This window comes from Globicephala melas, chromosome 7 (assembly GCF_963455315.2).
Source record: "Globicephala melas chromosome 7, mGloMel1.2, whole genome shotgun sequence".
Taxonomy (NCBI): domain Eukaryota; kingdom Metazoa; phylum Chordata; class Mammalia; order Artiodactyla; family Delphinidae; genus Globicephala; species Globicephala melas.
The window spans coordinates 62,712,464-62,963,819 of record NC_083320.1 but is presented as its reverse complement, the minus strand read 5'-3'; the positions used below and the strand labels follow the sequence as shown (position 1 = coordinate 62,963,819).

At 40.0% G+C, this 251,356-nt stretch overlaps 5 protein-coding genes across 23 annotated transcripts; 3 read left to right on the top strand and 2 right to left on the bottom strand.

Moving 5' to 3' along the window:
- The first annotated feature begins 6,211 nt into the window (after positions 1 to 6,211).
- Positions 6,212 to 76,727, top strand: NOSTRIN (nitric oxide synthase trafficking). 9 transcript variants are annotated; one of them, XM_060302290.1, is made up of 18 exons: positions 7,182 to 7,233; positions 14,427 to 14,588; positions 16,169 to 16,254; positions 34,106 to 34,189; positions 36,871 to 36,933; positions 37,135 to 37,216; positions 39,423 to 39,485; positions 42,067 to 42,165; positions 48,168 to 48,293; positions 53,030 to 53,128; positions 53,226 to 53,351; positions 60,679 to 60,787; positions 61,876 to 61,964; positions 64,787 to 64,912; positions 65,842 to 65,956; positions 67,063 to 67,152; positions 70,044 to 70,176; positions 76,640 to 76,727. In XM_060302290.1, exons 2-18 carry the CDS (start codon positions 14,475 to 14,477, stop codon positions 76,641 to 76,643), a joined length of 1,608 nt encoding a protein of 535 aa, XP_060158273.1. In that variant the 5' UTR covers positions 7,182 to 7,233; positions 14,427 to 14,474; the 3' UTR covers positions 76,644 to 76,727. The 9 variants fall into 9 exon arrangements, 7 of the variants coding, with proteins under 7 accessions (XP_030708354.2, XP_030708350.2, XP_060158273.1 ...); XM_030852494.2 differs by lacking the exon at positions 14,427 to 14,588 and adding an exon at positions 6,212 to 6,328 and having other exon boundaries at positions 7,037 to 7,233; positions 65,845 to 65,956; positions 70,044 to 76,713; XM_030852490.2 differs by lacking the exon at positions 14,427 to 14,588 and adding an exon at positions 6,212 to 6,328 and having other exon boundaries at positions 7,037 to 7,233; positions 70,044 to 76,713.
- On the bottom strand, positions 74,124 to 102,990 carry SPC25 (SPC25 component of NDC80 kinetochore complex). Of its 8 annotated transcripts, none has more exons than XM_060302294.2 (7): positions 102,310 to 102,990; positions 89,080 to 89,232; positions 88,921 to 88,986; positions 84,275 to 84,421; positions 82,905 to 83,009; positions 79,612 to 79,710; positions 74,124 to 77,848 (listed from the first exon to the last, which is right to left on the bottom strand). In XM_060302294.2, exons 1-7 carry the CDS (start codon positions 102,395 to 102,397, stop codon positions 77,724 to 77,726), a joined length of 783 nt encoding a protein of 260 aa, XP_060158277.1. In that variant the 5' UTR covers positions 102,398 to 102,990; the 3' UTR covers positions 74,124 to 77,723. The 8 variants fall into 8 exon arrangements, with proteins under 8 accessions (XP_060158277.1, XP_060158280.1, XP_030708386.2 ...); XM_060302297.1 differs by lacking the exon at positions 102,310 to 102,990 and adding an exon at positions 90,328 to 90,411; XM_030852526.2 differs by lacking the exon at positions 102,310 to 102,990 and adding an exon at positions 90,279 to 90,402.
- Positions 102,991 to 103,336: 346 nt separating this feature from the next.
- Positions 103,337 to 110,232, top strand: G6PC2 (glucose-6-phosphatase catalytic subunit 2). 2 transcript variants are annotated; one of them, XM_030849746.2, is made up of 5 exons: positions 103,337 to 103,554; positions 104,130 to 104,239; positions 106,656 to 106,767; positions 108,813 to 108,928; positions 109,721 to 110,232. In XM_030849746.2, the coding sequence occupies exons 1-5, from the start codon at positions 103,337 to 103,339 to the stop codon at positions 110,230 to 110,232; spliced, it is 1,068 nt and encodes a 355-aa protein (XP_030705606.1). The 2 variants fall into 2 exon arrangements, with proteins under 2 accessions (XP_030705606.1, XP_030705612.1); XM_030849752.2 differs by lacking the exon at positions 108,813 to 108,928 and having other exon boundaries at positions 109,721 to 109,795.
- Positions 110,233 to 120,925: 10,693 nt separating this feature from the next.
- Positions 120,926 to 204,771, bottom strand: ABCB11 (ATP binding cassette subfamily B member 11). Of its 3 annotated transcripts, none has more exons than XM_030852482.2 (27): positions 204,696 to 204,771; positions 203,187 to 203,208; positions 200,159 to 200,213; positions 199,146 to 199,384; positions 190,966 to 191,053; positions 189,708 to 189,841; positions 180,816 to 180,987; positions 177,842 to 177,966; positions 176,224 to 176,398; positions 170,073 to 170,186; positions 168,006 to 168,116; positions 165,654 to 165,779; positions 163,907 to 164,110; positions 162,153 to 162,323; positions 161,441 to 161,642; positions 160,452 to 160,527; positions 156,265 to 156,367; positions 142,150 to 142,314; positions 136,829 to 136,933; positions 136,580 to 136,741; positions 134,163 to 134,366; positions 132,429 to 132,670; positions 129,553 to 129,709; positions 128,208 to 128,405; positions 123,656 to 123,862; positions 122,193 to 122,339; positions 120,926 to 121,126 (listed from the first exon to the last, which is right to left on the bottom strand). In XM_030852482.2, the coding sequence occupies exons 1-27, from the start codon at positions 204,769 to 204,771 to the stop codon at positions 120,926 to 120,928; spliced, it is 3,981 nt and encodes a 1,326-aa protein (XP_030708342.1). The 3 variants fall into 3 exon arrangements, with proteins under 3 accessions (XP_030708342.1, XP_030708346.1, XP_030708339.1); XM_030852486.2 differs by having other exon boundaries at positions 122,193 to 122,338; positions 123,652 to 123,862; positions 160,452 to 160,521; XM_030852479.2 differs by having other exon boundaries at positions 160,452 to 160,521.
- Positions 204,772 to 235,815: 31,044 nt separating this feature from the next.
- Positions 235,816 to 249,299, top strand: DHRS9 (dehydrogenase/reductase 9). Its single transcript, XM_030852477.2, has 5 exons — positions 235,816 to 235,918; positions 243,555 to 243,924; positions 245,130 to 245,388; positions 245,725 to 245,888; positions 248,952 to 249,299. Exons 2-5 carry the CDS (start codon positions 243,612 to 243,614, stop codon positions 249,182 to 249,184), a joined length of 969 nt encoding a protein of 322 aa, XP_030708337.1. The 5' UTR covers positions 235,816 to 235,918; positions 243,555 to 243,611; the 3' UTR covers positions 249,185 to 249,299.
- Positions 249,300 to 251,356: the final 2,057 nt, after the last annotated feature.

The following is a 251,356-nucleotide window of genomic DNA, read 5'->3' as shown; positions in this document are numbered from 1 at the left end:
TTGCCATTTTTCTCCTGGTTCCTGGCAACAGACTCCCAGTCTTTCTGATCCTTATGTCTTCCTTTTCTAGAGTCTCCATACTGCTGTCAGAGTGACTGGTCTGAAATGCGCATCTGAATATCACAAATATGCTTAAAATCCTACGTGGGAGAAGACCCCTGCGTGGCTCCAATTACCTTTGGGTTAAAGTTAAAACTTGGCACCTAAGGCTTCCCATGTCTCGTGTCTGAGTATCTCTTCAGCCTCAACTGTAATATAAAGTCCCACGCAAACTGTGTACTCAAAGCACTCTTCTGAATACACCAACACACTCTCTTATGCACAGATAATTAGTCTGTGCCCTTGAAGCATCAGCAAGAGTGACCGTCTCTTGCCATCATTTTCTGGCATTCTCCCCTTCCCCAACCAAGCTGAGCAGGGTATGTCTTTAGAGTTCCCATCACATTTCTGTAAAGACCTCTTTCATATAACCTATCACAATGTAATATAACCTTCCTTCATCACACTGAGCTCCTTGAAAGAAGGGATTGGAGTTTATTTGTCTTTGTGTCCCTCAGAGTGCCTGGATCAAAGAGGGGGCTACATCAGACCTCACTGAATGACTGAAAGAACGAATAGGCATCAATGAATTATCGATCGTACAAGATGCTTCCGAGAGGCAAAAATGAAAGAAGCAGTGATTTTCAGGAGAACCATTTCAGAAGCATTGTGGGAGAAGCTGAATAAGGGGTTAAATAATTTGAGTAAGAGGACAACGGGAAGATTTTAAACAAGCACACAGAGGGCTGGTTGACTGAACCTAAGTTCTGAGTAAACCTGTTTATATACTGCGTGCCCTCAGTCTCAGGGATGAGCAACGGCTTTAAATAATTAGTTTATACTTCTGACTAGGTAATGCAAGCACATCATATAAAACTCTAAATGTGAAAAGGGAAATAGTAAAGCTCTTCCTCCTCTCCACACCCATCCCCCAGCTCCTAAGTTCCAGTTGCAGAAGGAATCAAGGTAAATAACCCTGTGGAGTGCTTTTGTTTTCTAAGATTCTATCTCCATAACCTGGCAATGATTTATAGCAAATGACTATAAATCGATGATTTATAACGTAGAAGTATAACCATGCTGAAAAAGGCAAATAAATCCTGGGTGGCACTTTATTTACATAAGCAAAAATGCCAAACTCATACTGTGCCCTGGAGACAAGCAACCCTCTGCTTGACATTCCAGAGTGCATTTTAATTGGAATCTGTAAGTTTGGTCCTAGATGAGCTTAGGAAAATGTAAGTAATAGCACATGAATATTAACATAGGTGATCCAATGAAGATATAATGTAATTCAGACTAATCTGCATTTGTAAAATATTTTTCTTAGGCTTTTTGGGGGGGAAGTCAAGCCATAGATCATGGCTGTAGGATGACTTGATAATTAAGTTTTCATTTCCTAGGGCTTATTGGGGAAGAGTAAATTTACACTAATTTGTTTTATGCAAATTCATCTATTTGATTTCTCCTTTATTCTCCATTAGCACCTGGAGATTTTAAATTAATGTATATGAAACTTGGACACGCACAACAATGAAAATTCAGCCCTAGCACGCTGAATACAGGTTTGTATTTATAAAGTAAGTTAATTGTGACCATTTGGACTTTAATTTAAAAATTAGGTAATTTTTATGAAGTAGAAAGTGGTAAAAAAAAAAAACCTATTCTGTGCAATTTTAAAAACCACAAGACAATTAGTACAAACTGAGCGTAAACAGTTACTTCAGATGCTACAAATTAGGCTGGCTATTAACAATAACGATATCCGGGTGCCCGCCTCCCTACCCTTCCTCCACTCCTGCTATAGTTTAAAACACTCATTAGTGCTTCTAAATTAGACAGATTTTTTTTTTTTTTCTCATCCTCAGGCTTTGGGCATAGGTACGTTTTTTTTTTTTTAATGTATGCATTAAGGCAAGGCTTTAGAAATGTTTCTTCCAGGTTTGGAGAGATATGGAAATTAAGGAAACTAATCACTGCAGCAACCAGAGACTAAAAATAAAACGTTGTTTAGTCAGAATGAGATTGCTTCTATAGTTCCCTCTGAGGGTGATTGGTGGAAGTGATGTCATGTCTTGTAAACACTGTCCGTGGCTCTCACGTGCTTAGAATGGCTGCAGAGATGGTACTGGTCCTCTGTCAGCTCAAACAGTCCAGGGAGCGGGGGCTTCGTCCAGGATTCAGGAAGCAGGATGCGTGAAGGCACAGTGAGGATGTGGCACGCTGGTGGCCAGCCTCTCTGCCTGACCCTCTAACCCCTGGAGCCCAGCAACCTGACCAAGCACTCCTGCTTACTCTTTCATCAGAAACAGAGGCCAGCAGCCCCAAGCCCAGATGCTGTCCCTTTATATTCTTCTTGCTGTAGATATGGTAAAAATTATCTCAGATGTTCTTGGCACACTTTGCAGAACTTGGCTTATTTTAGACTCCAGCTTTCTTAAATTTATTCTTAGCATTAGGCCACCCTTTGATTTTATCCTTGGTCCCAAGACTTTTCTTATCTCCTATGTATATATTTTTAACCAACTATTCTCCAAGAAAGTTCTCTAAGTGGCCCCTTGGGATTCTTCTGATTCCTTCTCAGTTTCCTGCTTGTCAAGGCCATTTTTAATCAGAGCAGTGGAGTCTCCCAAGGGCATTGGGCCCATTTCCCATTTTAGAGTTCCTGCTCGGTCATACTTATCTTTGCTCTCAGTGTTTTGAACTCTGCTTCCCAAGAGCTGAGGATATAGGCCTACCCATAAGCAACATTCTCCATCTTGTGGATGGAGAGGAACTAGCTACCGGGGCCACTTTCTCAGAGTTGAATTCAATTAAGTGAAAACAATTATTTATTGGACATTTACTTTGCTCCACATACTTTATATAAAGAGTTCACTGAGTAGAGTGGGAGGCAGACTATGAAAAGAATAATCGCGACACAATGGAGTAAATGAATCAAAAGAAGGGCAAGCCATGGATAACAATAGTACAAAGGCAAGAGTGTACTGTGTCTGGGGAAAATGACACAAGCTGGACTTTGGAGATAAACGAAAGCCCACGAAGGCCACGTAAAGGTAGAAGGAATTCTAGGTAGAAGGAACCAGCATTACGCAAAGTCCTGAAGATATGAACTAACAAGGCCTGCTGTCACCATTTCACTTATTAGTTCTAACTTTTTAAAAGATTAAAGTTAGCATAATTGTCATCCTTTTAAAAAAGCGTTATTTGTCTTGTTTGTTTTCTAAAGCAATACATGTTTGTTTCAAACGTTAAAATTATATAGAAATGTATGACCTAGAAAGGAGGAGTCCTCCACAGTCCCATCCTTCAGAGATATAGTATTGTCTGCCTGGTGTATATCTGCCTGGATATTTTTTCTTATGTAGGTACCAAACTACACTCATACTCATTCTTTTGCAGCCTGTTTCTAAGTATATACAACTAAATATTTTATATTCTATCCTCATTGTTTGGATCTGTTTTTTCCCAACATCCAGGTTGAGTGGCAGTGCAGCATAGTTATGAAACACGGAAGCACTGGAATTAGATGAATCCCAGTTCTCTCACTCCTAACTATGTGACCTTAGGTAAGTCACTTAACCATCTTGTGCCTCAGTTTTCCTATGTGTATTATAAGGATCTATACGGATCTATCTCAAATGATTGCTATGATGATTTTAAAAGTTAATATTTGCAAAGCACTTAGAATATCTTTACAAATATTACATATTGGCACATGGTAAGTCCTCTAAACTTGAGCCCATATTACCATAAGTTATTTAAGCAGGTCCCTACTGATGGATGTTTGCGCCATTTCCAATTCTTTGCATGCTTTGGCTACTAAAGAAACTTCAAGGCAAGTTTTGAACTGCCCTTAACCTCTGTTACATTTGGGGTCCTTCTTACTAACTTACTGGCGCCAACATCCGCTTACAGACACTCAGCAGATGTGTCCTCTTTGGCGGAACGTCCTCTTTGGCGGAAGCACACGAAGGGGTGGGTGCAGCAGATGTGTCCTCTTTGGCGGAACGTCCTCTTTGGCGGAAGCACACGAAGGGGTGGGTGAGTGGGATGCCGGAGAGTGTGTTGCAGATCAGTCCGCTGCAGGTTTTCTTTCTGCAGAGAGGCCATGCCAGCAGGCAAATGCTGAGCACACACAGGGAAAGAAAGCAGGAAGACGAGGATCCGAATGATCGGACGGTAGGTCAAGCTGGAGGCCTGGACTGGAAAGAAGCCAGAGAATGAGTGCAAGCCGGGAACATATGGCCAGAGACAAACCTGAAGTGAGAGAACTCAAAAGGATGCCTTGGGCACCAGCCTTTTGAAAGAAGTATAGTATACGTTCTTAGAGATGCTTCACTATATATAGTTCTCATCAACCTGTAGATACAAACGAGGTGATGTTAATATCAATTCCAGAACTATAAGCTCTATCCCCTTTTGCGCACACAGGAACTCACTTTCCTCCTCCCAGTCTCCCTGGGCCATTTCTGGGAGTCAGAGATTGGGGATTCTCATATGCTCAAGGACAAACCTCCTTGCCAAGGTGCCTCACCAGCCACAGCCTCAGGTGCTGCAGTCACCTTGGAGAACCTGCTCTGCTACTTCGTCCCCACCCCTACCCTCCACAGCGGGGGAGGTGTGCATGGCAGAGTATGTGTAAGGTGGGATGCGGGGTCAGAGGGGAGAATGACCCTATCTCCAAATCTGTGTCTAGAGTCTGTCGTGAACTTAGCTCCCCTCATTTCTCTCCCTGACCTCAATCTGCTGAAGTTCCAGACAAGTCGCCTGAGGCTGAATTGAAGAAAGGGAAAGGCTGACATACTTCAGCCATCCCCCTCCGGTGTCCTATCTGCTTTATCTCTCGAGTCACTGAAGAACAAATATTAACTGACGACTGCAGTGGGTTGAATGTAAAAGAAATCCCAATTCTCTGCCCCTTTCTGTGTGTGTGCCCTTTGCAATGAGACACTCAGCTCTTCCCGTTAAGGACTGGAATCTCCCACAGCCCCTTGAATTTGGGCTGGCCTGCGACTGGCTTTGGTCAGCTGAATGAGGCCGAGGTGATGGTGTGTCGGTTCCACGCCTGCACCTCGAGAGGCCTGAGCACTTCCATTCACTCTCTTGGTTCCTCAACACGCCCTAGAACAGCCTGGCTTAGATTTCAGGCTGAGGAAGGCTCGCCTCAGCTCGGAGCCAGCCACCCGACCAGCAGACCCCAGAAGAGCTGCCCTGCCAAGATCAAGAGACATTTGTAGATGACCTGCTTTCGCAAGAGTAGGGCCAGGGAGACCCAACGAATCACCCAACTAAACCACACACTTGCGAACTAAATAGAGTCATGTGAAGCCACTGGGTTTTCTGTTTATTACACAGCATTACTGTGACAAGAGGTGACTGATACAGCCCTCTTTCTAACCTCCAAAATCAAGGTTTTGTTGCAGATTCCAACACCCTACTGAGAAGCTCAACAAATAGCCAAACTCTGATTCTCAGTATGAATTCAGCCAGGACACCCTGCTGCCTGTACAACGGTCTGTGGAAGGAATACTGTAGTAAGATGGAGATGCTTTAATTTCTCCAGGAGGACAAAGGGAAAGCTAGTTAGCCTGCTGGGAGAGACACACATGAGGAGTATGGGCGTGAGCATGTCCTACCAACCTCCCAGAGGGCCACAGAGACCACGGTAAGCTTGGTGTCATGGCATTTCTTGTGGGGTTGGCAAGGGAGGCCAGTCTCCCCATTCTGAACTGAGTTGGGCCTGATCTGAGACCAAGCGCAGCAGGAATTGGGGGAAGACACGGAGCTGCCCCAGGCCCTGGATCCAAGGCACCAGCCAAGTCTATCTACCATCTCTGAAGGCAAGGAAGCCCTCCAGTGGGACATATCTGGAGTGACATATTACTAACCTCACTTTACAATCTGTCCATAGCTACGGCTCCACGTGGTAACCTACAGTGATAACGTTCCTTTGCAGAAGCTCAGGGGAGAACCTTGTTAAGTGTGTGAATGGTGATCCCCGACTAAGGACCCCTCCCTCAGATTACAGGGCAAGTCCTCCTCCCTCATTTTCTCTCCCTCTTCCTGTGTTATTTCCAGGGACTGTGAATGGAACCTGCACATCAAGGGCAAATGGGTGGAGTCTGAGTCACCTGGGCAGCTCTGGAGTGTTCCCCTGGGCTGTGTGGATGGAGCTCCTTCTGGGCTGGGGAACTGTCTGCCGGCAGAGCAAAGCTGCCCACAGACCAGCTCTCACAAGGCAACCGGCCATTGGCTGGAAATCTCAGGATTGACCCCTGGGCCACAGGTGCAGAGAAAGCAATAAAAAATAAGTTGCTGATGGCTGATTTCCGGTTCTGTTTATCCTTTTGAGTGATTTTTAAACATGAGGTTGACATAGAAAAATCCTCCTTGACTTGATAGCTTAGCCTCTTGGTCCTCTTGGGACAGGAGTGAGGGTTCTGTTGTGTTAGGCCCCTCGAGGGAGTTAATGTATGCCTGCTCCCTGATAGCCTTTTCTGGACATTTTCCACTATAGTCGTGGTTATATAGGGGTGGTCTTAGTTGTTTGGTACCCTGGCCCTGGGGTGATTTGGGGCAGGGGGACTATTGGCTTGGTGTGTGAGAGGTAGATAAGGGAAGTGATTGGGGGTCTGAGCTCTGGAGGGTTGGATCGCATATCAAAGCCATGCTTATAAGCTAGTTGTCTACTATCTCTAGGAATTAGCTAACCCTGGAAGGAGCAGTCCCTCCTCCCCAACCCAAAAGACCGCACTGTGTCACAACAACTGAAAATACAGAAAATAAAAACAAGATGCATATGGCAAGCTGAGAGAATCCCTCTACTCTCAGCCCTGAGTGACTGAGTTACCAGGAATGCTTTATAACCTCTGGGATTTCTTTCAAGGCCAGGCAGTTCAGGACACAGTATTCTGACCCCCTAAGTATTTACAGGAGTCATTCTCACCATCTCACTCCAGCTCTCTTGACCCGGAGCCATTCTTTGCTTTTTCAGAAAACAAACAGGATTAAAGTCCAGGGCTGGGACTTCCTCCTTGGGGTGTTTGACAAGGACTGACGTACTCTAGGCCCTTTGAATCCCGGAAGCCCAGGACACACCCAACCTTTGGTGCAGCATCCTGTATGCCGGAGCATAGCTAAAAGGACTGAAGCAAACATCTCACCATGAGGGACCCACTGACAGATTGTTCGGTGAGTAGTAGTGGTTTGCCTGTGTGTGAGAGGGCGGCTGAAGAGTAGATTTATGTATTAATGGATTTGAACTTAAGAAATTTGGGACACTCAGAAGCCAAACATGTTTAGATATTGGCACTGGTACAAAAGTCTGTGGTTTTTCTTTGGTTCAATTTAAAACAGAGCTCTTTCTAGCAAATGACAGGGCAGGTAATTGTCATCTTTTATTCTCACATGCTTGAAAAAACTTTGAGTGTATGTAGCATTATATTTGCATGCAGATGGTGGCTGTTTGGGAAACATTCTTCAAATGTATGCCAGTGGTGCCAATATCGTACATACTGTAGACACACAAATGTGCAGAATATCTGCAGCTAGTTTGGGGCTCCGGGAATGAAGTCAGGATGCAAGGGTTTTGCGTATTTTCCCACATCATTTAGAGCCCAGAACTGCAAGGGCCGAGGGAGGAAGTACAGGCTCCGCGCTCTGTCCGCCCTGCGGTGGTCCTCGGACACGTTTACCAGCGTGTTTGTTTCAATCCTGGGAGCGTACCAAAAATAGAAGGGTGGTCAAGTTGTGAGGTCGTTAGCCGCAAGAGCAGAGATGTAATTTAGGAAATGAGGAGCAATTAAAATGGAGGGGGGAGGAAATAAAGTAATCAAAGATTGTCAGTGTGTTATCCCAAGAAATGGTGCCAAAAAACTAAAACTGGTGACATCAGAAGCAAGGGGTTGCATTCATCCTTCAAGTATTTTATTAAAAACAAAAAAAAAACGTGGAGAAGCAGATAAACAGGGGCTGCCATAAACCCATAAAGAAAAAGATCAACAGAGAATTATTGGTTTCGTTTGTGGTTATTCAGTGGATGTGGAAAGCACAGGCTTAGCAAAGATGAAACTGTATCCACCATCCCGCAGAATGAGTTCGGGAATCAGACGAGCTAAATGAGATAAAGTCACGGTGGCTAGTGATATTAATAATGACAGCGTAGTAGCAGCCTCTGCCTACTTTTACTTTTTAAAAACACAGTAGTCTCAGAGGCAAAAAATATACAAATCAATTTTCACTGCAAAGTAAAGGAGCTGTTACAGTGGGGGATTCCTGGACTGAATGTCAATATTATGACATAGTCTGAGTGTGTTTCGTGTTTGGTAATTGCAATCATTGTTGCTTTTGTTGTGGTCATCCACTTACAATGCTTGGTGTCAGTTTATTTATGTCTTGTCTTGTAAAAAAAAAAAAAAAGTCTGCCTGCCGCAACTAAGACCTGGTGCAACCTAAATAAATAAATCTTTTTAAAAATCGTAAAAAAAAAAAAACACACACACTAGTCACATGTGTCTAAGGTAAAAAGAAATTCCAACAATATGGTTGTAGACAGATTTTAAGGGCGAAACCTCCTCCATTTGATTTCCTCCACCCCAATCTTATCTCTATTGGTAAGCTAACAGATAACTTTTCAAAAAGTCTTTTCTCATTTATGTATTTGTTTATTTTTCACTCCTTGCATTTGCTCCCTTACCAAAATGTTGACTCCTCTCCTTTCTCCTGATAGGTTAGCGGTAATGTTTTTGTATAGGGTGGGTGAGTGGGACGGGGATGGGATAAGTGGAAGCAAAACCTTGGCACCAACGGTCACCAAAGAAGAAATCAAGACCAAGGGAAGAGTGAGATAGTGGAGAGGAAAACTGAAGCCAGGATAAGTTAAAACAAAAACAGAAACTAAAAACCAAAAGCTTAATATCCCTTTCTAAGGCTGACTTCAGACATGGACCTAGGAGAAATACTTCCTTTGAGCAGCTCCCAAGACAACGCATCACCATATCTCTACGTCAGCTTAATGCTCCCTCCCTGACATGTGGAGCCCTTTTTCCTGTGCTTAACTATTGCCCCAAGGACTCCTGTCCTTGTCCCCAAACTTGAAAGTCATCTTTCTGGGCCCACTGCCACCAAACGTAGTCGAGAGCAGGAGGATATTCCTTCAGCCAGGGTTTCTGAATCCTCTGAAGTCACAGAATCTTTATTTATTTGCAATTGTTTCATCTTCAGCAAGTGTTCAAGTTGATTTCCTGGTGCAGTCCTAGTTTGCGCTTGGGCAACAAGGCTGTGTGAAGATGAGGCTGCAATTTGGCAACAGAATAAAACAAGGGAGTGGACTGCAAAAGAATGCTTCATGAAACAGGTAGTTTCATGAAGAAACCAAAAAGAACGCAAAGCTTTAACTTTCTGCAAAATATTCCATTTCATGAGTCCCTAGGGTTACACGGAACACAACTAATTCATCAAGCCTTAGCTTAGCTACAGTTCTTAACTTGGTCTACCCCAGCGGATCCACATATGGAAACAGTGGTTTGTGTGACCTTCGATGGGAAAAGCATGACCTATTTATTTGTGTTAGTTTCTAACTGCAATTTAGAATTTCCTCCAATTTTGGATATAAGCAACAAGCCCTAGTACAACTGCAGCATCTGTGACTTTGTATATTTTTATATAACATTACATTTGTTTACAGATATCTAGAAATACTATTTACTCACACTCAGTGTGACTTAGAAATTTGGGTAAATCTTAAGACTCATTATTTAGTATGTTAATTAAAAAGCATATAAAATATGATTTAAAATTATATTTTATAAAACACATATCAATGTAATTAGTTTCCTTTATAATCCTGTTATTTTGTTTTATGCATTTGAAAATATTTTTCTGAGTAAAATACGTCTCACCAGACTCCAGAAAAAATTTAAAAACCTCTTCTTTTATGTCATGCTCCAATGAGTAAGATAAGCTGATAGCTGGGCCATTCTACCTCAAAGAACTGGGTTAGTGTCTATGCACAAATTATCAGTCACCAGGGTAGCACACAAGATTGCTTGAATGCTGTGTAGGACTTTTAACTAATCTCGAGAAAGTCAGAACTTATTTGAAGGAGATTTTTTAAAGTTCTCTTTTTGAAAAAGACAAGAATTGGCTCTGGGCCCTGATGCCTTAATGCCTGTGAGCTTAGCTTCTAATCCTCAAAATATGCCAAAGGAAATCATTTACAAATCCATGTGCAAGGAAACAGGATCAGATCATCTCCAAATGAAATAATCTAATCATTAAAAAAAAAAAAATAGCACCTTCCTAAGAAACAACGCCATAGAAATCAAGGGCAAATAATTAACTATAAGCAAGGTTTTCCTTTTACTCACTCCTTCAGTATCCAGGTAGGGAGCTGTCAAAGCAGGCTTCCCTGGGTCCACATAGTCAGCCTCTTCTCTTAACTTCATCAGCTGTCGAAACAGTACTGTGGGGCTGCTCCTTCAGCCTGGTTCAGACGCCAACCCGAGCATCCCATTTCAGTGGCTCAGCCTGGGTCTGAAGATATTAACTGGCACTAATATAAAAGATGCTGGGGCACTGGTCCATGGCTCCTGAGGGGTTCTGGGACACTGCAGAGATAAGGAAGCAGCTTGGGTCTGGCTTGGATGCCGGCCCACAGCATCCCCAGTGTGCATCTGTGAGATGTGTGATGTACCATTTCACATTTTGTGGGCCTCTGTTTCCTCATCTGTAAAGTAAGAGGGGGAGAGGATGAAGTAGACTATGTTCTTTAATGTATCTCACAATCTATGACAGCCTGCCATGGAGATTCTAAATATTACCTAGGTGCCTAATAAATACAATTTCTTAGTTTACAAAAGCAGTACTTAGAAATAGTACACCACATGAAATCAGTAGCACAGGGCCTGGCATGTGAAAGGCATCCAACAAAAGCTTATTTGATTAACATTAAGTAGAATATCATGGTTTGTTTAACACTATGAGGGTCATCATTACTCCCTGCCCACCAAAAAAAAAAAAAGCAAACTTTTCATACTTGCACCTAGAATGAAAATGGATTTTTCTAGAGTAATTGAATTTAACCTTCTTAATCATTCAGATCATGGAAAGTCAGAAAGAGCAGCTAGGCCAAGGTTGATAAAGTGAATTTTTTGTTGTTCACAAGACCTCTGTCTAATCATTTCATGTGCCAATTGCCTAGGTTACTAAGTTTTTTCGTAACGATAATATTTATCTGACAGAATTTGCTTATAAGTGCTGGGCAGAAGCATTTTCTTAATGGCAGAATGGGACATCTCTGTGTACATTAGTTATCTACCTGAAGGGATTTTTAGATTCTCAGAAAGATCCCACATATTTCTCCACCAGCCTGCAATCCCTTTATCAGGGAACAAAAAAACATGTCGTTTTTTCCTAGTACTTAATGACGTTATGGAAAAGCAGCATGTCAGTATAAATTCAAATGGAGATGTAAGATCAACAGTAGGTTCTTTCCTGGAATGAATATTTGTTAGGGGGTGGGGTATTCAAAAGCTCAATAAGTGGGAAAAAAACCAGGAAAAATTCATCTTCCACGACTCTGAGTAGAGCAAAGCCTTCTGTGCTGGTTGATGACATTGGCGAGCGATCTGCCCTGCTCATAATACTGAAAGGTAATACCACTCTGAGTACACTTAGTGTGATTATACTGATTAGCTATTTATAAATATATTTATTTCTAATAGATTCTCTAGTTGATTTGCTCACTTAACATTTCTAATCACAGTTCTGTCTCTAACTAATGAGGTTATCTTTTGCTGTTACGGCCTTAACTATAAAATAAGAGGATTGGACTTTAGTGGTTTCCAAACTGTGCTGCATGGAATCCCTTCAGAGCCCCTGTGCTGGGTGAGAGTGGGGTGGGGAAGAAAGATGGGAGAGGAGAAGGAGAGCCAAAGCCAAGGTCAAGAGACTTCATCCCCTCAAAGCAGATAAGTTCTAAGATTTTCTGATTACACACACACACACACACACACACACACACACACACACACTGGATGAGATGGTCTCTGGGGTCTGCTTTGATGTTTATGCAAGTCTGCTTTTGCAAGACAGCTTTTGTCTTCAAGTCTGAGTAGATGGCACAAGATGAAAGGTACAGAATCATTGCATCAAAAAAGGGGTTATGCTGAAATAATGGAACCATTCTTAGTCACTCTTTTATTTATTGATATCACCTTTACCTCAGTCTGGATCAGGGTTTGTCATGGAGTGTCCAGTACATTATATGTAGAGTCAACGATAAAGATTCTCCCCATTGCTGTAATAAGCAGAACGTCCCACTCTTATCTGATCATTGAGTTAACAACAACATAATGTATCGAAGAACTTCCTGACTTGTGTGTACCTGGGCACAGGCCCAGGGGTCTGGGGGATGAGTTACAGGGGGGGTGTAGCTGGGGGGCTGAGCTCATGGGCCAGTTGCCTCTACCTTGAACAAATTTGTCCATTTACCACATTGTTTCAGTACAAATATCATTTTCCATGTATATCATGATGTGAAAAAATTAGGAAGTTAGAAAGTACTAGCCTATTAAATGACAGGAAAATCCTTCCAAAATCCAAAACTGGGAGCCCCAGGGGCAACTGATGCCATAAGATGTGCTTCTTGCTTAAAAAAGATTCTTGCTTAAAAAAGTTGAATCTGAATACCTTAGGGAAAGACAGGTGGTCTCCATACTGCCACAGCTCACCCACTCTCCTCTAAAAGCAACCGAGTTTTGAATCATTGGTTTATAAACTTTCCAGGCTTTCTGGCTTCCTAGAACTAGTCCTGTGGAGATAGTATTTTAAGAATGTGTCTTGGAGAGTTTTGATGGCTTGATAAGTTCGGGAAATGCAGTAGCCCCTGCAGCCCCAGGACAGGGAAAAATTCTCAACTAGTTCTGCTCATTTCCACTTTGTTTAGGAGCAAGTTTTCCCCTACCTTCCTCATCCTCATACATGGTATCTGAGGCACCCTATTCTTTCCCCAGGACTATTGGATGCAAATCGCCTCTTCTGGTGATGGTGGGCTGATGGGGGTCCGCGTCCTAAGACAGCTCATCTCAGAGTCCCTTCCCTCCCCTCCTAGTTTTCCTGATGGGAGTTTCTTCTCTCTGCTGCTCGGAAGGCATCCTTCCATCCAACTCTCTGCTTTATCTTCTCCCAGCCCCAGCCTTAAGTGTTTGAGAACAGAAAAATTCACTTTGCAAGCATGTATCCAAATCTTTCTCTCCTGCACGTGGCCCCCTGATGTTTTTGTTTGGTCTTTGTTTCTGTTTTGGTGTAAGCTGGAGAGAGAAACAGGTAAGACACTATTTTAAAAGATAGCTTAATAGTGTGTAATACTGTGAGATATTTCTAAGTAAATAAGAATGCTACAGGACCTATAAAGAAAACCATAAAATTTTATTGAACATGAAATAAGATTTGAACAAATGAAAAGACTTACTATGCCCGTGAGTGGGAAGTCTAAATACCATAAAAAAGTTAATTTCCTCAAATTGAGATATATAGATGTAATGCGATTCCACTTAGGATCTCAACAGGGATTTTTTAAATTGTAATTAGATAAATGTTGATACAGAAGAACAAATGTGCAAAAATAGTCAAAGAAATTATTAAAAGGAAAAATTGTATTTAAAAAGAGCAGAAGCAAAGTGTCAATATCTCTGTAACTTTGGTAGTGAGAATATAATGTGTATCATAATTATTGTTTGTATCATTCTTATTTATAAAACATAAAAATGTTTCATAATTTAAAATAAAAAGTTAAAAGACTGTGTATGAGTTAGAACTATGTTTACCTGCATATTTAGAAAACCCAAAATAAAAGTGGCTTTTAAAAAAGCCTACTGTTATATTTCTCTCATACATAAACTAAGTCCAAAAGTAGAGAGTTGGGGGCTTCTGTGGTGGCCCCCAGGGCATCAGGGACCCAGGCTCCTTCTCGCTTTCTGATCTAAGATCTTAGCATGTGGCATCCATCCTCAAGATCACCTTACGGCATCAGCTGTCATTTTAAGTCCAGGTTTCAGGAGAAAGGAGGAAGGAATTTTCACTAAAACCCAACACAAAACTTTCACCCATACCTCTTTGGGAAGCATTTAGTCACATGGCTACTACAGCTACGGGTGAGAGGGGCTGAGAAATGACTTTATTCCAAGGGCATGTGCCTGCCCAACATGTCTGTATTTTCTTCTCTTGATACCTACGTGTGTTTTATTGGATGTTATTTGGTGTTATGGGAAGAAAATGAAAGCCTTAAGGGACAATTTAGTGAAAGTGTTTAGGTAACAAAGGAATAAACAAAAAAACTAAACAATTTAAAAATGCTTACCAAACTCTTCCATTGTACTTGTAAGGGGAGGAAGGAGGCCTGAAAGTATCACATCATTCATAGATGACAACTTATGTTTGTGGAAATAAAAATGAGAAAGCTTGGTTGCCCAATAGTGATTTTACTCTCATGGCTTAGAGGAGAATCATTTCTTCATGACGGAGGCTGCACTTGGATTGCACTACAGGTATGTTTTGCTTGCTTGGCAAAGAGTTGAAAATTTTGTGAATTGTTTGCTGCAAAATTTTAAAAGTTATGTTTCAGATACCAATCCTCATTTCAGCTTTTTTGCACAAAAAAACCTGGTCCATGATCCAGAGTTGTTGTGGCAGCTGTCTCTCCAGTTCACTGTCCCCGCCCTGCGCCTCCCTCATCCAGGTGCCTATAGGCACCGAATTTTTGCAAACCTTGCTTTAGGAGTTAACAATGTCCTTCTAAAGAGCTTTGCCCTCTCACAGTTGTTTTTGTGTCCCAGCCAGTTTCAGTGAAGCTGTTTGCTCCTATTGTGTGTCTACCAAATCCTGTCATGGCTTTCTGTGTTAAATTCAGGGGAAAGTTAAACTACTGCATAAAGAGGAAAAGATTTGGTATCTATAGGATTATGCTTCTACGTCCTAGGTATTGGTTGGTTCCACCCCTGAAGGTAGGGACCTGGCTTAGGTCATTTCTTTAGGTCTTTCTACCTCTGTGCCCTATGTCCTCTTTGCTACTCTGCTAGCTGCTTACTCCAGGTGCTATAGCTGAAAGGTTGCCTCAGCTCTGAGGATTCATATAATGGGAACATGCCTGCCCTATAGTAGGTGCTCAGGAAGTGTGAGTTTCCCTCCCTTTCCCCTTCTCAACAAGTGACCAGCACCATGCCCGAGACATTGGAGGGCTGGAAGAGGCTGGCTCATTGTATGAACAAAGAGCCACCACACGGCACTCAGTCTACGCAGAAGTTGCGTCCTCTTGTGTACAATCTTATTTTGAAAAATGTGATGGGATATCGCATCTCCCAGATGGAGACGTTGAGACAGTGTGTTTGAGACTTGATCACCTCACTCATCCACTCTGTGTCAGGGGAGCAGCAGAATCAATTTTCACTTGCCCTCTCCACCTGGGCACTTAAAATCTATTGTCATCAATGTCTAGCCTTACCAATACAATTTTCGGAATAACATTGTGGAGTTCGAAGTCACATGACAAAATCTTTTGACTGATTTTTGTGTCTACAGGCTAAATTCATATATAGATACATTTATAAGGTTTGGTTCAACCAAAATGTTCAACTCATTATTATAACATTCTTATTACTAGAGTTAAATGAGACATAGAGGGTCCTTGGAGAAATTTTATTACCAAATTATTCACTTACATTTTCTATCTCAGCCAAGAAGTATTCACTTTAATGGTTCAGGGTTTGTCATGAGGTCCAGGGATAGTATTTTGGAATTTGTGGGGAATATGCAGTGTATTTCAGAATGTACTTTTAGCCTTCCTGGGAATAATAGGGGTGACAGGAATCCAAATGCACCCCACTGTTGAACTGTTTGCATTTGGCCTAGGAAGAGACAGGTAGACCAGCTTTATTTTTAAAAAGTTCTCCAGGATCTTTCACATCCACGCAGAAGAGACTTCATCTTTATTTTAAGAACTCACCCAAAAGGTGTGCATTCTGTAACTGCGTGATCATTTACAATGACAGTCATCATTACAGCACTGTTCTGAATTTATAGGAGTTCCGTCTTTGGAAGTGCTCATAAACCTTCTGTGCATCTTTTTCAGTATAATAAAGTATACAAGAACCTAAAGGAGTTTTCTCAAAATGGAGAAGATTTCTGCAAGCAGATCACATCCATTCTTCAGCAAAGGTACAAAATGCATGTTTGCACGAAGCAGTTCTTCCTCTTTAGTTGCAGCAAGCGATATAAGTGGAGGAGTGATTACAGCTGTCCTACTTTCCAGAACACAGCGTTATATTTTGGTACTTGAGAAATTGCTTTGAAGAGTGATTCTCTGTTATTGCACATTTATCATTGGGGCACCATAAGAATCAGGAAACAGGGCTTCCCTGGTGGTGCAGTGGTTGGGAGTCCGCCTGCCGATGCAGGGGACACGGGTTCGTGCCCCGGTCCGGGAAGATCCCACATGCCGCGGAGCGGCTGGGCCCGTGAGCCATGGCGTCCAGAGCCTGTGCTCCGCAACGGGAGAGGCCACAAGTGTGAGAGGCCCGCGTACCGCAAAAAAAAAGAAAAAAGAAAAAAAAAGAATCAGGAAACAACAGGACGTAATTCTGCTTGGGAAGGCTCAGCCAGGTCCCTTCTGATCACTGCCCTCTCCTGGGGCCCACCATTGTACCGATGTGTACTCTACCATTAGTGCGCTCCTCACACAGATGGCAATTATTCGTTTACATTTCTGTCTCCCTAGCGAGGGTAGTGGCTGTGTCTTACTCATCTTTGTACACTGAGCTCTTAGAGTCTGGCCTTTTGACTTCTTCAGTGTCTGTTGAATGAATGCATGGATGAATGAAAAGTCACCTTTTCCAGTATCATCTTCTCTCTCTTTTTTTGTTATTTGCTTTTTCTTTAACATCATTATTGGAGTATAATTGCTTTACAATGGTGTGTTAGTTTCTGCCTTATAACAAAGCGAATCAGCTATAGATATACATATATCCCCAACACTATCATCTTCTCCTAATACTAGATACGATCACGTGTAAAGCTGTTCACTGTGGTGAAATGAACACACTGAACTCAGTTAAGAAAGTTACAAAAACTCCTGCTTAAAATTAGAGTCCACGAGGACTGAATGGGGCCATCAAGGGTGCTTAGGCCATTTCCCTATGTCCAGACAGCTCTGTAATAAACAACTCCAAAGAGACCTGCAAAAAAAGATTGTTTATTCTTTCAAGGGAACCCATTTCAAATTTAAAATATTGCATGTGTACCATAAGGACAAAGATGCCTGAGTTGATTGCATCCTGTATCAGTAGGTCAAGAGCAAGGGAGAACATTAGCTTTATCAGGACTGATGAATGAGGCCAAGGAAAGATACAGGAGAGTTCAAATGTGCTTTTTTTAAAAAAAAATTATATTTATTTAACGAATGCTTGTAAAGAATTTGGATTACCTTTTGTTTTAATATTTATTTATTTATTTATCTGCGCTGGGGCTTAGTTTCAGGCATGCAGGATCTTCATTGCCCGGTGTGGGATCTTCGTTGCGTTGTGCAGGATCTTTAGTTGTGGCATGTGAGATCTAGTTCCCTGACCAGGGATCGAACCCAGGCCCCCTGCATTGGGAGCGTGGAGTCTTAACTGCTAGACCACCAGGGAAGTCCCCAAATGTGCTTTTTTATTCGCGGTACACGGGCCTTCCACTGCTGTGGCCAATTGTGGCCCGCGTACCGGAAAAAAAAAAAATGCATTCAGTAAATCCTTGTAGATTGAATGAATAAATAAATGAAAGATAGTTAAGGGTTTATTTTCTTATTATTACATCTACATTATTAGAACAGGGTCTTTACTATTGTTGTATATTAACAATTCCAGACACCTTGCTTAAGAATCCATTGGAATGTGGTTCTTCTAACACTTCTGTATTAGCTTGTGGCTACAAGGGACTGCATCCCAATTAAGCTTCGAGACCAGATAATGGTTTATTTCCAATCTCAGCTGCCTTCTTGCATTTGTTCTAATTGGTGGTGATAGAAAAGTGTTGGTATTGAAACACCATTTTGCCTGGAAATTCTGCAATTCATGGTATTGCTTAGCTTCTTTTATCCAATTAGTTTCTCCAGTTTCTTTTTTTATAGTAGTAACTCAGATTTAGCCAGAAACACACAGCAGCTCCTAAGATGCCTAATGTCAAAGTCATCAGGTTCATTTCAACACAATCACAGATCAGATTCAAAAAGACAAAGGCACATTTCCAGAAACGATTTAAGTGTTTGGTTCCCTGCACCCTCACAGCTAAGGTTTAAACAGACTTTGATGGGGAAAGTCAATTTTTTCTCTCTAAGGAAACTTAAGGTCAGGTTTTCAAATGGCAAGTACCACAACTCTGGACATAAATTTTTTTTTTAATTAAAAAATAGAAGAAAAGAAAAGAAAAAAACAAAGAAGGAAATTTAGTTGGTCATTATTCCATCTACAATTCATTGCAGATGCTGTCAATGAAAGATAAATGATTAAAATGAAATCTTTGTTAAATTCTTACCTTTTCTAGTCTACCCATAGCCTGAGTGATCTTAATTCCCATAACTTAAGCTCTTTTTTTTGCATATTGATGACTCCCATATATACATTACTAGGCAGTATGTCTTATCTATACTTCAAACCATATATCCAACAGTCTATTGGACACTTCCAGCTGGACGTTCCATGAAACCACAAAGGCAGCCTATCCAAAACAGAGTTGATCGGCTTTTCCCAAAAGCTGGTACTCCTTCTGGATTTTTAACCATGATTACTGGTACCTCTGCCCACCCAATCAAGCCCAGTACCTCAGAGCCACCCATGACCCCTTCTGTCTCAACTCATGACCAAGTCTGTATATTTCTCTCTTCCAAACACCTCTTATTCCTATAGCTTTCTTTTCATTTCATGGCCTCTGCCATTGTTCTGACAGAACTCTTAACCCGTCCTCCTGCCTGGGGTACTACCTTGCAGCTGTGCAGTTTGTACACTGCACAAAATCACCTGGCTGATGGGCAGAGTGAAGGCAGACATCTAATCCACTCTCAACCCTCGAGTCTGGTACATGGGCTCAGAGCTCTGTCCCTTCAGAGGATCTCCTTTTTCTAGTCCAAGCAAGTTGCCTCAACTAGGGAGCATCTAATACATCTTCTACTCTGTGGCCAGGACCCTGTTTAAGACCCTTCAAAGACTCCAATGACCTTTAGTATAAAATTCAGCCTTTGTAGTATTTCATAAAAGGAACTTTGAGATCTGGGCCCTGCCTTCCTATCCAGCTTGTCTCTCTCCATCTCTGCATGACCCCACATCTCTCCATCTTACCTACAGTCACTGCTTACAGAACCACTTGCAATCACCCCCCATGGCTCCCTGCCATCCCTCCCACCCGCCTCCATGGGTCCCTGCGTTTGTACCTGCTGTATCCACTGCCCGGTAGACACTTCTTCACCTTCATTGCCAGCCTCCACTCAATGCATTCTTCAAGATTCAGTCATCCCACCCTGGTGGGCCTTCAAGTCAAGATTCCAGTCCCCAGTGTCAAAAGAGTGCTCCTCAGAGATGTACAGAACCAGTGCTTACCTCTGCTATCACTCTACTGCCTACACTGTTACTTTCTGTTGACTTGTCTGTCTCCTCCACTCCTTGAGGGTCTTTGTATCCCACGTGACTAGCACAGAGCAGGCATTCAATAGATGTTCACTGAGGGAATGAATGCATTCGTGTATGAGCGACTCTGTGCCTCAGGCACTCATAACTTTTAAGAAGTTTAAGTTAGGCTCTTTACAAGGAGCAATAAATGAGTGTGTCAAAGAAATTTACTTACATCGTGTATAGAATGTTATTTTGAACAAAAGCTAGAAAAGAATAATAAAATCACAGAAGAGACCATTTATCCAGCACCATCTAGAGATCAAGCACTGCGTTAGATGTGTCGATCCTTGGTCTCTTTTACTTAAATTCTCAGAACCCAATGCAGTGTGCGAATACTCTCATCCACCCCTGATTTACAGATAGGGGTATGGAGAAGGTGATACATTTTGACTTCTACCCAGCTCTACCCAGGCTTGTTGTAAGGGCATCTTCCGAGTGGGCAGGCACTTTGGGGCACTGCTGTGGGAGTCCCAGCACACTCAGGGTCCTGGCCCATCTCCCTTCACAGAGGGTTTTCTATGGGAAGGGATACCAGCGGTCATCAAGCTCAGTGGCTTTCAAACCTGGTAACACAGGGGTCTGTGGGGAGCTCTCAAGGGCCACTTCAGGGGGTAGGATGAAATTAAATGGGCAGGGCTCAGAGCCCTTGTCCCACTTATTCAGAACATAATATCTATATGATATGGTGGGATGCTGTATAAAATTTTGTTTTCCAGCTAAAAAGTTTAAAAACCCGCTCTTCTTGTCCATTTTACCTGACTTCCCCCATGACAACACTCCTTCCCACCCCACATAAACTCACTCAGTTCAGGAATTAACAGACACAGAGGATCTGAAATGCTACACCTACCTTAGCTGTGCCTTCCCTGGGCCGGAAGTGAGCAGTGACTCAGTGGAACTCCCAGACTGGCCCAAGACAGGGCGACCTCCAGGTCTCATCCTCCCATTTCTCCTTTTTTATACTGCCGTCAGGAGCCAGAATTAAGGCAATGAGTAATGACGAAGTGGGCGTTGTGGGCTAGCCAGAGAACCTAACCACTCAAGAAACAGAGCTGCTGTGTAAAAATGTCTTTCAGATTGTTAATAACTAACTTTTAAACACAAGCCTATTTGTATGAGCTTGTGACTCTTTCAAAAGGCAAACTGATAAAGCTTGGGTGGAAAATGTCAGCATACCAGGCCCCAAGAAGCTGTTGCTGATAGAAAGTAGAAGGGCAGAGACGGGGGTGTGAAACTGCAAAGATTTTCAGATTACTAAAATTTCTTCTTAATTCGTAGTAAAGGGAGGGCTCAGTCACCTGCTGTTTTCAAGCTTAAGAGAGCCTTAGTTCAATTTTAATTAATTCCTCATAGACACAGGGCCCAGCTACAGTGTTCGTTTTCTATCACTTTTTATCTTTTTAATTTTCTTAGAGCACGGTACTCTAAAATTTATTACCTGGTCACTTATAGTCTTACAGTTTAATTTGTGGTCTGTCTAAAATATTGAATCTGATATTTTCTATCTCTCCTTTCTTTCAAAAATATAAATATAATTTATTTTCAAATCTAAGACAAATGTTAGTCTTTGACTTATTGGTCGGTCTTCATTATTACTAATGAAAATTTATTGACCTGCCTCCACATGCTGGGAGGAAATTAGAATATAAATGGATTAAAAGTCAGTGCATGCCATTTCCCTGGTTAGGGATCTTTAAGACTCACCGGAATATTCTGAGATTGAGTTACCCATCCAAAGAAATATATATCATCAATTTCACATGTGCCAAGACAATTGCTTGGAGAATCTCAACTCCTATTAGATGTAGTAGCTGTAGGGCTAGAACATTAAGCTCAATGTTCTTATAAACTCTTTTCTGATTATTTTAATGAGGGGAAAAATTTCCATGTCTCAGTTTGAGATTAGCTCTGCCTTTCTTCACTTCTTTTGCATGTGGTGCTTTTTAGGCCAGAAACCATGATAAAACAGCTCCCTTAGAAGAAACCAGGGTGCTTGGAGGTACAAATTGCCACCTCTGCCTTGGGAAAAGGTGTCCCTTTTGAACTCTGTCCTTTCACTTCTGTTTAGCAGGAGTTCTGAAAGGCTATCTATTCTGCTTCATTAGACCCTAAGCACGGATAAGCCACATGGCAGTGTTTGTTCCAACTTACAAAAGTGACAGCTTTCTCCACGCTTGCCAGTTGGAACGTGGCTTCTTAGAGCGATTTCCTCTGGGGAGGAATTTACCCATTAACCTGTGCTAAGATAAAGGCCATTCAGGGTCAGAGGCCAGAGAGTTTTTCAGTTGTAGGCAAACTCACCAGAAAAGAAGCCGAGTGACGGGTTCCACTCCTCACGTATCCAAACTCATCCTCCCGACTTTATCATTTCATTTCTTTCTGATGTGTGGGGTAATCTGCTGAGGATTCTGAAATGGTTATTAGGGTTGAAAATGCAAGAGAAAATGATTGCAGCCTGTTTTGCTTGGTTGATTCTAAAGCTGGTTTTAAATATGAAATATATAATATTTGTATATTAGGGTCACTGATATAGTTTTGAAGGCGGAGTTGAAGGGTACAATCATGCTGCTCAGAGAGGCCGTGTCTGGTCTCAGAGGGCTACCTTGGTGACGTTTGATATCAGAGCCCCCTCTTCCCCACTTTTCTAGACCCTCAACACGTCCAGGAACTGCAAAGATGCTCTTGGAAGAGGCCCCGGGAAGCTCGTTCTGTCTACACAGAGGCTGCTGTGGATCCCGTTTCTAGCTGCTAAGCCGTCAGAGTTGTGGTGATTCAGAACACCGCAATTAAAGGCAAAGGGAGAGGCGGTGTCAATTTTAAAAAGCACTTGCCTTTGATTCCCCCGCAATTCTCCTTCTCCAGCTGCTTCCCCACAGTTTCAGAGGCAGGAGAGTGGAGTGCTGGGCAGGCAGGTTCTTGAGCCAGACAAGGGTTTGAATCCCAGAGGTCACTTCTCCATGAATGACCTCGGAAAAGTTGCTGACTAAACTCCGTGCCTTGGTGTTCCCCTCCATGAAATGGGTAGAGTAAGTGTGCCTTCCTGTTAGGAGGTATTGCAGGTTAAATGACGAAATGTACTTAAAACATTCAGAATGGTGCCTGGCACATTGTCTACAATAAATGTTGGATGTCACTAGTTTGTGTGTAGACAGAACACACAAGGTCAAGCATCAGCAACATGTCACAAAGGTGATGGGAGCACATTTGTTGGGAGAGAGAGCACAGTTTGGACACGAACTTCATGGGCAGGACTACAAGAATTTTTAAGCTGTATACCAACCTGTAAAACTACACATGCTCTTACTGCTCTGAAGCAAGAAATGCTCTGTGGTAATTGCCTCTCTCTTTTTTTTTCTTTTTTCTTCTTTTTTTACATCTTTATTGGAGTATAATTGCTTTACAATAGTGTGTTAGTTTCTGCTTTATAACAAAGTGAATCAGTTATACATATGTTCCCATATCTCTTCCCTCTTGCGTCTCCCTCCCTCCCACCCTCCCTATCCCACCCATCCAGACGGTCACAAAGCACCTAGCTGATCTCCCTGTGCTATGCGGCTGCTTCCCAATAGCTATCTACCTTACGTTTGGTAGTGTATATATGTCGATGCCTCTCTCTCGCTTTGTCACAGCTCACCCTTCCCCCTCCCCATATCCTCAAGTCCGTTCTCTAGTAGGTCTGTGTCTTTATTCCTGTCTTACCCCTAGGTTCTTCATGACATTTTTTTTTCTTAAATTCCATATATATGTGTTAGCATACGGTATTTGTCTTTCTCTTTCTGACTTACTTCACTCTGTATGACAGACTCTAGGTCTATCCACCTCATTACAAATAGCTCAATTTCGTTTCGTTTTATGGCTGAGTATTCCATTGTGGAATGGAATGTACAATGGAATACAATATTCCATTGTATATATGTGCCACATCTTCTTTATCCATTCATCCGATGATGGGCACTTAGGTTGTTTCCATCTCCGGGCTATTGTAAATAGAGCTGCAATGAATATTTTGGTACATGACTCTTTTTGAATTATGGTTTTCTCAGGGTATATGCCCAGTAGTGGGATTGCTGGGTCATATGGTAGTTCTATTTGTAGTTTTTTAAGGAACATCCATACTGTTCTCCATAGTGGCTGTACCAATTCACATTCCCACCAGCAGTGCAAGAGTGTTCCCTTTTCTCCACACCCTCTCCAGCATTTATTGTTACTAGATTTTTTGATGATGGCCATTCTGACTGGTGTGAGATGATATCTCATTGTAGTTTTGATTTGCATTTCTCTAATGATTAATGATGTTGAGCATTCTTTCATGTGTTTGTTGGCAGTCTGTATATCTTCTTTGGAGAAATGTCTATTTAGGTCTTCTGACCATTTTTGGATTGGGTTTTTGTTTTTTTGATATTGAGCTGCATGAGCTGCTTATAAATTTTGGAGATTAATCCTTTGTCAGTTGCTTCATTTGCAAATATTTTCTGCCATTCTGAGGGTTGTCTTTTGGTCTTGTTTATGGTTTCCTTTGCTGTGCAAAAGCTTTGAAGTTTCATTAGGTCCCATTTGTTTATTTTTGTTTTTATTTCCATTTCTCTAGGAGGTGGGTCAAAAAGGATCTTGCTGTGATTTATGTCATAGAGTGTCCTGCCTATGTTTTCCTCTAAGAGTTTGGTAGTTTCTGGCCTTACATTTAGGTCTTTAATCTATTTTGAGCTTATTTTTGTGTATGGTGTTAGGGAGTGATCTAATCTCATACTTTTACATGTACCTGTCCAGTTTTCCCAGCACCACTTATTGAAGAGGTTGTCCTTTCTCCACTGTACATTTTTGCCTCCTTTATCAAAGATAAGGTGACCATATGTGTGTGGGTTTATCTCTGGGCTTTCTATCCTGTTCCATTGATCTCTTTCTGTTTTTGTGCCAGTATCATACTGTCTTGATTACTGTAGCTTTGCAGTATAGTCTGAAGTCAGGGAGCCTGATTCCTCCAGCTCTGTTTTTCTTTCTCAAGATTGCTTTGGCTATTCGGGGTCTTTTGTGTTTCCATACAAATTGTGAAATTTTTTGTTCTAGTTCTGTGAAAAATGCCAGTGGTAGTTTGATAGGGATTGCATTGAATCTGTAGATTGCTTTGGGTAGTAGAGTCATTTTCACAATGTTGATTCTTCCAATTCAAGAGCATGGTATACCTTTCCATGCATTTGTATCATCTTTAATTTCTTTCATCAGTGTCTTATAATTTTCTGCATACATGTCTTTTTTCTCCTTAGGTAGGTTTATTCCTAGATATTTTATTTTTTGTGTTGCAATGGTAAATGGAAGTGTTTTCTTGAGTTCACTTTCAGATTTTTCATCATTGGTGTATAGGAATGCCAGAGATTTCTGTGCATTAATTTTGAATCCTGCTACTTTACCAAATTCATTGATTAGCTCTAGTAGTTTTCTGGTAGCATCTTTAGGATTCTCTATGTATAGTATCATGTCATCTGCAAACAGTGACAGTTTTACTTCTTTTCTGATTTGGATTCCTTTTATTTCCTTTTCTTCTCTGATTGCTGTGGCTAAAACTTCCAAAACTATGTTGAATAAGAGTGGTGAGAGTGGGCAACCTTGTCTTGTTCCTGATCTTAGTGGAAATGCTTTCAGTTTTTCACCATTGAGGACGATGTTGGCTGTGGGTTTGTCATATATGGCCTTTATTATGTTGAGGAAAGTTCCCTCTATGCCTACTTTCTGCAGGGTTTTTATCATAAATGGCTGTTGAATTTTGTTGAAAGCTTTCTCTGCATCTATTGAGATGATCATATGGTTTTTCTCCTTCAATTTGTTAATATGGCGTATCACGTTGATTGATTTGCGTATATTGAAGAATCCTTGCATTCCTGGAATAAACCCCACTTGATCATGGTGTATGATGTTTTTAATGTGCTGTTGGATTCTGCTTGCTAGTATTTTGTTGAGGATTTTTGCATCTATGTTCATCAGTGATATTGGCCTGTAGTTTTCTTTCTTTGTGACATCCTTGCCTGGTTTTGGTATCAGGGTGATGGTGGCCTCATAGGATGAGTTTGGGAGTGTTCCTCCCTCTGCTATATTTTGGAAGAGTTTGAGAAGGATAGGTGTTAGCTCTTCTCTAAATGTTTGATAGAATTCGCCTGTGAAGCCATGTGGTCCTGGGCTTTTGTTTGTTGGAAGATTTTTTTTTTTTTTTTTTGCGGTACGCGGGCCTCTCCCTGTTGTGGCCGCTCCCATTGCGGAGCAACAGGCTCCAGACGGGCAGGCTCAGTGGCCATGGCTCACGGGCCCAGCTGCTCCGTGGCATGTGGGATCCTCCCGGACCGGGGCACGAACCTGCGTCCCCTACATCCGCAGGCGGACTCTTAACCACTGCGCCACGGGGGAAGCCCTGTTGGAAGATCTTTAATCACAGTTTCAATTTCAGTGCTTGTGATTGGTCTGTTCATATTTTCTATTTCTTCCTGATTCAGTCTTGGCAGGTTGTGCATTTCTAAGAATTTGTCCATTTCTTCCAGGTTGTCCATTTTATTGGCATAGAGTTGCTTGTAGTAATCTCTCATGATCTTTTGTATTTCTTCAGTGTCAGTTGTTACTTCTCCTTTTTCATTTCTAATTCTATTGATTTGAGTCTTCTCCCTTTCTTTCTTGATGAGTCTGGCTAATGGTTTATCAATTTTGTTTATCTTCTCAAAGAACCCGCTTTTACTTTTATTGATCTTTGCTATCGTTTCCTTCATTTCTTTTTCATTTACTTCTGATCTGATTTTTATGATTTCTTTCCTTCTGCTAACTTTGGGGTTTTTTTGTTCTTCTTTCTCTAATTGCTTTAGGTGCAAGATTAGGTTGTTTATTCGAGATGTTTCCTGTTTCTTAAGGTAGGATTGTATTGCTATAAACTTCCCTCTTAGAACTGCTTTTGCTGAATCCCATAGGTTTTGGGTCGCCGTGTCTCCATTGTCATTTGTTTCTAGGTATTTTTTAATTTCCTCTTTGATTTCTTCAGTGATCACTTCGTTATTAAGTAGTGTATTGTTTAGCCTCCATGTGTTTGTATTTTTTACAGATCTTTTCCTGTAATTGATATCTAGTCTCATAGCATTGTGGTCGGAAAAGATACTTGATACAATTTCAATTTTCTTAAATTTACCAAGGCTTGATTTGTGACCCAAGATATGATCTATCCTGGAGAATGTTCCATGAGCACTTGAGAGAAATGTGTATTCTGTTGTTTTTGGATGGAATGTCCTATAAATATCAATTAAGTCCATCTTGTTTAATGTATCATTTAAAGCTTGTGTTTCCTTATTTATTTTCATTTTGGATGATCTGTCCATTAGTGAAAGTGGGGTGTTAAAGTCCCCTACTATGAATGTGTTACTGTCGATTTCCCCTTTTATGGCTGTTAGTATTTGCCTTATGTATTGAGGTGCTCCTATGTTGGGTGCATAAATATTTACAATTGTTATATCTTCTTCTTGGCTCGATCCCTTGATCATTATGTAGTGTCCTTCTTTGTCTCTTGTAATAGTCTTTATTTTAAAGTCTATTTTGTCTGATATGAGAATTGCTACTCCAGCTTTCTTTTTGTTTCCATTTGCATGGAATATCTTTTTCCATCCCCTTACTTTCAGTCTGTATGTGTCTCTAGGTCTGAAGTGGGTCTCTTGTAGACAGCATATATATGGGTCTTGTTTTTGTACCCATTCAGCCAATCTGTGTCTTTTGGTGGGAGCATTTAGTCCATTTACATGTAAGGTAATTATCGATATGTATGTTCCTATTCCCATTTTCTTAATTGTTTTGGGTTCGTTATTTTAGGTCTTTTCCTTCTGTTGTGTTTCTTGCCTAGAGAAGTTCCTTTAGCATTTGTTGTAAAGCTGGTTTGGTGGTGCTGAACTCTTTCAGCTTTTGCTTGTCTGTAAAGGTTTTAATTTCTCCATCAAATCTGAATGAGATCCTTGCTGGGTAGAGTAATCTTGGTGGCAGGTTTTTCTCCTTCATCACTTTAAATATGTCCTGCCAGTCCCTTCTGGCTTGCAGAGTTTCTGCTGAAAGATCAGCTGTTCACCTTATGGGGATTCCCTTGTGTGTTATTTGTTGTTTTTCCCTTGCTGCTTTTAATATTTTTTCTTTGTATTTAATTTTTGACAGTTTGATTAATATGTGTCTTGGCGTATTTCTCCTTGGATTTATCCTGTATGAGACTCTCTGTTCTTCCTGAACTTGATTAACTATTTCCTGTCCCATATTAGGGAAGTTTTCAACTCTAATCTCTTCAAATATTTTCTCAGTCCCTTTCTTTTTCTCTTCTTCTTCTGGAACCCCTATAATTTGAATGTTGGTGCATTTATTGTTGTCCCAGAGGTCTCTGAGACTGTCCTCAGTTCTTTTCATTCTTTTTTCTTTATTCTGCTCTGCAGTAGTTATTTCCACTATTTTATATTCCAGGTCACTTATCCGTTCTTCTGCCTCAGTTATGTTGCTATTGATCCCATCTAGAGTATTTTTAATTTCATTTATTGTGTTGTTCATTGTTGTTTGTTTCATCTTTAGTTCTTCTAGGTCCTTGTTAAATGTTTCTTGCATTTTGTCTATTCTATTTCCAAGATTTTAGATCATCTTTACTATCATTATTCTGAATTCTTTTTCAGGTAGACTAACTATTTCCTCTTCATTTCTTAGGTCTAGTGGGTTTTTATCTTGATCCTTCATCTGCTGTGTGTTTTTCTGTCTTCTCATTTTGCTTGTCTTACTGTGTTTGGCGTCTCCTTTTTGCAGGCTGCAGGTTTGTAGTTCCCGTTGTTTTTGGTGTCTGTCCCCAGTGGCTAAGGTTGGTTCAGTGGGTTGTGTAGGCTTCCTGGTGGAGGGGACTAGTGCCTGTGTTCTGGTGGATCAGGCTTGATCTTGTCTTTCTGGTGGGCAGGTTCACGTCTGGTGTTGTATTTTGGGGTGTCTGTGGACTTATTATGATTTTAGGCAGCCTCTCTGCTAATGGGTGGGGTTGTGTTCCTGTCTTGCTAGTTGTTTGGCATAGAGTGTCCAGCACTGTAGCTTGCTGGTCGTTGAGTGAAGCTGGGTGCTGGTGTTGAGATGGAGATCTCTGGGAGATTTTCTCCATTTGATATTATGTGGAGCTGGGAGGTCTTTGTGGACCAGTGTCCTGAAGTTGGCTTTCCCACCTCAGAGGCACAGCACTGACTCCTGGCTGTAGCACCAAGAGCCTGTCATCCACACGGCTCAGAATAAAAGGGAGAAAAAGTAGAAAGAAAGAATTAGTAGAAGTAGGAAGAAAGAAAGAAAGAAAGAAAGAAAGAAAGAAAGAAAGAAAGAAAGAAAGGAAGGAAGGAAGAAAGAAAGGAGGGAGGGAGGGAGTAAAGAAGGAAAAAAGAAAGAAAGAAAGAAGATAAAGTAAAATAAAATAAAGTAAGATAAAATATAATAAAGTTATTAAAATAATTATTAAGAAAAAAAAGAAAAAACAAAAACAAAAAAAGGACGAATAGAACCCTAGGAGAAATGGTGGAAGGAAAGCTATACAGACAAAATCTCACACAGAAGCATACACATACACTCTCTCAAAAAGAGGAAGAGGGGAAAAAATCATAAATCTTGCTTTCAAAGTCCACCTCCTCAATTTGGGATGATTCATTGTCCAAAGGAGGGAAGGAAGGAAAGAAAGAAAGAAAGAAGATAAAGTAAAATAAAATAAAGTTATTGAAATAAAAAATAATTATTAAGAAAAAAAATTTAAAAAAAGAAAAAAAACGGACGCATAGAACCCTAGGACAAATGGTGGAAGCAAAGCTATACAGACAAAATCTCACACAGAAGCATACACATACACACTCTCAAAAAGAGGAAAAGGGGAAAAAATCATAAATCTTGCTTTCAAAGTCCACCTCCTCAATTTGGGATGATTCGTTGTCTAAAGGAGGGAAGGAAGGAAAGAAAGAAAGAAAGAAAGAAGATAAAGTAAAATAAATTATTGACATAAAAAATAATTATTAAGAAAAAAAATTTTTTTAAAAAGAAAAAAAAACGGACGTATAGAACCCTAGGACAAATGGTGGAAGCAAAGCTATACAGACAAAATCTCACACAGAAGCATACACATACACACTCTCAAAAAGAGGAAAAGGGGAAAAAATCATAAATCTTGCTCTTAAAGTCCACCTCCTCAATTTGGGAATGATTCCTTGTCGATTCAGGTATTCCACAGGTGCAGGGTACATCAAGTTGATTGTGGAGCTTTAATCCGCTGTTTCTGAGGCTGCTGGGAGAGATTTCCCTTTCTCTTCTTTGTTCTCACAGCTCACAGGGGCTCAGCTTTGGATTTGGCCCCACCTCTGTGTGTAGGTCGTTGGAGGGCGTCTGTTCTTCGCTCAGACAGGACGGGGTTAAAGGAGCCGCTGATTCGCGGGCTCTGGCTCACTCAGGCCGGGGGGGAGGGAGGGGCACGGAGTGCGGGGCGGGCCTGCGGCGGCAGAGGCCGGCAGGATGTCGCGCCGGCGTGACGTCGCGCCGGCGTGACGTTGCACCAGCCTGAGGCGCACCGTGCGTTTTCCCGGGGAAGTTGTACTTGGATCCCGGGACCCTGGCAGTGGCGGGCTGCACTGGCTCCCCGGAAGGGGAGGTGTGGATAGTGGCCTGTGCTCGCACACAGGCTTCTTGGTGGCGGCAGCAGCAGCTTTAGCGTCTCACGCCCGTCTCTGGGGTCCGCGCTGTTAGCCGCGGCTCGCGCCCGTCTCTGGAGCTCCTTTAAGCAGCACTCTTAATCCCCTCTCCTCGCGCACCTGGAAGCAAAGAGGGAAGAAAAAGTCTCTTGCCTCTTCGGCAGATCCAGACTTTTCCCGGACTCCCTCCCGGCTAGCCGTGGCGCACCTGCAGGCTGTGTTCACGCTGCCAACCCCAGTCCTCTCCCTGCAATCCGACCTCTGAAGCCCGAGCCTCAGCTCCCAGCCCCACCCGCCCCGGCAGGTGAGCAGACAAGCCTCTCGGGCTGGTGAGTGCCCGTCGGCGCCGATCCTCTGTGCGGGAATCTCTCCGCTTTTCCCTCCGCCCCCCTGTTGCTGTGCTCTCCTCCGCGGCTCCGAAGCTTCCCCCCTCCGCCACCCGCAGTCTCCACCTGCGAAGGGGCTTCTAGTGTGTGGAAACTTTTCCTCCTTCACAGCTCCCTCCCACTGGTGCAGTACCCATCCCTATCCTTTTGTCTCTGTTTATTCTTTTTTCTTTTGCCCTACCCAGGTACGTGGGGAGTTTCTTGCCTTTTGGGAGGTCTGAGGTCTGCCAGCGTTCAGTAGGTGTTCTGTAGGAGTTGTTCCACGTGTAGATGTATTTCTGGTGTATCTGTGGGGAGGAAGGTGATCTCCAAGTCTTACTCTTTCACCATCTCCCCCTCCTCTCGTAATTGCCTCTCTTTAGGCTGGTTTTCAACTGTACTTAAGAGAAAGCCAGCAGAAATACAGGGGTTCAAGAATAAAGCCAGGTTCAAAACAAGAGCCCATCAATTCAAAGAGAGCAGGACCCTCTCCCTTTCTTGACACCAAAGCCCAACTTTTTTCTAGAATCAGATTAAGTTAACGATGTAAGGGAATGCCACACTTCTCTCTCATCATTGTCCTTTTTATTTCTGCTTAGCCTCTGAGCCATTTTGTAGGACCTGCAAGAACAGGGTAAAAGTGAAACTGAATTCTGAGGAAGAGGCTGTCCCTGACAGCATTCCCTTTCCTGTGGGAAGCCATTCAGGATTGTTTTAGAGCTGATGGATGAGAAAAATGTGCATTCTTTCCCCCACTTCTCCCCATCTCTGTGTATTTCTGAATGTTTAGAGATCCTTTTGGATACATACTCATAATAACATTAGAAAAATTAATATTTATTAAGAAATTTTTGGTGCCCAGCACAAGCTGAGCACGACAAATGCATCATCATATTTAATGTTCTATGTGCTGCTTCCAAGCAAGAATGGAATGCTGGAAAGGAAAGTCCTAAGGAACCCTCTGGTTAAAGACGGGTTAGGAGAGGGTTTAATGAGTCTAGCTATTGCAAGTGCTAGAAAGCCACGTACGCTGACATCAGAGCTGAGCACACCTCAAACCTGTGGGACTGAATTTAAATACTTCAGCAGTTTAAAGTTTTCAAAAGTGGTGAAATGAGAACAGACTTGTAGTGGAGACTGGTTAAAAATTCTAACCAAGACCTGATGGGAAGTCCATTCATTCATTCATTCATTCAAGAAATACATGCTGAGCACCAATAACATGGCAGGCACTGTTCTAGGCCTCGGGATATAGCAATGAGCAACACAAAATCATTTGGCCACTAAGCAAGAGTACCATGAACAAGGGGATGACTAGTAGGAGGGGAAATCAGAGAGGGAGCCAGGGCTCGGGTTGTGCAGATCAATAAAAATCATTTCAGTCTTTGAACCTCTGTTGGGTTTGGGTGATTACCACATTTTTAAAATTAATTTTAATTTTTTAAAATTAAAAAAATTTAATTTTAAAAAATTAAATTTAATTATTAATTTAATTAAAATTTTTAATTTTTAAAAATTAATTACAATTTTTTTAGTTTAATTTTTAATTATCATAAACCCCCTTGAGGTAAGTCTGATTAATTCATTTTAATGTTGCCCAAAGCCACCCTACTGAGCCGTAGCGTTCTCTTGGGATTCTAGAGCATCCAAGTTCATTGAGGGTGGCAGTCTCTCCCAGCTTGCTGCTGACCAGGACTTTCTCTCTCCATCAATCACCACATATTCCTAGAGCAGAAAAATCTTTTTTAAAACACTATGAGATATTTCTTTACCATCTTCATTATTTAAAAATATTTGCCCTAACCTTTTCTTATATTTGGCCAAGGCCTAATGCTAAATGGGTATTTTCTGCACCTAGGCCTTAACATGCATCCTACAATGGTTTTCTTTCTTTTAAAAGGTGCTAAAAATAACTTGGAGCACAGCTGTACTAAAGAGGAAAAATGAAGAGAATCTTAGCGATAGGTCCATAGCCCATGATCTCTGGGTTCCATTCATAAAAGAGGTCTTTCCTTTTTTGGTCTATAACACTGAGCCTAATCTGTGTAAAAACATCCAAGGATTAAGTTAATTACTGGAGAGTCCTGGGATTGTTCCCCAAATGAAATGGAGTCACAAATAATTCTAATGATGTTTTATAATAAAAGTAGAATTAAAAGACTGAAAAATATGCAACAAAGACTCTCTGGTCCATATAAAGATGAAAAAAGTAGTGTAAATTGAACTTAATATCCTACATTTTTATTATTTTCATTGAAAAGTGAAATGAATAAAAATGTGTCTTCATTTTAGCTATAGATGGGCTTAAATCAGGACATGGAAAAATCAGCTTAAGCTAAGAGTGACTCAATCCATCCAAAGAACCAAGTTTTCTTTGGGAGGATATGCCCAGATTCCTTACTGAGTCTTGTCCTGCATGGAAGGTAATGGGAATTCATTTTCTAAATCTCGTGCTGGCCCATTAGAAAGTTACTGTTTGGTTAATTCCATCATAATGTATTATTGTTTTGCCAGCTATTATAATCTAGAGCTAGTCTGATGGTGCTTGTGTCTCAGGATAAGTAGGAAAGTAGCTGGATTAGTTTGCTAGGACTGCCATAACAAGGTACTACAGACTGGGTTACTTAACTTACACAGTCTCTTACTGTAGCTTAAACTACAAAAACATATTTTCTCACATTCCTGGAGGCTGGAAGTCTGAGATCAATGTGTTTGGTCAGGTTGGTTCCTTCCGAGAGCTGTGAGGGAGAATCTATTCCGTGTCTCTCTCCTAGTTTCTGGTGGTCTGCTGACGATTACCTTCGGCATCCCTTAACTTATAATACATTATCCCAATCTCTGCCCCTTCATCTTCACACAGCATTCTCCGTGTGTGTGTGTGTGTGTGTGTGTGTGTGTGTGACTGTGCCCAAATTTCTCCCTTTCATAAGGACACATCCATACTGAGTTCTAGCCAATCCTAGTGACTGCATCTGAACTTGATTATTTGCAAAGACCCTATTTCCAAATAAGGCCCCATTCACAGACAGCAGGGTTAGGACTTAAGCACCTTTGTGGGGGAATATAGTTCAACCCATAACACTAGTGTACAAGAAGGTTAAATAAAAACTTCTCTCCTTTTGTAGGATTCTCTTGGATATCCTTAAAGATTACACCGAGGACAGGAGAATCCTTATAGTAGACAAATCATCTCTTTATTCATTGCATTATCAGCCTGAGTCCTCCTTCATATATTTGTGTGTCTCTCTGGGTGTGTGTGTGTGTGGTTTTGCTTGATTTCCAGCCGTTGTATGCTATCTAACAACTATCCCTTTGCTAACAGGGCAAATTTGGAGATCAGTTATGCCAAAGGACTTCAGAAACTGGCAACCAAACTCAGCAAAACATTACAGAGCACAAAGAAAAAGTAAGTATATGGAAGAGATAAGGCAAAATCACTCCTAAAAGTAATAAAAAGCGACATATGTTCAATTCCAGCTTCCTCATATAAATGTGGTAAGTCCAGAGAGTCAAGCATGGCTTCCAGTTCTTGGGCTCTTACTGTGTGCCAGACACTGTGTTAAATGCTTTCATAGATACTCTACATTTAATCCTCACAACAATCTCTGAGAAGTCTTTTTATGATCCCTATTTACAAACAAGGACTTGAGGCTTGGAGAGTTTAAGAACCTTGCCTGGTCACACAGATAATGAATTTCAGAGCTGGGTTCATCCTGTGTCTTTGTGACTCCTAAGCTCATATTCATAAAAGGCCTTGGTGAGGATATTAACTTGGGAAGCGGTGTGGTTAAGTCGGAAGCTCTTGAAATCAGGAAGCGTGAATCCTGCTTTATCTCAAATTTATGACCTTCAGCAAGCAACCTGGCCTCCCTTGATTTCCTCCTCTGTTATGTGGAGTAACAAGATGTGCTCCATTGTGTGTGTGTGTGTGTGTGTGTATCGGGGGGTGCATATTAAACAAGGTAATATATGTAAAAATATTGGCACATCAGATGCTGAAAAAATGTTGGTTCATATTTTTTTCAATTCAGTTGAGAATGAAGTCAATTACTTCTCTTCAGGGAGAGAAAAAAGGTATTAGTATTCTAAAAATGGTCCATTAGTGATAATTCCTTACAAAGATTTTTGACTAATGCTTGCAGATGCCACCCAATGGCCGTGCCATTGCAAAGACCCCTTCTGATGGTAAAAGAAAGAGGGAAAGAAAAAAGGAAGGCTTCTGAAGCCCACATTCCTACTCCCTAGGCATTATCCATAACAGCAAATAATGGCTTTGAAATTGCTCTGACTTTAAGCTTGATTTTTAGGATGGTATTTTAGAAGCCTGCAAAGGAGCCAGTAGAGCACAGTGGTTGAGTATAAATAGACTTTATTTAGACTACCCATGTTTAAATTCTGGCTCTACCTCTTAGCAAGTAGGTAAATTAGGACAATTTATTTTACCTCTCATTGTGTATTTAAAATGGAAATAAAACACATCTCATATAACTCCTGTGAGTAGTAAATGAAATAACACAAGAAATGTGTTTAACACCTGGCTGGAGCCAAAGCTCCCTAAGTGTTCATTATGATTTTAGTTTTGATTACCTTCTAAAGGATGAGAGGTGTAGGTGTAGGGGTGTGTGTCTTATTGTGTGGCAACCCTAGAATCCAGCATGGTGCTCCCAAGGAGTTGGCATGAACAGAATGCTTGGTTAACCAGGGTTAGTGCAACAATATTTAATAATAAGCATTAACTGAACTTTTGTCTATACCAAAATCTGTTAGGTACTTGTATAATAACTCAAATTGTTTCTCTTCTAAAAGACCAGTTAAGTGAGGATCAGTGAAATCAAGTGATTCTTCCAAGGTCATGCAGGAAACAAAGGGGAGCTTGTGGATTCAGACACAGAACCTCTGAGGCCAACGCCTTCTCCTTCCTGCTCTGCTGCCCAGCTCCTCCCAGGGGCAAATGTCAGATTCTCTTCCCGAAAGTGTGCTTGGGCTTCTTTTTTTAAAAAAAAAAACAACTCTATTGAGATTTAGTTTACATGCAATAAGACGCACCTGTTTTGAATATATGGTTTGATTGATTTTAACATATGTATACACCATATATCCACCACCAAAATCAAAATATACGTATTTTCATCACCAAAAGACTCCTCATACCTGTCTACAATCCTTCCCCCAACACAGTCCCAAGGAAACACTGATCTGCTTTTTTTCAATCTAGATTGTTTTGTCTTTTCTGGACTTTCCTATAATTGGAAGCATACAGTGTGTACTCTCTTGTACCTGATTTTGTGCCGGACTTTGGATACACAGAAAATCTGACATCCTTTGATGTAGTTCTCCCATTCTCTGGCTGCCAGGTGCAGCCTAAGTCATATGGAGGCAAACCTCTGCACCGTCTTGCTCTCAGTATGGGCACCGATCTGTCCCTTCCCTTCCATCAAAGTCTACACTGGCTCTGTCCCTGAGGTTTATTGATACAATGGGCTTCCTGTTTGAAGGCCAGCTATATGTAGGAGGAAAATAGCGTCATATTTCCTAATTCTCCTTTTGTGCTGCTAGGGTCAGGACAGAGTTACCCTTTTGTTAAACTGAGATATACTCACAAGACAGTAGAACATCTGAGTGTTTGTCCTAAAGGCCAGCAGGGAACAGGACCTAGACCCCAACCCCAAGAGCAGCACGCAGGACATGACCAGGGCTCTGGAGTCTCCATAACTTAACTTTTCTGAGCCTCCGTTTATTCATCTGTGAAATGAAGAGCCTGAAAAGATTGTCTTTAAGGGTAGCATGCTCTCTCCTGCCTGTTCTAAGTGGCTTCTCACCCTTGGCTACTTTATTTCCCTGATTTTCTACAGACATGAAATGAAAAGTGGAAATCAGGATGAAAAATGATTGGGAAAAAAACACAGTTTATGTAATGACAATAGTGCAAATAAATGTGTTGGCAGAATTTAATCCCATGGAGAAATTGAAATAGGATTAGGGATATGAGTGCAGTTGCCGAATGCAGTGGCTCAGACATGATGCTTTATTTCTCAGACTCCTGGGAAAATGACACCCACACTTGTGCTCCCTTGTTTTTGCCTCCAGCTGTGTTGTCAGTGCCTGGGCCTGGGTCTCGGAGGGCATGAAGTCGGCAGCGGACCTGCATCAGTGAGTACCCACATGCTGGCCTTGCTCCAGCCCTAAAGGGAGTCATAAATATTTAAAGTGGATATGCTACAAATACTCCACTGCAAACTTGCACTGAGTAGATAATGCCTAACACACCATTTTATTTCCCCAGAAAATAATTCGGAAAGTAGATATAAATCCTAATACTAGGCTTGTGTGTCTTTCATGTTATATTTCCAGAAAACTTGGCAAAGCAATTGAGTTGGAAGCAGTAAAACCAACTCATCAAGTCCTGAGTGCACATGAAAAGAAGAGAAAATCAGTGAGTCAAAATCTTTCTTTTCTCCCTGTTAAAGCAAGATTTCTGTCTTTGGCTCAAGAAATAAAAGGTGATCTAAAGGTGCTCCTACGTTTCAGGAATTTATCATAAAAATAAACACAAACCCAAAGATTTATGTATGAGGATGTTTGTTAAAGCATTGTTTATAGTAGTGAATAAATGGAAACTTCTTCATCATCCAAAAATAAATTACAATGAATTCAAGCAACGGAATACTATGCAACCATTAAAAATCTTATTGCAGCAGAATTTAATGACATGGGGATGTAGTGCTAAATTAAAAAACAAGCTGAGAAAATCTAACAATATAACTGCAGTTTTGTAAAATAAATGTGTGAATATATGCATAGAAAAAAACCTGGAAGCACCTCCCCAGAATGTTGATAAGAATTATCTCTAGATAGTGGAATTAGAGGTTATTTTTATTTCATTTGTTTGTACTTTTTTGTATTTACATTGTTACACCGTTTGTAAATAGAATTATAAACGCAATTTTTAAAAGGAAATGCTTCTCTATACTTATAACCTTGGAATTAGGTAAAAGAAATACTAGGTATAATCATCAAATAGCCTTAAAATTGAAGAAAAATAACTAAACAATTCTTTCAGGGCACCTGGTCCTCTTGTATGGCGTATTCTCTGGTCTGTCTGTGTACTTTTCCTTCCAGAACAATTTCATTTGTGTTCCGTTTTCTTTTTATTTGCGTGTAATACAGTCAGTAAGCACTTTAAAATATATTTTCAGGCAACATGAAGAGGTATTTAATAAACACTGCTTAGCTCTGATAGGGATGGGGTCATGGTCATTATCTGTGTCAATGACAGGTACAGGTGAGAAGTTCAGAGCAGTAATAGGAGGTATTTGAGAAGGGCAGGGGCAGTGGCTAAGGGGAGTTTCAAGTGATCACAGCCAGATAAAGCAGGTCTTAAGGGTGGTAAGTCCATAGGATGAGGGGATTTGTGAAAGCCCTGATGGAAGAGAAATGATACCAAAAAAAATTTATTCAAACGTATGAAACTGAGTCAGGAAATGGAATAGATGTTTAGTGGGCATCCATGTATTTTTACCAGAATGGATGTTCTCCTTAGGGCTAGGGTGATGGGGGAAGTTTACAGGAATTACTAGAAAGTAATATAATCTTCTGCCTTTGCAAACCAACTTAATAAAAGCCAAACACTAGTCTATACTTCATTAATAACAAAATATTTTCATACCACATAATAATATGATAATCACTAGAATTTCCTTAGTACCTACTAAATTAGGCACAGTGCTATGATCACAGTGCTTTAGATAATTAATGTCATGGTCGCCTCAGAATGCTGGTCCAGCTTATAATCTTCTTTTTAGCATCTGCCCCTCTCTGTTGCACCCCTATCACCCTGCCACATTTTCTCACAAAAAAGTCGAATTTTTTAAAGTGAACTTGTTCCATATTTCGGCAACATAGAGTCAAAAGTGACATAGTGCATAAAATTATTTTAATTGTATTTGTTGTGCTAAACCACATATTCCAAATTTAATGAACTGAAAAAGAAAAAAGTACAGTGTTGCTAGATCTCAGAGTGGTTGAGTAATGGCTGATCTGTGGGTTTTGAAGAAAGGTCTATGGTTCAGGAGAAAAGGTTCTGCGCTAACTGAAGTCTGATCTCCTCAGGAGGTTGCCTAGTTCCATTTTCATCATTTACTGCCCCATTGGCTATTTTAAAGTAGGAGAAAAAGTTAATTATGATTAATAATTCAATCTTTTTGAAATTAAAGCAATATTCACTTTAGAGGCAATAAGACAGTTAGTAAAATAAGCACTGCTAGGACTTTTACTGAATCTCATGGTATTAAAATTTGGGCCACATGGAATAATGCTGAAGAGGAAGTAATGGGACTGGAAGTGATACCAAACTATGCAAGATACTCCTCCACACAGATTGTACCCATTTATATTGTTTCTACAGAGTTATATATTAAAAATAATTATCTTACTAAATACATTCAGGGTAAATCTTGTGAAGAGATTCTTGACCTGAGGAAAAGAGACTTGACCACTTTTCTCAGGAAATATGTCCTCTATAGGATTTTAAAATTCCACTTAATTGTGCTACTAATTGTACCAGAATTAATAAGCCAGCACTGTGACTCAACAAGAAGACAGCAAAAAAAAATTTTTTTTTCTTTTTTTCCCTTTGATAGCTTGATAATGAAGTTGAAAAGACAGCAAATCTTGTCATTAGCAACTGGAATCATCAAATTAAGGCAAGTATACACAAATGTCATTTGTGTAAACCCAATTTTCAGGATTGAAGCTTTTGGCTTTTGTACAAATGTGATCGTGTGTTTTAGTGTCAGTATTTCTAAGTGCTAACTGAAAAGCAAAATGTTTTCTCGTCTGAGTTATTATATAGATATATCTTTCAACTAAATCAATAGAGGAGCAGAACTCTAAATATGACTTTTATTTATAGCTAATATGTGGTGTTTATTGTATGTCAAGTGCTATATATTTATGTGTTGAATCATCACAAAAACCAACCAATGTGGTATATGACCTTGTGTTGTCCCATTTTATAGATGAGTGGGGAAGCAGAGACACAGAGGTTAATAATTGCTTAATGTTACAAAGCTGGTTAATGGTTGAACCAAGAATTATTCCAAGTCACTGGGTTCCAAGGTCACTGCCCTTAAGCATTACCTACACTGACTGCCTCTCTGTATAATTTGAAACTTAGGGCAAGATATGAATACTGAGTTTTGGTTTTATCTTTTATAAGGGCATTTGTGATCTCTGTCTCACCAGTGAGAGGAGCACAGTGACGGGTGGGTAAAGATGTGTAAAGGGGGATTCCTGTATTGGTTTCACAAGTATGTACGGCCCACTCCTTGTGCACCACACTGTACTAAGACATGGTTCTTGTTTCCATGTAATTTAAAATTTAGTTGGCTAGATAACATGTGTGCAGGAAAGAGTGAATGACTTCTAAGGAGAGGAATTATGATCTGGTGTGAAAATTTAGAGCATATCATTACAGGGTCTTAAGCAGAGATAATCACAGGTGGTGCCTCTCTCTCTCTCTATATATATATATGATTATTCTAGAACAATCCAGTTTAGGAGGAATTCATTTCGAGTAGGAAGGACTAGAAGCCAGTGGAGAGGGAATCTGCTCGGAAAACCCAATGATTCCCTTTGAGGGGACTTGTGCTACCAAAGTTGAAATTCTCTCTTTCATCTCCAAAGGGTTGGTGCCCAAAGAGAACTTTCTTTCCCAAGTAGATGGCCATGAGTGCAAAAAAAGCGGAGACACCCTCAGAAACAGGCGGCCACATCTCAGCCCTCAGTGTTGCCTCTGAAACTCCTGCTGGAACCAAGGACCCCATAAGACAAGGACATTAATCAGAAATGTTTGAGATAAATGAATTTCTATGCCCACAATAACAGTCCTGGTAAAGGGATGCTCACAAGAATCACTTTTATAGTGAATATTTAAAGGTCCCATAAACAAGGGTCCAGTCATTTGTTTTCAGTTTTGCTCTTGATTTTATGAGGTTTCTTAAACAGAATTTGTTTTTAAAAATACATTCTGTAAATATTCAGCTTTCACAGGAAATGCAGTACAATGGACCAAAAGAGAAACTGCTCAGTAACTGCTGCTGCTTTCAGGAACAAAAAAAAATCTTTTTTTATTTCCCAGTTTCCATCAAGTAATTTTTCTAAATAGAACGATTTTATTTTTTATGAAGATTGACAGAGAAATTAGAGAACATAAAATGCTTGCACTATAATAGCTTTCTCTCCAGTTACAATTCAAGGGATTCAGCATGTCAGTAATGCGGTGTAGTCTGTTTTGGAGACTCGAATGAAGAGCCTTAAAGAACCAAATGCTCCTGGCTCCTACTCTCATTTATCAGCAGGCATGTGACTGACAGAAGGTGGAGGGGAGGGTCTCTGAGCTTCTTGTTCCTTGAAATCCATTTTGTAGAGGTTTCATATGTTTAGAGACCTTCAGAAGGCTTTGCCTCTGACTTCCTAGGGAAAGAAAGACCTGGACTTTTCCCTTCATTGTCTGGTTTTACAGTCATTGCAACTTGAGGTGAAAAACCATACCATCTTCCAATCAACCCAGTTCCTGAATAGGCTAAATCCAACTCAGACCAAATGCTGTTGGCTTTATCTCTGGAGCATCCTGTTCTGCCAAGCTGGGACTGTATAGGGAATGACGGATCACCCACATCATAACCCAGGCCAAGGCTGGAGGCATCAGCAGAGTAAGGGACTTTGAATGCTGCTTCCTTCCTGACCCCTCCCTCCGCCTGCCCACCACAAATGCAGGGTAGTTCACGAGATGCCAGGCAGATGCCCAGCTCTCAAGCCCAGGCATCAGGGAGCAAAATTGTTCTTTTGCTCTAAGTTTTAAGAGAGCATCTTAAAATGACCTCAATTGTGGCCAGGCAGATTTAAAAGAATGATGCCAGCAGTCTTCCATGTTTGTTGTGATTTTTTTGGCGGGGGTACGGGGGGTGGTAAAGCCATTGCCTTCCATTATGCTAGCTAGAACAATGTTTTGGAAACTCGCAAGCCTTCGGTGATTTAACAAAATGTATAACCCTCTTGAGTGAACTCAGTGTAATGAAAAAAATACACAGTGGTTCTCAGGGCAAAATGTTAGCCACTGTGATATTTTAGGCAGATTTTGAGGTGAGGGCAGAAATGAAGAACTAAACATACACAATCATTCAAGCTAGCACGTGAACATGACTTGTTCCAGAACAGAAGAGTTTTTCTCTTGATATCAGTTTCTGATCCTTTTTTGCTTTTTTTGTATGTTTTTGACTCTAGGCCAAGAAGAAATTGATGGTTAGTACCAAGAAGCATGAAGCGCTTTTCCATCTTGTAGAAAGCTCCAAGCAAATTACGACCGAGAAGGAGAAGCAGAAGGTAACCTCTCATGGCCGGCTGAGTGCATATGGCTTACAGATGGATGGGCTTCCTGCCCTTAGCTATGAACACAGGAGAAGTGGCTGATTCCCCCTCTGTGCGGGGTCTCTGCAGGGCTGTAGTGTGGCAGAATATGAGAAGGATCCTAAGTTATTCCTGGTCTCCATATATATATATATTTTAAAGATCTTTTCCAAAACAATATTTATTTATTTTGGCTGCTCTGGGTCTTAGTTGTGGCACGCAGGATCTTCCTGGTGGCATGCGGGCTCATAGTTGCGGCATGTGGGCTTCTTAGTTGCAACATGCAGACTCTTAGTTGCGGCATGTGAACTCTTAGTTGCTGCATGCATGCGGGCTCTAGTTCCCTGACCAGGGATCGAACCCGGGCCCGCTGCATTGGGAGCTCAGAGTTTTACCCACTGGACCACCAGGGAAGTCCCAGTCCTCATATATTTTCAAAAGGTATTATTGACAGATGACAAATTAAACCAGTGGTGTCCAATATATATATATTTTTAAATTATCTACTGTGTGCTGGGCACTGTGCTAAGTTCTTTATTTTTTTCTTTTTTATTAATTAATTAATTTATTTTGGGCTGTGTTGGGTCTTCGTTTCTGTGCGAGGGCTTTCTCTAATTGTGGCAAGCGGGGGCCACTCTTCATCGCGATGCGCGGGCCTCGCTATTGCGGCCTCTCTTGTTGCAGAGCACAGGCTCCAGACGCGCAGGCTCAGTAGCTGTGGCTCACAGGCCTAGTTGCTCCGCGGCATGTGGGATCTTCCCAGACCAGGGCGTGAACCCGTGTCCCCTGCATTAGCAGGCAGATTCTCAACCACTGCGCCACCAGGGAAGCCCCTCCAATATTTTTGATAAGGAGCCCGATTAAACACCTCTCAGCTCACACCCCAAATAAGTAAAAAATATATACACATAGCATAATGAATTATATAATGTACTTTACCTATCTTGTATATTATATAGAATACTTTTTATATTAAACTAATGTTATGAACATTATACAACATAAAAAAGTAGAAATATTTGAAGGATGTGGTAAAAATGAAATAATATTTTCAGTGATTAGCTAATCATGATGTCTTCATATAGTGATTAAGGGACATATACAGACAAAATATACATGTGGGGCAAGGCTCACCCTTACCCATAGTAAATATAAATTTGTATTTCTAGTATGTCTTCTTGATAATGTCAGTTTCTTGGTCAACTTCTCATCAGCTCTCACTAGATCATGCCAGTTTTTGCCTTTTCATGTGGGTGATGATGCACCTGTAATCGGGAGTGGGAGAAAGCGTCAGCTCTGGCGTTTTCCTGTGGCTTTCTTGTGCTTGCATTGTTTGTATTAACATCAATCTACAGCTTCGTAGCAGACATCTTTTTAAGGCATGTGTTCATTTTGTGTGTGTTAACCTAATTAAAGTGGATAATAAATCTGTAAATCCGTATGATCCAGACTCCTGCCGATGGGCACATGTCCCAGGATGTTGAGAGTGAAAGCATTTGTGGGACCCACATCAGCTTCTCATGTTATAAAACTCCCATTCTCCCTCCAGAACACTTCAGAATCCTCAACTGTCCACACATGGGCACCAATATCAATTCATATATTGAATAAGAGTAAGCTTGAACACTCTTTTTAGGCAAAAATGAACACAACTAATATTGGAGTATTAGATTATCTTGGACACCCCTTATGGTATGTGCCCCAGATTGGAAACCTTTGAAATAGTCAATATCTTCCCCCAGAGATGGAGTCCCCCTAAGGAAGTGCAGGCAGCACCACTGCAACCCAAAACATTCTTAAAAGAAAAAGAGAATTGTCATTGCCAAGTAACTCTATTATTTCATCTGAGTAAACTATCAGTTGAATAACTTAGATTCATTGTTAGCAAGATATTACAAGGTTCTTGTGTCAATCTTCACAGTTTGAAATGACCATAACAGGTACTGAATAATGAGACAGCTTCCGAAGAGGAGGCAAAACCAAAGTAAGTTAAAAACCTAAGCTCCAGGACCTCGTTGTAGGCATTTGGAGCCCTCATTAGAAGCTATTCTTTATTGATGTCGAGGAATGACAAAGGCAAAAGCGTGGGCAGCTAAGTGGTAAATTTTTGCTTCCTTCCCTCATTAGCAGCCTCCCTGGGAGGCGGAAGTTCATGATCCTCCCCTGCCCTCCTCCACCTGGTCCTGTCAACCGTAGCCCTTGGCTGTCATTACAACACAGACCCCTACCATCGTCATCACTTTATCTGGTAGCTTTCTCTTTTTTAGTCCTAAAGCTCAACGCCTAAGGCGGCATTCATTTTTGCATCTCACACAGACGTGCCCATGATCTCCCACTTGAGCCGGGCTGATTCGGTGCTGCTCAGCAATCCTTCCTGTTTTCCTGCTCAGCAATCCTTGTTCTCACCAGGAGCTTATCTACATCTCCATTCTTCTCGCTCCTCCATCCTCACCACCCACTCTCAGCAGACCATCTTGCCTGCAGCGTCACAGAGTAAATAGAAGTCAGTACAGCCACCTCCCTACTGAAGTCCTATGTGCAATGCGACAGGCCAGTTCTTCATCCTGTGCTCTGATTCCCATCCCAGCCTCCTCTCAGAGGCCCTTCCCTGGATTATTCCCTTCTCTCCTGTATCTCTAAGGGTTGCTTCCCATCAGCCTTTTCAACTTCCCTCTATCTTGGGAGAGTAGGAAGAATCAGGGAGACACCCTTTGTCTCCCTGATATTCCTATTCCTGCTCCTCTCCAGATATCATCATCTCTTTCTTTTTACAATAAGATTTATTGGAAGGGTTATCTGTGCTCTGTCTCCACTTCATCTCCCATTCACTCCTCAAACCACTGACCAAGCTTTCCCCACCAATTCGCTAGAAATGTTCTTACCATTGAATACGTGGTCCTTGTTGCTAAAGCTAATGGGTGCTTTCCAGTTCTGACTTTATTTAATTTCTTAGAAGCATTAAGCATCATTGACTTTCCCCTTCTAGAAACATTCTCTTCTTTTAACTACAACGCCATCTTACTCTTTTGGTTTTCCTTTCTGTCAATTTTTTCTTAAGCTCCTTTATGGACTTCCCTCGTTCTGCCTGAACTTTCTATGTTGTTGTGCCTGATGATTTCTCTCCTGGGCCTCATTCTGTTTTATTCGGCATCATATCTCCAGTGTCCCACACAGTACTCTCAATATCAAGTGTTCAATACATAGCACGTACTCAACAAATATACTCTCAAGGCTTTGGCTACCATGTCTCTGCTGACAATACCCAAACTTATATCTCCAGCCCAAACCAATCTCTGAACTGCTCTCTGGCATCTCAAACTGAATATCCAAAATCAGAACCATCACTTCCCTCTACCAAAAATATTTTTTATTCCTCTGTTTTTTATCTATTTGAATATCACCATCTACCATATCCCCCCAATTCTAAGTCCTAAACCAAATACTTCCTGAATTTATCTACTTATATTTATCCCCACTGCCACTACTCTCTCCCAGGCCACCATCACCACTGCTTGGGTTACTCCAACTGACAAATTGGTGTCTTGGCTTTCAGTGTTTCCTCTCCTTATCCCCCATACACAAGCCAAGCTGACTTTTCTGGAACTCGAATCTGAGCATATTATTCTCCTTTAAAAAGCCTTCAAAGGTTTCCAGGTGACCTCAGGATAAAGCACAAACTCTTTTATGTGGCCCTCAAGACCCTCCCTGACTTGGCCCTTGCTTAACTTTTCAGCATTTTCACTTGCTATTATTTCTCTCAAACTGTGTGCTCCAACCTCACCAAAATATTTTTTGGTATCATGTCATGCTATTTTGCCTCACCAATTCCTACTTTCATTTTAGGTTTATTCACACAGGGATCATTTCTGTGAGCACCCACTCTGTGACACCTGAATACTTCTATCATCTTGGGATCTATCAAACAGGATAACAATGGCCTGTGTGGGTTCTTGACTAGAGAGGGAGCCTATCTAGTTCCTTTATCTATTCCCAGTGTCTAGTACATGACACGGTGTGGCAGTCAAGAAATGTTTGATGAATGAATTAATGAATTGATGTTTGTTCCAAGAGAAAGAAAAGAGGAAAGAAAAAGTATTTATCTTTGACAAATTTTAGGAAATTTTCTGAGAAGTTCCTTAAATAAGAATATAAGAGTCTCCATTCTTCTTCTGTATATGTTTGGGGTTATTTGCTGCAAATTTGCTGAGCAGAAACTTCTAGTCAATAGCTATAGAGTGTAGGCTGATGAACGTGAGTGGTGAGAAGAAGCAAGTACAGATCAGGAACCTCCAACTCAAGACTGTAATCTACCAATGATTTCTGTACTCTTATTCTGTAAATCCTTCAGGCCTTGGCATTTCTCACCAGGACAGGTAGAGATTTGTACAATCAGTCTCCAGATTGACTCTGTTCTCATTGCTGGGCACACTCAGTAAGAATCAAAGAACAATGACTTAGCCAAGTAGAGCCATGGTACACATTCAACCCTTTCTCTGTATCATTATCAGGCTAAAATTCACAAGCTCATATCTCTATAGATAAATGGCTCATTACACTTGATATACAAAACCATCCGTGTCCTGGGTAGGCCATACATCAGAGCTGAGGGACAGTTGAATGGCTAGCATATCAACTGGAATAATAAAGTGAGTGGTGTTAATATTCAGCATTTTGGACGAATGTTCTTCACTACTGAAACTTTAGTCAAAATGTCCTTAAACATAAAGGGGAGCATTCTTAAAAACCTTCATCTCTGTCCTTGAAAATCCTAAACTGCTTAAATCACAGGGCTCCTTGGTACTCCTTGAACTGTGGCTTGAGGACCATTTGCATCAGAATCACCTGAGGAGGCAGTGAAAATTCAGATTTCCTGATCCCACTACCGAGCTACTGAATCAGTATTGCTATTGGTGGAACCCTGAAAATCTGCAATTTTCCAAGAATCTCTGGTCATTCCTAGGCATATTAAAGTCTGAGAATCATTCATGTAAATACAACTTCTTCCTTTCTCAGAGATGTGAAATTATGTGTCTGAGCATTTTGAGAATTCAATTCAAACTACCCTGGTCCAGAGAGTTTTGTATTACTTTGATTTTCACAATCAGGATGGCCAATTTTGGTGACTGGCTAGAAGGGGCTCTTTGTGAAGGAGCGTATCATTGGGGGTCAGGATGACAGGAAAGCATTTGTCAAGCTGTCCATAACTTGCAGTGAACAATGGCATGTATCTCAGGCTCTTTCTTCACTAGTAATAGTAACACTCACTAGTCTTTGAGTGCTACACTAACTGTCAAGCAGTGTGCCCTGTTCCTTACCTGTATCACCTGCTTGATTCCTCAGAGCAACACAGTGAAGTGGGAGCATCGCTGTCCCCATCACAGAGATGAGAAAACTGTGGCTTTTGAAGTTTAAGTAACTCACTTGTAGTCAGAACCAGGACTCTAATCCTGAAGTCTGATTCCAGAGTTATAATGCAGAGTTTAAATAGTGAAAGTGAAGTGAGAGGATGGTCTCCAGGCCTAATGCTAGTTTTATAAATTATCTGACTGTGCAAATCTCTACCTGTCCCGGTAAGAAATGCGGAGGCCTGAAGGATTTACGAAATAAGAGCACGGGAATCATTGGTAGATTACAGTCTTGAGTTGGAGGTTCCTGATCTGTACTTGCTTCTCTGCACCTGTCATTTGACTTCTTCCTTCATCTGATGAAAGTGGGCATATCACATGGTATTTAAGGACCTCCATTTCCTCATGTGAAAAATTGTAGGAATCCTACTGAAAGGCTCTTAGGTTTCCCTTCAGTTCTGACATCCCTGTTTTCTGAGAAAGATCTTTGATTTTGTCATCTCTCGTCACTGTTTATGACTTTAGCTGGGAGATGAGAAACCATCATTGGGATGCATATAATTCTTTCTCCAGAATTACAAAGGGCTTTCATAAATGCGTTCATAAATATGTGACACTGATGTTTTACCTTAGCTCCTCAATAAACTGAAAAAATCAACTGAGAAGTTGTCAAAAGAAGATGAAAATTACTACCAAAAAAACATGGCCAGCTGTTCTACCAGACTGAAATGGGAGAACACACTGGAAAATTGCTTCCAGGTAAGTTATGCATTCAAGTTTTTTTTTTTTCTTTCTTTCTTTCTTTTTCCAGAGAGCTTTGTGTGGGAGAGAAATCACTGCTCGCATTCTATCTTCTAGGCACCCTTCAAGGGCTATGAGAAAAACACTTAACCTAGATGTCTCCATCCGTCTCATTTTTCTACCTATATCACAACAACGGGAGATAATTATGATTCTTACTGGTATGGCTGCCAGGATTCCTGGTGTAGCGGACGTCTAGCTGGCCTTCAAGATGTGTTAGGTATTGCTGTTACTAAGGACCCTTATCAGAGGCTCTTACTAGGTCTCTCCTTCCTTTTTCTCAGTGTCCTTTTCTCCTGTTAGGGTCCTCCTCCACCTTCTCCTTCCACCCCAGCCTGCTTTCAGCAGTCCCAACTTTTATGTTGAAGCTATGGAAATTATCTTCTTTGCTTATAAAGTCTTCGTGATGGTGACAAGATATATATCATTTACCTTTCAAAAGAGCTTCTTTCAACTGAGCTTTAAAAATATTTAAGACTTTAGGTTTTTTAATTAGAATCCAAATCAGGTAGAGAATCTACTACAAGTCAGAATCTCCATAAAAAAAGAAAGGTTCCTTTCATCCTCTTTGTTTCCTGGTTTATTGCTACCACCATGCTGGAGGCCACTGGTATTTCTCCCCCCTCTTCCTTTAAGTTCACACAGTTCCTCTTACTCCCATAAGAGTTCTAAGTTTAAGTTCTAAGCTTATCCTCTTGCTTAGAGCTAGCCTCTGCCCCCTGAGTGCCAAACCAAGCCCTACTAGACCCACTTGAGATACTCCTGTCGAGTCATCCTTGCCTAACTGTAACCAATAAGGATTCCCTTACTTAGTATTTCGTTGGCTTGTACATACTCAGTCTATACCAACAAGTCATTGACTCACATATTACACTATGTATTCCTCATTCTCTGTTGTTTGCAAACAACAGGAGTAAAATGTGATATTCATGAAGACACATAACAAAAGTGGGCTGAACTCAATTAAAATGGAATTTTATTAGAAGTGTGGAAAGCTCAGTGTGGCCAAATAATAATAATGATAATGATAATAATAGCCACTCTATCAAAAGTGACCACAAATCAAATGTTTGGTACTGTTAGTATTTACTAGAGGAATTATTTTAGAAAGCCTTTTGCAATAAATGCAAACAGCCTTAAAAATGTTCACATTATCAACTAGTGTTCCTCATCTGAACCACGGAACACAGAAAATAATGTGAGTGACTGTTCTCTCAGTTCCCCAAGGATGGTAGTGACTAATAGCCTCTAGATGCAGAGAAGAAATGGTAACTCATTGCAGATAACAGATGCCTTAGGACATTAGGGTTTAATTCTCTCCTAGAACCTCGGTTGAAAAACCTAATTTCCTTTCCATAAATCCATCTTGAGGAAGTAGATGAAAAACAAAATACAGATTTCTGTTAAAAATACATTAAAAGTAAAAGGGAAGAAGTAATACAAATGGCCAAAATTAAGGAGATGACTAAATAAATCAATACACTCTACACAAGGCACTATTAATTAAAATGGTGTTTTGGAGACTAGTGGCGTTGGAAACTGCTTATGTATAATGTTAAGTGAGAAAACAGGATACCAATTTGAATAATTTGGTTGATAACTAGGAAGATAAAATCATACATACACATACCTCGACAGACTAAAATACATCAAAATGTTAACAGTGATCATCTCTAGGTGGAAGAATTATAAATGATTTTAAAATTTATTTTCTTGTAGCCCTTTATGGCCCCAAGACAATGTCAAGGGTGCTTGTTAAAATTCAGATTCCTGAGTGCCTTCCTAGACGGGGTAAGTCAGAACTTCTGAATGATTTTAGGAAGGGGTCTAGGTGATCTCTAGACGTACTAAAGTTTGAGAGTTCGTGCTATAGAAAAAACAAGGTACTTCTTTGATCAGTTTTATGAAAACAATTTAGATGAAAATGAAGTCACTCCAATCTCCCCGGGTAGTACAAACCGGAAGGTCAGGACAGCAGGAAGTGAAAAGCATGAATGAAGAGTGTGCATCATCACGAAGCCTGGGCCCCAGACAGCCTCTCCATTTACTCTTCCTTGATAACTCTTTGATCCCACTTTCCTCTCATGTGCTATTATGAAAGCACAGGAGGATAATTTGAGGTCCTCCAGAGTATCTTGCTTCTCTATGACCTATTTTATACAAAAAGAACAAAATAATAGAAAGCAATAATTCATTAAATGAGATATGGATTTCCACTTCCCACAGTGGAATTTGTCTCAGCCTCTCTTCACGAGCAGACATAGATCATCTTAATGATTTCCCTGAAATGAAATTAAAATCTTTTAAATATTGCCATCGCCACCAAGGGACACTGGTTATTCTAGTCTCAGATTGATGCTAGTGGCTCAGCACTTGTCACAGTAAAGAAACAGCTGCCCAGCAGGGATGCAGTGTGTTCCCCAAACCTGGCTTTTGTTTTCTGTCCTGTCCTTTGCTCACGGTACTAAACTAGAACAGCTGCTTTCTAGATCTTTTCCCATAATATAAAGACGCTTTCTTTTTTGATGACTGTCCCACTTGAGGTCTAAGACACTGAGCAGAATTTATTTTACATATTTGTTAGAGGAGGCATATGATTTATGCCCTTTGATGAAGCATTACATTTGCTAGGCTACTCTTCTGTGTCTTTAAACCTGTACCTGGGGGACAGAGGGCACATTTAAATGGCTGGTACTTGAGATTTTGGAGAAAGACTCAGGAGACCAAGAGCAGAAACAAAGGTATTTCATTCCCATTGACTTACAAAAATTATGCAGCTTCTGACTAGACAAAAAAGGTAGCCATGGGGGAACAGAGCTCTAGGCTTCCCGATTCAAATGTCAGGACACTTGGTACAGAATTGAAATCTGCATGTGGTTGACACAGATGTTCACAGTTACTGCCAGCTTCTTACCACTTGCATTTAATAGCAGCATTAAAATGACTATATACTAGTAAACAAACTGTGGTAAGTACAGACAATGGAACATTATTCAGCCTTAAAAAAGAAGGAAATTCTGACACAGGCTACAATGTGCATGAATATTGAAGACTTTATGCTAAGTGAAATAAACCAGACACAAAAAGACAAATATTGTATGATTCCTCTTATAAGAGATACCTAGGGTAGTCAAATTCATGGAAGACAACAAGTAGAATGGTGGCTGCCAGGGGAGATGAGGGGAGAGAGAATGGGGAATTATTGTCAATGGGTACAGAGTTTCAGTTTTGCAAGATGAAAAAAGTTCTGGATATGAGTAGTGGTGATGGTTTCACAACGATGTGAATGGACTTAATGCCACTGAACTGTACACTTAAAAATGGTTAACAGGTAAACTTTATGTAACTATTACACAAATAAATTTCTTGAAAATTTAATGATTATATACCATAGATTAAATAACAGCAGGATGTGAATGCAGTCTACACACAAGGGTATAAAGGAACACCAGGCTGGACAGGCTAGTGGCCCCTGCAGGTGTGCTGAAAGACAGGATGGGAGAAGCCAGTGGCCTTTGTGATGTCTCCCCACCTCCACCCTACAAAAGGCCTTGAGACACAGTCCGCCCTTCTTACTTCCACGATAATGCCACCCACCAATTTGCCCAAGAAGGCTTTCTTCTTCAGGAAAGACTATTGATGAGTACTCTTTACTGTGTGGGAAGAAGCAGGGTGGGATGGCGGGTATGAAAGGAACCAACCTAGCCTCTGGATAAAGGGGGAAAGCCCAGGCCTTGTCCTTACAGAAACGGGATGAGGCATGTTGTCTTGGACTCTTGCCACCTCTGTCGAAGCCCATGGGCTTCTGGGCACATACCCAGCAGCCTCTTATGGCCCTCACAAGGCTTAGGAATGCCCCCTGCATTTCCACTTGACCCAGCCTTCTTGGGCAATGCCTAGTTGCTGAGCGTCCCTGTATTTCCTCAAAACAAACAGTCTGTAGCTCAGCTAGCAGTGAGGGGTGAGAGTCAAATAACTAACTTTTTCTAAAATGTTAATGGCTGACAAGGCAAATGTGACCTCCCTTACTTTATTTACTCTTCCTAGCTAAAAGCCATAAAACTCTAAAAGTGGAATTTTTGTCATCCCGCATAAAACAGGGAGGCTGTGTTGCCACCTTCCAAGAGTGGTCTCTGACCCCCAGGCCTAATTTTAGGTCAGGATGATGAATTGATCAGACTTTAAGCTTCTGCTCTCATCACATAATTTCCTTAAGCAGAGAATTTGCATCTCATCATCGTTGTCCCTGCCGGAACCGGCAGAATGCCTTGTATGTGCTGCAAACAATTCTAGAAATACTTAGTGTCTGACTGCATTTCCAAGATACAGACGTGGGTTTTACTGGGCTTCATTCTTTTTTTGGAACCCACAGATTCTTTTCAAATGATTCCTTTCTCCCCCTTCTTCGTGAACATCAGGTAACCTGTGGCATCCACCTATGTGCTTTTTGGCCCACAAAAGCCTGGAGAAAGTGTGTGAGTTAAATTGATCCTAATGGAGGATAAAATAAGACAGACATCAAATCACATTCCTGTCCTGGGAAACTACCCCCCTCCACAATGTGCATATAATGTAATCAAGAGGCACAGACAGGACGGCTCACTCAGACTTTCTTCGTTGTGTTTGTGCTTAGTGGGTGACTTCAGTTTTGTATAACAGTGGGCTGATCTAATCTCATTTTTCATCCTTCTCAGAGCATCCTGGAGCTGGAGAAGGAAAGAATTCAACTCTTATGCAATAACTTAAACCAGTACTCACAACATATTTCTGTTTTTGGCCAAACCCTGACCACAGTGAGTAGTAAAGAATTCGCCATCTCTGGTATGCATGGTAAGAACTGGCGGGAAACATGTCCTCTGCAACCTTGTTCTGCTTTCCTCGGCATTGCAGTGCCACACGCAGATCCACTGCGCCATCAGCAAGATAGATGTCGAAAATGATATCCAGGCTCTCGTGGAAGAAACCGCAGTTTCATCTACAGAAAATAAATCTGAGTTCCTATTAACTGATTACTTTGTAAGTATGGGATGGAAGGAAGTTTCATTCATGGGAAACCTTAGTCATATACTGAGGGATTCATTTTGAAAAGAATTGAGAGCAATTGTAAAGGAAACAAAAATATTGACTTTTTCACAGTCCGTATAAATTTAAAAACTGTGTGGTTTACAGACTGGGCAATGCAAACCTGTCTTTGGTATTCTCTGCAAGGGAAGAACTCCAAACAGGGTTTTAGCCTGAATCTTTTTTTTTTTTTGAAGGAAATATTTTATTTCATTTACTTTTTTAATTTAAAAAATTTTTTTAATTTTATATTGGAACATAGTTGATTAACAACGTTGTGTTAGTTTCAGGTGTACAGCGAAGTGATTCAGTTATACATATACATGTATCTATTCCTTTATAAATTCTTTTCCCATTTAGGTTATTACAGAGTACTGAGCGGAGTTCCCTGTGCTATACAGTAGGTCCTTGTTGGTTATCTATTTTAAATATAGCAGTGTGTACATGTCAATCCCAAACTCCTGATCTATCCCTCCCCCCAAGACTGAATCTTCACACTCTATAAATACTGTGTATCACATTGGTTTGTCTATTGCTGCATAACAACTTACCCCCAAACTCAACAGCTTGAAGCAAACATTTATTATCTCAGAGTTTCTGTGGGTCAGAAATCCAGGTGTGGGTTAGCTGGGTGCCCGAGTCCCACACAGGGCTGTAATCAAGGTGTCAGCTGGGACTGCAGACATCTCAGTGCTCTACTGGGAGATGATCCGCTTCTAAGCTCACTCACGTGGCTGATGGCAAGCCTCTGGTCCTGGGGAACGGTTTTAGCTGGAGATATCAGTTCCTTGCCGTGTGGGTCTCTCCATCTATGGAGAGCTCACAGCATATCAGCCTGCTTCCCCTGGAACTAGCAATGCAGGAGAGACAGAGCCAGAGTGTCCAAGATGGAAGCATAGTCTTTTATAAGCTAATCTCAGAAGTGACATCTCATCAGATTCTATTTGTTAGAAGCAAGTCAATAAACAGCCCACACTCAAGGGGAAGGGATCACACAGAGGCATGAATCTTAGGAGGTGCAAATTATTTTCTGGTCCTTGCCTTTGAAAAACTTTAACCTAATTAGAGGATTATATCTTTTCTTTTTTCTTCTGGTTTTATTGAGATATAATGAACATACAGCACTGTATGTTTCAGGTGTACAGCATAATGATTTGACTTACATACATCATGAAATGATTACACGAGTTTAGTGAACATCCGTTCTCATATAGATAGAACCTTAAAAAAATAGAAAAAAAACCTTTTTCCTTGTGATGAGAACTCTTAGGGTTTACTATCCTAACAGCTTTCATATATAACACACAGCAGTGTTCATTCTATTATCATGCTGTGCGTTACATGCCCAGTACTTACTTATCTTGTAACTGGAAGTTTGTACCTTTTGACCACCTTCATCCAATTCCTCCTCTCCCCAGCGCCCACCTCGGGTAACCACAAATCTGATCTTTTTCTATGAGCTTGTTTGTTTTTGAAGTATAATTGACCTACAACATGATGTTAGTTCCTGGACCACAATACAGTGATTCGATATTTCTATACATTACAAAATGATCACCATGATAAAGTTAGTTGTTATCTGTAACCCTACAAAGTTATCACATTATTATTGACTAATATTCCCCACAATGTACATTTCATACCTATGATTCATTTATTGTGTAACTGAAAGTTTGTACCTCTTAAATCTCTCTCACCTATTTCTTTCTTCCTCTACCCTCTCCCCGTCAACTACCTGTTTGTTCTCTATACCTATGATTCTGTTTTTGTTTAGTTGTGTTTGTTCCTTTGTTTTTTTAGATTCCACTGTAAGTGAAATCATGCAGTATTTGTTTTTCTCTGTCTGGCTTATTTCATTTAGAATAATACCTTCTAGGTCCATCCATGTTGTCACAAATGGCAAGATTTCATTCTTTTTTGTGGCTGAGTAATATTCCATTATATATATGACAAATCTTCTTTATCCATTCATCTATTGATGGGAACTTAGGTTGCTTCAGTATCTTGGCTATTGTAAGTAATGCTGCAATGAACACTGGGGTGCATATATCTTTTCAAATTAATGTTTTTGCTTTCGTCAGGTATATACCCAGGAGTAGAACTGCTGGATTGTATGGTAGTTTCTACCAACAGTGTACCACAGTTCCCTTTTCCCCATATCCTCACCAACACTTATTTGTTGTCTTTTTAATGATGGCCGTACTGACAGGTGTGAGGTGATAGCTCACTGTGGTTCTGATTTGCATTTCCCTGATGATTAGTAATGTTGAGCATCTTTTCATGTGCCTGTTAGCCATGTGTACGTCTTCTCTGGAAAAATGTCTATTCAGGTCCTCTGCCCAGTTTTTAATTGGGTTGTTTGGTTTTTTTGATGTTGAGTTGTATGAGTTCCTTGTATATTTTGGATATTAACCCCTTGTCAGACAAATCATTTGCAAATTTCTTCTCCCATTCAGTAGGTAGCCTTTTCGTTTTGTTGGAAGTTTCATTTGTGTTTTGTTGACGTTTCTTCCACTGTGCAAAAGTTTTTAGTTTGATGTAGTCTCATTTGTTTATTTTTGCTTTTCTTCCCCTTGCCTGAGACATATTCAAAAAAAAATATTGTTAAGACCAGTGTCAAAGAATGTTCTGCCTGTGTTTTCTTCTAGAAGTTTTATGGTTTCAAGTCTTACATTTTTTAATCCATTTTGAGTTTATTAATTTTTTATTGAAGTATAGTTGATTTATAATGTTGTGTTAATTACTGCTATACAGCAAAGTGATTCAGTTATACATATATATATATTCTTTCTTTATGTTCTTTTCCATTATGGTTTATCATAGGATATTGAATATAGTCCTCTGTGCTATACAGTAGGACCTTGTTGTTTATCTAGTCTATATATAAAAGCTGACATCTGCTAACCCAAACTCCCACTCCATCCCTTCCCCATCCCCCTTCCCCTTGGCAACCACCAGTCAGTTTTCTATGTCCATAATTCTGGTTTTGTGTTGTTGTTGTCAGTGTTTTTATTTTCTTCGTTTTTTCAATATATTTTTTTTTACATCTTTATTGGAGTATAATTGCTTTACAATGGTGTGTTAGTTTCTGCTTTATAACAAAGTGAATCAGTTATACATATACATATGTTCCCATATCTCTTCCCTCTTGCGTCTCCCTCCCTCCCACTCTCCCTATCCTACCCCTCTAGGTGGTCACAAAGCACCGAGCTGATCTCCCTGTGCTATGCGGCTGCTTCCCACTAGCTATCTATTTTACGTTTCTGTTCTGTAGATAGGTTTATTTGTGTCATATTTTAGATTCCACATATAAGTGATATCATATGGTATTTGTCTTTCTCTTTCTGACTTACTACACTTATTATGATAGTCTCTAGTTGCATCCATGTTGCTGCAAATGGCATTTTTCTGTTCTTTTTATGGTGAGTAGTATATACATTGTATATATGTACCACGTATTCTTTATCCATTTGTCTGTCAGTGGACATTTAGGTTGTTTCCATGTCTTGGCTATTGTGAATAGTGCTGCTGTGAACATAGGGGCACATGTATCTTTTTGAATTACAGTTTTGTCTGGATATATGCCCAGGAGTGGGATTGCTGGATTATATGGTAATTCTATTTTTAGTTTTCTGAGGAAACTCTATACTGTTTTCCACAGTGGCTGCACCAACTTACATTCCCACCAACAGTGTATGAGAGTTCCCTTTTCTCCACACCCTCTCCAGCATTTGTTATTTGTAGACTTTTTAATGATGGCCATTCTGACTGGTGTGAGGTGATACCTCATTTTAGTTTTGATTTGTGTTTCTCTGATAATTAGTGATGTTGAACATCCTTTCTTGTGCCTGTTGGCCATCTATATGTCTTCTTTGGAGAAATGTCTCTTTAGGTCTTCTGCCCATTTTTGGATTGGGTTTTTTGTTTTCTTGTTGTTGAGTTGTATGAGCTGCTTGTATATTTTGGAAATTAAGCCCTTGTCGTTCGCATCTTTTGCAAATATTTTCTCCCATTCTGTAGGTTGTTTCTTCGTTTTGTTTATGCTTTCCTTTGCTGTGAAAAAGCTTGTAAGTTTGACTAGTTCTCATTTGTTTATTTTTGGTTTTATTTCTATTGCCTTGGGAGACTGACCTAAGAAAACATTGGTACAATTTATGTCGGAGAATGTTTTGCCTGTGTTCTCTTCTAGGAGTTTTATGGTGTTATGTCTTATGTTTAAGTCTTTAAGCCATTTTGAGTTTATTTTTATATATGGTGAGAGAAAGTAATCCAGTTTGATTCTTTTGCATGTAGGTGTCCAGTTTTCCCAGCACCATTTTTTTTTTTTTTGTGGTACGCGGGCCTGTCCCTGTTGTGGCCTCTCCCGTTGCGGGGCACAGGCTCCAGATGTGCAGGCGCAGCGGCCATGGCTCACGGGCCCAGCCGCTCCGCGGCATGTGGGATCCTCCCGGACCAGGGCACGAACCCGCGTCCCCTGCATCGGCAGGTGGACCCCCAACCACTGTGCCACCAGGGAAGCCCCCAACACCATTTTTTGAAGAGGCTTTTTCTCATTGTATATTCTTCCTCCTTTGTCATAAATTAATTGCCATTCCAGAGGCTTATTTTGAGGACATTTAGGTGATTACTATCACATGACCTTCCTTGCTAAAAACTGATCAGTGTCCCTGGTCAGAGCCCAGACATCTTGCCTGTTTGCTCTCTTGGGCTAAATTCTCTATCTTCTTGGGTCAGGTCATGCCTCAAAGATTTTGTCCTTCACTCCCCTCTTGTTAGTTTTAATTGTAGTGTTCTAGATGCTGATCGTTAATTACCAAAATCTGCAGGAAAAACTCCTGGTTGCTCCTTCCTGGGCCCTCTGCTGTATTTCACTCAACTTCCAAGGTCCAGTCTGGGAGGCTCACCCCTCTCTCTGTGTAAAACTGGACCACTGGTCATGTCCTCCTATAAAAGTATAGCCAAAACCAACATCCCAGTACCCCCACTCAGGGAACAAGAGATGAGGGGAGAGGGGAAGGCAGTTAGATCTGACATAATAATGAATTCTGACCGGCTTTCTCCTTCCCACCATCTAAACAGCAATAAGTGGCTGGCTGTTTCTTTAATTGAATCTTTTTTTCCGACCCTGGCAAAGGCAAAGCAAATTAGCAATAGCAATGTCTGTTAAAGCGGAAACAAAGGTAGAGATGGAAGTGGAAAGGAAGATTTGATTACATGGGGAAAGTACTTTTTTTTTTTCTTCCAAACCGTGTAGGTGATCACTGAGATGGGAAAATGTACAATAAAATATATCTATTACTTTCTTGTAAAAATGCCTCTATCAGCTAACCTGTCAATAAAATAAGGGTCATTCTCCTTGAAAATTTGACTAAGCTCCTATTGAAATGTAAAGAAGTAGCCACAATGGTTTATCTTATTTGATGTGCCCATGGGAATTTTTGGTTTCTATGCCATTTCAGTGCAGCAGAACTAACGACTATGTATCTGTTGTCTAAGAGAATGGACTGTATCTCCAAATGGGTGAATAGAATTGTCCTAATATTCTTAAAGCAAAACACCTCCAAAATCTGACTTTATAGTCATTGGCAATAAGTGTAGACTGGCTTTTACAGAGTGCTATGAAATCTACATGGACGAGGGTAAGACAGGAGAACTATCTGAATGTGAATATTGGAGGGCTGGTGATCAGTGTGAAAAATATTTGTAAGGTTACTGTAAAGGCCATGTTCTAAAGATTGTATCTGCAGTTTAAATGCCTCCTCTGGTTTTGATCTTCTTTCTGACAAATTTTTGAAAGAGAAGGACAAATTTAAGAAAGTTAACGACGGCAGTTTAATCTATCTCAAGTTGATCCAGTAGTGATCTATCCGTGGAAATACATTTGTGAACAATATAGGCATCCCCAAAGAAACCAAATGAAGTCTTGGACTGGCATGAGAGTCAGATTATGAGGTGCGTTCCTCCAGCAAGGAAGGACTGAGGGTTGGACTGAAGCATCCTTGCAGTTCACTCGGAGCTCACCTGCAGAGGTAACGTCAGCTTGGGCCTCAGCCTCAGGCAGACATGTGAAGGAGTGGACTCTGGTGGAGAATTGGGAGTCACAGGAGTTGGGTTTCATCAGTAATTACTTACTAGCTGTTTCGTCTTGGGCCTTCATTTATTTCTGAGTGTCACAGGTAAAATGGGGAAAATAAAACCAATCTCGTCGAGTTGTTATAAGAATCACAAAGAGTCACATGTAATAAAGGATATAGAGAAAATTTTTATAATATATAATACACAGTATGTATATTAAATATTTTAGTCTCTACATTATATTTTTGTAAAGGCTATTATTCTCTTTGCTCTAAATCTTCTCTTCTCTTTCTTCAGGACAGTCTATCTAAAGCTAATCTCTCCACCAATATTCAGGGTCCTCGCTTTTCTCCTTCCTACCAGATAAGTCCTGACTCCTGCGCTTCCATCTTCAGTCATCAGTTTTCCCTTTCTCCAAGGTTTCTGTCCATCTACTGCACTTATGTTCAGCCACCTCCCAACCTGACCCTAACATCCTTTTTCTTTTTTCACATAAAGGTTTTAATCATTTTAAGTTGCATATCACTGTAGGATATTTGCTTTGACTTGTTACTAGGCATTTAAACTGTGTCCTAACATCCTTTTTTTTCTTTCAACTCTGGAAATAACGTATATGAAAGCTCTGCTATTGTTAATGGTTCTCATAACCTACATGATAAAATCCCTACTTCAGCCTGAAAATCTGACCTAAACTACTTAGACAATTTTTTCTTCCACTACATTTGCTCAAGCAACTGGTCTGTTTATTGTTCCCCATACATTTCACACAACTCTCCCTCTGTCCTTTGCTTGTGCCATTTCTCCTGCAAGGAGTACCCTTTGCCCTCCTACCCCTCAACTGAAATGTGCTGGTTAAGTCAGCTAGTCTCCTTGAAGCTTTCATGCCCCTTCCCTTGGTGAGCCACATGCTCCTATGAAATAGCCATAGTAACGTTCACCCTCCAAGAATAATTTTTATCTATTAAAGAAAGTGCTCAGCTATACACTTACAAGTTGTAAACGAGGAGCTGTCTTCTTATTCAGTAGGTCTAGAAAAGGTAGACCAATCTGTAGAAAACCAGAGGTAACCCTGCTTTTATTTTTTTTTCTTTTTTCTTCCATCAAGTTAAAATTGAATACAGTCAGTGAAAGCCTCAGTGCAACTAGGAGTAGCAACTCTTACTTTTTTCCCTTTAAATTGTTAAACTTCCTTTTTTTTTCCCTAAAGGAAGAAGATCCTAAAAATGCAATGAGTAAAGAGCGACAGGCATCTTCAATAAAGTCAAAACTGTTGAGACTGCAAAAAGATATTGAAAAAGCCTCGCGAGACCAGCAAGGTGTGTAATTACCTCTTTGACTGGCCTGGTAAGGGAAAGTATTCTACTCGGAGGTTTCATCCAGAGTTAGGGTGATTCTGCTTTTGCTGACTGGTGCAGAGATCATCTCATTTAAAAGACCAGATATAAAACCTAATTTGTGTGAATAAAGAAAAATGAAAAAGCAAGGGGAGAGCAAAAAAAATTGAAAATGACATTCTGGTCTGTGAGATCTATACAAGTACTATACCACCATTTCCAGAAGTGTATCATTTTACAGTGTTCCTGAAATTGGCTGATATGAGGGACAATTTGTTTGGTTTAAAACACAGTAAACCTCCTGTGTACAAGGCTTTTCATTTTCTTGTATTTCCCCCATATTATTTTATTTTATTCTATTGGGGGGTGCTAATAGGTTGTTTTAAAAATTTTTAAATTTATATAATTTTTTTTAATTGAAGTATAATTGACGTACAACACTACATTCGTTCTAGGTGCACAACATAATGATTCAGTATTTCTATACATTACAGAATGATCACCACTTGTTTGTTTCTTTTTAAACTAACTTCCTGAATGATGTGAAAGTCATTCAAATTAAATCCTATACTTAGACGTTAGGTATGTGAGAACGTGAAGCAGCTCTAAAGTGTTACAGGTAATAAAAACAACTCCACTTTTATGATTCTGATATGTAGAGCTTATTTTATGTGGACCAGAGAACCCTGTTGCAATGTAATACTTGATAGGAAATCCAAGAGAGCAAAATGTTTAGAAATGTAAATATCAGTGGAGGAGAGCTTAACATGGGGGTAAATGTTAGGAATCCACCATGGAATGGGACAACAAGGAGGATGCAAAATCTCATCTTGAAAAATAACAATCAAGACTGCTTAAGCACCAGCATTTCTCAAATCCCATTAAATGAAGGTACAGGTCACCCATTCAGTAAAATTTAGTAACAACTACACACAGAAACAGGCCCAGCCATTTGGGAAATGCTCCCGGCATCACTTCTGGGCTCAGGCTCCCTCCGAGTATAACCACCTGCCAGTTGTGTCCCACTAGGACCAGAGGAACAGAGACTGACAGCCTTATTTCACTTTCAGGCCTGGAACGAATGCTGAAAGCATACTCCAGCCACCCCTGCTTCTCAGACACAGAGAGCCAAAAAAGCACAGCAGCCTTAATGGACGAGGTGAACATTTGCAGAATGCCATTTCCTAGATTTAATGATGAAGGAGCTATTTTGGGAATGCTTGTTTTCTGGACCATTTGACCTCTGTTTGCCTTTCCTTTCTCATGACACAGAACAGTCTAGTCAGAGAGCTTGTACACTCAGCTCCTTGACAAGTGGTTTGAGGAATCTGGAAAAATCCAGCTACTTAGAAATGTTTGATTTAGTGTCCTCCCGGGGGTGGGGGGGGAAGTGCCTAAAATAGAATTCCCCCAAATAGAATCATTCAAGTAAGGTCTGAAGACCGTGTGTACTTTACTCCAGTTAACAGATGTGACCAAAAACACAGCGTCTGCATTCAGAGAGGCCTGCATCTAGCTCTGCCTTTTACAGGGACCTGGGACAAGTTTAGTTTTCTCACCTTTAAAGAGGGATGTTGCTACCTAAGGGGTTTTGTGAGGATGATGCATTATTTAGAAAATGCTAGCACAGGGCACAGAGGAGAATTGAAATCCTGGTAATTATCATTGAGATGCTGTTTTCCATTCATCCTTGAGCTAACATCAGGGTCTTCCGAGTATAACAGGGGAAAGGAGAGATGTGACCGCACAGAAGGAAGATGGCCGACTGGGGTGTGAGGCAAGAGCTTCCAGGGAAACAAGGAAAAAAACTTCAGAGACCAAGGTTGTTTTGAAGGAAGGGGGACATACTGTCAGCGGAGGGCAGGGAGAGGCACCTCCGGGCCTTGTAGCTGAAAGGCTGGACTGCAGCAGCCCCGAGACATTTGTTGGGATTTGTGGGCAATGCAGCCTCTTCAGAAGAACCCACATTATAAGGGCAGTTAGTAAAGGCCCATGAATTTTAAACAGGAATAAAAATGAACAGATACTATGACCTATGTGTACAAGATACAGGGTTTCTGCTGTGATTGGAGAGGAAGTTGACTGCGGTTAATCTGAGAAGAATTCAGGAAGAGATCAAAATTTTATCAATGTTTTGAAGGATCCAGGAAGCTGAACCAGCTTTCCTTACCTTGTACATAGTCTAAACAACTCTCTTGTAAAAGTAGGTACCTAATAATTCTGTCCAAATGAGCAATTTCAATAGTTCTTTGGTAAAAGTAGACAGATGCAGCCAGGTACAGTTTATCTGTTTTTTAGCAGTGGCTTCCTTTAATGGAGGTGGTGTTACAGAAATAAACCTGACACTTTCTGTGAAAAGACAGGCCTGAATTCTGTTCACTTGGGAACAGAGGTCTAATATCCTTGCAGTGACATATGGCTATAATTTTTATAAAATTATAAAACAGGCTGTTAGACATTTTCTGTGACAGCATAAAATGTTTAATTAATTCGATGTAAATGATATTTACCAAAAGAAAGTCATATGGAGCATTTTATGATAGCATTAAGATTTAAGTTTATTTCTTTGGGTTCTTGCATAAAATTTTGTCATTGACATAGAACACGTTATTAGGATCATCTTGGTACACAACTGGCCTGATTCACACAGTGGAGGATGCAAGATGGGAGATGATCTGACCCCTGAGTTTATGGTGTTTATGATCTAGTGATGGAGCAAATAAGAGCCTTCAAATAGTAGGTGCCAAATATCCGTGTAATTCGGTCACGCACGTCTGCCTTTAATGGAAGGAAACTCGTGATAGTGGTAGACTGATTTTGTGTTACGCAGAGAAGGTTTCTTGCAGGGAGAAGCTCTGTTTCACAGAAATTCTTCCTAATTCATTGACTCTTGGTCCTTGAAGTGCTATATTTGAAGCAAGAATGTTGGCAAGCCATATTCTCTGAGAAATTGTGGAAACTGGAGGTATTTAGAGCAGATATTGTCTTTGGATACCGAAAGGAGCACCACAGAGCAGAGAGACTTGATCTGTGATGCTCTCAAGTGCAGACTAGATCTAAGGCTAGAAGCTATGGGGGAGCTTTTGATTTCATCCTAGCTGAGCCTGCCCACTATTCAGTGGATTGTTCCAAGGATTAGAGCCCTTCTCCATCGATTGGAGGTGTTTGCTCCATGGCTGTGACCCCCTGGCCGGGATGTTAGGATTAGGAACCCCCAGGCGGGAGGTGTGGAAAAGGGAGAGACAATGGTGAGGAGAAGATTGGATAAGCAGACCCCTTCCAATATTTAGATTCTATGATTTGATTTACAACTTGACAGAGAAGTCATTATAAAGTTTCTAGCTCAAGGTCAAATCAGAACAGGAGAGACTAGGAGAATAGCTTTAGTTTCAGTCTTTATTTTTATATTCAAATACCCCAGAATATGGTTTCTGGTTTCCAGAAGTGTTACTGCAGACTTTCTGGGTAATATAAGACCTCACCTCTTCAAGAAACAATAACATAAACAACAAAACCCTGACTCACATCATTTTAGTTTGATTCTATTGATAAGAGTTCACTTCTGTTCTTTATGTTAAGTGCCCATGGCACCATTGCCTTTCTTCAAAGCCTTCCGAAAGCCTACCTTCTGCAATCAGCACTTATTATTCTCTACCTCATTCCTCAGCAGAAATTCGAGTAAAGCGATTCATTGCCAAAAAATGCTGAGTAATATACCTATCAAGGTTTCTGGTTTACCTTATTTACAAGGGTCTAGAATACGACACACTCAACAACTAAGGCTTTCCTCTAGACTACTTAAAGTGTCCATTGTTTTTCTCTCTTCAGCATTTTCTGCATATGAGTTGCAAATGAGTTGAATGTGTATTTTTCTGGACCTCTTTGTCATTTTGGAAGTTATCCTGATATCCCTTTACCCACGCAGTTGTGCCTCAAAATTTTCTAGAAGTTTACTCATATGGTCAAATGATGTATCCACAGAATAACTTGAAACTAATGCTTTTGCAAGCAAACGCCTATAAACTGTCATCCATCTTAGCAGAACTTGAGCAAAGACCTCAACCCAGCCATGTCTGTAGTAACTCCATCTTCAAGTGGAAAGAAAAGGTAAGCATTTAAAAGGTTGGCTATAATTTCTGGACTGGGCTTGCTGGGTGGAATGGCTTAAGGCAGCAACAGGCCAAAAAAACTGTTACGAATTATATATGCCATATGCTCAAATCCCCAGTCGCACAATTTTAAGATACATTTATTTATTTTTTGAGCACCGTAACAAGAGCTAAACACAAATGAATACATGCTTTGTATTCATATATAAATTAATGAGTTAAAAACACTTTGGGTTCCTTCTTCCTTCTCATACTTCTCACTTTATCCTTTGAACATGCTGTTATAGTAAAATTTCTATTAAATCAAAATCTTAGTATTCATACAGACCTAAATTGTAAGATTTTGTGATATGCAGTAGTCTCATCCATTTAACATAGTTCCTAATGTAGAGAATGCGTGTGCACAATTTAAAAAATTCACACACATGAATTTTCCCAGTGTTACACTCTAGGAATTGATGAGCGTGTGAATATACACAGGTAGCTGTTTTCCATTTCCTACAAGAAGAGGGAGCTGTAACCACCTTGTGATGAAGGGACAGTTTTCTTTCTAAGAGACTCAAGCTCTAAAAGGGTCTCAGTCATTTACACAGAGTCATGATCATTTCACTTGCTTTAAAACCAAGTTGAATTTGTAGAAGTAATGCTGGAAATGTTACTATTTGGCCTAGGGGTACAGGTCAGAATTGCAAATACAGGCTATAAAATATGGTAATTGTCTAATTCTGAAAATATTAAGGTCTCAGAAACAAGAATGTGCTAGAGTAGGGTTTAGGAATGTATTGAATTTTTTCTTTATACCCTCCTCCCAACAATTGAAAAACAAATTCCTGAGGAAAACAGCTGCAGAATAGTTACTTTTCGCAAATACTTTTGATGACAATGTTGTAAAAAATGACTTTTTTTTTTTTTTAACTATTCAAACAGCAGCAGACACATAGTTCTGTAAAAATATCTCGGCCTTTTCTGACAAAGAGATTAGAGAATGTTGTGAGCAGGTCATCTTCTGGTGGGCAGAGAATTCCAAGTTCTTCATCTACAGGTAATCTCATGCCCAGAATAATGTGGGGCTGGGTCCTATCAGTAAAGCACGTTGCCAAAATTATATTTTATTTTCAGAGCCACATTGACATAAATCGGCTCAAAGAAATTTACGTTTCAATTAGGACTGATTAATTTGTTAAAATGTGTAGCTTTCTGTGCAAATGTCATCCAGAAGGTGGGAAGGACTCAAGAAGATTGGAGGGTTGGGAAAAGAATTCTCTAATATGAGAAGGTACCTCCAGTCACTGGCCTCCATGTTATTCAGACAACCTGCAGTTTGCTGTCCACACACTCAGCCTGGAAACATTGGGAGGACTCTACAGTTTTGTCTCCACAGACTCCTCCAAATTGCCATGCAAATCCCAACCTCTTTTCAGGAAACACGGTGATCCCAAGGCCTACCCGCCCCCAGTGTTCAGCCACCTGACTTTGGTCATTTTCCATCCACACCCCCACTGCCTTTTACCTTTCAACACACACACACACACACACACACACATATACATGCAAGCACCTGTCATCCGTCATTGTTCAACTATAGTAACCATAACATTGACTCTCTAGATTCTTGATTAGAACTTGGCAAAAAAGTTTCAATCAAACCCAGGCCATTGTAGTCCACATGGTATGTTAAAGACTCGTGGTTGCATCATTGAGAAACAGTTCCCTAAGTACCTGGGGATGATGGAGGAAGCACCTGCTCCAAGTGTCTCCTATCTATTCCTGATTGGCAAAACTGGTGCTGGTTTTCCAAAACATGAATACAGTTACCACACAGCTTAGCTAACTGATGTTGATTAAGTTCACGTGGGAAACAGTTTAAAATTGTCATCATTATTAATACTACAGTAACTTTTTGTCCAGACTTTCTATGTTAGAGCTTTTGATTATGTAATATACACAGTTCGTCCACATAGTATGTACATCAGAAATGGTTACTGAATCAGAGAATGAATGTTATATACAATTATAAACTTTCCTTTTGGGAAGATTTCAGTATATTTAAGCTCTGCACTACACGGCTGAAAAACTAGACCACTGCCCACCATGTTCATCTTGCCTACTGACCCAGCATTAGTCATTATAACTTGATCCAACTTTCAGCCTCCGGTGTGACCCAGCTCGGCAATGGGCTTTGCAAGGCCTTATATTCTTTCCAAGCCAGGCAAGATGACGAACTGAATTTGGAAAAAGGTAAGAATCATTCTCAAATAGTTGAATTGCCTTCCCATATTGAAATTTTTAACTTGAAAAAAACTCTTGTCTTAGCCTTAAAAGTTATTACCAGGTCATGCATTCATAGCCTGGCTGTTATCAGACTAAGTTCAAATCTATTATTTGACTGACTACTTATTCTTTGGTTTCTTCTTCCCTCTTAGATGTTTGCTGAAGAACAAAGATAAATAAATAAATAATTGCAGTTTGTCTTAAAAACAAGGATATGTATTACTCTCAACCAAATGAATATCTCTCATATATTAATTTTTTGTCAAAGTATAATTGATTTGCAAGGTTGTGTTATTTTCAGGTGTATGGCATGGTGGTTCAGTTACATATACATGTATATATTTATGTGTGTATACATGTATAGATATATATACACACATATATAAGTATACATCTGTATATATACACACACATACATGTTCTTTTTCAGATTCTTTTCCATTATAGGCTATTACAAGATATTGAATATAATTCCAGGTGCTATACAGTAGGTCCTTGTTGTTTATCTCTTTTATATATAGTAGTGTGTATATGTTAATCCCAAATTCCTAATTTATCCCACCCCCCTTCCCTTTCGGTAACCATAAAATTGTTTTCTATGGAAAAAAAAAAGTTATTACCAGGTCAAAGCAGTTCAGGTTTATAATCACTCTTCTTAGAAGATAAAGCACATCAAAAAGAAAGCTCACATGATAAAAATAGCTAACACATATTTGGTGTTTACTAGGTGCCAGACATTGCTGCAAACACATTGTCCAATTTAATATTCCTAAAAACGTTTGAGGTTGGTATTATTTATGCCCATTTTATGACTGAGGCGACTGAGGCACAGAAGGGTTAAGTACTTTGGCTAAAGTCACCAGCAGTAGTGGCACAGGATTTGGACTCAGAAACTCAGAGTCACGCTCTTAATCACAGTGCTCCACTGGGGTAGAACGTCGGTAATGGCAAGTTATCAGAGAGGCAGCCCCACCTTTTTCCTTTTCAGAAAGTTACTCATACAAGAATGTGAAGTGACTTCCTCTCATGGCTTAGTCTAAGTGCCAGTTCTAAACCCGGTCAAAGGACTCCCAGCTTAGTATTTCTCACACTTCTCTCTCAAAAAAGGGTTTTATGCCCAATTAAAGGAATCAGACCCCCTTCTTTGTGTCACAGATTTTTGTTTAACGTGGAAAGGTTATTATATGATGGATGGTGTAGACCCCAAGATTATTAAACAAGAAAAAGTCACCAGCCTCAACTTTCTCTGTCTGTCCAATTATCAACCACATTTGGATGGTAAGCTAAGGCAGGGATCTGGAAGTGAAATGGTTAGTGAGAAAGAATTGTGTCATAGGAGAAAATTTATAATCCATGACCAGGACATGGTGCCCAGAACCAACAGAAAGTTGAGATGGATTTTGCAGCCAAACAACAGGGATACCATGTATTTGCTATCGGTTCACAGGTGCTTCCTTTTCAGTTTGCCAGTCAGAGTTCTCCAGGCAGTTACTTTTCCTTGTAGCTCAGACATAAGTAAAGACAAGAAAAAAGGAAAGTAGACTCTCTCCTGCATGCATCTTAAATCAATGTTGCCTTTAATTTAAAAGTTTTCAGTGTTATAGAAGTCAGTTCATTACTCATCATGTCATCCTAAGGCTGCCTACACCAGTGAGTAAATGAAATGCAGTAGTCCCACTTTCCATATGAATTAACACACTTCCCAGATGCCACCTAGAACCCAGGGTCCTGAGTCTGAGTTACATAGTTAACACAAATTGATCATCTTGTCTTCAGTTCTGTTGGTTGCAAAGCCTACTTATACATTATATCCTGTGGGTTCTTTAAATGGAACGAGTTCGTTGGAGGCTTAGGGAAGCTGGTGATAAAATTTTAAGTTATTCGTTTGAATTCCGATAGTAGGCTGTGTCAATCTACTGACCTGAGAGAACTCATTAGATGGAGACCTTAGCCTGAGAGTGATCTCCTGCAAGAATAAATAGTGATGTGACTAAGGAGAGATAGAAGGGGGATCAATGGTCTCCTTTGCCTTAGAAAGAAAATTACTGGGGAGAAGAATGAAAGAAAGAAAGACTGAAAATGACCTCATGATGATGCTTAAAGATCAAGTAGCTCTTGGATCCTTAAGGAAGTGGATATTTCCACTTTGATGTACAGGAAGCAGCCAGAGAGAAAGGACTCTCTCTTACAAGACAGGGAATAATGTGTTTTTTTTCTTTTTAATAGAGAATTAGAGAAGAGCCATGGGTTTCCTAGGAATTCTGTTTATTTGAATCATTGCTTTAAAGGAGTATTTTCCTCAAATTGATATTTTATTCAAATTATCTACATTGTTGAATAGGGAGTTATATTGTCATGCAAAGCTGTGAGTTGGAACTTTGGACTCTGAAGCTGGCTCATATAATGGAGAGAAGCTGCCTCGATCTAAAGAAAAGTCTGGAAGCTTGAGACATACTCTTAGTAGTCAACACACCAAACTATTTTGGCCACCAACATGAGGAACCCTTAAAGCACAGACACCAAGAAAGAGTTTGGGGATGACCCATCACCTCTATCCAAAGTGAGCCAGGCAGCACGAGGACATAGGATCCAAAGTGATTTTGTTTTTAATCCAACTATTATTTTATGGCACAACTTGCTGTCCATTACCTTACTCTTTTTAATATTCTCTGCATTCTGCCTGCTTTGTGCAGAGGTGGTCAATAAATTTTGCTTCATCTGAATCACATGCAGAAAAATGATGCTACCAAGTAACTCCTTGAAAGCAGGATCTCCTTAAAAACTGTCTTACTGATCAGACTCGGGCACATGCTTAAGTGCAGAAACCCACTTGTTTATATGTATGTGCATTTTTACAGGTGACATTGTGACTATACACAAGAAGAAAGATGAAGGATGGTGGTTTGGTTCTTTAAAGGGAAAAAAAGGCCATTTTCCTGCTGCTTATGTGGAGGAACTCCCTTCAAATGCCAGGGACACATCTTCACAAGCGTAAGCAAGATTCTGAAGGCATCGCCTTACACTCTGTAAATTATACAATGTGGTGCAAATAAAGACAAATGCTGTGATCTTCTGTCTTTCTAACTGGGTGATGGTGATGTGACCTGCATGTCACAGTGCTTTGCACTTAGTTCTTTGAAACAGAGTCAGAAGATTGAGAGTAAAGGGAGGTGGGAAAGAGGCCTGATGGCTCCTAGAGTTTTCTAATTCTAAGAGACCCTAGAGATAACCTAATACAGCCTCTGCTCACAGAGAGAGAGAAAACTGAGTCCAGGCAGTTCAGCCTGAAGTCAGTCTTCTGGTAGCACAACAGAGATTAGGACACAGATGTCTTTTTTCCTGGGGTCTTGGGTGGAAATAGCCACAGTAGGCCCACCAGAGGTCAAGCAGTGTCAGGGAGATGGGGAAGAACACAGATCAAGTCCAAGAAGAAGAGCTTAGCAGAGACAGGCAGGCAAGGCACCAGTGAGACAGACCCAGGTTAAGGACATTAGAATAAAGGACCAGAAGCCAAGGCAAAGAGGCGGTGTGGTCGGAAGAGAGGGTGGTAGACGAGGACCATGTACCAGGCAGAGGATTTCAGGGTAGAATGGAGTACCATCCTGAGCCAATGACCTTCTGAGGTACCCTCTACCCACAACCAGAACTGCTCTTAGAGTGAGGTCAAGTGTGAGCCAGAGACGGCTGGGGATCAGAGGATAAGAGCAAGGCAGATAGGAAAAGGTTAGGAAGGAGACAGTGCCAGAAATTTCATGCCTCCTTGCCCAGTTGGAAACTTCATACGCCAATTCAGAAACCAGGAATTCTGCACTTCCCTTCCAGGTCACGATGAAAGGAATACCCTAAGCAACTTCCTAGTGAAAGACACTTTAAGTGCTAATGAGTCTCTAGTTTGGATGGAAAGTTCTAGAAACTAGCATTTACTTGTCAAAATGGAAAATTTAGAGAGATTTATGCTGCTTCCTCAAATGCCCTATAACGGGAAAAGGTTGAGAATGAGAAGGTTCCCCTCTTCCCGAGGGGAACATTTTAGAATGAAGAGAACTGGTACAGCAGCATCTTTCAGAAAATGACCTAAGTCAGTCTGGAGACCACACTCTCCATTGAATGGAAGGTCAAGGTACTGATGATAATACATCTGGGCAGATTTACTTTTGTGCCAAATAGACAGTCTGGCATTAAAGGAGTAATTAAAACCCATTCTATTACTCTCCTGCCCTCTACCTCTGTTTATTTTTTTATCCTGTCAAATTTTATATTTTCACAAAGGAAATTTTCAAACCAAGGTACATATATTTTTTTATACTCTGCACTATTACACTCCTATAGCAGGATATAACAACTAACACATAGAGATATTTATAGATACAGATATCAGACCCGAAGGAGCACAAGTAAAATCTGTTATGTGAGACATAACTTACTTACAGCCTAGAACAGATCAGAAGTTTTAACGTCATCCTTAATGGTGTATTAATGAAGACTTTCCACACGTAGAAAGTAGGCTGAATAATAGGCCATTAGACCATGAACTGAGATTTTGAATTTACATTTCCTCTTCATCTGACTTCTTTCCATTAAGCCTTGATGGATAAAAAATTGTATAGCAATTGACTGTAGCCTACACTCGATCATTTGTATAGAGAAAGTGATGATAATGGTGGTTGGGCCCTGAAACTCTTTGGAAGTAATTTTCAAAGAAGGGGGGGGCCTCTCTTTCTTCATAAAGCAGTTTTACTTTGTAAAGACATACATGGTTTTCCTGGTTTAAAATGTTGCTGCAAATCCTTTTTGCATCTGTGATGATATGTAATTTTTAAACTTCAAAGAAATACTATAGTCTTAAACCAAATAAAAATACAAGTATTGTTGGGGATAACAGACTTGGATATCTTTTTAGAAGGGGAAGAACTTTCTGGCAGGACAGGTACGGATGGTACGCCTTAGATTTAGGTAAAAATTAAGTGCATATTGGTAAGAATAATGATGTGCCCAAGTCTTCCACAGAGACTAAAATAATTTTTAATATGAATACTTTTAAACTTTTAATTGGGCTTTCTTAATTATACTCCACTAGGCAGTTTTCATATGTCAGGAAGTTTTTAGCAACATTAACAACCTGAAATATAGGCAGTAGAGGGAGGTCTGAGCCAGATTTTCACTAAAAATATCAAAAGCATTACTGTGTCTTCTTTCAGGTAGAGTAAAAGCTTACTATCCATTATCCTGTCAACCAGAAAGATTAATTTTTTTTGCATTTTCAATTACTCATAATAATATTCACAATGAATATTATGATCCATTTGGATCCATCAAAAAGTAATACAATATTTAGTTTGGGTTAAATTTTATTGTACAGTATCTTTAGGCTTTAACTGATTAGTAATTGGAGCATAATGTAACTTGTTCCAGCTTCCAAGAAAAAGTCTCCCCTCCCCCAAAGTCTTGATGGCCTTGGGGGTAATCAGCCTAATCTGGAGAATCAAAATAACAACACATCCCATTGCCTGTGGCAATGTTAGTAGGAAAAATGTCTAACTCAGGGAAGATGGGCCTGGGGGCAGGGGATCACGAGAAGGTGGGATTTTGAAGGGCGAACAGAAGTTACCATACAGAGTGGCTGGGGCACTATCACTCTGTCACTTCAATACTAAAAAGACAATGAGCCCTTTTCCTCAGAGAGCCCTTAGTCTCTCTTCTGAAAGGGAAACAGACCAGTAAACACAATACACTGTGATAAATGCTATAATAGGAGTATATCAAGAAGGTTATGAGAACATTTAGGAGGAGCATTAATTAGGATCAAGGAAGTCAGGGAAAGTCCAAACTGAGCAGGAGTCAGGCAAGTGGGAAGGGTGAGGTGGATGCTGTGGGCAGATAAGAAAGTACTGCACGTAACCCCTGGAAAATACACACGTAAAAAACTGATTACATATGAGGCCACAAAGTAAGACTCTAGAAACTGTGTGACCACAATGTAAGTTAGAAATCATTAAGAAAAGGTTAAGTGAAAAAACCCTGTGTGTTTGGAGAACACATATGTATATGTCCCTGCACACATACAAATGCACATGTGCACACACTTCTAAATAACACATGGACAAAGAATAAATCTTAATGGAAAATTTTAAATGTTAGAAATAAAAAATAAAGTTACTACGTATTAAAACCTGTAGTTTCAGGAAAGCAGCTTAAAAAAAGTACTATAAGGAAAAGGAGAAAGGCTAAAATTAATGAATTAAGCATCCTAATTATGAATTTATGAAAACATCAGAAACAACCTAAAGCAAATAAAAGAAATGAAAAAGATCAGAAATTAATGAAATATAAAACAAAATAAGGGGTTGAACAAAGCTATCCATTGGCTCTTTGAAAGGATTAATCAACTGAGCAAACCTCTAGCAAAATTAAGAAAGGCATAAATAAATATTACTTCTAAGAAAAAAGTAGACATACTACAGATGCAGTAGATATCAAAAACTAAAATTATATATTATCAACAACTTTATACCAATTAATTTGCAAAGAATGTCAGCAAAAGAAATAAACTTCTCAAAAACGTATGCCTTATCAAAACTCAGGAAGAAATAGAATAACTGAATAATTCAGTAACTATTAAAAAAATTTAACGAGCATTCTAAAAACATCTTCCTACAAAGAAAACACAGGCCCACATAGTTTTATATGTGAGTTCAAAAACAGGAAGTCTTATTCAAACTTTTTGAGGAAACAGAAAAAAAGGAACACATCTCAACTATTTTCAAGGGTCTAGGACCTAGGATAACTGTGACTCCAACATCCCATGAAGTTTATACAAAGGAAAATTAAAAGCCAATCTAATTCATGGCTATAGAGGTAAAAATTTAAAACAAAAGTTTCACAAACTGAATCCAACGTTATTAAAAACAAAACAAAACAAAAAGGATTGCACACCATGACTAAGTTGGATTTATTCTAGGAAAGCAAGTTTAATTCAACTGCTTTTTTAAGCCTATTAATATAAATCTCCTCATTAGCAGATACAAGGTGAAAATCTATAAAGATACAGAAAAACATGATAAAATCCAACAAACATTCATGATAATTACTTTTAGTTAACTGAAAATAGAAGAAAACTTTCTTGGCCTGGTCAACAAAAAAGAAAACAGCAAGTTTGGGAAACTACACATAGTGCAGTCTGGCCTGATAGAAAATTGATGCTCAGAAGATTAAATGACTTGCCTAACATCATGTATCAATTTTAATAGTAGAGCAAAGACTGGACCACATCTTAATCCTCAAATCTTTCTACATTACCAATGTTGGGGCCAGAAAGCAGAATTTTTCACAAAAAAAAGAGTATTCAAGATTTACCATTATACCGATCACATTTATTTGATCTCAAATATTGCCACTTTCTGAATTTCTGTAAAAATCTATCCAACTGAGTAAAATAACTTCATCCCTGAAGTTTTTCCCTTTGTTGGACCTTAGCTTCAGCAGCTACCTCCAGCTTGCTTGGTTGCTAAGGGAAAATGATAACATGTGTCTAAACTCCAAACATTCTTCACATATTTCACCATACATTGTTCACACTTCACACTACAGTATGTTTAACAATACCAAGAAAGGAGCTGATTTAAACAGCTCATATACTCTCCAGTTTACTTACTTAACTGACGGACTCTCTTTCTACTTAGATGAAACCCTTCTTTATTCAGAAAGAGTCTTATTCTCAATTAGCTTTGTCATTTAGTCAAGAATTGCCTGCAGAAATATCTTTACCTTCTAAGAATTTCTAGACATCTCAGCAACATGCCTGTAGGTATTACTGAACAAGTCAGCTCCTTTTCAAAGATGTAATTTTAATTTCCCATTAAATAATCCTATATTGAGTCTAGAAATGTGTTCGACATTAACAAATACTTACTAAGCTTCTACTATGTGTTAGATACTATGCTAGGGTGATACTAGGCACTTCACTGTCATGATACACAAATTAAAATATAACTAATTGTCTCTGTACAAGAATCCTCTGAAGTGGAAGAGAAGCAACACATTCTAATCCTCATTACCTGGGAAATCAAAACTTTAAATCCACTAGCAGATTTTGTGCTGATTCTGTTTTTTTAACTTAATTAGTGATTGAGTTTAATTTTAGAGGGCTTGTTGTTCCATTTTATTACAAAATGTGGAATAGGTTAGTCCACCCGATTTGGATTCCAGTTCAGTTTTACTACTTGTGTGCATTTGTTTCCCATTTAAGAAAATCTCTTACCTATGTATCTTGTGCTTTATTTCCGTACCAGTAAGACTGTAAATGCTTAAAAGTATTATTTCTTATTTACAACACAGCATCCTAAATAAAATGGATAGAGCAAATTTAATGGAATAGCTTGGTTTACCTTTCACATGTATTCAAAGCGCAATTTTCATAATGTATCAAACTTTAAAATTTAAGCTAATATACTAATAATGTTGACTCCAGAATATTCCTAGGTTGGCACAGAGCAAACCTCAAAAATTAGGGCATTTATATTTGATTGAACAGATAAAGACTTACGCATAAGTCAACAGTCCTCCATCCACCATTTCCATAAAGACCTGGGTTGATAAGTGCAGTCTGAATACCTAGAGATGGTTCTCAGTGAGTCACTTGGGTTCTGAAGGCCAGGTACTAAGGATCCAGGCAAAACATATCCCCCTGTTTTTTTTTTTCTTAATCATTATACCTCTATAGAAACAAAAAAGCAAAATTATATTATAAAAATTCAAATTTGTAAAAAAAAACAAAAAAAATTCAAATTTGTATAGAATCTTTGTTAAGAACTCTGTCTTCACATACTTTCTCTGCAATATAGCATAGAAAGGCATAAGGTAGAGTCTAGGTGAAGTTCATGGGTTAGGTGCCAGACTGCCACCTGGGTTTGAATCCCAACTCTAACACTTCCCAGCTATCTGACTTGAAGTTACTTACACTCTCTGTGCCTTGGATTCCTTATCTGTAGAACTAGGTTATGGATAGTACCTACCTCACAGGTTGTTGAGGGAATATAAATGAGGTGACATCTGTAAAGGGCTTAGAACAGTGCTGGGCACATAAGAAGAGTTAAGAAAGTACTATCTATTATTCTAAGGTGGCCAACCCTAACCAATTCCCAATTCCACTTTTAGAATGAATCAACTTTCCAGGTGAGAAAACAAACTGATATAAATTTCTATGGCTTAAGGCCCTTTGTTTGGTATGAGAGTGCACTTTATTCATACGTCTGACCTTGGATCCCAGCTGCAAAGCTGGTTCCTATGCTATCCTTTTGTGACTTTCCTGCTACGTGGTCTCATTCAGATGTCTCGTCCCACCTCCACACCCCAGTTAGAAGAAGTGAAGAATGGTGGTCCTTGAGGAGAAATGGACCTAAGTGCGGAGCTACCCATTTAGTCTCTCATCCCCCGTCTTCATTTCTCTAACTTGCAGGTGAAGAGGATCTTTCAGAATCAATGCCTCGTGCCTTCTCGCTGTATGGTTCAAAACACTGTATCAAGAATTTGTGGTATGAGACGTGGTTTTCCTCTAGTTTCAATGAATAAAAACATTTTCTTAAGTTCTGTTTGTTCCTTGAGAATATATTTCAAGCAGTAAATATGTACTCACTATAGTAGTCATCTGCTATTTTTTTCTGTTAAACATGTAGTGTCTATTTCCATTTAGAGAACTACAACATCCCTACTCTTAGCTCAGTTTTCGAGGTTAATCTACCTCCAGACCTGGGTTTCCTAGGCATGAGAGGCCACTGAGGGAGAGTACTCTGAAACTCCCTCCAACCCTAACTAGACAACTGGTCTAAACATTTCCCCCAGACTGCAAGGAGGAGACAGCAGTAGCTGGAAGCACGAAGGCCACTGCTCCATGGCTTTTAGGTGCGCCCAAGATATCCTGAGAGGTGTAGTATGTGCCTTCCACTAAAGCCAGCAGACCTAAAGACAACCAAATTTATAAAGAAAGAATGGTGACAAAAATGAAATCTTAGAAGAAGTTGATCGAGTTCTAGTTCATATTGAATAGACTCCAAAGATGGCAAATTTGTATCCAGACCACAACTAGCCAGTATAAATATTATAAGATGAAAATTGGTTATAAATTTCCTATATTTGGATTTTCAAAATTAGATTCTTTTCTAAAAGACATTTTAGAATACTGCCAATCTTCTTCTGATGTAAAGATTTGTCCTTTATTTTAACTGTAGATCCCACTTGGTTTAAGATAAAAATATTCTTTCCTTTATGATATTAGGATAATATTTATTTTGTGAAGTACATTTTAAAAATTGCAAACCTTAGGTTGGGCCCACACCCCCTCATTTTTTATTATTACTGGTCCATGACCTCCAAAAGCTTGACTTTATAAATCTTTCCTAAGATTTTAATTTAAATAATTTACAGAAATAGCACACAGAAATGTTACAAAAATACAAACGGATTATAGACAAACAACAAATAATGAGACCTTTTTTAAAAAGAGAAACACAATAGGATAACGGTTTTTATATACTATTTATACATTAATTATAAACAATAGCAGTAAAAGCTTTCCGAACATTGGCAAGAAAAGCCGAGAAATTGTTGGACTTCCTTACATTTTCTTGAAATTCTGCTAGGCCCTCAAGATGAGGAGCACTATCTGACACTAGAAGGGGGAAAAAAAAGGAAATTTGAATGAGTTTTTTAATAGAAGAGAAATATTTCTAACTTAGATGTTCTCATCTGATTCAAGTCATTTCGATTCCATTTTATTGAAATGCTTTCAGCATAGAATGATAGATACACTTACTTGATTTTCGTATCCTGTCTTTTAGACCTTTCCTTTGTTTAATCTCTAAATATTCAAATGTTAAGTACTATAATCTTGCTTTAAATTTAAACAGAAGGTAATCAAGGGATTGAAGAGCTTAGAGAAACAGAACAGCATGCCATTTCCCATACATTTTGTTTTAACTGTTTAAAATATTTTAACAATTTTTTTTTGAACTGTTGTCAGTTTTCTCTGCAAAATTTGGCCTCAATTCTAATTTCTGGTCACTGGATTAAAAAAAGAACAACTTTCAATGGCAACCCTTAATAACTTACAGCTGTGGAAAGAAATATCTGAAGTTTTACAAGTGAAATGGGGGTCATTAGAAAATGTGGTTGCTATTCCCAAAGTGGTATTTACATGGACTAGTAATGAAATGAGACTCAAAAGACAAAGAACAATATGACCCTCGAATGCAGTTGCACCAGCTGGTACACACTGGGAGCAAGTCTCCAGTAAAGGTGGTCAAAGGAAAGGAATGATCCAACTTTCTCTACCGTCAATCTTGTCCTTTGTCCAAGGAGAAGAAATTCAACCATGTCAGATTTCCAGCTCTTTGGTAGAGACTGCTTAGGAAACAATGCCCATGACCAAAGCAGAGAAAGAATAGCAAAGAGTGCTTGGTTCAAAATTGATACTGTAGATTCTATTTTAATACATTATCAAATACTGTGACACTACCTAACAATAGAGGCTATCCAAGTTGGTGAAAACTGAGACGCTAGGTAGGAGGTTTGGGGGTTTGCTTTTTAAAATTTAGCACCCATTATCAGACTAGAAGATATTTACCTATAGAGTAAAAAATCAAACACTTGTACCTGAACTAGATTCCTAAAATATAAATTTCATTAGAATAGGAATTGAGTCACTAGAGCACATCAGGGAGCCAACTCAGCAGTTTACCTGAGCGTCTGTCTGCTATAAACGCTTTAGGATGAGAACATAGGTATAAAGAGCTAAGACCCATTTTTCTGAATTCCAATAAGTTAAGGACTACTTTAAAGGGGGCCTTAGAATAATAAAAAGAGATAAATATATTTCCATTCTCTTCTTGTTCACACTACTGCCAAACATATATATTTCCCATGCATCAAAGCCCTTCTGGCCTGCTGGAGAATCAGTAACTAAGCTAAATTATCAACGTTCAGGATTTTCAGGATAGGATAACTTGGGGGGAGCGGGGGTGTTAAATGATCACATTCTGACTTTACATTCAATTTTAAAACCACCTACTTAGATAACTTACAATATCCACATTTAGGCAGTCATAACCTTTATAGCTTTAGCTTTGTTTTAAATTCTCTAAGAGGATAATTCATACTTGCATATGAAATGCAGTGATCTTTGGTCTTTTAAGTCTTTTAGCCATAGTGGCACTGTGTCATCCTGAAGAAAAGTTACTTATTAAGGCTCCTGGATAATATCTATAAAAAAACTATACTCATTGCCTTTAGAAGACAATATTCCAAGAAGCAAGACTGGAAAAAAAGCAACAGCTTGTGGGAATATTACTTGCCTTCACATTACTTTATATTCTAAGTCAAATAACATTCTGGGATGCCAATCTTAAGTACCAGTTAAGAGACAGGAGTACATACCTTCATAGTCCCTCGCTTCATTTAGGCTCAGGGAAAACATAAAGGGGCTCTCAGGATGCTTAGGGTCAATATTAGTGAATATAAACTGCAACTTATCACCTGAAAAAAGGGATTAAATTATTTAGTATGAGAATTATTTTATTGTGCCAAAGCTCTCAATGGAGATGAGCTTTCTTACCTCCATCTCTGATCAATATCTACATTGCTAAGTACATATATTCACTTAACCAATGTCTCCAAACGTACAAGTTACAAACTAGCTTTGAAATGCACTGTAGTTTCAATATGACCGAAAGCACAAGCAACAACAACAAAAATAGATAAATTGGACTTCATCAAAATTAAAAACTTCGCCCTTAAAAGGACACTATCAAGAGAGTGAAAATACAACCCATGGAATGGGATATCTGCAAATCATAGATCTGATATGGGTTTAACATACAAGATATATGAAAAAAACTCCTACAACTGAACAACAAAAAGAAAAACCCAATTCAAAAATGGACAAAGGGACTTGAATAGGTATTTCTCCATAGAATATATACAAATGGCCAATAAGCACATGAAAAGATACTCCTTACCACTAATCACTGAGAAAACATAAACCAAAACTACAATGAGATACCATTTCACACCTACTAGGATGACTGTAATAAAATAAATAAATAACAATGTGGGCAAAGATGTGGAGAAATTGGAGCCCTTGTACATTGCTGGTGGGAATGTAAAATGGTGCAGGTGCTGTAGAAAATACTTTGGCAGTTCCTCAAAAAATTCAAACAAAGAATTACATGACCCAGCAATTCCATTCTGCGGTATATACTCAAAAGAACTGAAAATAGAGACTCAAACAGATAACTGCATGCAATGTTCACAGCAGCCAAAAGATGAGAGTAATCTGGTGTCCACCAACAGATGAACACATAAGCAAAACATAGCGTATATATACACGATATTATTCACCCATAAAAAGGAATGATGTTTTGATACTTGCTACAACATAGATGAACCTTGAAAACATTATGCTTAGTGAAATAAGCCAGACACAGAAGGACAAATATTATATGATTCCACTTATATGAAATACCTAGAATAGGCAAATTTGTAGAGACAGAAAGTAAATAAGATGTTATTAGGGGCTGAGGGGAGAGAGGATGGGAATTATTTAATGGGTACAGAGTTTCTGTTTGTGATGATGAAAAATTCTGGAAACGGATGGTGGTAATGATTGCACAACACTGTGAATGCAATTAATGCCACTGAATTTTACAATAAAATAGAGTTAAAGTGGCAAATTCTGTTATATTTAACCGCAGTAAGTTTTTATTGTCATTTAATAATTTGACAATAAATTTAACTTGACTTTTTCTACACAGTTATCTGGACTTAAAGCCTAGTTTTCAAAAGACCTCCAAATGCTTACTAAGGAGTAAATACTCAGTAGAAATTCAAAATGGCAGCCACAAAGTAGAAATTCACATGCATTTCAGTTTTACTCTACAGCATAAAAAATGCTTTTAATTATAAAAAGAAATCTTTAGAAACACTGAAAAAAATTTGTCTTGCATTTAAATTCAAAATGAAGTAATTATGTCAGTATACCAGATTTTTTAAACTGTTAACAGTAATGGGAGGTATGCATGCCAAAGAAAAGATTTCATAAGATATTCAGTTAGGCAAAATGAAGAGTTTAATTTGTGTTGTCTCTTCTTTAAAACATTATTTCCTGACCTTGAGGACTATGAGAAACTTCTACTTTAAATATAAAAATAATTTTAAAGCTTTAAAACTGGTTTTGAAACAAAACACAAAAAAACACCTCAGGATAACAGTGAATATAAACTTAGAGACCAATGGATCAAAAGTTCAGAGCTGGACCTTATGTTCTCCTCTAAGCAAAGGTTAATATTTTGTATTAAAAACTCATTCTGACAGATAGGAAGAAAAACAAAAACCAAGGCAAATAGATATATGAATAAAGGGCCCAATCAATCTCAGAAAGAAGTGTAATTAGTAAACAATGGGAAAAAATGGTCACATTTTCGTTAATAATTAAAGAAATGCATTTAAAAAAATAGTTTCTATTATATCTAGTCAACTGCTAAAAAACAAAATAAAACCAAAAAACTTTAAAAAAACTACAGTTCTGGCACAAATACAATGCAATGGGTACTCTTTACATTGTAGACAGATTGCACAGAAAAGTTAACATAGCAGGCCTGAGACTGCTATCCCCAGAAAAGGCCTGCTTGCAAGGCTGGTCCTTGCCTGGTGTGTCAGAGATCCCCAAGGCCACCACAGGTTTGAAAATTCACTAGGAGGACTCAGGACTCATCATATGGTTATACTCAGTGCTATGATTGCAGTGAAACGATACAGCAAAATCAGCAACAGGAAAAGATACCTGGGGTGAAGTCCACGGAAAACCAGGCACAAGCTTCCAGAGTCTCTAATGAGCTTCCCCGGTAGACAACACTTCACACGTACTGTCACAATTCGATGCTGAAGGGATTAAGTACGTCCTGTGTGACTCCACTGGGTTAGGACTCTTAAAAACTTGTGTCTGAAAAGCTCGTTTTCTCTAGATTTTGCCCCATGTGCCTTTTTTCTTTGGGCTGATTTTGTTTTGTATCCTTTCACCGCAAGGAATCTGAGCCCTGCTGAGTCCTGTACACTTTCCAGTGAATCGCCAAAACTGAATGTAATCTTGGGAACTCCCAACACAATAAATATTTCTGTAAATTGGCACATATTTACATAATGGCTACAAAAATATTCATATGCTTTAACTCAGTAATTCATTTCTGGAAATTCCATGGAAATTGTGTCAAAAAAATGGAGAAGTCTACCTATGTTCACTATAGTACTTCTAAAACTGAAAAATGTAAAATCCAAATGTTAACTTAGAGTAATATGGGTTAAACAATAGATATAAGTTTGAATAAGTTATGCTACACTTATGGAATGAATTATTACACCACCATTTTAAAATCACCATTATGAAGGCTATAGCAATTAGAGAAATACTAATCATACAATGCTAGTAAGAACAAGGAACAAAAATTATTTGCATGTTGGCAACCATGCCTAAAATACATTTATTAAAATACTGGATGATAAACAACCAAGGATCAGTAATTACATTAGGGTGATAAAAATTTTGTAATTTTTTCCTACTATCTAAAAAGTTAATAATGTGGCCATTATTTTACTTGAAAATATTTTTTAAATTCTCTTCTACTTAAGACAGACTTTTCTAATATCCTATGTTTTACTTACATTAATATACTTACCATAAATTTTTCGAATTTCTAGTCCAAGTCGATCTGTATACAGGTCTGCAGATTTCTGTAGCCTTTTCAACCTCTCTTCATTAGCTTTGTTAGCAGTGGAAATAACTATGATTAAAAACACAGACACGGAGTATTGAATATTTTAAATAACATTCAATTAATGTTATTTAATTAAAACAAACTTAAAAACAACTATAAAAATGATGCCAGGCAAATGAATCAGCTTATATTTACATTTGTTACAGTTTCTATCTCTACCAATTTGCAAAAAGGGGCTTCTGCTCATTCAAGCTGGAAGGAAAAAATGCATGAGAAAATACATACAGGTAGTATGAGGAATAAGTTTTATTCTATTTTATTATGAAGTAGCATGAATAAATAGGCCAAGGGCTTGCATGACTAGCACAGAAACAGAAAGACTTCTTGTACACTATTTTGCTTTTCCTGGTTAGCCAAAGATATATCAATTGCTTCACTGGAAAAATATTCTATTATTTAAAAATAACTACTTCTCACAAGAAGTCAGCCTTATTTCACGCTAGTTTAGAATTTTTTTTTAAATTTAGTGCAATATTCCCTAAGTAATACTTAGCAGATGAGAAAAATAATGTTGACTGGTACATAAACTCTATAAGGAAAAGCAGTCACAAAACAAACTTTGCTATTTTCAAGAGATTTTAGAATTGATTATTTCATTTGTGGGCAAATAAGGCTCCTATCCAAAAGAAGCACCCTTTTTAAAAAATGTGAACGGGGCTTCCCTGGTGGCGCAGTGGTTGAGAGTCCGCCTGCCGATGCAGGGGACGTGGGTTCGTGCCCCAGTCTGGGCAGATCCCACATGCCGCGGAGCGGCTGGGCCCGTGAGCCATGGCCGCTGAGCCTGCGCGTCCGGAGCCTGTGCTCCGCAACGGGAGAGGCCACAACAGTGAGAGGCCCGCGTACTGCCAAAAAAAAAAAAATGTGAACGTCTTAGACAAAGAGGCTTTGCAGTGTGAAGAGCATGCTTAATAGTTCCTGACAGAGAATGTATGATCAATAAATTTGTTGCATAAATTACACTATGGTTTCTCCCAGGCAAATCTTATTTAGTGAAACTGTCTCCCACTTTGCTTAATTAAACTCCCATATCAATTTCATTATTCTCTGGTTCTATCAGAAATCAAAAGGATCTTTAAGCAAAAGAAGGAAAATGAAACGCACTTAGCAAACTTCACAGACACCTTGCAGAGAGGTGAGTGGCTGGCTGTGACTGTGACGTATGTTAGCCACCTGTGGCGGTGAGCTGGGGAGAAGGCAAGATGTCCACACTGTGAACCATCACCACTTTGAAATTTAGGTTGTTTTAAATACATGTACAACTGGAAACTTACTTTCCCTCTTCCTAGCATATTCTTCCTTAAGATCCTGGATATTTGCGGTCAGTGCGTCCAATTCCTGCTTTTTGTCTTTTACTTCAGCAATCAACTTCAACAAATTCTCTTTCTTTTCTTGAATGAGCTTATTCTGCCTGCAGATCTCTGTAAGAAGCACAAAGTATTAGCTAGAATCTATATGCTTTCCTTGTCAACATGTATCTAAGAGCAAAATACTTTCATAAAATTAATAAAGAATGTTTTAATTGATAAGCATTTCCCGATGATTGTAAAAATTGTAAAGGAACAACAAAAATCCATATCTAGTCTTTCCTGTTTGTCTTTGAAAGCAAAAATGAAGAGACAAAAATGCTTATTAAAATGAGAATACTAAATTAAACCACAAAATACAAAATCAAAAGATCATGACCTTTGCAGCTCTCCCCTCCAAATAAATACATGAATAAAACCTACCACCAAAGGCAACCAAACTCTAGAAGATGGCTTTGCAGATGCTTTGAAGAAATAGCTAATTTTAAGGTCATATAAATAATTCTGGAATATACCACAAAGAAGAAATGAGAGAGGAAGAGAGGGAGGTAGGGAGGAAGAAGAGACCTACAGCTCAGTTAAAACAAAAAAAAAATTCGAAAACAAATGTTGGTATACTTAGCAAATTAATATGATAAATATCGTAAGTCAAGAAGTAGATTGTTCCCCAAACAAATTTATTAAATATTTAAATGTAAAATGAAATCTTATGAAACCTAAAAGGCAGTATCTGTGAATATAAAACTAACTATATGGGGAAAGACTGTTTTACTCAAAGGCAAAAAGAAATCAAAGAGAAAGGCAGGCAAGCAAATAAACTCATATTTGATTCAAATAAGCATAAAAACTCTACTATATGCTAGATACTGTGTTCTTACATTTATATAAATTTACTTAACTTTCACAGTAATACAATTACCATGTACATCTTACTCTTTTTTAAAAGAAAAAAAATACTATATATAAAATAGATAACCAACAAGGACCTACTGTATAGCACAGGGAACTCTACTCAATATTTTGTAATAACCTATGAGGGAAAAGAATCCGAAAAAGAATAGATACATACATATCTATAACTGAATCGCTTTGCTGTACACCCTAAACTAACACATAGTAAACCAACTATAACTTTGATTAAAAAAAAAGAAGGAAAAGACTCAGCAGTTCAATAACTTGCTCACAGCTTTACTTGCTAGAATGCAATCAACAGTAAGACCTGGATTCAAACTCAGGTCTTAACTTCAAAGGTCATGTTTTGTTTTGTTTTGTTTTTTCCGGTATGTGGGCCTCTAACTGTTGCGGCCTCTCCCGTTGCGGAGCACAGGCTCCGGACGCGCAGGCTCAGCGGCCACGGCTCACAGGCCCAGCCGCTCCGCAGCATGTGGGATCCTCCCGGACCAGGGCACGAACCCGTGTCCCCTGCATCGGCAGGCAGACCCCCAACCACTGCGCCACCAGGGAAGCCCAAAGGCCATGCTTTTGACCATTAAACTATCCTCTCCCAACAAAGGTAATTATTCTTAATCTAAAGAAGACACAAATATAAATTCCTAAGAAAAAGACCAGCAAAGGAATGAACAGAGGAAACACAGAATGCAGATGGTTATCAAATACAAAAGATGATTTAACCTCAGTAATCATAGAAACGCAAATAAAGCAATAACACACTAATTTTCACTTATTATAACAATGTTCACAAAAATAATAGCTAGTGTTGAGAAGAATGAAAATACTAGAGTCCACGTGGAAATTTTTTTTTTGGAAAATATTTTTGACATTGCAAAATAAAAGTCTTAAGGATATTCATGTCCTTTGATCCAGTAATTTCATTTTTACAAAGTTCCTCTAAGAAAAGAAGATGTGTGCAAGTATTCATATACAAAAAATTATTTTCAGTGTTATTTATAATGTTGAAAAACTGAAAACATTGTATATGACTAATAAGTAAATTATTAAACACAGTATATCAATAAGGTGTAATATATTTTCAAAGAATTCAGTAATGTGGGAAAATCCTGCCATAGTAGATAAAAGAAAAAAAAATGATACAAAGTTATATAGATACCATGAACACAATTATCTTTTTTTTTTGAACACAATTATCCTAAAAAAAACCTAGATAGCATATGAAAAATAAAAACTACAAAGTCTTCTGTTAAGTGTGGTTCTCAACATTACAGATATTTTTTTATTTTTCTGTATTTTCCAAGAATTTGGACATGATCACATTATATCAGGTATAATTTAAAAATAAACATCTTATCAGAATTACCAGAAAGAAAAATGCTACTTTTTAAGGATAATTAAGTAGAACTGTACTGCAAAAGAGATACAGTTTTAAAGTCAAAAGTTCTCAGTTCCCATCTGGCTTCTCAGTTGTTACCCAAGGACCTTGATCAAATCACAACTTCGGGGCTTCTTTTCCTCATTTGTAAAATGAGAATAATAATGGGTGCCCGTTTACTTTCGCTACAGGGTTAGGGTACCCAATGATAATGTGAAAAGTTTTAAACTATTAAGTGGTACATAAATACCATATATATGAGTGTTTTTATTCTAACATTTGAACAATTGTGTGGATTTGTGCCAATACAAATGTAAGGGCCCTCAGTATTGCATGACTATTATTTTATATGTTTATAGTCAGCTCTTTTATTCGCCAGGGCCAATATTTCAAACTTTCACTACTCACCATGGGAACCCGCCCTTACATTTTCCCTTGTACGTGGAAAGGTGAGATGGTACACTGGAAAGAGCACAGACCTTTCAGCTGCAATCCTAGACCCTCTATCTACAAAATATATGATCTTAGGCAAGTTTCCTAACCTCAGTGAGCTTTTAATTTCTTCATCTGCAAAATAAATCTCCTCTGCCCAACACATAATGTACTTCATCATCTGACCAGCCACTCCCCATTCACACTGTACTCTAGCCATCCCACAACTCAACAAGCTCTCATGTTTCCACCACATTCCATATGCTCTTCCCTCCTCTAGAATAGGGGCACTGACTCTGCTGGACTTCCCCATCCCTCTTCTATGTGACCTTCTCCAGGGCAGTGTGACAGACTGTGCACATTCAAATCATGTTTCTGTTGATTACCAGGTGTCTGACCTTGAGCAACTTACTTAACCTCTCTGTGCCTATTTCCTCATCCATAAGGTAGGATTAAAAACAATAAATATACCTCCGAGGGTTGTTGTGAGGATTCAGTGAATCACTATATGTAAAGAGCTCAGTATAGGGCCTGGCATGTGGTGTATAACGTAAGGGTTAGGTGTTAAATATTTTGTAATCCTCACTGGAAAATTCAAGCTCTCCAGATTCTATGTCACTAAATTCCCATCCCATCATTATAGCAACTATTACAATGTATTTTAATTGTAGTTTTCCTACCTATGTCTTCCACTAAATTGTGAGCAGTGTATAGATTACATCTTACGAACTGTGGCCTCCTTGGTGCTTGGCAAATAGCAGTTAAATGTTCAACGAATTAATCAAACTTATGTAAATTATATTTCTGTTCAAGTATAAACTGATTTTTTTAAAGAAAAATAATTGATAATGCTTTTAGATTTTAAACTATTTAGAACACATCTTCACACTACAGATAATCATTCAGAGCACACTTTGAGATGAATTGTAGTTTTTGAAAATTTATAGTTTCAAACTTAATTTTCTAATCCCTAGGGATTCTACAAACCAAGAGTGTTTAAAGGACCTAAACTCAATATCACTCTTACAAACACACACACACACGGTTTTCCTTCCTGCTACTGGTTACAGAGGGAATGAGAAGCAGTAAAAGGACATGGAAGCTTCAGGGCAGCTTAGAAAATAAACACGGGTAGAAGTCTACCATAACAGCCTACCAGGTTTCCAAGATCAAATGCCTTCAGGGTCCAGATAATGAGTAAACTAAGTGCTCAAAGCAAAGCAGAAGAAACAATCAGGGACTGTGGCATATTAACCACATGTGTCCCACATAAAGGCACTCTGATTTAATAGTGTTCAAAACATGGTGCAGCTAAATTTAGTATCTCCAGTGGATCTCGGACCGTGGCTATATGTCTGTGGTCTGTGTGTGAGAACTCAGTAAAAGCTGCCGATCCACTCTGGACAATCTGCAGAGGCATAGTAAAGAGAAGGCAAGAACAGCAGTAAAAATATGGAAAGAAAAACTGTCAGAGTATTAACCCTACACCCAAAGAGCTGAGGGAACTCCAGATTTTCAAACCCTAGTCTGTGAAACTCATTTTAAAAAAATTCAGGCATTTACACATCAGTATAAATGAATCTCACAAGCATAATGCTGAGTGAACAAAGGGACAGAATACATACAAAATGATGCCATTTATATAACATTCAAAAACTCAATACTAAATTAAAATATTGACAGATTAGTTCTAGAAGGTGAGAGAAGAGGAAGGTATAACATGGGATGTTCCATTTATTAAGCTGCATTATGGGTACACATATGTTCATTATTTTCATATGTGTATACACTGTATATCTATAAATACATTGTTTTACTTGTATGAGGGATTTCATGAAGATGTTTAATTTAGGAAAAAACCCTCTGTGATCCATTTCTACAGATTGTCACTTACGATTTTGATATTCCAGAAACATCTCGATCATTCGTTCTTCTTCCTTTAATTTCACAGACAGCTTTTCTGAAAGAGAAATTGGGAGGTGAAGTTTCAATTCAGCTGAAATTACACTAAAAAACAAACAAAAACAGCATGTTACAAGTTAAACTTATGTACCTGCAAATGCTTTAATGGAATCCTTGTAGGTATCTCTTAGACCCACCATCTGACAGGAGGTGTCACTGACAGTGCTTCTGAATTTATTCCAAAATTCATTTATGCTTTTATCGAATAGTGCCAGTTCGTCCTCTACCATTTTGTAAGACAATGCTAGAAAACAAATAGGACACATTATATTTTTTAAGTTATTGAAACCGTATCAGCTACATATTCCAATCAAGTATATTTTGGCAGTTTGATCTTTGCTAGAAAATGGTTAGCAACTTACTTTTTTTTTTTTCCTATTGAAGTACAGTTGATTTACAGTATTGTATTAGTTTCAGGTATACAGCAAAGAGATTCAGTTATATATATGCATATATCTATATTTTTTCAATTCTATTCCATTATAGTTTATTACAACATATTGAATATAATTCCCTGTGCTATACAGTAAACCTTTGTTGTTTATTTTATATAGGATAATGTGCATCTGTTAATCCCCTACTCTCATAACAACTTACTTTTAACTCTAGATATTCCAGGGCAGATCAAGCTTCCTAGACTTAACTACGGTCAAGGTGCAGCAGGAAATCAGGACACTCTACCTCCCAGGAATTCGTTAGTAGTGTGACCGCACATAACACTTACACACTCTCTGACCTTGGGGAAATGACTCTGCCTCCTTTTTTCACAAGTAAAATTGGTGACTTCTAAGGCCCCTTCCAACTCTGACCTTTCTGATTCCACCCTGGATTGTCAGGTCCCAAATGACAGGGCCCCTATCATAGAATAAGATCCCACACATCTACACTCCCTCTCCCTCCCCCACCCCCAGACCGGGAAAGATACCAGTAAAACGGAGACTGGAGGGGAGTTTAGTGGGCTTAGTCCAGGACTAGTACTTGACCTCGACTCTCTGGGCCTCGGTGTCCTCCTCTGTAAAACGATGTCCTGTAAGACTCCAGGACCCACCAGTTCTCTGTAACGCTAAAACCTTCCCAGTGACGTCAAATCTTTCCAGGAAGGTCACAGACATGTCTTGACGAAACCCCAAACCCCTCTGCCTCGTCGCTGCCCACCCTGCAAGGCCCAGACGCCCAAACAGCAACAAGACGTGCATTTCAGACTCCGCCCCCCGAAAACACGCATTCCGCCTCCAAACCCACTTTCCCCAATCGCGACAGGCGGGTTTCGGAGCCCAGCTCAATTACCACCTTCTCCGGCAGGACTGAGACCGACCACCTGCCCCACAAAGACACGAACCGATACCAGCCAACAGCGGGTCTCCAGAACCGGATCCCGCAGCTGCGCCAACTTTCCTATTTCAAACCTATGGCGCCTTCCGCCTCCCGCCTTTGGGCACCTTTCGCTTTCTGATTGGCTGATAGTATAGGCTCTTCATGAAGGGATTGGTTGAGCTAGCCCTCCGGGATTCTCGCGGGAAAGATGGAGAAAAGGGCATTCTGGGATAGGTAGTTCTTTCTGAGAGCGGCTGGACTCTCCGCTCTCCTTGGGAAAAGTATCAATAGTTCCTGGAGGACTGGCCTGACGGACCATTCATCCATTTCAAATAAAAGTTTATGTAACAAATATAAATATTGGACTTTAATTGTATTCTGTTGCCAAGTATATAGCCTCTTCTTTGATACTACCCGTAGCTTAAATAAAACTAATAAAACTACCATTGCATAATCTGTCTCATGATTTAATAACTCTCCATTGGGAAGTGGCTGAAATATTACTGTTTACTGGCTTCTAATAATAACAAATTCCAAAATTTCTTCATTCTCTGTTTTTGATCCTGTAAATTAAAGCAAAGACATTAAAAGGCAGTACCTAGTACTGGTAGTCCCTAACCCAGTAGAAATTCAATGACACAAAACTTTTAATAGCCAGGAGAGGGGCAAGATAGGGGTGGGGGATTAAGAGGTACACAGTACTATGTATAAAATAAATAAGCAACAAGGATGTGTTGTACAGCACAGGGAATATAGCCAATATTTTATAATACCTTTTTAAAATAAATTTGTTTTATTTATTTATTTTTGGCTGCGTTGGGTGTTCGTTGCTGCACGCGGGCTTTCTCCAGTTGCAGTGAGCGGGGGCTACTCTTCGTTGCGGTGCGCGGGCTTCTCATTGAGGTGGCTTCTCTTGTTGCAGAGCAGGGCTCTAGGCACGTGGGCTTCAGTAGTTGTGGCGCATGGGCTTAGTTGCTCCGCGGCATGTGGGATCTTCCCGGACCAGAGCTAGAACCCGTGTCCCCTGTATTGGCAGGTGGATTCTTAACCACTGAGCCACCAGGGAAGCCCTATAAATACCTTTAAATGGAATATACTCTATAAAAATATTGAATCATTACGTTGTATACCTGAAACTAACATAGTATTGTTCAATACTATAAAAAAATAAATAAAAAATAATAGATTAAAAAAATTTTAATAACTGAGATTCTTGCTACCTGCTGTCTCTGATTGGCTGTATTGTATATAAAAGTGCAAGGAGAGACGTAAGTCAGAGGTAATTTAAGGTTTGATACTGCTGGCAGAATTGAAATTGCCTTCACAGTAGGTTTGGTGTGTTGGGGGAGGGGTGTTGTGGAGAGGCAGAAGCATCATGAGTTATAATTTTAATCTGTTCAGTTTCAGAGGATATTGTTGTACATATTAACCAAGTGCTAATGTCCTGTAGTCAATTTACTTCTTCAATTAATTACACAGTGGGTAACAGCTTCAACTCTCTGGTAAGACTGCCTGGGTTTGACATCCAGCCTCCATCATTTGATAAGTGTGATGGTGGGTAAGTTACTTGGTCTCTTGAACCTCAGTTTCCTTATCTGTAAAGTGAGGGTAATAATAATAATAACAGTAAGAGTAGTATCTTCCTCCTATACCCAATGTGAAGACTAAAAGAGAAAGTAAATGCAAATACCTTGGACTAGGTCCTTATAAGGTAAGTACTCAAAATGCCTTCTTGTTTTTATGATTTATACACTACCTACTTCCTATACAATAGGTTGTCATATTAAAACACATATAAATAAGACTTTAAATAGAACAAAATCTAAGTTAGCAAAGAAATAGAGAAATTGTTGCAATTCATTACTAACTTTAGCTAAGGCGATGCATGTAGCTCCCAAAACAAGACAATCACACTACTTGTACAATTCTTCTTTTAAGGAAACATGCATTCTGCTATGTCTGGATAAATACAGAATGCAACCCTTCCACCCCAATCCAAGTTGAATTAATTAATCAGTTAGGTGTGGTTATTTGGCATTATCCATTTAATAATTTGCCAGTGTCTCACAAATACAATTTTAGTTTCAGCATACTGAATACTAAATTTTTAACAATAATCAAAAAACATTTTCAGCAATTTCTTTAGGCCATTACTAGTTCAAGATAATAAATTATTTCTTCAGATTAGAATAATGCTTGCACCATCTCTCTAATGTATTTTTGATGGAATCTGGACGTGCATGACTGATCCGTGAGCAAAATGGAAAAACTGCTCATTAGCAAGGCTTTGAGATAATCAAGACTGACACAGGCTGCAACTACGTCTCTTAGACTAAGGTGAACATCTTGTACCTGACATTTTTCTGCCCTCTTTAGTGGACTATTTTTGTTAGGTTGACTTCTAGTATGAGTGGGCAGAAACATCCAAAAGATCCTCACAGAAGCAAATTCCTTATTACACATGTATACACATCCTCTTGGTTCTGTTTCTCTGTAGCACCCTGACTAATACATATGCATATACATTTTGTTTCTCCATTCATCCATTGATGGACATTTGGGTTGTTTCCACCTTTTGGTTATTTAGAATAATGCTGCTATGAACATGCGTGTACAAAGAATATTCAGTTTTTATTTCTCGTAATTTAATTTTGGTCTAATTGTTATGGGCAGAATAGTTGATGCCACTAAGCTAAAGTACCTACACGAAGGTGAAGTTTTATACTTTCTACCTCTCTACTAGTCCCTTCTCTGGTTCCTCTTCTCTTCCCTAATCCCTAAATTTAGATGCTTCCCAAAGCCCTTGACCCTCGTTTCCCACCAACTTATTTCCCAGGGCAATCTCATCCCATCTCATATAGTTGTCTCTCAGATTCAGCTTGTTTTGCCCACTTTTCTGCATTCCAGTCACAGATTTCTAGCTATCTTCTGGTCATATCACAAAGATTCCTCACTAGTAACATTTCAAAAACAAACTTTACCATTTTCTTGGTAAATATGCCCTTTTTAAAAATTTTATTTATTTTATCTTTGGCTGCGTTGGTTCTTCGTTGCTGTACGCGGGCTTTCTCTAGTTGCGGCAAGCGGGGGCTACTCTTGGTTGTGGTGCGTGGGCTTCTCATTGCAGTGGCTTCTCTTGTTGCGGAGCACGGGCTCTAGACACTCGGGCTTCAGTAGTTGTGGCTCACGGGCTTAGTTGCTCTGCGGCATGTGGGATCTTCCCGGACCAGGGGTCGAACCCGTGTCCCCTGCATTGGCTGGTGGATTCTTAACCACTGCACCACCAGGGAAGCCCACAATATTCCCTTTCTTTTAATGGCACTGGAGTTCTCCCAGTCCTCCAGTTCAGAATCTTGGTATCTTCCATGACTTCTTCATAGTTAACTGGTTGCCAACACCTACAGATTCACCTATATTCCACCACCCCCACCTTCCCTTTTTTCTATTCTCTAGATCTCTATTCAGGCCCTTACTACCTGGTCCTTACCTTCAGACTCTTGCCCTCCCAATCAGTTTTGCCTACCATTGCCACAATAATATTCTCAAAGTGCACTTTTTTCATATTATTTCCCTGTTCAAAACGCTTTCAGTGTTCCTTCATTATCTTAAAAATATAGTCCATATTCCTTAGCGGCATTCAAGTCAAATCATTGATTGACTTGGTCTCAAGTTACCATTTTACCCTTATTGTTCAATTGTTTACTTTATATTCTGATAGAAATAAACAATGAGCCCTGCACTTCTTTAGGTTAATTTTGCTCATATAGTTTCTGTTTTTGAAAAATTTTATTATGAAGAATTTCTAACATACACAAAAGTGAATAAAATAGTATAATGAATCTCTCATGTACTCGTCACAAGGCCCCAGCTATCATCAACCACTGGCCAACACTGCTCTATCCAGACCCCATCCACTTTCCCAGACAGCACGTCATATCACCCACAAATATCTCAGTATGACTTTCTAAAAGTTAGGGACTCGTTTTGACATAACCACACCACCATTAGAACACTAAAAACATTAACATTAATTGATTAGCATATTGCATTAAAGATCTGTTTTAAAAACACAATTTTGACATTTATGAGACAATTGAAAATTTTAACAATTTCAAATTTTGAATTGTCTCGTAAATATCAAAAAAAGGGGATTTTTTTTTACAGTTTTTAATGCAATATATTTCAAATGGAATGCATTTCTCCATTTCATCCTGCTGTCTTGCATTTCTAAATTCTACCCATCAGTCAAGGCTCAGTCACTTGCCACCTCCTCCACAAAGGCTGCCTTGATCTCATAAGCTGAAAGTTAAATCTGCTTTTCTCTTGTCCACTTACTCTATCTGTTAGCCCCTAAGGACACAGCAGTATGTCATTTACATAAATATCTTCCCTGTGAGACCACAAGCTCCTTGAGGTATGAGTTAGCCCTGTCCTGACCAGTACAGGTAAGAATTATGTCTTGCACCACTAGTGCTGCTCAAAAGTGATGTTCCGCATGCACCCAACAATATCACCCTCATCTAGGAATTTGTTGGAAATGCAACTTCTCAGACTGATCTCCATTCCCACTGAATTGAAAACCCTGGGTGTGGGTCCCAGTAATTAGTGCTTTAGCAAGTCATCCAGGTAATTCTAATGCACACTGAAGTTTGAGAATACACATAGTAGGAATTCTATTTTTTTTTTTTTTTTTTTTGTGGTACGCGGGCCTCTCACCGCTGCAGCCTCTCCCATTGCAGAGCACAGGCTCTGGACGCACAGGCTCAGCGGCCATGGCTCACAGGCCCAGCCGCTCCGCGGCATGTGAGATCTTCCCAGACTGGGGCACGAACCCGTGTCCCCTGCATCGGCAGGCAGACTCTCAACCACTGCACCACCAGGGAAGCCCACAGTAGGAATTCTTTAGACCATCTACAAAATATGAACCCAGCTATAAAGTATCTTAACTCTACTGTTAAGAAAATGAATAGTATTGTCCAAGGGTAACTCCACTGGGTCCTTTGGTGATCCAGGAAAAAGTTTATAAATGTATAGTTCATGATCATTTCTAGGGAAGAATGCATAATGAGACTCATGGAGGGGGTACCTGGAACAGATGTAGCTGGGTCACTTATAATAGTGTCATTATGGAATGCCAGTATTCCTGGGATGCTAGCCAGAGTGGAGGTAATTATTTTCTGAAAGTCACTAGGGTATAAACTCGGTCTGAAATAAATCCATTTTACATTGCAAGGTGACACTGGAGAGATCTTAAATACAATTTATTTTGCAGGAGGCAGATAAGCTTGTGGTAAAAGGATAACGACCATGCACAGAGACATTAAAGGTCAACACCTCCAAAAGAAATTTTTGTTTATTGCCTCTGCTCCAGTGACACAAGCTAAAATCAAATATCTCTGAATGATGTTGAATTGCAGTGAGTGCTATAACTCATAGATGAATGGTTCATGTTATAAGAATATATCTTATGGTTATATAATATTTGGCATGGCAAAGCATATTGAAGAAATTCTAGGCTCTGTCCTACAGGTTGCAATCTAAGTAAAACACGCAAGATTTACTGAAAATCAAAACGTCAGGAAAATCTAAATGAATCAGAATAAGAATGTTCTGGGAAGAACTGGAATCATTCAACTACTGGAATTAACTAAAAATAAGGCAACAAGTACAGGGTTTTGAGACTGGCTATCAGGTTAAAAGATTTTTTTTTAATTGAAATATAGTTAATTTAAAATGTTGTGTTAGTTTCAAGTGTACAGCACAGTGCTATGTTCTTTTTCAGATTCTTTTCCATTATAGGTTATTATAAGCTATTGAGTATAGTTCCCTGTGCTATACAGTAGGTCCTTGTTGTTTACCTATTTTATATATAGTAGTGTGTATATGTTAATCCCAAGATCCTAATTTATCTCTGCCCCCCAAACAAAAGAATTTTTTTAATCTAGTTGTTAAGAGGAAAAAAGGCATTAAGACAAACAAATTGTGCTGAGGAGACTGGAGGGCTGAAGATATTTCTGAAGAGACTGAGGAAATGAGGGGATCCTGGGCATAAGCACCACGGACAGTGAGTGGATGGGATCCCAGTGAACCTTATGTTCTACTTAACTTGTCTGAGTCAGGGATGCCATTGAGAATCTTGTGAAAGCTATGGCCTTCTTCAAAGAAATGTGCACATGCACTAATATTTTGCATATGATTTCAAGAAGTTCAACGACCTCTAAATAAATCAAATTCAGGTAAGGGACTCCTAGCCTACTGACCAGATTTGGCTAATATTAGACCCCAAAGCACACACTCCTAAAGATTTCTTTTGTTCAGACATGCTGTTACTGGCACATGTCAGATGACTAGCAGAGTTCTAGTCATCGTACAAAACATGAATAGAACATGTTAAATGCAGAGTTCTACCACAGCAGGAAGAAAAGGTATTGATCCTAAAGGGGATGGTGGTTGGCTGTACAATTTTCTGAAGCCCCTCATTATGTGGAGCACACCTGGCTTGATTCTGAGATACAACGGTGAACAGTACGGATTTGGGTCTGCTCCCTTCGAGTTGTCTTTGCTCTCAGGCTATAGGAGAAGGTTGACGTTTGTGACCGATTCAAAGAGTGAGCTCAATAAGTATTTAGTGTGAGGGTGGGACAGAGGCAAGGAGAGAGAGAGAGGAAGAAGGAGAGAGAAAAGGGAGAGAGGGAGGAAGAGGCAGAGGTGTCACAGTGCAAAGGAGAAGCAACAGAAGAATTGAGTGGAAGACTGAAATTTTATCACTTTGCCCTACTTCTACTCTACTCTGATCAAGAATCTCACAATTGGAAGTCAACTCCATTTATACACATTATTTGGCAAAATAAGAAAAACTAATGTTAATTATAGGTAAGATTTTTGGGGTGTCTACCATGGGCCTTAGATAAAAAAAGAAAGAAAATGAGATTATCAAAGGATGAATGCCAGAACACACTAAGCCTACATCCACGGGAAAGAGTGGGATAGTATAGGCCCCAAATAAGGTAACAGAGAGAAAATGCCTTAGGGTAGAAGTGAGAAAGTTCTATAAAGAAGGGTAAACTACACACAGGATGCACAGGAAGAGTATGGTGCCTTGTATCAAGGGAGAGGTGAATTAAGATGGAGCTTCTAAAATTTAATGCGCATAAGAACCACATAGGAAGCTTACCAAAATGCACATATCTGGACCATGTTCCCAAAGAGTCTGATTAGCTGATCTGGACTGCGCCTGGTAATCTGCATGCAGGTGGTCCATAGACCACACTTTGAGAAAGACAACCTGAAAAGGAGGAAGAGGAAACTATCCATTTTTGGATCTTGATCTACAGAGCTTAGAAATGGCTTTGCTCCATCACTTGGTGAATCGATCTGGGAGAAACCTTGAACTCTACCAACCTTTACTTCGAAATGACCCAGCTTGTCAGGCAGGCTCTGTTATTGGTGGGAAAAATCCACTCGAAGATTATTAGTACCAAAAAGAACCAACCTCCTGAATCTCCCTCCTGCTGTGACCCACATAGGAAAAGTTCTGGGGAGCATCTCCACCCCAAGCAACGGGTGGCAGATGGCAAACTGAGGAGGACCAAGGAAATGCTTTAAAACAGGGTTCCCACAGGAACAAAATCATAAACACGTATAAGTACTCTAGAGCTGGAAGTGAATAGTTTACAGGTACAATGGGTCAAGTAAGCACTGTTCTCCTTTTCATCATGTGTTCCATTTTAAAATTTTTTAGGAATTGCTTTTAAAATTGAATTTAATTTTATAATTATGTAAACTATTTACATGGCTTCTAATTCAAATCTAAAAAATAAGTGTATTGGAAGAAATTTAGTTTTTCTCATTCCCTATACTCTATTCCCTTCTCTCCTTTATAGATAACCTTAAAACATTTAAAATTGTTTATTCTTCTATTATCTTTAAACATAAGCAGATGCTTACAAATATTACTCTTTTCTTGGATAAACATTTTACATAATTTTCTCTACCTTAAAGGAGCTTTCCTGATCTGGACACCTGATAACATCGTCTCTGTGGAAAAATGCATTCGAGTTTAGATTAACTGCCTCTGTATAAGTTAGCAGTCATATCAAGTTTTGTGACTTAATAAATCCATTCATTCAAGAAACATTTACTAAATAACTATAACAGGCCTAGGGTTAGTTCCAGATCTTGTGGGATCTAAAGCTTCTCTAATATTGGGTCCTCTCTTTAAGAAAAAGACTATAAAATTAGTATTACAACTTGCAGCAGCTCTCAGCAACAACCTGCCCTGCCAGGGGCCCACGCAAGATTCTCCAGCATCATGGGAAATCAGCCCCTGCATGGGCTTGTGCTAGGGACTGTACTGGTGGTTCGTATACACAGCAAACATGATCCCTTATTTTGTGGAGCTTGTACTGTGGTGCAGGAGCGAGAGATTAAACACATAAGCTCAAGACAAATATACAATTACAAATTGTAATTAAATTCCTGTTATGCGCTGAATTGCATCCCCCCAAATTCATATGTCGAAGTCTTAACCCACAGTACTACCGAATGTGACTATTTGGAGTTAGGGTATATAAAGAAGTAATTAAGTTAAAACGAAGTCATTAGGGTGGGCCTTAATGCAGTACGACTGTTGTCCTTATAAAAAGAGATTAGGACACATTTGTACAGAAGGAAGACCGTGTGAGGACACAGGGAGAAGATGCCACCTGCTAGCCAAGGACGGAGGCCTCTGAAGAAATCAACCCTGCCAACACCTTGATCTCAGACTTGTAGGCTCTAATTTCTGTTATCTAAACCACCCAGTCTGGACTTCCCTAGTGGTGCAGTGGTTAAGAATCTGCCTGCCAATACAAGGGACACGGGTTCGACCCCCTGTCCGGGAAGATCCTGCATGCCGCAGAGCAACTAAGCCCACGAGCCACAACTACTGAGCCCGCGTGCCACAACTACTGAAGCCCACGTGCCTAGAGCCTGTGCTCCGCAACAAGAGAAGCCACCGCAATGAGAAGCCTGTGCACCGCAACGAAGAGTAGCCCCCGCTCACCACAACTAGAGAAAACCTGAGTGCAGCAATGAAGACCCAACACAGCCAAAAATAAATTAATTAATTAAAAACGAAAACAAAACACCCAGTCTGGTACTGCATATATTAGCCCTGGAAGACTAATACAATCCCTAAAAGAAAAGAGTGTTGGAGAGAAAGCACTGTTACAGGAATGGTGAGGAAGCTGATCAGAGAAGGCAACTCTGAGAAAGTTCATATAAGCTAAGATGTGAAAAGACGAAAAATGATGAACTATGGGGAAGAAACCGATTTTGCAGATCCTGTTAAAAGGCAAAAGAAATCAAGGTGCTTTGCTTTGGTTAATTATCCCACAGTCTACAGAACCAGATGGTCCCCAGGCGACAGTCTTCTAAAATTATCCACCTAAGATGAAAAGCTAATGTGCAGCCAACTTCCATACAGTCCACAGACTCTGAAGGACTGAATGAGCAGGAAGTTGAATTTTTAATTATAAGACACAATGTATTGATATCATTCACACCTTGATTTAAGGATGTTTCTGAAGAAAATGCATATGATGAAATATGCAGCTCAAACACGTCTTAGAAAAAGAATAAAACAATGTCCTTCCTTATGGTTCATTAAAGAGATTATGGAAATTATAGAACCTGAATATGCAAAAACAAAAAAGCCAGGAGCACAGACTCTGATTAGTCAAGGCTAATGCCTCACAGAGTAGTGATATACTTGAATAAATTGATCTGCCCTTGGCAAGGAAGTGTATGTCTTCATTTTAACTCAATGAATAATAAGAATTACAGAATCACAGGATAGACATGGGAGTCCCTTATTTCTTGGTGGGATGCCACATAAACTACTTCTGACATATGCTTATTCAATTTGTCTTGTGAAAGACTGAATATACAAACGGACAATGGCTGGACCAAATATGACAACAGAACTTTGACCACAGCCTCTGAAGCAAAATGCCAAGAATGGTCAGGACTTGGTCAGTGACTGTTAGCTTCCCTATTTTTTGCCCCTGGCTTCAACTCAGGACCAACGAGAGAAAACAAAATATGTTTCCCAAACCAATCACCTAAGATGCTCTGTTTCTTGTAAACTCCTCTCTAGCTTGCCCATGCCAACAACCTCTTATCAGAACATACCTGAGGCCTTCCTTCTTTTCACTATAAAGTGTTTCCACTCCTCTGCCCATTTTTGAGTTTGTGTCAGATGCATGAGATGGTGGCTGACTCTTGCTATAGTGAGCAGAATAGTAAATAACCTCTGTTTGCTCTCATTTGGGTGGCTTTAATTTATTTCTATACATGACTGTTCCCAGAGAAGAAAATGTGTGCTGGGTCCCAGGGCCATCAGTAGAGGACGGGAATCAGAGCCCCCTTCAAGCCCTGAGGTGCCCACCTTCATGTCGCTTGATATTTCCTTCAGGGAAGATGTCAGTGACTGGGAAGGTAAGAATAGCCACTGAATCCCCACTGTGTCCCTGCTGTCAGATGATGGGATAAGCCAGCCAACAATTCAAAGTGGTGAATGTATCTGTGATGTTCTTAGTGATCAAGCAGCTGGCCAGATGTGCTTCAGTGTCAACCAGTCATGATCCAGGTAAACTGGAGTTCTGGGTGGTTGAAAGCATTTGAAACAAGCTGGTTATAGCATCAGCTTTTATTCATTTTGCAGCTGTTTAAAAATCTCACCAATGTTGGCCTTGAGCAACCCAGCCAAGGCTTAGACTAAGAAGAAACATTGCTCTGGAAACAAAATTTCATCTCCAAACAGGGCTCCTGCACTAAAGAAATGACCTGGGGCAGGTTTCTTGTTCATTTCCTCATCCCCAAAATGAGGATTACTAGACCTCTGTGAAGGTAAAATTGGATAATAAGATGGAGTATTTTTAAAGGTAAATAATTGGCAGAGCATAAACGCAAGACATTCTAAAGCACAAATGAGTTTTCAGCACAATTGATTTTATCCCAGCATTTACATCACTCGGATTCAGATTAGCACACTACTGGCAGAAGGAGGGTGAGTGTAATTCATGGGCTGCCTGAGGGAAGAGCAAAATGTGGGGAGAGCCAGGGCTGGCTGACTACTCCCTGGTTCTCCTCCCACTGCAATAAGAATAATAAAGGAGACTGGTAAGGCTCTCACTGTGGACAGAGATTAATATTCACTTCCTGGAAGCCTTGTAAAGTCACTTTCTGAAAAATGACCTGGTGCCATTTGCCATCCCACTTAGTGACTATCAGACCCGAGTTCTCATCCACAGAAACCAGGCTGTATTTTAAGCTCCTTCCAGGTGAGCAGCCCAGGAAACTCAGTGAGCAAAGTTGCCATCATTACGTCCTGTTTTATGAGGAGTGCATTTCAACTGCCACCATTGCTTCACCTCTTCTGGAAATTAGGGTGGTTTATTCTTTAATTCTAGAGATAGATTCTCTGAAGCCTTGATAACAAGATAAATCACTTAGTGCAAAAATCGAATTTGACAGGAAATCCAGTTACACCCAATAGCTGACATATTAAATGTCACTGAAGTTTCTTTCAGGTTGACTTCTGGCATAGAGAGGGGCTTAAGATCAAAAGGAGAACAGGTTATATATATGAATGCTTTATCCCAGTGATTCTTAACCCTGACTGCACATTGCAATCATTTGGAAAGTATTTTTAAAATGCCAATGCCTAGGTCCCATCACCAGAAATTTAATTTATCTGGGGTAGGACAAAGACGTGAGATGTTTGGAAGCACCCCAAATTGACCCCTTGATTAATGGTCAATCAAGACATTTCCTCTAGGAGAAGCCACAGAGCCTGGGGAGGTACCTGTAGACACTGGATCCCCGTAGCAAGATGCCGTTAAATGATGGTGCAGGGCTCCAAGAGAAGCTCAAAGTGATACTTACAGACTGTGAAGAAGATGCCTAAGTGGCTGGGAGTAGCAAAGGCAACACTATGAATGGTAAAATAAGTCAGGTTACCTACCTCCACCTTCCGCCACCTGGTGGGGCTTGATAGCTTTCACAGGCATCCTCGCAGAGAAAACTTTGCTCTCTGAAATCCAGCATCTCATTTCTGACTTGGATTCATAGTTCCTTTTGAGCTGCCCTTCTGTTTATTCCAAATCTATGCGTTTGTTTTGGTGCTTCCCAGGTACTCGTAATGCACGCTCTGTTTTCAGCAAACCATTTTCCTGATTGGTCAAAAGCCCTTTGAAATCTGTCACGTGAGCAACTCTCCCATGCTCTCAAGTGTATTTTCTAGTCAATAAAAATATGCCTCATTCCTAACGGTTCCACTACCCAGGAGATCTACTACCCAGTGATCTCTAGCTCTGCCTTCTGGCTTCATGGTCAAAAAGCAACACATTTACTTCCAGATTTCATATATTCCATGTATTTCCTTCTCTGTTCCATATCCATCATATTATTCTCTTTGCTAAAGAAATCTCAAAATATTTTTTATTTAAAAGTCTGCAATCAGAAAACAATCTGTCGTATCATATAAATTTTTCATGCCCAGATATTTACTCATCCATTTTCCTGAAAGACCCAATAAAATAGTCAAAGAGCCACAGTCTATTTTAAATTAAAATGCATGGCTTTAAGGGCTATTTGACATGCAGTAATTATTTGCATAGTCTTCTAGCCAAGCATAGAAATTGCTAATGTCTCTGCCCTTGAAGGAAATGAGCTGTGCAAAAAATTTCAAGCAAACATGATCCAACTGTTCACACAAAAGAGAGATTGCATAAGAAATGCATTGTGTCTCTACCCAAATTTCTCCTCTACTTGTCACAGATCAGCATGTACTTCACCTCTTTGGCACCAGTTAAAATCATAAACAGATGAGCTTTTCCGTAGAGGAGGGCAGACATGCCCTCTCCACAGATGGTCAGTATCACATGTTGCAGTAATGGCTGGACACGCCATGAAGGTACCATATAAAAACAGTGGAACTCAGAGAACTTCGGCTCCACTTGCTCTATGTGTAGAATTGCCTCTCTTTCAAGATGGATTTCCTTCATAGGAACGGAGTGCTCATTATTCAGCATTTGCAGAAGGACTACCGAGCTTACTACAGTTTTCTAAATTTTATGTCCAATGTTGGAGATCCCCGGAATATCTTTTCTATTTATTTTCCACTTTGGTTTCAACTTAATCAGGCAGTTGGAACCAAGATGATATGGGTAGCAGTCGTTGGGGATTGGTTCAATCTTATTTTTAAATGGTAAGCCTTCTGTTTTGTTTCATTTTTCCTAAAGCTTATTCTTAAATTTGTAGCTTGGTCTTAATGATCACATTTCAGATGTGTATAGTTTTACTTGGAAAATCTTTCAAACATACCAGTTAACTTGAAACATCTATTCCTAAATAGAACTTACATAAAGGCATAGAAATGTATACTTGATCTGACTTAGAAGAAAATTCCAAAAGCCTGTTACATATATGATGTGATTAACCAAGAAGTGAGTTAAACGAGCAGCATCATAATGAACAGATTGATAATTCCAGGAACCACTCTGATATTTCCAGTCTAAGTATCCTAAGCACCCAAGGACTTCCCCTGCAAGGAAAACTGTCCCTGTTTTTATTGGAACCTAGGCTGCCCAAACTCCAGATGACTGTCATCCTCTGTATTGAGACACAGGCCAGAAAGCAAGTTCTTTCAAAGTCTTTTAATCACGAGTTTTCCCCATCAATGTTCTGCTTGACTCATTTTTATAGGAGAGAATCGTTGGTCTCCAATTAAGTAATAGTTGTATATTTAAATATATATGCATATTTATATTTCTTTAAATACAGGATATTATTTGGTCATCGGCCTTACTGGTGGGTCCAAGAAACTCAGATTTACCCAAATCACTCAAGTCCATGCCTTGAACAGTTCCCCACTACGTGTGAAACAGGTCCAGGTAAGCAATTATAGCAGCTGCAGGTTAATTAAAGATATTCCAATAGAGAGCCATTGTGCATGATGATCAGCTAATAACCGTACGATATCATAAAGCGTACTAAAGAAAATGTCATGCATGAGGATGCTAAAAGTTCATAAACAAAAATTGCTAATGAAAAGGACAAAAGTTTTATGAGTAAGAAAATTTCATTTTTTTTATTTGTAAAAGGGTTAATTAAGAGAATATTCCCCAAATGATTTTTTTTTTTTTTTTTTTTTTTTTTGCTGTACGCGGGCCTTTCACTGCTGTGGCCTCTCCCGTTGTGGAGCACAGGCTCCAGACGCGCAGGCTCAGCGGCCATGGCTCACCGGCCCAGCCACTCCGCGGCATGTGGGATCTTCCCGGACCGGGGCATGAACCCGTGTCCCCTGCATCGGCAGGCGGACTCCCAACCACTGCGCCACGAGGGAAGCCCCAAATGATTTTATAGTTGGTGTTTTTTAGAAAAATGTCATGGTTTGATACTGAAACAAACAAAAAACAATTAGCTAGAACAAATTACCCCAAAACTATATTAAAATTCTAGAAATGTAGCTTTATCTGCTGCTGTGCAATTTTCAAAGTTATTATAGATCTGAGAATCACATGAATGAGGAGACAATAGACACAGCTTCCGTAAGAAAGGTAAGGACTTCCTGGTATTACTATTGCCTATAGAAATTCTCTCTAAGCTTATAATTATTTCTTTTAAATTTCTTTTTTCTCTTGTGTATACAGTATATAAGTAGACTTCTTGATCCATTTTCTTTTTTATTATAAGTAAGATTCTGTATGAGTGTAAAGTCTTTACTATGGGAGTTGAGTTTAAGATTTTTAAAAAGGTTTTTAAATATATATAAAGGTAAACTACACGTTGTTTTAATTTCTAAGACTGTGTTATATTGTACCTCACCACAATTTGTTACATAGACTAAAATTCTTGGCATTTGACATCCTGAGACTAACCCTGAATACAGTCAATGTGTAAGTTCCTAATAAGTTTTCTGAATATCTTTATTTTTTGCTCTCATAAGAGTAGACATCCATCTGTTATAGTACTTATCAAACTATATTATAGTTAATTCTTTAATATCTGGCTCCTCCAATAGACTGTGCATTCCATCATGTCAGGGTGGTGTGTATTTTATCTTTGTGAAAGCAATGTGGGATGGATGGATGAATGGATGGATGGATGGATGGATGGATGGATGGATAGCCTTTCAGACAATTGAAATGGTACTTTGGTTTACCCCAGAACTTCCCAGCATGTGTTCTGTCTTATGAGACATTTTCTGAAAAAAAGAAAAGAAAAGAAAAGAAAAGAAATAATACATTTTACATTCACTCCTTGAAGATTTACAAGTCATGAAGCATATAAAAGGCTCTGAAAATTCCTGTTTAAGAAATAGACTTGAAAGAAACAGATCTATAAGAAATAGATTAGTCTTTATTTAACTTAGTGTTTTTCAAAGAGACTGGTGTTGGGCTTTCCTGGTGGCGCAGTGGTTGAGGGTCCGCCTGCCGATGCAGGGGACGCGGGTTCGTGCCCCGGTCCGGGAGGATCCCATATGCCGCGGAGCAGCTGGGCCCGTGAGCCATGGCCGCTGAGCCTGCGCGTCCGGAGCCTGTGCTCCGCAACGGGAGGGGCCACAGCAGTGAGAGGCCCGCATATCGCGGAAAAAAGAAAAAAAAAGAGAGACTGGTGTTTAACCTGAATGAATCTCCCCTTGGTAAAAACTCAGGGAGGACATCAAAGTAAAGTGATTTTTTAAAAAAGATCAAGCAACATGGGAAAGGCATTCTGGGAATAGAAAGGCTACCTGTCTGCTGATTTCTTCTGCCAGGATTAATACCCCTTTATAGCTTCCCTCATCCTTTTAATGACAAAGACTCCTTCTGCAGCGGCCAGCCAAAAGATAGGCATGGGGGTAGGTGTTGGTACCCAGCAGTCAGTTGGTAAATCAGACATAGCAATGATAGCCTTTAGATGTTTGACTTTTCAACCCAAGGAAAATAAGCTGATTCAAGATCCAATCCAAGTACTTCAGTTTTCTCATCAATTAAAAACAATTAGATATGAAGAATGACTAAGGATGTGGCAGATTTTCTGATGCAACAGCCTGAGTTCTTACTTACCCTTGAACATTTTGATTTCTGGACTTTGATGAACTTGAATAACCTGGGGAAAAATTTTGAAATAGTATTTTGAGGCTCAATTTGACTCAGTTTTCTTTATTTCTACCTATTTCTAAACCTTACATAGAGCCTGTGCCCTGTGGCTTTTTTTTCTGAGTTATTTGTAATTTTCATGGCTAATGTGTTATTCTATTGTCCATTTCTGATAATGATACTCTATTAACCACCTTTCAAATGGATTGCCACTTTCTTGTTGCAGGAAGTCCATCTGGCCATGCAATGGGCTCATCATGTGTCTGGTATGTCATGGTGACAGCTGCCCTGGGCCACACCATCAGTCGGATGGATAAGTCATTCACCACTCTGCACAGGTCAGCTTTGCTCCAGTCTCTGTAGCCCTGGAACATGACAGTTTCAAACACAGAAAGTCTTCTGAAAAATTCAGCTTAGTGTATTTTTAGTTATTGAAATGTGCTTATTCAATTCTATCATATCCAAAATAGCAAAATGAATAGAAAATTAAGATTCTGCTTTAAGATAATACCTTAATTAGTTCACGGCAATTACATTATAGGGTTGGATATGTTTAATTGACTAATGACTTTCTAAATGTGCCTTTGGGTACATTAATACAATAATCCATAATACAATAATACAATGTAATCCATAATACAATAATCACTTTGGTAGCTCACAAATAGATCACCTAAAATTATATAATGATGTATTTTTGCATGCACATTCCCTTGCTTTAAGATTAACTAGACATTTGAGAAGCATCATTCCCCTTGAATGTATCCGTTACTTTCATGTAATTATGCTTTCTTCTTTGAACAGCCAATGATTTTGAAGTCAATAAAATATATTCTAGCTTTAAAGACTATGCAACCTTTTTAATTAAAAACATTCTAGAGACAAACTTAAATTTGAATGTTAGTAGATTTAATGTTAGTAGATTAACATTCCGAAAGGCCTAGACCTGTAAGATTATTCAAAATTTTTGTAGAAATTAGACTTTTTCCTTCTTTTCTTTCCTGATATACTTTATCATTAAAACAATTCTGAGCACCACTTTAATCATAAATTATTAGGCTACCTGAGATAAGATTTGTCAGTTAATTGCATAAAAAATACTGAAACGTACACCATTATATAAGTTATTTATAATAAAAAATTTCCAAGATCCATCTCATATTCTACTTTTTAGAGTAATATTGGGTAATATACAAAACAAGTAACCAAAGGAATTTGGGTATCTTTAAAGTTTATCCTGATGAGACTGTGACCTGTATGCCTTAAGGTATTCATTATCTCAAACAACAACAGTAGAGAGTTGTTGTAATTTAAAGAAATTAGCATTTTCTATCCGTAGACAGTTTTTCAAAGTAGGAATCTAGCTAAGCCTCACCTTTTCTCTGTTAGTTCATTTGCTCCTCCAGTTCCCAAACCTGGAAAATCATTTGTTTCTTCTAAAAAGAAATTCTCTTGACTCCTCTTTGATTCTTATAACTGCAACATCTCCTTCAGCCATCAAAATGTACTGAGTGCCTACAACTTACCTAAACATTACCACACCCTTATTGATTCTTCTTCCATATGGATAACTCCTGCTTACTTTCTCTTTGAAAGTCTTGTTTCTCTCTATTCCATAATTTTTCAGTAATCAAAGTTTGGTCCAATTATCAGGAACAAATCATTCAGAACACTCAAGGATTCCTAGAACTCATTATTGCTAACTCTTTTTTTATTAAAATGATGAGCATTGCTTGGATTTAAATATTTTTATAAGTTTTCTGCACACTGCTGCTTCTAATCCAAGACATATAACCCATCGGTCACTTTTCTGTTCCTTATTTTCTATGTGTCAAGAAACAAGGAGCCAGGACTCTTGAGAGTCTGTGAAATTAAACCCAGTGAAAACTTGCCCTTGATGGAATGCTCATGTGTTTCCATCAGCGTGGCAGCTGCCTCTCCAGTGAGTTTTCTTCAAGCAAAGAGAGGCTGAGAGAGGAAAGAGGAAGCACATATGACAAAGAGCAAAAAATATATATAATTCATTCTTGATCGCTGTGGACATTAATAATTCCCCCAAACTTGAATTTCCCCTACTTCATTAAAATAATTATCAGGATGCCAAGTTGGCTTCCTTTTATAGCATTTATTAAAATCTCAGGATATAGCACTGGTTAAGTTTAATGCATTGATGAATGTAGAAACATCTGTTAAAGCTTTTCAAATCCTATGGAGTACATAGAAAAAATTTTTGGAAGAAAAAACTCTAGAATCATGATATTATATCACAGCTAGAAGATTCCTCTGAGAAAGATCATCTGGTGTCACTTCCCCCGCCCCCCGCATTTTTATGAATGATACAATTTCTTTGCCTTTTATGCTTGTATCTATTCTTCCATCGTAGACTCACCTGGTCATTTCTTTGGAGTCTTTTTTGGTTGATTCAAATCAGTGTCTGCATCTCCAGAGTATTCATAGCAACACATTTTCCTCATCAAGTTATTCTTGGAGTAATTGGTGGTAAATATGATCACTTACCTTTAGTTGTGTCATTGAATGCTTTAGTGTCCTTTGTTTTATGTTGACTCTCTCTGCTAATGTTCCCCAATCTCAGGTAATCCTATCAAGCCACTGATACTTAATGATACCCTGGGAGCTTAAGGGGTTCCACACACCTCTCAAATTCTCCATGGACACAATGGCACATTCTCACTCAGTAGGATAAACCCATTACCTCTTCATGAGATGGGCTTCTCTGAAGTGTGGCTAGAGCTGAGTCCAAGTCTTAAACCACCACTTAGGACGGCGTGCTTGTGTCTCGGTTTGGGGGACTTAATAAGGCCTTCCAACCTGCACACCATGCCGTTCTCTCTGAAACACCTGCAGCGATTATTACCTGACCGTGGACTTCATTCAGCAGCTGCTTTGTATTTCCAAGGCAGCGTTCACCATGACTGAGTTTACACTGTTCAGCCCCATGTACCTTTTGAAGGCTCTCTACGTTAATTGGCTGTGGCAATTGAAACATGAATTGCAAGCACCTAGATCAGTGCTCTGCCTGTGAAGTGGTTGTCACTCAGTGCCCTGGACTCCTGACCCATGCCCCTGCACTAATGTGGATGGTGAAAAGACACGGGGCAAGTGTGGTTTTAGTTACTGCCTTAAAAAAAGGCTTTGGAAATGGATAGAACCTAGGTTTCTGCAGCCCTTTATCATTGAAAACTATGGCTAAATTCTTTAATGCAGAGAGGAATAATTCCTGAGAGGTTCAAAGCCAGACAGTTATCTTCAGTGTCTCTTTCCAATCCCCAGGCATGCTTGTGGCAGAGGCCTTTGAACACACTCCAAGGATCCAAACGGCCAGCCTGAGCACATACTTGAAGACCAACCTCTTCCTCTTCCTGTTTGCACTTGGCTTTTACCTGCTTCTCAGACTGCTTGACATTGACCTGCTGTGGTCTGTGCCCATAGCCAAGAAGTGGTGTGCCAACCCTGACTGGATCCACATTGACACCACGCCTTTTGCTGGACTCGTGAGAAACCTTGGGGTCCTCTTTGGCCTGGGCTTTGCAATCAACTCAGAGATGTTCCTTAGGAGCTGCAGAGGGGAAAACGGCTATAGGCTGAGCTTCCGGCTGCTCTGCACCCTGGCCTCGTTGACCACACTGCAGCTCTACCATTTCGTCAAGATCCCGACTCACACGGAGTATTTATTTTACATGCTGTCTTTCTGTAAAAGTGCGTCCATCCCACTGACTGTGGTTGCCCTGATTCCCTACTGTATTCATATGTTAATGAAACCAAGTGAAAAAAAGATTAATTAGAGTTGTGGGGAGGGTTAGTGCCGTGTGGCCCCAGGGTGACCCTCCTCCTCCATCCTCCAGTGAGACCATAGGGCAGGGAGAGACTGGAAGCTTCCATTCAGAGGTCACAAAATGGTGGCCATAGGACCCAATCCATTCACATGTATGATTAGTTTGGCCTTCGGGGTGGTCTTTTTTTTTTTTTTCCTATTTTAGATTAGTTGCCAACATTTAAAACCAGGATATTTGACACAAAAACCTGAATTTCTGTATTTTCCCAAAAAATCTGACAATATGGTAACACAGGGCCTGCATTCCCACCTGGAGACAATCCGCTGTTGCTGACTGCCCCCAGTAGGAGACGTGCTCTTTGCAGGCTGTCACAGTTTTCAGTACCCTACAGGCCCCCCAGTATATCTTAAAGTCAGGCTGCTTCTGGCTCCTGTGGGCATTTTAACGGCAATCAAGCCTGATCCCCTCAGTGTTCAGATAAGGAAATAGAGGTTTATTCAGGTGAAAGAACTCACCGGTATCACACCACCGTCAGAACAGGAATTAGAACCCAATCTTCTGACATGTATTTCCATGACACCATGTTTTGTTTCTTCAAGAGGTAAAAATCTGTAAGAATGAATGCTTTTACATAGGTTCTATGATGTTTGCCATGTAAATCAGCTATTTTTTCAGAAATGACATTAAAATACCATATGCTGTTTGACTTAGACCATGCAAGCAGGGTCTTGATGGGGCCAGCAGTAGCTCTAGTTATGGTTACATATCCACAGGAAAGGAAACAGGCCGGGTTACTGTCTGGACTTGAATCTCTGCTTAACTCCTGGTCTCTGTTTTATGGTAGTGCTTTCCAATATTTTAATAAATTCTGCTGAAGATGTTCGGCTTAGAACATTATTTACCCCCCAAAGGGTTATCTCTTCACTATGACATCCTTATACTTTATTTTTAGGAGCTAATCTTTCAAAACCAGGGAAATCAAGTGCCTTTCTTAAGGTCATGCTCTAAGCCAGGAAAACTATGAAATGCTTATATCTATTAGCTTGGTTCTGTGTGTACTGAACTGTGATGAAAAGCCACAGCTTTATTTCAGAAAATTATTATTGATGGAATATTAATATACTAAAAATTTTTCAGTAAAGTTTTTTTCCCCTCATTGGACCTAGTAATTCTGGACTTTAAGTTGATAACTAGGGAATTCCCTGGCAGCGCACTGGTTAAGAATCCACCTGCCAATGCAGGGGTCACGGGTTCGACCCCTGGTCCGGGAAGATCCCACGTGCCACAGAGCAACAAAGCCCGTGCGCCACAACTACTGAGCCTGTGCTCTAGAACCCGCGAGCCACAACAACTGAGCCCCTGTGCCACAACTACTGAAGCCCGCGTGCCTAGAGCCCGTGCTGAGCGACAAGAGAAGCCACTGCAACAAGAAGCACGCGCACGGCAATGAAGAGTGGGCCCCGCTCGCCATGACTACAGAAAGTCCACACGCAGCAACGAGGACCCAATGCAGCCAAAAATAAATAAATAAATAAATAATAAAATAAATTTAAAAAAAGAAAGAAAGAAACCTCTTAGGCAGCAAGAAGAAGAGCTTCTCACAGCCTTGGCGAAAATGCCTGCCTTTAATAATGATGGAAAAGACTCTTCTGCTTCCAATCTATTTGCCAAAACTAAGTGGAATTGAGCTTATTTGACTTAACTGTAACTATAACCATATTTTCATAATGTCCACATATCTACATATTCAGAAGAAAAATGTCAATATCATGAGCTTTCAAGATGAGAAAATCTAGACAAGTGACTTGAGAAACATACATTTGAAAAGATATGCAAATTAACAAGAAGAGTGTGGAATCCCTTCCCTTTGACAACATTTTGAATGGGTATCTGCCTTAGCGGGTTAAGTTGATGCCTTCTCTATGCCTATTTCAGTACAACAGAAGGGTGATTTAAAAAATTACTATAAGGTGCCCTTTAAATTCAAAGTTATATCTCTAAATGCTTTATATTTATTCACACCCTGTAAATAAATTCAAGATCAAACTGGTACATATACATACAAAAAAAACTTGGTATAAGAGAAAGTCAAAAGACTTGGTATCTAAAATGTGAGTCATTTCTTAAGGATATGAAGACTGTATATTCCAGCACGTCAATTGAACTTTCTGCAATGATGGAGATGTTCTGTATCTGTATGGTAGCCACAGCTATTAAACTCTTGAAACACAGCTAACACAACTGAGGAATTGCATTTAAAAATTTTATTTACTTTTAATTAATTTAAAGTTAAATAGTCATATGTGTCTGTGGCTACTGAATTGGGTAACACAGATCAAGTCCCAAAGTGCTTTCCCTAAAAAAAAAAATTTTTTTTAGGTTGTCACCTGTACCACATTCCTGTGAGACAGCATGAATCGATGTTAACTGCTTTATTCTATATGGAGAAACTGAGGTGTCAGTGGTTTGTTGGCGGAACATGGACAAGGTATGTTTATTCCAACCAGGAGATCTTTTGATTAGCCCATGGATGTTACTTTCCAGATGAAAAAAATAATAGTTACTGTCAACAGGTTCAAAACATGCATGGTGATAAGTAATTCCCATTGTGATCTTCACACATTTTAAAAGAAATTTTAACATGTGTGGTAACTGACACGAAACATTTCTGGGGCTCGAAGGATTAAAGTGACCATAAAAAGTTAATAGTAAACTCTGCTACATTTTCGAGAGAAATCCTCTGCAGATCTGGGAGTCTCTCTCTGTGCAGCTCTCTTGTCTTACTCTGTCCTGTGAGCTCTAACTGCTTTGGTGTCCCAGGACTCTTAGCTCTGTCACCTCAAATCAGGGAGTCTGAGTTCCCCCTCCCTGCACTGTGCCCCAGAAACCCTTGAAGGGTGACAAAACTGAGTGGAGCTTTATCCAATATTCACATGGCTGGATGACTTTCTGACCAAGTTTTCCCGTTTGTCTGGGTCTCTCATACCCATATGCTGGATATCAGTACTTCTGAAGATATTCAAAATCTATTCAAAAAGGATCGCTGGTATCTAGTTGCACCTGAGGATTTGGCCCTTGTTGACTGATTGTCCTAGCCTCTCTGGAAATTGCAAACAGCTTTCTGGAAGAATGGACCTCAACGCTGCCAAGAAACTAAGGTGGTGTTCCTAATTTTTCCTTCCCCTTACCTTTAAGGCTTTCTGATGGTGATTCCACACTGAAGGTAAAGTAGTGCTACTTGTTTATTTTTTGAAGTCTTCATTTTGTTTTTCTTAAAAAAAAAAAAAAAAAACAGTTAACAACAAGAAAGGTCTGTAAGAAGCAACACTCCAGCAACTTCTGCCAAATGACAGCAACTCATAAGAAAATTCTAAGAATTAGAAACGCTTCCTTTTAGCTCTGCAGAGGACAAATGCAATTTATGTCAAATGTGAGGCTGATTTGGTGTGGAGTACTAATTACTGTCTTTGCTGTTCTTTGATGGAGATCACAGTAATGACTTGGAAGAAATCGCATCTCGTTTCTTTTGGTAGCGCAGACATGATTGCACTCAAGGAGGGAAGAAATTCAAAGGTTGGGGTTATAAAGGTTAACACAAAGCTGACTAATTATTTGGTTTTTAATTTCTTAGAATCTTTTCTTCGAACATTTTGCCAGGTGATTTCTGAATCTATCTTCTGCTCAAAAACTGTGATATTTTCCCCTCAAAACACTATGTCCTGAAGAAGCTGCTGGGACCCAGGGAAGGTAATGAGAAGAGTGGCAGCTGTGGTCCTGCCGAGCGGGATTTGTGGCACAGACCGGGGGCTGCCAACAGGAGCGATCGCTCTCACCCACCTTGGCCCATTTCCAGTGCTGGCCCAAGCGAGAGCAGAAACCACTGCCCTGGGACAATCTGGGCACTCCACAGGAGGTGCAGTCCACATATGTGCCTGGGAAAGTAACCCAGAGCTGATTAAGATGAAGAGCTTCCTTCTCTAGCTCCCCGCTGCCTTCCATATCAGTTGGGCCAATCACGCCCCAACTTCTGTTCAAAGACTTGACTTCTTCTTGAATTCAGTCTTGGGAACAGTACTGGCCAGACTGTCATCCCTGCTCACACGCACTGCCATTAATGGAAGGGGTTTTCTAAAGGTGGGCATTGAGTTCACCCATCACTGCCTTTCTTAGATGCCACCCTTGCCCTCAAACTCAGTAATTCTTCATTGAAAGCATCTGATCCTCGATATCTCTTTTTCTACAGAATCATTCCAAACTCTGCCTTTTTATAATTTTTTTGAGTGAAAGAAATTGTAGAGGCCCTGCTGCCTTTCTATTTGAAGATTGCATTGACTTAACAAGGGGGAAGTCAACGTTCCTGTCTGAGTTTGTGAGATTTTTGTGTAGATCTTATCCTTTTAGCATTGGAGTATCGGTGCCCTGCTCATGCTGGCCAATCAAGAGATGGTACCGCACATCCCTATATGGATCCCAAATTGTGTCAGAACTCAAGGGGGCAGGTGCTAGAGAATTCACAGACAGATAGATGTACAAAAGACTTCTTGGAGTTTGGCAGCAAGCACCCGGGATGGAGTCCTTAGACTGGGTTCTAACCTGTCTCTGCGTCTAACCACTGGGATACTGGGAGTCCATTTAATGTTAGTAGATTCAGTTGACCAGTTTCTAAGATGAGGGGCTTAAAATGGGCTTAGAATGAAAGGTTCCTTCCAGCTCTGACATTCTGCAACTCTGAGGATTTCATTCAATAAAACTGGAAGAAGAGCTAGAGTACATTAAATTTTACTTACATGCAAATGAACAAGGCTGTAAATTCTAAAGTGTACTCCATTTTGTAATTTGCTACTTTAATAAACAATTTTAGATTTATGTAATACATTTAAGTCTTTAAAACACCCTATTCCTATTAGTATCTGAATTGTATCGCTATGAAAGGAGATGCATGGAGACGTGAAATAATGTAACTGATCTTAGAGGGCAAAATTATTCATATGAAAGTATTCACAGACTTCCTGCTCGAATATCTTAACAAAAGAAATCCTGTAACTAAATCACCAGCTCCATTTCCCCTTCCTTAACATCGTAAAGAAGAAATTCTTCTTGCTGGAAGAGATACTAATGGGATATGTACAGTAACAGGCTGAGTGAGAAGGGAAACAAGAAAATTCACTCTGTGGGAGGAAGGGTTTAACCAACTTGCTATGTGAGGAAAGTGCTAGAACTTTGAAATAGCATTTTAGTAAGTTTGTTGTGGACTAATTGTGGATCTCTCAAAGAAATAAAGATAATATTTATTTTTTAATTCTATATGGCTGTTGAAATGTACTTCTTGAATACAACAAAAATTCTAACACCAAATTTTATGATGCCAAGGTTTCTGAGGATGACCGTGCTAAATTAAATTAGAGATTCAGTTCCACGTAGCTTCTAAAATCTTCTCAGACTCAAATAGGGCCCCTTCGGTCTTTGCTCTTTTTTCTCTCTAACCCCCTCTGTCCGCTCACCTGACAAACACTTATTAAATGCCTTTAGGTGCTAGAGAATCAAGGATAAGGTTCAATATAGGCCTTTCCCTGGGGTAGATCTCCACGGGCTCCAGGCTCTGGGTAGACTCCAGGGATATCTCTGGCTTGTGGGCTTGGAAGGTTTTGGATTGACACTGTCTCCAGCTACAAATTAGCTGGTAACATTATTCCCCGTCTCTTCTAAACCCCTGCCTGCCCCCCTTTCAAATTCATCCTCTTCTTGAATCACTTTCTTTTCCACTCTGGCTATATCTTGCCAATGGAATCCAGATCGTTCCCAGTCTGAGACCAATTTTATAATGGGAGAGGATGAGAAAGCATAATCACAAAACACTAAGTTTCTAAGTAAAGGCCTCATTCACTTAAAGTGTAATAAAGCAGGGTATATGGTATGTTCCCGAAAATCCACTAGAATGAGCTGCAAAGGACATCCATCCAGTGACATCTCCTTCTCATAGCAGTGACTTTTGCAAAAAGACTGAGTAATTTCTTCTTTCACTCAATGTTTTTGGAATACTTCTGTATATAAAAGTCATACTTTGAGGTCATTTGTGCACACATCAATACTTCAACATTGCTCTATTGTCTTTATACTTATGTTTCAACGTTTTTTATTAATAAAAATCTAAGTGTATCTACTGAGTGTGTTAATCCATAATCAACAACAAAAACTACAACTATGACAAACTACTTCAGTAGCTTATACAAGTGAGAGGTGTTTTTTTCTTGTGTAACAGGTTGACTGGAGGTGGGCAGTCCAGGCTGCAACAGCTGCCTAAGGATGTCCAGGAGTCAGGCTCTGTCTTTCTTCCTGCTCTGCCATCCATAGTGTGTGGCTTCTATCCAAATGGCCACAGCATGGCTGCCGTGCATCCAGGAAAGAAGAGAGGGGAATGCAAATGGGCTTTCTTAACCCAGGCTTTGTTCCAGAAGGGGAAGCCTCCATAGAGACTTGTGTCTATATTTCATTGACCAGAACAGTCACATGGCTTACCCTAGCTGCAAAGGAGTCTGGGAAGGTAAATATTTTACTTTCCAACCTCTGAGACAGAGGCCCCTCTATCTCAAGGGGTAAGCAAGGGAAGGGGTGTAGGATTGGGTGTCAACCTACAACTTCTTACGTATATAACAATGAATGCAACTTACAGCTGCCTTCCTCCTCTGCAACCTACTAAATGGTTTCACAATAACACACAAAAATTATGAAGGCAAGATGCTTTCTAAATAATGAAATGGTTTGTGAATGTTACTATGGGGTATATTTAAATGATTAATTGAATTTTCAAACTCTAAGGTTTTTTTTTTTTTTTTTTTTTTTTTTTTTTTTTGCGGTACGCGGCCCTCTCACCATTGTGGCCTCTCCCTTTGCGGAGCACAGGCTCCGGACGTGCAGGCTCAGCGGGCATGGCTCACGGGCCCAGCCGCTCCGCGGCATGTGGGATCCTCCTGGACTGGGGCACGAACCCGTGTCCCCTGCATCGGCAGGCGGACTCTCAACCACTGTGCCACCAGGAAAGCACTCTAAGGTATTTTATGAAAACATTGCTCGTCTCTTACTTTGATTCCATACTTGATATACCAGGAATATATACTCTCAACCAGTAAGATAGCACAATTTTCTTTCTTTTCTGTAGTCATTCTTAACTGTAGACACTAGCTCTGGGTCACCTTCAGTGAACAGCTCCCTTTCTATCTCCAGCTATTCTGTTCTTCTCACATCTATCTCTTTGTATCTGAGAGTAGGAGCTGTACCTGAATTACAGGAAGGAAGGAACTGCCAACTCACTGGCTATATATTCTTCCTTTTTCTACTGCACAGTTTGTCTTAGGACTGATTTATTGGGTTGAGTAGTTGCATCCAGACAGCTACATGGCAATCACGCGTACCCTGGTTACTCATTATGAGCCTTAGGATACCATACAACTCACTAATGAGCACATTATAATGTTGGCCAGTGCTAATTAGATGATAATCATGTGCATTGCTTTATTTACAGTCTATCCATTTAAATTAATTTGACATTTAATTGAATACAGTGTGAAAGAAATTGGAATTGTGTTTCAAATTTCGTTTAAGTTAATTTCACCTGACGTCTCTTATAGGCAGGTGAGATTATTCACTTGATCTGGAAATTTTCAGCAAATACAAATGGACATAATGCTTATTTTATAATGGCACACACGCATATGTAAATTTATCTCAAAATGTGTTTGGAAACAGCAACCAAATTTGCAATTTTTTATCTCCACTAATATCCTTATGTGCTCTGACTGCAGAGAGATTCTGCATGCATAAGAGATATTAACAGATCCAACTCTTAGTTGGAAACATGAGGCAGGATCCTAAAACAACCTGAATAGAATATTCTGATATTATCTTAGGATAGGAAACTTACATTTAATTCATGAATAACTATGTGGCAAACTATACCTAATTATGATCCTATGTATTTTCCTCTTTCAGGACATAGCATCAAAAAATTAAAGGATCTACCTTTTTAAGTGAGTGTATGATTGCCAAAAAATTGCATGCATGACTGCACTACTAAATTCAAAGTCTTTTTATTGAAACAATTTCCTAACAGCACATGTAGAATAGACTTAGAGTAACTGTATGAAAAGGTGTTTCTATACAAAAGGATCTGGAGGCCAACTCTTCTATTTTTTTCTCAAATAGTAGCATTTCTGGTTTATGGGTATCTGCTTTCATGCAGTTTTGAGACACTTACATGACAGAATTTCTTTAGGCCTCTCTCATTCTTGAGAATAGTTTGCTAGGTATACAATTCCAGGATGGAGATAATTTTTCCCTCAGAATTCTGAAGGCAAATCTTTATGTCTTCTGACTTTTAGTGTCATTGTCAAGAGATCCTATGTCATTATGTTTCTTTATTATATGTCTCTTAGAAAATTTTAGTATCTTCTCCTTTCCCCCAGTTTTCCAAAATTGCATAATAGTGTGCCCAGGTAGGATCTTTGTTTATTTATTTTATTTGACACTTGGTGAACTCTTTCAAGTTGGAAATTCACATCCTTCAATTATAGGACATATTCTTGGACTATTTAATCATTTTTCCCCTCAGTTTTCTCTACACTGTCTTTCTGGAACTGCTGTTAGCTAATTATTGCATCTCCTGAATTGTTCCTCTAAATTTTATTTTCTAACTCTTCATCTCTTTCTGTCCTACCCTCAGGGAAATTTCCCCAACTTCATCTTCCAATCCTTCTATTTTTTTCTTCTGTAAACTTTTATTAACTGGGGTAACAGGGAGAGTTTGATCACAGCAGAACCCATCCTGAAAGCATTAGAAATTACAGAAAGATGAGATAAGTGTCAGACACAACAGATTAAGCAAGTCCCTCCATCACCTGAGAAACAATAATATAAAACTGTAGAAACCAAATCTTTGTGAGTGATACAGGATACAGAACAAAAATGAAGACATTGGAACTCCTGGTGTTGCAAAATAAACTTGCAACTTCATTTCTATATTTTTGAAGTTGTAATTCAATGTTTTTCCCAAATCATTTCAAGCCGTCTCCAGTCAACATTTTCCCTCTCATCAATAACTTCCAAGGACCTTATTTAAAAAATAACTCTTTCTTTAAAATTTTTATTTATTTAATTTATTTATTTTTGACTGCGTTGGGTCTTCGTTTCCGGCTGTGGGCTTTCTCTAGTTGCAGTGAGCGGGGGCCACTCTTCGTTGCAGTGCACAGGCTTCAGTAGTTGTGGCACATGTAGGCTTCAGTAGTTGTGGCACATGGGCTCAGTAGTTGTGACTCGTGGGCTCTAGAGCACAGGCTGAATAGTTGTGGCTCATGGGCTTAGCTGCTCCGTGGCATGTGGGATCTTCCCGGACCAGGGCTTGAACCCGTGTCCCCTGCATTGGCAGGCAGATTCTTAACCACTGCGCCACCAGGGAAACCCCTAAAAAATAACTCTTAATCATCCATTTTTCTCACCCCACACATTCTATTCCAGGAAACTGGCAGCCTCCCAGCACAGAGCTTATGTTCCTCCTCTTTGAAATGCAAACTTAAACAGATTTTGGTCTTCTTTCTTCAATATTACAAGATGAGCACATGCTTACTGCAAAGCTTAATTCCTTCTCATGGCATTTTTATTCTGCAACTTACTTGTCACTGCCATTTGTCATAACTTAACTAGAATGCTGTCCTCCACCCTTTCCCTCCCTGACTTTGCAACCATCAATGCTCCTGACCTAACTAGTTAACCTGTTAAACCACCTGTGTGGTTATTTACCAGGAAACACTGGACCAGAAACAAATAATATACCTCAATATACAATAGCTCAGGCTTCATTTGTAGGCAGAATTTCATTTGTTGGCCATAGGAAGAAAACACTTATACAAGGTAAAATTCACTATTTTCATTTCACGCTGGGATTTGAAGAAACAAAGGACAGCAACCAATGTGGAGGGGGACAAGGCTTGGGATAGAGCCCCCTGCTCCAGGGACACCGGCAGAATCTAGTCCAGTAAATGGGGACTTCACCACCCACATACTACACCTTGAATCTATAAATCAACATCCCTGACTGGTAAGCTCCTGCTAATACTTGCCTTTTTCTGCCCCTTTCAGCCTGACAGCATCCAGAGTATCAAAGTCCTCCTTTCTCCATCTTCATCCTTAGACATAAATGAATCTGCTTTCACATGCAAGAAAACTTCAGTCAAAAAATACAGTTGGTCTTCAGTCCTTCTGTTCTTCTCCATATGATCTTGGCCCAGCTCAGTAAACATTTGTCGAGCGCCTATTCTCGACCAGGCTTTGTGTACACTAAGGGTTCAAAAATGCAAAGGATGGTTCTCTGTCCCTGAGAAACTCAAAGTCTCATTTCCTCCAAGTCTTGCTAATACCCACGTAGTAACTGGGACTGGCTCCTGCATGGAGAAAGCACTGGGTGATGGCTGAGCAGCTGCTTGACACTGGATTCTCACTGCCACTGACCCTAGTTTCTTTCATTTTCTATATACAGACACTTAAAACTAAATTACTATTGAAAGTCATTAGAAATTAGCTCGGATGCCAATGTATGACCACGTCTGTAAAAGTAAAATATCACTATTTCTGCTTAAAGAAAAACAAACAAAAAAAACCCCCACAGCACTTCTGTAATTGGTGCACCAACTGTGCATGAAGTTCTCAAGTCAGGTCAACTGATGGGGGCTCCTGTGGTGACTAGTTTGTAGTAGGCTCCTTTCTGGGCCATCAGTTCTTCATGGGTCCCCTTTTCAATTACTATCCCCTGTGACATGACAGCAATGATATCCGAGTTCCGGATGGTGGACAAACGATGGGCAATGACAATGCAGGTCCGACCTTCTCTGGCTTTGTCCAAGGCGACCTGCACCGTCTGCAAAGGGAAGATGGAAAGTTGATGCAAAGACGCATGCTTGTTCCCTGGCCCACCATCACGAGAGTTCTGTTTCATACCACCTGATTAACATCTCTATATTCAGGGGTTAAACCCAAAGGCTTGACAGGAGAGAGAGGATTAAATAAATATTTGCTGAATGCAATGCATCAGTGACTTAAATTGCAGTCTACAAGCTGAAAAATTTCAGTGAAGCCAGAATGAACCAAACTACAAGATCACAAAGTAATTTTACAATACTTGAGGGTCTAGTTTGCTAAAATGAAACCAAGGAAACAATGTAAGGTAACAGTTAAATGGTCACTCCTGGGCTTCCCTGGTGGCGCAGTGGTTGAGAGTCCGCCTGCCGATGCAGGGGACACGGGTTCGTGCCCCGGTCCGGGAAGATCCCACATGCCGCGGAGCGGCTAGGCCCGTGAGCCATGGCCGCTGAGCCTGCGCGTCTGGAGCCTGTGCTCCGCAACGGAAGAGGCCACAGCAGTGAGAGGCCCATGTACCGCAGGGAAAAAAAAAAAAGGTCACTCCTGATACTGTTCCTCATTGAGGACATTTTAGCTCTCTCCAAAACAGAATCCTGACTTTTAAGGAGTTAATTCTAAATGGTAAATTTCATAATTGTGTTTCGCCCAATTACATTTCCTTTCATGCAAACTGCACATCCGATACCGCCTCTAACTTTGTGTTGTATGCTTCCCACCTGCTCTGCCATGGAACTTTAGAACTATAAAATATGAAATACCTATCAGATGGCCTGGATTATTTTATTTTATTTAAGAAAGCTCATTATTTACCCATGAAAAAAGTGTCACCTAGCCTAAACAATCTTAAAAACAATTCTTATTTTAAAGTGAAAAAAATTTTTTTATTTGAAGCAATCCTATTTTAAATCACTTTCTCTAGACTATTGTCTTTGGGCGCTACAAAGGAGTGGCAATTTCTACTATTAATGAATCAGAAAATTAACATACTGCCATTTTATAAGGACAAATATTACAGCAAAAAACTCATTTATAATGATCTAAGACTTCAGAAAGTCAGTACCTACCTTTTCACTTTCTGTGTCCAAGGCAGAAGTAGCTTCATCTAGTAGCAAGATTTTAGGATCTCGTATGATGGCCCGAGCAATAGCAATGCGTTGTTTCTCCCCTCGAGAGAGTTGAGACCCCTGGGACCCAACATTAGTTTCATATTTCTGGAAAAAATATGGTAAGTTTGAGAACCAGAAACAGCCATTGTTCCTGTGCTGTAGGGAGCCCACATCAATGACCCCTCTGAGGATTTAAACAATTTGTTTTTTTGAAATTGGGAATAATTTGTATAAAGGATGTCAAATCCATTTAGGCATATTAAAAAAATATGGCGTTTTATGACCTTTCATGTTGGGAAACACGGGGACTTTGTATCCCTTTCTCTGCATTTCTTTTATTTGTATTTTTGATCTCTTTCTCCTTGAGTATGAGATCCTCCCTGATTTAAGATTCCCTGATTTCCCAACTCCTGTCTGGAAGATCTTTCCAAGACAGAATGATCCTAGGCATACAAGGGCCTTCAAGAGATCTCCTGGTCCATTCCCTTGTTGAGGTAGCCTCATTCTGGAACACAAGCCTAACTTTCAATCTTCACTCTTGCTGCATACCAGCTCTGTGATCATGAACAAATTATTTAAATTTCTGTGAGCTTCATAACTAGTTAACATATTTGTTGTTTTAGATGAAATTATGAAGGAAAATCCCTACCTGACGCCTACGTAAAAAACAGTTACATTCACAGAGTATTTACTATGCATCAGGTACTGTACTAACTATTCTAGCCAGCTTATCATTTAATGTTTACAGAAATCATTTTCTCCCGATTACTATTTTTCAGTTTCCATGTCTTAATTTTCTTAGTGATCAACCACCAAGAAAGACCCTTGGTGGATGGAAAAAAGCAGAGTCAATATCACACTACATTCAAACTTGGCTCTGGGAAAGTGAGGAACTCCAAGGCAAATGCAACTTACCCACCACGCACAGGAGTTGCTGCCAAGTAATGACATGATCATGATCATAATAGTAACAGCAGCAGCTTTCTTTCTGAGGCTATTATGTGTGCTCTCTCATTCTGTTATTTTTTGCATTTTGTAGACGACTGAGTCTCAGAAAAGTAATTGTTACAGAAGTAACTTTACACTAGAAAGTGGCCAAGCTTGGATTCAAATCAATGTCTGTTCCAAATCTCAGGACGTTTTTCCGTTATGCTAAGCTGATGCTCAATGTGGTACTGCTTCACTTACAACAAGGAATAGAGCATCCTTTGCGTTGGATAACATACTACTTTCCAAAACTAAAGATTATGTTGATGAAGGACGTTCATTTTGCGTAAAAGACTGAGACGATCTCAGGGCACTGGGAAATAAGTTGTGTTGCCTTTGACCTTCTCCGTGAGCCACAGTCATAATACTTTTTAGTCATTCTACCTCTCTTCCTCCCTGTCTGCCATAGAGAATGACTCTGACTTGGTACCCACCTCTGGAAGGGACATGACAAAGTCATGCAGCTGAGCCTGCTTTGCGGCTTCTATGACTTTTTCTGTGGGGATTTCTTTGGTGTTGTCTCCATACTTGATATTGTCCACTATGCTACAGGCAAACAACACTGGTTCCTGGGAAACGATTCCAATCTTTGAGCGGAGAAACTGGACGTTTACATTTTTGCTGTCATGCCCATCTATCATCTGCCAAACAGAGGTGACAACCAGGGCACTGAGTTGTAGAATTCCAGCAGTGAGGAAAGTTTGTATCCTAGAGTTAGTGTTATGCAAGATATTTGCTTTGCTTAACAGACAACAATCTAAGGATTCTTGGAAATAAATTATGTTGCCTTTGACCTCTGGAGGTGGTGTCTGCCAGAAGTGGTGTCAAAGTTGTGATCAGACATGGTTGTTTGTTTCCCAAATTCTAGTTCTACGGGTAGTATTATACAAACAGGAAAGGCAGTCCAGACAGTATCTAGTTAAAAAAAAAAAAACAACTTCCCCTTATCCTTTGGTGCAGCACATCCTCTCCAAGTACACAGAATTGCTCAATTTTGAGACTCCATGGGTTATGAAATGGGGTTTCCTATGTAAAGCTGTTGGACAATGTAAGAATCAAACCTGTTTCCTTGATTTCACTGATACTAACCTCTGAATAATTGAGACAACAGACCCCAGTAAGAAAGGAGTACATTTATTCACTTAGTCAACCAACAAACATATATTGAATTACCTGCCACAAAGGCACCATGCTAGACAGTCTTTTGTATGCTATATAAAGAAAAAATAATTTGTAGTGAGGTGGATGGACCTAGAGTCTGTCATACAGAGTGAAGTAAGCCAGAAAGAGAAAAACTAATACCGTATGCTAACACATATATATGGAATCTTAAAAAAAAAAAAAAAAAGTGGTTCTGAAGAACCTAGGGGCAGGACAGGAATAAAGACGCAGATGTAGAGAATGGACTTGAGGACACGGGGAGTGGGAAGGGTAAGCTGGGATGAAGTGAGAGAGTGGCATGAACTTATATACACTACGAAATGTGAAATAGATAGCTAGTGGGAAGCAGCCACATAGCACAGGGAGATCAGCTCAGTGCTTTGTGACCACCTAGAGGGGTGGGATAGGGAGGGTGGGAGGGAGATGCAAGAGGGAGGAGATATGGGGATATACATATACATATAGCTGATTCACTTTGTTATGAAGCAGAAACTAACACAACATTGTAAAGCAATTATACTCCAATAAAAATGTTAAAACAATAATAAAGAAAGAAAGAAAAAAATCTCTGTTTTTTAGGAAATCATGATCTATCTAGGCAGTTAATTACAGGAACTCGTATGTCTACCATTTGAGCTCTTTCACTTAAAAGGCTTAGAATAGTAAAGGTACAGTTTGTCTCACATACTGTAATACTGTAAAGTATTTGGCCCCATGATTTCAGAAAAAGATTATATTAAATGGTGTAAATATATGATGCTTTAGATAATTTTTTCACAGTGTAAAAAACAAACACTACTAGAAAAAATATAAGGCATTCTTCAACAATTAGCCCTCGCTCATCTTCCTCTATGCGTTTTCCATAGTACTTATAGACTGCAAAGCACGATTTAACAATTAAATACTGGAGCTGCTTGCTAATTGTTGTCTATATGCTAGCATTGTAAGCTCCTAGAAGACATAAGACATGCTTCATGCTCCTTAGAATTTCTCACAGGGCCTAATGCAGTGCTGGGCACATCACAGGTACCCAATTAAATGTTGAAAACGTTGAATGTTTGCGTTTGTTAGTTTCCTCAAAAGCAAAGAGGATTTTTCAAAATTGCATTAACGGTGGTATTTTTCCTACTGAAAAATGTTTGTAGAAACATTTTACGATGATATAACAAAATATACTGTGTCTATGAAATGCAAGGAATCATACTGATTTCTTCATGGGCATTGCTTTCTACCTGTGACCAGAACATTCACTGAGTACATTCAGAGAAATATACTTAATATACATGTTAATGTTGAAGAAGTCAAACATGAAGGATTCAGGTCCCTGCATGTCATGTAGTTCACAATCTACCTGGGTGATAGATATGAAAGATCTGACATTTGGGGAAACTAGATCCTCTCCTTTGTAGAGATCAGACTCCCAGTGCAACATACTTTCTAGATTCATCAATCACCAAATACTTTCAAACAAATTAAAATCTCTTTACCTAAAATTAATAAAAGTGATTATAAACTACAGATAATCAACTCTTACTCCTTATTTTCATAACTTCCTGGATTTTACCACTATCTGTTTGCTTGCTTTCTTGTTTTGCTTTATGCAAGGGAAACTTTAGTTGCCTCCTTCAAGTTTCTTTCAGCATTTCTCATCATGTTATCTATCCTCATTGCAATGAAGATTATACTATTCAGGGATATCAGAAAGTCCTTTTTCAAAAAAGAAGGATTAAATAATCAATCAGACCCACACCTCTGCATCATTTCTTAGAAAACTACTTGCAGATGCACTCCAACAAAATGAGACAGAAAACCGAAGAAAGAGGAAGATATGGGAACTAGGAAATAATGGATCTAATGCAAAAGATACTGCAGGAAACTCATAGGCTGACAGTTGTTCAGCAGGTGTAGGATGTATTTAGTCCAGGCAGTGGCAGAAATAAGGGAAAGAAGCAGGTTCCTCTGAATAGGTATCAGGAGAGAGACATTGGAAGAAACTAAAGATTTTATAAAGGCAGAGAATGCAAGAAAAAAGAAAGTCTTTCAGAAAAACAATCAAGAAAGAAAAATGTAATGCTAATGTACCTCACTACTTAACTATGAGATGAACAATATTTACTTAGCCATAATAAAACTTGTTAATAGATTTTCAACTTTTAGAATCAACCTAGAGTAAAAGCGTGAAAGATAATAAATGTTATAAACAAAAGGTAAGCATTTTATATATATATTTTAAATGTGGTACATATATACAATGGAATATTACTCAGCCATAAGAAGGAATGAAACTGGGTCATTTGTAGAGATGTGGATGGACCTAGAGTCTGTCATACAGAGTAAAGTAAGGCAGAAAGAGAGAAACAAATATCGTATATCAACGCATATATGTAGAATCTAGAAAAATAGTGAACGTATTTGTAGGGCAGGAATAGAGACATAGATGTAGAGAACAGACACATGTGGACATAGTGGGGGAAGGGGAGGGTGGGACAAATTGGGAGATTAGGTTTGACATAAATACACTACCATGTGTAAAACGGATAGCTAGTGGGAACCTGCAGTATAGCACAGGGAGCCCAGCTTGGTGCTCTGTGACGACCCAGATGGGGGGTTGGGGTGGGGGAGGGGGAGGGAGGGAGGTCCGAGAGGGAGGGGATATATGTATACATACAGCTGATTCACTTCACTGTACAGCAGAAACTAACACAACATTGTAAAGCAATTACACTCCAATTAAAGAAAAAAAAGATAATATAAAAGTATAGTTATTAGGACTTGAGAGGAAAAAAAAGAGGAGGAAGAGGTGAAAATAGAGGTAGAATTGCTAATATTCTCATCTTAGAAAATGAGAATTCAAGAGATGTTATCTATAGGTGATGGAAAAGAAACAGAATTGTATTGATTAAATTTACAAATAAAAGAACTTTTAAAAGTAATGTAACCATATTGGGAGGAGGTAGGTAAAGGGAGGGGGAGAAGTGAGGGTAAGCTAAATTTCCATCTCTTGAGAATAAATCAACAGAGGGTCTAAATTCGTTAAATCGTGAAACAGCAGCATAAGCATATTATTTAGGGACTCTGAGGTAATCATTGGGAGATCTAAAAACATAAAGTGGTTAAAGATAGTTGCCTTTGAGCAGGAAAATGGAGAATGGGGGGTGGAAAAGGTGGAATAAGGGGTTGGTTTTGTTTTGGTTTTTTTAACAAATCTTCCTTATTCTACTTTGTGCTCCTTTGCATGTATTATTTGGAAAAAAATAGAAAGGAAAAAGAAAAGAAGAGAAAAGAGGAAGAAATTCTGTAGAAAATAAGCAACAAAGCAAACCACCAATTTTTCAAACATCCTAACCAAAGATTTATGGCATATGACTACCAATGTGAGGTCCTTATATTATTTAGACTTTAGCTTCTTGAACCAGGATTGTCTCGGATTTTTCATACTAAATTCCCTTTGTTACTCATTTATCATTGTGTTTCTTATCACCCCCACTTTTTCCATTCCCAGTCATTAGTTTCCTGATTAGTCTGCACTTTCTGCCCCATTTACAGGTAAGTGAATGCTTCTGTTAAGTACACTCATCTCCAGCTTTGCAGTTTTCTTTGCCTAACTGGGCAGCAGACCATCTGGAACTGGGAAGACTATAATGTTAGAAATTGTGAGGTAGAATCAGGTCAACCAGCAAATGACTGGAACTGGAAAATACTGTCCAAGGCAAGCGCTTTGGAATGAGTCTGGCAAGACACAACCTTGAAGATGACTTTTAGGGGTTGGAGATACTCTGCAGAAAGCCAAATTCTCAAATGCATTGAGAATTTTGCATTGCTTACCACCTTCCCTTGGTCAGGATCATAGAAACGTTCCAACAGCTGAATACTGGTGCTTTTACCACATCCACTGCTTCCAACAAATGCCAGGGTTTGCCCTGGACCAACAGACACTGAGAGACCATTCAGAACTTGTATATCAGGTCGGGAAGGATATGTAAATTTACAGTCAACAAAGTCAATCTGCCCCTGGAAGTTGTCCTGTGGACGGGAAGATTAGAATTATATATGCTCTACTAGAATCTAGACTATTGAAAATGCACATAAGCCTGAGTTTTAAATCCTTGCTTAAGATACCTTCAACACCAAGCTGCTGAAGTGCAAAGTACAAAGACAGCAACTTAATGAAATGGCATTCTAGTCCCTATTCCAGCAGATGTAGAATAAAAGGAGGCTTGAGCACTGAATTTAAAGATATTTGATCTCTTATTCCCATTCTAACCTAAGGGGATTTCCTTGTCACCCATTCTTTGACATTCTGCATGGAAGAAAATAGAGGATACGATTACATCACAGAAGCCAGTAACTGTGCAAATTCCTACAGCTCTGTTCCCCCAGAGATTTAAAATAATAGCATTACACTTGAAATGACTTACACAGAAAGTTACTTGAGCCCTGAATTGCAAAGGTGAAATACCTTGAGTTGTACTCTCTGACGTGTAAACTCTAGAAATGGATAGACATTTAATAAACCACACAGAGACTTACCTTTTATTGAGCTGAAGGAGAAATAGGGCATTTGACCAATTTTAAAAGATTTCTGAATTTAGTTGACTTTACTGGGGTTTAGGGGTTTTTGGCTCTCTTGCACATACTGGGATATTAAAAATTAGGCAGGGAAGATTGAAAAACACCTGTAGGGACTATCAATTAGAAAAAGTGATATTTCATTGAGATCAAAATAATTTTCTGGGAGTCCACATGAACTCATGTGGAGCACAGATAAACATGAATTAAATCAGTATTATCGGACAGGAGAAACTGGTTTTTCTACATTCCGTACCAGGATATCAGTAGAAATCCTGGTGGTTGGGTAGGTCTCAAAAGACACATAGCTTCATTCATTCTGGAACTGTGTTTTATAGTACCTGTGTACTATAAAACAAGTATTCACTGGATATCATTGCCTTATTCAAGTTCCAGCTTTATGAAGAACTTTTAATGCTAAGGTACTTCATTCCTTTACGTTTGTAAATCTACTGTCTGTCCATTCCGAGGGCATATGAGTTCACCCATACACTGCAGAATTCAGAAGATCAGTGGTCTTGAATAACCAGCCCCAATGGCTGCTCTGCACACACACAGAAGCACAAGCCTCCCCCACTACCCTCTTACCCCCTATACTTACCCATCTTTCACCCGCACTACTATACACCTTGATTGTGGGTTGTCGGTCCAGCAGTTGGAAAAAGCGTGCGGCTGAGATTTTAGCTTTGGCATAACTTGGGGTATAAGAGAAGGCTCTCCCAAGAGCTGTCGCACTCAGTACAACTGAAGAGATCACCCTGTAGTTGGACAGACACCCAGGTAGAAAGGGCGCGGTGTGGTTGGTGTCACGGCCTAAGAGGCAGGAGTTTGGGGGTCTAGCCCTGGAAAGGACCGAGCAGCCTTGAGCAGGTCTCTTTAGACTTGTCTGGGAATGGGAGATTGGAGAGATTAGCCTTTTTCAAATTGTGTTCTAAGAAGAAAGGGTGAGGGGAGGATTGAACAAAGGGGGCTCAGATCTCCAAACCCTGCTTCAACTACAACAGCATTTTTAAAAAAATTTGTTTGAGGAAAAAAGACTTCTTAGAAAAAAAAAAAGAGGGAGGTTGAAAGATCACTGGATTGGGTTGCATTTTTACAATGTTAACATTCTATGAATCTATGATTAATGTGTAAAAGACAATTATTGGCGATATAAGCACCAATTCTGTACCAAGCAAGCATGTAATTCATGCTTCAGACAACATGATGCAATTGCCTGTATCCTTCTACTTGTCCCAGCCTCAATGTGTGCATAATTAACGAGCAAATAAGTGAATAAATAAATGAATGATAAACGTGATAAGAGATAGCCCTTTTGCTCTATAGACCATGCTGCGAGGGGCGCCCCCCGAAGTTGTCCACCTGCACTGCAATGCACCATGGGGCCTGCCTCAGTGTGGGTGGGGTGGTGTGGGGTGTCTCTGTGTGTTTTACTGCTCAGTTCATAAGCAGAAATTGTTTTAGGCCAGACTGGCAAAGCCAGACATCTCTAGGAGCCCAGTCCAAAACTTAAAGCTATGACAAGCACCCGGAATAAAATAGGAAATGATGGAAGGTCATCTTTCATTTTTTAAAGAGAAGCCAGAAATTGGGAGCTTTCTGCAGTGTCCCAATTTTTACACGTTGGCAAATAATTCTTCAAAAGTCTTACATAAACTAAACAAGTCAAGAGTTTGTGATTTCTGATTTGGGGTTAGTAGCTCTACATATGCAAAAATTTAGAAAGGAGACTTTCCTGGTTGAGGTGGGCATAGTGGGGCAGGAGAAAAAAATTTCTTCTATATTTCTAGAAGAAGATAGAGGGCGAGCAGACAGAACTCGTGGCTGGAGAAGAGATTTCTTTTAGGGCTGATTTTCCTAATGCCCTCCAAGGCTTTCTCAGACCGTCTCCCCCGCATTTTTCAAGGTCCCCTGCCCCATCATGCCACACCCATATGCATGTGCACCCAGTCCCTTGGTACCCTGACACACTTAGGTGTCTGGAAATGTGAGAAACTGGACTCAAAGCTAAACTTATTAGAAGAGCAGACTCCAGCTATAAACAAAAGAACAAAATCCCCCTGACTAGTCTTTGCTGTCTCTACCTAGGAAGAGTCAGCTAGACATGTGCCTTCTTTACAAGAAGTAGAGCTCAAATAAGGTAGTTCTAGGAACCATCTTATTCAAGCACTTTAGATTTTCTCAGCATTAACCAGTATGGTAGATTCTGAAAATGCTTAATTTGTCCTATTACTCTGTACACACCCTTTTGCAATATGATTTTTTTATTCCTCTGTGATATTGTGACTTATGATAAGAAAACTATATTGGTCTTTTGTCAGTTCCTGGCACAGACTCCTAAACCCTTGGAATTTCCCAAGTTTTGAGAGGTGTCTTTTGTTAATGAAGTGACTTTGGTAAAAACTCTAGATAACCTAAGGATGGGGCCTGGTTGCCTGGAGAGCCAACCATGCGATTAGAGGGGTGGAACTTCAGTCCCTTCCCCAACCTCAGGGGAGGGGAGAGGCTGGAGATTGAGTTCAATCGACAATGGTCAATGATTTAAGTAGTCAGGTCTACGTGATGGAGTCTCCATAAAAACCCAAAAGACAGGGTGCAAAGAGCTTCTGGGCTGGTGAGCACGTGGAGATTTGAGGAGAGTGGCATTCCTGGGGAGGGTATGAAAACTCCAAGCCCTTCCCACATACCACACTCTATGCATCTCTTCCATCTGGCTGTTCCTGAGTTGTATCCTTTTGTAATAAACTGGTAATCTAGTAAGTACATGTTCCTCTGAGTTCTGTGAGCCGCTCTAGCATATTAATCAAAGCTGAGGATGAGGTCATGGGAACCTTGGGTCTACAGCTTGTTGGTCAGAAGCACAGGTGATGACCTGGACTTGCTTTGGTGTGGAGGGTTGGGGGAGGGGCAGTCTTGTAGGACTGAGCCCTTAACCTGTGGGAGGACCCAACACTATCTCCAGGTAAATAGTGTCAAGATAAACTGAACTGTAGGACAGCCATCAGGTGTCAGTGCCATGTGATAGCCATGTGAGAGAGTAAAGGAGAAACACTTATCGGATCCTCTCATCAAAAGATGGGGTCCGTTCCTCTTTTCTCTGAATCTGGACTTGGTCGTATGACTTTCTTTGGCCAAAGAAGATATCAGAAAAAGTGATGCATGCAGAGTTGGCAAGTGCTTGCATGTTGGGTCTTGCAATCTTCTGCTGCACTTGGAACTCCGAGAGCACAATGTGAAGAAAACAAGCTCAGCTGCTAAGAGGCCATGTGGAGAAAGAAGGGCACTCAGAAGCCTGACTGAGTCAGCCCAGTCCAGAAGAACCACCCTGACAGCACACAGAATCTTTAAGAAATATTAATCTGAGCTGTTTAAGACACCATGTTTGGGATGGTTTAAGCAGCAGAAGCTAATGGATAGAACCAGACCATTCCTCCCTGGAGTGCTGATCTTTTATGACTCTGGCCAGGTAGTCCTCACCTGAACACATAGCTGAAATGGAGCCCCTCATTGGGAATTAAGTAACCTCCATATCTGTAGGAAGCAGAATTAGCAACAAACACAATGCACTGGGAAAAACCAAAGCAGAATCCGTAAACATTTGCTTTTCGGATGGCTGTCTTGTATGGCTTCTCCAGTTCAGTCTCAAACACTTCTATAAACTGCCTCTCCTTTCCAATCCCAGCCACAGTGCGAATATTACTGAGGGCTTCGTTTGTAATCTGAAGAATGAAAAAGAGTTTTAGAAATAAAAGAGCAGAGATAACTGCTTTCATGACATTTTCAACCGTTACATGGATTAGATCTGGTGCAAATGACAGAAGGCAGTATACAGCACAGATGGGGGCATCATCTGGGAACATAGAGAAGTTGCTGGAGATCAATTTGACTGGACCCTGAGACATTCTATCAGTTCAACACAAGTTCTACTTGATCCTAACATGGCTTTGTTGCCTCTACTTGTTGAGGAAGAGAGAAGAGGGGGAAAAACGGCACACAAGGCTATCTTTGTGAATTCATTTGAAATGTTCAAAATGGTATCTTTAAATGTGTCTGAGAGAAAAAGATTGTTTAATAATAGAAACCTAAAATATTAGATTCTATTTCTTAAAAAATTATGACCAAATACTATATAAGATAGATTAAAACTGAGTATGAAGTTTATCTTTTAGTCTATACTACAAATTTGTATTTGTTTCAATCCCTACTCTAAGGTAAATAACCACTGTTTCTGAATTACGGTCCTATCCTAAAAAAGGTACAAAAGTGGGCTACTTCCTATTATCGGCATACGAAATTCTTTTGGCTTCTGCCTACTTGGGTGATGTTCACATTCCCTCTTTAAAGAGAAAAAACCTAGTTTAGAGTAAATTTGTTAAAAGGTGAGGGTGTGTATATGTGTGTGTGCATGATTCTTTATCCCTGATATCTGTCCATGCCACCATATCTTCATTTACCTCTGATAACCAGATTTAATTAGAACATACTATTAAAAGTGCATAGCTGGGCTTCCCTGGCGGCGCAGTGGTTGAGAGTCCCTCTGCCGATGCAGGGGACGCGGGTTCGTGCCCCGGTCCGGGAAGATCCCACATGCTGCGGAGCGGCTGGGCCCGTGAGCCATGGCCGCTGAGCCTGCGTGTCCAGAGCCTGTGCTCCGCAACGGGAGAGGCCACAGCAGTGAGAGGCCCGCGTACCGCAAAAAAAAAAAAAAAAAAAAAGTGCATAGCTAAAGCCTAAGTGTATTCGAGACCTAAACTGTGTATATCTCATGGTTCTCTTTGGGAAAGACATTTGCCACAAGTCAGGCAGACACTGAAGTGTGAAAGTTAAAAGCATGTGCCATTAAAAAGATAGTAACTCCTCTCTGTGTGGTTGGCATGACCTGGAGAAACCATTAAGCTGAAAAGACCAAATAAAGAGGAAAGTGAACTATCCTCCCTTGCAAAGGAGAATACTACACCTAACTGGGACGTATAAAAAATAACTGTTTGACAGGAAACTGAACATGTAACCCTCTGTGTTTTCCCCACTATTTCTCCACACCTGCTCAATCTCATATCATCAGAAGCATATATGAAAAAGGCTAATGGGAAGTTTCTAACCATGAATGTTTGTAGGCTGACAGTTTCCTTAAGTCTGTTTGCACCCCTCATTCTTAGCAGTCTGACAGCCACTCAGCCATAAGCAGTCTGAAAAGTGGGTCTGGGAGATTACCTGTCCTGTGACCTCCAGAGCCTGCTTGTCATGAGTGGCAAATCCCATCAACATTTTGGTCTGTATGGCTCCCGATAAAGCCAGGAAGGGGAAGAAGCACACTATGACCAGGCTTAGCTTCCAGCTAAAGAAGAAGGCGATGATCATGGCCACGGTGATGTTAGTGAAGGAATTGACCATCATCCCAATCTGAGAGCCGGCAGCCTGCAAACCAAACGTGATCAACCAATTTCAGACACACAGTCTCTAACTAAATATCATGAAAAAGCTATTTTGTAGCAAACAGATAGGTTTTAAAAAATTATTTTGATGAAATAGACATAACAATGTTTACCATTTTAGCCATTCCTAAATGTACAAGACAGTGGCATCAAATACCTTCAAAATTGGAACTATCACATTTATTCCCAAAACTTTTTCATCATTCCTAACAAAAACTACACCCATTCAATTTAACATCCCTTCCTCCCTCTCCCCAGCCAGCGCCTGTTAACCTCTATTCTATTTTCTATCTCTACGACTTTGCCGATTCTAGGTACCACATATAAGTGGAATCTTACAATATTTATCCCTCTGTGTCTAGCTTATTTTATCAAGCATAATATTTTCAAGATCCATCCACGTTACCGCAGGTATCAGGATTTCATGTATTTTAAAGCCGAATAACATTCCACTGTGTGTATATACCATATTTTGTTTATCCATTGATCTGTTGATGACAACTTGGGTTGTTTTCACCTTTTGGCCATAATGAATAATGGTGCTATGAATATGGGTATATAAGTATCTGTTTGGTCACTGCTTTCAACTCTTTTGGATATGTACCTAGGAGTGGAATTACTGATCATATGGTAGTTCTATGCTTTAAAAAGGGAGGGTCTTTTAATTAAAGAGCCCCCCCACAATGGACTTGAAGGCTGGATTAATAAAAGTACATCTTATTCACACCTTCTTGGGAGCTCATGTATTGACTAATCTCATTTCATGGGTATCAGAGCTAGACCAGTCAGCGTGAGATTAATTCTAGTGATAATGAATAACCTATAAAAGCTCCTTGCAGATTGAAGATTACAAAAATAGAAGAGATGAGATTATGGCTTATTTATTTAATCTAAGGTCAAGAATAAGGTGAACTAGACATTAGAATACTCAAATGTTGAGAGTAAAATTAGTAAAAACTTTAAGCAGTAAGACAATGTATATTAAAACCTTTCAAAATGATTATACATTTTGATCCAGTGATTATATTTTGAGAACTAAAAATATAATCAAGGGTATGCCACAAGCTTGATGCACAATGATATAAATTGCTTATGTGGGGAGGGAGGACCTAAACGGGGAATTCTTTAAGAAATGATGATATATTAAAATGATGAATTAAGCATTCATTAAAAATTCATTGTAGAAGGATATATAAGGACCAAAATATGCTCACATCACATTGTTTCAGGAGAAAAAAGAAAGATTACAAAATAATATGTACGGTGTGACCCAATGACTGTGGGAAACACATTTTCTATTTATACAATAGAAAAAGCGTAGAATGATCAAAATGAAAAATTTACAGGGATTTTTCCTCTAAAGAGGATTCCACGTTCCTTTGAAATTCTCCATATCATGGTTCATACTGTTGGTTGAACTGGTAGAAGTCGAGATATACAGTACAGCACTACCAATCCAGTGAGTTTTTTCTTCCAAGAGCCTCACAGGCAAACCATGACTTTTCTTTTTCTGATTTTCATGGCAAGTGAGCAGTGGTGTTGAGAGGCAAACTGCACTCTCATCCCTTTAACCCAAATGCCTGGTTTTATGAAGGTGTTGCCTCATCTTGTTCACATGTTTAAATCTCCTGAACAAGGCTACAGGTTCTGGGGTTTAGAAACCACAGCTTAGTCTCCCTGAGTCAGAAAAGACAGCCCTTGGAATGTGTCAGGATTCTAGATAGCAATCATCTCCCGTCTTTGCCTCAGGTTCCCGGCTGGGCTGCTTAGAACAGCTTCTTTTCCTAAGACTAACTTACAAGCCGGGCCCCTGTGGAAGGAGGCTTTTTTCCACACACACACCCTCTGGGGGTGCCATTAAGTCTTGTGGAATCTGAGCCTCTGGGCCTAAAAAAAAAAACCGATCTGAGAAAGGAGGGAAAGTTCTTCTCAATTGCTAGACTCAGGAAATGCAAAACTCTGACAGATTTTGATTCATGCCATAACACTGATTCTGGGCATTACCTAGGAGACAGTATGCTTTAGCTGCTGTTTGTCAACTTTGGAAATGGGCAAAAGTGTAGCTCTGGGGTATCCTCCCTCGAGTTCCTGTTTTATAGGAAATACGTACGTGGTTATTGGAATTACGTGATTATTGGAATAAAGGAAAGAAAGTCTACTCCGGTTACTGCGTGCCTGGTTTCCACCACGGCTTACCCCTTGAACTTGAGAAGCATCTGTAGCAAGCCTTGTTGTCAGTGCTCCAGGGCTATTTCTGAGGTCATCAAACCAGCCAATGTCTTGCCCTAACATTGCTCTGAAACCCAATTTACGTAGCCTTTTTGTGAGGAGTTCCCCGGATTTAGCAAAAGCATATCCCTGAAACATAAAGGAGTCTTTAGTGATATTTTAACAGGAAAAGGGGGAAAATAACTAAATCGCTTACTGAAAAATAAAATTCCTTACCTGCAGAAATTGAGTGCAAAAAGATACACAGCCTATTGCTACAAAAAACAGGCACACACCATGGATCTGTGACCTTTGTTCTTCTTTATCAGGAATTGAAAAAATCTTTGCAAGACAGTAAGCAAGGAAGTAACTTTAGTATTAACAAACAATAGCAAAAGAAATCAATTCAAATATGTTTAAGAGAAATTTCTCTTAGGCTTTGGGTTAAAAACCAGTTCACTTTAAACATACTAGTGTTAAACCAAAGTTAACTATGAACATGTGCACTTAATTCTCTGTGGGGAAGGAAGGCTGGTGAACGAAACCCAGTGGTTATGACTGACAGAATTTTTGTCTCGTTTCTTTGCCTGATGTAGGCAATTTTATTGGCTTTTCTTTGATACAGATGAAAAATATGATGAAATGCCTCAAATTCTTTACATAATAAGGCAAGGAAAAAAGAAAGGAAGGAAGAAAAGAAGAAGGAAAGGAGGAAGGAAAGAAGTGGGGAAGTTACTTGAGAATCTGAGAATATTATTCTGGGACAAAACTCAAAGTAATATGACCTATGTCTTTCCCCAATAATAAAGATGGCTTTCATACTCAGGTACCTCGCCTATTATTAGTTTTATAGATTACTTATATATATATACAAATAATAGCATCATTATAAAAGCAGCTGGCACACACACACAAAAGCAACTAGCTATCAAGGCATTGACTGGAATTGTCTTAGGACAGAAAAGCTTCCATCCATCAGAGGCTGAAATTGTTGCTTCTAAATCACCAGAAGCTGAAAACATTCCCCTCAAAAAACTATGGAAATTATGAGTGGGGTTTTTTTTCAGTCTATAATAAGTGGTAAACTATACTCATAAGTATATTCTGAACTTACAGGCACATGCTCAAGTAACTGACTGGGACCCACGCTGTTGCAATAAGAAAATGGAAAGAATAGCTGCATATTCTAATGACATCGCCCCCTACAGTGAAATAGATTTTAGGTGCATCAAAACCCTCCTAATTCAGACTAAGTGAGGTAACTGTGAGAGTTCAGAAAAGCTATTTATTAGAGAGCTGCACAATAAATCCTTACTTATTGCTCTGCATTAATTTGAGTAACTAGAACAATGCCAGAAAGCAGCTGCTCAAAGGAAACCATTTATTCAACAAATATTTACCGAATGCCTGCTATATGCCAAATAAATCTCCTGCAAACAATGCAAACTACTCCATTAACAAATCCTTTTTTGTAAAGCAGAAGTAACCCGTTGAAATGATCACAAATTCCAAAGTAGGGGTGGGGTTCTAAGTTAATGAGATGTACTCTTTCTAGGACAGAGCTTTTGGGCCCGTTATGGTTCTTAGCAATAAAGAATACATTCATTCTTAATGAATGAAGTGGGTTCAAAAGATGCCACAGTCATTCACCCCACCATGGAATAACTCATGTAAGTTTACTTTACAGTTTACAAACACAAGGACTTAAAGATATATTTCAGTTTGGTTTTAAAAATCACTATACAAATCCCCATAAACCCCACACGGTGATGCCACAATTCTCATTCCTCTCTAAGGTCACCTATTATAATCATGGACTATCGTACTGCATGTTAGCCAGTTTAACTCTTATTTTATAGATGGGAAACTAAAGCCCACAAGACCGAGTCCTTTGTCCAAGTTCATTTAGCTGGTGGTTATTATTAGATAAGGAAATGCCTAGTTTCCAGATTCCAGTGCAGTGGTTTTCTTCTGGGCACGCTCTCTTGGCTCTTGATATTACCCGTCTTCTCAGGGTTAAAAAAGAATGTTTGGCTAATATTAAATTCAAGATTGGGCATCAGCTGTCTGTAACCTCCCCCCCCACCCCCACCCCCACCCCCACTGACAAATTCTACTGCATGAGTTCTTTGTACATTCTTACTGAAATGCAACCCAAAGGGCTGCCCATCCCCCGGTTCTTCTGTTTTTAGACTAGCTGTAGTTCAAGCACACATCTACATCATTTTGTAAAGGTAAGTTTGTTTAAGGAGAAAATGAACATTCTCTAGACTCTTGCTATTTACCAGATGCAAATGTGTTACTTAACCTACTTTAACTTAAATGAGGATTTCCTTAAATTAGGATTCTTAAAACAACCCAGTGAGGTAGATTTTCTCGCCCTATATTATAGATAAGGAAGCTAAGACTCATCAAGGGGAAACCACTTGCCCAGATGCATGCAGACAGCACAGAGCAGAGACCTGCGGCAAGCCCAGGGCTGGCTGACTCCAGCGTTCATGCTTTTCCCCAGCACGCTATGTCCAAACTGCAGTGCTTGGAACACTTGGCACCTTTTCCAAGTCAAATAAACCCAGGGAAAGTGCACCAGAGAAATTATGCTTTACGTGTACATTGAGGCTTCGCTAGATTAGCAACCAGGCCCCTAACGCCCAATCATTTGCTGGGTCCTCGTTCCAAACTGTGGTCTCAGTACCAACTGTGAATATTGTGCCCTTTAGATATGTCAGAATGAAAACAGTGCAATTAAAACCAGACTATTATCTGACTCATGATTATACCCTACGAGATGAAAGAAAGCATCATGAACCCACTGATGAATATGTGATAATTATGCTAAGAGGCACACAAAAACAACCTTCTTTATCAAAGAAGAAAAATAGTAAAGCTTTATCCTCTTAGCAAATATAACCCTGTGAGAGCCTTAACGATGAGCAGATTTTGGATTTCACCAACTAGATCCTGCTACTCTGATCCTTCGGTCCTTAAGTGAAAAGCTGAATTGCTCAGGCTAGGATTTCCTGGTTGTGACCAGAAGAATCACAGAGAATATTCTCACCACCAATAACCAAGGGCAGGGGTTATAACTGGATCATCAAATTTTTTTTGACTTGGCCATTTCATAGACCACTAGAGCTGGAAGTTATCTTACAGATCATCTTTGCCAATCCTTCCTTTTATAGTTAAGGAAACTGAGACCCAGAGAAGTGGCATGATGTGACCCCAGGGCAGAAAAAAAGTCTCCTGGCAGGGAACCCAGGACTCTTCCCAAAGCAGTTCATACACAGGGTTTGGGTGAAGTTGAGTGAATGCATTCCATACTTTGCATTTATAAGAGAGAAAGAGATGATCAGCAAAGAAGTTGGCATCCAGGAATTATTTTAAAAGTGAACATCTAGGGCATAGTCTTGGGTCTTAACAGATTCAGTGCCACCCCCTACACGCTCTACATCTGCATCACTGCTCAGTGGAATGCATTTCCAGAGCCTGTCCCTGGTAGAATGTCAGCTTTATGAGAGCAGGAGGGCTCTGGTTTTCTTGCTCCTCCTAATACCAGCAACAGTGTCTGGAAAACAGTAAGTGATGCGTAAATATTTGATGAATGATGAGTGGATTTTTTTTTTTTTTTTTTTTTTTTTTTGCGGTATGCGGGCCTCTCACTGTTGTGGCCTCGCCCGTTGCAGAGCACAGGCTCCGGACACGCAGGCTCAGCGGCCACGGCTTACGGGCCCAGCCGCTCCGCGACATGTGGGATCTTCTCGGACCGGGGCACGAACCCGTATCCCCGCATTGGCAGGCGGACTCTCAACCACTGCGCCACCAGGGAAGCCCTGATGAGTGGATTTTTTGGTTTAATGTCTGTCTTCCTCATAGACTGGAAACTGCATTAGGGAAGGCACCCTGACTGACACTGTGTTCCCAAGTCCCTAATCTAGGGGAGATAACCAACAAATACCTATTGAGTGAATAAAAGAACATTTCTATTATGTTTAGGGTATGGCATTTACTAGATATTAATGAATATAAATTAATTATTAAAATATTTTCAGCATAACCAGAAATTCAGTTCACCAGAGTTGGCCCCTGTGTTTCCAATTTCCTACCTTTCTGATGATTTCCTCACTTAACACAAGGGGGCAGTGTGAACATTGAAGCGGTGGCTGAGGCTATCCCTATAGGATTGATTTTTTTTTTTTTTGCGGTATGCGGGCCTCTCACTGTTGTGGCCTCTCCCGTTACAGAGCACAGGCTCTGGACACGCAGGCTCAGAGGCCATTGCTCACGGGCCCAGCCACTCCGCGGCATGTGGGATCTTCCCGGACTGGGGCACGAACCCACGTCCCCCGCATCGGCAGGTGGACTCTCAACCACTGTGCCACCAGGGAATCCCTATAGGATTGATTTGATCTTGCTTGTGGACTATACAAGTCTTTCAATACACCTCATGCCTGAGGGGACTTAACTTCTGGTCAGGAACTCTGCCAGAGAGACCGCAAGAGAGAAAGAACAGCAGAGGAGGAAACTAAAACTTAGGACTCTCACAAATCCTTCAAAAAAGCTGGTGCTAGTCCTGGTCCCATCGCCCAATGTGACCCTGTGTCACCTTGAACAAGTTGTTACAGTTGTCTAGATTCTAGGTTTGCCGCCTTGTTGATCTGACAGGATTTGTGTGTGTGTAAATTTCAACTAAGAAGATGTGATAGCATTATTGAGAACTAATTTTGCAATGATAAGGTTTTATTGGAACTTGGCTCTGCAGTCACACTGCCTGGATTTAAATCCCAGATCCACCACTCACTCCCCTAAGTTCTTTACGCCTTGGTTTGCTCCTTTGTCAAATGGGAACAATAAGGATACCTACCACAGGTGGTTATTAGAAAAGTTTAGTGAACTATCGTATACCAAGTTCTTAGATAGCGCCTAATTATTGTTTGTAGTCATTATTATTATTGTATTATAACAATGAAGTCAGATAGAGAATATCAAAACTCCTAGGAGGTGAGAAACTGAAATAAGCTTATCCTTTATCCATGCCTTATTTTACTTCTCTCTTCCTTTTCCTGTTTTCTCCCCACCTCCCCATTTCAATGGTGCAACCAGCGGAAGAGAAGAGCATAATACAACATGCATGAACACCTGCCATTACAAGTCAAACTTTGTACCTCAGCTGTTCAGCAAGATCAAAATGGCCCCCCAATCTTTTTGTATTATTCAACCAACCTGCTTTGCATTCTGATTTGGTTTGCATATAGGTAAACTGCCCTCTTTTGACACTAAATTTGCAGCCATAGTGCTGTTGTTTTTACAGACACGATGCCTGTTGGAGGGTGCTGCCAGCCCAAATGAAATGCCGCTTCACCTTCTTGCCTCCTGTGTGATGGAGACTCGAGACATTTTTAATCCTTTAGAGATGAGAAAAAAGAGCTAAAAAAAAGCTTAAAAATAAAAAAGAGCTAAGTCCATTACAACAAAGAGCCAACCTATCAAAAACGACAATATCCACTGATAGACAAACCAAAGGCAGGAGGAGAATAAAGCTGGTCCAGCTGTTTGCTTACCCCAAGAATCTGGCTGAAGAAGAAGGCATAGAAGGGTGTGACTGTCCCATTGACAGCTGCGCCCACAGCGCCTACCAGCATGTAGGGCCATTCTGGAGCATTAACTTTCAGAATCCTCCTAACTGGGGCAGGTTCAATTTCTTCTTCCACAGGAATGTTCTTGTCCTTGAGGGAAGAGGGAGTTACATTAATCATCTAAATTTCTGCATATCCTCTTTTGTTATACAGCAGACCCTTTGGCATTCACAGATTTGAGTCATGGTTTGATTGGTTATGAGTGGTGTTAAAGATCTATGAGACGAAGTGATTCGTTATTTTGTGAAAAATCTTTCTGAATTGCTTGCCACCATGCTGTGACTTGGATGGGATAGATCTTAGAGTGTCTGCTCATCTGAAGGTGAGCTCATAGTTCTCATTTCACAATTGCATAGGTATTAACTCTTGGGGAGTAATAAATATGTTGGATCTGTAAGAAAAATAACCCCCCAATTTTAAAAAGTTTTTGTGCTATAGTGGTATTTACATATTTGAGGACTTGTGAAATTTTCAAGATATGTCCTTCATAAATGTCAAAGCTCTAAAATCTTGTAACTGGCTAAAGCTCTAAGGCAGGACAGTGTATCTAAACAAGGCAAAATAATTTTTAAAATGTATTAAGTGGTGTCGACGGTTATCAATTGCATGTTTTCTCTAAGGTTTTCCTTAATTAATGCCCAGAAGTAAATGGTAATCAATTTGGATTTCTAAATTCTGTGTTTTCTTCACAAGGAGTAAAAACTATTTCAAAATTTCCCTATTCCAATTTCTTTTTTTTTTTTTTTTCGGTACGCGGGCCTCTCACTGTTGTGGCCTCTCCCGTTGTGGAGCACAGGCTCCGGACGCGCAGGCTCAGCGGCCATGGCTCATGGGCCCAGCCGCTCCGCGGCATGTGGGATCTTCCCGGACCAGGACACGAACCCGTGTCTCCTGCATCGGCAGGCGGACTCTCAACCACTGCACCACCAGGGAAGCCCCTCCAATTTCTTTAGTTGCCATTAAAGTGTCAGAGCTAGCAAATTTTTATCCTCTTAAAGGCAAATATATTCAGAACATCATCGTTTTTACCATCATTTTTCCTTGTTATAGATATTGTTCAGTGCTTGGTCTTTAGGCCCATTATTCAATAATCTGTTAAATTTATTGCCCACTTTGTTTGAGAAAGGCTTTTAGGTGACGTATATAGATCTGTATTGGTTTATTTTTTTACTTTTTCTATTAAAATATACTAAAAATCTCTACAGCAAATTGACTACAAAACTATTAGTGCTCTCTTTCATTAATACGCATTTACCCCTTAGGGAGCTGAATGCCAGGAACAGAAGACAGCAAGGAACTTCAAATACTATCCTTTTGCTTCCAAAGTCAAAGTCTACATTACCAAGTCAATTGAAATAAAAGGCTGGTGTCCCTCTCATTCTAGTTGCAAGCCAAATAGGATGGACGAAGGCAGCTCAGCTGGTGATAGATTTGTCAATGCCTCCGTCTCAAGTTCTCTCTTGGCCTGCCCTCAACAGTTGCACTTGTCATTACTACTCACTCATGCAGCAAATCCTTCAATGATTTCAGCTCTGACGTCTTACTAAACTCTAGGAAATCAATGCAGAGAGGAAGACAGGTGGCTGGGAAAGCATGAGGGAAACAGGTGTAGAAAGAATGGGGTTCTTGGATGAGCCTCATATGGCCACTCATGGAATATATCACTGAGTTCTTTAACTCTCTGAGGCTCAGTTACCTCCTCCTCGAAAGGAAAGTTGCATGGGGAAGACACTTCTCTATGGGTCTCTCATGATTCTGCACATCTTGTGAAAAGAGGCATTGACTTCCTTTGTTCAGGCTATCTCTTCAAGGAAATTTGTACAGCAAATAGCCTTGGAGGACAGAGGTAGTGTCTCCATCCCAAGAAAAGGACAGATGTGCTTATTGCCCATTATAAAAACATCAGGTTCCTCAAGCCCAGGATTCCTCTCCCCGTTCATTTGCTGGTATCATCTGGCTCTCTTTGCATCAACTTAACGGGAAGTGGGGTTGGGCTGGGGAACTAGTGCAAATGCTCTACTCTGGCTCCTGCTTGTGCTCTGAGTAAAAGGTCGTTTGTCTCCGACGCAGAGCTCTTGTGTATTCTGCCAGCATCCATGAAATTGGGTCAGGCTATAGCTTGCAATAGAGCAAAATATCAGACCCTTTACAGTTCTAAACAGTGGTTGGTGTCCAGTTCTGGATGCTTACCAGACTCATGTGGGTCGAAGATTAAAATTACAGACACCTGGGTCCCATCAACAGAAATTCTATTTTAGGAAGCCTAAGTGTGAATTTGTGTTTTAAAAAATACTCCTCAGGTAATTCTGATGACAAAGCCCATTTTTTGAGGTCCTCAGCAGTACACAATCTCCAAAACTCCTTCCAGAACTAAATGTTTGGGGTGCCATGTTTGAACGTTTTGAAAGTGTCAGCTGTGCTATACCATCTAGGGGCATTAAACTCCAATATTTCCTGGAACCACTGTCCCACAGGGTGGTCCACCCACAGTCTGACATGATACAAATCTCCCTGTTCTTCTGATATCTGAAGGTATCCCTAAACCTTAACAACAAAACCAAAGACATCTAAAAGCAGTATGAAGTACCTTTTGTCCAGTAGTTAACATTCCAAGATAGGCTAACAGGAAGCAAAATTTAATTAATTTGAATAATTTTCTTTTTTCCCCTTTCATTAAAAATTTGACTTTAAAGGAAACTATGCCCCAACTCCCAAAAAGATGAGGCTATTAAGACTGAATGATGCAAAAATAGGAAATCTGTCCCTGAGTAATTGACTTTTGATTGACTTTTATTTAATATTGCTAAAAGACAGTAGAAGAATAAAAGAAAATTAAAGTCACTATGTACAGAAGGGTTTTTACCTCTGGGATTTTGCAAAGCTAAAGATGAATTTACTCATCTAAAAAAAGCTAAAAAGCTAAAGATTTTATATATATATATATATATATATATATATATATATATATATATATATGTAGAGCAAACCAGTAACTCACAGAGAGATACAATTATAAAAGTTTATATATGCCTCCTCACTGCAGGGTTCCTGCCTCTATTGTGTCAATGTCAAGTTGCACAGTGCTCATTTATTTATCATATGTCAGGCAGGATCCTGCTAGCAGCTCCAGTGCAGGGAGAAGGACAGTGGCTCTTGTTCATCTTTGCATCCCTAACACAATACCTGGCACGTGATAGGTGTGCAATCAGTGTTTATTGGATGAAAGAATGAATGAAGCTTTTATGCCCGTGGCGCATACATGCAACAAAACATTTATTTAAAAAACACTGATCACTCACTTACAATGTAGATGGTACAATGCTAGACAATGAGCTTTTTCCAGCTTCCTTCCTTCCATCTCCTTGTGTAGGTCAGGTGAAAATATAACTTCCTACTTAAATCTTATGTCCCGATTTCTATACTTTGTTACATTGACTTTGTCATGCCAATCCATAGGGGTCTCCTGCCTCGATAACGACTTTAAGATATGATGATAGGAAATGGTAACTATGACCAAGAAGCAGGGACTCTCCAAATAACCAAAAACTGATAGTCATTTTTATAGATCCTCTGCCCTATCTCTCAACCATTGCCTAAACCCTGTCTCCAAATTAGCTGTGATGAAGCTATGGATTTCTAATATTTGACCTTGACTCAATCTCCTATATATTCTACCTTTTTAGTTTCCCTAAAAGAGATGCCTAGATATCAGAGACTGGAACCTCTAGCCTGCAGGTTTCCCCTAATCCTACTCTTAATGTTGTCAGCATTGTAACTAAGATCTGACTCCATTTATGAGAGCCATGAGTATAGCTTGGAGAGGAAGAGAAAACAGGCTGTAGTCATGGCTCTGTCACCAGCTAACTATGAGATGTTGGGTCAGACACCCCACTCAGAGTTTGGAAGGACAGACTTTTAAAACCATTTCCTGAAGTTTTTGGAGTCAAAACTCTAAGAGACCACAAGGTGGAGATACCTCCTTTATATAAGTAAAACTTTTGCACTGCCACAGAAGGTATAACATCTCCCCATTAACAGAAGGTCAGTTTAGAGCTTCTTCATCAAAATAAGAAAAAAAAAAAAAATTTTGCCAGTGCTTAATCTTACAGAATTTAGTTAACTATTAAAAAACTTTAAAATGTACTTGGATGAGAAAGTCCATACTTTAACCAAACAGGATTAAATTTTATTAACCCTGATTCTGTTGTTTACTTTTAAAAGATACTTAATTTTTAAAACAAAAAGATTCTAATATAATTATCCTACAAATGAGCAGTATTAATATAAGCATAAGACCTTTATTCGCTTCAAGCTTTAGCAAAATCGCATTGGTGTCCCTGTCACTTTCTTCCTTTCTTCCTTTTCCTTCCTTAACTAGAGAGAGAAATCAGAGTGTCAACTTAATAAAATTACACTGGGTTATGGAACATTTTTGTTTCTCTAAAACTAATCTCTATATTTGATTTAGGTTTCCATTTATTTAAATATCTCCCTTCGGAGTTTTCCCTGCCTCATGAGAACTCTGGGAACATGATCTTCAGACCTCCAGGAAATCTGATTGTTCTCTGTAACAATGCTGAGCCATCTACCAGCTTCAACAAAAACAACAAAATTGAATTTTCTTTTCCTTCCTTCCTAACGCTCTTGCTTTTATTGTCGAGTATTTACCCAGAAATAGGGGGAAAAAATTAAAATGCAAAAATTGAATATTATTGGGACTTCCCTGGTGGCACAGTGGTTAAGAATCTGCCTGCTAATGCAGGGGACACGGGTTCGAGTTCTGGTCCAGGAAGATCCCACATGCTGCGGAGCAACTAAGCCTGTGTGCCACAACTAGTGAGCCTGCGCTCTATAGCCCACGTGCCACAACTACTGAGCCCACGTGCCACAACTACTGAAGCCCGCGTGCCTAGAGCCCATGCTCCGCAACAAGAGAAGCCACTGCAATGAGAAGCCCGAGCACCACAACGAAGAGTAGCCCCTGCTTCCTGCAGCTAGAGAAAGCCCGTGCACAGCAACAAAGACCAAATGAAGAAGCTTCAAGATGGCAGAAGAGTAAGATGCAGAAATCACCTTCCTCCCCACAAATACATCAGAAATACATCTACGTGTGGAACAATTCCTACAGAACACCTACTGAACGCTGGTAGAAGACCTCAGATCTACCAAAAGGCAAGAAACTCCCCAGGTACCTGGGTAGGACAAAAGAATAGGGGCGGGATCTGCACCAGTGGGAGGGAGCTGTGAAGGAGGAAAGGTTTCCACACACTAGGAAGCCCCTTCGCGGGCAGAGACTGCGGGTGGCGGAGCGGGGAAGAAGCTTCAGAGCCGCGGAGGAAAGCACAGCAACAGGGGTGTGGAGGGCAAAGCGGTGAGATTCCCGCACAGAGGATCGGTGCCGACTGGCACTCACCAGCCCGAGAGGCTTGTCTGCTCACCCGCCGGGGCAGGCGGGGCTGGGAGCTGAGGCTCGGGCTTCGGTCGCAGCGCCGGGAGAGGACTGGGGTTGGCTGCGTAAACACAGCCTGAAGGGGCTAGTGCGCCACTGCTAGACGGGAGGGAGTCTGGGGAAAAGTCTGGACCTGCCGAAGAGGCAAGAGACTTTTTCTTGCCTCTTTGTTTCCTGGTGCGCAAGGAGAGGGGATTAAGAGTGCTGCTTAAATGAGCTCCAGAGACTGGCGCGAGCCACGGCTATCAGTGTGGACCCCAGAGACGGGCGTGAGACGCTAAAGCTGCTGCTGCTGCCACCAAGAAGCCTGTGTGCGAGCACAGGTCACTCTCCACACCTCCCCTTCCGGGGAGCCTGTGCAGCCCGCCACTGCCAGGGTCCCATGATCCAGGGACAACTTCCCCGGGAGAACGCACAGCGCACCTCAGGCTGGTGCAACGTCATGCCGGCCTCTGCTGCTGCAGGCTCGCTCCGCATCCGTGCCCCTCCCTCCCCCCGGCCTGAGTGACCTAGAGCCCCCAAATCAGCTGCTCCTTTAACCTCGTCCTGTCTGAGCGAAGAACAGACGCCCTCTGGCGACCTACACACAGAGGCGGGGCCAAATCCAAAGCTGAATCCTGGGAGCTGTGCGAACAAAGAAGAGAAAGGGAAATCTCTCCCAGCAGCCTCAGGGGCAGCAGATTAAATCTCCACAATCAACTTGATGTACCCTGCATCTGTAGAATACATGAATAGACAACGAATCATCCCATATTGAGGAGGTGGACTTTGGGAGCAACTATATATATATATATTTTTTACCTTTTTCTCTTTTTGTGAGTGTGTATGTGTATGCTTCTGTGTGTGATTTTGTCTTTATAGCTTTGCTTTTACCATTTGTCCTAGGGTTCTGTCTGTCCGATTTTTTTTTTAATCACTTAAAAATTTTTTTTCTTAATAATTATTTTTTATTTTAATAACTTTATCTTACTTTATTTTATCTTCTTCTTTCTTTCTTTCTTTTTCTTCTCCCTTTATTCTGAGCCATGTGGAGGAAAGGGTCTTGGTGCTCCAGCCAGGCGTCAGGGCTGTGCCTCAGAGGTGGGAGAGCCATGTTCAGGACACTGGTCCACAAGAGACCTCCCAGTTCCATGTAATATCAAATGGCGAAAATCTCCCAGAGATCTCCATCTCAACGCCAAGACCCAGCTCCACTCAATGACCAGCAAGCTACAGTGCTGGACATCCTATGCCAAACAACTAGCAAGACAGGAACACAACCCCACCCATTAGCACAGAGGCTGCCTAAAACCATAATAAGGCTACAGACACCCCAAAACACACCACCAGACGTGGACCTGCCCACCAGAAAGACAAGATCCAGCCTCATCCACCAGAACATAGGCACTAGTCCGCTCCACCAAGAAGTCTACACAACCCACTGAACCAACCTTAGCCACTGGGGGCAGACACCAAAAACAACGGGAACTACAAACATGCAGCCTGCGAAAAGGTGAACCCAAACACAGTAAGTTAAGCAAAATGAGAAGACAGAGAAACACACAGCGGATGAAGGAGCAAGGCAAAATGCCACCAGACCTAAGAAATGAAGAGGAAATAGGCAGTCTACCTGAAAAAGAATTCAGAATAATGATAGTAAAGATGATCTAAAATCTTGGAAATAGAATGGGCAAAATGCAAGAAACATTTAACAAGGACCTAGAAGAACTAAAGATGAAACAAACAACGATGAACAACACAATAAATGAAAGTAAAAATACTCTAGATGGGATCAATAGCAGAATAACTGAGGTAGAAGAATGGATAAGTGACCTGGAAGATAAAATAGCGGAAATAACTACTGCAGAGCAGAATAAAGAGAAAAGAATGAAAAGAACTGAGGACAGTCTCAGAGACCTCTGGGACAACATTTAACGCACCAACATTCGAATTATAGGGGTCCCAGAAGAAGAAGAGAAAAAGAAAGGGGCTGAGAAAATATTTGAAGAGATTAGAGTTGAAAACTTCCCCAATATGGGAAAGGAAATAGTTAATCAAGTCCAGGAAGCACAGAGAGTCCCATACAGGATAAATGCAAGGAGAAACATGCAAAGACATATATTAATCAAACTATCAAAAATTAAAAACGAGTAACAAATATTAAAAGCAACAAGGGAAAAACAACAAATAACACACAAGGGAATCCCCATAAGGTGAACAGCTGATCTTTCAGCAGAAACTCTGCAAGCCAGAAGGGACTGGCAGGACATATTTAAAGTGATGAAGGAGAAAAACCTAAACCAAGATAACTCTACCCAGCAAGGATTTCATTCAGATTCGACGGAGAAATTAAAACCTTTACAGACAAGCAAAAGCTAAGAGAACTCAGCACCACCAAACCAGCTTTACAACAAATGCTAAAGGAACTTCTCTAGGCAGGAAACACAAGACAAGGAAAAGACCTACAATAACAAACCCAAAACAATTAAGAAAATGGGAATAGGAACATACATATCGATAATTACCTTAACTGTAAATGGATTCAATGCTCCAACGAAAAGACATAGATTGGCTGAATGGATGCAAAAACAAGACCTGTATATATGCTGTCTGCAAGTGACCCACTTCAGACCTAGGCACACATACAGACTGAAAGTGAGGGTATGGAGAAAGATATTCCATGCAAATGGAAATCAAAAGAAAGCTAGAGTAGCAATTCTCACAGCAGAAAAAATAGACTTTAAAATAAAGACTATTACAAGAGACAAAGAAGGACACTACATAATCATCAAGGGATCAATCCAAGAAGAAGTTATAACAATTGTAAATATTTATGCACGCAACATAGGAGCATCTCAATACATAAGACAAATACTAACAGCCATAAAAGGGGAAATCAACAGTAACACAATCATAGTAGGGGACTTTAACACCCCACTTTCACCAATGGACAGATCATCCAAAATGAAAATAAATAAGGAAACGCAAGCTTTAAATGATATATTAAAAATGATGAACTTAATTGATATATATAGGACATTCCAACCCAAAACAACAGAATACACATTCTTCTCAAGTGCTCATGGAACATTCTCCAAGACAGATTGTATCTTGGGTCACAAGTCAAGCCTTGGTAAATTTAAGAAAATTGAAATCGTATCAAGTATCTTTTCCGACCACAACGCTATGAGGCTAGATATCAATTACAAGAAAAAATCTGTAAGAAATATAAACACATGGAGGCTAAATAACACACACCTTAATAACCAAGACATCACTGAAGAAATCAAAGAAGAAATCAAAAAATACCTAGAAACAAATGATAATGAAAACACGATGACCCAAAATCTGTGGGATGCAGCAAAAGCAGTTCTAAGAGGGAAGTTTATAGCAATACAATCCTACCTTAAGAAACAAGAAACATCTCAAATAAACAACCTAACCTTACACCTAAAGCAATTAGAGAAAGAAGAACAAAAAAACTCCAAAGTTAGAAGAAGGAAAGAAATCATAAAGATCAGATCAGAAAAAAATGAAAAAGAAATTAAGGAAACAATAGCAAAGATCAATAAAACTAAAAGCTGGTTTTTGAGAAGATAAAGAAAATTGATAAACCATTAGCCAGACTCATCAAGAAAAAAGGGAGAATATTCAAATCAATAGAATTAGACATGAAAAAGGAGAAGTAACAACCGACGATGCAGAAATACAAAGGATCATGAGAGATTACTACAAGCAACTCTATGCCAATAAAATGGACAACCTGGAAGAAATGGACAAATTCTTAGAAATGCACAACCTTCTGAGACTGAACCAGGAAGAAATAGAAAATATGAACAGACCAATCACAAGCACTGAAATTGAAACTGTGATTAAAAATCTTCCAACAAACAAAAGCCCAGGACCAGGTGGCTTCAGAAGTGAATTCTATCAAACATTTAGAGAAGAGCTAACACCTATCCTTCTCAAACTCTTCCAAAATATAGCAGAGGGAGGAACACTCCCAAACTCATTCTATGAGGCCACCATCACTCTGATACCAAAACCAGACAAAGAGGTCACAAAGAAAGAAAACTACAGGCCAATATCACTGATGAACATAGATGCAAAAATCCTCAACAAAATACTAGCAAACAGAATCCAACAGCACATTAAAAGGATCATACACCATGATCAAGTGGGGTTCATTCCAGGAATGCAAGGATTCTTCAATATACGCAAATCAATCAACGTGATACATGTTGCTCAATAGATGCAGAGAAAACTTTTGACAAAATTCAACACCCATTTATGATAAAAACCCTGCAGAAAGTAGGCATAGAGGGAACTTTCCTCAACGTAATAAAGGTCGTATATGACAAACCCATAGCCAACATCGTCCTCAATGGTGAAAAACTGAAAGCATTTCCACTAAGATCAGGAACAAGACAAGGTTGCCCACTCTCACCACTATTATTCAACATAGTTTTGGAAGTTTTAGCCAAAGCAATTAGAGAAGAAAAAGAAATAAAAGGAATCCAAATCGGAAAAGAAGAAGTAAAGCTGTCACTGTTTGCAGATGACGTGATACTATATATAGAGAATCCTAAAGATGCTACCAGAAAACTACTAGAGCGAATCAATGAATTTGGTAAAGTAGCAGGATACAAAATTAATGCACAGAAATTTCTTGCATTCCTATACACTAATGATGAAAATTCTGAAAGAGAAATTAAGGAAACACTCCCATTTACCATTGCAAGAAAGAGAATAAAATACCTAGGAATAAACCTACCTAAGGAGACAAAAGACCTGTATGCAGAAAATGATAAGACACTGATTAAAGAAATTAAAGATGATAAAAATAGATGGAAAGATATACCATGTTCTTGGATTGGAAGATTCAACAATGTGAAAATGACTCTACTACCCAAAGCAATCTACAGATTCAATGCAATACCTATCAAACTATCACTGGCATTTTTCACAGAACTAGAACAAAAAATTTCACAATTTGTACAGAAACACAAAACACCCCAAATAACCAAAGCAATCTTGAGAAAGAAAAACAGAGCTGGAGGAATCATGCTCCCTGATTTCAGAGTATACTGCAGTAATCAAGATAGTATGGTACTGGCACATAAACAGAAATATAGATCAATGGAACAGGATAGAAAGCCCAGAGATAAACCTACGCACATATGGTCACCTTATCTTTGATACAGGAGGCAAGAATAAAGTGGAGAAAAGACAGCCTCTTCAATAAGTGGTGCTGGGAAAACGAGACAGCTACATATAAAAGAATGAAATTAGAACATTCCCTAACACCATACACAAAAATAAACTCTAAATGGATTAAAGACCTAAATGTAAGGCCAGAAACTATCAAACTCTTAGAGGAAAACATAGGCAGAACACTCTATGACATAAATCACAGCAAGATCCTTTTTGACCCACCTCCTAGAGAAATGGAAATAAAAACAAAAAAACAAATGGGACCTAATGAAACTTCAAAGCTTTTGCACAGCAAAGGAAACCATAAACAAGATGAAAGACAACCCTCAGAATGGCAGAAAATATTTGCAAATGAAGCAACTGACAAAGGATTCATCTCCAAAATATACAGGCAGCTCATGCAGCTCAGTATCAAAAAAACAAACAACCCAATCCAAAAATGGGCAGAAGATCTAAATAGATATTTCTCCAAAGAAGATATACAGATTGCCAACAAACACATGAAAGAATGCTCAACATCATTAATCATGAGAGAAATGCAAATCAAAACTACAATGAGATGTCATCTCACACCGGTCAGAATGGCCATCATCAAAATATCTACAAACAGTAAATGCTGGAGAGGGCGTGGAGAAAAGGGAACCCTCTTGCACTGTTGGTGGGAATGTAAATTGATACAGCCACTATGGAGAACAGTATGGAGGTTCCTTAAAAAACTAAAAATATGACCCAGCTATCCCACTACTGGGCATATACCCTGAGAAAAGCAGAATTCAAAAAGAGTCATGTAGCAAAATGTTCATTGCAGCTCTATTTACAATAGCCAGGACATGGAAGCAACCTAAGTGTCCATCGACAGATGAATGGATAAAGAAGATGTGGCACATATATACAATGGAATATTACTCAGCCATCAAAAGGAATGAAACTGAGTTACTTGTAGTAAGGTGGATGGACCTAGAGATTGTAATACAGAGTGAAGTAAGTCAGAAAGAGAAAAATAAATACCGTATGCTAACACATATATATGGAATCTAAAAAAAAGAAAAGAAATGGTCAGGGGCTTCCCTGGTGGCGCAGTGGTTGAGAGCCCGCCTGCCAATGCAGGGGACACGGGCTCGTGCCCTGGTCCGGGAAGATCCACATGCCGCGGAGCGGCTGGGCCCGTGAGCCATGGCCGCTGAGCCTGCGCGTCCGGAGTCTGTGCTCCACAATGGAGAGGCCACAGCAGTGACAGGCCCGCGTACCGAAAAAAAAAAAAAAAAAAAGATCAAAAGAACCTAGGGGCAAGACAGGAATTAAGATGCAGACCTACTAGAGAATGGACTTGAGGATACAGGGAGGGGGAAGGGTAAGCTGGGACAAAATGAGAGAGTGGCATGGACATATATACACTACCGAATGTAAAATAGATAGCTAGTGGGAAGCAGCCACATGGCAGAGGGAGATCAGCTCGGTGCTTTGTGACCACCTAGAGGGTTGGGATAGGGAGGGTGGGAGGGAGGGAGATGCAAGAGGGAAGAAATATGGGGACATATGTATATGTATAACTGATTCACTTTGTTATAAAGCAGAAACTAATGCACCATTTTAAAGCAATGATACTCCAATAAAGATGTTTTAAAAAAAAAGACCAAATGCAGCCAAAAATAAATAAATAAAATAAATAAATTTATTTTTAAAAATTGAATACGATTCAATGTTATGCTGTGTTTGAAACATCAGGGCAGTGTTTAGTTCCTTCTCCCTTGAAGCTTATTAAACTCCTTACATAATGCATCTTGTAGTTATGAGTGGCAGCATCATGGACATAAATGAAGAACCTGTTTCTAGAACTAGAAGAGGTGCTGAGTCCTTAATTGCAAGATGCAGTAAGCAACCATGCTTGCTAAATATTTTCTCTCACTGGATTCATCCTTCTGCTCCTGAGACAAGGTGTTCTTCTATGAAATTTATTTAAACCAACTCTATTAGATACTGAGACCTCTATCTATTTATTATCAATATATTAAAGCCAAAAGAGAGCCTTAATAATCCTTCCATCATAGTTATAAGATTGTTAAGTAGTACTTTATTCCAAATTTGGCATTGTGAATCAGTGTTTATAATTACTCCCAAAATGGATTCTCATACTGAAATTCTTTAAAGACAATTTAAAATTACATCATGTACAATGGATGTGCTTGTAATTAAAATATTCTCTGACTTATTTTCTTTATATATCTTGTGGTTTGGACCTTATTTTACTATAAAAATTTAATTTTTCATCCTAGTTTTAAAATCCCTTGATGTCCTACTACGTGCAGCTCTGTAACTAAACAGAAAGATCAAAGAGTCTGTAGATCATGGGCAGGTTGGAACGGGACTCAACAGATTCTAGGTTTACATGTGTCAAATAAACAGAAATGTTTGCTAGGTCACGTGGTTACCAAATAAAGGACCTTCTGGTTAGGTTTCACAGAGCTATTCTCAGGGCAAGGCAAAGTGCCCAAGTTGATACAATCATAAATAATATATAGTCACCAACTTTAAGAAGCTTATAATTTAGTAACAGCATAAGACAACATGACCTGAAATAAGCCTCAATAAGAAAACTGCCATGAAAAGATTCAAATGAAGAGTAATGGGGGATCGAAAATGGGAGTATCAGGGCTGAAGAATGAAGTTCAGTGATTAAGCAAGGATTTGAGGAGGAGGGATGGTCACCTTATGTGAAAGTTAGACTGTACCCACCACAGCAATAGACATCCTGATGAAGAAAATTTAATATTGTTATATGTGTTGATTCTTCTCCTATCTCTTTCATTTTTATGTTGTTTTGAATGATGTTAAAATTAATAGTGTTAATTTTAAATGCACTCTTAAACAATTATTATAAAATTGTATGAACTGAACAAATGCCCATAAAACCTAATCAGTCCCCATTAATTTAAAATTTGTGATAACTTGTATATCAAACATTTCTGTTGTCAAACACTTTTGGCAAGGTTACTATAATTTAAGAAGGAGATTTAAAATTTTACAAAAATAGTTTTCAGATATCCTTAAAAATTTTTAAAGGATACGTACATAATCAAATAATCTGCTAAGTACCTGTAATTTGCTTGTGTTTATTAGAATGGTTCATCTAAGAACTATCAATTAAGCCTTAATAGCTCAGTTTTAGTTACCATGTATTCTTAAAAGTATTTAATTAATTTGTGTTTCTTTTAAAATATCATGTAAAACATTATGTAAAATTTAGAGTTTCCATCAGGTCTTAATGGAGTCTCCCATTTGGTTTGACTTAGTGAAATAATACTAGATAAAGGCCTTGAAAACTCATCTTCGCTTAAAGGGCATACAGTAGTCTCCAGGGGAGACTTCTTCCATCCCCCCCTGAGCGATCGGTACCTGACCTTTCTGTCCTCTTCATAAGTAGACTTATGATCTACAAGTGCTAATGGAGGTTCAGGTCCCAGGTAAGAAAGCTGAGACTTGGACCGTTGCCGGATGGAAGCTCTGTAAGTAAACAGAAAGATGAGTTAGCCTATAAATTATGGGCAGGTTGGAACAGGACTCAGCTGGTTCCGAGTTTACATCACTTGTGTCAAATGAACAGAAATGTTTGCTAGGTTACATGGTAACCAGATAAGGGAGCTTCCTGATAAAGTTGATAGAGCTATTCTTAAGGCAAAGCTAATCAGTTTGGTTGCTGTGGACAGCAGGCTAGACCCTGATTCAGAGTATAACCGAGGAGGGAGAAAGAGAAGGGGGGCAAAGTTGTTCCACTAGTCCACCAAAAAAATGTCCAAGACTCAAATCCATTCCAAACCCACATGGTTCTACTAATTGCTATAATGGCAATGGTCCATCACTGTTACCTCCCTTCTGTTTGTAGGCTGTAGTTTTGTTATCTCTCCTTCTCTCCCTCTCTCTCTTTCACCCTGATGTTTGCTTTAGCATAATGCCACCTGGATACAAATGGACCAGTAGGAGGAAAGAGGGCCACTAGTGAGGTTTTCTCCAGGCTATATACTGCCCATAGGGGTGGAGTCAGTTAACAAATCTCTTATTGAAATATAATTTAACTTGGTGTGTTCATTCATTCACTCAACAGAAGCTTACCGTGCACCTACAACATGCAAACCAGTGCCAGGTGCTTTGGGGGATACAAAGACTGGTCAATTAGAGACTTCTCCCTAAGGGGCTTTATAGAAGAGCAGTGCATGCATCCAACCCTGATGTAAGGGAGAATGTGGTAAGTGCTATAAGGCAGATTTAAATAAACAGTATGGAAATTTAAAGGAAAAAGGAATGTATGTCAGGTGTTACCATAAAAAGTTTCACAGAGGAGGTGGTTAAAGTAGGTTCTGGGTATCTGTAGGCTGGAGGGAAGAGCATTGTTGATTGACAGAACAGTATAAAGAGAAGCATGGAGACAGAGTTACTAGTTATATATACTTAGTATAGAGCAGATACAGGAAGTAATTGATTCAAATTGTTTTGTTTTTTCCCTGAGATTTCTGGGAAGGAGACTCCTACTCTCCTCTAGATTAAACTTGAAAGTATGTGACACTGGAAGCTGTTGGCAATTATGTCAAGGAAAGAAGCTTCCTGAAAAATGAATACTGAAAAATAAGTAGAGCAGAGAAGGAAAGAGAAAGAAACCGTATGTATCTTGGACAAATCATCGAAGCCCCAGCCTTGCTTGATGCCAAAGCCTCCTTGGACTATTTATTGAGTTATGTTAACTTATTCTTTCCCTTTAAAGGTTAAACCAGGTTGGCTTAGGTTTTCAGCCATTTACAAATAGAGTCTAAGTGATAGAGGCAATCCTGAAGACTTGAGAGGACGGAAGTTACACTATCAAAGCACTTAATCTGAAGAAGTACGGCGTAAAGAGAATGATTTAGAGATGAGGAGACCTGCATCGGCTGTGGTAGTGTGATCTAGATGGAGCTATTCATAAGTCTCTCTCTGTCATCCGTATGCAGGTGAAGTTAGACTAAAACAAATACCAAGGTGGTGCCTGCCTATTATTGATGCTCATCTAGCCTTCTTGAGAAGGCAGCAACGCATCAACTGCATGACTCTAATTTGTTCCCATGTTCTGTTGATGGCATCGCCATCCCCTTAGTCACCAGGTTCAACAGGCACATTTATGTCAAGTCCTCCATCTTCCTTGCTCTTGCTCAAACTATTGCCAAGTCTCACTGTGATCAGGCATGAAACCACACCTCACCCCGATTCCCTGCTACCACACTGGCCTCCGGGACACCCCAGTCCCCTCCCACTTGGCCTGAAACTCTGCAGCAATAGAGTCATCTCTTCAAGTTAGGTTAACTAAGGTTGAGAGGTCATCTCCCAAAAGTATGAGAAATAGGTATGTGTCAGCTAGAGAGAGCAGAGTGCATGACAGGGCTGAGACTTAAGGTTATGGACCTAAATAGAAACTCAGAGCAGTAGAAGCCAAGGTAGGAGTATGTGCAGAAGAGGGCATCAAAATATAGCTGCCTACAGCCCAGTTCTGAGCATGGAAGACCTTGATCCTCGTCCCCTCAAATTTCTACTACTTCATCTTATATTTCTTAAATCTCTCTTTCTCTCATTCCCTGTTGCCCACCATTCCACTTGTCTAGCATAAGCTGTCCCAGTGAGACCATGGGCAGTAAGGGTGTGAGACAGGGGCCTGACCTGCCCCCTCCGGTCTGCCATAAACACCAGCATTAGAATTCTATCACACCCCTTTTCAGAAACTACAACATCTGCCCCTCCCTTCCTCAGAAGCTGAGTGCCACTTCCCACCACAAATAAAAACAGCTAATTTGGGAATATATGTTCTCTCTGTCAACATTATTATTTAGGAAATTACTGTCATCCATGAAATTGCTCTTGAACCTAAAATACATTACTAAAGAGAGACTTAGGCATCAGAAGGACTGAAGCCAAGGAAATATGATACAAATGAACATTTCAATGAGTCATCTTAAAAAAACGATCTGTCAGCATACACAATAAGATATTTTTAACAGACCTTCTTACTCAAACTTATAAATCTTTCTCTGCAGGAGGTTAATAGCTACTTTCTGTGTATAGGTGGTATTTCTGTGTTTCTCTTCCCAGTCACCCAGATGGAGAATTTGTGAGAACTAATAGCTAAATAGGAAATATTTATATTAAAAATGGTTATCTGTTCCTAATAGTAAACTGTAAGTAAACTATGTAGAATGGGAAAAATTTTGTTCATCTGAAAAATTAAGAAAATATTAATTTTCTTGTTGACATGACCATGAGATAAATCTCCTCTTTGCAACCTTTAATTTAGTGATCAAAAGAGTTGCCTAGTCATTTTCTGTGTTTAAGAAGTTAGTTGGTATCTTCAGATTGTGATTCTAATGACCTTTATAATTTTTTTTCTTCCAATCAGAAAAAAAGCTGGTTAAACATAATACCAGATGTCTATAAAAATTGCCTAACATTTTTGGCAATTTTTATATCTTTTATTTTACAGAGAAACATGAAGCTATTGTTTTATTACTTTCCAAATTCAAAAAATTCAATAAAACTAGCATTTCTTAGAATTTTTCTGAATAGACTTGTTCTTAAAAGGAAAAATAAAAATCAGTGAATATTAAAAATAAGTAAATCTGTGTTTGAACTACTTGGAGTTGTTACCTGAATATTATATTTTAAGCTTCTTTAACCATTTTTCAATAAACAATTAGCTGCCTTGAATGAGCTAGTCCTAAACTGAGTCTTTGTTCAGAGCACAGCCTTGAATTAAATGTCCTAGAAATGGTAAACTCCATGGCGGAGAAATATGCTGTCAGTCTGTTGCCTACAAATAGTTTCCTACCTTAAGAAAAAAAGATCTTGAATAACATTTTCACAAATATAGACAAATACTCCTGGGCAGAATTATTCTTAATACATAGACTTTTAACATTAAAGGAACTATTTTTTTTAAACTTTTAAACCAGAATGAAAAGCTAAATTTATAGTCTTGCTATATAGCATGCTCCAAAAATATGCTTTGGAAGTCAATGCCCACGTATTGATCTAGGAAAAAAAAAATTCATGTTTAGGAAAATTCTCTTTAAACGTCAGACAATGACGCTCTTATTTCATCTAGTTAGAGAATGATTTGACTTTGGATGGGTAACTCTGGGAGCAGAAATACTTGTAATTCAATTACAGCTCAGCAGGTTGAAGAATGAAGCTAAAGGCATCAATTTGACCTCCATTTAAGACAGTGCTTCATACCACAGTTAGCTTTGGGAGACAAGTCTGAAGAGATTTTTTTAAAATCCCCTTTCTAAGCTTAATAAACAATGTTTTAACTACAGAGCATCTTTATCATGACCCCTACCCTCAATAAAATGAGAAGCCAAATTTAAACAAAAAATCTCTATGAATTGGAGACAGAAATGTCAATATAGCAAGCAAGGATTCATTTGCATGTTCATTATTACACAAGACCTGGGGCTGTGCTTAAGTAAGGGCTCTCCAGGTGGTACCTGAGGTATTGCCAGAGGATCTTAGCTGCAGTGGGCTCCTAAGAACATCTGAAAACTTTAAAATCTGCCCCGTGACTTGAGCTTACCTTAAGCTAGCTTGGTAGCTCCCTCTGCTAAAGGTCTGTTTTCTCTCAAGTAAGGTATCTTCAGTTTCTTCTTTTCCTATTCAACACAACACAAGTGATCCCTTAGTGCATACAATAAACAGAACCATATCAAAATAAAATTATTATTTACTATATTTCCCTAGCATATCATTACTATGTCTGATGCTAAAACAGTCTATTAACTTTATTGCAATAAATGAAAGTTAGCACTTGTCCAGCACATTCTAACAAAAACAACAACAAAAAAATCAAAATACTGAGCAAGATTGAATCTTTTGAACTATATGATAGCCTATGTGTTATCACCACAGAAATAGAAAACCTATAGATATAGCCGATATGAACCACAAAACAACTTATGAGAAGCCTACTAGAGGTGGCAAAAAAAAAAAATGATAGACGCACCAAGTTAAAAAACAAAACCAAAACTTTTCAGAATAAATCACATGTGTTAAACGTATACAGTCATTTTACCCAATAGCGTTCACAAATCCAGACGTGATATGGTAGAGAAAGTTTGGAATGTTTGGTTAACGTAGGTTGAGGTAAACCACCAAACCTGAAAATTCAGATTGAAAAAGAGAAGGTACACTAGGGCCTGAAGTATCTACCTACATTAGTGAAAATAAGCATAAACCTTTTTAGCCATTGGTTAATTCACTCAGCCAACTAGAGGAGAGCTCCTACTGAGTGCAGGACACTTTAGGAAGACTCTCCTATTTGCAAACTGTGAGGGAAAAAAGGGATGGAATTGAAAGTTCTTCCACAAAAGACCTGTGTTTTAGCTCTATGACTTGATCAATAAATAAACCTCCTGAGCATTGTTCTTTCCTTTATCATCTATATAATGTCTCCCAGGGAGGAGAACAAATAAGATACTGTGTATTAAAATGCATAGAAATCCAAAAAACATTATATATAGCTAACTATTTAATATAATGTACAAGCATAATGGAAAAGGCACTTGCCCTTTATGTCTTTTTCATTAAAGGCTTGATCTCCTTGACTTTGCAAAGTCATTAGAGTGAAGTAAACTCCTTTCCTTTCCAACAGTTCTTCATGGGTGCCTCTTTCCACTGCTGTACCACGTTCAAAACCAATAATGACGTCTGCAGCTCTAACCGTGGATAGGCGATGAGCGACAGAAATGATTGTGAGCCCATGCTGAACCTGTAAGAGTGTACAGTGCACAGTTAAGCCAGACTGTAAGACAGAGCTGACATTGACATTTGGGCAGTCTCTGAATCCACAGGTAAGGCAGAGCCTCAGTTCCTGGGAAGATCCTTAAACAGGCTGTACAGACATTAGAAAATGCCAGCATGCTTTCTTGTGGCTAATAAACGCCATCACATCACATCACACCAATCAGCAACTGGTTCGGTTGCTGCTCTTAATCAACAGCTGAAAACCAAAATGGAAATTTCTTAAATCACATATTTTATGTTAGACTTAACAAGATTTAAAATTTTACACGTGCAACTTTTAGAAGCACATCATAATGTCTTCCATTCAACTGTGAGGAACATAGTGGGGAGCCAATATGTTCCAGATGGATACACTGACCCATGCAGTCCTTCTCTGTCCCTCCTTCTGTCTCTCCTCTCTCTACAGCTGCCTTTCCTACAGCAACAGAAGAATTTCCACACAGACTTATGAAAGGAACTCAGACTTTCAACAAACCTTACTCAGTGCCTCTTGCACCATGGCTTCACTCTCATTGTCCAGTGCCGAGGTGGCCATGTCCAAAAGTAGGATCTTCGGGTTTCGGACAAGGGCTCTAGCAATGGCTAGTCTTTGTTTCTGGCCGCCACTCATCTGGCCTCCTCCTTCTCCAACAAGAGTGTCAAATTGCTAGGAAGAAGGTGACATCAGTAATGAAGAGGAAGAATTTGAAGGATCCTGACCGATTCTTTACAAAGGTCCTTTCTAGCTTCCTCCTCAAGCATGAATTTTCACAGATCCGCCTTTCACTTAAAAAGACTCTTTCCTGAAACAGGGTATTATCTAAGCAATATTTGTGTATAAAATAAAGATACTGATTTATCCTTTCATTCTGGGATGGAAAAATGTTTCTCTTTAGCTCAACTTCAAATAAAATGTTTCCACCACAATAAAAGTGGATCAGGGTCCTGAAAATCCATCTTAGAGGATTAGAGCATGTATCAAAGCATTGTCTCTTTTCTCTAGCTAGACAACACAGAAAAACACAACGCTAAAACTGTCTATATATTATGAATGAAAGATCAAAGTAGCTTTAAAATCATTATCATGAATAGCAAACAGTTACTGAGTATCTTGCATGTCTAGCGTTATACTGGAATCTCACAATGGGGCACTGTGGTCAGACTTTTATCTTGCTTATTATTAGCCAACATGAGTTGAGCGCCTACCATGTAGAAGGCATGAATCTGAGCCCTCTACACATATCATCATATTTAGTCCTCACAGATGCCACATGAGGTAGGTACTATTATTCTGCTCAACTGATGCATAAGGAAATACTGGGGCCTAAGGGGGCAAAGTAACTTGCCCAAGTTCATAAGGCTTGTAAGTAGAGAAGCTGGGATTTGTATGGAGGCAGACTGATTCTAAAGCTTTATACTTTTTAACCACTAGACTATATAATACTCACAGCTGAAATCCTATTCATACAAACATTTTAGAAGGCTGAGTAGGAAGTATTCTAGAGCACGGACTCTGGAGCCAGACCACCTGGATGAGATCCTTGTCTCTCCTGCCTTGAGCAAGTGATTTGATCTCTTGGAACCTCAATTCTCCATCGGTAGATGCAGATAATAATAGTAGCTGCCTGACAGGATGATTGTGAGAGTTAAATGAATTAACAGATGTAAAGTGCTTAGAACAGTGCCTGATATGTAGTAAGCGCTAACTATGTGCAAACTAACAATAATAACTCTTCCATTTAGCAGACTACTGGCCGCAAAATCCGTACAAGTATATTACTAGGGAGTTGGTTTTTGTTGTCGTGTTGTATAAAATGAAGATGAATGAGGAAAGTTTGAATATGTGAGATACAGTACTGAAGACACAGTATTAGCTGCCCAAGCACAAGAAAATTAGAGAGGAGTGACAATGATAGCCATCAAAAGGGCATTGTGAAAGTTACTGCCACATGACAAACTTATCATCCGCTTAGACAAATGCTTAATAGACAGAATAAGGAAATTGTATCTGGGTCAAAGGAGCTTTTAAAAGAAAGCTACCCCCGTTTGGTAGGTTTTTGATATATTAACAACAACATATTTTCAGACAAAGGGGAGAAACTCAAGATACATTTCTGGGCATAAAATTAAAACATGACATTAAGATTTTAATAATTTAGGAATCAAATGAAAAGAAATGCACATTACTGTGTAATTTTTTTGCCTTCTACGACTTCTGGGTTTCCCTCTGGAATGAGAGGCTAGGGATACCTGTGGCAGGTCCATGATGAAGCTGTAGGCATTGGCTTCCTTGGCAGCTCGGACTATATCTTCCATCGTTGCATCTTCTCTGCCATAGCGAATATTCTCTGCAATGGTGGTGGAAAACAAAACAGGCTCTTGCTCCACTATCCCGATCTGAGCTCTAAGCCACTGAATGTTAAGAGAGCGAATGTCATGGCCATCCAAGGTCACCTAGAGAACAAGAATACAAAGTCACTTCTCTTGGAATCCTTCAGAGTTCTGAGTCATACTATTAGGTTGTACTTGACCTATGGGGAGAAAAAAAAGAGACCAACGAGATTGTGAAAGAAACAATTCCTCTTACAATGTGGTTGTTAATATAAGGATGACAACATAAATTGAAATCAAGTATAGCTGTAGGACAACTCGCTGTAGAAACACAATTGGTATAAAGCTCACTTGATATAGTTTAACATGATTGGCCCAGGAGTAGAAAAGTTTTTAATTCCTTAATAAAGAGTAGAGTCAGTTATTCACCATACTTTGAATATTTTTATCTTTTGACTTGAGGCCAAAATGAACTTCAAAAGACACAATGAAAATAAGCAATGATCTCTATCTTGTATATATATGTTTAGAACAAAATCTTACTTTCTGGCCAGACTCATCAAATGACATTTGGCTGTTCAAAAGCAATTGAAACTATATGTAATTGAAACTATATGTAAATATATGTAATATATTTAATAAAATATATGTAATTGAAACTATATGTAAATATATGTAACTATGTTTTATATATAGATATGTATGAGGTGTGTGTGTGTATATATATATATATATATTTACCTACATTATAAGTGTGATAAGTAAATAAATATTACTATTAGAAAAAAGTAAAAATTTTACATCAAGAAAACATGATTTCTATATATTCAGAACATAGTTATGGTGGTATGTAGCGAAGAATACCCAATCAGAGAACAAAGTGTCTGTGAAGAAAGAGAACTCTATCACATTTGCCATGTCACTCTGACAGTACATGCATTATATAGAGCTCATTGCATGGAAGTCATTTAATATACAGTCAAATGATCCTATCTAAAGGCACCAAGGAGATGTTAACAAGAATGATTTTGAGGCAGAGTGAAAAGAGCATAGCCTTTGGCATCCAACAGATCTGGGTTCAGATCTCAATCTCTCTCCTTCCTCATTTGCAAAACGGGCATATTTATCTTTGGAGGTCACTGTGAAAATAAGTGATGATTTTCATAAAGCACTTGACATATAATATTGATAAATAGCAACTATTAATATTTTTTTTTAGTTTCAATCTATGTTGATAGACAAACACAAGGAGAAAGAAACAGTAGTTTTTTAACCTAACTTCTCAAAGCAATAATCGAGAGCTGTTCTCTGTTAATTCTGGTCATGTAAGCTTTCTTATACTTAGCGTTTGGAGAACCTTAGGGAACAATAATAATTTTGTTACAATAAGAAGAAAGAAATGGAAATGTTCCCTCACTGAAGAGGCAGCAATATCATTTTAAATGTATCTGCACATTCAGTTACATCACTGAGCATATGGACTGGTTATTTATCGAACACAACCACCATGGAGGGAATTAGTCCAGTTGGTACCGTCAAAAATCATTGTCAACTATGCAGATGTCAGGATGGTCTCAGTGTATGCTAGGCCTTTGTGTCTGACCAATGTATAACCATTTGCAATTTCCTATCCCCGTGGATTAAGAAGTTTCTAGAAAATACCCACCATGCCTTCACTGGGGTCATAGAATCGCTGAATGAGCTGCAGTGCCGTGCTTTTCCCAGCTCCACTGGATCCTACCATAGCTGTCATTTCCCCTGATTTAATGACCATGCTTAAGTTATTTAAAATCTGCAGAGAAAGGAAAAGAGCAATGTTCAGATTGCTGTCAATTAGGCTGCAAGTTAGAATGCTTTGTGAGGGCACTGTGTATGTGTTTACTTATGCCCTCACAGCAATATCCACTGATTTCCCTCAATAACCAGAAAAATTAGTAAACAATGCCTAGGATGTGGTTTTAGCATTTAGCACATTACTTAGTAATAAACTGATAGCTGTAACCAACAAATAAAACACTGCTGAAGTAAATAAGCCAGGCCGAATTTGAAAAGTATGTTCTAGAATCTAATTTAAAATGTTTCTGACACGTCAGGATACCTCAAGGAGACTGTCCCAATTAGCTTAGGGGAGAAAGCCACTTAGCAGTAGAAGACTTTATTAAAACAAACTACTGGCATTGGGGATAGAAGATAAAACAGAAATGACATAAATGTATTTCAATTCAACCGGTATTTGTTGAACAGCTATTATGAACTAGCTCCGAACAGATATTATAAATGAAGCTTTCAGTTATCTGTTCAAAAGTCTTTACTGAGTAAGTACTACCTTGTGATCTATATTTCACAAAGCACTTTTACATATGTTGACATTTAATGTTTATATATATATATATAGTGCTACATTACAGTAATCAAAAATATACTTCAGAAATGTTATCAGAATATATGTAACTATGTTTTATATATAGATATGTATGAGGTGTGTGTGTGTGTGTGTGTGTGTATATATATATATATATATTTACCTACATTATAAGTATGTAGTATTAGAATTAAGTTGCATGGGATTAAGTTCTGTGGGGGTAATAGAAATAGTATTAAGAAAGGGTAGCTAACTATGGAAAACAGTACAAAGTTTCCTCAAAATATTAAAAATGGAACTGCCATATGATCCAGCAATTTCACTTCTGTGTATTTACTGGAAGAAAACAGAAACAATAATTTGAAAAGATACATGCATACTAGTGTTCATTGCAGTATTATTTACAATAGCCAAGATATGGAAGCAACCTAAGTATCCATCAATAGATGAATGAAGAAAATGTGGTATACACATATAAACACACACACACACACACACACACACACACACACACAATGGAATATTACTCAGCTCTAAAAAATTAAATCTTGCCATTTGTGACAACATGGATAAATCTAGAAGGTACTATGCTAAGTGAAATAAGTCAGACAGAGAAAGACAAATACTGTATGATCTTACATGTGGAATCTAAAAAACAAAATAAGCAAACAAGCAAAACAAAATGAAAATAGACTCAGAGATACAGAGAACAAAGGAGTGGTTCCCAGAGGGGAAAATAAGTGAAGGGGATAAAGAAGTACAAGCCTGCAGTTATAAAACAAAGGCACGTGGATATAATATACAGCATAAGGAATATGGTCAATAATATTGTAATAACTTTGTATGGGGACAGATGGTTACTAGACTTATCATGATGATCATTTCATAATGTATGCAAATGTCAAATTGCTATGTAGTATACGTGAAACCAGCACAATATTGTACAGCAACTATATTTCAAATAAAAAAATAAAAAGAAAGGGTGGCTAAAGATACTCTTTAAAAATGAGGGATAAGTCTCCTCCCAAAGCCAGTTCATTTGGGGAGTAGATCCTAGTTTTCCTGTGGGGTAAATTGGCTTTAAAGATATTTGCTCAGTAGGTGCGGGAAAACTGTAAATTTTCTTCACCATGTGCCCTGGACAATCACCTAGTACAAGACATGTGACCATAATATCACAAGATTGCCTTTCCTTCAGGGACGGATCTAGAGATCCTTGTGAACTTATGGATAGGAAATAAAAAACGTCAAAGACAGCAGCTTTCCTTTGCCACTTCATACCCTACCCACTCAGTGTCCCACCTCCTGCAGGCTTTAAGGAGGTGGTTGATAAGCCATCCTTCTGGATTGTTCTGATTGTTTTGCAGTTTGTTTAGCTTGTACTCACAGTGACAGGATCTGCTACTCATCTTAACAGAGCATCACTCAGTTGACTTAACCTGAATGTGCTACCAGACTGTGTTCCCACCAGAGAGATTTGCATATATTATTATCACAAGGAATACGGTTTGTGGCCTGAGGAATGACAAGACACCTGAGGTCACTTCCAGAGAAACGTGTCTCCCTGCCTTGTTCCTGGAAAATAAGTCACGCTTCATGAAAACAATTATTCTGTGGCTCTGGAAATGAATCATCAAAGAAGAAATTGGCACTTACCTTCACCTCTGGTCTGGAAGGATAGTGGAAGGTCACATTATGGAATGCAATTTCACCCTTAATTCGATCCAACTTGTAACCATCTTCTGACATGCAGTCAATGAGGGGTTTCTGGAGTAGAATATAAAAGGAATATAGCAACAGCATGTATTATATGTATTTACTGTCCATCTCGGTTTGAACTGATTCATAAAACAGAACAACAACCAGGTTAAATACTGCAGTGATATGCCAAAGATAAGTTGCTTCCACATTAAATATGCATTAATGATAGTAATAATATTCACTACCATTCACTGAGAAATTAATGTGAGATTATTACTATTGTAATTACTATTACTATATAGTAGTATTAATATATTACATATATTTATATATAACCAAACTTACATAAATAATTAATATACAATTAATTATAATTAATATAAAATGTCAATGATCATATAATTGGTATAAATATTATCACATTAATTTAATTAATTAGTATTTACTGTATACTACTATGATATATTATTACATAATGACAATAAAATAATAGGTTGGCCAAAAAGTTCGTTTGGGTTTTTCCATAAGACGTTATGGAAATATATAGTATTGATCTATAATTAATATATTAGTATATAATATATTGATATTATTATGGAGTATTGTAAATTGAGATACCACAGAAGACAATGTACAAGGTGTTTTAATATGCTTTTTTCATTTATGTAATCATCACTGTAACCTAACTAGACAGGTGATATGCCCATTTGTTCACTTGAGGAAGTAGAGGCATCTCAAGAGGCCAAGGTCCAGTAGTACCCAACATTTAAGTATCTATTGTAGATGATGATTAAAACTAACGTTCTCAAGTGGTGTCTTCAAATATACCAACTTCCAACTGATATGCTGAATTCCACCTCTGTTGTTGTTAGTGGTGAGCCTAATTCAGAACTTAACCATGTTGTTAGGTCATCAGACAAGAGTGAGGGTCATCTCCATCTACCAGAACACTCCAGGGTCAACTTCTTCCCTCTACCTCACTAGTGAGAGAAATTCATCATCATATCTCTATTTGGGGCTACAGTGTCATCTATTTCTTCTTCTTTGGTCTCTAGTAAAAATAATAAAATAATTTTTAAATGCCTTAATTTTTTGTAATCGTTTCAGGGGCCTCTCAGACTCGTCATCTTACTTGAGCATGCAACAACCCTAAGAATGAGGTAGACTTTGGATAGCTCTATGTGGTTTTCAACAATCTTTTTATACCCCAATAAATGAAACCCCCAAAATATAAAACAACATATTGCCACCTCCCCCCTTCTGTTCTTGAATTTTGACCTCTCTAGCTTGACCACTGATGTCCTTCAATAACTTAACCAGGGAAATCCTAGCCAGGCTGCCAGGGTCCTTTACAAGCCTGTAGACTTTCTGTCACATTTAGAAGTTAATCTAATCTTATGAACTTGGTCTTAAAGTCCTGCGTGATCTGGCCCCTTCCCATTCCTCCAGCCTCTGTCTCTTGCTCACTCTGTTCAGTCACACTGACTTTTAGTTCCTTGCACTCACCAAGCCCTTTTCCAACCTGGAGATCTCTTCCATGGATACCTCCCTGCTCTCACCTCTCAGGCATCTCCCCTCCCACGAGTCCCCTTTTGCATGGCTGACTCACCTCCTTCGGTTCTCAGCTCAGAAACGGTGTCACTGTCACTGTCACTCAATTTATTGAGTGATGGATTGTCACTCAATCCATCCCCTATCCCAACCACTATCACACTGACCTATTTTATTTCCTTGCTTTTACTTATCACCATCTAATATTATCTTATCTTTGAATGTGCCGACTTTGGTATTGCCTATTTCCCATATGATATGAGAGCAGGGGCCTTATTTGTTCTACTTCACTCTTGCACTGCCAGCTCAGAATGGGGTCTGGCTCATGACGGCACTTATTTAAGTACTGCTGAATTAAGGGCATTGTGATAGTTTCTCATATTTTTTAACATTGAGGATAAATTCCTCATGAGTTCATTCCTGCCCCCAGCCCCAACCTGCTAATGGCCTTTACTTTTGGCTTTTACATACCCGGTCCATTGTCTCAAAAATGCTGGTGGCTGCTGCACGGCCAGCTGCAAAGGCTTCCAAACAGGAAGAGGCATTGCCAAGATTTAAAGCTCCTACTATGACACTGAGGAAAATCTGTAATAAAAACAGACAAACATAGTTTTCATCAATTTGTAAATAGTCTTCACTGTCATTTGGGCTGCCCACGTGAACTCAAAGATTTCTCAGAAATATTCTTCTGTGGGAGTTTGAAAGCTAAATAGCTCTTTGGAAACACTAGGAACAGTTTTTGTTCTGCAAAGTATCTCCAATTTTTCTACTGTTTTGATTTAAAAGACTACATTATTTTTGATTGAACATCACTATTCTACAAAGAAGAACATGTTTTTAGATCAGTAAGAGGTCTAAACAAGGCAGCACATAGACACTGAGTGGGTTAGAGTAGTGATACGATAATTGATTCATTATATAAACAGCCTTATAATGTTAAAGACTTCTGGTTAAAGGGTTGTTGAAATGATAAAGACACTGTGATTAGCTTGATTGTCCTAGAGACTGGTACATGCAAAATATGCCTACTACTACTGCTACTGCTATATTCCTGCTACCAGTGAACTAGTTTTTAGGATAACTACTGCTATACTACTACTAGCAATAATAACAATAATAGTAAGGTATGTGTTTAAGTGCTCTACTCGTATTACTTCATTTAATCCTTACAACAGAAGAGGAAACAGAGGTGTATGGAGGCTGCCTAACTTACCCAGTGTCTCAACGTGTATTAAGGGGTAGAGCATTATTTGAATCCAGGCTCTTGACTGACATTTTGTCCAGCTCCCAGGCTCATCTACTGCTGCTGCACACAAGTGGAGTGGCCAGGCTCCTGTGCAGAGCTGGTGAAGCTCTTCTTTGACTCACCAACCTGGCCATCTCATTAAGTTAGGGGAAGGCTACCTGATCATGATCAGATGTTCCTACCCAACAGCACTCTGTTTTGCTTTGTTTTGTTTTGTTTTTAACATCTTTATTGGAGTATAATTGCTTTACAAGGATGTGTTAGTTTCTGCTTTATAACACAGTGAATCAGTTATATATATACACATATATCCCCATATCTCCTCCCTCTTGCATCTCCTTCCCACCCTCCCTATCCCATCCCACTAGATGGACACAAAGCACCGAGCTGATCTCCCTGTGCTATGCGACTGCTTCCCACTAGCTATCTATTTTACATTTGGTAGTGTATATATGTCCACGCCACTCTCTCATTTTGTCCCAGCTTACCCTTCCCCCTCCCCATATCCTCAAGTCCATTGTCTAGTAGGTCAGCACTCTGTTTTTAATCAGAGCTGTTTATAAAGAAGCAAAGAGGCAATTCGTCATGTTGGTCTCTAGGAGAAGCATAAGACTTCACCCTTTCAACCAAAGAATGAGCTTTAGTCACGTGACTCACATGGAGGCTGTTTCGTTGGCCACCATGTATTGAGGACTGGAGTTATTTTCTGAGCTAAAATAAAGGTTGGCACCTGCATGAATGTAGTCTTTTTCGGGTAATCAAATGAACCTGGTCTGTAGTGGTTTCATGAGCTGGATTCTTCCCATGGGTTATAGCACATCAGGGCAAAATACTTGAGTCCCTCCCCATTCTCTTTCTCCCTTATGGCTGGACCATGGGGCTTCTCAAAGCCAGTCAGGCATCTCCTCCCTCTCAGTAACCTCTCTATTCCATATATCCAGATGCTGTGGGCCAGCTCCTTCTTGCCTTCTCCCTGAATTCTCTATTCTATGCATGGGGACAAACATTCTCTCTTCAACTGTGCTTCATCTGTCCATCTGTCCTTTTCCTTAATTATGGCAGGTACTTCCTCCATTGGCAGATTACTTACTCTCTCAAGCCCCAGTAGTTCATTATCTGTAACACAGGGATAATGATTGCATATACCTCAAGGGACTGTTATGAGAAGTAAATGATAATGTGTGTAAAGGTGATTAATCCAATGTCAGCCACATAAATAATAGTGATGATGATGATGAAAGAAGTGAGATTCCACACTTAGGAAGTGAGAAGATGAACAGACAGAGCAGTACTTGTGGTCTAATTTGTGTTAACACCACCCTCATCAGAGGTCTTTCTAACTGAGCAAAAGAAGCCTTCCACATGTCCTAGTTCAGGGGTCAGTAAACACTTTCTATAAAGGGCCAGTTAGTAAAGAGTTTAGACTTTTTAGGCCATATGGGCTGAAGCTATTATTCAACTCAGTTCCTCGACTATGTAGTACAAAAGCAGTCATAGACGGTAGGAAATGAATGACTGTGGCTATGTTCCAATAAAACTTTATTTACAAAAACGGGCCACAGGCTGGATTTAACTTGTGGGCCATGGTTTGCTGATTCTAGACCAACTCACTAGTGGCCTGAACTGAAGTTTAGAGTCAAACCCTTGCTCAGCCTGGCTTTGCAAGCACTACCTCAAGCAAACATCTCTCTCGGGGTCCTCAGGGAAAGAGGGAGTGAGACAGACAGAGGTACACATCCTAATACCATCGCAGTAGCTAACACACATCATTTCTCACCCCAAATATCTCACTCTTCAGCCCTGTGGACTGTGGTGTGGGAAGAGGGAGGGCAAAAGAGACCTCTGGGGAATAATTTTTCTGTGGGTGTGCTGTGCTGGAGAAAAGGGGATCTGTTCATAGAAAATAAACTCATGGTCACCAAATGGGAGAGTGGGGGAGGGATAAATTAGGAGTTTGGGATTAATGGATACACATTACTATATATAAAATAGATAAACAACAAGGTCCTACTGTATAGCACAGGGACTTATATTCAATATCTTGTAATAACCTATAATGGAAAAGAACCTGAAAAAAATATATATATACATATACATATATAAAAAATGGAATCACTTTGCTCTACACCTGAAACTATCACAACATTGTAAATCAAGTAGAGTTCAATTAAATAAGTAAATAAATAAATTAAATTAAAAGGGATCTGTGGCCCCTTGGAAGAGGTTCAGAAACAGGAAAACAGTAGTTAATGGGTCAAGCCTCAGAGTCACAGGGATCTGAGCTCAAATCCCACCCTGTGCTATCTGGCATATATTTCTCAACCTCATGGCTCCATTTCATTTTTAACTGGTAGCATAATGGCATCAATCACAGAGTGAAGTTGTGAGTATTACACATGGTAATTATATTAAATACTTCACTCAGTGCTTGACACCTTGTATACACTGAATAATGTTCCTCTCTATTACTGCTGTTACTTTTTCATTATCGAGTCCTGAAACTTAAGAGGGGCATGAAAGAGCAGCCATCAGCACCATTCAGTGCCCTTTCATCTTTTTTTCGTAATAGATCATAGAGTATGTTTTTTGTCCATGTACAAGTGATACTAATTACAGTCATTTATGTGAAATACTTACCATTTATGCCCAATTACCGTGCAGCCAATAATGATTTTGTGCATCACAAAATGTGTTAGATTAACCTAATTGTTAATTAGTTTAATGCATTAAAAACACTCAACTCAGCTTATGCAAACTCAGCCTTTATAGTTTGTTCCTCAGAGCATGGCCAAAAAAGTGCATGCACGCTCAAGAGAAAGAGAGAGAGAGAGGGAGAGAGAGAACCACAAAGGGAATGCTTACTAATGATTATACTGTTAAAGAATGTCTCTCATCTTCCCAAAGAAAAGTTTCTTACGATGTAAGTGGAGGCTTGCAAGGAAAAGTTTAGGAAAAGGAGGTGAGGTTAGTTATTGATGATTAAAATGTTAGAGACACATAGTGTGCCATGTCTGCACAGAGTAAGTACTCAAGAAATATCAGTTGAGAGAAGGAATTCTTTACAGAAGGTATAGAGTAGCCTATAATCCAACGGGCAGGAAACTTGAAGGTGAGAACTTGTTCAATGAGTTAAACAAGGACGCCGTTAGACCGAGGTGGCTTTAATGCCACCTAATGTGGCAGCCTACATAAGCGACCAGAACCTAAGCCTGCATGCCTAAAGGCTAAGAAATCAAAACCTAAGGACAACCAATCACGAACAGCCAATTAGGCTTTCCCCAATAAGGCAACTACTTAAGCTACAGTCGATCAAATAATTCCCTTGCTTTGCTTCCTCCTCTTCTCTATAAAGTCTTTCCCCTAGCTTTTATTAATAGACCCCCTCTAACCACTTCTGGTTTGGTGTGCCCAATAGGAGTTATTTTTTCTCAAACAAACTTCTAAAAATTTTAATATGCCTCAGTTTATCTTTTAACAGAACCATAAAATTGGATCTTCGCTGAAGAGAGTTACCAAGGGTAACTCAGTGGTAATTCAGTGATTCCAACTGGAATTGTGTATTTTCAATACCATTTTTTCATTTTGCCCTCTGAACCGTTATTTGTACACACTTCTGTCCCCTCCTTGCAGGCAAGGAATCAAAAGAAGGATGTCTTTTCTCAGTGCATATCTTTCTGCAGAGCGAGCAAATACAAGCTGCTGAGACTAAAGTCAACTACTGGTATTTCTAGTTTGGTAAAGCTGAAAGTTCTTAAGAATCATTAGGTCAATAAAGACAAAGGACTTTACAGTCAGATTTTAGACCTGCAGTACTTTCACTGGCTTTTCAAATGTGCAAAGCTATACTAAAGTTATTAAGAAAGTGGTTAAATTACGATAATAGTAACACTTTCCATCTATGCTATCCCTTTAAGGTTTACAAAACATTTTAACATGATTTATCATATTTAATTTTTTTTAAACAAACTTCAAGTGATGCCAGCTGTTTATCTTTCAAAGAAAAACTGAATTTTAAAAAGTCATTCTTCGTGTATTACCATGCTCTTAATGAAATAAAGTCAGTGCCTTAGAGTGATTATGGTCTGACCTCTAATAATCATTTCTATTTGCAAGTGGAATTTCTATTCAACTTTCCCTAGATATGTATTTATATAAAAGCAGTAGGTCTTAAATTGCAGGCTTCTGGCTAGCAAATTTCTGGTGCACAAAATTTTGGTATTTTGCATTATTTAATTGATGCCTGTCCTACCTAGAATCTGGAGCCAAAATATTTTTTTAAGAATCTTATATGAAACCACTTCCATGCTTTTTAAATTAATATAATTTATTGAATAATTAACAGACCAAATGGAACATATATTTCACGTTTTACCTCCCTGACCTCATGGAGCTTACTGTGTGAGGGTGGGAAGGGACAGGAACAAATGTGAATAAATGCAAGTGTTCAGATTCATTCAAGGACTCTGAAGGAAAAGTTCAGCAAACCATGCAGGAGAATAAAAGACTGCATGAGCATGGAAGGCCTGACTGGGGAAGTGCCATCCACTTGGGAATTTGAACAATGACAACAGTCTAACTGTAAGGAGAGGTGCTGTAAGCTAAGGAGGAAAGGTGAGCGGGAGAAAGAGCTTTCCCTGACTCCATCCACACCTGCTATTCACTGTCGAGGTCCCTGTCCTCTGCAGCATATAATACCATCGTCATTATGCATTATGTGATTATTTATTGTTTAGCTTCCCCACTAAACTGTAAATTCCATCAAGGCAAATATCACATTTCTTTTGCTCACTACCGAATTCTCTACACTTTGTATGAGTCTGGCATATAGTAGATGCTCAATAATTAATTCTTGAAAGGACAACTGAAAAGATACTGGAAATTAAAGTAGCCAAGGCATTAGCTATAGCATGGCTACAGTGCAAGTGAGAAATAAAATATACTTGTATTACCTGTCCAGTTGAGGATATTATTGGCTTTGTATTTTAGTAACTATGAGTAGTGTATTTAACAACTATGTCCATTAGCACATATCTTATGCCATTATTAAGCTCAACCACATAAGCTGTTAATTTTTAGCTAGGAGATCCCTGACTTTCCATTTTCAACTTTTGGACTCAATCAGAAAAATCATTGTTTTACAGCTATAATATCTTCTGTTGATTGGAAAGCATGAAATCACGAGGCTCACGAACTCAAATGCTCAGCATCCCTTTACTATAAAAGGCACAAGCATTGCTGTTTCAACAGATGGACTCCATCAAATCGTTGAGGCTTTCCTCCTTCAGACACTAACGGGATAAACAGAATGCCTTCACCGTGGACTTTTCTGAGATACCGGCAGGAAATGTTCTATCTAGGTCATCAAGACGGAAGTACCTGGACAAGGGTTCCTGCTGTATATTCTCCATCATCCAGGACGAGTCTGGAGCCGTACCAGAAGGCCAGAGCGTAACACAAGAAGATGAGACACCACATGAATCCAGTAAAGAATCCCATCACTATCCCTTTTCTAATTCCCCAACGCTGGGCAAACACAAGATTTTTCTCATACCTGTGAACAGAAAACATTTGAGTCTATTTCAGCAACAGCAACAGCAGCAGCAGCAGTTCAAGTTAAAATGTTTAGAACAGGCCACAATGCAGTGGTTTTAATCAATGCTTATAAAATCATTCCAAACACAGAGCAGCTTTAGGGAAAGAAAACAACAATAATGCCTGTGTAGTTCCTTAAAAGTTGCTTCAACCTGGCAATGACAATGTGCTGAAAGGATGATGCCTAACAAAGCCTCATAGTTGATTACTTCGTGGATGAGTACAGTGGGGTAAGCTTTGCCCCAAGAGAAGAGAATTTTCAACACTAATGTTTGACCATGAGGGGTCTAGTATTATTTGTGTTTGAATTCTCTCATTAAGTCACATGACATGAAAGATAATATCTTCCATAGTGGAGGAAATACGCTAATGCAATGTTTTATGAGAAGTAAGGTAATCACTTCACAAACAAAAGAAGCAAAAGAAAAAAAAATGAAAAGAGGATAATCAGAGGTTGTAAATCCTATTCTCTTTTTCATTTGGTGAATTTGGTAGCAACTGAGAATGTGATCATACTAGATCTACAACATACGCAATAAAAGTTTAGTTAAGTTGGTGGCTGTTTTATAAAATCAGTACCTGGCACCTGATAAGCACTCAACAAATACTAGATAAATGGAAGAATAAATAAAATCAAAGTTTTGACAACTGTGTTGTTTTGGTCATTTAGGTTTTGATTTCCATTAACAGTTAATCTCCTAGAATGATGGTCTATAATATATCAAGGCTAAATGTTATTTGATTAAATGGAAATCTTAGACTTAGAAAGAGCATATAGTACAGTAGCTGAATAAAACACATTGAATAAAAAAGTGCTCAATTGGGCTTCCCTGGTGGCGCAGTGGTTGAGAGTCCGCCTGCCGATGTAGGGGACGCGGGTTCGTGCCCCGGTCCGGGAAGATCCCACATGTCGCGGAGCGGCTAGGCCCGTGAGCCATGGCCACTGAGCCTGCGCGTCCGGAGCCTGTGCTCCGCAACGGGAAAGGCCACAACAGTGAGAGGCCTGTGTACCGCAAAAAAAAAAAAAAAAAGTGCTCAATAAAAAAGTGCAAAATTGCATTTTAGATCAGGTAGGCTTTTCCTTAATGTCAGAAGACAGCGTTTTAGACTGGCATGAAGTATGGTGTGTGTACACACACACCATCAGAGTTTGAAACAAATATCCAACCTAAGATGGCTTTCTAAAAGCCACCAACTGCATCATCTTCAAGAACACAGAGCTAAAGGCTTGGGAGTCTTTTGTAGGTGGTTTGACCAATCTAACTGCTTAGCTTAGCCACCTCTTGAACAAAAGCTCCTTCAGGGTACCATAGCAAGGTGAATCTGCCACTGTGGGGAAGATTCAGGGTAGTATGCAGATCAACAAAGTTCAGGAAAGTGGCAGACATTTCAATTAACTAACCTTTCAACCTCTTTTTTCTCACCACCGTAAGCAGCCACTGTTGGAATAGATGAGATGACTTCATCAGCCACTGCCCCTGCTTTGGCATAGGCCCTCAATTCATGGTCTGTAAACTTGGACACACTCTGAAGTCCAAACAAAAAAAATAAAATGTGAAGACCAGATAATTAGGTAAGTCATTCTGCCATTCATTGATTCATCTAGCAGAGCAAACATGTAGCAGTTTAATACAAGACTAGATTCCCACTGGAACAGCGTTTACCGAGGAAAGAATTTGGTCCAAGTTTGAGCCATGTTAAGCCTCATCCATGGGTGTTTGGTTGTTGACATATCAAAATGACTCCATTAAAAGTCAGCCTCAACGAAACTTCTCACAGAGTATGTACTAAATAGGGCATTCTATGTGACCACAGTGTTTCAGTCAACATATTAATGACGTTTTCAAGTCAAACCATGTCAGAGTTCATTGCTATTGTCCAAAGGCCATGTCACAGTTTACAGACAAATACCACATGCAAAGACCAGAGGCCCATGCAGGTGTCATATTCATTAGAATATAGAATAAGGGAGAGGTTCTGAGCATGCAAAGGCATATGCAGCAGAGGTAATTCCATAGGAGAAAGCTTCAGATAAATATTACACCACTTGACTCAACTGTAGGGACTCAACTAACTAGTTTTGCTTTTTACAAAAGGAAAGAAAAAGACATTGCACTTAATATTAAACAAGTTAAGTTTTTCTAAAATTGGACCTGGATTGAGTCCTAGTTAGAATCAACCACCAAAGACTTCCCTGGCACAGATTAAGAAACAAGAAGGGGAAAAAGCAAATGTTGTGAAAGATTAACTGGCTCAGAAACCTAAAAATATATATAGTACCCAGACTAAGGAAGTTTATCTTCCAAGTTTTTCCGAACTTTTAGCAGCAAAACCCTTATCAAACAAAATCTTAGACAGAATTTTAACATATAAGTAAAAGTGGTATTTTATTACAATATATTTATTTCACAAGTCCACATTTTATAAATCTTGTGAATTGAAAGTAAGGCTATTCTAATCAACATTAAAATTTGACTTTGGATGGTATGGCAGTTTTTACCACAATCCTCTTCTAATTTACTTCTGAAATATGTAATGAGCATAGTAATGAGAAAATTAAGTAGTTGCAAATGTTATCAGTTTTTATTGTAACGGCACATTAAAGAATCTCTTGATACTTCAATTAAACTGATATAAGAACTTAAAACATGTATATCGGGAAATATCTAACAGTTGTTCATGTTTCCCACTGTAGGTATATAAAAGTTATACAAAGGCATACAAAACCTATGATCAGTTCTAATATGTCATATTCTAATATGTCATATATTGCCCCCTCCACCTTTTTTTGTCCTGCTTTTGAATTGAGCTTAGTGAAATTGCTCGTATCATTTTACACAAACATGCACACACCTGAATTCAAGAAGAAACAAGTGCAGAGTTACAACATTCCAAATCGGTGACACATTTACTAGATGTTGAAATATGGACACTGAGACAAGAGAAACTGTGCTTTGAGCCTATTTGAAATCAAGTTAACCAGTTTATGTTGTTGGTCTCCAACATGTTAAAACGTGACATATGGTCCATTTGAGTGTGAATATTAATCTTTTGTGGGTTTGAAGAAAGAGATTAAATTTTTTTGGAGGGAAAAAAACGCTGAATCAAATGTTTGCAGACTCCCCAGTGACCCTCTGTGGAAGTTGAGGCTTTCCTGGAGTGCAGCTGAAAAGCATTTGGTAGGAAAGACTGTTGTAAAACTTGCATGATTTGGTGGATTGGGAAAAAAACGAAAGCTAATATCTCTTTAGTAATTAATTCTGTGCCAGATGCCATGCTAAGAGCATAACAAGGATAATGCCTTGAGTCATCACAATGACTTTGGGAGGTACTAACCTTATTTTAAAGATGAGGAAACTGACATTTTGACGAGTTGAACATATCTTTCTTGAGCCAGGTGGTAGAGCCAGGTGGTGGCCTAGTTAAGTGGAATGAGCTGTTTGCTATTGTCACTCTGTATTACCTGGGAAACATTTGAGTAATACAGCCAGTGGAGTGTAGAGAGTATTTTGCTAGAAAATACAGTCATGGAGATCGGTACCTGTTGCTCAATGATGTGAATGTATGTGCAGCTTTTCACTTAAATTCTATTCTCACTGACAGCAAATTATTAGTGTGCCTGACCCCATGACCTGTTATCTAATGTGGCTACTCTAAAAGTAAAATAGAATAATTTCTCAATCCTTGGGAGTGTTTTTTAACTGGGATGACCCCAAATTCCTACTCCTATACTTTTTCTTGGCCTGCATACCTGGGGAATGGAAACTGTGACTGGGGTACTTCTCTGAATGGGTCAGATAACCCTCTCTCTGAAACTGATCAGATGGATGGAGAACACAGTGTAATTGCAGAAATCTCTTTTATTTGTTGGGCCTTTCTGAGGGAAGCATCTGAACTTGGGAGACCACGGGAAGCCACAGGCACACTGCAGAGTGAGTGGGGATTTAGAATCAGGCTTCCTTGAATTTGAATCCTATTCTGTCATTCACTGGCTGTGCAGTTCCAGACAAGTCCCTTTACCTCTCTGAACCTCCATTTCTTATATTTAAAATGGCATTAATACTTTACAAGATTGTTGTAAAATTAGAGATCATGTCCTTGAGCCTCCTAATACTGCCTGGCAAATAGTAAATATTCAATTAATGTAGTTGTTATTGTTATTAATACAATAATATTTGTGTTATTAAAATATTATTAATCCCTAATCTAATAATGGAATGTTATTTGATACTGAGTAATAATCAAACAAAATAAATCAAAATGGTGATAATGATGTTGACTAAACATACTCAGGAGAAGGGAATCAAGCTTCCCATTTTTGGCTGTTTCTCAGTGCAAAAGTCTTCCCATGGAGAGAAGTGAGAAGACATTCTTACCAGACCAATGACGGCTGCTCCAATCCCAATGAGAGGGCTGACAGAGATAATAACCAAGGTCAGTTTCCAACCCCGGTAAAATCCCAGCAGGAACCCACAGACGCTCGTGGTCATGCGCTGAATGAAAATGGCCATCTGGTCGGCAATGGCATCATTGATTTTGTTAATATCACTAGAAACAAGAGAGGCTTTGGTCACTAAAACTGAATTTGGTCAATTCAATATCTTGCTGAGAAAGTACAATCTTTCCTTTCTAAACACTCCTATTTCTGTACCCCATTGCCCTTGGGAAACTTAATAGCTTCTCACATCTTGGAAATTTTGCTGCACCTTGGGAGGGCAGCAAGCCTCTCTCCTCACAGCCAAGGGAGTGTGTCCTTAATCCAGTTTTCCTGACTGGGGTTCATTCAACATAGGCAAAGACTTTTGGAAATCCTCTTATTTGTCCCTTTCTTTCTTAAAGCTAATATCCTTGGTTTGTCCTAAACAGCCCTTCTTTCCTTTATACCTGCTAAATCTTTTCAGCCTCAAGGTTCTACTCACATACCACCTATTCCATAAAAATTTATATAATCCCCCAGGGAGAAGTAATAACTTCTTTCCTGTGTTACCATAGCAATGTAATTAATCTGTATACATGTGTATATGTATGTGTATGTAATTATTGCTTTCTGCTTATACGCAGTATAGAATTGTGGTTAACAGCACAGACTCTGGAGCCAGACTCTGAATTTAAACACAAGCTGTTCTTGGGCAAGTTACTTGGCCTTTCTGTGTCTCAGTTTCCTCATCTATAAAATGCGGATAAAAACAGAACCTACCTCAGTCGGTAGCAGTGAGGATTAGTTAATACACGTAAAGTATTGGGTTGGCCCAAAAGTTCGTTCGGGTTTTTCTGTAACATATGGAAAATCCGAACGAACATTTTGGCCAACCCAATATGTAGACCAGCGCCTAGCATACAGTAAACAATCAATGTATGTTAGCTCTGATTATTTGCTTGAACGCTTTATCCCTCCTACTAGGCTGTAAGTTCCTTGAGATCAGGAGCTCTGTGGTATATCTTTATGCCTTGCATAGGGTAAGTGCTCCAGAGTATTGGTTGACTATCATTACATTAAATTCATATTCCTGGAAACATTCCCATAATCTCTGGTCCAGATGGAGCAAACAAGGCTCAGGACTTGATAGCAAAAAAGGACCTTAGACATTACAGAGAGATTACACAACTGTATTCTAGCAAGGTTAAGTATCTGTTCAAGGTCAAAGTAAGTAAAGGGCAGAATGAGTGCTGGACGGTAGGGGCCCCAACATTCAGTCTGCTTTTATCTTCACTACACTACACACTAACTGTCTTTCATGGGACCCCAAACTTAAATTCAACACGGTTCAATGGTTCTCATTACTCAGAGCTCATTCAAAAATTATGGGGGGGGGGGGCACTACCAAACTAGTATTTAGGTGTAAACTGGATTTAAATCTAGTTTTTCAGTTTGAATCTTTCTCAAACTATTTTGAACTTTTTTTGTCATTATATGCGGAAATTATGTCAACAGGCAAAGCAAGATAATTCTTTCTAATCATATTGTTTTCCTTATGGGTACATTGACTGTGACATCCCTCAATTTCTTCTTTCGAGATCAAATAACCCTACATCCTTTAAACTCTCTTCTATAATACTTCATTTCTAGTACTTTAGTCCAGGACCTACAAACCAAATTATAGTATCCTGACTTTCAATTTTTAAGTCATTTTGGAGGAGCTTCAAGCTGGCGGAAGAGTAAGACGCGGAGATCACCTTCCTGCCCACAAATACATCAGAAATACATCTACATGTGGAACAACTCCTACAGAACACCCACTGAACGCTGGCAGAAGACCTCAGACCTCCCGAAAGGCAAGAAACTCCCCACGTACCTGGGTAGGGAAAAAGAAAAATGAAAAAACAGAGACAAAAGGATAGGGACGGGGCCTGCACCAGTGGGAGGGAGCCGTGAAAGAGGAAAAGTTTCCACACACTAGGAAGCCGCTTCGTGGGTGGAGACTGCGGGTGGCGGAGGGGGGAAGCTTCGGAGCTGCGGAGGAGAGCACAGCAACAAGGGTGCAGAGGGCAAAGCGGTGAAATTCCCGCACAGAGAATCGGAGCCGACCGGCACTCACCAGCCCGAGAGGCTTGTCTGCTCACCGCCGGGGTGGGCGGGGCTGGGAGCTGAGGCTCGGGCTTCGGTCGGAGCGCAGGGAGAGGACTGGCGGCGTGAACACAGCCCGAAGGGGCCAGTGCGCCACGGCTAGCCGGGAGGGAGTCCGGGAAAAAGTCTGGACCTGCCGAAGAGGCAAGAGACTTTTTCTTGCCTCTTTGTTTCCTGGTGCGCGAGGAGAGAGGATTAAGAGCGCTGCTTAAAGGAGCTCCAGAGACGGGCGTGAGCCGCGGCTAACAGCGTGGACCCCAGAGACGGGCGTGAGACGCTAAAGCTGCTGCTGCCACCACCAAGAAGCCTGTGTGCGAGCACAGGTCACTATTCATACCCCCTTCCGGGGAGCCTGTGCAACCCGACACTGCCAGGGTCCCGGGATCCAGGGACAACTTCCCCGGGAGAACGCAGGGCGCGTCTAAGGCTGGTGCAACGTCACGCCGCGCAACATCACGCCGGCGCTACGTCACGCTGGCCTCTGCCGCCGCAGGCTCACCCGGCATCGGTGCCCCTCCCTCCCTCCCCCCCCCCCCCCCCCGCCCCCGGCCTGAGTGACCTAGAGGCCCGAATCAGCTGCTCCTTTAACCCCGTCCTGTCCGAGCGAAGAACAAATGCCCTCAGGGGACCTACACGCATAGGTGGGGCCAAATCCAAAGCTGAAACCCAGGAGCTGTGCGAACAAAGAAGAGAAAGGGAAATCTCTTCCAGCAGCCCCAGGAGCAGTGGATTAAATCTCCACATCAACTTGATGTACCCTGCATCTCTGGAATACCTGAATAAACAACGAATCATCCCAAATTGAGGAGGTGGACTTTGGCAGCAACAATATACATATATATATATATATAATTATTTTTTTCCCCTTTTTCTCTTTTTCCGTGTGGATGACAGGCTCTTGGTGCTCTAGCCAGGCGTCAGGGCTGTGCCTCTGAGGTGGGAGAGCCAAGTTCAGGACACTGGTCCACAAGAGACCTTCCAACTCCACATAATATCAAACGGCCAAAATCTCCCAGAGATCTCCATCTCAATGCCAAGACCCAGCTTCACTCAACGACCAGCAAGCTACAGTGCTGGATGCTCTATGCCAAACAACTAGCAAGACAGGAACACAACACCATCCATTAGCACAGAGGCTGCCTAAAATCATAATAAGTCCACAGACACCCCAAAACACACCACCAGACGTGGACCTGCCCACCAGAAAGAGAAGATCCAACCTCATCCACCAGAACACAGGCACTAGTCCCCTCCACCAGGAAGCCTACACAACCCACTGAACCAACCTTAGCCACTGGGGACAGACACCAAAAACAAGGGAACTACGAACCTGCAGCCTGTGAAAAGAAGACTCCAAACACAGTAAGTTAAGCAAAATGAGAAGACAATGAAACATACAGCAGATGAAGGAGTAAGGCAAAAACACACCAGACCTAACAAATGAAGAGGAAATAGGCAGTCTACCTGAAAAAGAATTCAGAACAATGATAGGAAAGATGATCCAAAATCTTGGAAACAGAATGGAGAAAATACAAGAAACGTTTAACAAGGAACTAGAAGAAATAAAGAGCAAAGAAACAATGATGAACAACACAATAAATGAAATTAAAAATATTCTAAATGGGATCAATAGCAGAATAACTGAGGCAGAAGAACGGATAAGTGACCTGGAAGATAAAATAGTGGAAATAACTACCTCAGAGCAGAATAAAGAAACAAGAATGAAAAGAATTGAGGACAGTCTCAGAGACCTCTGGGACAACATTAAACGCACCAACATTGGAATTATAGGGGTCCCAGAAGAAAAGAGAAAAAGAGAGGGACTGAGAAAATATTTGAAGAGATTATAGTTGAAAACTTCCCCAATATGGGAAAGGAAATAGTTAATCAAGTCCAGGAAGCACAGAGAGTCCCATACAGGATAAATCAAAGGAGAAACACGCCAAGACACATATTAATCAAACTATCAAAAATTACATACAAAGAAAAAGTATTAAAAGCAGCAAGGGAAAAACAACAAATAACACACAAGGGAATCCCCATAAGGTTAACAGCTGATGTTTCAGCAGAAACCCTGCAAGCCAGAAGGGTGTGGCAGGACATATTTAAAGTGATGAAGGAAAAAAACCTACAACCAAGATAACTCTACCCAACAAGGATCTCATTCAGATTCGATGGAGAAATTAAAACCTTTACAGACAAGCAAAAGCTAAGAGAACTCAGCACCACCAAACCAGCTTTACAACAAATGCTAAAGGAATTTCTCTAGACAGGAAACACAAGACAAGGAAAAGACCTACAATAACAAACCCAAAACAATTAAGAAAATGGGAATAGGAACATACATATCGATAATTACCTTAAATGTCAATGGATTAAATGCTCCAACCAAAAGACATAGATTGGCTGAATGGATACAAAAACAAGACCCATATATATGCTGTCTACAAGAGACCCAGTTCAGACCTAGGGACACATACAGAATGAAAGTGAGGGGATGGAGAAAGATATTCCATGCAAATGGAAATCAAAAGAAAGCTGGAGTAGCAATTCTCATAGCAAAACAAAATAGACTTTAAATAAAGACTATTACAAGAGACAAAGAAGGACACTACATAATGATCAAGGGATGAATCCAAGAAGTTATAACAACTGTAAATATTTATGCACCCAACATAGGAGTACCTCAATATATAAGACAAATACTAACAGCCATAAAAGGGGAAATCCACAGTAACACAATCATAGTAGGGGACTTTAACACCCCACTTTCATCAATGGACAGATCATCCAAAATGGAAATAAATAAGGAAACACAAGCTTTAAATGATACATTAAACAACATCGACTTAATTGATATTTATAGGATATTACATCCAAAAACAACAGAATACACATTCTGCTCAAGTGCTCATGGAACATTCTCTAGGATAGATCGTATCTTGGGTCACAAATCAAGCCTTGGTAAATTTAAGAAAATTGAAATCGTATCAAGTTAATTTTCTGACCATAACGCTATGAGACTAGATATCAATTACAGGAAAAGATCTGTAAAAAATACAAATGGAGGCTAAACAATACACTACTTAATAACCAACAGATCACTGAAGAAATCAAAGAGGAAATCAAAAAATACCTAGAAACAAATGACAATGAAAACACGACGACCCACAACCTATGGGATGCAGCAAAAGCAGTTCTATAAGGGAAGTTTATAGCAATACAGTCCTATCTTAGGAAACAAGAAACATCTCAAATAAACAACCTAACCTTACACCTAAAGCAATTAGAGAAAGAACAACAAAAAAACCCTAAAGTTAGCAGAAGGAAAGAGATCATGAAGATCAGATCAGAAATAAATGAAAAAGAAATGAAGGAAACAATAGCAAAGATCAATAAAACTAAAAGCTGGTTCTTTGAGAAGATAAACAAAATTGATAAACCATTAGCCAGACTCATCAAGAAAAAAAGGGAGAAGACTCAAATGAATAGAATTAGAAATGAAAAAGGAGAAGTAACAACTGACACTGCAGAAATACAAAGGATCATGACAGATTACTACAAGCAACTCTATGCCAATAAAATGGACAACCTGGAAGAAATGGACAAATTCTGAGAAATGCACAACCTTCTGAGACTGAACCAGGAAGAAATAGAAAATATGAACAGACCAATGACAAGCACTGTAATTGAAACTGTGATTAAAATTCTTCCAACAAACAAAAGCCCAGGACCAGGTGGCTTCACAGGGGAATTCTATCAAACATTTAGAGAAGAGCTAACACCTATCCTTCCCAAACTCTTCCAAAATATAGCAGAGGGAGGAACACTCCCAAACTCATTCTACGAGGCCACCATCACCCTGATACCAAAACCAGACAAAGATGCCACAAAAAAAGAAAACTACAGGCCAATATCACTGATGAACATAGATGCAAAAATCCTCAACAAAATACTAGCAAACAGAATCCAACAGCACATTAAAAGGATCATACACCATGATCAAGTGGGGTTTATCCCAGGAATGCAAGGATTCTTCAATGTATGCAAATCAATCAATGTGATACACCATACTAACAAGCTGAAGGAGAAAAACCATAGGATCATCTCAACAGATGCAGAGAAAGCTTTCGACAAAATTCAACAGCCATTTATGATAAAAACTCTCCAGAAAGTAAGTATAGAGGGAACTTCTTACCTCAATATAATAAAGGCCATACATGACAAACCCACAGCCAACATCATCCTCAGTGGTGAAAACCTGAAACCATTTCCACTAAGATCAGGAACAAGACAAGGTTGCCCATTCTCACCACTACTATTCAACATAGTTTTGGAAGTTTTAGCCACAGCAATCAGAGAAAAAAAAGAAATAAAAGGAATCCAAATCAGAAAAGAAGAAGTAAAGCTGTCACTGTTTGCAGATGACGTGATACTATACATAGAGAATCCTAAAGATGCTACCAGAAAACTACTAGAGCTAATCAATGAATTTGGTAAAGTAGCAGGATACAAAATTAATGCACAGAAATCTCTTGCATTCCTATACACTAATGATGAAAAATCTGAAAGTGAAATTAAGAAAACACTCCCTTTTACCATTGCAACAAAGAGAATAAAATATCTAGGAATAAACCTACCTAAGGAGACAAAAGACCTGTATGCAGAAAATGATAAGACACTGATGAAAGAAATTAAAGATGATACAAATAGATGGAGAGATATACCATGTTCTTGGATTGGAAGAATCAATATTGTGAAAATGACTATACTACCCAAAGCAATCTACAGATTCAATGCAATACCTATCAAGCTACCACTGGTATTTTTCACAGAACTAGAATAAAAAATTTCACAATTTGTATGGAAACACAAAAGACCCCGAATAGCCAAAGCAATCTTGAGAAAGAAAAACAGAGTTGGAGGAATCAGGCTCCCTGACTTCAGACTATACTACAAAGCTACAGTAATCAAGACAGTATGGTACTGGCACAAAAACAGAAATATAGATCAATGCAACAGGATAGAAAGCCCAGAGATAAACCCACGCACATATTGTCAGCTTATCTTTGATAAAGGAGGCAAGAATATACAGTGGAGAAAAGACAGCCTCTTCAATAAGTGGTGCTGGGAAAACTGGACAGCTACATGTAAAAGAATGAAATTTAGCACTCCCTAACACCATACACAAAAATAAACTCAAAATGGATTAAAGACCTAAATGTAAGCCCAGACACTATCAAACTCTTAGAGGAAAACATAGGCAGAACACTCTATGACATAAATCACAGCAAGATCCTTTTTGACCCACCTCCTAGAGTAATGGAAATAAAAACAAAAATAAGCAAATGGGATCTAATGAAACTTAAAAGCTTTTGCAGAGCAAAGAAAACCATAAACCAGATGAAAAGACAACCCTCAGAATGGCAGAAAATATTTGCAAATGAAGCAACTGACAAAAGATTCATCTCCAAAATTTACAAGCAGCTCATGCAGCTCAATATCAAAAAACAAACAACACAATCCAAAAATGGTCAGAAGATCTAAATAGACATTTCTCCAAAGAAGATATACAGATGGCCAACAAACACATGAAAGAATGCTCAACATCATTAATCATTAGAGAAATTCAAATCAAAACTACAATGAGATATCATCTCACACCAGTCAGAAAGGCCATATCATGAAAATATCTACAAACAATAAATGCTAGAGAGGGTGTGGAGAAAAGGGAACCCTCTTGCACTGTTGGTGGGAATGTAAATTGATAGAGCCACTATGGAGAACAGTATGGAGGGTCCTGTACAACTAAAAATACAACTACCATACGACCCAGCCATCCCACTACTGGGCATATACCCTGAGAAAACCATAATTCAAAAAGTATCATGTACCAAAATGTTCATTGCAGCTCTATTTACAATAGCCAGGACATGGAAGCAACCTAAGTGTCCATCGACAGATGAATGGATAAAGAAGATGTGGCACATACGTACAATGGAATACTACTTAGCCATAAAAAGAAACGAAATTGAGTTTTTCATACTGAGGTGGATGGACCTAGAGTCTGTCACACAGAGTGAAGTATGTCAGAAAGAGAAAAACAAATACCGTATGCTAACACATATATATGGAATCTAAAAAACAACAAAAAAATAATCGTCATGAAGAACCTAGGCTGAGGAATGAAATAAAGACTCAGACCCACTAGAGAATGGACTTGAGAATACAGTGAGGGGGAAGTATAAGCTGGGACAAAGTGAGAGAGTTGCATGGACATATATACACTACCAAACGTAAAATAGATAGCTAGTGGGAAGCAGCCGCATAGCACAGGGAGATCAGCTCAGTGCTTTGTGACCACCTAGAGGGGTGGGATAGGGACGGTGGGAGGGAGACGCAAGAGGGAGGAGATATGGGGATATATGTATATGTATAGCTGATTCACTTTGTTATAAAGCAGAAACTAACACACCATTGTAAAGCGATTATACTCCAATAAAGATGTTAAAAAAAAAAAAAGTCATTTCGTTGAAGCCATGAAACCTATGAAAAAAGCCATGCTCCCTATAAAAGCGCAACTTAAGAGACAAAATGCATCAAAAGAACTGAAAATGTGTTTCCAATTGTTATTTAATTTGGAAACAAGTGTTTCATTAGCGAAAAATCACACATTCATTAAAATGTCCTACCAGCCACTTACTCAGAAAATCTTGTATTCAGCTCTCCCACTGAATTGCAGTCGAACCATCCTATTTCCATTCTCATTATTCTCCTAAAGTACAGTTTTCTCATTTTCTGTATCTGGCGAGCTGCAGCAATTACCCAAAAGCATATCTGTAAATGGAGCAAGAAATGTTTAGCATTGTCATAAAAATAGTCATTAATTCCTTCTCTTTTCAGAAGAAAATATTTTCACTATGACAGTTGAGAAAAGGACAAAACTAATTCACAATATGCCTCTTGTTGGGAATTAAGGTGTGAGCTCTGACATCTGCTGAAAGTGGGGCTGAGCCGATCCACTGTAAACAGGGAAGCCAGAGGCTTGGGTTTGAATCCAGCTCGGCCACTTGCAGGGTTAACCATATTAAGCTTCACTTCCCTCATGTGTAAAAGAAGGCTTATCACACCAAAAATAAATTATTGCTCTTAAATCACTACTTTTGCATGCCACTTCTGATGAATTTTTCCCCTGAGAAGCCTTCCAATAAGCATTCATACATTGTTTTCCAGCTGTTGGACAATGATTTTCAGAGAAAGTAAGACAAACATTATGACATAAGCAGGGAATCTTGCTGACAGTTTCCCCCATGCAAGCAAAATAAGACTGTCATTAAAACTCCAGTGCCAGAATGGTGAAAATTGATTCATTTCTCTTTACAACTAACACTAACTTCCTGGAATTCTTAAGTGAATGGAGAGTAGGGGGGATTTATTATTTTTCCTACGTTAGTAGGAAAAAGATGAAATACTTTTCTTCCTTAATAAGAGTTAACTCCAAGCCCTCCCATAACTGAAATCTAGAATATGGATTCAGTTTACAGAACTTGGGTTGGACTGCAGTTTGGTGTGACTTTAGCAAAAACAGAGAAAAAGAAAGTCAAGCTTGCTTTCCTCCAACTCCCTACTCCCAGCTTTTTCCAGGTACGAAGAAGGTTCGTACTTGCTCTCCCTGTACGAACACACCCACAGCTGTCTATTTCTGAGTTTAGACGAGAGGATGAAGCAGGAAGGGCAGGGGAGAACAAGACACTGGAGCTAAAAGTCTATTCTCCATTTCTCTGGACAAGCGTTCCTCCCCAACTGAGAGGAAGACTCCTTCCCCACCATCTATTGTTTGCCTGAAATAAAGCTGTAGTCCTTGGGGCTTCTGAATAGCTTTAAAGAACACACTTTGCATTTCATTGTCACGTCTTTGAACCCAGCTGCTGATCTATAAATAAAATGGAGGCGTCACTAACTTGAATATATCCTGTGACAAGTACCGCGACAGCGATGCCAGCATAGTAACTGGCAAACTTGACCATTTCACTTTCAATGTCCAGAAACCTTCAAAAGAGGGAAAAAATGGTAAGACTCACAGGTAGGATCTAGCTAACAAAGATTGCATTTGTGAGTACAGAGGAATTTAAAATATACATATTGTATGTTTCTATTAAATATGGGTAAGGCGTTTTACCTGTGTAGAATTGCAATCAATCCAAATCCCCAGACAGACCTCATGGTATCCACCATAGCAAAGATGCCTACCTCCTTCATTTTTACAGGCAGAGATGCGAGGGTTGTGAAATAATTCATGGGCATTTGTTGGAAGACAGGGGACCCTAGATGGCAGCCCAGAGCTCTGTCCACTGAGGCCCCTTTCACTCATGCTCATCATTAGTGGTAGTGCAATCACAGCTAGAGAAATGTTCTAAAAAGCCAGACAAGTGTCTGGAAAGGCACAGGTAGAGAGATGTGTGCTGTAAATCAGGAGGCTTACTGTTACCTGTCCAGCAATCTTAAGCCAGCTTTTCAACTCCTTCCTCTCTCAGAGTAACACTAGGAGAAATGTGTGTGTCATCTTCCCATAGAGAGAGAAAAACACTTTATTAACCCAGTCTTCATGCTGACCAGAGCCCAGGAATCCTCGCTCCCCAGGACAATTTCTAAATTGTCAAAGAACTTGTGGGAAAGCAAGAAAACTACACAGTATTTTCCCATTACAAGTATCACACTGTGACACAGGGTTTGGAACTGGCAGGGGCAGGGAGGGGAGAAAAAATGATTCTGAAATCACTTTCAGGAAATAAGAAATTTTATCATTAAAAAATTAACATATTGGTTGTTGATATACCCGATCCTCAGGGATAAGCTAGATGATGTCCATTTCTTTAGAGAATCAGAAAGTAGCATCTTTAGCCTAGATGCTCTCAGTCTACCAGCTTTCTATCAGATCTTCCTTTTGTGACCCAAGCTTGAATTGTTCTCTCCCTCTACTGAACTCAGACCAAGTATTTAAGTATAATTTATTTAACTCAGAACGAACTATTATTCCATGGCAGATTTTATTGCCATCTTGCACTATTATTCAATATTTTTATTGAATATATTTATATCGAGTATATTCATGTTTCTCTTGCTAGTAAATTGCAAGCTACTTGACAGCAAAGACTAGGTAAGCTGCTTGCTCTCACTCCCGAAGCCTGGTACAATACCTTACACATTAAGTAGGTACTCAGTGAATGTTTCTTGACTTTTCTTTCACTTGCAAAACACTAATGAGGAAGGGAAACAACTGCCTTGGTCAACCCCTCTGACAATCTCCAAACCAGCTAATATGTCTGTGTTCATCACATTCCCAGTCTTTCATGATGATTTAAGGGAACCCCCAGAATGAAAAAGATCTAGAAAGTCATAAACTTGTATACAAGTATCCATGATCAGAGGCCCTTACAAAAGCTAAGTATCTTTTTTTTTTTTTGCGGTACGCGGGCCTCTCACTGTTGTGGCCTCTCCCGTTGCGGAGCACAGGCTCCGGACGCGCAGGCTCAGCGGCCATGGCTCACGGGCCCAGCCACTCCGCGGCATGTGGGATCTTCCCGGACCGGGGCACGAACCTGTGTCCCCTGCATCGGCAGGCGGACTCTCAACCACTGCGCCACCAGGGAAGCCCAAGCTAAGTATCTTTGTATAGACTGTATAATGCAGTATTTATGAGTAAAGACTTCTAATGTATAAATGAGTGCATAATATATATGCTATTGATACTATGTATAAAATAGATAACTGATGAGAACCTACTGTATAGCATGGGGAACTCCACTCAGTGCTTGGCGGTGACCTAAATGGGAAGGAAATCCTAAAAAGAGGGGATATACGTATACGTATAGCTGATTCACTTTGCTGTACAGTAGAAACTAACACAACATTGTACAGCAACTATACTCCAATTAAAATTTTTTTTAAATAAATAACTGAGTGCATACTCTTGGTTTCTGTTTGTGAAATAAAATTTGGGTGTCCAAAAACAGAAAACTATGAGCATTTGTCAAAAAGTTTTCCTTAGATTCCTTGTGGTGCATTTATTTTACAGACACTGTAAGCAGAGGTGAGAGTGCCTGTCGTGAAAAACGCAGCTGCCAGTCATGAATGAATGTACTCGACTAAGAGCTCTGAGCACTGACCCAGCTGTGGGATTTACTGGAGCAAAGTTCAGGAACACTACATCACTGTCGGGGGGTGTGGATAGGACATGTGTAGTTTGTGATTGTTTTCACTCCTGAGGTACCCCAGAGATGAATGGTTAACTCTCTTCTATTTGATTCTGGGAAGAAATCATTAGAGTCATTAGAGTTTTAAAGACTACTTGGGAATATTTCTGGGACAACAGAGCAAACCTATCAGAAAAACTGATAGGAAGGAAAAGGGGACGTCAACTTGGTTCCTTTGACTGCATATCAGACTTCATCATCTGCATAGTGGAAAGCTCTTGTGGTTATAAAATCCTAATAAGGATTCTATAAAGTTTACAGGTTATTTGGACCACAGACTGTCTTTCTTTTCAACAAAAAGAAAAACAAAACAAAATTGATACATGCCTACTTGGATAAATTAAGATTCCCCTGACGCATTTGTTGAAGAGAGAAGAGGGGAGAGAAATGACAATTAGAGGGAAAAGGTAAAAGATATTTAACAACGATATGAGGTCTTTATGACAAGGTGCATTGCCTCACCAGGAGCGCTCCTTTCAATGGTTCTGATGCCCTGTAGACCCAGTAGCATTGACACCTTAGAGTACATATCAGTGTCAACCCAAACTGGCAGAAATGTGTCCATATCCTACTTCCAAAATGTTGAAAGGTCCATGTTCATTAATGCATGGGACATTGACCTATGGACAAATGGTTTATCACTGGGTAAAGTTGCTTTATAGAATACCCACACACTAGGGTAGCATATTGCCAGAATGGCTAATGCAATTGTGAGAAATATTACAGAGACATTATATATGCCCTTTATCTAGTTTTCCCCCAATGGTAACATCTTGCAAAACTATAGGACAATATCACAACCAGGATGTTGACACCGATACAATGAAGAGCAGAATATTCTCATGATTCAAAGATTCCTCTTGTTGCCCTTTGATATATACACATACTTCCATCTTTCTCACATTTCTGGAGGCCAGAGGTCTGAAATCAGCTTCACTGGGTTGAAATTCAGGTGCTGACGGGGTTGTACTTTCTCCAAAGGCTCTAGGGAAGAATTTGTTTCTTCCCTCTTCCAGCTTCTGGTAGCTACTGGCATCCCTGAGCTTGGGACATCACTTCAAACTCCTCTTTGATAGTCACCTTGCCTCTTTTTTTCTCTATATAGTCAAATCTCCCTCCGCCTCTTTTTAGTAACTGTCCCTTTAAAAAATACTAGTGATTGCATTTAGGGCCCATCTGGGTAATCCAGTGTAATCTCCCCCAACCCAAGATCTTTAAGTTAATCACACCTGCATAGACTCTTTTTTCCATACAAGGTAACATTTGCAGATTCCAGGGATATCCTACATATTTTGGGGGGCCATTATTCAGCCTACTGGAGCTACAGTCAAAATATAGATACTGGGGCTTCCCTGGTGGAACAGTGGTTAAGAATCCGCCTGCCAGTGCAGGGTACACGGGTTTGAGCCCTGGTCCGGGAAGATCTCACATGCCACGGAGCAACTAAGCCCATGTGCCACAACTACTGAGCCTGCACTCTAGAGCCTGCGTGCCACAGCTACTGAAGCCCACTGCGCCTAGAGCCCATGCTCTGCAACAAGAGAAGCCACGGCAATGAGAAACCTGGGCACCGTAACGAAGAGTAGTCCCCCGCTCAACACAACTAGAGAAAGCCCGCACGCAGTAACGAAGACCCAATGCAATCAAAAATAAATAAATTAATTAATTTTTAAAAATATAGATACTATTAAGTGTTGGTAAGAATGTGAAGAAATTGGAAGCCTCACACATGTTAGTGGGAATGTAAAATGATACAGCCACTTTGAAAACAGTCTGGAAGTTCTGCAAATGGTTAAACATTTATTTATCACATGACCCAGAAATTCCACTCCTAGGTATATACTCAAGAGAATTGAAAACATATGTCCACAGGAAACCTTGTACATAAATGTCCATAGCAGCATCATTTGTAATAACCAAAAAGAGGAAGCAACTCAAATGTCCATCAACTGATGAATGGATAAATCCACTCATTATATCCACACTATAAATGTATTATATCCATACAATGAAATATTATTCATCAATAAAAAGAAATGAAGTATGATTCATGCTACAACGTGGATGAACCTTGGAAACATTAGGTTAAGTCAAAGAAGCTAGTCACAAAGGACCACATATTATATGATTCCATTTTCATGAAATGTCCAAAATAGGCAAATCTACAGAGACAGAAAGTAGATTAGTGGTTGTCTAGGGCTGAGGGGGGATGGGCAATTGGGGAGTGAAATTTAAGGGATATGGGGTAGGGGGGTTGTGTGCTAATAAAAATGTTCTAAAATTGATTGTGGTGATGAATGCACAGCTCTATGGATATACTAAAAACTATTGAGTTTTATACTTTAAGTGGGTGAATTTTATGGTATGTGTATTGTATCTCAATAAAGCTATTTTTCAAAGTACAATGTCTTACAGTGTCTAACTTCAAAATAGTACTTGAGTGCATAAGCTAAATGTACATTGCTAAGAAAATAGACTGAAATCCAAGAGAAAGTACAGACTTGGATTTTTGCATCGATGCATCCATATGTGGGGCAGGTAAGGACACAAACTTCCCAATGGCTGTGGTAGTGAGCCTCCAAGGAGCCCTTGATTGTTTTTGTCTCCTGGTATTCACACTCTTGTGTAATCCTCACCAAAATTATACCAGGGCTGGTCTGTGTGACCAACAGAAAATGGCAGAAATGATAGTATGTCACTTCCACAATTAAGTTACAAGACATTGTAGCCTCCATTTGAGCGTCTACACTTTAACTGGATAAAAAAAAGAAAAGTATGGGGCTTCCCTGGTGGTGCAGTGGTTAAGAATCCGCCTGCCAATGCAGGGGACACAGGTTCGAGCCCTGGCGTGGGAAGATCTCACATGCCATGGAGCAACTAAGCCCGTGCAACCACAACTACTGAGCCTGTGCTCTAGAGCTCGTGTGCCACAACTACTGAGCCCACGTGCCACAACTACTGAAGCCGATGTGCCTAGGGCCCATGCTCCACAACAAGAGAAGCCACTGCAATGAGAAACCCACACACCGCAACGAAGAGTGGCCCCTGGCTCGCTGCAACCAGAGAAAGCCCACGCACAGCAACAAAGACCCAACACAGCCAGAAAGAAAGAAAGAAAGAATTTCCTTCTTTCTTCTTCTTTCATTCTGTTACCTTGTTATTTGACTATTCTGAGCAAATAAATTCTGAGAAGCTAATCAGGAGGCCTAACGTTCTGTAATCCTTTTTAGCCTTATTCACCAAGAGCCATTTGGAAGGAGGCTCCAGCCTAAAATTCCATCCAATGGATTACAATTGATATGTGGAAACCAATACAATGAAAGAGAAAATCCAGCTCCTACATTATACATGCATGCTTATGTTGATAAAATCATTGAGTTGCCTTGTATAGTTCAAGACCAACACACCAATTATAATAGGTGGAGACATTGTACTTTTAATGATATACTTTTTCCAAGAAAGAAAGTTGTGAAAGAGTTGGGTAATTTTGGAGGCATGTTTACTACTTACAGGTAAGAAAATGTCCCCTCCCTCTCTTCTGTCCCACCCAAGTCCATTTTCACAGTGATCTTACCACACGAAATCTAAACGTTTATTCAGAAGTGCACAAACAGTATTCACGTCAATGACCACAATAGCTCACGATTAAAATATTTAACTCGTCAATGGAGTTCCTGGTAAAGGAAAGGCCTAAGAAAGGTGTGGTCTACACAATCAAATATCTATTTACATGTTTGGTATCATGTGAATTCAGCCAAAGCCAAGGAATTTCTGAAAACCCCTATTTGCTCTGAATTATTTGCTCACTCTCAAGTATAGGACCCAGTAAAAATGAACAAAGTAATGGGTAGCCACGGTGAATTCCTTTCTAATGGATGCCAGTGATGCAGATGTTAAAGGCAGATTCATTCTTTAGTTCATCTAATAAATATTTATGAGCATTTGAGACAAAATATGTCTCAAATTTTGGTCCCTCTAACATTTATTTCCAATTTTTAAGACATAACAGGATATACTTTCAGGAATTTTCCCTTGAAGAATTTATCTTCATGCGTTATTAATGATTGGGGTCAATTTACATCATACATAAGTCTGAATGGATTTTTTTCAAAGGGGGAAAACGGATTAGCTTACATTTTGTAGTCATACCACTCTGTAAAAATCGTTCAATTCTGTTCCCCAACATAAATGAAAGACTTAAAAGACTGTCATTGGGAATTCCCTGGCTGTCCAGTGGTTAGAACTCTGCGCTTTCACTGCTGAGGGCTCGGGTTCGATCCCTGGTTGGGGAACTAAGATCCTGCAAGCCACGTGGTACAGCCAAAATAATAATAATAATAATAATACTGTCACTGAAGACAGTCTCTCTTTTATGCAAATTGTTCTGAGTGTTACTTCCAAATTTAGAAGAGAAATATACATATTTAGACATTGGAAATTTATTTCTTATGAGTAGGCTTATTATTTGTTAAGTCTAATTCTGCACATTGTATGTTATCCTGTACTTTCCTGTCAAGTGCTAACCAGTTTATAACTACATACTTATTTGCATGGTCGTTGATTTCATTATGGTCTCACCAACTAGACCCAAGCTCCACAAATACAAGGACCATGATTCATAAGGTACCACTGAATCCATGATGCTTACACATTTTCCTGGTACATAATTGGTGTTCCAAAAATTTTGGTTAAATTAGTAAATGAATGAAAGACGCTAACAACAAATAATATTATGGAAGAACATCAGTGATTTAGAAGGATTTGTCATAATCCGGAATCAAGTCTGTAGAAAAATTTTTAAATGAAGGAGAAAAATATAAATTCACTTGGGGGTGCCATTCCAAGTGTCTTCCTAGCTAGGATGTGCCCTGCCCTTGGTTCTTGAACCTGAGTGGCTTCATACGTGCAAATGAGCTTGTTCTGGCCCTGAGGCAGCATGAGGCAGGCTGTAAATTCCATGCTATGACAGTGAATCAACTCTGTAATCAGACTCACTGATTACAAGGCAGCCTGTCAGGCTTATCACAGACAGAACAGGAGCATGGTGAGCTCTGGTTAATTCTGCATGGCTGTCTTCTATTCATAGCACCACATCACTCTTCCACAGAAACTTAACTGCTAACTGAGACCAACCGCCCCTATTCCAAGTCCTAGAGCACAGGAATGATGAAATTCCCATTGCAGAGAGAAGGCTGGGGATCAAGTGAGTCATCTGGCGTGGCCACAGCAGCTGAGGAACAGAAGGGAGGAGAGGAAGGAAGGAAGGAAGGAAGGAAGGAAGGAAGGAAGGAAGGAAGAAAGAAAGAAAGAAAGAAAGAAAGAAAGAAAGAAAGAAAGAAAGAAAGAAAGAAAGAAAGAAAGAGAAAGAAAGAAAGAAAGAAAGAAAGAAAGAAAGAAAGAAAGAAAGAAAGAAAGAAAGAAAGAAAGAAAGGAAGAAAGGAAGGATGGAAGGAAGGAAGGAAGAAAAGAGGGAGGGAGGGAGGGAGGGAGGGAGGGAGGAGGAAACAGGAAAGAGGAAAAAGGAAGTCTTGGATATGAGACATGACAAGGACTCAAGTAAAATTCATGGGTCATCCTCCAACTGCATCAAGTATTGGTAGTGTCATCCTCAAGCCTGTGGTCTACAAAGTGGTGAAATCTGGGTGATGTATTTAATGAGCAATTTCCAGTTCTGGGTTTTGCTGTTGTTGTTATTAAGCTTTAAAAATCCGGTAGGACAGGAAGAACTTCAGGGCAGAGTAATTTATAGAAATAAGGGTAAATTTATGTTTCTTTTTGCTCTGTGTTAGACACCACTCCAGCTCAGTCCATCAGGTTCTCTTCACACATTTTGAATTACAATCTAAGATACAAGCCAAAAAAGTGAAAAGTAAAAAATAGCAGCCTACCCACAGCGCGTTCCATTTGTCACGTTCTGGTAGAGGGAGCTGTTGGTCCATACTATCGTGTTATTCACACATGCTTTTCCAGGGATCTTGAGTTCTTGTAATTCCATGTCATACTCAATAGAAACATCTGTCATTGTGCCAAAAATCAGTAGGACGCCTGGATAGGCTACTCCATGGAGAAATGCACATAAACTTCCCACAGACATCAGCCAAATGTCAGTCTTTGAAGAAAATCGAAACTTGAAAAACAAAGGATTCAGAGATCATCTATGGGTGAAAAGCAGGAGAGGTAGGAGGACTATTTAATTTTAGTTACTAGATTCTGATAAATAGTATTCAACACCAAGTCTTAAGGGAATCATCTTAATCGAAAGGTAGAGTTCTCACTAATATTGAAATAAACGGTATGTCGATTATCTAAATCATTAGACTCTTACATTGTTAGTTCATGTTATCTCTTTCCTAGTCTCTTAATTCATTCTCTTTATCTCAGGAGCTGACTTTAGTTCTTAGATATTCATTCCCAGCTTAAGGGGGAAACAATCACTGGCACAGATGCTATTGCCATGTAGATATTCTGTGTGGGTTATTCAGCAATTGTATAAATTGGCTCCCAGAACGGATACTGACAATGAAGAGTGCCTGTTTGTGCCCAGAAATGCCTCCACTCTGCAAATTTGAGAAAAATACCTACACTATGGAATTTCTAAAGACGTCATAAGAATAAGTATACATGATGTGATTACTATGATAATTTTCCTTACTAAAATGATAATTAGGGGTTTAGAGATTATCTTCTACAACACTTTTATGACCTACCAGATAGAATTTGTGTGTTTAATCAGCAATAAATTTCTAATTGCTATTCAACATGTTATCACGTAGACAGTTTATGACTGAAAAAGTGATCATTGTAGTTAAAAAACCTGCCAATGTGACTATAACATTTCCTCCGCCACTTGAACAACTCACAGTGGCAAAACCTGTGCCATAAATCAGCACAGCTTTATTACCAATTGAAAGAAGCCAATTTGACTGCTGCCACCTTTCTTCTTCTTATCTTCTAACCTGAGGAGGAAAACACAGGGGTTTAAAGACCATCCTTTCCAAAACAATGAGAAATTCTTCCTATATGGTGATTTTATGAGTCATTCTTTAGTAAGAAAGAAAGCCCCCACTAGCTGTGAAATTCTTTCCAAAACTGGTATCTTAAAAACTAACCAGGGGGCTTCCCTGGTGGCCCAGTGGTTAAGAATCCGCCTGCCAATGTGGGAGACATGGGTTCGAGCCCTGGTCCGGGAAGATCCCACATGCCGCGGAGCAACTAAGCCCATGCACCACAACTACTGAGCCTGCGCTCTAGAGCCTGTGAGCCACAACTACTGAGCCCATGTGCCACAACTACTGAGCCTGCACTCTAGAGCCTTCGAGCCACAGCTACTGAAGCCCGCGAGCTGAGACCCTGTGTTCCGCAACAAGAGAAGCCACCATAATGAGAAGCCCGTGCACTGCAACGAAGACCCAACGCAGCCAAAAATAAATAAATAAATTTATTTTTAAAAAACTAAAACAAAAACTACCAACAATGACCTACTGTATAGCACAGGGAATTCTGCTCAATATTCTGTAATGGCCTAAATGGGAAAAGAATTTGAAAAGGAATAGATACATTTATAAGTATAGCTGAACCACTTTGTTGTGAAACTAGCACAGCATTGTTAATCAACTATACTCCAATATAAAATAAAAAAAATTTTTAAACTGGCTATTACTTTCAGATTTACCTCTTCTAGAGATTTCAGTATAGCTGTATCTCTTGTTCAGTAGAGATTCACTGAGGTCTTTCTGAGAGGTGCTAAGAAAAAATTAAAAGTACTCTGTACTCCCTGTTACAGTAGCAAATAACTATTGGACCTCAGCTTTGAATCTCGGCCTCTTTCTACCTACATTTCCCTATAAGTTGAGGTGGTTGGTTATCTGATTTATAGCTTCCTTCTCGCACTTAAAAATTTTACAACTACATTAAATATGACAAAAAATTTTAAAAAAACTCGCATACTTCCCATAAACTCATATTTACTTATTATTTCTTATTCATTTTATTGCTCATAAAATTGTACTCAACCCATCCTTGAACTTTTCAACTCCAGGGATCTCCACTTCACCTGAGTCATCCATTCACGAATATACCCCAGGTCTTGTTTTCACCAGGAACTAGTCTACTCTATCGGCTCTTTGGGACTGAGCATGCATCTTGTTTTCTCACTTCCTTCCTCCTTCTATACCTATTTGTCATCTCAGTTGAGACCCGCAGTCCTTTAAACTCTCCATTTACTTACAATCACTAAACCCCATCAAGATGTTGCTTCCTTACTCAGGCATCCTAAGTCCCACTGCTGGCCATTTGGACCACACTTTCACCATCATCCTCAATCCTTTTCCCCAAATCCATCCTTGGAAACCCCACCTCTGCATTCAGCTAGCTGTTCCCCCATCTCTTCCTGAAGCCAGGCTGCTGGGCCTGCTAGAGACAACCTCTCCACCATCTGAAAGGTGCTGCACATGCTGTGCTTAGCACTTGGCTGCCCTAAGCTTCCCTTCCAGCTCAGAGTAGAATCACAGATCCTTGCTGACACATCCACAGCCCTCCGTGGTCTGGCCAGTTGACTCTCTGACCTTGTTTTCTCCTACTTCACTCCAATTTTCACCACCCGAGCCACCTGGCCTCTTTGCTGACTTTTGTCCATGCCAAATTTGTTCCCACCTCTGGGTGTTTGCACTTGCTACTTCCTCTCACCAAAATGCTCTTTCTTCAGATATCTGCATGGCCAACTCCCTCACCTCCTTCATACCTTCTCTCCAAAGTCACCTTCTCAATGGAACCTTCCATGGCCAAAGTCTTTAAAGTTTCAACTCTCCCCTACATCATTTCAAATCTCCATTTCCTTGTTTACTTGTTTCTTCTTAGAAAGGGAGTGATAAATTATCACTAGCTCCCATGCTATATATTTTATTTATTTATAGTGTTTATTATGTATCCTTCATTAAGGGAGGGAGCTCTTCAAGGGCATGTGAGTTCCTCAAGGACAGAGATTTTTGCCTACTTTGTTCTTTTCTATATCCTCAGCACCTAAGCCCAGTAGGTCCTCAATTAATATTTGTGAAATGAATGAATGAATGAATGAGTATGGTCTCCAACCTCAGCTCAACCCACAGCACTGTACTTCATCCCTCTACAGATTGTTCCCATTCCCCTCAGCAGCTTTATCAAATTTTCACTGTCATCTTCTCATCCTACGTTACCACACTTATCAGGAGAAAGGTTCGTATCCTCTAAAAACCAAAGCACTCAGTCAGCTTTCCTGCTCATCCTCATTGCAGCTCATTCATCAGCATCCATCCCCTCTTCCATCTCTTTCCCACCCCGTGAGAAAGAATGGTTATTCTGCACCCAGCTGACCCTACCTTCCAAGTCCAAAGCTAATGTTACCACAACTACCACCTCCCTCTGCCATGAATTACTTAAAATGTCTTAAATACCTTCAACCTCTCCCTTTCCACCACCTCTATTTCAGAAACTTAGCTGGTACCTCCTTGTTTTCTAAATTAGACTCCTTTAATTCTGCCCTCATGCCGAGTATGATGAAGTGGCATTTGTTTTATAAGAGAATTTAAACTCTTAAAGAGAAACATCTAATAATTACATTTTAGGTTTCTACTATTTGCTTTTGGGAAGAATTGGGCTTTCTTCTCTGTGCCCATGAAATCATACTTGTCCAATTTTTCCTCTGCTCATTTAGGTCAGAAATTCTGTGGTGTTCCTGGACATACAAGGGAGATTTGGGCCTAATCCAGAAGGAATATTCCCAAAGGTTTTTGAAATCAAATTACAGTAATGTTTTAAAGAGATAAAGAATGGATTATATATACCATTTTGTAGGCAGTGCAATGTGTGAAAAATATTGCTTCTGCTTTGTGCCTTTTATGGGAATATTAGGAAATTATTTTGAAGATGTGATGCATTGTTGAGTAGTCACTTACTTTGATTTCTTATCATTGTCATCTGTCAGGATAAAAACAATACATAAAGCAGTTAATAATAATGACAAAATGAAACATAGTCATTAACAATTTTGCTCTGGAAAACCATTTCTATAATTACTTTTATTCATGGAGTAATGCAAAATAATTATTTGCTTTTTCATCTCTCTCTCTCCATATTATAGAAGACATTTTTTTCACATTCAGGACTGCTGCCTTGACTACGTTTCTTGACTTTTCTCCAGAAAATGAAATCTTTTTACCTTCTGGATGTCAACTAAAGACCAACATTTCTAAATTAGCTAAAGAAAGTCTGATTTTTTGAACTACCAAATAAAATGAATATTTATTTCTTGTTTGGTTCTTTATAAACATCAGAATTTGTCTACTTAAAATGCGGACCACAAATCAACTAAACAATAAGATATCATTGACACCCCCATGCCAGCAGAAGCCATAGGATTTAGCCACATACTATTTTCCCCAGCATAGGTCCGAGCAGACGGAGGGGAGGAGGTGAAAGTGGGCGCTCAGGGTCCTGAGTGTAGGGAAACCACAAGGAAAGGAACCCGAGGTGCTAATGCCAACCATTGTCATAGGACAGCACATCCTGGTTCCCCTGGCATTTAAATTTCATGTCATTTCATTTCATTAAGAGTAAAGACGTGGGGCTTCCCTGGTGGCGCAGTGGTTGAGAGTCCGCCTGCCGATGCAGGGGACACAGGTTCGTGCCCCGGTCCGGGAGGATCCCACAAGCCGCGGAGCGGCTGGGCCCGTGAGCCATGGCCGCTGAGCCTGCGCGTCCGGAGCCTGTGCTCCGCAACGGGAGAGGCCACAACAGTGAGAGGCCCGCGTACCGCAAAAAAAAAAAAAAAAAAAGTAAAGACGCATTACAGTGTAGATAGAGATTAACCTCTTAGGTTTGGGAATCAGAACCAGATTAGGATTACGGCTCCATTAATTATTAGTCACACAATCTTTGCCAAGTTTTCAAAAATGTATCCAACTCTCTGTTTCCTCTTCTATAAAATGTAAAATAATAGGGTTTAAAAAAATAATAATAATAGCTTAGAATCATCTGCCCTCACTACACACCATGTACTAGTGCTACACACAGTACCTCACTCTGGCCAGCAGAGTCTTTGTACTGTTCCTCTCAGGGAGCAACGCTCACTAAACATTTACTACTATAATCAATTATAACAATATACGAATAAAGGTAATAATAATAGCCAGTGCTAGAACAACCCTACTCTACCCAGGGAAGAGATATTTATAGGTGAGATGCTTTCACTCACCCAGGATTTATGCATTCTTACCTAGCACTCTCAGCCATTCCACTAGATGGATTCTAGGGAGAAACACCTAGAGTATGTTAGAAGACCATCCAGTAACAGTTCTACTTATTGCCATTGATTTTTCTCTTCTCCTTAAACCTTCACTAGCTTGTTCCACTTTTGTTCTCACCTCTCTTTGTACAAGAGACAGTAAGAGAAAAAAGCCACTTACATGATCTATCTGACTCAAAACCATGATTGTCCTCTCCAGATTTCTTCACGCTGCGAAGAATTACTGAGTCAGACATGGTAATTGCAGTCCACAGCCAACAACTCTAGAAAATAAAATAAAAGAATCATTGCGATTATTATTTATTTTCTCCTCCTTAACCAAAGTAGCCAAGTGAAAGAATAATTTGGTTCAAGAAATTCTCTTCATTAACAATCTCAGACAAAAGTAGATTTTTTTAATTGGTTAATAACCCCATGAAAGAGTCTAATTATTAGGAAAGATGAACCCGAACCATTGATTATGACTTTCTCTGGTTGCTGGATGGATAGTTGTTTTTTATTTATTTGTTCTTTCTGCTTATCTGTGCTTGCTTGTTTGATTGATTGATTTTTTTAAATGAGTAAAAATAAAAACAACTAGAAGGGCACAGCCAACTGGTGACATTCTTGGGTCAGTAGAGTTGACCAACAACACCCAAATACTGGTGGGTAGGTTTCAGTGCTCCTTTGTAAATGCAGCCCCTAGACCCAGAATATGGAAAGTCCAGCATGGACCAGGAGAACTGCTACCTAATTCATTTTATAACACAAGGATAACCTTGACTTCAAAACAAATAAAAATGTTATAAGAAAAAAAATAGAATTATAATTATTTTTGAAAGTAGAGTTTAGAATGCTAAATATGTTCAATATAATCTAGCAGTTTATGAAAAAAACATAGTGAGCAACATTGATCCCAGAAATGCAATGATTGTGTAATGTAAAAAAATTGGAACATCCTGATAGATGGAGAAAAAGTATTCAGTAAAAATTAATATCCATTCCAGATGTTTAAAAGCCCATAAAATTAGAAAAATCATTCCGTTGCAACCCAATGAATGAATTTGGGTACTGATCAGTGACAAATACTAAAACCATTCATTGAAATACTGGCAAAGATTAAATATCCAATAGTGCAAAGTGTTGTGAAGATATAAAGACATTACACTAAGTTGTCAAATCTCCTTAAGCTTCTCTTAGCCATGACAATTTCTTATAAATTTCTTCTTTCTGATGATCTTGACAGTTTTGAGAAGTACTGAACAGTTATTTTACAGAATGTTCCTGAAATTGGGATTCATCTGCTGTTTTTCTCATGATTAGACAGGAGTTGTGTGTTTTGGGGAGGAAGACCACAGAGATAAAGTACCCTTCTCATTACGTCATATCAAATGTACTATCAAGATGATGGTATCTATCAACATGATTTATACAAAATAAATTTAAAAAAATAAACTCATTATTAAGAAGCAGAGTGAGAGGGACCTCCCTGGTGGTCCAGTGGTTAAGAATCCACCTGCCAATGCAGGGGACACAGGTTCAATCCCTGGTCCAGGAAGATGCCACATGCCATGGGGCACCTAAGCCCGTGTGCCACAATTACTGAGCTCATGCACTGCAACTACTGAAGCCCATGGGCCTAGAGCCAGTGCTCCACAACAAGAGAAGCCACCACAATGAGAAGTCTGCACACCACAACAAAGAGTAGCCCCTGCTCGCCGCAACTAGAGAGAGCCCATGCGCAGCAGTGAAGACCCAGCACAGCCAAAAAAAAAAAAAATGCAGAGTGTGAAACATTAACTATGTAGTTTATGAGGTCAGTTAAAAAAAAAACAAATTCAGAATTCTTTTATCCAACAACAAAATTTCTTTAACATAGCAATATTACATTCAGGCTGCAATGTTTGCTGGTTATAACATTTTTGAAATTTTGACCAAAATTTTTTTTCAAAAAGCAAAGAAAGAAACTCTTTGAAAATGAGAAAATAATAAAACAACATGAACCATAGTTGTAATATTGCATTTCCTAATTTTAAAATGAGACTTGTGTGTGTGTGTGTGTGGTACGCGGGCCTCTCACTGTTGCGGCCTCTCCTGTTGTGGAGCACAGGCTCCAGATGTGCAGGCTCAGGGGCCATGGCTCACGGGCCTAGCTGCTCCACGGCATGTGGGATCTTCCCGGACCAGGGCACGAACCCGTGTCCCCTACATTGGCAGACGGACTCTCAACCACTGTGCCACCAGGGAAGCCCAAAATGAGACATTTTTTAAAACTCCAGTCTCCAATTATTTTTTTTCCTGGCTTAGCTCTTCATTTAAAAAGGTTTCTTTCCACTGGTGTGCAAATATTTGGCAGTGTTTAGAGGCCATTGGCATAGTGTCTTGCTTGTGAACTTTGGAGTTCCACAGATCCCAGTACTGCCTACGGCTTCACTCTATGTTGTTGGATACATTTTTTAACCTTTCTCCAGGCCCCGATTTCTCCATGTTTTAAGTCAATGGAATACTACTCAGCCATGAGAAAGAAGGAAATCCTACCATTTGCAACAACATGGATGGAACTTGAGGACATTATGCTTAGTGAGATAAGCCAGACAAAGAAAGACAAATATTGATGATCTCACTTTTATGTGGAATCTAAAAAAGCTGAACTTGTAGAAACAGAGAGTAGGATGGTGGTTACCAGGGCCCGGGGAGTTGAGGGGAGTTGGGGAGATGTTGTTAAAGGGTACGAACTTGCAACTAGAAGATTAGTAAGTTCTGGAGATCTAATACACAGCACAGTGATGACAGTCAACAATACTGTATTGTGTACTTCAAAACTGCTAAGAGACTAGATCTTAAATGTCCTCACCACAAAAAAGAAATAATAATTATGTGATGTGATAAAGGTACTAGCTAAAGCTACAGTGGTGATCATATTGCAATAAATAAATGTATCAAATCAACATGTTGTATACCTTAAACTGACACAATGTTATATGTCAACTATGTATCAATTAAAAAATTAACTAATTAATTTTTTTGAAGGGTGAATTTGCCCTTTTGCTTTAGCTGGGACATCATCTTTTCCTGCTCTCAGACATCTGCACTTCTGGTTCTTGGGCCTTCAGATTCCAACTGGAACTACACCACTGGCCTCCCTGGGTCTCCAGCTTGCAGATGGCAGATCGTAGGACTTCTCAGCCTGTATAATCACATGACTCATAATAAACCTCTTTCTATGTATCTATATATAATCCTATTCTTTCTGTTCCTTTGCAGAACGCTGACTAATTCAGTTAGTATTCTATGAGATTGTTTATTTCTTATAGGAGAATAACACAGCTTAACTGTGAGTGCCAGGCCAGCAACCAAATATCTGGGACTGTTCTTTTGTTTGTTTTCTTTCTCAACATTCAATGCATCACTCTGGACTTCAGTAGTCCACTCCAAGGAGCTATGTTTTAAAAGACACACTCTCTCCAGTGCTACAGGACATGCATCGGTTGCTCAGTCAGAAACGGAAGCTAGGGGACTTCCCTGGTGCTGTAGTGGTAAAGAATCAGCCTGCCAATGCAGGGGACACGGGTTCTAGCCCTGGTCCGGGAAGATCCCACATGCCACGGAGCAACTAAGCCTGTGCGCCACAACTACTGAGCCTGCACTTTAGAGCCCACGAGCCACAACTACCGAAGCCCGCATGCCACAACTACTGAAGCCCGCGCACCTAGGGCCCATGCTCCACAACAAGAGAAACCACCGCAGTGAGAAGCCCAGGCACTGCAATGAAGAGTAGCCCCCTCTCGCTGCAACTAGAGAAAGCCAGCGTGCACCAACGAAGACCCAACGCAGCCAAAAATAAATAAATAATAAAAAGAGGAAAAAAAGAAACGGAAGCTAGTTGTTGCCTTACCTCTGGTCAATTCCGTGATGACTTTTAAAGGCCATTGTGTTGAAAATGGTAATTACTTGTGTGCACCCACAAAGATAGTAGCAATTTTATAACACTACATTTGGAGAAGTGCAGTGAGATATTAAAATTACTAGAAAGAATAAACGAAGACTTTGCTTGTGGTATTTTCCAGAAAAAAACGATGTTTCCAAAATTAGATGTTAGATGAATGGCCTCATACCATTATAAGTGTACCCTGATGTATCATTAGACCATGTTTTCCCCACTGGTTAATTCCCTTTTTATTAGATGAGATCCTGGGAAATTCTTAGAGCAGATGCTGGAGAACATCTCTGTTAGTCTCTGAAACCTGGAAACAGTGGGAATCTAGATTTCAGTGACAAGCACATTTGTTGTACAGGGTGGTGAGAGCATGTCTCTTCCTCACTTGGTACATTTATGATTTAAGAGTGCAAGCAGATGTCATGTCATCTAATTCTACTCTCTCAGCTATTATCTATAGCATTTAAGCTAACAATTTGTTCTTGAGCTTCCTGAAGCGTGTGAAAGGTACTTGGGTATCATGCATTGCAAGAAGCTTTAATTAGGGTTTCTTAACAATTTACAGTAACAAAATTGTACTTTAACCCACACAGAAGAACTCAGATTTGAAAATAACTTACCAAGCTATTTCCTTTTCACTCTGCCTTTTTATATAGTAAATTATTTTAATCTCTAAAAACTCTCTTTGGGAACAGATTGAGAATTTTCAAGGTCTCCCAGAAAAATTGTCTTTCAATAAACTTAAGAGAATCTAGGAGTTAAAAGTAGGAAATCAAGCTTTCTAAGCACTGAGCAACAGATTTTGGCCACCTAATCATGGAATCCCCCAAGAATTCTGAATCGCCCACGCCAACACCAGTTTCCCCCTCTGCCAAATGGTACGTGGTCTATACCCTGAGTACTACCTGCGCTTCTGTTTAACTCTCCAGGGTCAAAGTTTCTTTTTCTTTGATAAAATGTGTAATCTTATCAACACAGAAATCTACATTAGAGAACAGTCTCCTGACCTTTATTGGTAGTAATAGCAAGGATTTTTCTACCTTAGAACATTAGCAACAGCATTCTGGAAGACAACTGCCGGGGAGGAGAGAGAGTAGACAGAGAGCAGCACCTGGATGGTCGCCCGAGAGAACCTGGGACAGTGAGAGACCTCAGAGAAGGGGCTAAGGGAGCAGCGGCACAGGGGGTTGAGGCTGTCAAAGCTGGAGGAGATACACGTTCTATAGGCCGTGCCAGGAGCAAATCAAAGATCCTGAGGAGGGCTTCCCTGGTGGCGCAGTGGTTGAGAGTCCGCCTGCCGATGCAGGGAACACGGGTTCGTGCCCCAGTCCGGGAAGATCCCACGTGCCACGGAGCGGCTGGGCCCGTGAGCCATGGCCGCTGAGCCTGCGCATCCGGAGACTGTGCTCCGCAACGGGAGAGGCCACAACAGTGAGAGGCCCGCGTACCGCAAAAAAAAAAAGATCCTGAGGACAACACAACATGTCAGAGCCCATCACGGGCCATCACACCAAGGCTTCTAGTGTGACCTCAAGACACCAGCCTGGAGCAACAGATGAGTGGGCTGACCTTCACCAAAAGCTGGGTCAACGCTAGCAACTGGCTGATGATACTGCAGAACAATTGGGAAAGAAAGGAAGGGAGGGAGGGAAGAAGGAAGGAAGGAAGGAAGGAAGCAAGGAGGGAAGGAAGGAACAGGTTGGGGTAAAAACAGTTCTCCCAGTAGCTGGAATCCTTCCAGGCTGAAGGATATGATAATAATCAGGACATTCAACCCACTGCCTGTTTTTGTACATCACGTTTTCTTGGGACACAGTCATGCCCATTTGTTTTCATTTTGCCCTTGGCTGCTTTGGGGCTACAATGGCAGAGTTGAGTTGCTGTGACAGAGACCATTCCCACCTTCCCGCCAATGCCTCAACCTTCACTGTCTAGTTCTTCACAGATATGTTTGCAGACCCCTGCATTATAAAGTCAGTTCAGGACAGCCTGAAGCCCGGGGAGAAATCTTTGGAGAGCTGATTTACCCAACCTAAAAATCTTACGGCACACCAGCCCTCCAACCTTCCCGTCCTCATGGAGCTTACCTTGTGACAGGGCAGGCAGATGACACGTAAGAAGTAAGTAATGTGACTGTGAGTAAAAGACAAGTACAGGCATCCCCTAGACCCTCAAGCAGGGCCCTGCCCTTGTCTAGAGAGTAAGGGAAGGCTCTGGAACCAGCACAGTTAGCATGGGACCTTGAACATAGGGAAAGTTAGCCAAGGGAACAGGAGAGAGAAGGCCGTTCCAGGCTCATGCAAAGGCCCAGACTCAAAAGACAATACATAGGTGCAAGGACCCAAGGGTGTCCAGTGAGTCTGAGGGAACGTGGATGGGGCAGCTCTGGAGGATGTGCCACTTCATTCCTCAGGGCCTCATAATCCTTAATGCTGAGGACTTAGGTCCTTATCCCCAGGGCAACTGGGAACTAGTAAGGGCTTTTAGGCAAGAAAAAGATATGATTGTATTTATACTTTCAAAAAACTCAACACTCTGATAAGCCCACGCCCAGAGAAACAGGGAGATCGGGCTGGGAAGGACAGAAATCTCCCAGGCCCAGCAGCAGTGCCCCCTCGTTTACCAAGGTCAGGGGCATATGCAGTTCATTTCACTCCTGGGCAGACAGGCCTGAGGTGACCAAAGGAAACAGGCTGTGTGATGCAAGACAGCCAGGCCAACGGTGCCCAGGCTCTTGTCACTTTAGGACACAGCTTCTCAACTCTACCAGTGTTCTCGGCTTTGAATTTTCTCTGTGGAGATCTGTTCTGCATTCCGGTTCATTTTCTTCCGAATGATATTTTTGAAACACGTTGATCTTGCCTAGACTGAATTCAAGAGGAAGAGGCTGAGATTTTTCCATGTTTAGGCCTCGATGGTAAGGAGGATCTAAATGCGGTAGCAGCCACTGAGGGGCGGGAGGCCAGTCTCGAGGCTGGAACAGCCTCCGGACCTCACATCACACTGTGAATATTGGCTTTAGCTTTTCACTCCTGAAGTCTTCCCCTCTGTAAAACCATTCAAGGCTGCCAGCACCACACTCTCCCCTTCCCTGAGCTGCTCAGAGAGAACTGCACCTGCTCCTGGTGAATTTGGAAGTCCCTTTTGAAGCCACAAATTCCGATTTTTTTTAAAAAAGCCCTTAACAAGTCCTTCACTGCTGACATTTAGGTATGTAGGAAGGGCACCCTGATTATGATCAAACCCAGCAAATGATTTCTTTCTCCAAAGGATCATTAAAGGAGAAAAGAAGTATTGATTTATACCAAGAAGCGAGAAAAATAGAAAAATACTGCCTTGCAGATAAGCAGGTGTGTGTCAACAGTGTGGATACACTGTCCCGGGATAAGATGAAACAGAGGCCCTTCAGCCATGGGGGCTACAGTTGACTGAGAAGGGAAAGAAATACACAGTGATCCTCAAGGGGCAGACGGGTAGGCCTGCTTCACAGGATCGCAAATGAGACGGAGAACTAAGGAACTGCTCTTGAAGAAAACAGGATTTAACACCAAAGTTCCTCCCTGCTCTTCTTGGTCTCTATAGGTGTACTTCTTTCACCTTCATAAAGCAAAGTAAACCTAATACTTGATTCCTGCTAAGGAATTCGGCATTTTCTAGCAATTTCAGTGTCTTTTAAAACCACAGAGTGAGCAGTGTTTTTTTCCTAAATTACTTCCAAATCCACTTCCAGCATTCATCGGCAAATATTTGTCACTGTTACTCTTAGTAGCAGGACACACAAATTATTCAAGGGCTCAACAATCTAGTGGGGGGAAGGGCATGTAAACTGCTAGGCAGGGAGATGGAGGCTTCAAACAGATAATGACAAGAGTGGTACAGGCAGAGTAGGAGGGTAACTAAGTCTGGGGGAGGGGGGCATAAGGTGAGGGTTGGCTGCACACAGAAAGAACCTCTATTAAGAAATAGCCAGTAGGGGCTTCCCTGGTGGCACAGTGGTTAAGAATCCACCTGCCAGCTGCATAGCACAGGGAGATCAGCTCGGTGCTTTGTGACCACCTAGAGGGCTGGGATAGGGAGGGTGGGAGGGAGGGAGACGCAAGAGGGAAGAGATATGGGGATATATGTATACGTATAACTGATTCCCTTTGTTATAAAGTAGAAACTAACACACCATTGTAAAGCAATTATACTCCAATAAAGATGTTAAAAAAAAAAAAGAATCCACCTGCCAATACAGGGGACACGGGTTCGAGCCCTGGTCTGGGAAGATCCCATCCTGCAGAGCAACTAAGCCCGTGCACCACAGCTACTGAGCCTGCACTCTAGAGCCCGTGAGCCACAACTCCTGAGCTCACGTGCCTAGAGCCCGTGCTCTGCAACAAGAGAAGCCACTGCAATGAGAAGCCCGCACACCGCAACCAAGAGTAATGCCCGCTTGCTGCAACTAGAGAAAGCCTGCACGCAGCAACGAAGACCCAACGCAGCCAAAAATAAATAAATAAATAAATGTATTAAAAAAAAGAAATAGCCTGTAAATAAGTTAATACCTTAAAAATTTAGTAATAACCACTATTAAATCCCAATATTGAGTTCTAAGTACAATCATTATAATTTGCTTCCAAAATGTCTAGAAAGCTATTCCCTCCTTCAAAACATTAGAAAAAACGCACTTTATTCCCAGTCTTAAATGTGAATGATATTTGATCAATATGTTCAAATCATCAGCAGCATGTGATTTCTACTGTCTAAGGAAACCGAAAAATGGAAATAAGATTCTAGAATCCAATTTTTCCCCTTCTAGCCATGAATCCAGAGCTTATATTTTCTAGCATCTGAATTATTGAAAACTAGGAGAATGGAGTCGGTATAGTTCTGTATTAAACCAGCAACAGCTTTCTGGGGTAAGATTTGTGGTGGTCAGTGCATACAGAATTGTGCTTTCATAAAGCCAAGTTTAAAAAGTTCAGTAACATTTTTATTTTGCGCTGATTATTCAATCTATTTGCCCATTTGCACCACACACACCCACATACCACACACACGCACACACATTCTCAAGACAATTGATGCATAAAAAAAGTATTACTATAAATGAGATAGCAACAAAGATTTATCTGTATTATATACAATATTATGAAATCATTAATGTATTCTGCAAGTTCCTAGCCAAGCCCTGTAGCATTTTTTATTGCATAACAAGAGGCCAGCCTTTAATGAATCAGAAACACAACACGCCACAAAGTAAGACTTAGAGGAAATGAATTTGCAGAACATAGTCTTCACATGCTCTAGACGGTATACGTCACTTACCTGTGAACGTGAAATTGAAGAAGCCAGAAGAAACAATGGACTCCACTGTGGAGAGTCAAAAAGTTTTCTAACCCGTTCCAACTTCAGTTTTCATCATTGTAAAGCACTGAACAGAATTCAAGCTTTTTCGAGAACACTATCTATTTGCTTAAGGGTCAATGCCCTGAAGGCCAGCCTAAGCAGAGTTCAGTGACATCTGAGGAAAGGTTGAACACCCTCAAAATAATAACCCCAAACACAGAGTGCACTTGGGAATCCCTCTGAGGGTGTCAACAGGCTTTGCAAGTGTTGATTCAGCTTCGAAGGAGAGGTGAGACGCCAGCCGGGGGTGCCCAGCAAGAACACTGTGATTCTGGCCATGTCCAACTCTTCTGTTTCTAGGACATTATTTTTGAAGAGTTGCTTGAAACCATAACAAGGCAGAAAAAAAATACCTTAAAGCTTTTCCTCCTCCATTTAAAAGATCACTCTTGGAAAATCTTTAGGTTGCAGGCGCTGATATTCCTGCCCCAGCCCCAGAGTTTCATGGAGACAGATAATCTCAAAGAACACCTGAAACAGCCTTTTGCTCAAAACTCTGAGTGCTCAGATGACCCTTGTACCCTGGTCTGAACAGTCAATAACCTCAGGCTCTACCCACCAGATGAAGCCCTGTGTAAGTAAAGATTAATGATTTTTTAAAAGGTCCAAATGAACAGAAAACCAAGTCAAATCAGCTTTGTGCTGCCCCCCACATCCGTTCCTCTCTCTTCTTGTTGGTCCTTCCATCTTCTCAAATGCTCTTATTTCTTCTTTCTCTCCCTACCTGAGTGAACCCTTTCCTAAACACTCCTCGCTATGGCCTTCAGCAATGAATAGTAAACACCCAACACTGGTCATCACTTTATTGGGTACCTGACTCAGCTGAAGAGTTTAACTTGTACCACCTTATTTGGACTTCTCAGTAACCGTAGGAGTTAGGTGCTATCATTGTTATTCCCATTTTATAGTAGAAGAAACTGAAGCTCAGAGAGGTGAAATAATCCACCCAAGGTCTTACAACTAGTAGGTCAAGAACCTATGCTCCTGACCACTGTAAGCTAACCCTCTTCCACCCCATGCTCTGAAATGCCGTGGAGGGACCAATGCTTCCCAGTTTGCAGAAAGCAAGATCAAATTAAACAATAAGATCAAATTTTCTCAATTTAAAATTTTTTGGCCATAAGTTTCTCTTTGAAATTCAGCTTCCACTACTGTTTGTCTCTACTGGAACCTATATACAAGATTTCGATAGTTTGTGATTTAGCCCCAAATTTTGTGTTATTATATTTAGATGTTAAAATCTCAATATATCAAGGTCAGCAAAGGCAAGAAAGATTTCTTGATGTTCCCCTATCTAAACTGGTTTGAGAATCCCGGGGGTAGGTTGACTTCTGAGACAATGCAAATATAATAATATTGGGTTTGGCACCAATTAGGACCCAGGAGAAACAACTTGACACAAAACCAAAAAGGCAGCACAGCTGTGGGATTGTACCTTTGATTGGGGGAAGATTCTCAATAGAATTTTGCTAACTTTCTTGTGGTGAAATTGTTGACAATAGCCAAAGGGTGAAAATGCTCAGGAGAAAACTGAGCAGAGCTTCTCACTGGTCCTACTGTCCTAAGACCTCCCTTTGTGGGGCATATAGACCAGGAGGAAGATAGAGCCTGGAGTTTTAGAGCAGGAAACAACGTTGCAGATATTTCATCCACCCTTCAGCTTATAGATGAGAAGTGAGGACAGAGCAGTGACCCCTCCAGAGGCCCTGGGAGGGTTAATGGCATCTTCCTTTGCTCTTTCAACTCTGGCCCCTTGACAGGGTTGGCCCAGGCAGAGTGAATACCGTGTTAATCATTCCTATTTTGTTCCAGCAGTAGGTGTGTTTTCTTTATGGTTTATGGTCTGAAAACAGGTAAGGTCGTGTTCCCTGCTGTCCTCCAGTTAAAACATCAGCTACTGTTTGAGTGCTTACTATGTGCCAAACACTGTTCTATCCTCTGAGTTACAGGAATGAGCAAAACAGATGAGAATCCCTGTCCTCGGGAACCTTATATTCTGGTGGGGGGAGGAGCTAGACAGTAAAAAAATAAAACATATATGTCAGATGGTGATAAATGCTATGGAGGAAAACATTGCAGGAAAGGGATGTGATAGGGAGCATGCGTATGTGTGAATGTGTGTACGTGTGCGTGTGGCAGACAGGGGAGGGGACGGAGAGTGTTGCCATTTTAAATCAGGTGGTTGGAGAAGATGACATGTAAGGAATGACCTGGGATAAGGAAGAAAGTACGTGAGTATCTGGGAAAACAGCAAATGCAAAATCCCTGAAGCAGGGGCACACCTGGTAAGTTTAAGGAACCACAAGAAGTCCGTGTAGCTAGAGTAGAATAAGTGGGCAGAGCAGTAGCAGGCGGTATCATTATGGTGGAAGGAGGGCAGTGGTTCTCAGGCTGTGGCCACTAGACTAGCGGCAGCAGCATCACCTTTTGGAACTGGAAAATCTGGGTCCTACCCAGACCTACTGAATCAGAAACTCTGCGGACGGCCCCCAGCATACTGAAGCTTGAGAAACTCTATCGTAGAGCCTTGGAGGTCACTGTAGACAATTTGGACCATGTTTCAAAATCATACACCAAAATGCCTCAGGGAAGGCCCCAAACCATGAAGACAGAATTCAACCAACAGTTTAAAAAATTATATTGAGGATCATTGTGGGCACTCACTATGGAAGAAAGAAAAGAAGTTACCATTACTTTCATTCCTTGAACCATTTAAGAACAAATTATTGAACATCTATTTGCAAGACACCATGTCAGGTGTTATGCTGATTTCCAACTTGTAAACATTAAGTTAGTGTCCCTGAGAATGTTCAAATCTTAAAGGGAAGATAAGGCTCCACATAAAAAGCAATTAAGGAAAACAAAAAAAGAGGAAACAACATCAAATGTCAAAATGTTCAAAGCGTCTCAAGTATTTAAAATGTGACACATCAGTGGGGACAGGAATCATCAGAGAAAGAGTGTCAGAAGAGGGGAAATTTGAGTTATGTCTCAAAGTAGGAGAAGGTCCAGGTCAGAAATAAAGTGTGAGCAAGGTCATAGAACACATGCAGGCAGCATTGAGAAGGACCAGATGTCTACTGAGAGGAGAGACTAGAAAACGGTGTTTTGTTTGTTGGCAACAGTGGCATCTAGTTTGCTTAAATAGGGAAAGACCGGCAAAGAAGGATTTTGATTCCAGCAGGATGCATTGCAGCCAGTCTAAGACTGGAACTTCAGTCCAGGGAAACTTGCACATGTACAACAATGATGGGCTCTTTTGTTTGGTTATTACCACTTTGAAAAGCAATATAAATTGCAAAAAGCCAACTTGAATCAGTTAACACATAACTGGCTACGTTTTTGTGGTATGGAGATTAATAGAGAGAAAAATGGCTAGATTAGGGCACCCTTGGGTAGCTCTGTGTTTTTTTTTTTTTTTTTTTTTGCTGTACGCGGGCCTCTCACTGTTGTGGCCTCCCCCGTTGTGGAGCGCAGGCTCAGCGGCCATGGCTCACGGGCCCAGCCGCTCCGCGGCATGTGGGATCTTCCCGGACCGGGGCACGAACCCGTGTCCCCTGCATCGGCAGGCGGACTCTCAACCACTGCGCCACCAGGGAAGCCCAGCTTTGTGTTTTTAAAGCCAACTGTGTGGAAGTGTACAATTTCTGTTTTTTCTTTTATTTTTTTGGCTGTGCCATGCAGCTTGCAGGACCTCGGTTCCCCGACCAGGCATCAAACCTGTGCCCCATGCAGTGGAAGTGTGGAGTCCTGACCACTGGACCGCCAGGTAATTCCCCAGAAGGGTAAAATTTCTGTAGTTTAGTTCATTACAGAGGGAGGCAGAATGGTACTGTGAAAAAAGCACAGGTTTATGGAGCCACAAGAACTGGGCTGGTATTCTGGTTCTGCCACTTACTTGCGATGTGATTTAGTTAAGGTAATGAGACTTGTTAATGATACTTGGACTCCTATGAAGTCCAATGGGTCTTGAGTGAAGGAAAATTGGTGGCAGGGGAAGGTGCTCTGCTCCACAAGTCACTCAGGGGCCCAGGCTGACAGAGGTGCCGACATCCTCAACATGTGGCTTTCAAGGTCTCCTTGTACATTGGCATCTAGCCATCACACAAGGGAAGAGAAAATATGGAACATTATGTGTGGACAGTTTCCACAGCCAAACCTGAAAATAAAATCCATCACTTCCACTGCATTCCACTGGCCAGGACTCTGTCACATGGTCACATCTACCTGCCAGAGAGACTGGGAGATGACGTCTAGCTGTGAGCACAGGATATTTGGTTAAAAGCTAGCCAATCTCAAGAGATGGGCTTTGGAATCACAATGATTTGAGTTCACACACTAGCCAAGTGACTTTGGGCAGGTTATTTCATCTCCATTGGCCTTAGTTTCTTCATCTGTAAAATGGGAGTGATGTATAGGGTGATGAAGCCTGTCTGAACTTCCCTGTGCCATAGATCCTGAGCAAATATGCTGCACGTGGGAAAGAAAGTGTTTTGGATCTGGAGGCAGAGTAGTTTCTCCTCCAGCATGGGTATCACCAAGTTGATCTGACTCCTAGAGACAATTCCCTAAGATTAGGAAATTTTTGTTTAGAGTCTAAGATTTTAGTCTATCTGGATGGCACGTGGATGTACACACCAACATTCCCCAAGCAACCGATTAGACATCCTCCTTACTCACATCCTACAGCTGGCTCTGCCATGAAAAATATATGTTTAAAAAAAATTTTTAATGAAGTTTCTCGATCCCATTTTGTCTAGTCAAGGGTGCCCATGATGAGGTATCAATAGTCGTGGAGTAGAAGCCCTTCCCAAGAAGTCAATGAGATCTATGGCTGTGTGGGGATTATTGGAGATCAGTGTGGTAGGATAACCCTGTGAACCAGTAATCCATGGATTTTTCCTCTTCTACTTTCTTTTATCTGGTGACTCACTCCCAGGCAGGAAGGGAGGTGAAACTTCTATCTACCTAAATTAGTATTTTCCTAATTTTGTTTTATAGATGTGTAAAAAAGACTAGAAGAAAATACATGAAAATATAAAAGTGATTATCTGTAGGTTATAAAAATGTGAAGGTGGGTGAGTTTTATTTTCTGCCTTGTGCTTTTCTGTGTCTGCTAAATTGGATACAATAAGAGAAAACTATCTCTTTCTGTAATATGCAGGTTATTACATAAAAAGAATAAAGTTCATGACAAATGGTAATGCCTAAAAGGATGCTTCATAAAATTTATACTAATAAGGATTTTTTTAATATATCTAGAGACTCTGGGCACTCTCCAAATACTAGCTGCAGTTCAGTCTTTGCTTTGCTTCCCTAAAGACTTTACCCTCTGCAGAAAAGATAGGGCCTTCATCTGGACATCACAGGCAAGGTTTCTGTGGATTCTAGGTCTTTGTCTTCATTGCAATGTTGGTTTATCCTAATGTAGACCAGCCAGTGTGGTGGTGTCTGAAGCTCCTACTCAGTGGTATGGCCCAATGGTCCCGAACCTGGAGGTAGCCCCAACTCCCTCTGCCCCTGACCCCACTTCTCCCACAAGCTGGTTCTAATCTGAACAGCCCTTGTGATCCCCTTTGGCCCCGTGGACAGTCTGTCCCAACCCTGTGCCATGAATGGCCTTGGCTCCTGGAACTCCTCCAGGCCCTACCTGTTTGACCATTTAGAGTAAAAGACGTGACACATACAACCCTTCATGATGGGCTTCAAATCATGCTTCCTTTAAGATGATCGTGGGAACCAAAGTTAAAAGTAGTGAGTTGAGGGCTTCCCAGGTGGCGCAGTGGTTGAGAGTCCGCCTGTCGGTGCAGGGGACACGGGTTTGTGCCCCGGTCCAGGAAGATCCCACATGCCGCGGAGCGGCTGTACCCGTGAGCCATGGCCACTGGGCCCGCGCATCCGGAGCCTGTGCTCCGCAACGGGAGGGGCCCCAGCAGTGAGAGGCCCACGTACCGCAAAAAAAAAAAAAAAAAAGTAGTGAGTTGAGTAACCTCAACATATTTTTAGATGCTTTATGCTCCCCCTTTAGAATTAACAATACCAAATAAGACTGTTTAATCACACTCTTAGCAAGTTGTAGCTTACAATTATCTGAATGAAATATTTTGAACTCCACAGCTATTTATCTTCTTCAGCACTCAGTACTTGGTCAGAATTTCTATTTTTGTTTTCCTCTCTAATGAGGAAAACCAGCCCCAAAATATACACACAGTTGCACACACAGTTATAAAAATTATGAGGGAACATCAATAATTGGAGAAGGGAGAGGAATAGGTGAAATTAATAAAGAAGAAGAAAATCAAAGAGACTCCTGATACAGAATAAAATTCATTAACAAGTGGTTGTGTCTTTGTAGCTGAGTCATCATTTGAACTGTCAAATGAATGTATTTCTCACTGGAGAGGGGCAGGCCTGCCTGAGGCCTTGGATGAATTGGCTTTGCTTGTCTCAGCTTCACGTGGGACACCTCCATTCTTAAAGTGATCTATCAGTCCTGGAAACATTCTTTTGCTGGGGTGGAAGAGGAGGCGGTAAGACATGGGTGGTTGTTCATCATCAGTCACAAGTTCACAGTAATCCATGCCATGTGGTTATAAATAGGGTGTGACAGGTTATCTACTACTCCCTAGCTTAAAGCAAGGCAATTTATTCTTAACTCAACATACATTGGCAACAAGGAACCAGTCTTACCAAATCAGTCCGTCATGCCTTTGGCCAGCAATCCAATAGCCACATATGACCAAGATCCAGTTCTCTACATAAGCTTGTCAATCCAGGTGGATGTTGGTAAACTAGTATTTTTAGCTTTGGGGAGAAAGAGCGAAGACAGACACATTATTTTTATTGCTATGTTGCAAATGGCTGTTGAGGGCTCCTCATTTCCACTCTTACTAACTCTAGGCAATGGCTTATGACACCAGGAAACTTAACTTGTGAAACAGTGCTGTAAAGGTGTGAGCTATCTAGACCTCATTCACTCATTCATGGCTTCTTGCTGACACTTGTCCAGGTGCATGTTTGAGAATGTCACGATTTTAAATAGCAATGATGAAGAGTGATTAAATAGGGGCCCCTGGTCATGAGCATCAAACCTCAAACTGACATACAGCAAAATATAGGACTTGCAGCCAAGTTCAACTTGCATGCAACTCTGACGGAGAAGTAGAGGCAGCTGTCCTAATACTAGAGACTCTCTTCCCATTCAGCCCAGGGGTTTCAGCAGACCTCGTGTCAGAGTCCACGCTCCTCTCTCCTGGGATGCAGTCAGGCATCCTTCCTTTAGACTACAGCCCATCCCACACTAGCTGGTTTGCCACATCCTCACTTCTTTATAGGGTATGGAAGGGTGGTTGCTTGCATTCTCAGGAATTCATTTCAAGATCTCACATGGTCCTTATGGGCATATTCTTTCTTTTTTTTTTTAATTTATGTATTTATTTTGGCTGCGTTGGGTCTTTGTTGCTGCATGTGGACTTTCTCTAGTTGCAGCGAGGGGGGCTACTCTTCATGGCGGTGCGCAGGCTTCTCATTGCGGTGGCTTCTTTTTGTTGCCGAGCACAGGCTCTAGGCGTGGGCTTCAGTAGTTGTGGCGCGTGGACTCTAGAGCTCAGGCTCAGTAGTTGTGGCACACGGGCTTAGTTGCTCTGTGGCATGTAGGATCTTCCCAGACCAGGGCTCAAACCCGTGTCCCCTGCACTGGCAGAAGGATTCTTAACCATTGTGCCACCAGGGAAGTCCCCTTATGGGCATATTCTAAGGACAGTCACTAGTTCTTGTTCTTCCTCTGGACTGTTGTATATGCCTTTATTTTTAATATAAATGAATGTGTGTGTAGTGTGTGTATGTGTGTGTGTGCACATGCATGCCAAGCAGAAACAAAACTCACAATGTATCATATTCTAAGTTATGGTATTTCCCTCTAAGTCAGAATTTAAGAAATTTTGTCTGGGGGACTTCCCTAGTGGCACAGTGGTTAAGAATCCGTCTGCCAGTGCAGGAGACACAGGTTCGAGCCCTGGTCTGGGAAGATCCCACATGCCTCGGAGCAACTAAGCCCGTGCGCCACAACTAGTGAGCCTGCACTCTAGAGCCTGTGAGCCACAATTACTGAGCCTGCGTGCCACAACTACTGAAGCCTGCACCTAGAGCCCGTGCTCCACAACAAGAGAAGCTACCGCAATGAGAAGCCCGCGCACCGCAACGAAGAGTAGCCCCCGCTCACCACAACTAGAGAAAGCCTGTGCGCAGCAATGAAGACCCAATGCAGCCTAAATAAATAAATAAAACCTCATTTAGACAACAAAAAAAAAAGAAATTATGTCTGGTGATCATGAGGTGATGACATACTAAAAAATGAAGAGCCACATACTGAGGGCAGCAGGGTGGAGAGATAGAGTCTGGGTCCTGATGATATACTTGAACCACTGAACCAACCTGAAACCAAATACCTCCATATTTCATGTCCTGTGAAATCACTGCTCTTATTATTTAAGCCACCATTACTAGGATATTCTTTCATAGGCAGCTAGGTATATGCTAACAGAAACTCTTTACATTCCTAGAAAGCTCCAGAAATTAAATTGCATTATTACTTTTCAAGGAGGGACACAGGTACACAATTTTATACATTCTGAAGATTTCATCATAGAGAATTCAGAAAATGGCACAAGAAAATAAGAAAAAAAAAGGAAGTGACAACTCAACTAAGTGACTCTGCAATGATTCATCTCAAATCTTCATTCCAACAACTTCTCGTGGCCTCTCTGAGTGATTCCCCCACCTAAGTGATTACTGACTTCCCTCTCTTCCTTCAGCCTGATTCCTGATGTGTCACTGCCAGCTCAGATCCACTGGTAAAACATTAAGCTCTGCTCTTCTCCGTACTTCTACTTTCCAGAACCCTTTCTTCTCATCAGCCTTGTAAAATACCTATACCTGATACAGTCAACCATCCAAGGTGACAATTTGTCCATAACCTCACTGAGAAGGCCCCGGTGCAAATAAATGCTGCCTAGATTAGCCACATCTTGGCATGACCTTGTGATTGAGCTGGTTTCTCCAACCTCTGCTAAGATTTCTACAACTACTTAGAGCCTGAAAAAATAATCAGTTGTGCTCAAACTGGTTGCTGTAAGTAGCTCACAGTTAAGGAAGCTGTGCTGAAGAGTTTGGTGGCCAGTGAGGCATGGTTGTGGCTTTATATCAGTGAGATCATAGGCAAGCCTGGTATTATTGACTATAATGTTTAAGGACCAGTCTTTAACACCTGATTATATTTGGTTTATTATTTGAGTGTTCTTGGACCATGTGTGATCAGACTGGTATCTGAATAAAATAACATAACGTATGATAAAAAATACTTACACCTTTTTCATGCATGAAACCCCATTTATCAATTCTAATATTTCCTATGATATCCTAAGTTTCAGAACATTCATATTTAGCTTTTATAATAAGGCTAAAATTCACAGCAATACTTAAGTTTATACATCTTTCCTCATAATTTCCAACGTTGCTTCTCAATTATCACCTTCAAATCTATAAGCCCCTGAACTACTTATAACTCCCAACACTGAGAAACCATTTCCTCTTGTCTTTACCCTCCTGCTGGATTCACATTTTTCAACTTCCCCTTGCAAGGGCCTGCAGCTGTGTTTTTTGACACAGCTGTTAGATTTTGTCGTAACTCCAATGACCTTTGCTCTCATTTTTATTTTACTCACATCATCATAACATTTCTGATAAATCCCTCTTTATAAACCTATGGCCTTTTGAACTTTTTAAACAATCTAATGGGTTTAAAAGGGGAAAGGTGGGGCAAGGGATAAATTAGGAGTTTGGGATTAACATATACACACTACATATAAAATAAATAACCAACAAGGACCTACTGTATAGCACAGGGAACTATAGTCAAAATTTTGTAATAACCTATAAGGGAAAAGAATCTGTAAAAGAATATTTTTATATATATACATCACTTTGCTGCATACCTGAAATTAACACAACATGTAAATCAACTTCAATTGTAAATATCTCAATAAAAAAAACCTTTTTTTTAATCTAATGGGTTTAGCTTCTCTCCTTCATGGTAATTCCTAGGTCAACTTGAGCGTAAAGAAGATTCCTCTCTTGCCCTTGGCTCATCTTGGCATTCAGTTCCTTCATCCCAGAGCAGTCTTTGAACAAAGTACATCATACTCCTGACACATATGAGGGGAAAGGGAAAGTAGGGGTTTACTCCCATTGCTGTAATGTGGACAGGTGCCCAAGAAATACTTAATACTGTTACCCCTTGGGAAAAATCACAATAGGACTGCTTCTGATCCCTAATCCACTCAATCTTTTATTTATTCATTCAACAAATATTCATTTATCAATGACTATTAGCTTAGCATCTCGATAGGCATTATGGATAGAGATGATGAGCAAAACAGGCGTGATCTCATGAAGTTTATAATCCAAAGGAGAACCAATAATAAATAATCACATAAGCATAGAAATGATGATAAAGGTCATAAAGTCTATTAAGGAAATGTTCAAGAGACTATGGGAGAGTTGAGAACAGGGATTTAACTTAGATTGAGGATTTGGAGGAGGCTGGCCTGAGAAAGAGAGGGTGAAGGGATTGGCCAGGAAAAGAGTAGAAAGAAGAGGACAACAGTTAGGGGAAAATAGTTCATACAAAAGCCCTACGTCAGGAGACAGCCTGTAGATTTGAATGACTAAAAGGACCCCACTGTGGCTGGAGAGTGATGAGAAAGGGAGAGAGTGGCACGGCCTGTGGCTGGACAGATGGGTGGAAGGGTAATCACACAGGACCTTGAAAGCCACACTCACGAGTTACGATTCAGCAGAAGAGTAATGGGATCTGATTTTCATTATTAAACATTCACTCATGGCAGGGTGAGTTGAAGGGGGCAAGCATGGAAGCAGAGAAACAGGTAGAAGGCTATGGAGTAATACAGGCAAAATATGATATGGCAGCTTATCTTATGATGCTAATAGTGGAGTTGTCAAGAACTGGCCACTTTTAAGAAATATATATAGGGTTAATTATTACTTATTAATTATCAAAATTAATAGAATTTGTGGGTCAAGAGGAGTGGAGAGTCAAGGATGACTCCAAAATTTCTAGAATAAATGAATAGATGGATAGAACTGTCATTTACTAAGATGGGGAAGAACTGAGGAGAAAAATAATTGTAAGTGTAAAAACTAAGTGTTCAGTTTTTTGTAAGTTTATTTTGAGATATTGTGAGATATTAAGGACAACTGTGAATAGCAGTTGGGTCTGGAATTCAGCAAGTAACCATGGACTGGAGATGTTAATTTTGGAGTCTTTGGAGTACCTGCAGTATTTATGAGTTTGGAAGAATATAAAATCCCCTTGGGCTTCCCTGGTGGCGCAGTGGTTGAGAGTCCGCCTGCCGATGCAGGGGACATGGGTTCGTGCCCTGGTCCGGGAAGATCCCACATGCCGCGGAGCGGCTCGGCCCATGAGCCATGGCCGCTGAGCCTGTGCGTCCGGAGCCTGTGCTCCGCAGTGGGAGAGGCCACAACAGTGAGAGGCCCGCATACCGCAAAAAAAAAAAAAAAAAAAAAAATCCCCTTGGAGAGTATAGAATGAAAAAAAATTTTTACAATTGATTCCTGAAGGACTCCATCATTTAAGGTTGGGCCAAAGGAGACTAAAAACTGACTTCTAGAAATGTTGATTAAAAACCAGAAGGGTCTATAGTAGTGGATTCTGTTAACTAAGTTTTTCAGATAATCAAGCATCTTTTCAGCATTTATCAGAGAATCAGAAATTGAGCCAGAAAAAAAAAATCCTGCCATTATCCTCTATAATCATCAAAGAAGAAAGTATGTTAGACTGCAAAAGTTGTTTTTTTCACTGTTAACATTTGGCTGCTTATTATTCCAGTCCTTTTCTGTGCACTTAAAATTGATATGCATTTAAAAATAAACTTTATAAATATACACCGTATTTAATTTTATATCATCCTTTTCCACAGCACTGTAACAGTTTCCTATGTTATTACATATTCATCAAAAACAAGGTTTATAAAACCTGCATTATAGTCTCTGATATAGATTTAACACAATCCGTTTAACCACCATGCTCAACATAGATTATCGCACTTTTTTTTTTTTTTTTTAATTGCGGTACGTCACTGCTGTGGCCTCTCCCGTTGCGGAGCACAGGCTCCGGACGTGCAGGCTCAGCGGCCGTGGCTCACGGGCCCAGCCACTCCGTGGCATGTGGGATCCTCCCGGACCGGGGCACGAACCCGTGTTCCCTGCATCGGCAGGCGGACTCTCAACCACTGCGCCACCAGGGAAGCCCCGATTATCGCACTTTTTAAAAAAGTTTGAATGTACTTTTAAGACGTATGAATGATGACAAGTAGATAAATATTTGATAAATGTTTGACTGCAAATTTGATTATACCCTTAGGATAATTACTAAAAGGGGAATTACTGAGGCTCAGGACTCAAGCATTTTCAAGGTTCTAGAAATGCATTTTTTTCTTAGGAAAAAACACTGTTCACAGTTGCAGCAACACTGAATATTATCATTAAAACTTTAATTTTAATTATATTTTAATTAAATTTAAGATGTAATAGAAATAATATCTCATTCTGCTGTTTTTTTTTTTTAATTAAAGTGTAGTTGATTTGCAATATGGTGTTGGTTTCAAGTATACAGCAAGGTGATTCAGTTATGCATATATATATATTCTTTCTCAGATTCTTTTTCATTACAGGTTATTAAAAAGATATTGAATATATTTCCATACGCTATACAGTAAATCCTTGTTGTTTATCTATGTTATTTATAGTAGTGTGTATCTATTAATCCCATACTCCTAATTTATCCCTCCCCCCTACCTTTCCACTTCCGTAACCATGAGTTTGTTTTCTCTGTCTCTGCAGCATTTTATTTTATTTTTTTAATTTAATTTTTTTTATTGGAGTATAAATGCTTTGCAATGTTGTGTTAGTTTCTGCCGTACAATGAAGGGAATCAGCTATATGTATACCTATATCCCCTCCCTCTTGGACCTCCCTCCCACCCCACCTCCCACCCCCTGCCCCATCCCACCCATCTAGGTCGACACAGAGCACCGAGTCTGCTATCCAACTGGAGATATACAAAAGGGGTTCAAGCGTCATCCAAGTGGACTGGTAACACCAATGAAGATGGCAGAATAGCGACCACAAGGGGCTTGTCCCTCTCCAGAAACATCAAATTATCTGGCAAAAACTGTAAGGATCAACCTTATTGGAACTCTGGAAAACAGACAAAGCTTTACAGCAACCAAGTAAACATTTAACCAGAAGAAGGCCACTAAAACATAGAGAACTCTGTGGCATTTTAACTTAGCCTTGCCCCGCCCTTCTCCCCACATGGTGGTCTTCAAGATAACAGTTTGAGTTCCAAGTACGAGTACCTGGTACTGGAGGGAGTAGAGAAAACCTTGTTCCCAAGGAATCACGTTTGTTTTGACGTGTCTATGGGTTCCTTGAAGAACAACACAAGAAGCCTGCCTTGCTTCACCTATCTTGGAATGCCCTCAGGGTGGAGGACGTTCCTCGAAAATATTGGCAGCCAAATGAACAAGCTGCTGCCACCTAGGACAAAAATCAACAGTTGAAGCAAACAATAGACGTGACAAAAGGAAGAAAAAGCTGGGGCGTAAGATTCTGGGGAATAAAGGCTTTGCAAAACTTCTGAGTATACCAGGGAATCTAGAAAGCCATGCACATGCCCAGGGCATTATGAATGCTCAGAAAAGACTTAGAAAAGACTGTAAGCTTTCACTTTTTTGCTGGGGGCAGGGGCTTATCGCAGCATGCAGGATCTTAGTCCCCCAACCAGGGATCAAACCCATGCCCCCTAGAGTGGAAGCACAGAATCCTAACCACTGGACCGCCAGGGATTTCCCCACTTTTAGCTGAACTTTAGGCTCAGCGTAAGCAGGAAGTGAAGGCTAATTCAGAGTTGTAAATGGCCTGGCTAAGCACTGAGGATTGGCCCAACACAGAGCCAATCTGCAAAGACCTGGAGACAATTTTCTTTTCATTTCTTTTCTTTTTTTCTTGGTTCCAGTCACTTAAAGAAGTCACTATCAAACAACTAGCTGACTACTAAGCTAAAGAAATGGAGACTTCAGAGATCCAACAAAGAATACATTCTTTACAAAAATAGCTTAGAAAAGTCACTAAACAAACAACTACAACCCACAGCAAGGACCAACAACAGATTCTAGAAAGAAGAGTGTTTGATTTTCAGAGTTTTCTGTTTAGAAAGAATAGTTTTCTTTCAACAAAGGGCGCAGGAACAACTGGATATCCACACGCAAAAGAATAAAATTGGACTCCTACCTCACACCAAACACTAAAATTAACTCAAAATAGAACAAAGACCTAAATATAAGAGCAAAAATTATAAAACTTGGAAGAACATATATAAGCAAATCTTCACGACCTCAGTTTTGCTGCGGTTTCTTAAATATGATACCCAAAGCATAAGCAACAAAAGAAAAAATAGAAAAATTAGACTTTATCAAAATTAAAAACTTTTTTGCATCAAATGACACTATCAAGAGAGTGAGATGACAATCCACAAAATGGGAGAAAATGTTTTCAAATCATATATCTGATATGGATCTAGTATCTAGAATATGTAAAGAACACTTGTAACTCAACAACAAAAAGATAAACAACCCAATTAAAAAGCAGGCAAGGGACTTGAATAGACATTTCTCCAAAGAAGAAACACAAATGGCCAGGTAGTACATGAAAAGATACTCAACATCTTTAGTCATTAGGGAAATGCAAATCAAAATCACAATGAGATACCACTTTACACCCACCAGGCTGGCTAAAATTAAAATGACAGGTAATAAAAAGTTCTCACAGGGGTGTGGAGAAATTAGAACCCTCATACATTGCTAGTGGAAATGTAAAATGGTGAAGCCATTGTAGAAAACAGTTCAGTGCTTCCTCAAAAGTTAAACATAGAATTACCATATGACCCAGAAATTCTACTCCTAGGTATATATATATTTTAAAAAACAATAGACATACAAAAAAAACTGTACAAGGATGTTCATAGTAGCTCTATTTATAATAGCCAAAAGCAACCCAAATATTCATCAACAGATGAATAGTTAGACAAAATGTGTTATAACCATACAATGGAACATTATTTGGCTACAAAAAGGAGTGAAGGGGCTTCCCTGGTGACGCAGTGGTTGAGAGTCTGCCTGGCGATGCAGGAGACACGGGTTCATGCCCCGGTCTGAGAGGATCCCACGTGCCGCGGAGCGGCTGGGTCCGTGAGCCATGGCCAATGGGCCTGTGCGTCCGGAGCCTGTGCTCCGCAGCGGGAGAGGCCACAACAGTGAGAGGCCCGTGTACCAAAAAAAAAAAAAAAAAGAAACCGCCTGCCAATGCAGGGGACATGGGTTCAAGCCCTGGTCCGGGAAGATCCCACATGCCACGGAGCAATTAAGCCTGTGAGCCACAACTACTGAGCCTGTGCTCTAGAGCCCGTGCTCCACAACAAGCGAAGCCACCACAATGAGAAGCCTGCGCACCGCATCGAAGAGTAGCCAGCACTCCCTACGACTAGAGAAAGCCCGAGCTCAGCAACGAAGACCCAACAGAGCCAATACATAAATAAATAAATAAAAATTAAAAAAAATTTTAAAAATAAAAAGAAATACATGGGCCAGATTGGTTTTCTTGACTAATATCCAAAACACATGAATTGACGTTGGGTGCTGTTGTCTTGCAAATACAGGCTCAATTCCATAACCATAGGGAAAGCATTTGATGCACTTTATAAATAACAATGAGGCATCTTACTTTTTAGACATCATTATGGCAAAAGAACAGAGACAAATTGAAAGCATATTTAGAGTGTAAAACACCTACAGCAAAACTATACCTTCCATTAGGTAAGCAGTCTGTTCTTAACAAGATATTCATCTCAGGCACAGGTTATGAGACTGGAAGCTAATCTAGTATGGCCCCCTCTTCTGTAATGCTTTAATTCAGTTTTGAATTTTCATTCAGGAGAACATTGATAAAATAGATATGTTTAATATCTCAAAGTCAGTCTTTCTTTTTAATTTACGTAATTTCTTTAAAAAATTTGCAAAAAATTTTATATAAATAACAAAGTGTGGTTATATCATGTTTTAAGCTTTCTATAATGGAATATTTCAAGCATACATAAAAGTAGACAAATTAGTATCCTGAAGTCCCACGTACGCATCACCAGCCCAGCCACACTCTCATTCATTCCTCCCACTTCCATAGTATTTTGAAACAATTCCCAGACATCATATTATTTCATCCACTAACATTTCAGTAATTAACCTAAATGATAAGGACTCCTTTACTGATAACTCTAATACCATCATAATATCTGAAAAATTAACAAAAATTACTTAATGTAATCAACTATCCCAGTTAATTTGTTTATTTTTTGTTTATTTATTTTTGGCTGCATTGGGTCTTCATTGCTGCGCGTGGGCTTTCTCTAGTTGCAGGGAGCGGGGGCTACTCTTTGTTGCAGTGCGTGGGCTTCTCATTGCGGTGGCTTCTCTTGCTGCAGAGCACGGGCTCTAGGCACGCAGGCTTCAGTAATTGTGGCACACGGGCTCAGCAGTTGTGGCTCGCAGGCTCTAGAGCGCAGGCTCAGTAGTTGTGGCACACGGGCTTAGTTGCTCCGCGGCATGTGTGATCTTCCCTGACCAGGGCTCGAACCCGTGTCCCCTGCATTGGCAGGTGAATTCTTAACCACTGCGCCACCAGGGAAGCCTATCCCAGTTAATTTAAATTCCAGTCTCATAAAAATTGCCATAAATAGATTTATTGTTATTTTAAAGTATGTCCCCTCAGGATCCAGATAAGGTCTGCATACTGCAATTGGTTATATCTTTTAAGTCTCCTTTAATCGGTAGATTCCCTCTCCACTATTTTGTGTGTGTTCATTTTTACTGAATAAATCAAGTAGTTTGTCCTTAAGATTCCCTCATTGGTTTATTGATTATAACCCCCAAGATATAGTTTGACTTGTTTCCCCTATTCTCTATATTTCCTATAAATTGGTAATTGGATATAAAGGCTCTATGAGATTCAAGGGGGTTTTGGTGGCGGGGTTGGTGTTTGGTTTTTTGGGTGGTTGGGGATATGGCAGGACTTCTTCCTAGCTGGCACTGTGTTGGGTCATATCATTTTCATTGCAGTCTTTTTTTTTTTAATTATTTATTTAGTTTTGGCTGCGTTGGGTCTTCGCTGCTGCGTGCGGGCTTTCTCTAGTTGCAGTGAGTGGGGGCTACTCTTCTTTGCAGTGCGTGGGCTTCTCATTGCAGTGGATTCCCTTGTTGCAGAGCACAGGCTGTAGGCATGCAGGCTTCAGTAGTTGTGGCACGTGGGCTCAGTAGTTGTGGCTCGCGGGCTTTAGAACACAGGCTCAGTAGCTGTGGCACACGGGCTTAGTTGCTCCGCAGCGTGTGGGATCTTCCTGGACCAGGGCTCGAACCTGTGTTCCCTGCACTAGCAGGGATTCTTAACCACTTTGCCACCAGGAAAGTCCCCAGTGCAGTCTTTTAAAAATATCTTTTCCAGGAATTCCCTGGTGGTCAACTGGTTAGGACTCTGTGCTTTTGAGGGCCTGGGTTCAATCCCTGGTCAGGGAACTCCTGCAAGCCACACAGCACAGCCAAAAAAAAAAATCATATATATATACACATATACACACATATACACACACACACACACACATATATATACACATATATATGTATCTTTTCCTTTTTCTCTTGTTTCATCCTCTCTTTGTTTCACCTACACCACCCATCTACAAGTGACCCATATTAACAACCCAGGGCATATCCCTCCATAGTTTCTCCCTGTTCACTTAAATATCTTTACACACGTGCACATAGAGATTCCCTGTCTACTTTACAAAAGTGAGGTCATGGAAAGCCTTCCAAGCCAAGTGGTAGAGCTGTAATTTGTTCTATTTAATGGCTTTAAAATAATATTCCATGTACACATCTACCATGATTTACTCAGCCATCCCACTTTTGGTGGCAATCACTTTGCTCTTTGGCAATCCTGGATCTTGTTGCCACCTCTGGTTCATATGTACATGTATACTGGCTTTGTTTTTTGTTTTTTTGGGGTTTTTTTGCCGTACGCGGCCCTCCCACTGTTGTGGCCTCTCCCGCTGCGAAGCACAGGCCCCGGACACGCAGGCTCAGCGGCCATGGCCCACGGGCCCAGCCGCTCCGCGGCACATGGGATCCTCCCAGACCGGGGCACGAACCCGCGTCCCCCGCATCGGCAGGCAGATTCCCAATCGCTGCGCCACCAGGGAAGCCCCTGGCTTTGTTTTTATAAAATGGATTCCCAGCAGTGGGATTGCTGGGTCAAAAAGTAATATGTATTTCTTATTTTAATAGATGTTTCCAGTTAGCTTTCAAAAAAAGGCTGTAGCGGTTCACATATCCACCAGCCAAGGATGAGATCACCCTTTCTCTGACAATATAAAACAGTCTCAAGGAGCAAAAAATAGTCACAGATGAGAGTCACATGTTGGGAGCCAGCAAGGGGCAGGGGTCATTCAAGGAGAGGAAAAAGCTCTGTGGACTTCCTTCATCAACAATTAATGAGTCAATGGTGAGTGATTCCTCAATAGGAAAGGCCCTACTTATTTATCCTTGCATCTCATGAGCCTAACACAGAGTGGCATAGAACAAACAGCTCAGAAGACCTTAAAACAGGGTCTGAAGACAGTTATCTCTAACTACCAAATGTTGTTTTTAACTCCTCTCCATTTCCTGGATCCCAGTGAGTTCTTTCCTACTGGATGGCACTTGTATATCATCAAGCATCTGCTCATAATTTCCTTTGATTCTTTATCATCTCAGTTAAGATTCTGGGAAAAGGAAGTTGTCTTGGAAAGGAAGAAACCAGTAAACTTAGCAAGAGGATCATTCTTAAGCCAGGGGATAAAAAAATGTTTAATGCTCTACGTGTGTTGGTCACACCAGAAGGAGTAACCACCTCCCTCCCTCTGTGAGAGTCACATTTTTCTTACTAAACCTCCACCCTTATTTCTCGCAAGTCTCCCTGTTGCTGAGAATCCCCAGTGTTTCTGATCTTTTCCCTCCATTCTCACCCATCTTCTCTTGCTCCATGTGCCTCGACGGGACAATGCTAACCAATATGATACTCCTCACCCCACCTTTCAAACCAAGACCTCTTGTTTGTGTAAGTTAAAATGACGTGTGTTCTGCAAATAAGAAGAATCTTTCTTCAAATAATCTACCAAATGTTCCCATGACTCAGTCCCTTATTATTATACCTAAATATCTTACAGTGTAGGGGAACAAAAGATTAGCCCAGCTTCATCTTACAGCTGGGACAGTCAGGAAATGCCAAATGCATAACAAAGCTCCTGGTTTTGACCAAGCCTGGCTATGCATTTATGAACAGCATTTGCAATTCAGCTCCTCGCATGTCAGAGGCATTGTTGGTGTAGTCGGGGGAACCTTTATAGTGGAAATAAGAGAGCTGCCTGTTGACAAAGGAAGGAGGTAGAAATGACAGCCTGTACTGTTTTTACCAGGAAGCCATAAATCCAATTCATTATTTGTTATTCAGAGAAACGCACTCCACTGAGAGCGACCTTGGAGAGAGGACTATATTATTATGCCAGGAAGGAGGAAGTCAACACGCAAACTCCATAAACAGTCTTTTCTCTCTGGCAACCCTTACAAGAGTGCCACCAGCCATACTCCAGGAATTGGATCCCCTACAGCCTGCAGTGCTGGGGTATGTGCTTTTTTCCATTTGACTCCCATTTTAAGAATACCTGTGGCTTGGACCACCCCAGCAGAGTGCCGTGACAAGGAAGTTGATGTATGTCCTCCGAGACAGTGTTGGATCCGGATATTCTCCTTGTGTTTTGGTGTCTGGAAAAGAGTGGAGAAGGCATCTTTGGGCAGAAATCAGAGGGAAATATGGGGGACATACACACTTACAAGAAAAAGGAGAGTCATGTTTAGTGTTTTTTCTATGGCAGTATCTAGACTTACCCCTGTATAATTACAGCCCAGGTATCAACATCGAAATTTACATTTGAATGAAATTCACAATACAATCTCTGTTTTAAAAAGGAACTAGGAAGAAAATGGAATTGCAATTTCATTCTTGATTTTTTTACATCACCTTGGATGACCAGAAGTCTAATGTAGGGAGAGTTCTGAACAAAAAAACACTTTCATATGTTGCCTTATTAAGGAATGGAAATGAACGAAAGCTTAGCACTTAAGAAGTGAATTTGAATGCATATATGTTAACAGTCCAGATAAGGCGCTGCTGACAAATGATTTCATTAACTGAACACCTAGATGGGATCATTTGGCAAAAGAAGCAAGTGTTCCAACCCTGGTGCCAGGGCTACTGAAGCTGAACTCCTAAATTGGGTCCACTGGAATTGAGGGATCCAGACACACGGCAAGAATTCTGGTTCTCAACATGCAGATCAGTCAAAACATCTGATTTTTCTTTTAAAGTCTACTTGGGAAAATTTTAAAACAGGGCACCAAACACGATTGCTGAGTCAGCAAAACCTACTGATGTTACAGCCTTTTCTTGGCCCTTTTCCCATCTCTACCCCATGACCACTCAGGTGTCTGTGGCTCTCTCCACCTCTCAGTGACAGTAACTTGCTTGCAGGAAAGGTCAGACAGTAATCATTTATACCTGTCTTCATGAGGATGTAAGTCAATGTATTATCTCTCAAAGAAGATTTCTATTTAAGCCTTACTCTGACATGTGAAATGTCAAAGGGGAAAAACTATATTTGGACATTTTGGACACACTAAATCTTTACCTGAGTAAATTTCAGTTTTGGTTTTTTGTTCTTTTGGAGAAAAAAGATCCCTGTGTAATTTAAAGAGTGATAGCAGTTGTCTAGACTCTACCTAGACAGATATGTTCATTCATCCACTCATCTCAGCTCAACCATAAGAAACTGCGTTTTTCAAAGAAGGGACACAGAAGCCTGGGAAATCTGAGACGTATAGCAACAAATCAGTATATAAAGAGACTGAAACTAAACAATCAGTGGCGTTTGTACCAGCTTGAGTGCCTAGGGTAAAGGTGACAGGCTTGGGGATGGGTGGGGCTGGTGTATATATTAGCACCTGCAGCCTTGGTACTTTCCGTTGCATCCCAGGATATGCCAGGTCCATTGTGATGACCCTAAAACAGACCAACTCTGGGCAGGGAGGGGGCGTCCTTTCCTCTTCCCAGTGGTCTCAGTTCTAGAGACCACTTCAGTAATATCTCCTTGTCATACCTTAAAACACAAATTAAGACTTATAAATAAGTCCACTCTCTCATTTCCTTAAAATGTTTTGATCTCCTTGCTCTCTCCAATGTATAACAACAACAACAACAAAAGTGGTAAAAATGAATCATCAGAGACTGGTTTCCCCTACCTACACTCTTAGGAGGGAAGGAGTACTAAATCAGCAAAGGCGTGTTAACAGGGAGGAAAAAAATAACTAGAGATCATGAACAATAATCATAATTCAAAAATTAAATAATTAAAACAAGGCACTGGGCAAAAGAATGTCTCCATGTTAATTATTTCAGTACTCACAGTGAAAGTGGTGTTATTGATCATTTGTAATTCCCTTCTAAAAGTAATTACCTTTCATTTACTAAAGATACTGCTGATTCCTTTGGAAACACGTGACCCACAACTTCTTGGCTTCCTTCAACCGCAGAAGAGAGATTTAGTCATCACCCCGAGTCACAGCGAGGGTGACTCACAGAGCGAGGAGGGAACCTGAGGACTCCTCACACATTTAAGCACTTTGAGTCTGACAGGAGGCCAGGCACCTCCACACTAAGAGGATCTTCGACGCCAGGGTGGCACAACCCTTCTTTCCCCAGCACAGCGGGCAGATCGGGCAGATTACAAGCAGCCCAGCCAGTCCACACCAGCTTCTGTGTCCCCATTCATCTTAAATAAGGTAACTGTCATTTATTCCTTCATTTCTCATGTCAGTCTTCAAACTGTTTTGTCTTACAAAATGAATCAAGTTGTCTTTCATGCTGCAGTCAATGGTTGCTATAAAAAAAAAAAAAAAGTGATATGTTAGGAGGCTGTAACGGGCCCCAGGTCCATCTCACCACAGAAATGATCTCAGTATCCCTCGAGACCTGGCCTTGAACTTCCCCAGGTTTCTCTCTGAATGTTCTTTAGCACCCTAGAGTTACAATTACATTTACATCTAGTTCATCTCTCTGTGCTTATTTGACACCATCTGTGAATCTTATAATTAACTGCAAACTGGAGTGGGAAGAGGCTCCAAAAAGAGTGGGAATCTTAGCTGAGTTTCTGATTGGAACAACAGATCTGCTACCGACTGCAGGTCAGGTCTGTTTGTCTACCTGCTTTACCAATATTTTCAGATGCCAATTTAGGCAAATATTATATACACACACGCTAGCTGAGTGAGAAAGATGTTGTCTAGTCCAGAAGGAAGCAGGGAAATTCCTCAACCCACATTTGATCGCTGGGCGCTGGGATGACAATAATAATATATTTACTCTCCATTTTACGATTCAGGTTGGGATTTTACCTGAAACTCCCAACATACAATGAGAAAGGGAGAAAGTCAGTTTAGTGGCTTCAAGGACAGCCCTTGTTAAAGGCTTTATGACGCAAACGGTAGTGTGGTGTCTCTCTCTCAGCGGGTTGATTTTTAGCAGCTGGGGAAAAAGTTTAAAGAAAACACACTTTTAAATTAAAATTCAATTTAGGGTTGTACAAATAGTTCTGAAATGTCCTGCTACACTATTAGCTCCAGGGTAAGGATTATGTTTTATTTAGCTTAGTAAGTGCTCTAAAAAAAATCCTTGGCTAGATACTGCATAAAACGCAAATTAAATGTTGTATCACCTTTGTTGTACTTTAGACATTCGAAAAGTGTGTCCAATTTTTAGGACAAAGCTCAATATTTAAATGCAAGGAAAAAATTATTATCTCATACATATCAAATGGAGAAAATGGGAATTCGTTCTAAAACCCTTATAAGGCATGTCACTTTCTCAAGGTACTGTCTTTAAAAACTCTGCTTCTGCTCAAAGATAACTGAGACTAAAAGAAATATACTGAAGATCTGAACATGCTTTCTGCATCTCTACATAACGTTCTCTCTGTATTCTAAGCTTTCCTTGAAGCTTTCTAACTAAGCTATAATAAAATACAATATACAATGTCTTCCAATTAGCAACTTTTATTCAGCAACATAAATAAGGTAACCATGGCTTTAACAACAATTCTTAACCTGCCAGTACTGTCAGGAAGCATATGGGCAAAATAATAAACCTAGGAGGGACTGGAAATATTAATTAATTTATTTATTATTATGGATGTTTTTATCAATTATAATTTAAAAGTTTTGAGAGAAAGCAAAAGAAAGAGATACTTTTTTCCTTAGAACTAAAGAATGCAAAACATAAATTCGTCAGGTCTTGCCTACAAAAGAGTGGGCTGGCACACCTCTGCCAGGAGACTGAATGAGTCTGCAAAGAGGAACACTCCTCTCCATACCTCAGTGTCCCACTCCACAGGGCACACTGGGTACCATGGGCTGCCTCCCTCCTGCAGGAAGCAGGATGCAAGAGGAACATAACTGGTGGAGGAGCTTCTTCATCCCACTGAGTGAGGGAACTTACAAGGATAAATACCATCTCAGCCGTATTATCAGGGACATCATAATCATTATCATTTTAATCAGACCCTCAACGGACCATTTGTTGCCTTATGTAAGGCTATTTCAGGTAAGGTCCCTCAGCTTCATTTTTAAAAATTTTTTTAGATTTCTGGGTGCCCAACTTGAACATTTTTTTCACAGGAACATCATTCACTAGTCATACGAATTAGTTTGTGTCATTAGGTGCAAGTGTCATTTTTCTTAAAGAAAAGTGCCACAGAAATCTCAGAAAGGGCAGTTAGGTTAAATAGTGACAGAATTTCTTGACTCAATGAAAAGGTAAAAATAAAAAGGAATTTGGTGTCAATTAACCAGGTTTACAATATTTAAACGTACAAAGGACATACACGTCCGGTCAGACTGCTGTCAACACTAAGAAAGCTTGTGCAAGAGAACCTCAGAAAGAAAATATTTTAGAAAACAATTGCTAAATGTTCTCTATTTGATGTATTTTGATAAAAACTTAGTTGTGGATTCAACTCAGGCCATGACTGCAACAGATTGAAAAAAAATAAAGATTCTACAAATCCCTTAACAATCAGTGTGATTGACTAGTCTCAGTATTGCTTTCTAAAACAAAGCCTTTTGTGAAGTTCTGTGGAAATAAAACCAAGCTGTATGGAAAGAATTCTACATTTGTTATAAAAAGTATACCTTGCAATGACATTGAAACGTTAAGACATTATTTTCCGTTTTGTTTCTTTTAGACTGTGCCATTTATTTTTAAAGAGCACAGGAAGATGACTAAGAGAAGTGATATCAAAGGATCTTATTTTAGATATTTTACTAGGAAAAGAAACCCAGAGAGAGAAAATTAAAAGAAGCAGAAGTGGGCAAGGTCAGCAATCGAGTTGCAATATTTTCCTATAGCAGCAGCCAAGCAGTTACTCTTCAGCCCTTCACGTGCAGATGAAAGAGAAAATTAGTTCTCCTTTCTTGGTTCCTTTTGAGGCTTTGTGGCATGGTGGAGAATTCTGATCATGTATTTTCATTTTTCCTATTGACTGATAATGTGTTCATCTCTTTCTATTTCTACTTTTCTTTTTACACAGTTTAGGAATTGAGATCAAAATTTTAGATCTAGCCGCTCCTGGCAAACGACCTTATGTATGACATCTACCCTACTTAGCTCACAGAAGTATTCTGACAATTTAATGAGATAAAATTTTATTTGAACACTTTTCAAAAATGTTTAAAGTTTTCTAAATTGGAAGTGTGACTAGATGACGATAATAATGATGTTGATGATGCCCTGATGATCTAGAGGGCTCAAAGATGAATCCAATTATCACTAGAACCCTGGTGTTCAAGTGGAAACTTCCTTCTCTCCCTCTCCTCCTTCTTTCCTTCCACATTTATTTACTTAATACCAACTATCCCACAATGCACAGGTGGTGTAGAGAAGTGTACACATAGCCCAGAGTGGCATGGGAATCCAGGTAGCAGTGGAGCAGAGGATTAAAGCATGGATGCTGGGATGGAGTGGCCTGCCTAGCAGTCCCCAGAGCAGCACAATTCTATCTTGAGCCAATTAACATGCATTTCTGAATTTGTTTCCTCATCTATAAAATACAGATCATTTTACTGTAAGGTTTGAATGAGAAAGATATTTCTAGATCCTAGCAGAGCACCTAGAATGTGGTAATACTCAATAAATCATAGAGTTATTATCATTTCTACCTGACTTGGTCAACTGGGAATCCCAAGGACCATGGCTTTCTAGGAGCATCCTCTGAATTCTGTAGTCAGCAGGCCACCCATCTGAAAGGTGACCCAGAGGAGTCCAGAGAGGTCTAAACTCAAAGGGCTCAGCCACAATTTAGGCCTCATAAAAGCTGTGAGTGCTCATTTGGTAATTTCTAAATTCACAAATTGTATCACACACAAATTTGGCTTTGTTCACTGCCTCCTATCCTCCTGATGACAAAAAGGCAATTATTTTTTTATAAACATAGAAATCGATGCTTACAGCAGCAGGGTATGAATAATATTTATAAATAACAAAACTTTTCTGGTAAGACCATAAAAAAATATGAACTCTTATCAATGTGGCACTACTGAGGAACCAACAACTGAGTTTCCAGAAAAGTAGTTCTGAGGCTGTACAGTTCTGGGCCCCCAAGACAAGGCAGTGCTAGACCAGTGGTTCTCAAATGGGAGTGCTTTTATCCCCAGGGGCCATCTGGCAATGTCTGGAGACACTTTTGGTTTTTTGGTTGTCACAACTGGGGAGGGGGTCTACTGGCATCTAGACGATAGAGGCCAGGGGTGCTGCTAAACACCCTGTAATACACAGGACAAACCCCATAACAAAGAATTATCTGACCCCAAATTGCAGAAGTACTGAGGTTGAGAACCCAATCCAAAATATGGGCAATGCATAGAGCAGCCCCCTCCCAAAGTGAAAGTGGTTGATCCTGCCATACGACAAGGTTCTTCCTGTGTAGCACGCCTAGTCACTTTATTTCACCAAGTACTCTTCAAGGTAGAAGTTATTATCTCCATATTACAGATAGAAAAATGGAGGTGAAGACAATAAAAGTAATTTACCCAAAGGCCTTCTGATGGTAGAGGAACTGAGACTGAAACTTTACCGGCCTGATTCCAAGGCCTGGGCTCCTAAGCCCTGCTCTAATTGTTGTGTGTGTGTGTGTGTGTGTGTGTGTGTGTGTGTGTGTGTGTGTGTGTGTGTGTGTGTGTGTGTGTGTGTGTGAGAGACCTTGGTCCTTGCTTTTCCAAATTTTATCTTGGCTTAAGAAAAATTTCCATGACCAGTTCAGAGGACTTATATTCAGAATTGCACCCATCCTTTTGCACTGCACTGTAGGGGCTGCAGATCTGCTTTCCCTTACTTGGTTCTTGTCCTTGACGAGTCAAGGGGCTCATAGCCCCTGAGTGCTAGAAGGACTATCGCAGACCTAGGCGCTTCTTGCCAAGGGATTTGTACCCCTACCAAGCAGTTTGTGTGAGATAAATTGGAAAACACAACGGATAAGCAAACAACCCAAGCAACTAAAGTCAGTGTCCTGAGTCACTGAATTGCTGTCACCAGAGAACTATGTGGAGGTGATCACACCTGGCAGACTAAGGTTGAAGCAGACCTATTAGTTGCTGTTACTCATTTACTTCTCGGTGGTCAATGAACCAATCAGCCATCAATCAGCTTCTGTGTACAGGTCATGTTCCCAATGACTCTGACCGACCCAGGGTTGTTACTCAGAGGTGGCATCTTGGCTAAAATACTATTAGAGGACAAAGGTATGTGTTGATTTGTGGCTGACTTGGTCCAATGACCTAGAGGAATGTGAACCTTAGGAACTGAAGAAGACCAGTATTTTGGGATGATAATCTTTGGGGAAAGGACAGGCTTTGCAAAACTCTAGGTCAAGGTCTGCTGTCCTCAAATTCGGGCTGCAGGCTGAGACACCAGCATCTGAAATGACCCTCAGCCCAGAGGGGTAACTAGTGAGGACAACACATTTGAACGTGAGCCCATCCCTAACAACTAAAACCTACTCTCTGTTCGCTTGTTATCAAGGAAAAATTGGTTTGGCTAGGGAAGGAGGAGGTTGAATGGGGTGTAGAGAAGATGAGGAGAGAAGAGGGAGTCTGACTGCTTTGGTTTGAGTTTTTGTTTTTCTCCAGTGGTTATGAAGGTGAACTTGCCAAAGAGTAGAAGGCAGAAAACTCAGTGTCCAAGGTCACTAGGTTCTGAAGTCCTGGGTATGAAATAGTTCTTACCTATTCTGTGCATGGAACTCAAAGCAGTCGAACGCTTTTCTCAGGAAAAAAAAAAAAAAAGTTTTCTTTTCCTTTGCCAAATTTTTAACTTTTTCGTTTTGAACTAATTTCAAACTTATGGAAAAGTTGAAAGAATAGTACAACCCAGAATCCCCAGATATTGACATTGTACCACATTTACACTCTTATTCTCTCCTTAGAGAACAAATGTGTTCTTAGTATATTTGTTTATATACATATTCTTATTATTTCCTAAACTGTTTGAGAGTAAGTTGAAGACATGGTGCTACTTAATCTTTAAATACTTCTGTGTGTATTTCCTAAAAAGCAGGACATTTTCTATATAATCATAGTAAATTATCAAAATTGAGAAATTGATATTCATGCAGTATTATTTATCAGAGCTTACTCAAATTTCACTTGTCAACCTAAAAATGTTCTTTTTGACAAAAGACAAAAATGATTTTCTGGTGCACGATCACAAGTTGCATGGGGTTGTCACTCCTATTTAGTCTCCATTAATCAGGAACAGTCTTCAGTCCTTCTTTTCCTTCATTCATGCCTTTGACTTTTTTGAAGAGTACAGGCCATACATTGTGTGGAATTGAAAGATGTGCCTTATGCATGATTAGCTTTCAGTTATGCACAGAAGTGCTGCTGTGTCCTTCTCAGTGGCTATACCAGGAGGGACATGATGTTGGTTTGTCCCATAACTAGTAGTGTTCATTTCTATCACTTGGTTAAAGTGGTATCTGTCAGGTTTCTCCACTGTGAAATTACTATTGCTCTCTTTTTAATTAGTACAAATCTTACGCAGAGATTCTTTGAGATTCTATGGTTATTGTTTCTCGTCAGAATTTCACCCACTAGTTTAAAATTGCCTGGAACAATTGTCACTATGTCAGTTGCCAAATGATGATTTGCTAATTCCATCATTCGTTTTATACTTATTAACTGGCATATTAATTCTCCTATAAAATGAGGCAGGTAATGTGCCCTCTCTAACTGAGAAAGCTGTTAAGAGGATCAAATGAGACCTATATGTAAATACAGTGCAGAATGCTTCATAAATGTAAGCCATTGTTTTACTATTGCTCACCTTATGCCTGCCATCGGCCAAACACAACGACACAGAAAATTTCCACACTCTGCTCTAGGGCACGTTAAACCCCATGAGTATTTGCATTTTTCACAAAATTCCCTTGGGAGTTCGGATTGCAATAAAGGCTACAGAATCTATTCAGGGAATATAGTCAACATTTCATTATTTGACAATTATTTATCAAGACCAGGACTTGAACAAAACACTATACTAATTGAATGTATAAACATGAAATTTCCTCAAAATGTCTAAATATGAAATTTTGCAAGAGTTGGTTACACCACCCCACCCCTCAAAATTATATATTTTTAATGTATTTATATATTTGAGAAGGGGAAATCCTGCTACATGGACATGATTTGCAACAATGAATAACTCCTACAGAGGGAAGATTTGGAGAAACTATACCAAATTTTTACGCCACGATAGTCTAAAAACCTGACTGCTTTAGAAATAGTCACAGCTATATCACAAGAATCAACTAGTTTGCACAAACCTACCATTTACCTCTGACTTATGTTTATCAGTTAGTAATTCTTTTACTCTTTTTTTCTTTCTTTAGCTATAGATCTTTTGGCAGGAAAAAAAGATGAAAGCAGAGCCCAAATTTTCCATGATAAGTGAAGATATATTACACTATTTTTTATCTGAAACAATATGTTCCTTATAAAGCAATAGAAATAAAAGTGTGTGTATGTGTGCACATGAGTGTGTGTGTGTACCATTCTATCTGTATGTATGCTTGTATTCCTTATTAAGGAAAGACATATTTGCATATATATGCAGGAAATAAATGTCTTATCAATCCAATGACCTGTGTCAACTTTGCCATTACTTTTTCTACTACTTGGCTAGTTTTTGCATTACTTTAGAGGAGTGTTTTAGCACTTAAATGGCCATCTTCTCAACCAAATAAGAGTTATTGTATTTTTAACTATCTATTTATCCACTCAAATGCATTAAGATATCTTAAGTTCATCACTCCCGGGTTATAATGCCTTAATGGTTCTAATTTGAGTTTTCTTTCTAATTTTGAACACTCAGGACGCCACCTTCTTTTACTGTTCAAGAAAGAAGTGTCTCTGTCATACACGGGGGGAAATGCTCTTTTGGCTGTTAGCCCTCCTGATCCTTTGTGGTTTTCTATGGCATTATAAAGGACAGCTAAAGATCACAGACATCACTGATAAGTACATTTTCATCACCGGGTGTGACACTGGCTTTGGAAACTTGGCAGCCAGAACTTTTGATAAAAAAGGATTTCATGTAATTGCTGCCTGTCTGACTAAATCAGGATCAACAGCTTTGAAGGAAGAAACCTCAGAAAGGCTCCAAACGGTGCTTCTGGATGTAACTGACCCAGAAAGTGTCAAGAGGACTGCCCAGTGGGTGAAAAACCAAGCAGGGGAAAAAGGTGAGTGATGTGGGGATGGGAAGAATGAAAGGGGTGTTGAGAAGTTACCAAAGCTAAATAAAATGTGTTCTGATTTTAAATAGTTCCTCCAAAAAAATGTTTCCTAAATACCAGCTGTGTACTGGAGAAGATTGGAGACATTTTAGAATAACCCTCTGAGTAGTTCTAAGTTGCAAGCTCTCTACATGCATGAGAGACACAGGCCACGTTATCCTAAGTCCCAGTGGGTGAATTTAGAACTGAGATAGAGGTATTAACTTTTCCTGGTCTTTTCCTGTGAACTGTTACTCTAGCCCCCTGCACAGCAAAGAACTTGGGGCTAAAAGCCACAGGAGATCATGGGGGCAATCTCCAAATTGTCAGCTGGATTGGGACCCACTTCTCACTACAAAATGGTTCCAGAGCTCACACATTTTCACTGGGAAAGGAAGAAAATGGTCTGAGGATCTGAGCAAAGGTGTCTTAGATAGTCGTGATAGAGTAGTGAGTCACTGGACCTCATTCTGCCTTAGATTCTGCAAAGATGGCAGCATTCTGAACTAGAATACTTTTATTGGCTTGGATCAAGTTTGAAATATTCTCATGAATGAAGATATTTGAGTCCACAAAGGAAAAAACAAATGTATGTGATTTTTCTCTATCACATCTTCATCATATAGTTGAGACTCTGAAACTTTCAAAAACAATGGTTTGATGAGGCTCCAGTTATTTTTTAATGCTTGAATTCCAAACACCTTTAACAATATTAAATGCTCCCCACCATAAAATAAGCCAAGTGAATGACTGGATTTTTACCAAAAATAACTGGGAAATAGATCAATGTTGCTCTTTGTCTATAAAGAACTGCTTATAAATATTCTCTGGCTTTGCCATCTAGCACGGTAGGAAAAATCGACCAATTTACTCACATCTGAGATTAAAAAGCAAAAAGTCTCACTCAGACAGTATCAGTATTTGACATTCAGAAGCAGAAACAGAAGAATTGTGAGATGGGCTTCCAGTCACAGAACTTCAGCCATTTCAGTTTAGCCTCCCACCCTCTGTGCTCTCACTTCCCAAGACAGTAAAGCATTTCAAAGCAGGAAGGAGTATGACTAGGAGCAGGAAATGGCACCATCAGGTAAAGCAAGGGGCTGTATTTCCATCAAGGATGCCCATATAATGCCACCTTCTACCACTCCTCCTTCCCTTCCTCTCTGTTCTAGGTCTCTGGGGTCTGATCAACAATGCTGGTGTTCTTGGCGTGATGGCGCCCACCGACTGGCTGACAGTGGAGGACTACAGAGAACCTATTGAAGTGAACCTGTTTGGACTCATCAGTGTCACGTTAAATATGCTCCCCTTGGTCAAGAAAGCTCGAGGGAGGGTTATCAACGTCTCCAGCATTGGGGGTCGGCTTGCATTCAGCGGAGGGGGTTACGCTCCATCCAAGTATGCAGTAGAAGCCTTCAATGACAGCTTAAGGTAAAGCAAAGATGGGCATATTAGAAAATAGGTGCTAACATTCACTGAACATTTATTTATGTACCAGACACTATATGCTTGTCAACTTAATGAGACACTATCTTTTGGGGGAACACTGCACTGGGGATGGGTCTACCCAGATCCCTTCCTTGTTCTGCCACTAAACCAGCCCTCACGTCACCACCCTGAACTTCAGTTTCCTCATCTGCAAACTGAGAGGGTAGAACAACATGCTCTTTCCCATGCACCCCATTCCATGATTCCATGAAAAGATTCATAAGCAAACATTCTCCAAGTAAGCCTGGATTAAACATCTTCTATGGGCTCTTTTCACAGGCGGGACATGAAAGCTTTTGATGTGCACGTCGCATGCATTGAACCAGGATTGTTCAAAACGGAACTGTCAGATCCAGTAAAGACCACCGAAAGAAAACTCACCATTTGGAAGCATCTGCCTCCAGACATCAAACAACAATACGGAGAAGGCTACATCGAAAAAAGTGAGTTTCTGGGTGGACCCAGGGTTCTCTGGTATTCATTGTCCTAGACAGCTTGAAGGAGACTCAAACATAATTGAAAAAATAAGGTTCTCATGGTAATACACCAATAGAGATCTCAAATATGGATCAGGGATCCTTATTAATTCCAGTGTCATCTCTTGCTCCTCCAAGTGTTTATAAACACTTACTGAGCATTTACTAAGTGCCAAGTTCTATACTAAGTGCCTTATAAATTATATCATTTATTCCTCAAAAGAACTATAGTAGTGAGCAGAGGCTTGGAAAGGGGAAATGTCCTACCCAAGCTTATACAACTCCCCCAGGCCGTGCCTGAACTGGAGCCCACGGTCATCACCTCTACCCAAACCTCCTCTTTTTGGTAATCACCGACCACTCATTCGACATTGTTCAAGGATTTATGGAGGTTACAAAATATAAAGACTCAGACTTTGACCCTTAACTAGCTTACAAGCTAGTTGACAACAAAATGTAAGCAGATGAGACTGTACGACATGCAAGAAACTTGATCCTTTACTTCTGAGACACAACCTAACAGCCCAGAAGGGGTGCTAGATAGTATGCTGTCTAATTACCAAGAAATTCAGCACAGGATAAAAAGTACTGCTGGTTAAGAAGCCTTTATATGAAAGGTCAGGTTTGAATAAGCCTAAACAGGAAGAAATTATTTGGGTGGAAGTCTTCTGGAGCAGGAATGCATGGGAGATGGAGATGGAAGGAAAAGTAACGTAAGTCAGACTGAGTCAGGGATAGAGGAATAATCATAAAGATTGGATAACAATGACTAACACACAGTGAACATTTACTATGTACTTGTCACCATTCTAAGTGCTTTACACAAACTCTTTCGTTTAAAATGCCCAAACAAACCCTCTGAATTTTATAGAAACAGAGACACAGGGATTTAACTTGCCCAAAGTGGCACAGCTAGTAAGTGGAAGAGCTAGATCTAAACCCAGACAGCCTGACTTCGCCATCTATTCTCGGGCCATGCACTGCAACAGCGAAGAGGCATTGAGGAACTGCTGGAACTTCCTGTATGAGGGACCCACCTCCACGTCAAACGTCATGGCCCTGTTAGTTTATTTGCCATTCCTCGAACACTTACTAAGCTCCTGCTTTGAGCCAAACAGGGCCCCGCCTAATTTTGTGTCACTCTAACCCCAGCTGTGACCTTACCTCTTCATCAGCAGGCTTGGTAAGACAGCCAACTGTGGCAAGGTTCAAGGTCAGGAGTTTTCAAGGTGGAGCCAAGAGCCTAGTCAGATCCGCCTGGGGAAGTTTGTAGACTGAGTTCCCCAGCCACCTCACCACACACACACACACACACACACACACACACACACACACACACACACACACACACACACACACACACACACACACACACACACACACACACACACGTCAACTAGAACATCTGGTTTGACAATCCCAGTGCTGATATGTCACTATGTGTAGGGTTACAACCACTGCCATTAAACTCTGTTTCTCACTCACGTACCGCCTCTGAAGGTTCTAAGTAAGTTCGGAAACAAAATCCCTCATTGAAAAGAGCTTTCCCTGTTTGATGTTGACGTTGATACTTTCTAAGTGCCTGTGAATATATCATCAACTTCCATCTCAAAATTATTTTTGACTTGGCCCCTGGGTCAGGTGTCCTTTCTCAGAATTCCCAAAGGCTTAGAGCCCTATTTTGTCCTGGGTGCTCATTAGAGTTTTCTGAGCCAGGACCTCAAGATCAGCCAGACTCAGTTCCAAAGTAGACCACAAATTTAAGCTCACCTTGCTTCATTGCGCAAGGTGGAGTAGTAGGAGTTTAAAATTGACTAAGACTTACGAGCTAGCCTCAATTAGACTCTTTGAACAACTTTTGGCTACTGGCCCTGAAGTAGAAAGAAAGATTTAACACAATAGATTTTCCCTTGAGAAGACACAACGCAAGGTATGTTTTAAGAGCTTAGGAGGAATTCTCCAAGCCATCACCACTCCCTTGATAAAATACCTGCCTCTTTAAAAGTATCTTAGCTCGGGACTTCCCTGGTGGCGCAGTGGTTAAGAATCTGCCTGCCAGTGCAGGGGACATGGGTTTGAGCCCTGGTCTGGGAAGATCCCACATGCCGCGGAGCAACTAAGCCCGTGTGCCATAACTACTGAGGCTGCGCTCTAGAGCCGCAAGCCACAACTACTGAGCCCGTGTGCCACAGCTACTGAGTCCGCGTGCTGCTCTAGCTCACGCCCCTAGAGCCTATGCTCCACAATAAGAGAAGCCACCGCAATGAGAGCACGTGCACCACAACAAAGAGTAGCCCCCGCTTGCCACAAATAGAGAAAGCCCGTGCACAGCAACGAAGACCCAATGTAGCCAAAAATAAATAAATAAATTTATTTTTTTAAAAAAGTATCTTAGCTCGTTACTCAAACACTTCATTTACCTGAGAAGCAGGATACCTTTAGCTTCCTAAGTCAGGACTTTGGGAGATAATTCTCTCTTTATTCACTGACTTATAGAGGCACACGTTATATGAGTGTATGCACACACAGGCGCAAGCACTTGTGAACACTCACATTTCCTATAAACTTAGTACTCCTGTAAAACAAATACGGAATCAAACTACTAACTTCCTGGGTTCAGGAGCCTCCGAGACTTTGTGAAGTATCTTTCCTACATTGGTTTAAAGTAGCACTTCTCAAAGTTTGGTCCGTGGACCAGCACCATCAGCATCAGCTGGAAACTTGATAGAAGTGCAAATTCTTGGGCTCCACTTCACACTCACTGAGTCAGAAACTAGAGGTGGGACCTGGCTTTTAACAAGCCCTCTAGGAGATTCTGCTTCTCACTCAAGTTTGAGAGCCAGTGGTCTAAAGAAATCACTGTTGCATCCTTTTCTGAGGAATAGATAGAAACCCATCACAAGGGGACCCAGTTATAATGGCAAATTCAAAATAAATTCCCTCACTGCATCCTCTCCTTTGCAACCTAGGCTCACACTCCCCTATTCCTCTTCTTCCACAGAGCAAATGTACTTTTGTCTCTTTTTACAGGTCTAGACAAACTGAAAGGCTCTACATCCCTTGTGAACATGGACCTCTCCCTGGTGGTGGAATGCATGGACCACGCTCTCACAAGTCTCTTCCCTAAAACCCATTATGCTGCTGGAAAAGATGCCAAAACTTTCTGGATTCCTCTGTCTCACATGCCAGCAGTTTTGCAAGACTTTTTATTGTTGAAACAGAAAGTAAAGCTGGCTAATCCCAAGGCAGTGGGACTCAGCTGACCACAAACGCCTGCCCCAGGCTATGAGATTGGCTGATTCCAAGGACACATCTCCTTCTTCATCTCATTCTTTAACTAATCCAACCTGGACTCATTTAGATGATGCTTCTGTTGGTAAAAGAAGAGATCCCACCATCACTGATGATGTCCCAGGGTCCCTTTTCAAACTTTATTTGAAAAGATGGGCAGGTATGACACCTGCCCGACATTTAGGCTTTGCCTGCTTGGTATGATGTAAGGAAAATGGGAAGGCTTTCCCATCCAAAATGATCTCCACGCCTTGCCTGCCCCATGCTTCTAGTCCACAACACTTAAAAGTAATTCCTGAATGTTAAATATTTGTCCCTTATCAAAACATTGAGAGATAAGTAGAATACTTCCATAAGTGGATTAGGTGTGTTATCTTGTTGAGAGTAAGGTTAGGAATAAGGATTAGAACTCAGTTCTGTGAGCCTTGACGGAGGCAAGAAAAGGAAGGGTAATGAAGCATTATGGAACTGGTATAAGCTAAGGGGCAGCAGAAAAGTACTAGGTAAGACTACAAGTAGGAGGGAAGGAAAAGGAGAAAAGGAACAGGAGGACTGAAAACAAGAAACAAGTGTAAAAGTAGAGGTAGGGAGATTCCAAGACAAGCCTGCCTATCCTAGAGGGAACTACAGAGGACGGACAGCTTCTTCAAGGCCACTGTGAACATTGATGCCCATACAGCTCTCTGTGGAAAGATGGTAACAACAGAGGAACCAGTCATTCCAAAAGAATAAAAATGTAGAGCATGTGTGTCTATTCTGGTTTATTGTAAATATAACAAGACATAGACTATCTGATACAATTACACCTGAGATGGTTGGAAATCCAATATTTAAAGGGGTCTCTGAAGCTGCATGAAAATACAGAGCTAAATTCAAAGACTCTCTTTCACCTACAGTTACAGTGAGAGCAGGTCTGCTCCTGGCTCATATCGTGGTTCTAAATTGGGTTGACTCTGGACCCACCCCCCCATCCAAAAGAAACAGCTACCTAAACAGATGCTTGCCCAAACCCCAGTGCCCAGCCCAGTATCACTCACAGAGTTTGGCTGAATATCTACATGAAAAGCCCGAATTGTCAAAATTTAACATTTGTTGCAGATTAATGTAGGATGAAACAGCGGGAGAAATTATCTAGTGTGCATATTTGTGTGTACGCGCACACACACACTGAACTTACAGTGAAGAAACTATTTAATGTCTGCTGCTTGAAACCATGTCACTTAGAAGATATCAGTAATTCAATTCATTTACACTCACCTTTCAGGAAACATCTGCCTATGAGGTAGTTTCCTCCTTTCACATTTGCAACATACTGATGACTTTGCAAAATCAAATTTCCAATGGTGCCAGGTCCACCTGAACATATATTTCATTATTTTGAGAGTAGATACTCTCATCCTTTTTGCATGAAAATAAAGAAAATCACAGCAAGAATCAGACAGAAAAATTCTCGGGCAAAGTTATCTCAACTATCATCACTACCTACTTATGAACTCATCTCCATCTTGGTCCTAGCCCCAGAGACCGTCCACCTATAGATTCCTGATTTCTTCTGGTTGCAACGAACCACCTATGCGTTAGGTGACTGTCACTCGGCTTGTCCTTGGAGCTGAAGTTCATCCACATTGTTTGCTGGGGCTCCTCTTTCTCACCTTGAATTCCTAGATCTTGGCTTCATTTCATTGCTTTAAAAACATCTAGCCTGTTGCTCCCTGACCTTCTGGCCCTCCAGGGCTTTAGAATCTGCAGGAACCTCCTTTGCTGAACTTTCCACCGTGTCGTTGGGCTTACCTAATGGTATTATTTCCTTTGTTTCACCTAGACCTGAGTTCTTTACTCATTTCTCCAAGTAGCTACAATTGGTAACTCCCTGTTTCACCAAACCAAAAAAATGCTGTACTTAAGTGAATGCTCTCAAATATGATATCACCTTAAAATGAAACCAAATATATTCATCCAAGCAACTTCTAAAGTTTTTCAACTAAATGAGAAGGTGGGGGCATTTAGAGTATAAAGGCATAGTCTCAACAAAAGCACAAGACCTGGGGGGGAGGGAGGGACTCAGGGGGGAGGGACATGGGAAGGTTACGGCACCAGGAGTCTGAACTATGGGTTCCTAGACGTCTCTCCATCGCACCATCACT

What these genes read in the sequence shown, in the direction of transcription:
- ABCB11 (XM_030852482.2), bottom strand. Translation starts at nt 204,771, where the DNA reads ATGTCTGACTCAGTAATTCTTCGCAGCGTGAAGAAATCTGGAGAGGAC. An exon ending in TTTGCACTCAATTTCTGCAG is followed by an intron (nt 136,742 to 136,828) that starts GTAAGGAATTTT and finishes TTTATGTTTCAG; the next exon opens with GGATATGCTTTTGCTAAATC. An exon ending in TTGTCATGTCCCTTCCAGAG is followed by an intron (nt 122,340 to 123,655) that starts GTGGGTACCAAG and finishes TATTTTTTCCAG; the next exon opens with AAATATGAAACTAATGTTGG.
- SPC25 (XM_060302294.2), bottom strand. Translation starts at nt 102,397, where the DNA reads ATGAGATGCTGGATTTCAGAGAGCAAAGTTTTCTCTGCGAGGATGCCT. An exon ending in CCAGGTGGCGGAAGGTGGAG is followed by an intron (nt 89,233 to 102,309) that starts GTAGGTAACCTG and finishes TTTGTTTTCTAG; the next exon opens with CATTGTCTTACAAAATGGTA. An exon ending in TTCCATTAAAGCATTTGCAG is followed by an intron (nt 88,987 to 89,079) that starts GTACATAAGTTT and finishes TTTCTCTTTCAG; the next exon opens with AAAAGCTGTCTGTGAAATTA.
- NOSTRIN (XM_060302290.1), top strand. Translation starts at nt 14,475, where the DNA reads ATGTTTGTGGAAATAAAAATGAGAAAGCTTGGTTGCCCAATAGTGATT. An exon ending in TCGGCAGCGGACCTGCATCA is followed by an intron (nt 36,934 to 37,134) that starts GTGAGTACCCAC and finishes TTATATTTCCAG; the next exon opens with AAAACTTGGCAAAGCAATTG. An exon ending in ATGAAAAGAAGAGAAAATCA is followed by an intron (nt 37,217 to 39,422) that starts GTGAGTCAAAAT and finishes TCCCTTTGATAG; the next exon opens with CTTGATAATGAAGTTGAAAA.
- DHRS9 (XM_030852477.2), top strand. Translation starts at nt 243,612, where the DNA reads ATGCTCTTTTGGCTGTTAGCCCTCCTGATCCTTTGTGGTTTTCTATGG. An exon ending in AAACCAAGCAGGGGAAAAAG is followed by an intron (nt 243,925 to 245,129) that starts GTGAGTGATGTG and finishes TCTCTGTTCTAG; the next exon opens with GTCTCTGGGGTCTGATCAAC. An exon ending in GCCTTCAATGACAGCTTAAG is followed by an intron (nt 245,389 to 245,724) that starts GTAAAGCAAAGA and finishes CTCTTTTCACAG; the next exon opens with GCGGGACATGAAAGCTTTTG.
- G6PC2 (XM_030849746.2), top strand. Translation starts at nt 103,337, where the DNA reads ATGGATTTCCTTCATAGGAACGGAGTGCTCATTATTCAGCATTTGCAG. An exon ending in TTCAATCTTATTTTTAAATG is followed by an intron (nt 103,555 to 104,129) that starts GTAAGCCTTCTG and finishes CTTTAAATACAG; the next exon opens with GATATTATTTGGTCATCGGC. An exon ending in TATTCTTGGAGTAATTGGTG is followed by an intron (nt 108,929 to 109,720) that starts GTAAATATGATC and finishes TCCAATCCCCAG; the next exon opens with GCATGCTTGTGGCAGAGGCC.